The 288,358-nt window shown below is 43.1% G+C and overlaps 1 protein-coding gene across 7 annotated transcripts; it reads right to left on the bottom strand.

Moving 5' to 3' along the window:
- Positions 1 to 92,400: 92,400 nt before the first annotated feature.
- On the bottom strand, positions 92,401 to 268,546 carry MYOF (myoferlin). Of its 7 annotated transcripts, none has more exons than XM_069753773.1 (55): positions 268,369 to 268,546; positions 240,367 to 240,422; positions 229,476 to 229,567; positions 210,843 to 210,951; positions 209,898 to 209,991; positions 198,203 to 198,357; positions 197,923 to 198,051; positions 193,958 to 194,020; positions 193,209 to 193,259; positions 192,930 to 192,960; positions 192,710 to 192,825; positions 191,620 to 191,746; positions 189,607 to 189,710; positions 188,354 to 188,422; positions 188,228 to 188,271; positions 186,716 to 186,798; positions 181,565 to 181,603; positions 175,406 to 175,530; positions 174,343 to 174,456; positions 172,021 to 172,198; positions 171,776 to 171,900; positions 169,375 to 169,481; positions 166,715 to 166,907; positions 164,633 to 164,788; positions 162,626 to 162,757; positions 161,407 to 161,570; positions 159,648 to 159,762; positions 158,249 to 158,354; positions 156,563 to 156,705; positions 155,830 to 156,003; positions 154,511 to 154,622; positions 153,495 to 153,572; positions 150,979 to 151,160; positions 150,729 to 150,887; positions 144,099 to 144,197; positions 143,829 to 143,990; positions 143,554 to 143,719; positions 142,977 to 143,053; positions 142,439 to 142,489; positions 128,954 to 128,965; positions 125,367 to 125,465; positions 124,704 to 124,829; positions 122,486 to 122,641; positions 122,316 to 122,407; positions 121,029 to 121,199; positions 118,157 to 118,305; positions 116,612 to 116,751; positions 113,725 to 113,813; positions 113,267 to 113,362; positions 110,528 to 110,669; positions 105,547 to 105,646; positions 94,953 to 95,128; positions 93,618 to 93,727; positions 93,165 to 93,312; positions 92,401 to 92,939 (listed from the first exon to the last, which is right to left on the bottom strand). In XM_069753773.1, the coding sequence occupies exons 1-55, from the start codon at positions 268,454 to 268,456 to the stop codon at positions 92,901 to 92,903; spliced, it is 6,213 nt and encodes a 2,070-aa protein (XP_069609874.1). In that variant the 5' UTR covers positions 268,457 to 268,546; the 3' UTR covers positions 92,401 to 92,900. The 7 variants fall into 7 exon arrangements, with proteins under 7 accessions (XP_069609874.1, XP_069609876.1, XP_069609875.1 ...); XM_069753775.1 differs by having other exon boundaries at positions 142,439 to 142,486; XM_069753774.1 differs by having other exon boundaries at positions 175,406 to 175,527.
- Positions 268,547 to 288,358: the final 19,812 nt, after the last annotated feature.

Below are 288,358 nucleotides of genomic sequence, written 5' to 3'. Positions count from 1 at the left end.
CGAAGAGTCGACATACTAACCCTATAAGACACTCCAGGACATGTTTTATTGGTCCACTTAAACAAGCCTTGGGCACATTGTAGGGCAGGAAAGAAAAACAACTGACTTAACAGGGCAATAACATAATAAAACAGTCTTAAAATATGTGTAAAGGTATGTGTGAACTTTAGTGCAACATTGTCGAAACCTGTTTTCTGCGAGGAGTGTTATGGATACCATAAGGAATATACGTCTCTTAAGTTTAGAAGTAGAAGTTCAGAATAAATCGCTCCATTGTCTGGAGTAGACATTTTGACATCAACCTATTTGTATAAATTGTACTTTTGTCTATTTTTGACTAAGAGTGTTTATAAGGAGGAAGATTCTGATTTCAAATATCTGAGCCAATATATATTATTCATCCTTCACAGGTCATGGTAATGGGATTTTCACCTGTATCTCTGAACTTCTGACTTTCTACCTATTGCATAAGTTGCCACGGGGGTATTTTAGCTTCAGTGCTACAAATCTTTCAACATATCATTTGTAACAGGTGGTGCGTAAAATACCACCCTTTCCCCTGGGTTCTTAGTGTCCAAAACATGAACTTTGTTTTACTGTTTCTCATTTCATTTGAGATTCACTGTATCTATGGGTTGGGTAACAATGTGCATTCAGTGATACTTAAGAGATTTAGAATAAAAATAAATAAGTGAGGGCAGACCCTTTCTTGGAAGATGACCGCTTGCAGCTTGCAAATTTGACCATCTGTCAAGTATACCAGTCAGTCCAGAGCTATACCAAACTACAGATGGTGCCCATGTGATACGATATTAATATTTCCATAAAACACATATTTGAAATTAGGCTTCAACATTTACATTGGATTAAGTTGTAACCTATCCAAAATACTGTGTCAATTAAATCAAGTTAAATAAGAGCATGACATTGTCAAGTTTGATGAAGAACTCTACTGTGTAGATCAAGAGGAAGAAAAAATCTCCATGAGTTGTTGCCAACCAAAACCATCCAGGTATACTACTCGTTGAACTTCTTTATTGATCACATCATACAATAATTAAAAAAGGCAATGTTTTGGCCACAGATGGTTTTTATCATAGAATGAAAAAAAAATTGATTAAAGGGGTGTTCTCGAGATTAAAAATTATTTCCTATCCACAGGACAGGTGATAACTTTCCGATCACTGGAGGTCGATCATGCACATTACCATTCTGAATTGGAGCACCAGAGATTGCCGAGCAAAATGCTAAGCTAATCTTCAGTGCTGCTATTAGGATTAATGGAGAGGCAGTGCGCGTGATCGACCTCCGCTCAATTCAGCCGAGTCTCTTCAGAGCCACTGTTTTTGTGAACGGTGGGGGCCATGGCGGTCAGACCTCAAGGGATCAGAAAGTTATCACTTATCCTGTGGATAGGGGATAACTTTTAAGCTTGATAAAGCCCATCTGGGGCTGAAAAGTTCATTTTTTTAAATATTTGTATGCTGTAATGAATAAAGAAGTTCATTTAATAATATACCTAGTGTCTTGGATGCTTTGGTTGGACATATTGGCAATATGGTGGAAAGGTGCCTCGAGAGAGGATGGGACCTAGTTAATGGTGCATGGAAATCTACAATATAAACCAGGAGTAGTTGTCAATCGTCTGATTTTTTTAAGGAAGAAATTCCATCTCAAATCCAAATAAGGTAATTGGAAAAAAAAAAAAATCGCTGGATTAATTGCCCATTTTAACAATTTAGTACTGATAACTTCAAAGGCATTCAGGTCTCTCTAGGCTTTGTTTTTACAAAACTGAATAATTACCGTATATGTTTGATATTCCTACTTTATACTGAAGCCCATCCATTTCCTTAGTGGGGTCTCTAGTGACATGAAAACCATGTCTGCTTTATGTTTGTTGCCTATTGCAATTTCTTAAGTGGATGTTAAAGTTATCATTGTCCCTTTGTAATAACTCTCCTGGCACTGTTTGTCATATTCTACCTTTCCTGGTCTATTAGGTGGCATATGCCTAAATACTTTGTGCCAATTGCATTTTCCTACGTCCCCTCACCCAGGGAGATGTGCTCCACTTATTTTCTTTCCTTTTTCCTTCCCCTGATGTTATTTTTATTCCCCTATTCACTTGGTTCCTTTCCCAGCTCTCCCTCTGTTAAATTAGTAATAATGGCATACTTGTAAATTTTGGAGAATTAATGTCTGGGAGGAGCGATCAGAGCAAATTGTGGTTATTATTATTATTATTTGAAGAAAAAAAAACATTCTGCTTTCAGGCCACATCCATTCAAAATCTATGTATGTCTTCCCCATTTCCCACCTCCTAAATGAGCATTGACATGGCAAAAATTTTTTCCAGACAGTGGGTCTTCTTTTGTTTGGAACCCTGGAATCCAGCAAGTATAGACATTAGGTAATACTGTGTTTCTTATTTACAGTTAAGTCCATATATATTTGGACAGAGACAACATTTTTCTAATTTTGGTTATAGACATTACCACAATTAATTTTAAACAAAACAATTCAGATGCAGTTGAAGTTCAAACTTTCAGCTTTCTTTTGAGGGTATCCACATTAAAATTGGATGAAGGGTTTAGGAGTTTCAGCTCCTGAACATGTGCCACCCTGTTTTTAAAGGGACCAAATGTAATTGGACAATTGACTCTAAGGCTATATCAATGACAGGTGTGGGCAATCCCTTCGTTATGTCATTCTCAATTAAGCAGATAAAAGGCCTGGAGTTGATTTGAGGTGTGGTGCTTGCATTTGGAAGGTTTTGCTGTGAAGTAAACATGCGGTCAAAGGAGCTCTCCATGCAGCTGAAACACTCCATCCTTAAGGTACCGTCACACTAAGCGACGCTGCAGCGATACCGACAACGATCCGGATCGCTGCAGCGTCGCTGTTTGGTCGCTGGAGAGCTGTCACACAGACAGCTCTCCAGCGACCAACTATGCCGGTAACTGTTGTGAATTCTGTGGCAGAGCTCCCTCCTGTGGTCACAAGTGGTACTTCGGCTGGTTCTCTCTGTGAGCTTCCGTTGGTGGAGGAAAGTGGTACTGCGGCTTCTGAGTTTCCTTCCTCAGGTTATGTGGTGAAGTCATTAGGTGCTGCTCTATTTAACTCCACCTAGTGCTTTGATCCTGGCCTCCAGTCAATGTTCTAGTATTGGACCTGTTTCCTCCTGGATCGTTCCTGTGGCCTGCTGCTCTGCATAGCTAAGTTCCTCTTTGCTATTTGTTTGCTGTTTTTTTCTGTCCAGCTTGTCAATTTGTTTTTTTCTGCTTGCTGGAAGCTCTGGGACGCAGAGGGTGTACCTCCGTGCCGTTAGTTCGGTACGGAGGGTCTTTTTGCCCCCTTTGCGTGGTTTTTGTAGGGTTTTGTGTTGACCGCAAAGTTACCTTTCCTATCCTCGCTCTGTTCAGAAAGTTGGGCCTCACTTTGCTAAATCTATTTCATCTCTACGTTTGTCTTTTCATCTTAACTCACAGTCATTATATGTGGGGGCTGCCTTTTCCTTTGGGGTATTTCTCTGAGACAAGGTAGGCTTATTTTCTATCTTCAGGCTAGCTAGTTTCTCAGGCCATGCCGAGTTGCATAGGGAGCGTTAGGCGCAATCCACGGTTGGAGAGGATTAGGGATTGCAGTCAACAGAGTTCCCACGTCTCAGAGCTCGTTCTTGTTTTTTGGGTTATTGCCAGGTCACTGTATGTGCGCTGACCTCTATGTCCATTGTGGTACTGAATTACCTTTCATAACAGTACTGGAGGCCAAAAGTACTAATGATTCCCAATAGAGGGAAAACAAGTTCTGAGACCATTTTTTTTCTTCTTTGCACTGTGTTTTGCCTTTTTTTTCCCCTAGACATTTGGGTGGTTCAGGACACAGGTGTAGCAATGGACATTAGAGGTCTGTCTTCATGTGTGGATCAGCTCACGGCAAGAGTACAAACTATTCAAGACTTTGTGGTTCAGAATTCTATGTTAGAACTGAGAATTCCTATTCCTGATTTGTTTTTTGGAGATAGAACTAAATTTCTGAGTTTCAAAAATAATTGTAAACTATTTCTGGCTTTGAAACCTCGCTCCTCTGGTGACCCAGTTCAACAAGTTAGGATCGTTATTTCTTTTTTGCGTGGCGACCCTCAGGACTGGGCATTTTCTCTTGCGTCAGGAGATCCTGCATTAAGTAATATCGATGCATTTTTCCTGGCGCTCGGATTGCTGTACGATGAGCCTAATTCTGTGGATCAGGCAGAGAAGAATTTGCTGGCTCTGTGTCAGGGTCAGGATGAAATAGAGGTATATTGTCAGAAATTTAGAAAGTGGTCCGTACTCACTCAGTGGAATGAAGGTGCACTCGCAGCTATTTTCAGAAAAGGTCTCTCTGAAGCCCTTAAGGATGTCATGTTGGGATTTCCTATGCCTGCTGGTCTGAATGAGTCTATGTCTTTGGCCATTCAGATCGGTCGACGCTTGCGCGAGCGTAAATCTGTGCACCATTTGGCGGTATTACCTGAGCTTAAACCTGAGCCTATGCAGTGCGATAGGACTTTGACCAGGGTTGAACGGCAAGAACACAGACGTCTGAATGGGCTGTGTTTCTACTGTGGTGATTCCACTCATGCTATCTCTGATTGTCCTAAGCGCACTAAGCGGTTCGCTAGGTCTGCCACCATTGGTACGGTACAGTCAAAATTTCTTCTGTCCGTTACCTTGATCTGCTCTTTGTCATCGTATTCTGTCATGGCATTTGTGGACTCAGGCGCTGCTCTGAATTTGATGGACTTGGAGTATGCTAGGCGTTGTGGGTTTTTCTTGGAGCCCTTGCAGTGTCCTATTCCATTGAGAGGAATTGATGCTACGCCTTTGGCCAAGAAGAAGCCTCAGTACTGGACCCAGCTGACCATGTGCATGGCTCCTGCACATCAGGAGGTTATTCGCTTTCTGGTGTTGCATAATCTGCATGATGTGGTCGTGTTGGGGTTGCCATGGCTACAAGTCCATAATCCAGTATTAGATTGGAAATCCATGTCTGTGTCCAGCTGGGGTTGTCAAGGGGTAAATGGTGATGTCCCATTTCTGACTATTTCGTCATCCACCCCTTCTGAGGTTCCTGAGTTCTTGTCTGATTACCGGGATTTATTTGATGAGCCCAAGTCCAATACCCTACCTCCGCATAGGGATTGTGATTGTGCTATCGATTTGATTCCTGGTAGTAAATTCCCAAAAGGTCGACTGTTTAATTTATCTGTGCCTGAGCACGCCGCTATGCGGAGTTATGTGAAGGAGTCTTTGGAGAAGGGGCATATTTGCTCGTCATCGTCGCCATTAGGAGCAGGGGGTTTTTTTGTAGCCAAGAAGGATGGTTCACTGAGACCTTGTATAGATTACCGCCTTCTAAATAAGATCACGGTTAAATTTCAGTACCCCTTGCCATTGTTATCTGATTTGTTTGCTCGGATTAAGGGGGCTAGTTGGTTCACCAAGATAGATCTTCGTGGTGCGTATAATCTTGTGCGTATTAAGCGAGGCGATGAGTGGAAAACTGCATTTAATATGCCCGAGGGCCATTTTGAGTATCTAGTAATGCCATTCGGACTTGCCAATGCTCCGTCAGTGTTTCAGTCCTTTATGCATGACATCTTCCGAGAGTACCTGGATAAATTCCTGATTGTGTACTTAGATGACATTTTGATCTTCTCGGATGATTGGGAGTCTCATGTGAAGCAGGTCAGAACGGTGTTTCAGGTTCTGCGTGCTAATTCTTTGTTTGTGAAGGGATCAAAGTGTCTCTTTGGTGTTCAGAAGGTTTCATTTTTGGGGTTCATCTTTTCCCCTTCTACTATCGAGATGGACCCTGTTAAGGTCCAAGCCATCCATGATTGGACTCAGCCGACATCTCTGAAAAGTCTGCAAAAGTTCCTGGGCTTTGCTAATTTTTATCGTCGCTTCATCTGCAATTTTTCTAGTATTGCTAAACCATTGACCGATTTGACCAAGAAAGGTGCTGATTTGGTCAATTGGTCTTCTGCTGCGGTGGAAGCTTTTCAAGAGTTGAAGCGTCGTTTTTCTTCTGCCCCTGTGTTGTGTCAACCAGATGTTTCACTTCCGTTCCAGGTCGAGGTTGATGCTTCTGAGATTGGAGCAGGGGCTGTTTTGTTGCAGAGAAGTTCTGATTGCTCGGTGATGAAACCATGCGCCTTCTTTTCCAGGAAGTTTTCGCCTGCTGAGCGAAATTATGATGTGGGCAATGGAGAGTTGCTGGCCATGAAGTGGGCATTCGAGGAGTGGCGTCATTGGCTTGAAGGAGCTAAGCATCGCGAGGTGGTCTTGACTGATCATAAGAACTTGACTTATCTCGAGTCTGCCAAGCGGTTGAATCCTAGACAAGCTCGTTGGTCGTTGTTTTTTGCCCGTTTTGACTTTGTGATTTCATACCTTCCGGGCTCTAAAAATGTGAAGGCGGATGCTCTGTCTAGGAGTTTTGTGCCCGACTCTCCGGGTGTATCTGAGCCGGCGGGTATCCTCAAAGAGGGAGTAATTGTGTCTGCCATCTCCCCTGATTTGCGGCGGGTGCTGCAAAAATTTCAGGCTAATAAACCTGACCGTTGCCCAGCGGAGAAACTGTTTGTCCCTGATAGGTGGACGAATAAAGTTGTCTCTGAGGTTCATTGTTCGGTGTTGGCTGGTCATTCTGGAATCTTTGGTACCAGAGAGTTAGTGGCTAGATCCTTTTGGTGGCCATCTCTGTCGCAGGATGTGCGTACTTTTGTGCAGTCCTGTGGGATTTGTGCTCGGGCTAAGCCCTGCTGTTCTCGTGCCAGTGGGTTGCTTTTGCCCTTGCCGGTCCCGAAGAGGCCTTGGACACATATCTCTATGGATTTTATTTCAGATCTTCCCATCTCTCAAAAGATGTCAGTCATTTGGGTGGTCTGTGATCGCTTCTCTAAGATGGTCCATTTGGTACCCTTGTCTAAATTGCCTTCCTCCTCTGATTTGGTGCCATTGTTTTTCCAGCATGTGGTTCGTTTACATGGCATTCCAGAGAATATCGTTTCTGACAGAGGTTCCCAGTTTGTTTCGAGGTTTTGGCGAGCCTTTTGTGGTAGGATGGGCATTGACTTGTCTTTTTCCTCGGCTTTCCATCCTCAGACTAATGACAAGACTGAACGAACCAATCAGACCTTGGAAACATATCTGAGATGCTTTGTTTCTGCTGATCAGGATGACTGGGTGTCCTTTTTGCCTTTGGCTGAGTTCGCCCTTAATAATCGGGCCAGCTCGGCTACCTTGGTTTCACCATTTTTCTGCAACTCTGGGTTCCATCCTCGTTTCTCTTCAGGGCAGGTTGAGTCTTCGGACTGTCCTGGTGTGGATACTGTGGTGGACAGGTTGCAGCAGATTTGGACTCATGTAGTGGACAATTTGACTTTGTCCCAGGAGAAGGCTCAACGTTTCGCTAATCGCACACGCTGTGTGGGTCCCCGACTTCGGGTTGGGGACTTGGTTTGGTTATCTTCTCGTCATATTCCTATGAAGGTTTCCTCTCCTAAATTTAAACCTCGTTTTATTGGTCCGTATAGGATTTCTGAGGTTCTTAATCCTGTGTCTTTTCGTCTGACCCTTCCAGATTCTTTTTCCATACATAACGTATTCCATAGGTCATTGTTGCGGAGATACGTGGCACGTATGGTTCCATCTGTTGATCCTCCTGCCCCGGTTTTGGTGGAGGGGGAGTTGGAGTATATTGTGGAGAAGATTTTGGATTCTCGTGTTTCAAGACGGAAACTCCAGTATCTGGTTAAGTGGAAGGGTTATGCTCAGGAAGATAATTCCTGGGTCTTTGCCTCTGATGTCCATGCTCCCGATCTTGTTCGTGCCTTTCATATGGCTCATCCTGGTCGTCCTGGGAGCTCTGGTGAGGGTTCGGTGACCCCTCCTCAAGGGGGGGTACTGATGTGAATTCTGTGGCAGAGCTCCCTCCTGTGGTCACAAGTGGTACTTCGGCTGGTTCTCTCTGTGAGCTTCCGTTGGTGGAGGAAAGTGGTACTGCGGCTTCTGAGTTTCCTTCCTCAGGTTATGTGGTGAAGTCATTAGGTGCTGCTCTATTTAACTCCACCTAGTGCTTTGATCCTGGCCTCCAGTCAATGTTCTACTATTGGACCTGTTTCCTCCTGGATCGTTCCTGTGGCCTGCTGCTCTGCATAGCTAAGTTCCTCTTTGCTATTTGTTTGCTGTTTTTTCTGTCCAGCTTGTCAATTTGTTTTTTTCTGCTTGCTGGAAGCTCTGGGACGCAGAGGGTGTACCTCCGTGCCGTTAGTTCGGTACGGAGGGTCTTTTTGCCCCCTTTGCGTGGTTTTTGTAGGGTTTTGTGTTGACCGCAAAGTTACCTTTCCTATCCTCGCTCTGTTCAGAAAGTTGGGCCTCACTTTGCTAAATCTATTTCATCTCTACGTTTGTCTTTTCATCTTAACTCACAGTCATTATATGTGGGGGCTGCCTTTTCCTTTGGGGTATTTCTCTGAGGCAAGGTAGGCTTATTTTCTATCTTCAGGCTAGCTAGTTTCTCAGGCCGTGCAGAGTTGCATAGGGAGCGTTAGGCGCAATCCACGGTTGGAGAGGATTAGGGATTGCAGTCAACAGAGTTCCCACGTCTCAGAGCTCGTTCTTGTTTTTTGGGTTATTGCCAGGTCACTGTATGTGCGCTGACCTCTATGTCCATTGTGGTACTGAATTACCTTTCATAACAGGTAACCAGGGTAAACATCGGGTTACTAAGCGCAGGGCCGCGCTTAGTAACCCGATGTTTACCCTGGTTACCAGCGTAAAAGTAAAAAAACAACAAACACTACATACTTACCTTCCGCTGTCTGTCCCTCGGCGCTCTGCTTCTCTGCCCTGTGTAAGCTCAGCGGCCGGAAAGCAGAGCGGTGACATCACCGCTCTGCTTTCCGGCCACTGTGCATAGTAACCCGATGTTTACCCTGGTTACCAGCGAAGACATCACTGAATTGGCGTCACACACGCCGATTCAGCGATGTCAGCAGGAAGTCCAGCGACGAAATAAAGTGCTGGACTTTCTGCAGCGACCAACGACATCACAGCAGGATTCTGATCGCTGCTGTGTGTCAAACTGAACGATATCGCTAGCCAGGACGCTGCAACGTCACGGATCGCTAGCGATATCGTTTAGTGTGACGGTACCTTTAAGCTGCGAAAACAGAAAAAACCCATCCGAGAAATTGCTACAATATTAGGAGTGGCAAAATCTACAGTTTGGTACATCCTGAGAAAGAAAGAAAGCACTGGGGAACTCATCAATGCAAAAAGACCTTGGCGCCCACGGAAGACAACAGTAGTGGATGATGGCAGAATAATCTCCATGGTGAAGAGAAACCCCTTCACAACAGCCAACCAAGTGACCAACACTCTCCAGGAGGTCGGCGTATCAATATCCAAATCTACCATAAAGAGAAGACTGCATGAAAGTAAATACAGAGGGTTCACTGCACAGTACAAGCCACTCATAAGCATCAAGAAGAAAAAGACTAGACTGGACATTGCTAAAAAAAATCTAAAAAAGCCAGCACAGTTCTGGAAGAAGATTCTTTGGACAGATGAAAGCAAGATCGACCTCTACCAGAATGATGGAAAGAGAAAAGTATGGTGAAGGCGTGGTACAGCTCATGATCCAAAGCATACCACATCATCTGTAAAACACGGTGGAGGCAGTGTGATGGCGCGGGCTTACATGGCTGCCAGTGGCACTGGGTCACTAGTGTTTATTGATGATGTGACACAGGACAGAAGCAGCCGAATGACTTCTGAGGTATTCAGAGACATACTGTGTGCTCAGATCCAGCCAAATGCAGCCAATCTGATTGGTCGTCGTTTCATACTACAGATGGACAATGACCCAAAACATAAAGCCAAAGCAACCCAGGAGTTTATTAAAGCAAAGAAGTGGAATATTCTTGAATGGCCAAGTCAGTCACCTGATCTCAACCCAATTGAGCATGCATTTCACTTGTTAAAGACTAAACTTCAGACAGAAAGGCCCACAAACAAACAGCAACTGAAAACCACCGCAGTGAAGGCCTGGCAGAGCATCAAAAAGGAGGAAACACAGCGTCTGGTGATGTCCATGAGTTCAAGACTTCAGACAGTCATTGCCCACAAAGGGTTTTCAACCAAGTACTAGAAATGAACATTTTATTTAAAATTATTGAATCTGTCCAATTACTTTTGGTCCCTTTAAAAAAACAGGGTGGCACATGTTAAGGAGCTGAAACTCCTAAACCCTTCATCCAACTTTAATGTGGATACCCTCAAATGAAAGCTGAAAGTTTGAACTTCAACTGTATCTGAATTGTTTTGTTTAAAATTCATTGTGGTAATGTCTATAACCAAAATTAGAAAAATGTTGTCTCTGTCCAAATATATATGGACTTAACTGTAAATCTGTTTTTATGCTTCTGGTAACATTTGTTAATTTCAGCTTTGTATTAGATGGGTTTTCTTCTCCACGATGTTGGGCAATGAAATAAAAGTTGGAGTCTGGTAAGTGTAAAAGGCTGGTTTGCTTGCAGAGAGTCTGGTGGTTGGTACATTGCTTTTCAACCTCAGCTTTCAGAAAATTTCTACAAATTATTGGCTATTAATATAGGCAGGGTTAAAGTGCGAGGTGTCACAGGACGTTTCATTGCAACAGTGCATGTAATGGTTTCCCGTGTTATTACATTGTGACTAGTGATGAGCGAATATACTTGTTACTTGAGATTTCCCGAGCACGCTCGGGTGCCCTCCGAGTATTTTTTAGTGCTCGGTGATTTTGTTTTCCTCACCTCAGCTGAATGATTTACATCTCTTAGCTAGGTTAATTACATGTGGGGATTCCCTAGCAACCAGGCAACCCCCACAAGTACTTATGCTGGCTAACAGATGTAAATCATTCAGCTGCGGCACTGAAAATTAAATCTCCGAGCACTAAAAAATACTCGGAGGTCAGCCTCGAGTAACGAGTATATTCGCTTATCACTAATTGTGACCTACTGCAACTGCAATGTGGAGGGGTAAATGTTTCCAAATTTGGTTGATTTTCTATCACGGGTTACAAGTCATATGCCATGCACTTGCCATGGATCTTCAGGAGCACTCCTCTCCCCAGCCTCTTGCTTGTTCAAGGAAATGCACTCCTGAGCAATTGATAATTGTGTCGTTGGCCTAAATTGTCAGGTTTTCAATGTTGCACCAGTCGAGTGCAGAGGCATTAAAGTTGATCAGATTCAGCCATCCAGCCAGCTTTAGAGTAATGCTTGTATGATTTAGAGAGAAGAGCTTCTAAGTGCTGAGCTCCTTGCCTAGGGAACCGGCTACAACTGATAGACAGCAGAGGTGGCAGGTAACCTCGGCAACAAACAGTACACAAGAGCATTAAAAATTCCTAAGCTCTTGAGAACTGAGACATTTTTAAAAATAGAAAAATTGGGTTTTCCAAGCACTTTGTGATTCTATGATAATTTTATTTCTATAGCGCCAACATATTCTCAGAAGAGGCAATTTGCACAACATATTCCGCAGCACTTTACATTTTAGAGGGGACTTGTACAGACAATAGACATTACAGCATAACAATAAACACATAGATCAACAAGAGGAATGATGGCCCTGCTCGCAAGCTTACAATCTATGAGGAAAAGGGGAGACACGAGAGGTGGATGGTAACAATTGCTTTTGTTGTTCGGACCAGCCATAGTGTAAGAAATCGGGTGTTCATGTAAAGCTGCATGACCGGTTATCAGCCAGAATATGTAAAAGTACAGACACAGAGGGCTATTAAATGCATAAAGAGTGAGAGAACATGATAAGAGGAACCTGGTTATGGTAAAAATTTGGAATGGGATAGTTAGATAAATGTGTTGAGGCTGTAGGCCAGTCTGAAGAAATGCATTTTTAGTGCACGCTTAAAACTGTGGGTTTTGGGGATTAATCAAATTAACCTGGGTAATGCATTCCAAAAAATTGGCGCAGTACGTGAAACGTTTCGGAGACAGGAATGGGAGGTTCTGATTATTGAGGATGTTAACCTCAACTGATTTGCAGAACGGAGGGCACGGGTAGGGTGGTAGACAGACGAGGGAGGAGATGTAGGGTGGTGCTGAGCCGTAGAGTGCTTTGTGGGTGATGAAAAATATTTGTGGGTGATGGTAATTAGTTTATAATGAATTCTGGAGTGGATGGGTAACCAGTGAAATGACTGGCACAAGGTAGAGGCATCGGTATAACGACTGGTGAGGAATATGATCCTGGCTGCAGCATTCAAGACAGGTTGGAGAGAGGAGCGTTTGGTAAGAGGGAGGCCAATTAGTAGAGAATTACAACAGAGAATGGATAAGAGAAGCAGTAAGAGTTTTTGCAGAGTGGAATGTAAGAAAGGGTCGAATTCTTGAAATATTTTTGAGGTGCAGATGACAAGAGCGAGATGTTACAACGACCCCTTTAACTGTCATGGATAGTAGAATTGCCTTACTTTCCAGGATCCTAGCAGTCTGGAATACGCGTCTTGAGGTAACATACTTCTAAATGAACTAATAAAGAGTGGAAGAAGCTCTTGACTCGGGACCGTTCATTGTGGAGAACGAGTCATGACCAGACAAACCTTTAATGCAGCGTCATTTACATAGCCGTCCTGCACAGGGCGCTAGGCTCCCTGGGTTTTTCAGCTGGCAAGGATTCCAAAACAAGTAGCAGATTATTTAAAACAAATGTGTACAGGGTGAAACCAGCTGCCAGATTACAAGTGAAAATAAACTAAGTGAAAGGAAACTGTCCAGTTCACAGAGAGGGCAATAAGGATATAGTGCAGCCAGTACTTGACACTTCTGCTTGCACATGCTGATAGACGTCTCTCTGACTGTCCTACTGCTACAAATCTCCCTATAATTCATTAAGGAGCAATGTTCCTTGCAACATTTAACTCCAATTTTAGCACCCTTTGTTTTACTTTCCGTACTCATTGGGTTCATTCTTATGTCACACAAGCCTGCTCGTTCCGATGAATCGCAGTCCTTCATTCCTAAATAGTACAGCAACGATGGAAAACTGAATGCTTGACTTCACTGCAGGTGTATTAACAGTCTCCGGGCAGTGAAAATAAAGCAATTTAAACCAGAAAAAACATATATGACAGGCGGTAACCAGATCTTACTAAAATGTAAGGCCGCGGGTGGAATCGTGATCCAATCAAGTCAAGGGATGTAAGATATGAAGTATACAGAGGAGTCAGGGTAGACCGGTCTGGTAGCATTCTACGTAAACTATTATCTATCCCGTTATATTAACCCCTTTCCAACATGGGGCGTAATAGTACGCCAATGTCGGATACCCTCCCTTTGATGTGGGCTCCGGCGGTGAACCCACATAATTCCCAGGACATGTCAGCTGTTTTGAACAGCTGTCATGTGCCCGCAATAGCCGCGGGTGGAATCGTGATCCATCCGCGGCTATTAACTAGTTAAATGCCGCTGTTGAACGTTGACAGTGGCATTTAAATAGTGCTTCCGGCAATCGTGCCGGAATACGCTCAGCAGTGACCTGCGTCACATGATCACGGGTCAACGGTGTGTTGGCATGACAATCCGAGGTCTCCTGGAGACCTCTATGGTTGTTACTGCCAGATTGCTCTGAGTGCCACCCAGTGGTCGGCGCTCATAGCAAGTCAGCAATTCTACTACATAGAGGCGATCTGACCATCGCCTCTATGTAGCAGAGGCGATCGAGTTGTGCCAGCTTCTAGTCTTCTATGGAGACTATTGAAGCATGCCAAAAGTTAAAAAAAGTGTTTAAAAATATAAAAAAATAAAAAAATATAAAAGTTGAAATCACCCCTCTTTCACCCCATTCAAAATAAAACAATAAAAATAAAATCAAACATACACGTTTTCTATATCGCTGCGTTCAGAATCGCCTGATCTATCAATAAAAAAAAAGATTAACCTGATTGTTAAATGGCGTAGCAAGAAAAAAAGTCAAAATGCCAGAAGTACGTTTTTTTGGTCGTCGCGACATTGCATTAAAATGCAATACTGGGCGATCAAAAGATCGTATCTGCACCAAAATGGTATCATTAAAAACATCAGCTCGGCGTGCAAAAAATAAGCCTCACCAACCTGAGATCATGAAAAATGGAGATGTTACGGGTATCGGAAAGTGGCACAATTTTTTTTTAAGCAAAGTTTGGAATTTTTTTAAACCACTTGGATACAAAAAGGACCTAGACATGCTTGGTGTCTATGAACTCGTAATACTCATAATAAACTGGAGAATTATAATGGCAGGTCAGTTTTAGCATTTAGTTAACCTAGCAAAAAAGCCAAACAAAAAACAAGTGTGGGATTGCACTTTTTTCGCAATTTCACAGCACTTGGAATTTTTTCCAATTTTATAGTACACGACATGGTAAAACCAGTCGTGTTGTTCCAAAATAAAACTTGTCCCTCAAAAAATAAGCCCTCACATGGCCATATTGAAGGAAAAATAAAAAAGTTATGGCTCTGGGAAGGAAGGGAGCGAAAAACAAAGACGCAAAACAGAAAAAAGCTACAGTCATGAAGGGGTAAAAGGGGTTCTCTAATTTATTACTTGGGTAAAATTGAAAAAGTACTTGTAACAACAAGCAACTTTGCAATTTACCTCTGAACAATATCTTCTCCGTTTTCAAGATTTTCATTGTTGCCAACTGGTAGATCAGGCCGTCTTTAGTGCCTCTGCTCTCTTCCGATGTTGCAGAGGCAAAGCTGCCTCTTCAACTAGCATCGGAGAGCGCATGGTTCGGGCTAGCTGCAAAGTCATGCTGCTGGCTTCAAGTGTCAATTGTCAGGAGCGCACTGCCCCCTGGCAAGCCGGAAGTAGGAAGATATGTGATAGCCAATTAAACAATTACAATTAATTCCAGCCAGTGTTCTTCCTTCCTAGTATGATTCCCAGAGAACTGTTGGTCCGAGAATTAACCTGGAATGGTCCTGCCATTTATATAGAGAATCAAAGTTAATTTTCTTAATAATGGAAAATGTATTTGCATCCAGGAAAGTATGTTTGAACGTGTACTTTTATTACCCTACGCAGCAATGAATTAGTGTGCTGCTCCAAAAGTTTCTGACAAGTTTAACTTAAAGTGAACCTATTAGCATGATCGTGCCAGGTAACTACATACATTGTCAGGCTGACACCATTAAACTGATTAAAATGATACCTTGGGTGACAACATCTGTCTTATAGTTCTTGTGTAATCAGTGTTAGAGGTTTTCAGTTAATGATATGCCCGTGTTCTGTGGGCGGGACTGTAGGAGTCTTATCTTCCTTCTCTAAGCCAGATAAGCCAAGGAAAGACCAAGGAGAGACCTGCCCCAGAGCACAGGCATATCATTAACTGAAAACTTCTAACACTGATTACACAAGAACCACAAGATGGATTTCTTCACCCCAGGTATCAATTGAATCAGTTTAACACTGCTAACCTGACAATGCCAATAGTTTACCTAGCAAAATCCCGCAGACAGGTTCGCTTTAAAGACTATGCTTTTTATTCAGAATCGTATGTTTGGAGCCATAATTTTTTTATTTTTTTCATTGAAATAATTTTTTTGTATTTTTCAACAACATTATTGCGGGATACATAATATTACGGTAATTCAATTTCTTTTTATAATTTGGGGGAGAAAAATATGGCAATTTCATAATTGCTTTTTTGCTTTCTTTATCACAGTCTACTACACAGTAAAAAAACAAAAACAGAAAAAAAACGTTTAATCTACAGTTCAGTACGAATATGAACATACCTGCGGATACTTGCAGTAAAAAAGTAAATGCCTCAAAAGGTCACTAAAATATTATCTCAAATTCCATTTTTTACTGTCCGGAACATTATTTTTTTGTATCTCCTTTATAACTTCCACCCTCCCTTACTGCAGCTGATGAATCTGGGAGGACATGTTTTAAAACATCTTTGCTGCAATTTTGCAATAGTTCTTTGCCTTTTCTTTACCATTTACTATGCGGAATCAATAAAACTAACAAGTCAACTTACCGTAATTCTAAGGGTAATTGTAATTGTAGAGACATCATATATACTGTATATATTTTTAGAGTGAATTATTTTTAAAACTACATTTGTCTTTTCATATTTTAAGACAGGATATTTATAATTTGTTTTCTGTATCCAGTGTTGTCAAGAAAACAGTATACCTGATTTCGTGCTTGATTGGTGGTTAAATCTTTATCAGGCGACACAGGTTACGCAATGGTAAGTTTCAGACAAAAAAAAAAGTAGGACTTTCCTGTGATTTGCTGTTGTATGACTAATTTAGAGTTGCAATTTAGTAGTTTTAAAAAACCAACCAAATCCCAATCAAGTCATATTCAGGTCATAAATCGTGAGCATCTTACATGGTCATTGAAATCTATAGGGACAAAGTTGCAGAGTTGCAATTCAGCCATATTGACGATCATTAGATATAGATTTTCAATTAGACACTGTCATCTTCACCTTGCTGTTTAGCCATCACCTAAAAATACATTAAGAAATTCATCAAACGGGAAATATTTTTTGATCCTATTTAGAATCATAGAATGTTACAGTTGGATAGGACTTCCAGGGCCTTCACGTGCAACCCCCTGTTCTATGCAGGGTTCACTAAACCATCTCAGACAGATGTCTGTCCAGCCTCTGTTTGAAGACTTCCATTGAAGGAGAACTCAGTCACCACCTCTCGTGGCAGACTGTTCACACTCAAAGTCAAATTTTTTATTTATTTTTTTTAAATATCTAATCTGTATCTTCTCCCTTTCAGTTTCATTCCATTGCTTTTCATGTTTCCATGTGCAAATGATAATAAGGATAATCCCTCTACACTGTGACATCCCTTCAGATATTTGTAGACTGCTAGATCCTTTATCCGTTCCTCATGGGACATAGTTTGCAGTCTGCTCACCATCCTGGTCGCTCTTCTCTGAAGTTGCTCCAGTTTTTCAATGTCTTTATTAAAATATAGTGCACAGAACTGGATACAGTATTCCAAATGAGGCCTGACCAAGGAGGAGTAGAGGGGATAATTACTTTACGTGATCGAGATTATGCTTCTCTTAATACATCCCAGAACTGTGCATCACACTGTTTACGGACTGCTCACCAATTTCTGAACAGTTGGCAACACGGACCCAATCCTCCACATCCAATCCCCAAAGGTGGCATCCATGCATTAGTAGATAATTATACATTAGTTAAAATTATCATCTGGACACAATTTACTCCTCAAAATCTATTGTTTGTAATTTTGCGATCCACTATCTCCAGCAAACCCAAAAAGAATAGAAGGAATGGAGGTGTCCATGCATGATTTCTGCTCCATTCAGATGGTGGAGCCCCATTTTCGAGCATTTGGACCTCTAGAAATTGAGGCGTTATCTCCTATCCTATCTTATGGATATTGCAAATTTCCAAACTTGGCATAAAGCCTTAAAGTAATTTTTTATGCTACTTTGAATGACCTAACAATCCATACCTTGTGTTTATTTCTGACCTTTACCACGAAAATTACTCATGCATACTCGAGCAACTCTGAAATTCCAGATTCTCGCAAACTATTCCCAACAATCCAGGACTATTAAAACTTCCACCAATTGTTAGTTCAAATTGTAAGGTCAAAACTGATGGCATTATATATATATATATATATATATATTCAAAGCTACTGTATATTAGTCCTAATCGGAAGTGACCCTAGTTTCCAATATATTGCAGCAATCACAATGTTAACTATGACGACAAAAGCTCACCGCAGGGATATCCCATCCTATGAGGTGGTTAATATGTGTGTATGCCATTTGTATATGTAACAGTGGTGGGAGCTCCTGGATTGCTTCCAGACCCCAAAGGGTTAAATGTGTTTTATGTACTTGTATGTGGTACAGTTAGAATACCCCCCTCCCCCCATCCCGGCTACAGTTAGCTAGGACAGGGTTAACTGAAGTGGCCAGCCCAGATGGGAGGGGGAACTGAGTGTTAGAAAAAGAGGCAGGAGGTGACAGTCAGTGTATGAGAGGGAAGGAGTGCACATGCAGCAGGAATAGTGGGCTGCTAGGGACAACATGAACGCAATACAGTATTAGGCACAGCAGATTGCTGTTAATACCCTTTGTGTGATTCCATCTAATGGCCAAGGAAAACCTCGAGATGGACGTCAGGGGCCAGGGGCACACTCAGCATGTGATGCTAGATGAAAGGATGGACTCAGACTACAAGTGGTGGATGGTATTTCAATCCAGAAATGCTACTAGAGTTGAGGAAGATCCCCAAGGGCTAGGAAAGCCAGAGAGGGATATGCCACCTATCCCAAGAACCAGGGATAAAGTTGTATCTGGTACCTGTGGGAAAGATGACAACCTGTCTGTATGATGCCAGAGCGAGTGGGGATGAAAGCTCGCCCATGACTACCTTGCTTGGGCATCTTACATTTACATTATATTTTTTGGCCTGGTCTGTTTTTTTAGTAATTTTTTTATATGTTTTAAGTATACAATGTATTAGAAGGCTGAATGCTGCTGGTTAAAAGGAGAAGCTGTAAAAAGTTACGGACCTTTGTGAGCAGGACATGGTCAGGGACATAGATGGTATTTCAGCCTCTGAATATATAAATAGCGCACTTTTCCTTATAGAAAGCAGAAATCCTGACAACTGCAAGAAATTAATTCACCAAATATATTAGAAAGTTGCATAACTTTGCATAACACTATCATTTATTTACTAAATAAATCCTTTAAAGCGAACCTGTCACAAGATTTGATAAATATGAGATACGTCCACCACATTTCGGGGCTGATGTACGGCATTCTCTAATGCTGTATATATGCTCCCAATTCGACCTGCAAGACAAGACAAAGACCTTTTATAATACTCACCTGCGGGGTGGTCCAGTCTGAGGGGTGTTACTGTTCTCGGTCCAGTGCTTCCCTTCTTCTTGCAATCCCGTCCACCTTCTTGCTTTGTGTGGATGACACATACCTATTCATGGACACGTTCCACAAGATATTTGATGAGCCTGGTCGTGCCACATCTGCCATGGAGTCTCTCTTCAATTTGCGACAGGGCTCTCTCTCGGTCGGTCAGTATGCCATACGTTTCCGCACCCTGGCTTTGGTGCTCCAGCAGACCAATGAGCCTCTGGTCGGAGCCTTCCGGCGAGGGTTATCTTGAAGAATCAAGCATGAATTGGCAGTCAGGGACCTACCCAAGACTCTGGATGATCTCATATCCCTTGCCATTGGGATTGACCTTCAGGAGCGCTCCAGAGAGGATTTTCGAGAAGCAATTTCCACATCCAGCATCTTCTTCACCGAAACCTCGGTTTTCGCCTTCTTACGCTCTGGTCTCTGGAAATGGACCCATGGAGCTTGATCGCGAAAAGGTGAAGAGGAATCTGCAGGAGGAGATGCCCGCTAGAAATCCGTATTGTTATGGCGGATGCTCCGCTCCCGGTCAATGCAGTGGAACTGAGAGGCCGGAAGAACTCTTCCACCTAGGACAGGTAAGGGAGGCCTCCCTAGGTGAGAATGATTCCTCTCCTCCACTAACTATATCCATACAGGTGATTTTCAGAAAGGTGCGGTTCTCCGAGACGGCCTATGTGGACTCTGGGTCTGGTGGAAATATCATTCAGCAAACTGTGGCCAGATGGTTCAGGATCCCAATCGTTCCTCTGCAGCGGACCCAGCGCATTATCTCCGTAGACGGAAGACACCTGAAGGATTCCATTCTTGGCATCACCGAGGAGGTGGAACTTCAAATTGGAGCACTCCACAGGGAGAAGATTTCTTTTTGTGTGTTACCGAATCTTTTTCCACCATTTCTACTAGGTCTTCCGTGGCTGCGCCTCCATGAACCTGACTTGGATTGGCTGTCTGGGGAGATCCTTCGTTGGGGTCAGTCCTGTTTCGATCACTGCCTCAAACTGGTTTGGCCTGGTTCTATCCCACGGCCTCCTGCAGCTTTACCCGGGTTACCTCTTGCCTACTGGTCCTTCGCAGATGTATTCGACAAGAAGGAAGCCGAGACTCTTCCTCCTCACAGGCCTTACAATTGTCCCATTGATCTTTTACCTGGATCTACTCCGCCTCGAGGTAGGATCTACCCTCTTTCTCCCTCTGAGACTCAAGCCATGACCGAGTACATCAAGGAGAATTTGGCTCGAGAGTTTATCCAGAAGCCCTCCTCTCTGGCTGGAGCTGGGTTCTTGTTCGTCAAGAAGAAAGATGGATCTCTTCGCCCATGCATCGACTATCGTGGTCTCAACCCAATAACTGTAAAGAATAGATATCCTCTTCCCTTAATTCCAGAGCTTTTTGATCGTCTTCGAGGTTCCCGGATTTTCACCAAGTTGGATCTCCGTGGGGCTGACAACCTCATCAGGATACAATCTGAGGATGAGTGGAAATCTGCCTTCAACAGGCGAGATGGTCACTATGAATATCGGGTGATGCCCTTCGGGTTAAGCAATGCACCCGCCGTCTTCCAAGAGTTTGTCAATGACGTATTCCATGACCTGCTCTAGGTTTGTATGGTGGTGTGGTGTATCTGGACGAGATCCTGGTGTTTTCTCCTGACTTACCAAGTCACAGGAGGAATGTTCGTCTTGTTCTTCAACAACGATGGAGGGAGAATCGTCTCTATGCGAAGTTTGAGAAATGTCTGTTTCAACAGAGGTCTTTACCCTTTCTTGGCTACATCATTTCTGATACAGGTCTCGAGATGGATCCAGAGAAGGTCTCCGCCATGCTCAAGTGGCCCCGACCTGAGGGAATTAAGGCCATTCAGCGGTTCCTGGGATTCGCCAACTATTATCGGCAATTCATCCCTCACTTCTCTTCTTTGTTAAGTCCACTCACTGCCTTGACTTGTAAAGGTGCCAAACCTAAGGATTGGACTCCTGAGGCCGAGTCAGCTTTTACCTCCCTCAAACAAGCCTTCTCAACTGCACCGGCCCTGCACAGACCAATGATCAACAAACAGTTTTTCCTTGAAGTGGACGCTTCGTCATCCGGAGCCAGAGCGGTTCTCACACAAAAACTGCCGGTAAGATGGTGACCTGTGGTTTCTTCTCTAAGGCATTCTCTCCCTGTGAACATAACTACTCAATTGGGGATAGAGAGTTACTGGCAATTAAGCTCGCCTTAGAGGAATGGCGATATCTGCTTGAAGGTTCAGTTCATCCAGTCATCATCTACACTGATCATAAAAATCTGTCCTATCTTCAGTCTGCTCAAAGACTCAACCCTCGCCAGGCTCGTTGGTCTTTATTCTTTGCTCGGTTCAATTTCTCTCTCCATTTCAGTCCTGCAGAAAAAAATATCAAAGCTGATGCACTTTCTAGGTCCTTCCTGTCAGATGACCAAGATGATCACGGTGGCTCCAGTCAGGCTGTCGCAGCTCCCTCCCGGTAAGACCCTTGTAACTGAAAGAGACAAGAAGAGAGTTCTACACTGGGGTCATTCTTCTAAGCTTGCCAGACACGTCGATCAAAAGAAGACCTTACAACTAATATCTCAACACTACTGGTGGCCCACCTTGCGCCAAGATGTTTTGGATTTCGTTGCAGCCTGTCCCTCCTGTGCTTGTAATAAAACACCCAAGCAACTGCCAGCTGGTCACCTCCTCCCGCTAACGATTCCTTCTGCTCCCTGGCAAAACATTGCCATGGACTTCATCACAGATCTGCCAGCATCGTCCGGTTGTACAGTAATCTGGGTTGTTGTGGACCGGTTCTCCAAGATGGGACACTTCACTCCGCTATCTGGTCTCCCTTCTGCTCCTAAACTCGCAGAGCTCTTCATTCTGCATGTCCTTCGGCTTAACGGACTTCCACTCCACATTGTCTCCGACAGAGGAGTTCAATTTGTCTCCCGATTCTGGTGGTCCCTCTGTAAGCTGTTGGAGGTCACCCTGGACTTCTCCTCAGCCTATCACCCACAATCTAACAGCCAAGTGGAGAGAGTGAATCAAGTCCTCACTCACTATTTGCGACATTTCGTGAATGGTGACCATAGCGACTGGGCCGACCTGCTGCCGTGGGCGGAGTTTTCTTACAACAATCATGTTGGTGAGTCTTCCTCTAACTCCCCGTTTTTCATTGTTTATGGACAGCATCCTAGGATCCCGACTCCATTGCTTCTTGCCTCCGGCAATTTTGCGGCTGACTCCCTGGCCAAGGACTTCACAAAGGTCTGGACAGAGACCAGGACCTCACTGGAGAAGTTCAAACCAAGGCGCATGCGGATAAGAGACATCTGGATCCACCACCTTTTCAACCCAGAGATAAGGTATGGCTGTCTTCTAGGCACATCCGTCTTAAGGTCCCTTCTTATAAGCTGGCCCCTTGTTTCATTGGTCCCTTTGAAGTGCTCCACCGGATCAATGATGTGTGCTATCGTTTGAAGTTGCCTGCCTCCTTACGGATCCATAACTCCTTCCCTGTCTCCCTGCTGAAGCCAGTTGTTCTCAGTCGCTTTACCCAGGATCCAGGTAATTTTCATCCTGTCTGTTCTGAGGATGTCTATGAGGTGAAGGACATATTGGCCATGAAGAAAAGTGGGGGCAGGTCACTCTTTCTGGTTGATTGAAAGGGATATGGTTCTGAGGAGAGATCCTGGGAGCCTGAGGGGAACATTAATGCCCTGGTCCTTCTTAGAAAGTTACTGGCAGGTTTGAGGAATGGGGGCGTAAGGGGGAGGGTACTGTCATGCCCTCAGCTGCAGGTCCAGTCTCCACTGCGAAGGGAGACCAGCACCTTTCACGCAGCTCCACTGGTACTACTCACTCTGTCCGTGGCTCCAGACGATCAGCGGCTCCTTTCTCTGCTAAGAGCCTGCATCCTCTTAGCAGGTCTCCTGGAAATGCTCTTAGGAGGTGCGCCCCGCTTCTTGCACATACTTAAAACAGCAGAGCACCTGTTCTCTATTAAGGCTCTCTGTGCTATGATGCTCTATGCATAAAAGGCATCCTGCCATTATGGGAGGTGCCTGGGCAATGTGTTGGCACTCTGCTGTGCTCTGCTCTGCAAAGTGTAGTTTATTACGTTCGGTTTTCTAATTCCTCTGTCTCCTCAGAATCCTCCGCTGGCAGTTCCCTATTCTGGATCCTTCTGGACTTTCTGGTTTTCACTCCAGGCTGACTAAGCTGCTCCTCATGGAACCATCCAGATATAGCTGCCGGCTGGATCAGCCTTTCCGAAACTACACAGAGCTTCCAGGATTCTCTTCACTGACAGAGCCTGAATTCCACCGTCTTGTTAATACGGTCTGTTCGGGTCCGGGTACTGCGGCATTTAGGCCATCTGGTGTTGTGATGGGGGAATCCCTGTATAGGGGTACACCTTGCCCGGTGCTCCACTACGTGGTTCAGTGTTGTGGTCCAGAGGGTTGTTCTCTCAGGCACCTCTTTCTGTTTGTTAAAACTTCATTTAAATAAATACCTTTGCTTTTTGGAAGCAGATTCTCCTGTCTCTTGTGTACTGGGTATACAGCTATCACTGCTCCATCAGTGGTCTAGTGAGTCCACCATATTTCCCCATGCCCTGAGGGCATAACAGCTGGCTACAAGGGCAGAACCTGGAAAGGCAACAGTAACCATTCACACAGTATCAGGCGGAGCCAGAAGCTGGGACTGACGTCTCCGCTGAGCAGGTTACAATGCGGCTGGAGGAAAATGGGAGACCACAGCAGACATGGTTCGAGATTCCCCCTGTGCAGTGGCGGGAACTCGACACCTAACAAATACACTGTTTATGGGACACTACGGTAACTCATCATGCACTGTATCTTCGGCTTTCCCATAGAGAATGAATGGAACCAGAGGCAAGAATTAGATGTTAGAAATATTTCACTTTCATTTGAACTCCACAAAAATCCGTGCTTGCCAAAAATGCTGATTTTGTTTTTGCAATTTGCTTCGGTTCAGGAAAATTGCGGCAGCTGGCCACCATTTTTCTGAGCTATAAAGGGCAATCAAAAGGTAAAAAAAATGTTGAAAAATCCTTGGTGGGATTTGAATCCAGGACTCCAGTGCTGTAAAGCTGCAGTGCTAACCACTGAGCCACCATGCTAATTTTTTTTAGATATTACACGAATTTTGCTCTGAGGTCTGGAAACACTCCAAAGCATAAGATGGGATATTATGGAAAATAACTTTTCCGCACATCGAATCGCCCAGAAAAAACACATGAAGAGGCGAATTTGAATTTTGCTTTATTGACTCAACTCTAGAGAGCATGCTTGACCTCTGCTCCATCCTACGGTTGTAATAAAACTGTCATTTGACTGTTCAAACTAAGCACGCAAAATCAGAGAGGAACGGAGCTTGATCACAAGCACCACCTATTGGATGGAGCCATCCTAAATGTCAGTACTGAGGCTTGCTACATGACTTAGGATAGGAAGCCAAACCAGAAACTCCATTTCCATGTTTCGGAGTGTTTTCCCCTCCTCGTTTGCAAAACAAGAGATCTGATTTGACTAAGTGAGAGACCTCTGACTGGGAGTCTCAGAGGGAACATTTCTTCCTGTGGAGAGTGCCAAGTTGGAGTAAGGAGACTTATAGGCCATGCATGCTAAGTACCCTTGGCATGGCTGAGCAGTTCAGTGCATTTCAACTTCTATGATAGGAATGTCACTAATAATGATGTGTTAATCTATTCTGCAACACAGTATAGCCAAATATTGAAATAAATGTATTTAATAAAAAAAAACCTCTCAAACTTTCCCTTCAAGAAATGAACTGAGAAGTCTTGTACAATGCACAGTTTGGAGAACTTTGTGTTTTCATGGCCACGTCTTGACAAAATCTGCACACCCTGTAAAATAATTTGATGTTCTTTTATCTTCTGCAGAAACCTAGTCCCCTGCAGCACTGAACTATGGCAGAAAGTGAAGTGGTGAAATTACAGTATCAGAGATGTGACCCAGACTTCACCTTAAAACTGTCAGCATACTTTACCACACAGACACTGCTTGCTTTTCAATGACTGCACATGAAATATGGAGGGAAAAAAATTATCTTGAAAAATGCCGTACAAACTTAAATGTTATAGCCCTTTAAGGCTGCAATGCATCGGCGTGATCACATTTCAGGATTATTATTATTTGTTTATTTTTTATAGCAGATACTATATTTTTTATAATATACTTGAATATGAACATAATTCTGTTGTAGATTTAGAATTGCGCCACAATCCAATTATGGATAAAATAATGTACATTATTGTGGGTTCATATTGAAATAGAAATCTGTATTACTTCTTTACAGAGGAATTTTTTTTTTGTAAAGTATGATCCTTGCTAGAAACGAGTGATACTATTCTAAAAAATCATTTCACTATTGTATTAATTTACATTAACCTAAAAAAAAAAATGTTTTATTTCATTTTTCACTAAAATTAAGTTTGAAATGTTTTAGGATAAATGCATTGTTTTTATTTATTTTTTTAATCACGAATTGGAAATACATACTGATATTTCGAATGCAAAATTAATCAAAAGAAATTACGGGAGCCATGTAAGAATTATCACATTTTAAATGATGATTCTGTAGCTAAACGCAGATTATTTTTACGGTTTTATTTGATTTGAGGATGAATTAAAAAAAAAATCTAAAGATTGCATTGTATAATTTTTTTTTTACTGTTCTATAAACCAGTCATATCAAATATGAGTAAGATGAATAAATGCGGAATGCAACTAATTATTATTATTATTTTTTCTTTAATTTCTCTCATTTGTTTTTACATTCTCTAAATAGAATTTAGAAAATTTGAAAATTGGAAAAAATTCTGAAATATTTATCAGCTAGCTCTGAAGAAAGGGTGCACAGTCCAGTTTAGTTGTATAATAATAATAATCTTTATTTTTATATAGCGCTAACATATTCCGCAGCGCTTTACATTTTTGCACACATTATCATCACTGTCCCCGATGGGGCTCACAATCTAAATTCCCTATCAGTATGTCTTTGGAATGTGGGAGGAAACCCACGCAAACACGGAGAGAACATACAAACTCTTTGCAGATGTTGTCATTGGTGGGGTTTGAACCCAGGACTCCAGCGCTGCAAGGCTGCAGTGCTAACCACTGCGCCACGCAAATATATTATGTTATAATGATTGGTGACAAGAAACTGTGGCGGGATCTCCGCTAAAGAGCCGCTACTGTACTACGAATCAAGCATATGGAGTAATCACCCTATGGACATGGTTGGCACCAGTTAGTTTTATCAGTGGGAGGCAAGAAGCAAATTCCATTAACCTGGTTGTCCCTTAAAAAAAATAAAAATAAAGGTCAAGGTAATGCTTGAAATCAACAAAGCCAGCATTAATCATCTGGGAAAGGCACCGACCCTTGAGCATCACTTCTCTGCTGCTTCCAGGAGGTCTTTGTTGGGAGAGCTGCACTGTTGACCTCTCAACTACAGAAAATCAGTGTAGACAATCATTGGTGTAAGGTGTGTCAGGTTGTCTACTTCTACATCCCCATTGAGGTCAGAGATTGGTTGCAGTGGTCATATGTTGTAGATGGCATGTCACCGCTGCTGCCTGTCATCAATGAAGTCCTGGGAGCATCGGAGAAGCGGCACTGGAGCAGCGGGGCTTTAGAACATAAGCATTGCTTGGCTTTGCTATTTTTAAGCATCACCTACCCCATGGTAATTTTTTTTTTTCAAGCAGGCAACCCATTTAATTCTGCATAGCAAGGCAGATTTTGTAGAGTAAAACAACTTCCTTGAAATCAAGAGCAGATGTTGGGAGTAGAAGGACACAGAGTTGTATTATATCATTACAAGTTTGACGTTCTCAGTCCAAAAAGTAGCAAATCAATGTAGCAATGCCCCCTTCCACCAAAAAATGGAAAAAATATACCCACTTTTTACCATATTTGTATATTTATAAAATAATCTACTATATAATGGTCTTAGGCCATGTTCACACAGTGCGTTTGTTTCTGCGGAACCGCAGCATTTTTGCCGCTGCGGTTCCGCAGCTGTTTTCCATGCAGGGTACAGTGTACTGTACCCTATGGAAAACAGGAACCACTGTGCACATGATGCGGGAATCGGGAAAAAAAGCCGCGCTGAATAGCCGCGGTAAAAAAGAAGTACCATGTCACTTCTTTTTTCGGAGCCGCAGCGGTTCTGCACCCATTGACCTCCATTGTGAGGTCAAACCCGCAGTAAAACCCGCAGATGAAAAAAATATCTGCGGGTTTTACTGCGGTTTGTGGTGCCGAACCGCTGCAGCAGGAAGTGCGGGGAAGCGGGCGGAAGTGCGTGGGCGGAGTGTGGCTGCCCCCCCGTGCTCCGATCCCGCCCCCCCGTGCTCCAATCCCACCGCCCCGTGCTCCGATGCCCCCCCCAGTGCTCCGATGCCCCCCCGTGCCCTAATCTCTCCCCCTTATACTTACCCGGCGTCCCGGTGTCTGTCCGGCCGTCTTCTCCCTGGGCGCCGCCATCTTGCAAAATGGCGGGCGCATGCGCAGTGCGCCCGCCGAATCTGCCGGCCGGCAGATTCGTTCCAAAGTGCATTTTGATCACTGAGATATAACCTATCTCAGTGATCAAAATAAAAATAAATAGTAAATGACCCCCCCCCCCCTTTGTCACCCCCATAGGTAGGGACAATAAAAAAAAGTTAGGGGTAGGGTTAGGGGTAGGGTTAGGGGTAGGGTTAGGGGTAGGGTTAGGGTATTTTCAGCCATTTTAACTGCATAGAAAACTGCATAAAAAAAAGGATCAAAAAAAGGATCAAAAAAGGACAAAAAAAGGACCTGCGTTTTCTGCCAAGAGCTGCAGTTTTTTAAAAAACAGTCCTGAAAAAAAAGGATGGAAATCAGGAACGTGTGAACATACCCTTAGGGTCACTTCCGTCTGTCTATCTGTCTTTCTGTCACGGATATTAATTGGTCGCAGACTCTGTCTGTCATGGAAATCCAAGTCGCTGATTGGTCATGGCAAAACGCCCACGACCATTGCCACGACCAATCAGCGACGGGCACAGTCCAGCAGCAAAATGGCCGCTCCTTCCTCCCCTGCAGTCAGCCCTCACACAGGGTTAATGGCAGCGTTAATGGACCGCGTTATGCCGCGGTGTAACGCACTCCATTAACGCAGCTATTAACCCTGTGTGACCAACTTTTTACTATTGATGATGCGTATGCAGCATCAATAGTAAAAAGATCTAATGTTACAAATAATAATAAAAAAAGGTTATTCTCACCCTCCGACGTGTGCGCTGTCCTCGGCAGTGCAAGTGGCAGGTTCCGGTGGCAAGGATGCTATGCGAGAAGGACCTTCCATGAGGTCATGGTCATGTGACCGAGACGTGATCACAGGTCCTGCCCTCATACCAACCCTGGGCCCGGAAGCTGCCGCGTGCACCGCACACAGGCGACAGGACTACAAGGGGCCTCGGAAGGTGAGTATATGTTTATTTTTTTATTCTAAGTCTTTTTTAACCTGTTACATACATGGCTGGGCAATATACTACGTGGCTGGGCAATATACTACGTGGCTCTGTGCAGTATACTACGTCGCTGTGCAATATACTACGTGGCTGGGCAATACAGTATACTACGTGGCTGGGCAATATACTACGTGACTGAGGAATATACTACGTGGCTGGGCAATATACTACGTCGCTGTGCAATATACTACGTGGCTGTGCAATATACTACGTGACTGAGGAATATACTACGTGGCTGGGCAATATACTACGTGACTGAGGAATATACTACGTCGCTGTGCAATATACTACGTGGCTGGGCAATATACTATGTGGCTGGGCAATATACTACGTGGCTGGGCAATATACTATGTGGCTGGGCAATATACTACGTGACTGGGCAATATACTACGTGGGCTGTGCAATATGCTACGTGGACATGTATATTCTAGAATACCCGATGCGTTAGAATCGGGCCACCATCTAGTTATATATAACCGCAAAAGATTTTTTTCGGTATTTTCGACTTTCAAGCTACCTAAATCTTCGATCCATCGGACGTTGGCTGACTATGGGTGCCTTTAAAGGAAATCCATTAGATTCTTTCCATTATCGTCAATGAGTGTAATGACCGACAAGCTGATTTTAGCAGTCTGCAAAATAGCAGGTAATACGAGAAATTTTTGAGAACTTACACATTAAACTGAAAAGAGAGAGAAAAAAAAGACCAGGCTGAGCTCTGCGTGCGGGACATCACAGGAAGTAGACTGAACACAGGCGGCGAGCCACATCGAGAATAGGAAATTGGTACCATATCGCCTAAGTAATGAAATGGATCCAGCAGCAATACGTTGACAAAAAAGATGTGCAGACACAAGACTCAACTGCACAATTGTGCAGACATAACTTTTTTGTCCTGCTAAAAAAAACTGATTTCAAGTGGATCCTTTTTTTTCCACCTTGAAGTCTATGGAGAATGGATCCGTTAAAAAGCCATCTATTATCTTCTTTTTGAAACTGATCCATTTTTTGCTAACTGGATTGCACCGTTGCAGCGGTGCCTTCACTCCCAGTCCTGGATCTCTTGTGCGGTGTTGTGACATGTGACCCCGACACCCAATCGGCACTGGCGTCACTGTCTCCGCCTTCGTACGGAGGTGCCCGGAAGTCCGGGCTGCAGCTGATCTCTGACTTCCTCTTCATCTTGAATCTGTACTAAGGCGGAGATAGTGACGCTAGCTCTGTTTGGGCCCCGGGCACCACGTTTCACAACAGCTATATCAGAGCTAAAGGAGCACGAGTACCGACACCGCTGGAATGGCATGGGAGGTGAGTATAGGCTTTTTAATTTATCGGGGCCAAACATTCATTTCAAGAAGGGGTTGTCCCAATAGTTTAATATTGATTTGAAAATTTCATTAAAAAATATATGTATAAATATATATAGTCCCAGCCTAGAAAATTCCAAGATAGGGTTGAAGTACGGGACTTTAACCTTCCCACGTTGTTTTCTTTTAATATGGCTGTAAAGCAAGTGATTGTCTGCGTTTCATTTCCCAACCAAAAATACGACTGGGCTTTCATTTGTGCGCCACATTTTAGAAGGAGTCATTGGGCCGACGTTGAAATAAAACGTCTGTAATGCAATCATATCACACATCTCCTGCTTTATTTATTCTGTGCATGACCATTTGTGTGTGAGATAATTCACAATAAGTGCAGAAAACTCAGCCACAGGCAGTCAGATGACAGAAAGTTGGTAACCTAGACTCACAAATAAGGGGAGAGGAAGGTGCATCCTCGTTCCTTAAATTATTATGTTACACTGAACTGTACATGAACCCGCTTTGCTTATAAAAGAAGCAGCTGTTCGTGCGATTGAATCCATGGTTCATTAAAAGGGTGACCCCTAGTACAGGAGTAAAACACTTCCTCAATTTAACAGCAACTATTCAGACCTTGATATTTAGAGGTGCACATCGTCCCCAGCAGGTGGGAACTTTACTGGCTCACTCGGTGCGGCTTTGCCAGTGCTGGCCGAGGAGTTTTCTTACTGCTCTGACCCTTCTCCTGCCCCGCGGTGCAGCCATATATAAGCCTAGCATTAAGGGCAATTAAAAGCAAACCTCCCCCCAAATCAGTGTCATATAACTAGCTTTCCTTGGGGTATTCATGTAGCTCTCGGCTCCCCAAGACTGTACTCTTCTCTCTTCATGTTGACATCAGTGTTACTAGAGGGGTTTTCTCACCATATTCATCGATGACATATTGATAGGTTCTGCCATAATTTTTTGACCTTTAACCCCATTATCTACCAATGTCCTTTTTTTGGGACGCCTAATCTTTAGCTTTCTAGCAACTAAGATTTTATAATTTTTATAATTAGGTCCAATTTTTTTGTGTTGTGTTTGTAAAATGAATGTTTTCAAAATAGGAAATCATGTCATTGTCATTTTTAATTGAATATTGGGACGCCCTTTTCTGAAAAATCCATACTTGTAAAAATTTTAATTTGGCAAGTAATGGGTTAATAAACATATTAAAAAGGGCCCTATAAATCTGGAAACCAGAAATCCTGTGTCTATTGGTTGCAAGAAAGGTTAGCAATACATACATAAAACTAGGGCAATATACAGTTAAGTCCCTATATATATGGACAGAGCCAACATTTTTCTAATTTTGGTTATAGACATTACCCCAATGAATTTTAAACAGAACAATTCAGATGCAGTTTAAGTACGGACTTTCAGCTTTCATTTGAGGGAATCCACATTAAAATTGGATGAAGGGTTTAGGAGTTTCAGCTCTAACATTTGCCACCCTGTTTTTAAAGGGACCAAAAGTAATTGGACAATTGACTCCAAGGCTATTTCATGGACAGGTGTGGGCAATCCCTTTGTTATGTCATTCTCAATTAAGCAGATAAAAGGCCTGGAGTTGATTTGAGGTGTGGTGCTGCATTTGGAAGGTTTTGCTGTGAAGTAAACATGCGGTCAAAGGAGCTCTCCATGCAGGTGAAACTAGCCATCCTTAAGCTGCGATAACAGAAAAAACCCATCTGAGAATTTGCTACAATATTAGGCTGCCGTCACACTAGCAGTATTTGGTCAGTATTTTACATCAGTATTTGTAAGCCAAAACCAGGAGTGGGTGATAAATACAGAAGTGGTGCATAGGTTTCTGTTATACTTTTCCTCTATTTGTTCCACTCCTGGTTTTGGCTACAAATACTGATGTAAAATACTGACCAAATACTGCTAGTGTGACGGCAGCCTTAGGAGTGGCAAAATCTACAGGTTGGTGCATGCAAAAGACCTGGGCACCCACAGAAGACAACAGTACTGGATGATCGCAGAATAATCTCCATGGTGAAGAGAAACCCCTTCACAACAGCCAACCAAGTGACCAACACTCTCCAGGAGGTCGGCATATCAATATCCAAATCTACCATAAAGAGAAGACTGCATGAAAGTAATACAGAGGGTTCACTGCACGGTGCAAGCCACTCATAAGCATCAAGAATAAAAAGGCTAGACTGGACTTTGCTAAAAAACATCTAAAAAAGCCAGCACAGTTCTGGAAGAACATTCTTTGGACAGATGAAACCAAGATCAACCTCTACCAGAATGATGGAAAGTGAAAAGTATGGCGAAGGCGTAGTACAGCTCATGATCCAAAGCATACCACCTCATCTGTAAAACACGGCGGAGGCAGTGTGATGGCTTGGGCATGCATGGCTGCCAGTGGCACTGGGTCACTAGTGTTTATTGATGATGTGACACAGGACAGAAGCAGCCGAATTAATTCTGAGGTTTTCAGAGACATATTGTGTGCTCAGATCCAGCCAAAGACATACTGACAGGGAATTTAGATTGTGAGCCCCATTGGGGACAGCGATGATAATGTGTGCAAATTGTAAAGCGCTGCGGAATATGCTAGCGCTATATAAAAATAAAGATTATTATTATTAAGTGCAGCCAAACTGATTGGTCGCCGTTTCATACTACAGATGGACAATGACCCAAAACATAAAGCCAAAGCAACCCAGGAGTTTATTAAAGCAAAGAAGTGGAATATTCTTGAATGGCCAAATCAGTCACCTGATCTCAACCCAATTGAGCAGCATTTCACTTGTTAAAGACTAAACTTCAGACAGAAAGGCCACAAACATACAGCAACTGAAAACCACCGCAGTGAAGGCCTGGCAGAGCATCAAAAATGAGGAAACACAGCGTCTGGTGATGTCCATGAGTTCAAGACTTCAGGCAGTCATTGCCAACAAAGGGTTTTCAACCAAGTACTAGAAATGAACATTTTATTTAAAATTATTGAATCTGTCCAATTACTTTTTGTCCCTTTAAAAACAGGGTGGCACATGTTAAGAAGCTGAAACTCCTAAACCCTTCATCCAATTTTAATGTGGATACCCTCAAATGAAAGCTGAAAGTCTGAACTTCAACTGCATCTGAATTGTTGTGTTTAAAATGCATTGTGGTAATGTCTATAACCAAAATTAGAAAAATGTTGTCTCTGTCCAAATATATATGGACTTAACTGTATCTATGACAGATATGGAGGCAGCCTGTCATTTGTCTCTTTAAGAATTTTCAAGTGCTCACTCTCTCCCCGATTCGTCTGTTCCTCTGTACACAGAGTAATGTAATCACAGATATTTAACGTGTCTGCAAAAAATGTCACTACTGGGCCAAAGATGATAAAAGGAGCCGACAGGCAGGAAGTGTTCCCGTGTGTGGCCTAGACCACGTGGAGTCCCTGGGTGGTCTATGAGCCCGGATGCAGGCAGTAGGTCTCAGAGATACCAAGTGCTAAGCAATGCTTACGGTGCAGGTAGCATGTGTGAGAGTAAGGCTTCTTTCACACTTGCGTCGGTACCGGTCCGTCGCTAAGCGTCAGCGCAACGTACCGACGCATGTTGTGAAAATTATGCACGACGTGGGCAGTGGATGCAGTTTTTCAACGCATCCGCTGCCCATTCTAAAGTCCGGGGAGGAGGGGGTGGAGTTCCAGCCGTGTATGCGCGGTAGAAAATGGCGGACGTGACATACGAAAAAATGTTCCCTTGAATGTTTTTTCGTGCCGACGGTCCGCCAAAACACGACACATCCAGTGCACGACGGACACAACGTATGGCCATACGTCGCGATCTGTCGGTAATACAAGTCTATGAGAAAAAAATGCATCCTGCGGGCACATTTGCAGGATCTGTTTTTTTCCCAAAACGACGGATTGCGACGTACGTCACACGACGCAAGTGTGAAAGAAGCCTAACAGTGCAAAACAATTCTTACTGCATATCTACGCAAGTAGATCAGGCCTTGGATGTAGTCTTTGACCCGAATCATGGCGTTCATCACTTACGTATACTGCAGAGATGGACATAGACATAACTTGGTTAACATTGAAGTTTTGCTCAACTTTCGGCAGTCAAATATAATAGTTATAGTTTTTCAGTCAAAGCACAAACTTTATGGTTACATAACTGAGTAGGCAAAGCTCTTGCTGGTTATTACTACTAAAAGAGCAAATTTGATGGTTACGCAGAGTGACTCCAAAATGAAGTTGCCTGCCTTCTGATCAGCATCAAAAATAAAGGTACATTAAGCATAAGCACATTCCTGATGACATCCCCTAAGTGCTGAGTACAGGCTGCTTTATAGCCCAAGCAAGCAAATTCCTTACATCACCTTAAATCCACCGTTACACCTTTCAATAGGGTTTCTAACATTAATGGCATTAAAGAAAATTTGCCACTGGGTTTATGCCGCACATAATATAGAGACAGAGATCCTGATGCCATCAAGATGTCAGTTACAGGGCTGCTTCCTGTAGTTTTGAAAAATCACAGTTTTATCAGCAGGAGATTATCCTTAGAGGATTTATAAGCCTGCTGTCATGTAGTCCATATTCATCAGCTCTGTATAACCCTGCCTTCCCAATGGATTAGTAGTTTTCTGCACATTCACAGTATACACAAAAGCTGTCAATCAATGGTATGGCGAGTTTATACATAGCTCAGCATTCAGAAAAGTAGTAGATCTGCAGCAGATAAAACAGTAAATTTATCAAAAGTACAGCAAGCAGCCTAGTAAGTGACATATTGCTGGTCTCTGTCACTACATCATGTTACTCTCAGATGAAGTAGCAAAAACCTGGTGACAGATTCCCTTCAAAGGCACAAGACATGACATTTATCATTTTATTACAGTGAGGCTGGATCTTGGAACTTATAAGACTTCACAGAAGCAGTATTTTTAAAGAGTCTGCCACACTTGCTCAAATTTTTTTTTTAAATCCCTGACCTCCCTGTTTCTGCAACTCTGTTCTGATTTTAGCTGCATCAATCCATTGCCAAGATAGTCACATTCATTGTTTTTGGAGTGAAGTGTGTGAAATCTCGGCATGCCGTCCAACTGGGCATTTTTTTTTTAGAGTCTTTTATGGTGGTGTACGCTTTCACCCTTCCCTCCCAGATTACAGCATTCTCAGATGCGGCCGAGCTGTGATTGACAGTGTCTGAGAGAGAGGGGTGTAAGCACAAAATCCCACAAAAAGTTAAAGACCTAGTTGTTCTCTGAGTAGAAATTTCACAGGCTGAACTTGTAAAGAGGTTGGACTTGCGCCTTGTGCCCAGGGCCGGCTCCAGGTTTTTGAGGGCCCTGGGCGAAAGAGTCTCAGTGAGCCCACCCTTTAACACATACCAGGATTCATGATGCACAGATACAGCAGAGAAATATTGGTATAGTACAATGCCAGATTTCACTTCTTACATGAGTGATAGCTATTGTAAATTCTACAATACCATACAGCAGAAGGGCTTTATATAAGTCAACCCCTTATATGACAATTTTTGTGACCTACTCCCTCTTCCTCAGTTACCTGTAGGCATTTTATTGTTAGCTGAACTTCCTGCAAAGAAAAAACTGCATACAGTGAATATGACAATTTTTTAATGGAAAACTTTTTAAAGTAAACATTAGAAAGTATTAAGGTAGAACATTTGTAAAAGTGCAAAATGGGTAGCATATAGCAAAGCCAAGTAGTATATAGCACAGACACGTAGTATATAGCCCAGCCCACGTAGTATATAGCACAGCCCACGTAGTATATAGCACAGCCCACGTAGTATATAGCACAACTCACGTGGTATATAACATAATCACGTAGTATATAGCACAGCCCACATAGTATATAACACAGCCACGTAGTATATAGCAGTGTGGGCACCATATCCCTGTTAAAAAAATAATATAAAAAATAGTTACAGTATATAGTCACCTGACGACCCTCGGATCCAACCCAGGCCTTAGCGATGCTCCGGCCAGCTCCCGCTCCCAGTAATGCTTTACAACAATGACCTGTGATGACGTAGCGGTCTCGCGTGAGCCTACGTCATCTGGGGTCATTTCGCAAAGCATCACTGGGAAAGGGAGCTGCCGGGAGCACCGCGAGGATCGGGAAGGCTGTGGGGGCCGCCGGAAGGTGAGAATAGCACGATTTTTTATTTTTTTATTATTATTCTTAGCATTATATCTTTTTACTATTGATGCTGCATAGGCAGCATCAATGGTAAAAAGTTGGTCACACTTGTCAAAATGGGCCCCCCCATCTCGCTAGGGCCCCAGCACTTGCCCAGGCGTGCCGGGTGCTGAACCCGGCCCTGCCTGTGCCCCTCAAGAAGATGTTGAGGCAAGATGTTAAACAAATTTTTGTGTGTGATTATATTTCTTGTGCAAAGAAAAAGAGGAATCCAGCTCCGGAATAAAATCAAAAAGTCTTTATTGCAACATGTTTAAAATGGAAAGCTGCTTGCCGATGCTGCTTGACCTCATACTGAGGACTAAGAACATAAAGAGTGTTTGAAACGCGTTCAGTGGTTCATGGCTGTTCTTCAATGTTAATTTGTTGGTCATCGGCAAGCAGCTATCCATTAACCCCTTTCTGACCTTGGACAGGATAGTACGTCCGTGGTCAGATACCCCGCCTTGATGCAGGGCTCTGGCAGTGAGCCCGCATCAAAGCCGGGACATGTCAGCTGTTTTGAACAGCTGACATGTGCCCGCAATGGCGGCGGGTAAAATCGCGATTCACCCGCCGCTATTAACTAGTTAAATGCCGCTGAGACCTCTATGGTTACTGATCCCCGCTAGCTGTGAGTGCCACCCTGTTGTCGGCGCTCATAGCACACCTGAATTTCGGCTGCATAGCAGCGATCTGATGATCGCTGCTATGTAGCAGAGCCGATCCAGTTGTGCCTGCTTCTAGCCTCCCATGGAGGCTATTGAATCATGGCAAAAGTAAAAAAAAATAATAAAAAAAAATGTGAAAAAAATAGAATATAAAAGTTTAAATCACCCCCGTTTCGCCCCATTCAAAATAAAACAATAAAAAAAAAATCAAACCTACACATATTTGGTATCACCGCGTTCAGAATCGCCCGATCTATCAATAAAAACAAAGCATTAACCTGATCGCTAAACGGCGTAGCGAGAAAAAAATTTTAAACGCCAGAATTACGTTTTTTTGGTCGCCGCGACATTGCATTAAAATGCAATAACGGGCGATCAAAAGAACGTATCTGCACAAAAGTGGTATCAATAAAAATGTTAGCTAGGAATGCAAAAAATAAGCCCTCAACCAACCCCAGATCACGAAAAATGGAGACGCAACGGGTATCGGAAAATGGCGCAATTTTTTTTTTTTAGCAAAGTTTGGAATTTTTTTCACCACTTAGATAAAACGTAACCCAGTCATGTTTGGAGTCTACAAACTCGTAATGACCTGGAGAATCATAATATCAGTTCAGTTTTAGCATTTAGTGAACCTAGCAAAAAAGCCAAACAAAAAAACAAGTGTGGGATTGCACTTTTTTTGCAATTTCAACGCACTTGGAATTTTTTTTTCTGTTTTCTAGTACATGACATGCTAAAACCAATGAGGTCGTTTAAAAGTACAACTCGTCCCGCAAAAAATAAGCCCTCACATGGCCATATTGATGGAAAAATAAAAAAGTTATGGCTCTGGGAAGGAGGGGAGCGAAAAACGAACACGGAGAAACGGAAAATCCCAAGGTCATGAAGGGGTTAAACATGTTGCAATAAAGACTTTTTGATTTTATTCCGGAGCTGGATTCCTCTTTTTCTTCGCACAAGTGTTCCGGCGTCAGGCAGAGACACTCTTTCCGTGCTCGGATCCTCTTTGGACCTTGAGAAATTCATCTACGAGGGTGAGCTGAAAATTTACTCCTGTTTTTTGTTTCCATATGATTATACTGTATTTCTGCCTACGTTGTAAAGAATAGTACTTTATCCCTGTGGCCAGGGATTCCTTAATCAAGAATCTGCAAAAACCCTGGTTAATGCCCTCATCATCTCCCGCCTTGACTATTGCAACGTCCTGCTTTGTGGCATCCCATCTAACACTCTTGCACCCTTCCAATCTATTCTAAACTCTCCTGCCCGACTAACCCACCTTTCCCCCCGCTGTTCCCCGGCATGTCCTCTCTGTCAATCCCTTCACTGGCTCCCCATTGCCCAGAGACTCCAGTTCAAAACCCTAACCATGACATACAATGCCATCCACAATCTGTGTCCTCCATACATCTGTAAAACAAAGTCAGTAAAAGGCGGATTCTTTAGGAGCGCTGAATAGGTAGCCCTAGTGAGGGGAGGGTGCACAGTCCCCCTGCAGCTCCAGCCGAACACCTCAGGAGGACAGAAACAGGAAAGGGGTGAAACTCGGTCAAAGGGGCGGCGCTCCTTTGACCGAGTTTCACCCTTCTCCATACATCTGTGACCTAGTCTCCCGATACTTACCTGCACGCAACATCCGATCTTCAAGCTTATTCCTTTGCATCCCACCTACTTTGAAACTCTCTACCCCAACAAATAAGACTTTCGCATACTGTGGAAACCTTCAAAAGGAACCTCAAGTCCCACCTCTTCCGACAAGCCTACAACCTGCAGTAACCATCGCTTCACTATACCACTGCACGACCAGCTCTACCCTCACCTACTGTATTCTCACCCATCCCTTGTAGACTGAGTCCTCGTGGACAGGGTCTTCTCTCCTCCTGTACCAGTCGATGACATGTATTGTTTAAAATCATTGTACTTGTTTTTTATTATGTATACCCCTTTTCACATGTAAAGCACAATGGAATAATTGGTGCTATAATAATAAATAATAATCCAGGCACAATGTCGCCCACATCTACCAACATCATTCAATTCTTTGTAACATGTCGGGGAGTCAGACACATGACACACGCCTATGGCTACCACCGTGAGCATGTTTACAGGCTTTGAGAAAGCGCTACCTGAGTGGTTTGGGGGACACTCGCTCAGCATGGGATTAAAGCACACAAGAGCGGTTTCCTCACATAAATCAGTCTATTTGGTTTATTAGCTATCATAAACCACATAACGTAAAGTTCATTTCATTATTTCCTTGAACATGTCATGACCACCAGTCTGTTCATGTAGCAGATAAACTTCTCTGCCATGTATTACAATCCCCCTTGTCTGGGGTTACCTTCCAGGAGCTCCGCTCCTCACGCTGACTCCTTGTCAGTCCTGGCTTCGCCAACACAGATGCTGTCCCAGGCTCTGTAGGTACACGGTCTCACCAGGTGCTATTCAGGATGTCTACACACGCCGGAACTTCCAGCACAGACCGCACCTCTTTCAGGACCTACAACACAGACCATTCAGGACCAAACACTTTGAACCATGTGACCAAACCATGGTCACATTACGTACCTGTAACCCGACCCCTGGATGGGAGGTGTGTGTGGTTGGCCAGACCTGCCCAGCTCTCCGACCAACCCTGCAAGCCTCCCTTTACAACTATACAAATACTTGTGGTACTACAGGTCCCTGTACAACAACATTACTTCAGGCTTACAGCGCAGACTCCCTCTGCGACACATACCGGACACAGTTACAATCATGCCGGACACAGTTTCATTACCACCATTATAGATATGCCTCTATGCGTATCCTGAGGAGCACATATGGCGCCCCCTGGTTGTAACATGGGTCACTGCACCACATACCCTCTCCCTCAAACTTGCGGGGTTGAACACTTGACACGAACCAGGGGTCCCGAGACAGGGTACCCATGTCACCTTGCCATACAAGTCAAGAGGACCATCTCAGTCGGTTTTGGGCATCATTCAGCATCATACCTTTGTTAGGCCTCCCCCATACCCAGCGGTCAGTATGTCGGCCTTGGGCTTCAGCCAGCCATTGAGTCACCATTTGTCTGTGTCACCAGACCCTTTTTAGTTAACCCACTTTACAAGTGTGCCCCTTCACATGATCTTTCTTTCCATGGCCGCCTCCCACTGTTGTTGCGGTCATGAGTCCACCGTCCAGTCGAGCTTAGTGACTGATCTGAGTCTGACTCTTTGTTCTCACGTCCGTTACCGGGTCTCCCGCCTAGGTCACTCGGCCTGAGCTAACTGAGGAGGCACTACTTTGAACTCTTCTATTCTTTAGGGTATCTTTTTGTTTCTCTAGACCTTGGGATGAAAGTGGTCGCCCTCTTATATTCTGAAGCTGGTTTTAATCTGCAGCTGGTCCAGTCTTAGCTGCTCTATCTCCCTCAGGTATGTCACTCGGTATTCAAGAAGTATTCAAATGTTCCTAAGGCTTTCTACTAACCAATTACGACAAATGGAACCATCCCATCTTCACCAGCTACCTGGACTTCACCATCATTTGGTATTCTCACTCTCGGCACACCGGATCTATTCACCAGGTCTTGCATCACTTTTCCAAATCTTCCAACGACTTTCCCCACCATATTTCAGGGTACTTGAATGATGTCTTTCACAAAGCTCAGCCAATGTTGAGCTTTCCTGGCATGCTCCAAACGTCAAGCGGCTTCCTTATCCCTCAACATGATCATCTGTTTCGTGCGAAGACATTGTAGGTGCATATCCTTCAGGATAGCCACCAGCTTCCCTGTGACTTCCCTAGTCGACAGTATCACCAACTGCTGAGTTTCCAGTTCCCAGTGCACACTACATGCTTCTACTGCTTTTTTAAAAGGCCTCATGCACACCCTCACCGGTACATGCCTCTTGCACATTTTCGGGTACTTCTATCACGCACTTGAAGAGCGAGGTTTCACTCTTTTCACGGACGGATGACTCCTGTTTTGCCTCGGACATTTCTATCAAGACATTTGCCATGACCAGATAACTGTCTTGTTCTGCTTTTAGTGCCAACTCTTCCTCCGCTTTACACTCTTCCAGACCCCTGGCCAGGATGGGCATTGGCAGCTTCACCTCGTTACCCCTCTGGCATGGCCGCTGTGAGTCTGCGACCACCATCTTCTCCTCTTGCAGAAGACCTCTTAATGCTTCTCTGAGCACTTCCACATCTTCCCTTAGGGCTTTGGTCACAGTTTGCCACTTTGACAGGTGACCTCTGAGCTCAGACACCTCTTTCTCCAAGTCACCCACTCAGCACTCAGCAGCCTGTCTCCGAAGCTCCTCTTGCTTCAACCGGGCTTCTATTGCCTCCAGGATCCTCCTTAACTCGATTCTCCCATCCTCTGGTTTGGTTGAGTTTCCATCACTCGAGAAGGTATCTGCTTCAGGCCCCACACCTTTGGTGGCTTCCTCTACCTCTGCACCCTTGAACTCAGCACGGTCATCTTCAGCCCTCTCTTGGGTCTCAGCGGTGTCAACCTTAGGCTGGGTTCACATTGCGTTGGGCGCGTCCGTTAGACGGACTACGTTACACCGCGGCATTAACGCGGTGTAACGTAGTCCGTTAACACCGCCATTGAGTCCAATGTCGGATGCATCACTAGCGCACGCCCACAATGGGTGTGCGCTAGTGATGTGCCGTCATTGAGTGACGGACCCCGAGACGCGGGCTGCAGCGTTTGAGTCCGTCACCGCTAGCGCAGATAGAGCTAGCAGATGCTCTATCTGCGCTAGCGTGCTGCCATAATGGCACTTGCGTTAACAGCAGCCCGTTAACGTAAGTGTTGAACGGGCTGCTATTAACGCAATGTGAACCCAGCCTTAGCTTCATCCCGGTTCTCTGGAACTTTAGAGTACTTCACACACTCCAGGTCCTCAGCATCAGGTTTTCTGGAGCCTTCACCATCTTCCGTCACCTCACCTTTGTTCAAATCTTCACAAGGTGCAACTGGTTCAACCACTTTATGCCTTTTACATCTCCGTTGACGGGAAGAAGACTTGCCATGTGTACCGGGGTCAACGTTATTGTACTCCCCTTCCATGGCATTAGAGTCACCATGTGAATTGGAGTCACCACTACTCACTCTGGCACAACAAGTCCCCACTTAAACAGGTCATATTTTCTGGTATGGCTGCCACCGCCATCATGACTTCACCCTGTGGAGTCCTGTCATTCCACTGTGTCAGTGCTTCTGTCAGCACACCATTGTACTCAGCCCTAATGGTTGCTACTGGCAATGACACATCACAGTCACCTCCGGAGTCTGTGTTACTCTCCACAGTATGGTGAACCCTCCACTTGCTTTCTAGCTGGGTGTCAGCTCCACAGGTTTTATTTACTAAATCACTAACAGTCATCTTGGGGCACACATCAGGTGACATCATGTCCGTAAGTTGGGAAGAAGCACCCTTCCCACTGGTCAACCCGACATCTGACTCGTCAATTTTGGGAGGTATTACTGCCTGAATGTATGTCACCGCAACAGTATATAGACCTCCATCCTCCTGCTGTAGAGGAACGCCCTCCTCCCACAAGTCTGAGAATAACTTAGAGTCCTGGCCTACTATCACCAGACAGGTTAAGTTTGGGACTATGGCGGCCTCAAGACTTGTATGGCCCCTGACCGTCTCGAGTTGCATCCATGCCACTGAATAAACCTTAGTGTCCCCATGGATGCAGGTGACCTCGATCATCTTTTTGGACATTACAAATTTATCTTCCACAGCCCTTACTAGGGTCACCGAGCTCCCCAAATCTACCAGACCTAATTCATCCTCTACCTCTGCGTTTATCTCCAGAACACACCCATGTAGCCTCTTGCCAGCAGGGTAGTTCTTATGGCAAATTGGATACACATAGTACCATTGTCCCTGGTAACCGTCCATCTGTGCCACCCCTTTAACTTCAGGAGGCTCCGCCCCTTTTTGGGCAAACATCCCTGTTTGGGTTACCGCCCCCTTTTAGGGACACCACCCCTTCCCTGGGGTACATGCCGTGGACTCCCCACGGTACTCTCAGGCCCCAGTTTGCACAGTACACCAATATGTCTCTGGGCTTGCACCGGCCCTTTAACAGTTTGTACGACCTGGACCTCCAATGTTTTTATGACACCTCACCAGCTCAAGATAAAGAGCAGTAGAATCAAGGGATTTGGTGCTTTTTGGAAGGTATTTAATTAAATTTTTTTAGAAAGTGACAGGTCCTCTTTAACTGGTCCATTCGTAACCAATGCAACCCTTCAGTTCTAGGTATAGAAATGTATACAGAACACCTGGCAGCAGGTCACACATGGCAAAGTACCTAGTAATTAGTCTAGGGACAATCTGTAATGTATACTCACATATGCAGGGCAGGGACAAAGGTTAGGGGGAGTTACAGTCTACAGGTCTCGCAGTGAAGGCCATCGTCTTTCTCTCGAAGTCTTACATCCCAGGCAGTATTATAAAGCACAGTACTCCTCCAGTCCTAGGTCAGTCTTTACCATTAGGGGCACAGGATAGTGGGGTCATCCTATTCAGATACTTGAGGTCTCATTACGTTTGCTCTACTGAAAAACAGTGATGGTACTCAAGTCACTTGGTTGTACTCGTCCGTTCAGAGGACAATTTGTTACTGAGCCCTCAGACTATTGATTTGTGTTGGTAATATACTTGGATGCTTTCTCCCTGCCCTTCATTCACTAACTGCGTTCAACAGATTTCCTCTGACACTTGGAAAATCACAGACACGACATGTTTGGCTTTACCACAAACCACTCAAACCCGACTCCTTTTTGGTATGACCTGCAGATTATCCTCAGCGCTTTCTTAACTACATCTTCATATATTTTAGTTTTTTTTCATCAAGAGCGTCCTCTCTTATAGTTTGATAAAGTGTGCGCAAATTACATGAATTAACCTCTAAGTAATTTAAAGAGGTTGTCCAGCCTTGGGATACAAGTGTGCAATCACTATATGTGACTGCAGACGTAAATCTTCATAGTGTGCAGTGTGCGCATTGTCAGTTTTATCCAGTGATGGGAATGGACGTGACTGCAAGTATGCGATTTGCATATATGTGGTCACGTGCCTACTTGACGACCTCGCTCAACAAAAGTGAATTGAGGAGGTCTAGTTGGAATGTGGCAGGAAGTATGCAAATCGCATACTTACAGACACATCCGGAGAATCCTGACAGCGCACACAGTGAGGATTCATAAGTCTGCAGTCACATACATTGACTGTAGACTTGTATCCCAAGGCTGGATGACCCCTTTAACCCCTATCTGACCTCGGACGGGATAGTACGTCCAAGGTCAGATCCCCTGCTTTGATGCAGGGCTCCGCGGTGAGCCCGCATCAAAGCCGGGACATGTCAGCTGTTTTGAACAGCTGACATGTGCTCGTAATAGGCGCGGGCAGAATCGCGATCTGCCCGCACCTATTAACTAGTTAAATGCCGCTGTCAAACGCAAACAGCGGCATTTAACTACCGCTTCCGGCCGGGCGGCCGGAAATGCCGTCATCGCCGACCCCCATCACATGATCGGGGGTCGGCGATGCGTCTCCATTGTAACCATAGATCTCCTAGAGACCTCTATGGTTACTGATCGCCGGTGGCTGTGAGCGCCACCCTGTGGTCGGCGCTCACAGCACACCTGCATTTCTGCTACATAGCAGCGATCAGCAGATCGCTGCTATGTAGCAGAGGCGATCGGGTTGTGCCTGCTTCTAGCCTCCCATGGAGGCTATTGAAGCATGGCAAAAGTTAAGTTAAAAAAAATGTGAAAAAAATAAAAAAAATATAAAAGTTTAAATCACCCCCCTTTCGCCCCAATCAAAATAAATCAATAAAAAAAAACAAATCTACACATATTTGGTATCGCCGCGCTCAGAATCGCCCGATCTATCAATTAAAAAAAAACATTAACCTGATCGCTAAACGGCGTAGCGAGAAAAAAATTCGAAACGCCAGAATTACGTTTTTTAGGTCACCACGACATTGCATTAAAATGCAATAACGGGCGATCAAAAGAACGTATCTGCACCAAAATGCTATAATTAAAAACGCCAGCTCGGCACGCAAAAAATAAGCCCTCAACCGACTCCAGATCACGAAAAATGGAGACGCTACGAGTATCAGAAAATGGCGCAATTTTTTTTTTTTTTTTTAGCAAAGTTTGGAATTTTTTTTCACCACTTAGATAAAAAATGACCTAGTCATGTTAGGTGTCTATGAACTCGTACTGACCTGGAGAATCATAATGGCAGGTCAGTTTTAGCACTTAGTGAACCTAGCAAAAAAGCCAAACAAAAAACAAGTGTGGGATTGCACTTTTTTTGCAATTTCACCGCACTTGGAGTTTTTTTCCCGTTTTCTAGTACACGACATGCTAAAACCAATGATGTCGTTCAAAAGTACAACTCGTCCCGCAAAAAATAAGCTCTCACATGGCCAAATTGACGGAAAAATAAAAAAGTTATGGCTCTGGGAAGGAGGGGAGTGAAAAACAAACACGGAAAAATGAAAAATCCCAAGGTCATGAAGGGGTTAAGGATGATTTTGTTCGGTTGTTGGTACAGTTGTTGGAACCACCACTTTTCTTTTTGATATTCTGTCCTGCTAAAAACAAACACATAACAGTATGCAGTGCAACATAACAAAAGTGCATAAACATAACTCTATTTGCCCCGGGATAATATAATAGTCACTATATCAGTTTAGGACACCTACAATTCCCCATAAAATGGTGTGACCATCATTCTGCATAGTTATTGAATGAGTTGCTATTAGGACACCCACGCTTTGGACATACTTTACTGAACTCCTCGCACCTGACTAAATATAAAATAAACCTGCATGTTCTGTGGATTATCCAAGAACATAGTATCTTATCCAAGACTCCGCATGTTCCCTGGAGACCTGCAGGAGCCTACATTAATGGTGGTGTCTGGTCATTTAGCACTAACTTGTCAAAATGAAAGAAGAATTATCTCCTTAGGCTTCAATGGTTTAGACTTCTGCCACTACAATTATGAAAGTGATTTTTTGTGTTCTTTTTGCTCTAATTGTTGTACATTGCGTTTTAATGACCGAGTTTGCATTCTTCACTAAGCTTTTCTTTATCTGTATGAACTGAGTTTGCATTCTTCATAAAGCCTTCCTTATCTGTAGGAATAACATTTTTGACAATTAATTGTAGACAACACATCACTAGAGTCTCTGTATCGACATGTTCTGGTGGCCTTCTTATAGTATAATTTGGTTAGACCAGGTGATCGACAAGTGTATGTATAAAACCGCTGCAATCAAAATTATTCACCCTCCAATTGCAAATTAGGTTTATTTACAAAATTTACAATTTATATGATGTTTGAAGTAAATTAATAACAAACAAGAACAATGTTAGTAGCTCAACACAACGAAAATATCAAGTGGTTTCTCCAAATTGAACATAATGACTACCACAATCTCAGAATTAGTCAACCCAAAAATTAATTTGTGTCTATAGTACTTAGTAGAGCACACTCTGGCTGTTATAACTTGCTCTAAAAGTGATGCATTGCCAGACACCAACTTCTGGCAGCATTCTTGAGCATTATTAGGCAATTCATCAGGGGCAAAGGCCTCCAGTTCACTTATATTCCTGAATTATTACGACAGTGGTCTAAAAAGTTAAGAGAATACAAACAAAGACTATAAGAAGATACAAAGTCATTGAATCTTCCTATAGATGTTAGTTTGGAATTTCAAAGTTGTAGGAACACTGTTGACACAACCTGGACGTAGCAGAAAGAGGAAGCGGTCACCAGCTGCCAGCAGATTCCCGAGGAGGCAGGTGATCAAAAATTCTCAAGTGATAGCAAGAGACCTGTAGCAAGATTTGGTGACACCAGGCACATTTCTGTTTGCACAGTAAGGCGTGTGCTAATGCTGAAGGCCTACATGCTCCTCTACTGACCCAAAGAGACGTGGAAATTTGGCTCCAATGTTCTCAGCCCTTATAAATAAGCCAATAAAGTTTTGGGATTGGGATGTTCTGTGGAGCCATGAGACAAAAGTGAAACATTTTGGGTCATAAAATCAGCAGTATATCTGGAGGAGGAAGAATGAAGCCGAGAGTAAAGTATGGAAATGGCAGTGGCTCGTTGATGCTTTCTCCTACGCTGGAAACCTACAGGTCGTGGTGGGTAAGATGAATTCAATCAAATATCAGGAAAATTATAGGAAAAAAAAATGTAACCCTTTCTGTGAGGAGGCTGAATCTTTGACATCATTGCATTCCCAACAGGACAATAATACCAGGTGTACCTCAAAGTCCACCAAGGCTTGGTCTCAGAAGAAAACCTGGACGATTTGGAAATGGCAGTCACAGTGACTTGACAGGAGCGCCATAGAAAATCTCTGATGGGACAAGGCAGATTCAGCACGCAAACCCAAGAACCATTAGTGAACTGGAGCTGGGGCTATGCATCATCAAAGGGATTTTACTAATTATTAAAGATGCTTGTCATGAAGGAGTGAATATTTCTGAAACGGCAGTTGTCAGTAAATGTGGCATTTTATGTTGAGTTTGGAGAAACCACTTGTTCTATTAGTTGCATTGAATGATATAAATTCTTCTTGTTTCATTGGTTTATTGTAGACAGTAGAAAGTTTCAAAATGTTGCTGATGAACCTAATTTTCTTCTCCTTCCAGTGAAACCCAGAATGTGAGATGTCTTTTATATAACGCAACCTACTAACATGAAAGGCCCTCTAGTGGACAGAATTGAACGTTCATTGGTTAAAACGTCAATTCGGACTGCAGAGAGCACTTTCCTTCCTCAGCCCTTAAAATATAAAAATTTATAATAAACATGTTTGCTACTTGTAGACTTTGCTATATCTTGTTTTAGGACACATCAGCTAATATTTCCCAGTTTTTTGCCTACAACTAATTTTACAAAATTGAACTTCATTACTAGAGCTCTGACTGAAGAGGGGTGTCATATCTTGGGCATTTATGGCATACCAACAGAATGTTAGAAATGTGAGGAACCCATATCCATCGGAAGGACGAGATTCCAGCTCACACTGCCAGGAACGCAGAGGTGGCTGTGTATGCAGCTTCCTCCATTCACATGTCAAGGGGTCCTGCTGAGGAAACATGGGACCCACATCTATCAAACATTTTGGGCAGTTTTTTTTTTTATATATTAATTTCCAAGATGAGGATGCCCTGATAAACTCTGATATGTTTCAGGTCCTGATGATGAAAAGTATAAGGTTACCCCAAATTGTATTGTCTTCTGTTTCAGTATTCTCAATTGTATGTTCATGATTTCCATAACTGTATAGATCCACCTTGTTACTGCTTGTTCTCTTTCTCTTCTTTATTAATCTATAGACTTTTTTGTGTGTTGCGTTGGATCTTCTCCTAACTTGTCCAGAATGAGATAGCAACTCCTCACATAATGTTCAAGAATCAGGAGTAAGAATTAGAGGGGACCACTAGATTTATGAACAACTCTGCCCACTCAGAGATCCATCTGTCCACAGGTCCACCTGGATTGGTTCCTCAGATGCAAATTCTCACTTTTATTTCTACAATTGTCACATAAAGCTTTCTTACTGCTTAGCTTTCAAAACCTCTCAAACAATTCCTACAAAATTCCATAAAGACATCATCTGAATACTCATGTAGCCAGAAGGCATCTTCCTAATTATTCACATAAACTTTAATTTCAATGGAGAACATCAGACAAGCTTCTCCTTGATGCCTCTTTTCTCCCAGTAGAACAAAAGGATTGGGTATGTTATAATCCAACATCACAGTTTATTGGCTTTGTTAAAAAAAAAGAAAAAATGATGGGGATATTTCACACTGCTGAAGAGAAAGAATCTATGGGGTCGACGAAGGCCAAACAGACATGACCATGCCAAAAGGACAGTGTGAATTGGCCTTAACAAATGACATCATATCAGTTGATTCTTCTGATATTAGTCTTACGCAGCGTTTCCCGAACATTTTTCCTTATTACCCAAAACCGCTTACCGAAAAATCACAATGTTCGTATTACTTCACTTCAATGGATTGATGATTGGCTATTGAAGACTCGATATAAAAACTACAGTCATGGTGATTGGTTCTAATTGTGTCACATCAGTGGTTTTGCCAGTTCTTCATTGGGCTGCTCAACATTTTCTGAAAATATCAATGAATGATCGTGATACTCACCTGACCCAGCTCCAGCGCTGGGTTCTCCTCCCTGATACTTTGGCGTTGTCTCTCTTTGATCCTATGCCTATTAAATTACCATAGCATGCAATTTTAGGCCAGCTTAGATAACTACCACATTTTCTGGACTCTGCTGTGTGTTACTTGTCAATCATGGGTCTGCTGCATATTTTCCAAAAGTGAGTCTTCTGACACACTCATCTGCCGGCTCGGCTCTGCTGTTAAAAAGTGCTTGTTCATATATTACCCTCTACAGCTAAAGATTTCTGCCTACATACTTGGCTCTGCTGTTCCAAGATACCATCCCGTATACTCAGCTCTACTGTTGCACCGCGACCAAAGTGGTGCACAGCCTATCAAACTTTGCAACGCTCCAGGTGCTGTCCAACCTATCTAGATCGGCAGTTCTAGGCTACACCAATGTTTCCGGGTCTGTGCTGCTCATCCAGACCTTAAAAAAATCAACCTCACCAGGTGAGTTATATCTGATAGTTAGCATGTTATTTCAGCAAGTTACAAATGGTAGTTTAATCGATTTTCCTCTTCTAGCGAAATATGAGAGATTTTTGAATACATCTCAGTACAAGTCCCAGCCTTCCAAGTCCATTTAAATGTCCACCCTGTGAATGGAAAATAATGGGTTCAGTGTAGTTACCGAACCCAATTTTAAGTAGTCTACTTTGGGAGGTTTAAATGGGTCATACAATTCAAAATTGTATTAAGCGCTGGATATATTGGGGATATATCAGGACTTGCGGGTATTATAGTTGATCCTGTGGCAAAGACGTTGTATATATTTGCAAAAACATGGGTGCATTTTCATATTAAAGTTGCAACATTGGTTGTATTTCAGTTACTCTTCAATTAAGTGAAAGTAATGATTTGCAATACCACACACAACCTCTAGAAAGATGCGGAGCGGTTTTGGAAAATTAGCAGCCAAGTGATTCTAAACTTCCTAAAAAGTTTTAATTGATATTTTCTTCTTAGCAGGTAGAAACCAGACTGCCCAGTAGATTCATGGCACTATTGCCTGAAGCTCCATTTGTTGCCTGTCATGATACAGAGAAATGTACTGAGCTTTGTACTGAAACAGTCCTCAACTGAAAGTGATACTTAAAGGGCTGAGCATCTGCTATTTCAGCATAACTAGAAAGACTTCATTCTTAAAGGTAATTGACTCCTGCAATTTTTTTTTTTTGCACAATTAGTGATGTATAACTTCACTTTACTATGAAAGGGTTATGTAGGTCAAGGAACTTTCTACGTGATGATGATGAAGGAGCTCTGGTCTACTAAAATCTGATCATTGTCATTTTACATTCTGATTTGATATTTTTTTTATAAAAATTAAATTCAATTTAGTTTGTTTCCATAAACCACAATTATTGGTAACAAATGTTAATTTTTAGATCGCTTTCATAATCCTATTCATTTAGGGGATAATTCTAACTCATCAGGACAGGTTCAGAAGCCGGTAAACCATCCTTTCACTACCCACACAGCAAATGGGTGATTGACAGCTTGCCCTTTAGGAAAACTAAGAAAATGTAAGAAAATAATAGGGAAATTAATTCTACCTCTATATTCCGTGGAGTGGTAAATCCACATGTATGCAAGTATTGACTACATGTATGCTTAGAACAATTATAAAAGTTTACCCCCTACCTGAATATTAGCAGAAAATCACAAATTTCATTGCACTGAAATTATAAACATTTTTCCAATTTCCATAGAATTTACACAATTTTACAAATTAAGCGCCCCATTATTTATTCCTCTAGTCAGTCCAGAACAAAAGTATATCATTTTATTACGTAGTAACAATTAAACCACAGTAGACCTTCAGAGATATCAGATATTAACCAACAATCATCTTCGATTACTTTGGACTAGATGGTGGCCCGATTCTAACGCATCGGGTATTCTAGAATATTATTATTATTATTATTTATTTATATAGCACCATTAATTCCATGGTGCTGTACATGAGAAAGGTGTTACATACAGGGTTATAGATATCGTTTACAGTAAACAGGTTTACAGTGACAGACTGGTACAGAGGGGAGAGGACCCTGTCCTTGCGGACTTACATTCTATGGGATAGTGGGGAAGAGACAGAAGGTAGGGGTGAGGCAGCGGCTCTGGCGGCGGCTCTGGTGGCAATGAGGCGGCGGCTCTGGCGGCAGTGAGGCAGCGGCTCTGGCGGCAGTGAGGCGGCGGCTCTGGCGGCAGTGAGGCGGCGGCTCTGGCGGCATTGAGGCGGCGGCTTGGTTATTGTAGGCTGTAGGCTTTCCTGAAGAGATGGGTTTTCAGGTTCCGTCTGAAGGATCCGAGGGTGGTGGATAATCGGACGTGTTGAGGCATGGAATTCCAGAGGATGGGGGATATTCGGGAGAAATCTTGGAGGCGGTTGTGTGAGGAACGACTAAGTGTAGAGGAGAGTAGGAGGTCTTGAGAGGATCGAAGATTACGTGAGGGAAGATATTGGGAGATTAGTTCAGAGATATAGGGAGGGGCAGGTTGTGGATGGCTTTGTAGATCAGTGTTAGTAGTTTGAACTGGATTCATTGGGGAATTGGGAGCCAGTGGAGGGATTTGCAGAGGGGAGAAGCAGGGGAGTAGCGAGGAGAGAGGTGGACTAGCCGGGCAGCAGAGTTGAGGACAGACTGGAGTGGTGCAAGAGAGTTAGCGGGGAGGCCACAGAGGAGGGTGTTGCAGTAATCGAGGTGGGAGATGATGAGAGCATGCACAAGAGTTTTGGTAGATTGTGGGCTGAGTAAGGAACGGATTCTAGCAATATTTGAGTTGGAGGCAACAGGAGGTGGCAAGAGCTTGGACATGAGGTTTGAAGGACAGGGCAGAGTCTAGAGTTACCCCGAGGCAGCGGATTTCAGGTGCGGGTAAGAGCGTGGTGCCATTTACCATAATAGATAGATCAGGTAGGGGGGATACATGAGGCGGGGGAAAGATGATGAATTCGGTTTTGTCTACGTTGAGTTTAAGGAAGTGAGAGGTGAAGAAGGAGGATATGGTTGACAGACATTTCGGGATTCTGGACAGCAGAGAGGTAACATCTGGGCCAGAGTGGTAGATCTGAGTGTCGTGCGAATACAGGTGGTACTGGAAGCCATGGGACTTTATGAGTTGTCCTAGGCCAAGGGTATAGATGGAAAAAAGTAGGGACCCTAGGACAGAGCCTTGATGGACTCCAACAGAGAGAGGGCGGGATGAGGAGATAGTGTGGGAGTGGGAAACGCTAAATGTGCGGTTGGATAGGTATGAGGCAATCCAGGATAGGGCAAGGTCTTTGATGCCAAGGGAAGAGAGAATCTGTAGCAGTAGGCAGTGGTCGACTGTGTCGAAAGCAGAGGACAGGTTAAGCAGGAGGAGGATGGAGAACTGTTTGTTAGCTTTGGCTGTGACTAAGTCATTAGTAATTTTTGTCAGGGCAGTTTCGGTGGAGTGGTGGGGGCAGAAGCCAGATTGGAGGTTGTCAAGAAGAGAGTTAGATGAGAGGTGGGAGGAAAGTTGAGCATGGACATGCTGCTCAAAGAGTTTTGAAGCAAATGGGAGCAGTGATATGGGGCAATAGCTGGGCACAGCAGTTGGGTCCAGGTTAGTTTTTTTGAGGATGGGTGTGATGGTGGCATGTTTGAAGGCAGAGGGGAAGGTACCGGAAGAGAGCGATAGGTTGAAGAGATGGGTTAGGGCTGGAATGAGCGTGTTAGTGATGTTGGGGAGCAGGTGGGAAGGGATGGGGTCAAGTGCACAGGTGGTGAGGTGTGATTTGGAAAAGAGGCGAGTAAGCTCTCCTTCAGTGATGTTGGAGAGGGAGGTTATATGTATATATGTATGTATGTCGTGCTTAGCACAGCCACGTAGTACATAGCACAGCCACGTAGTACATAACACTGCCCGCGTAGTATATAGCAGCCAGGCAGTATATAATACAGCCCACGTAATATATAACACAGGCCACATAGTATATAACACAGCCCACGCAACAGCCACATAGTATATAGCACAGACATCCAAGTAGTATATAGCACAGTCACGTAGCATATAGCAGCCACATAGTATATAGCATATAGTATATAGCACAGCCCACGTAACACAGAGCCACATAGTATATAGCACAGCCACGTAGTATATAGCAGCCATGTAGTATATAACACAGCCCACGTAATATATAGAACAGCCCACGCAGTATATAACACAGGCCACGTAGTATATAACACTGCCCACATAGTATATGGCAGCCAGGCAGTATATTACACAGCCCACATAATATATAGCACAGCCCACGTAGTATATAACACAGCCCATGCAGTATATAACACTGCCCACGTAGTATATAGCAGCCAGGCAGTATATAATACAGCCCACGTAGTATATAACACAGCCCACGTAATATATAGCACAGCCCACGTACTATATAACACAGCCCATGTAGTATATAACATAGGCCATGCAGTATATAACAGCCCACGCAGTATATAACACAGCCCACATAGTATATAGCAGTGTGGGCACCATATCCCTGTTAAAAATAAAATAAAAAATAGTTATATACTCACCCTCTGGCGTCCACCCTAGCTGTCCCGATGCGCGCGATGCTGCCGCCAGCTTCAATTCCCAGTGATGTATTGCGAAATTACCCAGATGACTTAGCGGCCTCGCGAGACTGCTAGGTCATCTGAGTAATTTCGCAATGCATCACTGGGAACGGAAGCTGGCGGCAGCATCCAGCGCATCGGTGGATGGCGGAAGGTGAGAACAGCACAATTTTATATATTTTTTTTATTATTTTTAACATTATATCTTTTCACTAGGCATAGGCAGCATCAATAGTAAAAAGTTGGACCGGGATGGGGCGACCCACTGGCACTGACTGGAGGGGAGTAGGGAGGGAGCACTGATTGGAGGAGAGTAGGGACTAAGCCTGTCGCTGATTGGTTGCGGCTGTACCCCTTAGGCCATTCTCACACGTCCAGATAATTCCGGTACCGGAGAAAACGGTACTGGAGTTATCCGTGTCTGTGTGCTCACGTAGGCCATCCGTGTGGGATCCGTGTGATGTCCATGAGTATGTTTTTAGGGACTGTGTGCTGTCCATGTGTCCGTGTATTGCAACAATTTTTACAATTTTAACCCTATGACAGGAAAAACGCACACGGACAGCATCCGTGTGCGGCACGTGTTTACACGGACCCATTGACTTTAATGGGTCCATGTGATCCGTGCGCTCCCACGAACACTGACATGTCTCTGTGTTTTGCAAACGGACACATGGTCCGTGAAAACACGCTGACATCTGCAGAGAGAAATTTATTTTAATGTGTCTACGTGAGTCAGTGTCTCCGGTACGTAAGGAAACTGTCACCACATTTACTGGAGCCACTGACGTGTGAAACCGGCCTTAGACGATTATATAGATAGATTACTAATATCAATATTAATCGTATCATCAACCTAGACTACCAGGTCCATGCCACACCACACTGACAATACTGGCACACTGGCGCCCTATGCCAAAATGTGTTAATAGTTTATTTTTATCAATTAGCAAAATGCAAATTGAATGAACAAAAGACAAATCTAAATCAAATCAATATTTGGTGTGACCACTCTTTTCCTTCAAACCAGCAACATTATTTTCTAAGTACACATGTGAACAGTTTTTTTTTAAGGAACTCAGCAAGGAAATTGTTTCAAAACATCTTAAAGAACTGATCACAAATCTTCTGTGGATGTAGGCTTTTGCAAATCCTTCTGTGTCTTCTTTGATCCTAGACAGACTTGATGATGTTGAGATCAGGGATCTGTGATGGCCATGCCATCACTTTCGGGACAACTTGCTATTTTTTTTTACACTAATTGACAATGGCTGTATATTTGGAGTTGCGGTCCTGCTGCTAAATAAATTTGGAGCCCATCAGACACATCCCTGATGGCATTACATGGTGGATAAGTATCTTCCTTTATTTCTCGGCATGGAGGACATTATTAATCTTGACCAACTCCATTTACTGAAATGCTGTCGAAAACCGCCAATTAACCTCCACAATGCTTCACTGTTACTGTAGATACTATTATTGTACTGTGCTCCAGCCCTTCGGCAAAAAAACGGTCTTCTGTTACAGCCAAATAATTCACAATTTTAACTAATCAGTCCAGAGCACCTGCACCTACCGTATGTTTTCGTGTGAATTGAGTCACTTAGCTATGTTTCTATGTCGACAGAATGATTTTTGATTTCTGTAAGTAAAATATTTAGAATTGAGAGTCCTCAGTGGTTGATACCTTTTAATGGCTAACTGAAAAGATGGTAACAAATTGCAAGCTTTCGAGACTACTCAGGTCCCTTCATCAGGCATAGACTAAAAGAAATTCTGAAGAATCACATATTTATGCCTGATGAAGGGACCTGAGTAGTCACGAAAGCTTGCAATTTTTTACCATCTTTTCAGTTAGCCATTAAAAGTTATCAACCACTGAGGACTCTCAATTCTAAATATTTTTCTATCTACTGGCTAATACGGTACCAACATATATATCGTTCCTATATGTAAGTAAGCACAAATTCTTCCATGATGACCACCTCTTGCCATAGTTTTCAGAACAGTGTATGGTTGTAGTTGGTTGCTGCCAGTTCTGAGCTGATGGCACTGCTGAACGTCTTCAGATCTGGAAGAGGAGTAAGCATGATGTGTCTTTCATCTTCTGTGCTAAGTTTCCATGACTGAGCACTTCGCCTACGGTTCTGAACTTTGCCTATTTCTTGTTGTCCTCAATGCTGAGAAATACAGGTAGACATCTTCAGTGTGAAGAAGAACAAGGAGTTCTGGAAGTGATGATATGGTCCCCAAAGAGCCCTGATCTCAATATCATCCACTATTTATGGGATTACAAGAAAAGACAGAAGGATTTGCAAATGAGTCTTTACACAAAATATTGATTTAGAGTTCTAATTTAGTCAATCACTTTGTATTCTGTTAATTGATTAAAATAAACGATTAACACTTAAATTTTTTTTTTAAGCATTCTTACTTTGCAGCACGTCCAACTGGGGTTTTAAATGATGACAAATGTTCATCCACCTAAATGGACGATGGTTATTTTAATAAATCCAGCTGACGATCATGCATTACAGTCAGAATCGGTCCATCAACGTTGAGTTAATGTGTATAGGTAGCGGAAGATTTTTGATCAAAGTGCTACTTTGATGATCCCATGAATGAGAGAGTCACACGTATGGGAATAAAATCACAAGGACTTCAGGTCAACCATCAAAAATGTCAATATGTTGATTCAAGAAATCTCTCATCGTGCCTCCAGACTGTATTTAGTAAAAGAAGGTACCGTAAAATTGATGGAAAATTTTGAAGAAATGCATTCTGATACTATCTTTCATGGATCATTTTAATATTTGTTATCGGTGTCAATTAATTCCTATATGATCTCCATCTTGACGTTCATAAATCTGTTTTCAGGATTAATTGACCACATGGCACAACATGGTCACTGATGCACACATCAATCCAGACCTTCTAAATCCTATATAATTCAGTCCCTTTGCTAGGTCCTTTGCTGGTGATGAGAAGAATGTAGATGTGCTCATGGGTGTCACACATTTAAATAATCCATAGGCGCTGAACAATGGGCATCACCTGAGTCCAGGAGGCTTTAATTGAGGGCTCATCTGCTAAATCCTTTCTGCGATATGACACCTGCTGAGCCCCCCTAGCCTTTGCTCTGTCTCTCTATGCAGATCTGCCTCCAGCTTTTTGACCCCTCATTTGTTTGAAGAAAAACACCTCTTTTCTCTTTTTTGTTTTTCACCAAATATTTTGCAAAGTGTCCGTTGTCTTCTGAGGAGTCGAGACCCTTTCATCCACTTTTTTGTTTAAAACTTAACATCCCATATTAAAAAGTGAGGGGCAAATGTTTGTTTTATCTTTTTATCACTATACCCATATTGGTCATGGTTATAATAGATAAGTGTAAGTAGTATAGCAGACCATATAGTAGACATCTAAAAGTCGCTTTAGGTCATATGCTTCACTGGGAAAATACCAAATACATACGTGGAGCGGTAGATCCGTAAATGTATTGTCCTCGTGTCCCGTAATAATTTTGGTTACATACAATTCTACCATTGAATTTCCAATTTTAGATTCTATTATTGGAATTCCCTCCTTAATGGAGTTGTCTGGTCACTTATATAAAACCCCCAGAATACTGTAAAATAATAATTCAATAACACTGTACTGATCTCTACAACTCCTGTTCTAGCGCTTCTCAGCCTTGCCCATGTGCCAGATTTTTGCTTTGCACCGATATGTGACCACTGCAGCCAATTACTGTTGCAGTGGTCATGTGTCAAATTTATTAGTTACCAGTAGTTATAAATCGTAAATCATTTGTGGCTTTTATTGCTCCATTTCCTATTAATTGCAAGAACAAGAGGTCCTGCCCCAACACACTAATGTCAAACTCCTCCTTGTTACGCCGCTATAGGAAGATCAAGGATCAGTCCCCTGGATCAATGTGGATCCCAGCAGGTGAAACTACAGTATATATTTCCTTCTATACAGTGAATAGGTGCTTAATGTTAGCGTTGGGGGATCCATGAAGATGGTTTCCCATAAACAGCAAATTCTATGGGGGAGCAAAATTTTGGGACTACCACCATGGTCAATATGATCCATTAACTGCAGGACCAGAAGACATCTTCCAAAAATAAATAACAGCCATTCTGACTTGTATTTCCAAAGTACATAAGGTCTAAGAAATCTATAAAATATTAATTACAGCTGGTATTGTGAAATATGCTTTGAATAGAACCTGACATCTGCCCTAGCCCTCAAAGCCGCCACCATTTCTTTATCGAACCATATATATACTTTTTAGCAAGCCCATTTGTGACTTAATATGCTAATTAGCGGGTGACTAGTCGTAGGGTCATTTAGTCAAAAAAGAGAAAAGTAGTGTGTATGGAATAGTCAGGATCACCAATGATAAAATACAGTACATTTTATTGTTAATGAACACAAGACAGCAAATTAATAAAAACAATTGAAAGAGTCAAAAAAGGCTAGAGATGCTAATTTTAAAAATGCAAAAGAGAAGAAACAAAAAAGTATAGTCCTGAAACCTACTATATAGTCGTACACAAGTTCTGCTCAAAAGAAACAAGGTCACAACCCTTTAATAACCAATCAAATAATCATATAAATATGTGTAAGAGCATGGAAGGAAAGCATAAATGCAGGTGTGCCATAGATGTAAAGAGATGCGGAGAAGCAAACCCAAAATCGAGTGAGCCAACACAAGGTTGCAGTGTGAAGTCAGGACAAACGAATGACCTAAATTCAAGTGCACAATTTCGCATGGTACAGGCAATAAAATCAAGCAGGCAACAAGCCTCATACTCATAATGAAATAAATGTATTGGAAACTGCAGGCAGCATGATGGTAAATGGAAGGCCCCATGCGTATCGCCACCTAAAAGCGTGGCTTCCTCAGGGGAGCAGATGACAAAGTCATGGATTCCTTTGAGTTTCCCTGACTAATCCTTCTCATCATGTTATCACACCCACATGGGTGTGAGTGACATGATTGGGAAGAGCAACATCACTGAGAGCTCTCTGCAAATATCGCACATGTTCTGACCAGGTAGGCAGCAGTAAGGCCGGCCTCAGCCTGTCTAGAGATGCTTCACACTGTTGCCAGAAAAAAAGTAAGATCTTACAGTCCCACAAAACACCAATGAAACACACAACCCAGTAGTGGCACTTTGACTGAATCTTGCATCACCGTTATCTTCCCGGAAAAGCGCAGTGCATTGATGAAGCCCGGGAGCATCACCCATCTTCACCGTGCACTGCCAGGGAGACAGAACATTGTGCGCATGCATGAGATTTGCAAAGAGCCGGCAGTGACTCTGCTCTTGAAAATCATGTCACTCACACCAACAGGGCTGCGTTAGTATTAGGAGAGTGAAGATTAGTCCAGAGAAATCAACGTCCCCACGATTAGTCACCCACTATTTAGTATATCATAACAGCAGTTTTGAAATTGATTTCACGGTGACTCAACAATCAATAAGCCACGAAAAGAGACTTGGTAGAAAGTAAATATAGCGTTCAATAAAGATGTGATGGTGGTTTGGGAAGCTAACAGGTTCCCTTAAAGACAAGGGATATCCTGTCAAAGAGAGACAGTTGTCCATCTTCTTCAGTATATTTTTCTAATTGAACAATTGAACATTGACTCCAAAGTTGGATCTCCTAAACCCCCTTCAAAGAGAGGTCAGACACTGACAGCTACCTCTCCTAGGTGGTACTTGTGAGTATCTTTGGTTTGGCAAGGGAGATAATTTACATACTTTTTTCTAATGGAGCATTACCAACAAGACTCCATACTAAACTGTTGTCCTCAAGGAGAACCAGTACTTTCTCAAAGTTGCCTTAATCTAGCAATTGATTTGGTTCCACCGTTCCATCAGTATCTGAGTTACCTTTACGTCTTTTCGATTTAGCATTATCATCGTTCTAGAATCTAGATTTATATTAATTGTTCTTGTTTTTTTGCGGTATTCTTCTTTTGGAAATGGAAGAGGCATTAAGTATAAATTTCTGATCTCCCCGCTCTTCTGTCGCTTTTCTACCCTTGCCAACAAGTCTTCTGACTGGTACTTCTACTCCTGGAATAGTCTACACCAATATGTTCTTAATATGATTATCTCACGAGAATCCCAACATGTAAGCTATTTTAAAAGGATGCTTCTTAAATGGGGTAATTACAACCAGAAGCTGCGCTGAGTGGGAAGGCAACAGATAAGATCAGGTCACCCAGGGAGCAGAAGTTCACAAAGAGCATCAGGGTAAATCATAGTTCATTGACATATTAGTGCCTCAGCCCTGTATCCCATTTATCTGTTTCAGCTACCGTATGGTTTCTTGCATGAGGCTAAAAGCTGGAAAGATAACCTGCCGGATCCCATGGGCATTGGTGGGTATGTATAAGACTCCCCCCAAAGACAAAGATTCTTGACGTTCTATGCAAACAAATCAGAGGTAAAATTACTTTTCTTGAAAACAACTTCACTTTATCCCCACTTGTCCTGGCAGGGGATTGAGGCCGAGTACAGGAAGCCAACAAGGAAGCTCATTCACTGGTTCCATTCAGCAGCAAGAGACACTTTTCAGAAACAAAGATGTAGTAATTAGATTTCGCTGGCTTACTTAAAGGTCGTGACCATTTGCTTTAAGGAATTTGAACTTTTTTATTCATGGTCATTACACTGTAAATCTAAATTGAGCATGCCAGATGCAGCTTTTTTACTTTCAAATATTTACTCAATTACATGCAGAACGTGTTCTAATTTGTCCTACGCTCGTCTACGGACAGACTTTAAGAGCCTCATTCGCAACGGTACAGGAAGGGGGATTTCATTTTGGAATTTAAGGCTGGATATGAGTAAGAAATGTTTATTATGCATCAATTAGCCACCTATGTTTTGGATGCTGCAGTTTTTTTTATGTCTGTGTTTTATGTAGTTTTTCATGTTCTACAAATCATCTGTGATTAGGACTGCAAATTGGGATGGTTTATGGATGCGGGCAAAGCTTTCAAATGTCCTGCTTTTTTTTACATGCCTTTCCAGTTTGCAGATTTTGACAGTATTGACCAGTAGTGATGAGCAAGCCGGCTAGGATAGGGTGTTATCCGTACATGCTCGGGTGCTAACACAGTGTCTTCGGTTAGCTCAAAAAATATGTTTGAGACCCGATGGCTGCATGTTTCGCAGCTGTTCGACAGCCCCAACACATGCAGGGATTGCCTGTTCAATAGGCAATCCCTGCATGTCTTGAGACTGTCGAACAACCGCGAGACCCGAGGGTACAATGGGACCCAAAATATATTATTTGAGCCCGCTGAAGACACTCGGTTAGCATCCGAGCATTCTCAGATAACACCTTATCCGAGCACGCTCGCTCATCACTGTTGGCCAGACATACAGTTAGGTCCATATATATTTGGACAGAGACAACATTTTTCTAATTTTGGTTATAGACATTACCACAATAAATTTTAAACAAAGCATTTCAGATGCAGTTGAAGTACAGACTTTCAGCTTTTATTTGAGGGTATCCACATTAAAATTGGATGAAGGGTTTAGGAGTTTCAGCTCCTTAACATGTGCCACCCTGTTTTTAAAGGGACCAAAAGTAATTGGACAGATTCTACAATTTTCAAAAAAATGTTCATTTCTAGCACTTGGTTGAAAATCCTTTGTTGGCAATGACTGCCTGAAGTCTTGAACTCATGGACATCACCAGACGCTGTGTTCACTCCTTTTTGATGCTCTGCCAGGCCTTCACTGCGGTGGTTTTCAGTTGCTGTATGTTTGTGGGTTTTAGTGTCTGAAGTTTAGTCTTTAACAAGTGAAATGCATGCTCAATTGGGTTGAGATCAGGTGACTGACTTGGCCATTCAAGAATATTCCACTTCTTTGCTTTAATAAACTTCTGGGTTGCTTTGGCCTTATGTTTTGGGTCATTGTCCATCTGTAGTATGAAACTACGACGAATCAGTTTGGCTGCATTTGGCTGGATCTGAGCACACAGTATGGCTCTGAATACCTCAGAATTCATTGGGCTGCTTCTGTCTTGTGTCACATCATCAATAAACACTAGTGACCCAGTGCCACTGGCAGCCATGCATGCCCAAGCCATCACACTGCCTCCGCTGTGTTTTACAGATGATGTGGTGTGCTTTGGATCATGAGCTGTACCATGCCTTCTCCATACTTTTCTCTTTCCATCATTCTGGTAGAGGTTGATCTTGGTTTCATCTGTCCAAAGAATGTTCTTCCAGAACTGTGCTGGCTTTTTTAGATGGTTTTTAGCAAAGTCCAGTCTAGCCTTTTTATTCTTGATGCTTATGAGTGGTTTGCACGTGCAGTGAACCCTCTGTATTTACTTTCATGCAGTCTTCTCTTTATGGTAGATTTGGATATTGATACGCCGACCTCCTGGAGAGTTTTGGTCACTTGGTTGGCTGTTGTGAAGGGGTTTCTCTTCACCATGGAGATTATTCTGCGATCATCCACCACTGTTGTCTTCCGTGGGCGCCCAGGTCTTTTTGCATTGATGAATTCACCAGTGCTTTCTTTCTTTCTCAGGATGTACCAAACTGTAGATTTTGCCACTCCTAATATTGTAGCAATTTCTTGGATGTTTTTTTTTCTGTTTTCGCAGCTTAAGGATGGCTTGATTCACCTGCATGGAGAGCTCCTTTGACCGCATGTTTACTTCACAGCAAAACCTTCCAAATGCAAGCACCACACCTCAAATCAACTCCAGGCCTTTTATCTTCTTAATTGAGAATGACATACCGAAAGGATTGCCCACACCTGTCTATGAAATAGCCTTGGAGTCAATTGTCCAATTACTTTTGGTCCCTTTAAAAACAGGGTGGCACATGTTAAGGAGCTGAAACTCCCAAACCCTTCATCCAGTTTTAATGTGGATACCCTCAAATGAAAGCTGAAAGTCTGAACTTCAACTGCATCTGAATTGTTTTTTTTTTTTAATTCATTGTGGTAATGTCTATAACCAAAATTAGAAAAATGTCGTCTATGTCCAAATGTATATGGACCTAACTGTAGTATCAAAAACCAAAGGATGATGTTAGAATATTTTTGAGCTCCCTGAAGGAAAAACATGGAATTAAAGGGGAAATAATCTGACAAACTGCCTATAAATTTTGTCTGAAAGATCAAAAGCTACCCCCCTAAAAAAATATTTTTTACCACTTTATCTGGGTCTCTCCATCAGCGATGAGATGGCTGCGAACTTCTGGGTTGTACGCTTTTTTGTGATCGGTTTTATTTTTTCTTTCCTTAAAAATTGGTTTCACAACAAAGCAAGTGAGCAGACGCAGCAGATGAGCTCACCTGCGCCATTCATATAGACTCTGCTGAGGTCAGTATAGTCGTAGACTAACACATTCATCCATTTTGTCATGGCTCCTCCGAGATCGGGTTAGTGCTGCTGCTTTGGAGTCCTGGTTTCAAATCCCAACTAGGACGACATCTGAAACGAGTTTTTATTCTCTCCCCGTTTTTGCATGAGTTTCCTCCATACTAATAGAGATTTTAGATTGTAATTACTGTCCCCATTGGGACTCGCATTGTCTGTAAAGCGCTTCACTCTGCCAAGCCTCAAACAGCATTGAACTGTGCAGGTCTGCTTTGCTCATCATGGCAATCTGGCTAGGTAAGTATTTTTGTTTTAAAGCTTATTATGGTTGGGTTGACATCATAATGTACAGGTGGTGGTAATGGGGGCAACATACCTTTGCAGGTGCATGCCCTGTAGAAGCATTATACCATATTTATGTTTGACTTTTTTTCAACATGATACTGTGTGGGGAGGTATCATAATAAATAAGGGGCATGGAAGTGTTATCGTAGTGGGTGGGAGCACTAAGAGGCTGCACTAGGGACACTAGTTCTGTGCGGGTACTCAAAAAGGACTGGGAAGTAAGTCAAAGGACTTCCGCCCATGGGATGTGCATATGCCGCAGTTTGTTTCCCTCTTTTAGAGCTGGAGACTTGCATACAGTGACAAACCAGTAAAATATCTGATCAGAAGATTCAATAAGTGGCCTATTTTTAGTGATGACATCTTGATTTAGCAGAGCAGCCTTGCAGCGCTGGAGTCCTGGGTTCAAACCCCACTAAGGACAATATCTGCTAAGACTTTGTATGTTCTCTCCGTGTTTGCGTGGGTTTCCTCCGGGTATTCCGGTTTCCTCCCACATTCCAAAGAAATACTGATAGGGAATTTAGATTGTGAGCCCCAACGGGGACAGCGATGATAATGTGTGCAAAATGTAAAGCGCTGCGGAATATGTTAGCGCTATATAAAAATAAAGATTATTTATTTATTGATTGATTTCAGGAAGAAATGTTCTTTTGTACAACACACCGCAATATTACAAATGCAATTTCAAGGGTAACTGAGTCCCAAGAATTTCATGTGTCAAGGAATAATACCCCGATGTCATGTGCTGGCTTAGATGGACGGGGCTACTGACACTAGGTTACTTGAGATGCTACCTGTTTTTACAGTACAAGGAGTCAGGAAATGACATCTAAGGGCTTTCAGTCTGTGTCTCCAGTTTCTCTGTTTATGATCCGCAGGGATTGTGCTCCTACCAGTCTCCGCTGGGGATATGTAGGGTCAGAGGGACAGGCCAGATGCTTGACTGGTTTGAAGAGTGAAAACCTTCTGATAGCATCAGCTCCACATCCTCTGTATGAGTGATAACTACATGAGGGACACTTGATAAAAGGAAGAGGAGTCATTTGTCCTTTGCAGTGATCTTTGCACCTGTATGAGAACATGGTCGCTGCAGTCATTCTCTAGGTCTCGCTGTTTGTGGAGAAGCTGTGGCTTTTATAATCAGCATCTCATAACACTTAGGGTAATGTTTCCACGGGCTGGATTACATCCGGATTAGCTGCGGATTGAACGCTGCGTACAGCCGCAGCCTTCAATCCACAGAATCCAGATGTTACAGCATAGTGGAGGGTATTTTATGAAATACCATCTCCACTATGCGTGCAAACACGCATCCGGCGGCCCTGCTTTTCCGGACATGCGGCACGTCTTTCTAGACAGCAGCATGTCTATTTACCTTGCGACGACGCTCCGTCTCTGCAAGGAAAATAACATAGTCCTATGTATAAGGTGCGGCGAATCCGGATGTGGTCAATGAACACATCCGGAAATACCTGGCGCACTGAAGGGGGCAGCACTTTGGGCGGAGCGGGGTTTCCGCTCCGTCCAAAGCGCCGACAATACGGCCCGTGGAGATGTACCCTTACAGTTATTCAGATGCAAGAGTTAAACAAAAAGATTTGCAGGATCCTGGTCCAGCAGTCCATGGCTGCTAGACACATGCACTACAGACCAGCCACAATGTGAAGATCACAAAGTTACACAGCAGGTTCACCGAATGCTGAGGCATATGGTGCAAAAAATTCTCAATCTCTGCAAACTCCATAATTGCAAAGTCTTAACCTTCTCAGTGATAAACATCAGCACAAAAATTGTGTAACCATCAGGAGCTACATGGCATGGATTTCTATAGCAAAACAGCTGCATGCAGGCCTTAATACACCAAGCATAATGCAAAGCATTGGAAGGATTGGTGTGAAGCCACCACTAGACCCAATAGACTCTGTAACAACAACATAGTAACATAGTTAGTAAGGCCAAAAAAAGACATTTGTCCATCCAGTTCAGCCTATAGTCCGTCAGAATAAATCCACAGATCTACGTCCTTCTAAAGAACCTAATAACTAAGATACAATATTGTTGCACTCCAGAAAGACATCCAGGCCTCTCTTGAACCCCTCGACTGAGTTCGCCATCACCACCTCCTCAGGCAAGCAATTCCAGATTCTCACTGCCCTAACAGTAAAGAATCCTCTTCTATGTTGGTGGAAAAACCTTGTCATCTCCAGACGCAGAGAATGCCCCCTTGTGCCCATCACCTTCCTTGGTATAAATAGATCCTCGGAGAGATATTTGTATTGTCCCCTTATATACTTACACATGGATATTAGATAGCCCCTCAGTTGTCTTTTTTGTAGACTAAATAGTCCTAATTTTGCTAATCTCTATGGGTATTGTAGTTCACTCATCCCCTTTATTAATTTTGCTGCCCTCCTTTGTACTCACTCTAGTTCTATTATATCCTTCCTGAGCACCGGTGCCCAAAACTGTACACAGTACTCCATGTGCGGTCTAACCAGTGATTTATACAGAGGCAGTATAATGTTCTCATCATGTGTATACAGACCTCTTAATGCACCCTATGATCCGGTTTTCCTTGGCAGCTGCTGCCTGGCACTGGCTGCTCCAGATAAGTTCATCATTAACTAGGATCCCCAAGTCCTTCTCCACATCAGATTTACCCAGTGGTTTCCCGTTCAGTGTGTATTGGTGATATTGATTCCTTGTTCCCATATGTAGAACCTTACATTTATCATTGCTAAACCACATCTGCCACCTCTCGGCCCAAGTTTCCAACTTATCCAGATCCATCTGTAGCAGAATACCATCTTCTCTTGTATCTGCTTTACATAGTAAGATATCGATATTTGCAGATGATACAAAACTATGTAAACCTTCTACCAGATTGTTAATAAATATGTTGAAGAGAATAGGTCCCAAGACTGACCGCTGCGGTACCCCACTGGTCACAATGGAAACATGTTCTACAGAGTGATAAATCATGCTTCTCTATCTGGCAGGCTTTTGGCTGGAGAACTTTGCCTGCCTGACTGCACTGCGTCAACTGTAAACTTTGGCTGTAGAGGGATAATGCTGTGGGATTGTTTTTCAGGGATCGGGCTAGGCCCCTTAAATCCATTGAGGTGAAATCTTAATACTTCAGCACACCATACATTGTTGGACAGTTGTAGCTTCCAAATTTGTGGGAACAGTTTGGGGAAGGCCCTTTCCTGTTCCACATAACTGTGCTCCAGTTCAACAAAGTAAGATCCGTAAATGCATGGTTGGGTGAATTTGGGGTGAAAGAACTTGACTGGCTGCACAGAGCCCAGATCTCAGCCCAATTGAACACGTTTGGAATGAACAACAATGGAAACTGAAAGCCAGGCTTGTTTCTGAACTCACAAATGCTCTTCTGGATGAATGGGCAATAATGCCCATTGTAGTGAACCTTCACAGAAGAGCAGAGGTTGTTATAACTGCAGAATGGTGGCACTTAAGCAATGTTGCTTGGTAGTTCTAGGATCCTGGGTTCAAATCACACTAATGGCAACATTTGTAAGAATTTTCTATGTTCTCTGTGAGTTTCCTCTGGGCACTCAGGTTTCCTTCCTTAATCCAAAACACATACTGATATACAATTTAGTGTTAGGCTCACCTGGTGAGGTGGTTTCTCTAAGCTTCAGGTATGGGTGTGCACATGGACCCCGGTCGTTCATGTAGCAAGCAGGAAGGCACGTGGGTACTGAGAACTTGGCACACACAGGAATCTCAGGAGCAGCGGAAGGGATGGAGTGGAACTCAGTATGGATGAATGCAAGCACAAACACAAAAAGCACAGATGGTGGAGCACACCAAACATAAGACTAGAGTTTCAATCCCAAGACAAAGGTGTGTGTCTTAATGGGTCTTAAATACATTTAGGAAGATGATGTAATTGATCCACACTGGGCAACTTGCAAAACCCGATGTGGAGAACAAAAGAGGGCAGTGGACCCAGGGGAAGGAAGCGGAGCCTGGGATACTTGGGACAGGTGTGTAATATTTAGATTGTGGGCACCAATGAGGCCAGTGATAATAATGCCTGTAAAGCGCTGTGGAATATGACGGAAGTACATAAGCAAGCACAATTAATAAAGAAGGGACCAACTCCATATTAATGACTATGGATTTGGAATGGGATGTCAAATGTGTGTGTATGCGTCCCAATATTATTGTTTATAGAGTGTACATCTATGATTCATATATTCACACATACTATAAATTTATGCAATATAAAATGACACTTGGGCCTTAGTGCCGGATGGGGACACAAAGGACTCTCTGCCACATGAGTGGACAATAATATAAGAAATGATACATGTAAATGAAGGTCAGGATACAGAATTTTCAGTGATGTCCATGAAGCTCAAACTACACCTCTGTTTGTCAGTCATTTCTTTCTTATGCATTTCTTTTGCTTAGGAAATAGCATTGGCCCTCATGCGAGAGATGTCTTGAAATAAAGACTGCTAAAAGACTCAGGTGTAATTACACGCGGTGTTGGCTCTCGCATTAATCCTCGATAATTGAAGTGACACGAGCACGTATCTGCAGGTGATTATGAACATAGCCACATTAGCCACTTGGTTGATTCTTGTAAGAACTTCAGTCTCAATCCATATGGACAGGAATTGCCTGATGTTTAACCCTGTGAATAATTTGCAGCTGATTAGTATAGATATTATAGGAGCTGAGTGGCCAAGAACGCACTCTGCTTAGCTCTCAATCCTGAACCTTTCTGCACTTTCTTATATTGTGGAAGTATCTGTTAATAATAATTAAATTATTACAGCCACTAGAAATAGTGTAATGGTACCCAGAGATCTCTACATGGCATCATTTAGAGGAAGTCGTGCTGCCCCTGTGGACTGAGGCACAGACCCCAAGGCTCCCAAGACCGTTCTACAGACACATTTTGACGTCAGTCATGTCTGCTAGACCTTGAACCCTCAATTTTGTGTGTTCTTATTTCTGGTCAGTGGAGCCCTAGAGGGCACAATGTTATATGTCCTTAATACAGAGATGGCAAATTAGGGTTCTTCCAAAAATTATAATGGGGTCTTAGAATAATGTACACAAATGTATTAATTTGTGCCAATATACCAAATTTTTAAATCTTTCCAGCTTTGCACATATCACTCCTCCAAAAGAATGGCTTTCCAGGCTTTATTTACCCTCCAGTTGCCATTGGAACTGTCCTGCCGTAGTTTCAGTGCTCCTGGTCCATCACGCATGGTGCAGTCTCTCTCCCCTGACTTCCAGCCAACATAGCACTTCTCTGCCCCCAACACTAATAGAACGTATTCTACATTTAGAGCACACTCTTCACCTCCATGCACTTTCTACTCCTATATGGTACCCAGCCTAGCTGATGTTATCTTCTGCAATCCACATCAGTAGAGGTGCCTGTGTGTTTAACATGATTAGCTGGTTTCTAGCAGAACTCAACTCTCCTGCACCCCCCACAACAAAGATTGTACTTACTAGGAGAGATCAATGATGTGAAACTGCAAATGCTGTACTGTTGATGCAAATGGCAGAAGATAATCCTCTGCCATATGAGCAGCATTTGCAATTTTACATCATTCATCTTTCATCAGAAAGCAACAAACACAACTCAACTCTGCACTTCCTAGTAATTACAAGAACTATTGTGGGGAAGTGCATGAGGCTTAAATAGGTATTCCATCTCCAAGATCCTATCCCAATATGTAGTAGGTGTAGTAATAATAACAATATTAGCAAATATCTCCAATTAAAAATCTAGTACAGTTTTTCTGATTCGCTATGTCTTTCCTCATGTGCAGGCATTGCAGGACCTTAGGTATCCATGGTTATGACCACTGATATAGTGACAGTTAGCTAGTTGTTAGTGGTTGTAACCATGGATATCTAGGGTCCTACACATGAGCAAAGTGACATAGCAAATCAGAAAAACTATACTACATTTCTAATTGGAGGTATTTGTTAATATTATTATCACACCTACTACATATTGGGATAGGATCTTGGAGATTTGAATACCTCTTTAAGCTCTAAAACTAACCAACTACCAACTGAAGTAAAACCATAAATGTGGATACACTGATATAAGTGGCAGATGATAACATTGGTCAGGCAAGGTACTGTGCAGGAGCAGAGAGGGCACAGAAAAATAAGGTGAATTTTACACTTAGATTGGTATGATAACAAATTCATAGCGGTGTTACTAGTCTGCAGCACACAGGAGAGCAGGGCCGGCGTCAGCACCCGGCGTGCCCGGGCAAGTGCCGGGGCCCTGGCGAGACAGGGGGGCCCAATCAGGGCTGGCGTTAGGGGCAGGCAGCTGCCAGTGCCTAGGGCCCCGCTCCCCCAGGGGCACTCAGCTAGCGGCACATCACGCAGCTGCTATGGGGCCCCTGTGAGGCAGGGGGGCCGCCTGTCGCAAGCGCCAACTCCCCCGCCGCCGCTTTCAACTTTACCGGCGTCTGCAAATGACGGAGGAGAGAGCATCACCTGATGCTCCCTCTCCCATCATTCCCCACTCTGCCCCTGACACTGCGGGTCGCTGTGTGTCAGGCAGTGCAGCGGCAGCCGCCGCGACCGGAGCAGGGAGGGAGCAGCACGGCGCGGGAACGTTGAGAGGTGAGGAGTGTTTTTTTCTGTAACCAACTGAGTACTGGACTATGGGGCCATTCTTGGGGGTATACTACATGGCTGTGCTATATACTACATGGCTGTTCTATATACTACGTGGGCTGTGTTATGTAATATGTGGCTGTGCTATATACTATATGGGCTGTTATATACTACGTGGGCCGTGTTATATATTACGTGGGCTGTTATATGCTTCGTGAGCTGTGCTATATACTACATGGCTGTTCTATATACTACGTGGGCTGTGTTATGTAATATGTGGCTGTGCTATATACTATATGGGCTGTTATATGCTACGTGGGCTGTGATATATACTACATGGCTCATGTTATATACTACGTGGGCTGTTATATGCTACATGGGCTGTACTATATACTACATGGCTGTTCTATAAATTATGTGGACCGTGTTATATACTATGTGGCTGTGCTATATACTATATGGGCTGTTACAGTTAGGGCCAGAAATATTTGGACAGTGACACAAGTTTTGTTATTTTAGCTGTTTACAAAAACATGTTCAGAAATACAATTATATATATAATATGGGCTGAAAGTGCACACTCCCAGCTGCAATATGATAGTTTCCACATCCAAATCGGAGAAAGGGTTTAGGAATCATAGCTCTGTAATGCATAGCATCCTCTTTTTCAAAGGACCAAAAGTAATTGGACAATGGACTCTAAGGGCTGCAATTAACTCTGAAGGCGTCTCCCTCGTTAACCTGTAATCAATGAAGTAGTTAAAAGGTCAGGGGTGGATTCCAGGTGTGTGGTTTTGCATTTGGAAGCTGTTGCTGTGAGCAGACAACATGTGGTCAAAGGAACTCTCAATTGAGGTGAAGCAGAACATCCTGAGGCTGAAAAAAAAGAAAAAATCCATCAGAGAGATAGCAGACATGCTTGGAGTAGCAAAATCAACAGTTGGGTACATTCTGAGAAAAAAGGAATTGACTGGTGAGCTTGGGAACTCAAAAAGGCCTGGGCGTCCACGGATGACAACAGTGGTGGATGATCGCCGCATACTTAATTTGGTGAAGAAGAACCCATTCACAACATCAACTGAAGTCCAGAACACTCTCAGTGAAGTAGGTGTATCTGTCTCTAAGTCAACAGTAAAGAGAAGACTCCATGACAGTAAATACAAAGGGTTCACATCTAGATGCAAACCATTCATCAATACCAAAAATAGACAGGCCAGAGTTAAATTTGCAGAAAAACACCTCAAGAAGCCAGCTCAGTTCTGGAAAAGTATTCTATGGACAGATGAGACAAAGATCAACCTGTACCAGAATGATGGGAAGAAAAAAGTTTGGAGAAGAAAGGGAACGGCACATGATCCAAGGCACACCACATCCTCTGTAAAACATGGTGGAGGCAACGTGATGGCATGGGCATGCATGGCTTTCAATGGCACTGGGTCACTTGTGTTTATTGATGACATAAGAGCAGACAAGAGTAGCCGGATGAATTCTGAAGTGTACCGGGATATACTTTCAGCCCAGATTCAGCCAAATGCTGCAAAGTTGATTGGACGGCGCTTCATAGTACAGATGGACAATGACCCCAAGCATACAGCCAAAGCTACCCAGGAGTTCATGAGTGCCAAAAAGTGGAACATTCTGCAATGGCCAAGTCAATCTCCAGATCTAAACCCAATTGAGCATGCATTTCACTTGCTCAAATCCAGACTTAAGACGGAAAGACCCACAAACAAGCAAGACCTGAAGGCTTCGGCTGTAAAGGCCTGGCAAAGCATTAAGAAGGAGGAAACCCAGCGTTTGGTGATGTCCATGGGTTCCAGACTTAAGGCAGTGATTGCCTCCAAAGGATTTGCAACAAAATATTGAAAATAAAAATATTTTGTTTGGGGGGCGTGGCTATGTAAGCCAAGAGAGAAGACGCACCTTTTGGAGGCTCCCATTATCCTGACCTGAATCCGGCCATTTATCCCCCTGAACTGCAGCTGCACCGGCTGAGGCGGTGCTCTGAAAGCTCGGGAGACCGGCGACCCCCCGGGTGGCGGCGGTGGAACGCTGGAGAGCCGATATCTGTGGCAGCCTGGAAGAGCGGCAAAGTCCCTGAGCTGCGGCGGCCATCTTTGAGCGCGGCTCCGACGGGCGGGACGCAGTGCCGGCGGCGGCTGAAGCCGGGTGGATCCCCCGGGGAGCACGGCAGGCATTTACATACAGCGGGGACGCTGTGGAACATCGAGGAGCAGGAGACAGGTGCCGGGTCTGGAGCGGCGGGCGGGCCCTGGGAGACGGCGGCCATTACCACAGCGCACTCTCCAGCAGCAAGGAGAGAGGCGCTATATAGCAAGACTGCGGTGCATTCAGGAGGTGAGCTACCGGCCTGAAACACTAAAAGGGGCAGAGCGGTGTGCGCCCTGGAAAATTGGGCCCTGCACTCCCCTTATCAAAACCCCTGCTTGCACCATTACTTTGGAGGGATCGTTCCCCCTCCCTGCTGTTCTGCCTGGGGAGCTGTGGCTGCTCTGGGACACAGTACCTGGGCAAACTCCTAAGTTGATACATTTGCAGATATCTGAGACTCTTTGCTTGGTTTGCTGCCTCTCTGGGGTGCATCCCGGTGTTTGGCCCTGTCCGGTCTGCTAGTGGAGAATAGACTGCCATAATAATAAATCTGGTCCTTTGGTGGGGATCTTCTGCCAATCACCATGCATCATCCTAAAGGAGCGGGGGCTGCTGACAAGTTGAGGAAATATGCCAGAGAAGATGCCCCAGATAATACACGCTCTCTCAGAAATAATCCCACGCAGAGTCAACGCAAAAATCGTCTTTCTGACAGCAATGAGGAGGTAGAACAAGACGAACTGACTCTTAAACAAGCATCTGAGCAGTTGATGCAGGCCATATCTCTCACCAGGTCCTCTCTCACTGAGAAAATAGAAGACGTGCATACTGAAGTGGGCCGTCTGCGACAAGATATACAAACTATGAGAGGGCGTATTTCAGAGGTTGAAACAAGGGTGTCTCAGATAGAGGACACCATTGCCCCAATGGAGGCTAAGTTATCAAAGGCCACTGGCTCTGTGAATGCCTGGAAGCAAAAGGCAGATGACCTGGAAAACAGGCTGCGTCGTAATAATATCCGAATTATTGGCCTACCAGAACGCTCGGAGGGTCAGCAACCTGAGCAATTTCTAGAGGACTGGCTTAAAACCTCCCTGGGAGACGGATTCTCCTCAACATTTTCTGTGGAAAGGGCCCATAGGGTCCCAACGAGACCTCTTCCTCCTGGAACTCCGCCCCGACCCTTTCTGGCACGTCTCCTTAACTGCAGAGACAGGGATGCAATTCTTCGCTTGGCAAGGCAGAAGGTCCCTATTAAATTCAATAACGCCACTATATCAATCTTCCCGGACTTCTCTATGGAACTTCAAAAGCAGCGAGTTCGATTTATGGAAGTCAAAAAGCAGCTCAGGGATAAAAACATCATTTACTCCATGCTTTATCCAGCTCGACTCCGTATTGTTCATGAAGGCTCCTCCCTGTTCTTTACTGACCCGGCGGAGGCGGTCGAATGGTTACGGTCATACAAGGGGCCTAGTACCCCGGACTCTTGAGTAGCTCTTTCTATCTGATGGCAACACAATCTAGAGCTCTCTATGTGGGTGCCGAGTTTGTCAACTATACCGGACGCTGATTCCAGTGAGGGTATCCCCTATTCTACTCAACTATAGGAGTGTAGGATTACACTCCTCCACTGTTCAAATGTTGTTTGGTTTGGTATTTAACACCAGTTTCAATTGTTTGTTATGTTTATTAGTCGCCAGTGATAACCTTATGCTCTGTATGATGTTCCTGATTCCCGCCCAGACTGTGGTGTATATTATGCCTTTTCCCGAACGTAGATATGGGATCTGAGATTGTATGTATGACGTGGAACATACGGGGTATTAAGACTCCTCGAAAGAAAATTAAGGTATTTTCACAAATTAAAAGGTATCATCCACATATTGTAGCACTTGTGGAGACGCATTTGACCAGAGACACAGCTAAGTGTACGCAAAAGCCGTGGGTGCAGTGGTCCCTTCACGCATTTCACACCAGTTACTCCAGAGGGGTCTCCCTGTTGGTACATAGGAATGTCAGGTGGGAGGCTAGAGAGTCACGACGCGATCCCGAAGGTCGCTTTGTTTTTGTTCATGCCTTTATTAATATGAGGGAATATGTGATATTATGTGTTTATAACCCACCCCCGGCCGGCATATCGGTTCTCCGCATGGCACTGGGTTTCTCCCTAAATTATCCTAATGCTAGTGTTATCTGTATGGGAGACTTTAATTTAGTCATGGATAATCTTAAAGACAGACTGAGACTAGACGGCGAGATGTCAAGGGGGCCCCTTTCTCAATCTCCCTCTCAATTGGCATCATTTATGAACGGTAGCGGATGGTTAGACCTATGGAGAACACGTCACCCTGAGATAAAGGAATATACTTGTCATTCTTCAACTAGACAGTCTCTATCCCGTATAGATTACATATTTGGATCTAGCGACCTAGCGCTATGGGTGAATAGTGTCGAACATGGTAACAGGGGGATATCAGATCACAGCCCAATTGTTCTCAAACTTAAATACGGTCAGTCAAATAATAATATACCTTGGAAATTGAATCCCTTCTGGCTGAAACTAATAGATGCTAGTGATAGAACGGTTGATCAGTTAAACTGCTTTGTCTCTACTCACCCAGACCCCTCGAATCTCAATCTGTTCTGGGACACTCTAAAGGCATATTTGAGGGGATGTCTGTCCTCTACAATCTCCTATATAAAGAGGGTGACGGCGGGGGAAGATGACGAGATTGAGCGACGGCTGAAGGACTCGGAAGCCGCCTATGTGGCCAATCAAACTAACGGCAACAGGGTGGAGTGGCTCACTTCCCAAAGATTATACACCCAAAATATAGACACTAAATCAAAACGTAAATTATTTTTTACCCGTCAGTCTTATTTTGAAATGGGGAATCAGGCCAGTAAACTCCTAGCTTTTTTGGTACGTCAGCATAACACCTCCAACACGGTACTACAGATTCGGACACTCGATGGTTCGTTGGTATCCTCCACCGAGGAAATTCTTCAAAGTTTTTGTAATTACTATAAGTCACTGTACAAATCGGGTAGTGGTCTTGGGGTCCCTGAATGTACAGACTATCTATCAGACATGGCATTCCCCTTACTGAGCCCAACCCAGCAAGCTTTTATGGAAGCCGAGTTTACTCTGGAGGAGGTGGAACAGGCTATAATGGATATGGCCACCGGGAAGGCCCCTGGACCTGACGGGTTTCCCGTTGAGTTCTATAAAAAATATCGGGACCACCTGGCACCACTCTTATTGAAGGTGCTTCAGAATATATGGGAGGGAGAAATTATGCCTGAAACATTTTATGATGCAAATATCATTGTACTTAAGAAGGAGGGAAAAGACCCCTTGGAATGTGGATCATATCGCCCCATATCATTGGTGAACGTAGATTATAAAATCTTCACTAAAATATTGGCCACTAGACTAAATACAATCATATTAGATCTTACACACCCAGATCAAACAGGCTTTATGCCTGGGAAAAGTACCTCTATTAATATTCGGCGGGTCCAATCAGTGATTCAATATAGCTCCCTAGAATTGGATAATAACTGGGCTCTGGCATCCCTAGACACAGCTAAAGCGTTTGACTCCCTTGAATGGCCTTTTCTTTCCGCATGTCTGCAGAAATACGGTTTTGGAGATAAATTTATTAGAGGGATAGATACACTATATAGGAATCCTAGGGCACGGGTAATTGTGAATAATTCTATCTCTGATTCCTTTACTTTACATAGGGGAACCCGTCAGGGATGTCCTCTGTCCCCGGCCCTCTTTGCCCTCGCGATAGAAGCCTTGGCAATACGCATAAGGTCTTCCACGGATATCAAAGGAATAAGTATTGCGGATCGTATGGATACCATCGGTCTATATGCTGATGATATGATCATATTTATGGATAAAACAGAAGAAACACTACCACGAGTAATAACGACTATAGATAATTTTAGCAAATTCTCTGGTCTCTATATCAATTGGGATAAGTCTGCTCTGATGCCTCTGTCTCATGCGCCGATGCCCCGTCTCGAAAATCTCTCGTCACTACCTGTAGTCTCCAATTTCAAATATCTAGGAATACATATGTCTCAATATAGTCAGCTGGACCTACGACTTAATATTTATCCACTATTGGACCTGGCCAAATCTAAATTCATAACTTGGAGCAAACTCCCTCTCTCCGTTGCAGGTCGCATTAATTTAGTTAAGATGATATTGCTCCCCAAATTTAATTATTGTCTCCAACATAGTGCTGTGCCAATACCCAAATCTTTCTTTGCAAACTTAAACTCCCTGACCACGTCCTTTATATGGGGGAAGACTAGACCCAAACTTAAGCTATCTACTCTACAGAGACCGACAAGGGGGGGAGGGGCAGCCTTACCAGACTTTTATCTATATTATCTTGCCGGGCAGGCTAGGGCGATAAGCAAATGGATGCCTAGCAACTCCCTACCTAATTCAGAAAGCCATATAATCCATTCTGCCCGGATTGACTGTCCACTGGGTTTTTTGGAAATGGAGAAAGTCAGTGCTCCCCGTTTGCTGCCATTGCTTCGACAAGCGAGATTAATATGGAGACAAATTAAAAAAGTTATTAAATATACAGATATAATAGCCGAAATGCCACTGTGGTATAATAGTTATTTTCCAGAATTACTAAACCACCCATCTACCGAGTTCTGGATCTCATGTGGTGTTCTCTCGGTAGGTAATTTGTATAACCAGGATGTTTTTGTGTCCTTTGAGCAATTGCGGGATACCTGCAATATCCCAAGATCTCAATTCTTCCGTTATTTACAGCTGAGGTCAGCTTTCCAGTCACATATGCGAAATGCAGGTGCAAGTCGAGCAATTTCATCTTTACCCCTTATAGGCATTCTCAAATCACAGGGTCCTCAGGGGCTCATTTCCTCTTTATACACATACCTATTATCCGTGGGAGATGGGCTCACTATTAACTCCTTAAAAAAGAAATGGGAGGGACTCCTTCCCGATACACTGGGAGAGGAGTGGGAAGATATTTTGGAATCTCCAACTAAAGTTTCTCCCTCAGTTAACAATAGGATGACCCAGCTATATATTACATATCAGACTTATCTGACTCCGACACGACTTTTTAAAATGGGCCGCCTTCAGACGTCAGACTGCTTACGGTGTCACGCACATGATGCGGATTTTACCCACATGATATGGCGGTGCCCGGTAATCCTTCATTATTGGAAAGAAGTCACGACATTGTTAACGTCTTTATTGTTAATCCCTGTCCCACTTGAACCATTGACTTGCCTATTTGGGGTGTGGGATACAGAGACCTGGGATCACCATACTGGGATCTTCCTTCGAGAAGTGCTCTTCTTAGCACGAAAGGTACTGGCATTAAGGTGGATGGGTAGCTCCTCCCCGTCTCTCAGAGCTTGGATTGACCTGGTGAACTCGGTTATCCCATATGAAAGAACACTGTACCATAATAGAGGATGCCCAGGTAAATTCGAAAAAATTTGGGGTAGATGGAACTCATCTCATCATACTCTGTAGTCTGCGCGGATTAGATATATGCGGGGGGGGGGAGGGCATGGGGTTTGGGGACATCGTTGCAGAGCAAACTTGAATCTGTTTTCTTTTGGCGACTTATTACTAAAGGTTAAAGTTGTTTAAGTTGTATAGTAGGTATTTTGTAGGTACTAGTGATTCAACATGCACAGTCTATTGCCTCTGAACTTTGGATGCGATGATGTTTGTAATCATTCGTATCTGATGGTATGTTTAATAATGATAAATGTAATATGTGCAATGTTTGTCTATTCTGAAATTAATAAACGAATTTAAAAAAAATATACATATATTTTGTTTGGGTTATGTTTATTTGTCCAATTACTTTTGACCTCCTAAAATGTGGAGTGTTTGTAAAGAAATGTGTACAATTCCTACATTTTCTATCAGATATTTTTGTTCAACCCTTCAAATTAAACGTTACAATCTGCACTTGAATTCTGTTGTAGAGGTTTCATTTCAAATCCAATGTGGTGGCATGCAGAGCCCAACTCGCGAAAATTGTGTCACTGTCCAAATATTTCTGGCCCTAACTGTATATGCTACATGGGCTGTGCTATATACTACATGGCTGTTCTATATACTACGTGGGCCATGTTATATACTACGTGGGCTGTTATATGCTACGTGGGCTGTGATATATACTACATGGCTCATGTTATATACTACGTGGGCTGTTATATGCTACATGGGCTGTACTATATACTACGTGGGCTGTTTTATATAATATGTGGCTGTGCTATATACTATATGGGCTGTTATATACTACGTGGGCCGTGTTATATACTACGTGGGCTGTTATATGCTATGTGAGCTGTGCTATATACTACATGGCTGTTCTATAAACTACGTGGGCAGTGTTATATACTATGTGGCTGTGCTATATACTATATGGGCTGTTGTATGCTTCGTGGGCTGTGCTATATACTACATGGCTGTTCTATATACTACGTGGGCCGTGTTATATACTACGTGGGCTGTTATATGCTATGTGAGCTGTGCTATATACTACATGGCTGTTCTATAAACTACGTGGGCCGTGTTATATACTATGTGGCTGTGCTATATACTATATGGGCTGTTGTATGCTTCGTGGGCTGTGCTATATACTACATGGCTGTTCTATATACTACGTGGGCCGTGTTATATACTACGTGGGTTGTTGTATGCTACGTGGGCTGTGCTATATACTACATGGCTGTTCTATATACTACGTGGGCCGTGTTATATACTACGTGGGCTGTTGTATGCTTCGTGGGCTGTGCTATATACTACATGGCTGTTCTATATACTACGTGGGCCGTGTTATATACTACGTGGGTTGTTGTATGCTACGTGGGCTGTGCTATATACTACATGGCTGTTCTATAAAGTACGTGGGCCATATTATATACTATGTGGCTGTGCTATATACTATATAGGCTGTTATATGCTAAGTGGGCTGTGCTATATACTATGTGGCTGTGTTATATGCTACGTGGCTGTGCTATATACTGCGTGAGCTGTGTTATATACTACATGGCTGTGTTTATATGCGATCATGAATCGTGATATGTGTTAAAGGGGGGGCCCACTGAGACTCTTTTGCCCAGGCCCTCAAAAACATGGAGCCGGCCCTGCAGGAGAGATACAGAGGGTATGCAGCACTGAGGAGAAAAATGTGCTGCTGGGAAATGTACTTTTGCCAGATAAGAATAGGACCGCCCATTCAGCAATGTGACGCTAGATGCACAGAGGGGCAGACTGAGATGAAAAGATATACAAAAAGTAGAAAAAATAAACTTTATGTTGGGACTGAATTTGGAAATTGACAATAACTTTACATTTAATGTGCTTTATGAAAAATAATGCAATTGTGGAAATAACATTTAATCCAGTTATTTAGGTTCTGATCCTTTATTTTTTAAGCAAAACTTTTTGAAATTGTTCAATGCAAAAAATAATAACATTTCCTTTTTTGTGTTCAAAAAACGCCAATTTTTCGTCAGCTTGTAGTAATTAGCCAAATAGCCATGATAGTATGTACTGTAGGAGAGGAGAAAACAGTACAAGACTGCAGTTTTAAGAGGCATCATTTCAGATTGCTATATTCACTTTGTTATGAGAGAACACTTCAGAATAATGGCTATTCAATTAAGAACATTCAACCTTCTTAGAATTGTTAAAGTTTTCATTTTTCCGCCTATGTTTTTTCCTCCCCTTCTCCCAGGAACCATTACTTTTTATTTTATCAATCAACATAGCCATGTGAGGACTTGTTTTCTTGCAGGATGATTTGTAGTTTTGAATGACCCAAATTCACATTACCATACAAAGTACAGAAAAAAACGGGAATCAGTTACAAATGGATTGAAATGGCAAATTTTTTTTTTTTTTTTTAAAAACTCAGCAATTATTTAATTTTATTTTTTTACAGCAATGATTGTAAAAATTATTCTTAAATCACAAGAACAACACCAACATTTTATGATTTAAAGGTTACAAAAATAAAAACTGTAAAATAAAAATTCTTATGTGTCGCTGTTTTAAGTATCATTTCCCACCCCACACCAATTATTTACTGGGCTCTTAACCAGCTGCCCAGGCATATGCAAGAACTGTACACACTGGCTAAATCTCCTAGATCTTCAGTGTTGAGCTTCAGTGGTTCTCCACAAGTCATTGCATATCGTCACTTTTGGAAAATAATCAGTGACCAACGGGAACCCCCAGAGCGTCAGCACGGGAAGGATGGAAGACCACTTAGCTGAAGAAAAACATTCTCCATAACAGTTGACCTAGTGGAATTGCCTTCTTAGGAATATTATCGGGTATAGGATCTTATTAGTGATGAACGAACGTGCTCAGTTAAAGTGTTATCTGAGCATGTATGGGGGCTAACTGAGTGACTTTGGTGTAGTCGAAAAATATGTTTGCGTTCCACCGACTGCATGTCCCGCGGCTGTTAGACAGCCACAACACATGCAGGGATTCCTTGCATGTGTTGTAGCTGTGCAGCGCCCCAAAGTCCTGGTCGTTGCAGTAATGTCGCTCTGCCACTAAGGGGAGTGATGTTATGTCTGATTGCACTAAAGGAGTTCACCTGACCAGGTATCACAGTCACACATTACACTTCACACTCCGGCCACCAGGGGGAGCAAAAGGCACTATGTATTAGGCCACTCCTCACACTCTGGTAAAACTGGGGGTTGGACAGGAAGTGAGAGAGAACGCAGCCTGGGAGAGCTCCAGGGAGGACCTGTCAGGGGTGGGTTCCTGGCAGGTACCTAGCAGAAAGGACAGATCGTTACGGAGCCGCGCCTGCACTACCTTGCGGCGGCATCCTAAGGAAGGACACGAAGCGAAGGATATTGTGGAGAAGTGAGAAACGAGATCACAGCACATGGAGATAGAACCAGTAGGAGTCGTGCCCCGAGATCGGCAACATCCTACTGAGGCGCGTAGCCGGTGGCCGGAACGCCGAGGAAGTAACAGACTTCAAGCATTACTTCAAACAGCGGCAGGTCAGTTGATTATAGGTTGGCTGTCTACCTTAAATCACCTAAGCAGACATAGGGGGCAATTTTGGGAGAGGGGCGTCTCTAGGGTCCCAGAATAACTCCAGGCCTTCCCGTCAAACGGGTGCATCCTAGCCAGATAAACTTGGGGGACGGAGAGAGAGAGAACGAGCGAATACAAAAGTTGTGAGGACTATCCCGAATGTTCAGAAGGGAAGGACTACAACACACAGGCGCTAGTTGGTAGGCACTGATTACCACCTGCAAAGGGAACTCTGGATGTGCCTTCGGACTCAGCCAGCCCTGTTAGCAGTGCTCTGGATTGCGGACCCCGAAGTCTTCAGTAAAAAGGTAAAGAGACTGCAACCCTGTGTCCTCGTTATAAACTGCGCCTCACATCATCGCCACCTACATTGCTGGGAAGCTCTGGGGACACACTTCACCTGTGGGAAGGTATACCATCTAGCTGCCATTCCATCACCCCAGCGGACCCCTAAGCAGCGTCGGTCACCCTGACCGAATACCACAGGTGGCATCACGAACCATTGACAAACTTTCATCACCCTTTCATTGGACGCCCCTTAGCAGGGTCACGGACCGGGTCCAGCCACCGTGGCAACCTCAGCACCGAGATAGAGAGGACCGGTACCGAGTAACCCGCGGCCCTGCATCTGGGGGCGCTCCAGCTGTCTAACACATAGTGTTCGAGCACGCCGAAGATACTCGGTTAGCACCCAAGCATGGGATAACACCGAGCACGTTCGCTTATCACTAGTTCCTATATGAAGTCTTGATTTGGCAAGTTGTCCATCATTCTAGCTGATAATGGGATGCTTATTTTCTATGATAAGTGCTAGCTCTTTTTTTTTTTTTTTTAAAGATCAATTATACATTAGTTGTTGATTTAAAGCTCTAAAGATGTCCATGTAAAAATGCATGGGATCAGGTTGGGTTCACACAATGAGGAGTTGGAGTTTTTTTTTGGTTCAGTTTTTCAAAATACTCTGTTAAAAACAGTTTAGCTTTGCCATGGCAAAAAAAAAAAGTCTTGTGATCGTATCATGGGAATCGATCCTTAAAGTCAAAAAGTCCATAGTAATTTGTCCAGAGATACAAAATGTGTAATAGTAAATTGTCCACTCCACTAGACTAGTGAATTACCTGTGAATACCTAACGAAGCTTCTAATTTTTCTGGAGTAAGATTTTGGGGCTTCAGGTTTAAAATGTCGGTTATACTTTAAAATCAAAAGTTTTGAATGGAGCGTGTCTAGATCCAGACGCTCCCGCAGAAGCGCCCAGCTGAGTACTTTGCGCCTGCACTATTTGCTTTGCTCATTGCGTGTAAAGAGATGAACAGATCCCAGAGTTGAGTCTCCGACACTGCTCCCGATGTCTGTTATTGGCTGCAGTGCTGATGTCACATAGATAGCGCTGCTTACAATGACTGAGTTCAGCGGCTCTGCCCAATTTGATGACACAAGCCTTTCAGCTCACTGATTAGCTGCAGTGTCGTTGACCCGGGAAGAGCGAGAAAAGCACTTAAAAAAAAAGCCAACAGCAGCCAGGGAACAGGAGTTTTCTCAAACTCAAAAACACCGTTTAATGAAGTATCAACCCTTAGCTCTCATCAGTGCAAGACAAGGAAACTAAGTAAAGGACTGAGGAGGAAGTAGCACCATCTAGTAGCCTATAATATTTGAAAGGGCAATAATTAAAGAAAACCTTGAGAATTCTATTTCAAATGTCCAGATATTTACCTTAAAAATCATTGACTATAACTACATATTGGTAATTGACAGCTTCCACTTTTACCAATAAATGAGCGCCTTGTCTGGTATTTTTATGTCATCTCAGGCTCAGGTTCTGAATTGAAGGCAGCTTTAAAAAATTAGCAAAAATGCATGTTCAATTACTCCACATATGGTGACATCTAGTGGAAGCTCTAGGAGCACACCTTAGTCTTTATCAATGATAATTTGTATGTTATTGTTATGCTGGATCCACTACCTTAATGAAATAAATGCACTTTAAACAAATTAACTTTATGCTCTTCCTTGATTGTGAACAGTCAACTATGCTTCATGAGAACTCCACTCCTCACAATTCTTTTTTTTTTATTACTGATCATAGCATCTTCATATTTGGAGTTCTCTTTAATTCTTCTTGTAAATCATAAATTCCAACTGTAATATTGGACAATTTTTATAGAAAGCTTCTTCTCTAGTGCACTTCTCTATTGATCACAATGTTACCAGAATCCTTATAATATTTCTGGAATTGAGAAGGACTACTGGTACCCAAGACTACCACCACCACACACAAGAAGCAAAGTTGCAATTCAATAATGTTCATTTTTTAAGAATCTTTGCCATTTACAATAAAAAAAACATGGCATTTTTAAGATCTCTCTGGCAATAAACTACCCTTACAGTACTTCTGCTTAGGATTTAGCTTTTCTTATAGTTTAACACATCATTGAACAAAGGGCAAACTGGTATGCAAAGTAAACTCAAAATGCTGATAAATGTCCACTCACATATCTATCAACCCTACAAGCGTAGGCATTATGCTTAGTATAACATACTGTATGTGGCACGAGTTGATATTTTGGTCGAAATCGCAACCCACGCCAAGGATCCTCATTATTTTGAGAGTTTTTAAATTAACGTACATGGATGTTATGACTACTGAACAGCAATTGTTTTGCAGAGTCACCATTTGACAGAATTGACAAACCAGAATAGAATAGAATAAGAAAAAAAATTTTTTTCTTAAATTCAGAGCAAATATCAAACTTGCCAAAACTGATTCATCCAATAAATAGTTGGCAAACAATTATTGGGTTCACAAACTGACGAACATAAATCATCGCTAGTTATGACATATCAGAATTCTAGATCTCCCTGTAATATTATACGAATACATCAGAATTCCTGTATCCATCAATAAGAATGAGAACTTCAGATTTCATTGTATACAAACCTCACTGTACCCTGAATTCAATATACTCTTAACATAAGATGGAAAAACGCCAGACGGATCCGCCAAACTATTACTCTGGACTGATATATGGATTTTTATCTTATAGAAAAACGTAGCTTGTATTCACTGTGTGAATGAAGCATTACTGAGCATGTGCAACCACTGCACCATTAACGTTTTTTTTAACCCCTATACATAGCTAATGAATGGTAGTCGCGCATGATTATTAAAGGGAACCCGTCGAAAGGTTTTCCAAATGTAAACTATGGCCACCAACTTTAATGCCCCTTTTACAGCAATCTAGCAATCTGTATATAAGTTGTAGAAACCATCTGTAAAGCCCAAAAATACCTTATATTATGCCCCCATATGGTGCAATTTGGGTCTATGGGCATCGATGGCCTCATTTCAGCGTCTCCTTTCTCTTTGCAGTCGCCGTCTTGCTTGCTTCATTTGGATGACATGCCCCAAGTCATCCACACAGTGTCCCCAATTTCACTCCTGAGCAGGCGTACTTCTCTCTATCCTGCCAAAGACATAGCAAAGTACTGTAATGCACACGCTTTACTTACGGGTCGTCAGCATTCTTTAACCTCTCCTGGCGCATGAGCATTACAGTACTTTACTATGCCCTCGGCAGGGCAGAGAGTACACTTGTGCAGGAGCTCGATTGGGGACACTGTGTGGCTGACGTAGGATGAAGCGGGCAGGGGGATGGCGACTACGAGAAGAGAGGAGGAGCTGAAGCAAGACTAGCTAAACCAATTTGCCGAGATTGTACCATATGGGGGAGATAATATAAGGTATTTTTTGGGCTATGCATAGGATGTGTGGGACTTATATACAGATTGCTAGAATGTTGTAAAAGAGGCTGTAAAGGTGGTGGCCATAATTTATATTGTGAAAACCTGCTGACTGGTTCTCTTTAACACATCACTTAAACAGGGGACTTAGGGTTTCACATTCCCAAAATCAATGTAGGTCACGTTGGCCATACCCTCAATGATCATATATGATTTATCCTGTGAATTTTGGTATATATGTTGTTGGGATAGTCACTTTAAGGCCGGGATCACACTACAGCGAGATACGGCCGAGTCTCGCAGGTTAAAAACAAGCTCTGGCAGCGGCACTCCAGAGCGGAGCCTGCGGCTCCATGTATTGCTATGCGGCTGCATGCTCTGCTCCAGAGTGCCGGTGCCAGAGCTTGGTTTTAACCTGCGAGACTCGGCCGTATCACGCTGTGTGTGATCCCGGCCTACGGGTACGCCTCTAAATGAATGGGGCAGGGGGAAAAGTGTCCTCCAGGTTGCTCCCCGTGGACTTCTCCCCACCTATTTGTACACAGACCTGTCAATCAAACTGAGCTGGGAGGAGCTACCCTTATGACCTTCTTACCTGTTTCCAGCTCGTTTCATACCAAGTTTTCTCTGAAAGTCTGCAGAATTTAGACAAAATAGATGTTTGTAACTAGCAAGTCTGTCCTCGATTTACAGGGAAAAACGAAAAAAAAAGTGTTACCACCAAAAAGATCTAGAAAGAAATATAAAATACCTCATCCCTCATACTGTGACTATTTTGGATGGAACATTTATGTAATAAATGACATTAGTGGAGAAATTTTACTGTACTGTAAAATTTATATGGAAGCCAAAAGCGGATTCATTTTCTGATTTATGTCCCGTCTATAGCATTAAGTTTATTTTTTGCACTGCAACTTTTTCAGGTTCCTCGCTCCAAGAGAGGTCACACTTCATGAATTTTCCTCTGCTTTCTAGAACGGTTTATTTTATATATGCCACGGCCACAACCTTTGAGTCAATATGAAACCCTACATTTAAATAAAACTAAAATATTTATTTGCCATAAATGTCCTATTGTTATATGTCTTAATCAATGCCATAAATATCAGCTGCGTCAATGGCTAATTGCCTCCAAGTGTAATTTTGTCAATAGTACAGTGACAATCCGTCCGGATTACATTTGATTCTAAGATTTACCTTTCATTTATAGGTCAAAAGGCGGTCGAGTAATCACAGCAGCCCTCACAATTCTTCCATTCTTTGCCAGAAACAAAATGCTGTGAAGGCAGAAAATCTTCAATTCAGTAAAAGAGATGAAAGGCTTTAGGGTATGAATAAAAAATAAAACTCCTATGTGTCATGATGGGTCAATATTCTACAATAGACCTAAAAAGGGAGTATAAAATATATTTAGATGAGATGTTACTTACCTACAAGACTGTAAACCCCCCAACTCAATATTGTGATGTTGATGGTACATTAAGGGGTAATATTTCTAGGTATAGGTATAGATGAGTATTAGCTAGAAGATCGTAAAATCCCTTGTGATATTGAGCTTTTCTAATCCTCCCTGTAGAAGACAAACCACAGACCATAACAATTGCACATGTAAATGTCTTGAAAAACCGATCAAAATTCACAAGGCGTAAGAAGTCTAAAAAAATCAAAGGGCCCAATTCATTATTGCATTAGTGCCTGTTTTTGGCCATGATTTGGTAGATTTCGATTATTTTTCATTTGTGCCCTTTTTAAAGTCACGTTCACCTGTTTTACGTGCGCCATTGTGGGCAAAATTTGGATTTTACATATGTCTTCAGTTGATTCAAAGTCGCCAAATTTTGGAGCAAATGTACTCCAGTCCTCCATTGGAATGATTCTATCTATGGTATAGGTCTGCAATAAAATTTTGTACAACATTTTAGTAGAACATCAAAATAGTGTCCACCAACATATCAGTCCTCATAATAGTAAATAGGTGTTCATGAAACATATGACATCAAAAAAGGATAAAAAAAATTATCCAAAAAACACCACTTAAAGAAATAATTAATAAAAATAAATCAATCTTTATTAGAAATATCAACATACAAATATAAAGATAACATGAACCGTGTGTACGACGACACATGTATGAGGTATAGAATAAGTAGAGAATCAAGTCCATACATGTAGTGGAACAGACCAAAAATTCAGGCTGCAACACAGTTAAATGATCATAGTAAGGCTCCACCAGGTCAGGAAAAAGCAAAACAAGAAGCCTCTGATGCCACAGAACCCCACGATGCGCGTTTCGCGGATGTGCTTTCTCAAGGAGATTTTAGTAGAACATTAATTTTTTTGCTATGAATAGGTGCAAGATAGGTTAAAGACAAAAATAAAAAGTGTTTTTGAACATAATTCATCAACCAATTAAGTTATTTTGAAGAATTTGGCACAAAAACGTCAACAAATACCACAACACAAAAAAAGGGACATGAAAAATAAAACCACATAAATGATTAATCGGGCTCAAAGTGTCCATGAAACATGAGGTTTACTAAAATGCTTTTATGCTTGGCACTCCTGGAGATGGGATTTTGATCCACTGATTTATTCAGAGTGCCATCTTTTGGTGTAGAGAACAATTTTTTTCCCAAAAAATTGGGGGCAAATTTGTCTAAGTCGATGTTAATGAGCAGTTCTCCTTTGCCGAGATAATCCATATTCCTCATAGGTGTGGCATATCTAGATACTAATTAGACACATGATTATTGCAGAGGTGTTCCTTATGGTGGCCACTATAAAATGTGCAGTTTTACAGTATTGGGTTCCAGGGAAGTCAGAAAACCACACAGTATCTGGTATGACCACCGTCTGCCCCACACTGTGCTACACTTCTCCTTCGCATAGAGTTGATTAGGTTGATGACTGTGGCCAGTGGAATGATGTCCACTTCTCTTCAATAGCTGTGTGAAGTTGCTGGATATTGGTAGAAGCCTGAACACGCTGTCATAAACGCCGATCCAAAGCATCCCAAACATGCTCAATGGGCGACTTGTCCGCTGAGTGTGCTGGCCATGCAAGAACTGGGATGTTGTCAGATTCCACGAATTGTGTACAGATCTTTCCAAGATGGGGCCATGCATTAGCATGCTGTAACATGAGGTTATGGTCATGGATGAATGGCACAACAATGGGCCTCAGTATCTGGTCACGATAATCTCTGTGCAAAATGGAATCAATAAAAATGCACCTGTGTTCATTGTGCATAACATGTCTGCCCATACCATAACCCTACCACCACTACGGGCTGCTCTATTCACAACGGTGACATCTGCAAACCGATCACCCATATGGGCAGCCTGCCATCGGCCCTGAACAGTGAAAACCGTGATTCATCTATGAAGAAAACACCTCTCTAAAGTGCCAGACACCATTGAATGTGAGCATTTGCCCACTCAAGTCGGTCACGAAAACGAACTGCAGTCAGGTGGGGACCCTGATGAGGATGACGAGCATGCAGATGAGCTCATCTGTGACTGTTTCTAACAGTTCATGCAGAAATTCTTTGGCTATGCAACCCACTTGTTGCAGCAGCTGTACAGGTGGCTGGTCTCAGACAGACAATCTTGGAGGTGAAGATGTTGGATGTTGAGGTCCTGGGCTGGTCTGGTTACAAATGGTCTACGGTTGTGAGGCCAGTTGGATGTACTGCCAAATTCTCTGAAAAATGCCTTTGGTGGCGGGTTATGGTAGGAAAATGAACATTTAATTCACGGGCAACAGCTCTGGTGGACATTCTTGCAGTCAGCATGCCAATTGTACGCTCCCACAAAACTTGCAACATCTGTGACATTGTTTTGTGTAAGAAAAATGCACATTTTAGAGTAACCTTTAATTGTGGCCAGCCTAAGGCAGTCCTGAGCAATAATCATGCCATCTAATCAGCATCTTGAATCTTCAATCGTGGTGCGCTGATGTCAAGCTTTTCAAAAGGATTTTTTTTTTTTTTTTACACAGAACAGAAAATGCATGTTGCACAATGATGACATCCGTGTATCATCAGCGTGACACATATATTGTCAGCTGACATGAAGCCCAGGGGTTAGTAATGGTGAGGAGTCTATAGGACGCCCACATTACTAACCCCATAATAAATTTGGAGATAGCACACAGCGCAAGAATAAAATCCTTTATTTAAAATAAAAATTGACACTGTTTTAGACATTTAAAAATAAAAAACAAAAGTTAAGCTCACCTCACCTTAATCCATGGAAGCCCTTGTCCACTGTAAAAAAAATAAACAACCATATTCCTCATCTGTTTGAAGTAAATATTAGCAATACTGTCCCACACCGTAATGCATCTCTGCGATATCTGGTTTACGAACCAAACGGTGACATGATGCGACCATCCAGGCTGAAAACCATGAGACAATGAGCGCAGTTTCAGTGACAAGTGGTGATGTCAGAGGTTACCGCAGGCCACTGAAGGAGTGTTCCCAGAATTGCTTCACCGTGAGCTGGGACGATGAACTGTAATGACCTCAATGAGACCACCACCAGCACCATGAGAATTTTCTCACTCACTGCAGCTCAATGTGTTCTGCTTTTCAGTGTGAATGGTCACATTATTGCATTTTTCATGTTGAAAATCAGATGTTGCAGAGATGGATTACGGCGTGAGACTGTATGGATTATCTTCACAGGATATGGTTGTTTATTATTATTTATTTATTTTTACAGGGGACAAGGGCTTCAATGGATTAGGTGTAAAGATAAGTATAACTTTTTTATTTTTAAATAAAATGTGTAAAACAGGGTGTTTTGTTTTACTTCAAATAAAGGAGTTTATTCTTGCTGTGTGTATATTTCAAAACTTACTATGGGGTTAGTAATTGGGGCGTCTCATAGATGCCTCTCCATTACTAACCCCTGGGCTTGATGTCACCTGACAATACAAAGGTGACATCAACCTCAACTCTATTACCCTCACTTGCCACCACCACAGGGCAAGTGGGAAGAGCGAGGCTATGCGCCAGATTTTGTGCATCTTATGGATGTACCATTTCTGGGGTAGCTGAGGGATCATGTTGGTAGCCTGGGAGGGTGCAATATCTCTGGCCCCTTCCCAGGTTATTAATATCAACCCACAACTGATAAGCCTTTGCGGATTTGAATTTATAGGATGACCCTATGTAATTTTTTTCTGGGCTTCCCCATTAATTCACCAGGGAAGGCCGAGCAAACAGCTGTGACCCATTATTAATAGCTTGGGAACCTTTTGGGATATTTTCCCATTTAACATCAGCACCTCAGATGTGCGCTTTCCCTCTGCTGGTTCTAAATATTGCGTGGGAGCGGAAGCAGTTTTTTATTTTTTTTTATTTTACATATGAGGAACACAGTCGGTGCTGAATGCAACTTCTACCATTGTTGCCTCGTTGCGCTGATCTCAGTGAGACCAAGCGACAATGATGAGAGCTGCCTTCAGCAGCCGGCGCCTGGGTTCAGCGTGAACTGTACTGCTTTTTCCCAGGCGCCGGTATGTGTCACACAGACTGCACGTGGATGTGAAACACGGACAGCAAATGGACACACTGATGTCACATAAGTACACACAGATGGCACACCGACACGGACCATAGATCTCACCAGTACGTTTTCTTTATGGACGTGTGAAGGAAGCCTTAGAAAAATCTGTGAACAAAATTTGAGAAAAAAGCCTTTTGTGTACATTGAAAAAGTCTTAGATCTTTGCGTTCAGCGCATGAAAAATGGGAGCAAAAACAAAAGTGTTGCATTTAGATTTTTGTTCAGTGTACATTTTACAGTGAATGCAGCTAATGTCTTCATATCAGAATTATGGACTCTATACATGAATCACTTATAATCATAACAAATTATTATGATTTTCCAATGTGTCCATAAAAAAATATTGTCTGTCAGTGTGCAAAAAAAAATAAAAAGTAAAGTTGGCAACTAGTGATGAGCGAATATACTCGTTACTCGAGATTTTCCGAGCACGCTCGGGTGTCCTCCGAGTATTTTTTAGTGCTCGGAGATTTAGTTTTCATCGCCGCAGCTGAATGATTTACATCTGTTAGCCAGCATAAGTACATGTGGGGGTTGTCTGGTTGCTAGGGAATCCCCACATGTAATCAAGCAGGCTAATAGCTGTAAATCATTCAGCTGCGGTGAAGAAAACAATCTCTGAGCACTAAAAAAATACTAGGAGGTCACCCAAGCGTGCTCGGGAAATCTCGAGTAACGAGTATATTCGCTCATTACTATTGGCATCTGGGAGGTCTCCTCATATTTCGGGATCCTTCATACATTTCAAGAGTTGGCAAGAATGCACTGTCAAGATAGGACTGTGAAAATTATCGTAAATAAAAACAAACACATGGCCAACCGTGAACTCCAAGGACACAAAATGTAATAATGGAAGCCTATTTTATTGTAAGCTTCACACAAGTTGTATTTCTCGCTTTTTCAGATAGGAGGGAAAGAAAGTGCACCCCCATGTAGCCAATTTATCTGACTGGAGAGGCTTTCCAGAAAAGTTCCTCACTTATGAACTTGAAACTGTGAGGGACCTCCCCAGTTGTTGAGGAAGCGATTTCGACAAGAGATTATAGGCAGCGCAGTCCATTTTCTGACTGCATCAATCCCTTTTATCAACATAATGAACTCATTTAGTGTAAATTTTATTTTTTAACTAGGTTCAGAAAAATTTTTTTTTTTTTTTTTAAATTTCCAAACCCACCACATTGTTGTTGATCATGCCAAGAAAAAAAACATTTCTTTTAAAAGTCCTTTTCTAGCCAATCCTCCATCTGGTAGATCAGTATCCAACAGTAGTTGAGCAAAGGGAACTCACAGTCTCTTAGAAAGCAGGAAAAACTACTTGACTATAATGATCTTGGGTCTTTTACGTGTGGGAAGTGGCACAAACTGCATGTAGAGTATGTGTCCGCTCATGGATGGACTAAGGGTCAATTAAGACTGAGCCACGCAGTCTTTTAGTGGCTGGATTACACAAGCCAATGATACAGCAGTGGATAAAAGGAGCATCACTAATCAGATCCTTCTGTCCCTATATAGCATTACGTTAATGGCAGCACATCCCATTTGTTTGAGGTCATGTGCTGCTGATGACAATGATTTCTATACATGCATAAAAATCATCGCACCTGACGAATGAGCAATTTGCTTGTCCATAGGGTGAAGTTGGGCCTGTTTAGATGAGCCAATTACTGGCCATTATTTTAACCAGTTTTGGGTATATTGAAAGCAGGGATAGCTGGCAGCATCAAAAGCCCTGTTGCTCGTCGCTCCAAAAACATGATGGCCCAGAGCACATTGACCATGTGGCTATTTTTATTTTTTTAGGGGGAGGGAAAGCTTATTGGGCTAATGTCACACCTCTCGTTTTTTGTGGGAAAAAAGAATAATCAAGAACCGTAGCCCCAACATTGTGTATACTCCAAGAACACCAGTCCGGTCAAGTGGAAAATAGTGATATTTATTTGGCGTGTACAGCAGTTTATTACAATTGGAAAAAAAACAAGAACTATATAAAAAGTACATAAACATAACGGTGATTTGCATTTGACCTCTGACAATGTACAGCTCTAATATTATTATTGCACTTTTACAATTTCAATAAAACAATATTTTTTTGTTTTTGTGAACATCTTTTTTCACTGCTCAACTAAAATGGATTGTTATATGTGACGTCAAGGGGAAAGTGGAGAGTACAACCCACACCTGAAGTGGACTTATGTGTTAAAAGATGATTTTTTTTTTTTTTTTTTTAAACTAAAATACTTTTTCACAAGTTGTGACCCCATGGACATTCTCTAACCTTGGTGTTAGGCCTCATACATTTATTATATTTAGCAGACAAGAGAACAAAAGGTTACATCTATTAAGAAGGTCTTCCGGCATTGAGGGGGGGTTGCCCAAATACTGATCTCAAGATTGTTCACTTTTCATCGTCGTCTATGAATTTGGACGCACAATCTTCATGGAAACATAGCCCTGTAATAAAAAAAATTAAAAATGTAAAAAATATGTAACAGAATGATATAGTCAATGTGAACATAATGGGAATATCAATAATAATTAAGAAAATTAATAAGAGGTAACGCACATTAGTACAATGAAATTTAATAAATTTTCAACTTGATTTATTTAAAGTCCCTTAAAATGTTGCACAAGTCAGACTGTAATTGCGCTAAAAAATAAATGTATGTATAAACTTACCGGCAAAGAATATAAAAACACTCCAATGAACAGCAGCAACAGGGCCAAGATGATGAAGCCAATGAAGTACCATTTGAATTTGCGCCACACAATGAATTTCATTGTCTTGCACGGGTTTGTGAACCAAAGGAAAGAGGTTTCTGGTCGGCTGCATTTTGAAAGAAACAATATTAATCACACGAACAAACAGCAAGAAAGAGTTAGGTACTTTACGATGAGGAAAAATAATGCAACTCAAATTAATAATTAACTCTGTGAAGAACACAAAAAGAAAGGAAGACAAAAATGTCAGTAAGTCAGACAAGAAAACAGAAGAAAAGATAGAGTCAGAACAGGGCAAAAAAGACCAAAAACCAGGAGAGGGATTACAATAGGTTATCAAATCAGATCTGGATTTGGGATTAGGATCCGAATGCAGAGCACGTTACTCCAGGAATGAGAAAAAGCGCTCACTTTGGTGGGTCTAAATGGGGGTTCATGTTGGGTTCATCTCGTCCCTTGCCAGCTGGCCTTTCTTCTACATCTTTCTCATTTAGCACTTCCAGCGTCAGCTCGATTTTTCCCTTTTGGCAAATGAAAACAGGTTCATGACATCTCACTAAACATCGTGTTCTGGTTGTTTAGAGGAAATAATACATTTTGGCTTTTAAGTAAAATCTCTTTTGGAGGCTCCTGGAGGTCAGCGAGTGTGTGAGCGGCAATGGTCGGGATAATGGCAACAATGCCGATACCAATTAGCCGTCAAGTTATTCAAATTGTTCTCGTCAATCTTTTCAGATGGACAGAAATGTATAAACAACTGTGCTCTTATGGGACGTAGTGGAGTTTTACACAGGTTTACACAGTATACATACCAAGACATGAGGTAATACAGATCACACCAACAAGATTTAGTTTATAATCGGATATGCTTTGTATATTCTTTATACTTCACTAGATTAAATATTATGATGTAAATTTAGTTAATCCATGACAATGCCAATTTTTTTTTTTGACATTCAGTATATAATTTTTTCTTTCTCAAAAAGAATCAGAATTTGAGCATTTAGAAAGGTCTCGCTAAAAAATAATATATTATCACATACTATATTCGAGGACATCTTCATACCAAATTTACAAGGCTTGTCAATTAGTGATGAGCGAACATGCTTAGATAAGGTGTGCTAACCGAGTGTCTTAGGCGTGCTCAAAAAAATATGTTAGAGTCCCTGTGGCTGTGAGACACCATCATGCTCGGATAACACCATATCAGATCACACTCACTCCTCACTATTGTCAATCCGATATGTAAAAAAAATGCTATGTCTATGAAGCCTGAACAAGGTTCGGACTGACCGACAGGGGAACAGGTAAATCCCCTGGTGGGCCCCTGTGAAGTCTTTCTAATTAGCAGTTCCCATGTACTTGATCCCCACACAGATTGACCCCTATTATTCTTAACACCTCTGTTTTACATGGCTAGGTTGCCACTCTTGGACTACTCTTCTCTTGGAGACAACGTTTTGGCCATTTGTGAAGATTTTAGCTACAAAACTCCCAAAATTCTGCTTCAAAACATGTTTTAAAAGGGTGATCTATTCCAAGACAATCCCATAAAGTTAGCTATAGAGAAGCAGTCGTCTTTTAACAATTTTTCCATGTGTATATGGTTCATAGGAGTCTGAAGTATCCGGAAAAAAATGAATAAATAAGTTAAAGGTTTTCAACTCGCACACTTTCTGGATATATCCCTATATGAATATAGCCGAGAGTCCTCTACTGGGATGGAAAGTCAATATGAATTCTTACAGCCAAGATACGCTTTCCGTCCTTCTCTGCATAGCACGGCCACCATCCTTTCATGGATTTTTGTTCGAAAAGAGAAGCAACATTGGCAGGTTTAGTAAGGCCACTCATTTCTAAGCTGCATTTTTCTGGGGTTTTTGCTGGTATTATTGTGCGGTGTAAATCAAGTTCAACAAAACCTACAAGCAAAGAAAGGAATAGTTTTTAGAAACCATGATGCAGAAAATTATAATTTTGCAAAATTTATTATTAAAAATATTTTAATGCTATAAAATACAACTAGAATCCAAGGGGTTCCATTTACTAAAAGTAGTTCTAATAATTTATGTAGCAGAGTTACTCATTACTTAATGAGCCACAGTAAATTGAGATATATTAATCGGGATTATTTGGCTTTAAAAACTCATTTTCATGTACCCAATTAGGAAATTCTTATATAATAGAGGAGTCTCCTCTCTTCTGGATCTTCTCTTTGAGTGGAGAGTGCTTACGAAGAGAAAATGTCTTGTTTCTGGAGTAGGTCTTGTACCCTGACCTGCATTACACTGATAACTCACTGAATGAATTGTGCATTGTGTAACACTTAATATACCCTGATGTGGCGCTGCAGCGAAACTGAACACTGACTGCCAGGATTCCCCACAGATCACATTTGATTGACAGGAAGGAGAATCTTTGTGATCAGCTTAAGGATCCTCTTTGATTGTTCAAAGCAGGGAACACCTTTAAGAAAAGCCTATGTTCACACAACCAAATGTTCTGTCCAAGTGTTGTCTATGGAACAAAAACTCTTTGATAGGGCTGCTCAGACGAGTTCGTATGAAAAAAAAAAATATATATATACTCAGCTAATATAATGCTACATGGATGGCCCATATAAGATCCACACACCCGTAGACTTAACAGGCGAGTCTCACCCAAAATAATGAAGAGACTAGTGTATGCTGTTATGTGTATATGTATATAATATATAATAATAATTTTATTTCTATAGCGCCGACATATTCCGCAGCACTTTAAATTTTAGAGGGGGCTTGTACATACAATAGACATTACAGCATAGCAATAAACACAGAGAATGGATCCAATGAACTTTCAACAAGGATGAAAATGTATAATTTTTTTGCAGCACAGTGGGGAATTTAAGTATTTGACACACTGCCGATTATGCAAATTTTTCCACCTACAAAGAATGGAGAGGTCTGCAATTTTTATCATAGGTACACCAACTGTGACAGAATCTTGAATAATATCCAGAAAATAATACTTTATGGTTTTTACATAATTAATATGTATTTTATTGCATTAAATAAGTATATTAAACAGCATAAAAACAGAACTTAAAATTTGGTACAGAACCCTTTGTTTGCAATTACAGAGGTCAGACATTTCCTGCAGTTCTTGACCAAGGTTACACACACACACGGCAGCAGTCATTGTGGCCCACTCCTGCATGCAGATCTTCTCCAGATCTTTCAGGTTTTGGGGCTGTTGCTGGGCAATGCGGATTTTCAGCTCCCTCCTAAGATTTTCTACTGGGTTCAGGTCTCGAGACTGGCTAGGAAACTCCAGGACCTTGAAATGCTTCTTATGGAGCCACTCCTTAATTGCCCCGGTTGTGTGTTTCAGGTTATCATCATGATGGACGACCCAGACACGACCCATCTTCAATGCTCATACTGAAGGAAGGAGGTTGTTGACCAAAATCTCAAGCTACACATCCCCATTAGTGATGAGCGAATATACTCTTTGCTCGGGTTTTCCCGAGCATGCTGGGGTGACCTCCGAGTATTTGTTAGTTGTCGGAGATTTAGTTTGCATCAAGGCAGCTGAATGATACATCTATTAGCCAGGCTGAGTACATGTAGGGGTTGCCTGGTTGCTAATCCCCACATGTACTCAAGCTGGCTAGTAGCTGTAAATCATGCTGCTGAGGCGATGAAAACTAAATCACGGAGCAGTCAAATACTCGGAGACCGCCTGAGCGCGCTCGGGAAAACCCGAGCAACGAGTATACTCGCTCATCACTAGTCCCCATCCATCCTCCCTTCAATATGGTGCAGTCATACTGCCCCTTTTGCAGGAAAGCACCCCCAAAAGTATGATGATACTCCCACCATGTTTCATGGTTGGGATGGTGTTCTTGGGGTTGTACTCAGCCTTCTTCCTCCAAACATGGCGAGGAGTCAATATCAAAAAAAGTTCTATTTTGGTCTCATCTGACCACATTACCTTCTCCCATGTCCCCTCTGGAGCATACAGATGTTTATTGATGAACTTCAAACTGGCTTGGACATGTGCTGGCATGTGCAGAGTGACTTTGCGTGCCCTGCACGATTTTAATCCATGACAGCATAGTGTGCTACTAACGGTAATGTTTGAGACACTGGTATTAGCTTGCTTCAGGTCATTGACCAGCTCCTCCAATGTAGTTATGGGCCGATTCCTGACCCTTCTCAGAATAATCCACTAGTGTCCTTAGACAGCTCTTTGGTCTTGGCCATGGTAGAGAGGTTGGAGTGTGATTGATGGAGTGTGTGGACAGGTGTCTGAACTCGTTGACTGTATAAAATAGGTGCAATTAATACAGATAATGAGTGCAGAGTGGGAAGGCTTCTTAAGGAAAAACTAACAGGTCTGTGAGCCGGAATTCTTGCTAGTTGGTAGGTGATCAAATACTTATGTCATGCAATAAAATACAATTTAATTATTTAAAAATCAACCAATGTGATTTTCTGTGTTTTTTATTGTTGGATTCGGTCTCTCTCCATTGAAGTGTACCTACGCTAAAAATTACAGGCCTCTCCATTCTTTGTAGGTGGGAAAACTTGCAAAATCGGCAGTGAATCAAATCCTTATTTTACCCACTGTACACATACACACGCATTGCAGCATGCATTAGTCTCTTCAGTATTTTCGGTCAGACTTGCCCATTCCAGTCTACAGTTGTGTGAATCTCATAAGGACCATCTGTATAGCATCAGAATTTTACAGGTACATTGCAATTCTGTGTATATAGACTGTTCGTGGCTCTCGGCAGCACGTCTATGTTTGACAATATGTTGCCAAGAACCATCTCACCAGAAGATCTATAATTTTCCTTGTTCGTCTGGCGATTGCCAGCCTTTGTAGATAGGGAAAGGAGTCTTGCTAGGCACGCTCGTTCCTGACTGTTAGAATGTCTAAATCTGGGATAACTATACACTAAGTGATCTATTCATTTCGAGATCTATTTTTATTTATTCAATTTCTACATTAGAATATATTATTTTGCAGATCATCATAGGTAAACTAATGGATGCAGTAAGAGGTCATTTCAAATAATTTCGCTTTTGCTCAACACACAAAAACACCATGGCCATGTCCTTTACCTTTCCTGCACACTTTGATTGAAATACTTTTTGATTGATGCTATCTGCACCTCTTTGTGAAAGACCAGGTCAAACATCGACATACTAACAAGTTACTGTTCAAACAATAATTTTGGTAAAAGCCTTCTATGACTCAGGGCTACACTAGTAAAAGTGTCTTTGCAGATTTACAATCTTTCCCCAGGGAACCTCAGCTTCCCTTCCATAAGCGTGTAGAACATATGGTTTGCCATACGTGTATTTTAGTGGAGCAAATGATCGGGATCAAGGCCAGTGGTGTCTCGCTAATGGGAACCACAAGTCTCACCTGGTTGGCTGTTGACAAATTAAAAGCAGACGCTGATCTCCATAAAAATTGAAAGAAGTCTTTTCTTTCATGAATAAGAAATGAGGATTGAAATGATGGTGGGTAGAAACCTTCTCATTCTGCCTGATCGTTGATTGCCAATATTGAAGAATTATATTTATAATAGGCCGGTCACCAAGGGCTACAGTTAATCGATTTTGTAGAAAGTTTTGATCTTTGTATTTTTTATTTAAAGAAATTTTATGGATTAAAAGCTTCTAGAGAAAAAAAAATGTAATTGAGTATGTCAAAATTTAGTAGTATCGGTTTTGTACTAATTTGCTAATTACATATTTAGATGCTCCCAAGAAACAGAATTTAAGCCAGCGACCCGAGTCTCGTCATTTTTCCAATGTCAGTCATCTGCTCACTCCCGATAACTAGCTAGGCATAATGGACTAAAACCATTTCAGATTCATATGCCATTTCCTATGCAAAAATAGACAGATTTTCTGTTGAATCTGATCTCTTCATCCAATTTTGTCTTCAGTTTTTCTTGTATACGGTACATAAAAAAAAAAAAACCATGGAGATTACACAAGCATTTTCTAGCACTAGAAATGGATAGCACACAGATGCAACAGGGACCCATGCGTAAGTTTGACCTTCATGTTGAATCAAAATCTGATAGATCTGTTTTTATGTGGATTGCTTAATGGCCAAAAAACAGACATTTGTAAAGATCCAGAGACCATAATGTTCTTTAGGCAAAAAACACCGGATTACGTACCGGTAATGCTCTTTTATAGAGCCACGACAGCACCCACTGAGAGAGGGGATCCGCCCCTAGGAACAGGAAACCCTACGGAGAGATAAAAGGGGCGGTCCCCCTCGCTCCCACAGTTTGGGTTACAGAGATTGCGAGGAACCACCCACCAGTTTTAGTAGACAATTCTTTATCATTATTTATTATAATTTAACTACGTATAACTACAAGAATCCACCACCCTTAACAGTGCTCATATGTACACTAATATATATAAATGGGAGGGAAGTGAAGGGGTGCTGTCGTGGCTCTATAAAAGAGCATTACTGGTGCGTAATCCGGTGTTTTCTCTTCGCCACGACAGCACCCACTGAGAGACTTTCAGAGATAGTTATTTGGGGGGGATTATCGTATTAAGAACGGATCTACCAAAACACAAGTCAGTGGAGGCAGATAAATCTAATCTATAGTGACTATAGAAGGTAGAAGGAGAAGACCAGGTTGCGGCCTTACATATGAGTTCTATAGGAACCTCTGCTCGTTCAGCCCAGGATGATGCTATCGCCCGGGTGGAATGTGCCTTCACAGTCTCAGGTGGATTCTCCCCGTTAGATGAATAGGCCAGGTATATCGCCTCCCGAATCCATCGGGATAGTGTGCCTTTTGTTACACCCGATCCTTTCCTTTGACCCTGGAAGGAAACAAAGAGAGCCCTGCTCTCCCTCCAGGCGCTAGTCCTATCCAGATAAGCTATTATAGCCCTTCTCACATCTAAAGTATGGTATTTCTCTTCCTCCTGGTTTGTAGGATTATTATAGAAAGAAGGAAGAAGGATCTCTTGAGATCTATGAAATTTTGTACACATTTTAGGAAGGTAGGAAGGGTCTGTCTTCAGGACAATTCTATCTGGAAAAATTGACATAAAGGGAGGATCTACAGATAGCGCCTGTATGTCACTTACCCTTCTTGCCGATACTAGCGCGACAAGAAGAACAGTCTTAAGTGAAATATATTTAATGTGAGCTGAGTCTAGAGGCTCAAATGGATGACCTGTTAAGGCTTCCAGGACCAAATTAATATCCCAAGGAGGCATCTGGGGAATCTGAACTGGCTCTGATCTCTGGCAAGCTGAAATAAATCTAGCTATCCATCTATTACCCGCAACATTGTGACTATACAAGGCCCCTAGAGCAGAAACTTGTACCTTCAGAGTATTAACTGAAAGGCCTAGGTCACGTCCTTTTTGAAGAAATTCTAGAATAGTGGAGACGGGAATTTCACTAGACAACGCTGATGGATAGAGATCTAGAAATTTCCTCCACACTCTCACATATATGTCAGTAGTGGATCTTTTTCTACTTGTCAACAAGGTATTAATTACACTATCGGAGAAGCCTCTTAGTTTTAACAGCTGCCTCTCAAATTCCAGGCTGTCAACCTTAGTCCCTTCACATGAGGGTGGTTGAAGGGCCCCTGGGAAAGAAGATCCTGATCCTCCGGGAGGATCCACGGATCCGAGATGGACATGGCTCTGAGCAGGGAAAACCATGGTCTTTTCAGCCAAAATGGGGCAATCAGGATTATATTTGCCCGGTCCTCCCTTATCTTCCTGATTACTGTTGGTAGCAGAATTAGAGGAGGAAAAGCGTATGCTTTCTGAAATGTCCAAGGAGTCTGAAGGGCATCGAGAATGTCGGGATTGTCGGCCCGGGAACATTGAAGCGAATCTTTTTAGTTGTCGGTTTTGTCTTGTGGCGAAGAGATCTATCTCGGGTGTACCCCATTTCATAGTTATCATTTTGAAAATTTGATGATTTAGGACCCACTCCCCTTGGTGGAGGGTATGACGACTGAGGAAGTCTGCCCTTGAGTTGTCCACTCCTCTGACATGTAGCGCTGACAGGGACAGAAGATGTTCTTCGGCTATGGTTAGAATGTCTTTGGTTATAGACATGAGTGTTCCTGATCTTGTTCCTCCTTGATGATCGATATAGGCGACTGATGTCATGTTGTCGGACAGAATTCTGGTATGTGTCCCGTGTAGCTGCGGAAGGAATTCACATAGAGCATGATAGATAGCTTTTAGCTCTCTCATATTAGAAGAGTCGTCTGACTCCGTGACTGACCATAATCCTTGGACTAAATGGTCTTTTAAATGTGCGCCCCAGCCAGTAGGACTGGCATCAGTATATATTATATTTGAGGGTTTAACTACCCAGGGGACTCCACTGACCAGGTTTTTTGGATCTAGCCACCATATCAGAGATTGGATTACTTCATTAGAAAGGGAAATTTTAATATTTAAATGCCCATGAGATTTTTCTTCTTCATGTAAAATTGCATACTGTAAATGCCTCGAGTGAAATTGGGCCCACGGAACCGCTGGAATACATGACGTGAAGGAGCCAAGAAGGGACATGCCTTCTCTCAAAGAAATTAGGGGTTTATCTATTACCGACTGAACTTTATTCCTAACCGTTATCTGTTTATTTTCCGGAAGGAAACATTTCTGGCTTGAAGAATCTAATATAATCCCCAGGAAAATTTGCCGAGTTGTTGGGATAAGTCTAGATTTTTCCCAGTTTATTATCCAACCCAATCTTTGCAGAGATGCTATCATATCACACAACCGTTGTTGACATTGCGAAGGAGAATTTCCTACTACTAAGATATCATCTAAGTAGGGAATTACGAGAGTGTCTTTTAGTCTTAGATATGACATTACCTCCGCCATTAGCTTAGTGAATACTCTTGGGGTTATAGATAGCCCAAAAGGCATTGCAGTATACTGAAAGTGTCGGACACACCCATTCAATACAATCGCTACCCGTAGATATTGTTGATGCTCTGCATAAATAGGTAGATGGTAATACGCATCTTTAAGGTCGAGAACTGTCATAAAGCAATAGGGAAACAGGAGTTTAATGGTGGACCGGATAGACTCCATCTTAAAGGTTTGATTTTCTAGGTAGATGTTTAATTTTTTAAGATTAATAATAGTTCTGAATGTCCCATCTGGTTTAGGGATTAAAAATAACGGGGAATAGAATCCCTTTCCCTCCTGTAGGAATGGAACCTCCACCAAGACTCCCTTAGCTAGGAGATTTATTACCTCCTGCTCCAATGCCTCTTGTTGTAACTGAGACTTTAATGAAGTCAATAGAAATGAGTCCGGAGGGACTCGGGAAAATTTTAATTGTAACCCAGAGGTAATAAGGTTATTTGCCCAAATATTTGCTGTTATGGCCCGCCATTGACTAGCGAAGGAGGACAATCTGCCTCCCACAGGTAGATCTGTCCTAACGGGGTTTTTCTTCAAACTTGAAAGGGCGCTTCCCAAAGAAAGCACCCCTTTGTTTTGTGTCTCTTGTGGCCCAGCGATCCTGGTTCTTAAACTCCTTCCTTTTATTAAATGCGGGCTTTCGGAACGCTCTCCTATAAAATGGAACGTAATTATTACTATTTGGAAAGCCTTTCTTCCTTTCCCCTGCTTTAGTTAAGATCTCATCCAGTTTGGTACCAAACAGGTACTCACCCTGACATGGGAGGCTGCATAACTTAGACTTGGTCTGAGGGTCACCCTTCCAGCCCTTAAGCCATAGGGCCCTACATGCTGCATTAGTTAATCCTGCCGACTTGGCTGCCAGGCGTATAGAGTCGGCAGATGAGTCCGCTAGAAAGGCTGTGGCACCTCTAATTATGGGTATAGAGGACAATAATTTTTCTCGAGAGAGACCTCCTTTCAGCCCTTCTTCCAAGTCACTCAGCCAAACAAGCATGGATCTTGCGGTGCATGTGGCTGAGATTGCCGGTTTAAAAGCCCCTGCAGAAGTCTCCCATGCTCTTTTAAGGAGCGAATCGGCTTTGCGATCTAGAGGATCTTGTAACGAGCCTGAATCCTCTACAGGCAGTAAGGATCTCTTTGATGTAGACGCTACAGCTGCGTCTACTTTTGGGGCTTTTGACCATGTTGTGAATTCTTCATCATTAAAGGGGTAGCGTCTCTTTGAGGATGGTGGTAACCCCCTCTGCCCCTGGCTTTCCCACTCTTTTTTGATCAAACTTTTTACTGCCGTTATTACCGGAAAAGAGGGTCTCTTCTTTTCGGATAGGCCAGCAAACATAATGTCTTGCTGTGTTTTAGGGACTTTAGGATCTTCTATGCCCATGGTATTGCAAACTGATCTCACCAGATTGTCAATGTTGTCTGTGGGGAAGCACGTATCCTGATCCTCATCTGAGGATACCTCCTGCTGCGATCTGAGTTTGTATCCTCTAACTCAGAGGCCTGATTGGATACAGGTGAAATGTATCCTCTTTTCTCCTTAATACGTGGCTCTCTGTCAATGCTTTGTAGGGCTCGTAATTCTTCCCTAATCATGGCCCTTATATCCTCTGATTTAACTGAGGCTTCCTCACGTAACGTTGATTTTATACATGAATCACATAGCCTTTTAGTGTAACTATCCGGAAGGGGCTGGATACATAACGCACACTGCTTGTGTTTCGCTTTTTCCTTCCTTTTTGCCTATATAAAGGGAGAGGGACAATAATCAGGCTAGTGGGGTAGATGCACACTCACCCAGAAGCTGACCGATCAGGTACCGGCTGAAGAGGAGACACAGGTGCAGGTGGCTTTCTTTTGGACGATCCGCTCTGCCTAGAGCGGCTGCTGCTGCTGGCATGGCTACGAGGGGCAACAGTGGTCACCTCTAGCGAAGGTACCGCAGGCTCTCTCGGTGAATCCATCTTGGACGCCGGAATGCAGCGCCGGCATCCTTTTTACATGGGGGCTGCCATGTTCTTCCTGTTGAACCCGGAAGTACTCACCACTTCCGGGTCGCGGCCATCTTGGATCTCGTGCCGCACTGCCCGACGTCATCTCTCCTCTGCTCCCACACTGGATGCCTGTATCCGGCGTCCAGGGGAGCGAAAAAATGGCAGCAATACCCCCGCAATTACCGCCAGCAGCGGCGCCGCAGTTCGGGTATAATCTTCTGCCGCAGGCTCGCCCGATGCGTCCTCCTGCCCGTGACCCATGCGACCTGGAGCCCTGGCCTCACGGAGCCTGCCAGCGGAGGGGGGAAACTGAAGCCAGGACCCCCGACGCTGCTTCCAGCACTGGAGCCCCTGCCGTCCTCTCAGGTAAACCGCACAGGCGGCATCCAGGCTAGGTATCCTCTTCTCCATTGGGTTCCCTTAGGAACAGGAAACCAAACTGTGGGAGCGAGGGGGACCGCCCCTTTTATCTCTCCGTAGGGTTTCCTGTTCCTAGGGGCGGATCCCCTCTCTCAGTGGGTGCTGTCGTGGCGAAGAGAAAAATAAAAATTAATTTTGATGTGTGAATGGGGCATAATACACATTTCTTCAAATTTTAGTTTCAGCTGGATGCCAAATGAACCTCCTACTGTCCATCGGTGTAATCCTTTAGATTCACTTCATAAAACTGCCTTTATCTCATGAAATGACGGATTTAGAAAGAAAAAGAATGATATAAATAATTATATAAAACATAAGAGATCCATTCAGTGCCGTTGTTTGGTGAGCAGTCTATGAATTGGACTTGTTTTTCCAGCCCATCCCTCAGATTGGATACAAGTTTCGAGACTTTGAACCTTGAAATCTTTGTCATGGTCCTTATTCCGGAGAATTTTTTGTGGTGTGGTAGGGACCATGGCCCTGACAGAAGACTGCACTGCCATGCACTCAGCTTTGAGCAATATTTAGGGCAGTGGTATGTGTTAAAAGAAACATCCACATGAATGCCAAGATCCAATGTCGCACAATGCTGAGGGCATCACAGTGCCTTCACTATCTAGCCTACAGCGCATCCTGATGAGCACACACGCGATCTTCCACATAATAGAAAACAAGATTCCTCAGTCCAGAACACCTTCTTCCATTACACCCTCATCCAATTCTGATGCTCAGGAGGCCATTGTGGTTGCTTTCGGCAGTGAGCAGAAGTCAGCATTAGCCTGGTGACAAGACTGTGGCTACACATCTGCATACACAGTGCCTCGACATATTTTTAATCACAGTTCGTATCAACTTTTTCAACAATTGGTGCTGCATTAACTCATGTGAAATATGGAAAAGACATTTAAGAAAAAAAAAAATAAGTGCATTAAGGGAAATTAAACAAATGTAACATTTCAACAGGGAAATCCATACCCAAGTAGTCATCCAAAGAGAATTTGTCATTGTCCCAGATTTGAAGTAACAGTTTTGGCGGTAACTTAAATTCTGTTTTATCAAGGCTCCAAAAATGTTCCTGAAATTGACAGATAAATTAATGGTCACGTACAGGGTCCCATTCTCCACATTTACTATAACAAAATATAAATAAAAATAAATTGGAAAAATGACCACATAAATGTAAAACAAATGTAAGAGCAGTTTGTTTTACTTGGGCAGGGTTCACATAGCATTTGCCAACATGTTTAGTGGCTCTGTCGAAGCTTACTTCCGAACCCCCACAAAACAGGATTCGGGGGCAAATGCGAACGGGGCTATAGACCATAATGATGCACATTGGGTCACTGTGTGTTCTGTCGGACAGACTGTCTAGCTGCCCACCTGAACTATGCATATATGTACATAGGGCTGTCATCAGGGCATTATTGCCATTACTGGTGTATGTGGCCCAGAGAGCAGAAGCAAAGAGGGGGGTCCGAATTGGGAGAGACTGTACAGCGTGAGGCAGACTGCAAGGAACGCTGGTGCCTGTGGGCTAATTACTTTACGTTATTAAGCTCCAGGAGCCCCAGTGCTCACAGCCGCAGATACTTACATTGTATGGCTGCAGCAGAGGTGGCCGACCATGTCTGACATCATTGATGACACACGCCAACGGTCCACCCTCTGTCCCTAAGCTGCTGATGCACACCAGTCCCTTGTGGCACATTAGTTGCTGGAGTTGAGGGACAAAAGTGATTAGGTGTGTGTGCTCACTCACTCCCCCACCCATCTACTCACTGGTCCGACCTCCCATTCTTTCATCCGACTTGTCGTAGTGGCGACTTTAAAAAAACAAACAAACAAAAAAAAAGTACTGTTGGTCAAAACAAAACCTGCTGGCTATGTATGTGATCTGGTGTTCAACGGGAACTGTTAATGTTTGATTGGTGAGAACGTGGTGCAGAAGTGGTGTTTTTCAAACAGTGGGTGGTGAGATTGTGGAAGGTTTGCGGGGTGGAGCCTGGGCGGGGTCCCAAGGGGGCCCAAAAATGTTGCCAATATTGGGTCCTGAAATTCCTAGTGGTAGCCCTGTATGTACACAAATTATGCATGAGTAGGCACATAGTGACTTTGCATCATTATCGTCAAATCAGAGCATACGCCCGATTTGGCGGTGTTCGTACTCTACGTAAGGGGAAACACTATGTGAACTCAGCCTTACAAAACAGCTGACATCTCCCGGGAAAGATGTGGGCTCACCGCCGGAGGGAGGGAAGCGACCTCCGCAGTACTAGTACGGCGGTGGTAGTAAAGGGGTTAAAAATGTTGCACCATTTTCCTTCTATAGCCTCTTTGTTGCACTGTCTGTTGCTGGCTGCAGAAGAAGTTAACCAAGTTACAAACTCAAACAAGCTAACTGATGGACTCTTACGCCTCCTCATTCAGACTTCCGAATATCCCATGTACAAGAACAATGAACAGATTATTTTAACTCCTTTCCAACAAGTGCCGTAGCAGTATGTAAATGTCAGACTCCCCATTTGGTGCGGGCTCAGGCTCTGAGCCCGCATCTTTCCGGACACATGACAGCTGATCTATACAGTTGACATGTGCCATGATCCATCTGTAGCGGTTAACTAGTTAAATGACGCTGTCAATCTCTGACCGTGGCATTTAACTCGCGTTTACAGGAAGCACATCAATAATCCGGTCCATCGGTGACCCCGTCACATGATCCCAAGTCACCGATAGGTTTGTGTGCGCCTGTGTGTAGCAAAAGTGATCAAAGTACTGCAGCTTCTAGTCTCCCATGGAGACTATTGAAACATGCAAAAAGTAAAAAAAAAAAAAAAAGTTAAAAAAATAAAGTTCAAATCACCCCCTTTCGCCCCATTCAAAATAATAATAAAAAAGAAAATGCAATAACGGGCGATCAAAAGATCGTATCTACACCAAAATGGTATCATTAAAAATGTCACGAAAAATGGAGACGTTAGAGGTCTTGAAAAAATGGTGCCTTTTTTTGTTAAATTTTGGATATTTTTTTCACGACTTGAAGGGAATCGGTCACCCCAAAAATGGCCTATAAACTAAGGCCACCGGCATCAGGGGCTTATCTACAGCATCCTGTAATGCTGCAGATAAGCCCCCGATATAACCTGAAAGGTAAGAAAAACAGGTTATATTATACTCACCCAGGGGCGGTCTCCCACCTAAATACGATGTCGTCCCCTTCTTGTCTTCTTGCCGCGGCTCCTGCACAGGCGTACTTTATCTGCCCTGTTGAGGTCAGAGCAAAGAACTGCAGTGCGCAGGCTCCGGGAAAGGTTAGAGAGGCCCGGCACCTGCGCACTGCAGTACTTTGCTCTGACCTCAACAGAGCAGACAAAGTACGCCTGTGCAGGAGCCGCGGCAAGAAGAGGGACGTGATCGTATGAAGATGGGAGGTGCCAGACCCGGACCGCGATGCCCATCGGACCAGCAGCGGGACCGCCCCTGAGTGTGTATAATATAACCTGTTTTTTCCTATCTTTCAGGATACATCGGAGGCATTACAGAATGCTGTAGATAAGCCCCTGATGCCGGTGACCTTAGTTTAGAGACCATTTTTAGGGTGACATATTCCCTTTAAATAATTAAAAACCTGGACATGATTGGTGTCAGTGAACTCGTAATGACCTGGAGAATCATAATGGCAGGTCAGTTTTAGCAAACATGGAAAAAAAAAACTGTGGAATTGCACTTTTTTTTGCAATTTCACCGCCCTTGGAATTTGTTGCCCGTTTTCCAGTACACGATATGTTAAAACCAATGGGGTTTGTTAAAAAGTACAACTTATTCCTCAAAAAACAAGCCGTCACATGGCAATATTGACAGAAAAATAAAAAAGTTATGGCACTGGGAAGATGGGGGAACAAAAAACCAAAATGCAAAAATGGAAAATGGCCTGGGGGTTAATCAAAGCTTGCTCCTAGCAGTAGCATCTTTTCTTGTACGTGGTGGTGGGGGAGTTTCTCCACCTTCTTTTGTCTGACAGTCTGTGAAAATTGCACCACACTCTGATGTAGACTTAGTGCGGTCCACCTTTTTTCACGTACCTATAGACTTGTATTGATCCGACGCTCGAATCAGAATTGGACAAGTCCCCGCCATTTTCCGTGAACTGCTCAGGCCACCAAAAATCAAAAGGTATGTAAATGGTCCCACTGGCTGTCACAGCCACGAGCGCTATTTGTAGCAATCGTATAAGAAAAATCGGAAGTCTGAATGAGCCCTTACCTGCCTTTTCCTGAACTCCTCTCAGCTGATCTATGATCAGAGCAGCTCCCCTTTGATGTGGTCTGTGGTCATAAATCAACAGAGAGGACCCCATAAGGTTATAAACGTCCTACCAGAATGAGCTCACTGACGGAGTCTTCGTTAATCTCATTTAGCAACCAGCAATGAGCAGGGAAAAAGCCTTAAAAGCAAAATGCTGCAACATTTTTAATGAACCTGAATTGTTAAATTAATGGATTTCTGCATAGAAATGTTAAGTAAAATAAATCCCCCTAAAGTGTCCAGATCCTTTAATCAGATTATAAATAAATGTTCTCTAATAAAACATGAAGCCGACACTTCCAGGGTCACGTACTCGGGTCACCGCTTCACAACCTAGCACACAAGTACAGTAATATAACACTTGTGAAGCTTACGGAGAGGATACAAACTTTTTTCCCCTTTTTTTTTTTTTACAAAAAATACAGTATATGTCCACTGTATATACACGAATAACCACGATGGCGGCATTTAAAGAACTCGAAGACACAATAGGAATGAAACATCTCAGTCAATGGTGGACATTTCTCCGCATGAGTTCAAAGGAATCATTGAACAATGGGGCCGTTAGCTATGCCATTCAATATTTTCAATTAAGGACTTATCAAATATGGGAGCGGGGACCTGATTATGATGGCCAACACTACCAAAGTTTTAATATAAAAAAATTTACAAATATAAAAGCGGCTTCATTGTTATATTTGATGGCTGCATAGCTTTAACCAGTTCAAGACCGAGTGGGAACATTATTGCTTTGTTTTTGTTTTTTGTAAATGCGTCAAAGGCCTAAGAAAAAAATTCTCATTCGGATATTGAAATTTAATTTATTTTTTTCACAATACGTGGAGACTTTTTATGCTATTTTCATACAGGAGCTATGCAAAATTTCCTGAGCTTCTGGCTTACCAGTCGCGGCGTTTGATTTGCAGGCCTAACACGACACCTATATGGCGCACAGGTGACATCTCACCAGCCCAGCTAATTATAATATAAGCTTAGGAGGGTAAGTAAATTCACGTAGCTCCGGTTCACGGCCAGAGAGCACTGATCAAGACCCAGGCTCCGCTCATCTCTACAAATTACCACTAAAATATGTACGAAATTTTCGTCCCTTTGCCATAACAATTATTTTTTATATATGGGACATTTTTTTTTCCAAACAGTGAGAGCAATTTGACTCAACTTCCATGCGATATTGTGCAGTTGCTATACTATGCAGTGACGTTTTACAACGTCACTGTAGAGTAACATGTGGACTGCCCGGTGTGGAAGTAGCTAATAAAACGGATCATAAAAGTTATGGTGTATCCTGGCCTTATGCTCTCACTTAAAACAGAAATATCCCAAATTATGTTTTATTTCAACATGTGAAGTGCTTCAGGGTTGTGAAATAACTCCAAGTACCTGAATGAGATGATCACAGTGACCGCGGCACAGGTGAGAATAATCCCATACATATCATTTACGCTGTTGTTTTTCTATTTGGCTATACTACGCGACTCCAGGAAAATTGGCTGAATGATACTTTTAGGAAGGCTTGAAATCTGACTAGGTTCTCCTGGCCTACACAGGACTAAATGTCTACCGCACACAGAAATCCGATGCTTTACGCTCAACATATTTAATACAGGCACGACAATGTTACACAGGCGCCCACCTTTTTAGAAATAACACAGAGCTGCTCCGCTGGAAGATATTCAAATGGGAAAACAAATCGCCAGTTAAAGTTTCCCTCACCGTCCAGTGACCGATAGTGCACATCTGTTTTCTGCTTATTTTCTTCATTGCCAGGAATCCAACTGAAAATAATATGCAAACATATTTGGGTTTTGTGTGACCTCGATAACTGGCGCTTTCGGTACCTTCCAAAAAGTCTGTACTGAATACGAGCTTTGAGTGTGTGTGTGTAAAAGTGGCCAGCTCAGCCTTATTTCACATACAGATCTTTACAGATCAGCCATGAAATCGAGTAACGAGTAAAGGAAGCTCAAGTCTGTGGAGTCGGGACTGGCGTGATCTCCGATAGCCGGCGCTCATCTGGTGCTCATTTAGCCAGAGTAAACAAAAAAATCCTGCCCCATTAGGAATCAGTGTTGGTCCTTTCACGTCATTATCGGTTACTTCATTCACTGCACCTTTGGAGTACAGAATACTCACTTATATAGGAAGATTTATCACCCACCATTCAAGCAAGAAGAAGAAAAGGATCTTAAAGATAAGGTGTTATCAAAAAAATATTTATTATAGTGTATTAAAAAAAAAATATATATATATATATATATATATATATATATATATATATATATATATATATATATATATATATATATATATCTATCTATATCCAATAGGCGATGTCACAGCTCTCTTCCACACTTTCCTTTTACAATGACCCAGTACATGCTCATTAAATGCTCAGAGTAGGAGTCGAAGATAGGCTCTAGTGGCAAATGTGGAAAAAAAAATAATATATATATATATATATATATATATATATATATATATATATATCTCGTGTGTATATATATATATATATATATATATATATATATATATATATATATATATATATTTATACACACACACGATATATATACACACATGATATATATATATTTTTTTTTTTCCATCAAATTTTTTTTGTGAATCAAAGAATTTTTATTTCTTCATTTTGTCTCAAGCCATGATTAAGACATCAAGTCGAAACGCGTCGGAATAACGCTGCCACTCCATGAACTCTTTGTGCATGATGCTGTAAGATAAATTTTAGCTTTCATTTTTCTTGCATGGTTTACCATAATAACTATTTTTAAAATGAACAAAAACTAACATTTTTTACTTCAAAATTCCTGCTGGATTCATCGTATCTTTTTCTATGGACTGTGCTCTAGTTTCCATGCAGGAACAGATGAGAGGTAGCGGAGTTTCAGGTGAGCTGACTATTTGCGTGTTTTTGCATTGTAAGTAGCGGGTGATTTCTGAAAAATTACTGAGCATGGTTACCATGCAGCAATCACTTTAGAGGCAGCCAAACATGAGCAGCTCTCTCAATGTATTCTTATGCCAATCAAACTTGGTCCTCATTTTTGAGGATTCCATTACAAATGAATGGAGAGAGACAAGCATGTGTGGCCACTAGTGCTGAGCGAACGTGCTCGGATAAGGCGTTATCCGAGCATGCTCGTGTGGTAACCAAGTGACTTTGGTGTGCTCAAATGATATGTTAGGAGACCCCGCAGCTGCAAGTCTCGCTGCTGTTTGACACCCACAACATTTGCAGGGATTGTTTGACAAACAGGCAATCACTGCATGTGTTGTGGCGGTCAAAAGGCCACGGGGACTGGAACATATTATTCGAGCACGCCGTATCACTCTGTTAGCACAGATCTGGGGTTAGAAGATCACTACATATTCTGAATGACAGATCTTCCATTTAGCCTATGCGTTTGTGTCCCATCTTAAATGGATTTGGTTTCCTTTGTTGCCGAAGAGGTTAACGACTAGTCATGAGCGAATATACTCGTTACTTGAGATTTCCCGAGCACGCTCGGGTGTCCTCAGAGTATTTTTTAGTGCTCGGAGATTTAGTTTTCATCGCCTCAGCTGAATGCTTTACATCTGTTAGCCAGCATAAGTACATGTGGGGGTTGCCTGGTTGCTATGGAATCCTCACATGTAATCAAGCTGGCTAGTAGCTGTAAATCATCCAGCTGCGGGGAAGAAAACAATCTCCGAGCACTAAAAAAATTATCGGAGGATATTCACTCATCACTATTAACGACCCTTTCTATGCTGGTCAGAAACTCGGAGCTCCATTTAAGCCACTTCTGAACTGGTCATTATGTCTCCCTATAAAATGTGGCCAAACCTTCTCTTCCTTGCCAGTGAAAGCTTTGCTTCCTAGCCTCCTTGGAAACATGGTGCTGAATTAGAGATCGTTGTTGCTGCTGGAGATTGTTGTTTGCTGTTTTTGGATGTATGCTTTCCTCATTGTCCTATTTCTATTTGGTTGGTACATGCCTATCCCTCCCTATATACCTTTCTACCTTTGGTACATATTTGGTGCATATTTGTTGCTTTCTGTTATCCCTGTCTATCTTACGTGTTGATACACTAGCATTTCTGTCCCAGGCGTCATGGGGGAGGGGACAGCTTAGGGAATATCAGGAGAACAGGCTGGGGGCCCAAACCACCTCACCTTTAGAGGTACATTTGGGAGCAGGGATAGTTAAGGCCCCAGTCCAAGGGTCGGTTCAGGGACCCTTTCCCTAATCACAAACAGTCGCAGGGTGTCAGGAATCCCTTGAGTGCAGTCAAGTGTCAAGAAAATTATATTTTTCGGACACAACCCAATCAAGTTCCCTCTCCACTTCCCAAACACAGGATAAGAACGTACCCCTTGACGTAGATATCGCTCATTTCTTCTCCAGTAATACTCTTCTCATCGAGCAGCACGTCTTTTGTGTTCCAAACAATCACGCGGAGCACGTAGCTACACAAAGCACAACATGTTATAGTTCTCTCCATACACAATTTAAAGACCGCTGACCTCCATATACAAAAGACAAGAAGTAGGCAAGAAGCAAAGGCTTGCAGAAATTATCTAAAATCAATGGGCAGTAGTTACAGTTTCTGAATCTTATGGTAGAAAACTCATTAGGAAAAATACTAGGCGACATCTTATAGGCATAGGCGGCCATAAACAAAAAGATGTAGATCCACGTAGCTGACTTTGCATGCCATTTCTCAGGATACAGGAAAGAGTAGTATAAAGCAATCCTGGAAATACAATGTAGGATCTGGAGAAGATGAGTAAACGGATAATCCAAATGCAGATATTATTACACAACTTACTTTTTAGCTTTGCGAGGTGCAATATTAAACGGTGGTCCGGGAAGTCCCAAGTTTTTGGGGAAAACATCTACCCACATTTCCAGTCTCCCCTTTAAGAAGAAAAAATAAATAAGAAAAAAAAGGTAGTATATCCACCTAAATAAATATGTATGTTATATCATATATGTTTTAAATGCTTTATTTAATAAATTAATAGAACACATAAAAATAAAAAAAAATTGTAATGTATCTTATCAGAGAAATCTGCTGTGCGGGTTTCTCCTCCAGGACGGATCATTTATGTTCAAAGGTAAAATCTGTTTTCAGTGAATACATACAGTACTTTCCCATTACAGATATAGGAATTGGTGCTTTTCAAATGCTATAAAGAAGAGAGAATCGAGAGACATCCTGCTACAAGTTCTCCTAAAACCACAATTACAGTTCTCCATAGAACTTTATGAGCACCAACTGTTCCTATATCTCTATAACTAGAAGAGAAGAGAGATTTTACCCGAGAATTGAGAATTTTGAGGGTGAAAGATAAATCTAGGAGGAGGAGGCGGCAGATTTTGCTAATAAAATATATTACAAAGTTTAATATTTTCACATTGATTTATGAAAATAATTTAACACAATGATTACTCTTTAAGTAACATTTTAATTCTATGATGTATGTATTTCTTTTCTTTCTATAGTTTACAGTGAAAGACCACTGCGCCACGGGTTCTATAGGCGGCTGTAGAGGTTGCATTCAGACAAGAATTTAATGAGGTTTGAGGCCACTGTGGAAAAAATGGGCCCCCGATCCCAATTCAGGGACTCCATATTGCAGACAGATACCACCAAATCAGCCATAAGCCATGCACATATGTGGGTGCCTCGCTTGTTCTAAGCTGCAAAGGATCCCAAACACCATCATGAAAGGCAGATAAAGGCTGTCGAGTCCCAACGTGGCAGGAACCCCAGGCTTTACCCAAAATTAGAGCTAGTGTTCTTCCCTTTTATATGGGGACAAAGGAATATTCATGGCCAGGATGTTGGAAAAGGGACGGACAGATGGTGGCATCCATCCATTCATTCCTTCTTCAACATCCTGGCCATAAACATAACCTTTTTTCACAAATATAAAAAGGAAGAACTTTAGTTATTTGGGAAAATTGTGCTCACCTTAAGGCCGGCTTCACACTTGCGAGTTTTACGGACGTAAGAGCGCAGAAACTACGTCCGTAAAACTCGCAAAACAAACGGCACAATTATTCTCTATGCCCCCGCTCCTATCTGCCGTATTAAACTGATCAGTATTATACGGCTTTCTACGGCTCGAGATCATAAGAGGACGCCCTCTGCTGGTTGTCCTCATACGAACTCGAGCCTGGGAGCTTTCTAGGAAAGTTCCCACGATCTAGGAACAGCCAGCAGAGGGCGCCTCACCGCAAATGCAGGTAAATATAGGTCAATGACCTACTTTACCTACATTCTCCGGGGTTTTGCAGACATGAGCAACGTTGCATTAGCAGAGCTCGTGTCTGCAAAATATTTTAACCCCTTCAGATGGATTTACATCGTTGGACTTTACAGATCTGCGGAAGGTAAGGATATTGTTGGTTTATTATGTTTTTTTGTTACAGAACAAGGGTCTTCAGTCATTGGATTGGGCGTTCAATAAAATATTACAACAACCTTTGTTTTTATTTCATTAAAATAATTTTTAATAATGTGTTTGTGTATTTTTTAACCCTTTACTAGTATTGGATTAATAATGGATAGGTGTCATAATTGACGCCTCTCCATTATTAATTTGGCTTAATGTCACCTTACAATAGCAAGGTGGCATTAACCCTTCATTACCCCATATCCAACCGCTACACGGGAATGGGAAGAGAGTGGCCAAGTGCCAGAATAGGCGCATCTTCCAGATGTGCCTTTTCTGGGGTGGCTGGGGGCAGGTGTTTTTAGCCAGGGGGGGGTCAATAACCGTGGACCCTCTCCAGGCTATTAATATCTGCCCTCAGTCAATGGCTTTACTACTCTGGCGGAGAAAATTGTGCGGGAGCCCACGCCAATTTTTTCCGCCATTTAACCCCTTAATTTACTAGCTAGAACGGCCAAATTTTGCATAGACACACTACTAACATTAGTAGTGTGGAATATGCAAAAAAAAATGGGGATATGAGATGGTTTACTGTATGTAAACCAGGTCTCATATCATGTCGGGTTTTAGGAAGGAGAAAGCAAAAGCCGGTAATTCAATTACCGGCTCTCTGCTACATCGCGCTGGATGAAATATTAATAAATATAAATATATATATATATATATATATATATATATATATATATATATATATATATATATATATATATATATATATATATATATATATATATATATATATATATATATATATATATATATATACACACATACATATATATATATACATATACACACACACAGTATATGGGTTTTTTTTTTTACACATGGATCCCTTGCATAGCCGTATGTCGGTTTTGCAAGCCTGCGATAAAAACACGCAGTACGGATGACATACGGATTACATACGGAGGATGCCATGCGCAAAAAAACGCTGAAACACCCTGCCTACGGAGGAGCTACGGAGCACTATTTTCAGGACTTTTCAGCGTATTACGGCCGTAATATACGGACCGTATTTTCATACGCTGAATGTGAAGCCGGCCTAAATGTCTGATATGTTGGTTATATCCTCTAAACACAGGGGACAAGACTTGGCTTCATAATCCTATAAAAGGTGGCCGTGAACGGCCATCTACAGAGGCTCTAAGGAGTGAACTGGATGACACCTGCGCGTGATTGTCATGGTAACAAAAAAAACACATGAAACCAGAAAAGGCTAACCAGTAACAACACAGAGGAAACCAGACTCACTTGTGAAAGGTTCGGTTGGAAGGTGCTATATAATGTCCGAGTTTCAACATGTTCTGGAACAAGACCCTGGCCTCGCAGAATATAGAGCGCGAGTCTCTCCTTGGCAGGTCCGAGGTGCTGATGTATTTTCTTGTTCGCCTCTACATAAAACATTATGATAATCTGCTATTAATAATCAGATTATTGAATTACACATGTTCTGTTCTATGTCTGTAGGACTTTACAGTCAGGACCCTGTTAAAGTGAACAGCTTGGACCCAGGAAAGAAATATATCTTTGCACCGTGTTAGCCAGTAAATAGAAAAATATTTAGAGTTGAGAGTCCTCAGTGGTTGATACCTTTTAATGGCTAACTGAAAAGATGGTAACAAATTGCAAGCTTTCGAGACTACACAGGTCTCTTCACAGACCTGATGAAGAGACCTGTGTAGTCTCGAAAGCTTGCAATTTGTTACCATCTTTTCAGTTAGCCATTAAAAGGTATCAACCACCCAGCTTGGACCCAGAAGTTTTCTTGAACCTTGCGTTTCTAGGATCTCTCTATATTCCTGGCGTATTACAGGTCAGTTACGCTAATATTTGGCACAGTAAGGCAGCTGTTACATTGGCTATTCAAGCTTTGCTAGTGATGTCAGTCCACTGTCACATCCAATAAATATCCCCTATTCCCAAGGATGTCAATCAGGATATAGGGAAACGAGGATGCCCTTCTCAGCGAGCTCATCGGGAAAGGGATCCCTTCTCAGTGAGCTCGCCTGGTTATTGGCCTTGCCGACAGATACGTCCCTTCTGCAGCTTGATCTGGTTTCTAATAAATCATTTGAGCATGGATGTTGTCTTCTATCTTCCCATTGCCATTCAATAACCCCTGGCATCCCAGACGGCGGCCGGAACTGCGCAGCTATGGAGCTGCACAGCATGCTCCATCGACCGTATGGTGCACATATGCCACATATTGAAATCAAGAGGGTGGATGTGCAGTACCCGGCCCGTCATTGATGACCTTATCCTAAGGCGAAAGTACCGGACAGCCCCTTTAAGTGTTTTATAAAAATGGTCATTCTGCCTTCACACCAATCGTGAGGTAGTAAGGCATGTTTACATCGCTATACTTGCTGCAGTATTATGTCCAATTAGAATTTTTTTTTTTAATCAAACAGCAAGAAATAGCCTTTGATGCGGGCTCACAAGCTGAGCCTGCGTTTTTCCTGTACTTCATGGCTGGCACTCACAGGAGATCGCAATTTTTGCTGTACATAGTAGTGCTGAAGCTCTGTGTATAGCACAGGCAATCGGATAGGTAAAAAAAGAAAATAAATATTGCCAAAATGTATTTAACACAAAAGCCGCATTTAAACAGCAAGTTATTTTCTGATGATAAAGGAAAGTTATGTCCAGACTTTTAGACACATTCTTCATTAAATGAATGTATGAATGTATCAATTCTGAATAAACAATAACAGGCCCATTATATCTGATCGCAATGAGACATAGTACAGATTCTAGATTAGTGGACTCTGGACTATCAGAGCTCAGGTGGCTCACCGCAGTCCTCCAATGAATACTCCCGTCCTGAAAAGGTGGCTTTTGTTCCATTATCCGAATACACTGGCGGGGGAACAGATTTAAATCGGGCGACGTTCTGCAAGATCTCTGTGGGTTTTTGCTGATCTCTCCACTGATTAAGCCCCGTTCTGTAAAATAAAGAGGATGAAGAAAATTACATTTACAACCAATTCTTTACAAATCACCATCAGTGAAGCTCAGCCACAATAGTATTGTACATGGAGCACGAGCTTCATACTTTCTCCATAATACTATGATGAACTATTCCAAGTCCAGGAAGCCTGCAGTCCTTACAGCCTCATATCAGACTTGATCCAATTCCTGAAGAACAACTCAAGTACAGTAAAGGGTTACCCATGATGCGCGACAAACAACTGGATAAGACAAAAATGGCCGCTTTTTCCAAACACTTGTCAACTGAAGTGAAGCTGAGCTGCAATTCCACAGGTATAGACAAGTGTGACGCTGACTTTGGAAGAAAGACGTCAAGTTTTTTTGTCATCAACACCCCTTCATATTTATTATACCACTAAAGAATAGTCATAATACATGAAGTATCACATTACTTTACTAAGGAACATCACTAACACATTAATGATGGAATATTTACAAGTGTTCCTTTCATTCATGAAATAGCAACAGAAGCATCAATCATATGCATAGATCCCTATTATCTACCTATCATATCTGTCCAAGCCTAAAATGCGGTGTTGATTAATTCCTAGAAGAGTAACTAAACGTTTGTTAACTTTTTTATATGTTGTTCTTTTAATTGCAAGCAGATCAGAGGAGGTCTGTGTCTTAAGACCTCCATCGATTTCTCAAAAATCAACTGAGGCACGCCCAGGCTCAGCAGACAGGAGTGCCCAGGCTCAGCAGACAGATCTGAGAACTAATGCAATAGAGAGCCTGTGGACTATAGTTTCTACTTCACCCGTACTTAAATCTGTGTGCGCTTCTGTCTCCTCAACTGTTTATGGTTGTGTCCCGATTTCCCATGATGGAAGCTGACAAAGCAAAGAATAATCGGACATTCGGACATGTTGAATTTCAACATACCCAATATATTGTTCTAAAAGGAGATAAGCCAACACCAGAAGTGTGACCTTAGAACAGGTATGCACCAAATATGGCCCACCGGAACCATGTGGCCTGCCGAAGGAGGTTGTGCGGCCTATGGAGCGGTCCGGGAGAAGCCGGTCCCTTCCTCATTTGAACACTGTATTGCACCGGGACTGGGACAGAGCAGAGCGCCTGGCAGCCAGATGTGATGACATCAGCACGCTACTGACCATCACACTGTTGTTGGTGCTGAGGCTGCAGAACTGGTGAAGACCCGGCGGCCACTGGTAAGTGCTCCGTGGAGGAGTTTAGAATGAAATGTGCTTTCATTTTAGAGGAGGGTGCTGGGGAAGGAAAGAGTTGTGGTGCATTATGGGGCAATTGGAGGATTGTGAAAGGGGGCATTGTATGGCGAACGGCAGTGAGGACATTATGCAGAGAGGCACTGTGGGGGAGATATGGAAGGTGGCAGTTTGGGGTGATGTTTTGTGCAGGGAACACGATAAGGCTTCTTTTACACTCACCGGGTTTTTTTGAGGTCGGTTATTGAGGGCAGTATCGCCGCCATTTTCAAGGTCTGACGCAATATCGGACGGCAAAAAACTTGCGGATGGCCGTTTTTCAGGTTCCCAATACTATAGCAAAAGTATTGGGAAAAAAACGGCGGTCCGCAAAACCGGAAGTCACAGCGCACCGCAAAAACAACCTTCCGTTGTTTTTGCGGCCCCATTGATTTACAATGGGGGCCGTGTCCGTAAGCCGTGAAATATATTGAGCAAAGTCAATATTTTTTCACGGCCGTAAATACGGCCCTCTCGGCCTTGGGGCCGCAAAAACGGGTTGAAAAAACACAGCAAGTGTAAAACAAGCCCAAGGAACATTTATTTATTAAGTGGCAGCATTTTGATATATGGGGCAGTATAATGATGCTTTTATTTTTAAAGAACATCATATCAGGAAGTGCTGCTGAAAAGGGAAATCTGCAGAGACGAGCTTTGGGCGTAGAATCTCAACACCGCGTCTGGAGAAAATGGAGAAGAAAAGAATGAGAATGACTCCAATCAGAGAAGATGTTGTCTATAAAAGATACCTGGATGTAAATGTTTATTTGTGATCTGGACTATGTCTCACCAGTACTGTGGTTTCTTAATGATCTGCAGTCTGATGATGACTGAAAACAAAAACTCTCAGTCTCTCCTTACTATTGTTAAGGACACATTGGGAATTATAGGTTCACGAGTACAATTGTAAATGGGGCTGACCTAATGTTGCAATTGATCGCTCTACTAAACTTGCTGCTATATTCACGCATTGACAGTGGTTCCGGTGCTGCATTCATGCACCGACAGTGGTTCCAGCACTGCATTCGCGCACCGACAGTGGTTCTGATTTTTTACACATGCTTCATGGCTGTGGTAAAATTTAAAAGTCCTCAAACCTTAGAGATTTGAGATTATGAGAAGCAGAAACTCTCCAAATTCTCTTCAAATAATGAAAACTTTGTTCTGGTGATGTATTAAGTGTACTGATGGTGGTTCTGGTGATGTATTCATGTAAATATATAAAAAATTATAAAAAATTTTCTGCCCTTGAGCTTGCCATTCTGAACCAAGGTGACCCTTGGACCAATAAATGTTGTGCACCCTTGCCTTAGAAAGTCATAGTTCCTACAATACCATGTCCAATTTATATAGGAGAGAACCCAAGCCATGCAACCCCTACATGAACATGTCCATGGTCAGAATTATTTAAGGAGGAGAAAGACCGCCACAAAATTATTCAGACTTACACACAGTACGTCTGTGGCAACCCACAATGGCTTCCAAACCGTGAAAGGAATCTGTTTTCCAAGTCTATTACGGTTTCTCCAACCTTTTCATCTCGTGTCAGAGCGTCATAATCATACACAGAGATCTTCAGATCTTTTTCTTGGGGTAAGTAGCAGCTCAGTTCATACATTCTGCAGGGACAAGAATTATAAAAAAAAAAAAAAAAGAAAAAGTTAATTAAAGAAAACATGTTTAGGTTACACAGGCTGAAAGGACTTTCCAAGACCAGGAACAGATTTAGATCTGAGATTGGGTTTTCTGCTCAGAAAGATTCTAGATTTAGAAGATCTGCTCTTCAGCCAAAATGCAAGTTTACCATATGATCCAAGAGAACGAAGAAGCAGAAAAATATGGTAAATAGGTGGGGAGTGCAGATTATAACAATGAGAATACTGAGTGTGGCCGCACTGACTGCCAGGAGGTTCTAATGAGCAATGTCTGCTCCCGATTATTGCAAAGAAATAGTAACTTTGACTATAGTTATAGAATAGTATATTAACTGCTATACTGTTTTTTAACAGAGCCACTTAAAATTGTGTGACTTCAATGAAAAATTAAAAAATGGAGAACTTTCTACAGATTTTAGCAGACAATGCCCCATAAAGTCATCAATCTCCACAATGGAAAAGCTGAGCTTTATCATTGTCATTACAGAAGAGCAGGTTTCATTTAAGAAGAGCTGTCCCTTTAACAGCTTATTTACATACCAAGAAAAACATGGATTTCTCGGGAATAAGATATGGGATCCAACATATAAAAGGTATAATTTTATTCAGCTTCCTATGACCTACATGCCCATATAGACGGCTTAGGAGGGTTGATCCTACTGACATAGGCCCTTTAAGGGGATAGAGATGAATAATATGTGCAGATTACATGGCAGGGTGGTCAGTTCAGGAGGTCTGTGTAGCGTACGAAGAAATGAAAAGTATCAGATAGGGGAAGGGGTGTCATTTTGTTGCTGCTGTGCACGTCACTATTGGGCTCCCCCCATAGGGAGGTCACAGACCACTAATCAATAACTTTGTTGTACTATCTAAATGTTAAATTTGGGTGAACGCTAAATAGACGTAAAAACCCAAGAGATGCAAACCATCCATGTAAAAAAAACAAAAACAAAAAACCCCCAAAAACAAAAAAACACAACCCACTTCGAGTCTAGCAGACTGAGACGTACATAGACCTCTCCCTGCCCAAGAACATCAAGAAAACAAAAGGAAGACCATAAGGAGACGTATAAGACGTACCTTCCAAAGACTGGATTTAGGGTGTTGGGCAGGTAGTTGTCCCGGTCCTCAATTACTTTTTTACTTAACGTAATTTTGATGTAAGGATCACACTGGAAGCAAACACAACAATAAGTACAGCTTTCATTCTGATATGTTGGTGGAAGGGTCGAAGCAGAAGTGAAACTCACCAGCCCATTATTATCCTTGGGTTGAAGATCTATCCCTCTGATTATGTAGATCCGAACAATGCACTCCTGGGGTCCGCTGTCCGGCAGCTCCCGGAATTGCCGAGGAGGGGCTTGGATGCCTGGGTCATCAGAAAGAGGGTATATACGGAAGGATCCCTTTTAGAAAACAAATGGATAATGGGAAATATTAGAAAATCAATAACATACAATATCATAGAAAAAGAATTAAGTGCACTGTAGTCCTGTAAATCAGACCATATATCATATACTACAGAGGACTATCCTGACATATAGGGGTCTCTACCGTCCAGCAGATGACATCTCTATTTGAAGTCGATTTGCCACCATGTTCTCTTTTTTTACTGGATGATTCCCATTGTATTAAACCTTATTGATGATACACTATGGGCACAAGTTTGTGGACACCAATTCATTATTACATTGGGATCTTTCAATCAGTCCCATCATCACAGCTGTATAACAGGCAGCCCCCCGCCATGCAGACTGCTTTTCCCACCATTTGCGAATGTTACATTTGGGGTGGCTCAGTGGTTAGCACTGCTGTTTTGCACCAAGGAGAACATCTGAAAGGAGGTTTTTCCTGTGTTGGTGTGGGTTTCCTACATGAACTCCAGTTTCCTTGCACACGCCAAAGACATGCTGATAGGCAAGTTAGATTTTGAGCCCTGATGGGGACAGGCTGATGATCTTTGTAAAGCAATGAGGAGACTAATGGCGTTCTAGAAATAGGTAAAAAAAAAATACATAAAAGTATGGGTCGTTCGAAAGATCTCCTCGATACCAGCGAAGTCCTGCAATAAGAGCCAGCAGGGTAACAAGTCCTCTCGTAACAAATTCTGCGAGTGATATTGATAAGTGGAAGAAATTGCAGAAACCGGGCTACAAAGCGGAGACAATGTAAAGTTACAGAGCGGAGTCAGCAAAAGGGCAGAAAAGTTACTAATGCTCTGCTGAGTTTTCAAACTTCTGTGTGAATGGAGCTTCGTGGCATGGGTTTCCATGGCCAAACAGCTGCATGCAAGCTTTACATCACCAAGCACAACGCCAGGCACAACGCCAGGCTTCAGATGGAGTGGTGTAAAGTAATTATCCCCCTCTGCTCCTCCTTGGTCAGGCCTCATCTGGAATACTGTGTCCAGCTCTGGGCACATTTAAAAGAAAAATATTGAAAAACTGGAGGAAGTTCAGAGAAGAGCTACCAGGATGGAGAGCGGACTGTAAACTATGTCCTATGAGGATCGATTAAAGGATCTGGGGATGTTTACCTTGAAAAAAGAAGGCTAAGAGTAGACTTAATAGCGGTCTACAAATATCTGACGGGATGTCACATTGTAGAGGGACCATCATTATTCTCATTTGAACCTGGAAACACGGGAAGCAATGGAATGAAACTGAAAGGGAGAGGATACAGATTAGATATATAAAAAAAAAAATTGACAGGGAGGGTGATAAATGAGTGGAACAGGCTGCCACGAGAGGTGGAGAGTTCTCCTTCAATGGAAGTCTTCAAACCGAGGCTGGACAGCCATCGGTCTGGGATGATTTAATGACTCCTGCATTGAGCAGGGGTTGGACACGATGACCTGGAGGTCCCTTCCAACTCTACCAATCTATAAAAGCCGCCACCACTGGACTCTGGAGAAGTGGAAACATGATTTTTGGAGTAATGGATCACAATACTTTATCTGAACGATTAGGCAAACACCATGAAAATGTTACCTACATGACCATGTAAATGTTATAGAGCGAGGTCAATAGGTGCTGAGGTGCATAGTCAGTAAGGTTAGGCTCCCATTGCGTTAATGGGACCGCGCTAACGGACAGCGTTGCACGGCGAAATTAACGCCGTGCAACAAGCACGATGTGCCAAGTGTCTGATGAGGTGATGTAAAGCACACAGTCATTGGATACTCATTCCTAGAGGGACTACAGTTGGCCAAGTGACCATGAGATCACAGGAGGCGCTAACAAGCCATTCTAGCTCACTAGTTAGTTTATATAGGAGTTGTGAACTGAATCTTTGCCCCAGGTGAGAAAAAGCCTTTGGACCCGCCGAAGTAGGACTTCACAATTAAGCATCACTTGGTGCTAAAATTCAGCGTCCAGGCGCAGGATCGTGAAGCTTGATATTTGTTATATGTTAAAGCTTCGGGGTTGTAAACATTTGCAATGATGATGGTATTGACGACCTGCTTACCTTAAACTCTCCAACTACAGACGGATCGTCATCATCTTCAGACTTTCCTCTGAACAGCTTAAAGGTTTCACAAAAATCTGTCAGGCCGCTAAACTCTGGCACGTCCTCCAGCTCACAGTCATACACCTGCAATGTGGAGAAAACAAAAATGTCATTAAAACGGGTATTCCATCTCCAAGATCCTATCCCAATATGTAGAAGATGTAATAACAATATTAGCAAATACCCACAATTAGAAATGTAGTATAGTTCTTCTGATTCTATATGTCGCTTACCTCATGTGCAGGGCATTGCAGTAGCTTAGGTATCCATGGTTATGACTATATGAGTGGTTGTAACCATGGATACCTAAGCTACTGCAACGCCTGCACATGTGGTGAGTGACATAGCAAATCAGAAGAACTGTACTACTTTTCTAATTGGAGGTAATTGCTAATATTATTATTATTACACCTACCACATATTGAGATAGGATCTTGGAGATGAGAATACTTCATTAACCGGTAAAGGAAAAAAACAAACAAAAAAACACAAGTGTCACCAAGGAAATCCATTAACCTCTCATTACCATTTAGGACTAGATCTGCATGCAAGTATTATAACAAATACAAGTACCGTACATAAAATGCACGATATATCAGTTACATCACATAGGATTGATACCTTTAGGGAGTCGTAACCTTTCTGCAGGTACTGGCCGCACTTTTCATGTTCTCCAACTGAGGTATAATATTTGCTCCACCAATCGACAATTTCTTCTTCCTATTAAAGAGTCATAAGTGGTCAAGAAAGGTCTCCGGTATAGGAATAATACATATAGATATTTACTGGGGCTCTTACCGTCACCTTCTAGATGGGACGTAGTTCAGTAACCCTTGTGGTTTAGATAATTTACTCTCCACAAACCACACAATATTTCATTGGTTGTACATGATTAGAAAAGTCTATCTGCTTTCTTCTAAAAATGGCGCCATTCCTGTCTACATGTTGTATGTGATATTACTGCTCTCCAGCATTTATTAATAAAGCGAAGCTGCAATACCAGACACAACCTGCAGGCCGGGGTGGCACTGGCTTTGTACAACATTGTGCAGTAAATAGTGCAGTCATCTTGCATGTTAAAAATAATACTGAAACTTTAAAAAAAATAAAAAAGGAATTTATCATCAGAAAATAACCTATTGGTTAAAATCAGTGTTTTTATGTTAAATGCATTTAAAGTGCATTTAAAGTTATTTTATATGTTTTTCATGACATGATCTGTATTTGCAAAAAAAAAAAAAAAAGAAAAGAAAAAAAAGTGTTGCAATACTTTTCCGCTCTATCAGGAAAGCCACATGCCCATTAGAAGCAATAGACTAAACTTCGTTGAACTGAAGTATATATTAAAGGGGTTGTCCCACAATCAAAAGTTTATTTTAATTAATAGATCTTGGAATAATAAACATTTCCACAATTGGATGTGATTAAATAAAATGTTCCTGTGCGGAGATAATCTTATAAATGTGCCCCTGCTGTGTCCTGTGTAATGGCTGTGTCTGACCGTGCAGGAACATGGTCTGATCATACCACAGCTACTGAGCAGGGGGGAGCAAAAGAAAGTATACCGATTCTTTTTGTGATGTAAAGCATTTTGTTGTCTGTTTTAAATAAACGTTTTACTTTAAAGAAATAATTATTTGTGATCCCATACTGTCCTGTCTGTATACTCTTGTGTCTTCCCCCTGCCCAGGTGCTGTGGTATGATCAGACCATGTTCCTGCACGGTCAGACACGGCCATTACACAGTACACAGCAGGGGCACATTTATAGGATTATCTCAGCACAGGAACATTTTATTTAACTACATCCAATTATGGAAATGATTATTATTCCAAGATCTATTGATTAAAATGAACTTTTGTTCTTGAGAAAAAAAAACCTTTAAGCAGGCCCTACTAAGAGAAAAGGTCAAAGTGAAGGGAGAGGGGAGGAGGCGAGCTGTGACATCCCCTGTTGTACATGGTGGGTCCTGTGTTATTAGTTGTGTATAGAAGTGTTACCTTTCCTGCCTGTGATGATTATGAGACTGCTGAAAAGTGGACTAAGTGTTAGTGTGAATTTTTTTTTTTAATACAGTTTGTGAGATTTTTTTTTCTTTTAAATATATTCCCTTTAAAATTCATCAGCTTGGGATATCCTAGACACAAGTAAAGTCTACCAAATAGTCAGGAACATGTAAGGGATTACTAGAAAACACGGTCCAAATAAATAGTCTCTGACCACCATCTGGAGGAATTCCCTCCTCTCTTGAATACTGATATATTCAGTCAGTTTTCAGCAGCCAGGAAAATATAAGCATTAGCAGCAGATAAGAACACTTGGCCCCTCTGCTTCCACCACTTGAAATCAGTTTTACGCAGGATCGTGTGACATTACGAGTTACTGAGCAAACACTGGAAGAATTATCAGCCCCCAGAGCTGCACCTCTGCCAGATACCAAACCACTGGCTGTACGAGGCAGATACGGTTTCCGCTGCATGAATATTCATCAGGAAAACTCTTAACCGGACACCTTGGAGGGGAAAAAAAAAAAAAAAACTTCTCCGCTTTGCTATTTAAACAGAATAAGTTTCACTAAGATTTTTTTTCATATTTTCATATCCTTGATCAACGCATTTAAAAAAGTATAAAACACTTGATATGCATTGAATAGTAGCAATGTTTCAGGTGTTACACCCCTCATCAGGGAAAGACTTGAGTCAGAACAAGAACCGTTCTGCCATTGTTACATCGACACAGGAGAACAGACAAATATACCAACATTTAGGCCGAGGTCATACTTAAGGGTGCAATGCGGGAAACTCGCGTGAGTCTCTCGCATCAATACCCGGCACTCGGGACCGCAGCGTTCAGCAGCATAGAAATACATATAGCCGCACACTCCAGTCCCGTGAGCCGGGAATTGCTGCGCGAGTTTCTCGCATTGCACGCGAAAGTGTGACCCCGGCCTTAGTGAAAAACAACCCCAGTCCCTGGATGATGAAGAGAACTGTTCTTGTTCTGACACATCTCTACGACTGATGAAGGGGTATAATAGGCGAAACATTGCTACTATTCATTGGATATGAAAAAAATAAAAACATAATTGTGACGCATATCCCGTACCATCTTTCAAGTGCCAATAAGATGAACGGCATTAAAGGGAACCTGTCAGTAGGATTGTGCCCAGTAACCTACAGGCAGTGTCAGGTCGGCACCGTTATACTGACTAAAATGTCCTAAGGCGGGGCTGGGGTATGTGATGCTCCGATTATATATTCATAATGCAGACTGCTGACTGGTCACTGCTCCCTCACTGAATATATGTACATAAGTAAAGGGGAAAAAAAACTCTTCTGCAGGCGGATGCCAGCCATGCCACCTTCACTACACCATAATCACATGTGTCCCTTGCATTTAATCCCTTTTTCTGATTTAATTGAGAGAGGACAACAAAAAAGGCAATTTGAAAATGGCGCCGGCGCAGTAGCAGCTATTGGTGTGTATAGATTCGATAGCTGCTATTGCGCAGGCGGGGCCATCTTGCTGAAGAGGAAAAAAAAAAGTGTCCTCCAAGATGGCGCCGCCAGCACCTGCGCAGTAGCACGTCTCGGAGATCGCCGATAGTTGCTATTGCGCAGGCAGCGACATCTTGGAGGAGGAAATCTTTTTCTTCTCCAGCAACAACAGCCACCACCAACACAACCACCACAACAACCACCCCCACCACAACAGCCACCACCAACACAACAGTCACCACCACGCCCACCACAACAACCACCACAACAACCCCCACCACAACTACCACCATCACGCCCACCACAACAACCACCAGCAGTTGCTTTTATGATGACTAAGGTAACAAAAAAGTTAAATGTTTTCCAAATTTTACAGTAATTAAAAGTTTCCTATTATTTTGTGTCTATAGCTCGTATACTGAGCTATGCGTTTCCATGGTAACAGACTACAGATTTACCCTGTGTAGTCTGACCCCGCATCAGGCTAATCTACTTACTATGTATTTTACCAAGAAGCGAGTGGCATATGAAAGGCAGTATGACTACACAGCAGAGTACATGGCGCTTGTCTGTACTAATTTTATTTTTATGGACTGGATCAATGCAACAAAAAAAGTTGTAAAAATGCAAAAATGGTTATTAACAATTAAATTACACATTATTAACAATTAACAATTAAATGTACACAATATCTTCGAGCAGAATTCTCACCTTTTCTTGAAGCTGTTTAGGATGAGTCACAAAAAAAAAAAAAAAAAAAAGTAAAAAAGAGCACATATTAGAACATTGAAAATTTGAGAATAATGAGATAATTGTATTATCTATATTATATAGCAAGTGGAGTCACTGTCACCAAGTACACACAGATCTTGAATTTTGTGAGAGTTCTCAGTTTATTACATACAAAGTGTTAATCTGAGCCGGGAAAATCAGTCGATGATTCACATGATCCGTATGAGCGATACAAAGCAAACGATCTTGCATTGATTTAGTTTATTATTCGCATATTGTATGTAATAAACGTAAAATTATGAAATTAAAAAAATACATTTCCTTCAAAACCAAGCAAAAGTTTAAAAAAAACAAACAAAAACACACACTTACCTTATTAAGTAACCCAATTACAAAGAATTGCAGAAAATGTCAGAAATATTAAAATTTACAGGAGAGTCTATATTTCACTTGAAAAAAATATTAAATGCTATAGCCGACGACAGAGTTGAGCTTTCAGTTCCTGGCTGTAAAGTGATTGGACAATAATCAGGAACAGTGCATGCTGGGAAGCGAGTAGTGAGTGAAAGGATGATTTAGTACTGATAGTGCTGGAAGAATGAGTGGATGGAATGTTCTGAGCATGAAAACAGGGACAGTTCCTAAACATATAAGACTGGTATATGCACCAAAAGCCATTTACACTTGTAGGGGATGATGGCAGCAAAACCTCTCTTTTACTCTGGTTTTTGGAGTTAAAAAAAAAACAAAAAAAATCCCAAAGGATTCTGGCTACCTAACGCCACCACTAGAGGCAGCGTAGGGGCTTACAGCATCGTGGCCCATCTTTCCAGTCTGTAACGGAGGTTGAAAAATTACTTTTGTAATTGGGTTTAATTAAAAATATTTACCTTCTTTAGCCTCTGTGTTACAATGTCTTTTGCTGGCTACATAATGAATTAACTGAGAATCCATCAGTGAGCTCGCAATGACAGTGTGACGGGAAGTTTGTACTATTATCTGACTATTACTGAGGCCTTCTTAGCTTATTTATGAACACAGACCGCATCAAAGTTGAATGTGCAGAAAAACTGAAGTCTGTAAAGCCAAATGGCGCACAAGATTTAATTCAACCCAATTGCAAAAATTTGTTTTTTGTTTTTTTTTTTTAAACTACAAATCCAATTAAGCAAAACAAAAAAACAAAACAAACAAAAAAAAAACCCCTAAGTCCCCAAATTGGGACCGGACCAGACCACCACTTTAAGATCAATGCACAACATTTAGCTCATGAGCTCCCTCTAGTGGTGGCTGCAGGTAGCCAGTGTGATACATTTTATATTTTCTGTAAGAATTAAGACTTTGCATAAATAAAATTATGACTACAATAAAGCTATGTTTAAAACAAAAAATCAAGACCGGACAATCAGACTAAGTTAAGAGTAAGTGTAATGCCCAGGATAAAAAAATATATATATATTTTTTTCAAGTGATATATTTTTATTGGAACCATTTGAGAAGATTTTGGAGAGAATAATCTTCTAAATATTTTTGTTTCAAAATGTGGAATTACGTCTCGGCTATTCCAGTATGAATATCTGATCTCTTATAAATGCTCTCCAAAATCTTTTCCCCATAGAATCCCAAGCAGTGGTGCCGATGTCCCCAGAGATCACCCATCAGTGCCTCCTCCTCATGACATACATACATGCACTGTGGTTGGAGAGGTCAATTTTCCGACTGCGGTTGACATGCTGCCTAACAGCTGGAAATTACATGCAATAAACTTGTGAAATGTCCATAGAGCTGAATATTATAAGACTTAGAAAACAGATAAAATGTCAATCAAACAATATTTTCCAAAATAAGAATTTCCTAATTTATATGCACAATATAAAGATTCAAGGATTACAAAATAGCGCCACTCGAGTCCATGGGTTGCATCTGGTATTGCAGCTCATTTCCGTGAATAGAGATGGTCTAAATAAAAATGGGCTGCAGTACTGGATGCGACCAAGAGATGTGAGAGGCGCCATTTCTGTTTTTTTATACGCCTTAAAACTTTTACAATGTAATAAAACATGTCTACTATAGTGATGCACAGTCATACCAGTGCACGCGGCGTGCCCACAGTCCTGCCGTACAGACTATTAGGGGCTCTGCGTACCACCAAACACGCTCTTGGAGCACACTAACAACACCCCTGTCATGTTTGTTTTAGGAAATAATGTTTGTGTTGTCCCTCAGTTTACTCCTCCTGGAAAGGTTCTGAATAAATTGACAAGTGAGTGTTCCCAGTGGGGTGTGTGTCCCTGCACAGTGTGACATTGCCCAATCAATGTTGATTCTGCAGGGACAAGCCCCTTTGGCAATGACTGGCTATGCCAAACTGTTTTAATTTGTGTTTATTTTTTTTGTAATTAAAAGGGAACCTCCTAAATCATTCATATTACTGGAGACCTTCAAACGATAAATCTGTTGATCCCTTCATGACCCCAAAGTGTTGGTCCAGCAGTGAGAAATCGCATTTTGAAGTTGTGCCTGGAAGTGCATTGGGGAGTGAATTGGGGAGTGCATTGGGGAGTGCATTGGGAAGTGCATTGGGGAGTGCATTGGGGAGTGAATTGGGGAGTGAATTGGGGAGTGAATTGGGGAGTGCATTGGGGAGTGCATTGGGGAGTGACGATGCACTTACAGCTCCTCAGCCTCTCGCTGTATTCCCTACCTAGTAGCGCCCTCCTCTGGATGATGGACAGGTTAACGGCCATATACCAAAGCGCACACTTGTCAATCAATCAGGGGTGGGGGCTGATGGGTAGGAAATAAAGGGAGGCTGAGGAGCTGGAAGTGCATAGTCACTCGACAATGCAGTTCAAAATGTGATTTCTTGCTGCTGGAGCAGTAATTAAGGGTCATGAAGGGATTGACTGGCTCATCTTTTAAAATGGCTACATAATCAAAATAATGGTTTGGAAGGGTGGTAAAGGTTTATGACAAGTTCCCTTTAATTTTTACAGGAATAACAGAGGAACAACACAACATAGTTATAAGTACAAATTATACAGAATTGTATTATGGTGCATACAAAAATGTACTAATAGACAAATCTGGAGCATGACAAAGGGAACTGGTCATCAGAAAACGATATATTGTTTAAATCAGGTTTTTGTGCCAAATATACTTAAATACCTTGTCAATTTATCTTTTATACAGCACAATCTGTATAAAAAAAATAAATAGAAATATTGCAATTTTCACACTGGCCACCGGGGCTTTTTTTAGACTTTAACTTCCTATTGTTTCAGGAAATAACACATGTACATAGCCACAATGGTCAGACCCCAACCCGATCTTTTGCATTGAAGCACCTGGATGTCTGGAGAGGCCTGGATGTCTTCCTGGAGCAGAACAATATTGTATCATACAATTATTAGGTTCTGTAGAAGGACGTAGATCTGGGGATTTATTATGATGGAATATAGGCTGAACTGGATGGACAAATGTCTTTTTTCGGCCTTACTAACTATGTTACTATGTTACCTAATGAGCGTGTGCAAAGGTCACTGTGACAGGAGGAGGTGAGCTGTGACATCGCCTATTGTGATTGGTGGATGCTGTGTTATCACTTGTGTTGTTGCCTATCGTTATAAACTTGCTAATAATGAAACTGCTGTAAACGCTTCCGGAAAGGACAGGAAGTAAAAAGTCTAAAGAAAATTCCAATGGCCAGTATGAAAATTGCAGGATTACTAATTTTTCATTTTCTTTTTTAAATAAATAAATGTGACATAAAAAAAAAACCAAAACAAAAACACATCATTGCCAAATTTAGAAAAAAAACAAAACCCGATTTAAACAAATGGGTAATTTTCTGATTAAAGTTCTAAATTAACATGGGAGAACATCACAATAATTCCAATATTCTATAAGTAAATGTCCAATGAACAAATTTAATATCTCTGGTTATCACCTCTGCAAATTATTATATTAGTGTAAATGTAGGATTATGCAGAAAACTAGAAACAGCACAGAGGAAAAGCCAATTCCCCCCAGTGCAGCGCAGCAAAGTAATGGCAGCTATCCCCCACTGAAGGTCGCCATACCGGGTTATCAGTGAAAGGAAGGAGTAATCAGAAAATTACAATGTTTATATCAGGTTTTGGGTTCTATGTATTTCTTATTTTCAATATTTATATATCACTTTATATATTTTAAAAAAAGTGTAATCTTCACACTGGCTACTAGGAATAATATGTTCTGTGCAGATGATTTTTCAGCAGTCACATTATCACCACAGACATTACACCAGATTCCAGCTCTACGGTGGGTACGGAAAGTATTCAGACCCCTTTAAATTTTTCACTCCGTTTCATTGCAGCCATTTGGCAAGTTCAAAAAAGTTATTTTTTTCATATTAATGTACACTCTGCACCCCATCTTGACCAAAAAAACAAAAAAAAAACAGAAATGTAATTTTTGAAAACTTAAAAAAATATAAACTGAAATATCACATGATCATAAGTATTCAGACCCTTTGTTCAGACACTCATTTAAGTCCCATGCTGTCCATGTCATTGTGATCATCCTTGAGATGGTTCTACTCCTTCATTGGAGTCCAGCGGTGTGTAATTAAACTGATAGGACTTGATTTGTTGATTAGGAAAGGCACACACCTGTCTATATAAGACCTCACAGCTCACAGTGCATGTCAGACCAAATGAGAATCATGAGGTCAAAGGAACTGGCCAAGGAGCTCAGAGACAGAATTGTGGCAAGGCGCAGATCTGGCCAAGGTTACAGCAGAATTTCTGCAGTACTCAATGTTCCTAAGAGCACAGTGGCCTCCATAATCCTAAAAATGGAAGAAATTTGGGACCACCTGAAGTCTTCCTAGACCTGACCGTCCAGACAAACTGAGCAATCGTGGGAGAAGAGCCTTGGCGAGAGAGGTAAAGAAGAACCCCAAGATAACTGTGGCTGAGCTCCAGAGATGCAGTAGGGAGATGGGAGAAAGTTCCATAAAGTCAACTATCACTGCAGCCCTCCACCAGTCGGGCCTTTATGGCAGAGTGGCCCAACGGAAGCCTCTCCTCAGTGCAAGACATGAAAGCCGCATAGAGTTTGCTAAAAAAATACACATGAAGGACTCCCAGACTATGAGAAATAAGATTCTCTGGTCAGATGGGATGAAGATAGACCTTTTTGGTGATAATTCTAAGCGGTATGTGTGGAGAAAATCAAGCACTGCTCATCACCTGCGCAATACAATCCCAAAAGTAAAAACATGGTGGTGGCATCATCATGCTATGGGGGTGTTTTTTCAGCTGCAGGGACAGGACGACTGGTTGTCATTGAAGGAAACATGAACACGGCCAAGTATCCTGGATGAAAACCTCTTCCAGAGTGCTCTGGACCTCAGACTTGGCCGAAGGTTCACCTTCCGACAAGACAATGACCCTAAGCACACAGCTAAAATAACAAAGGAGTGGCTTCAGTACAACTCTGTGACCATTCTCGACTGGCCCAGCCAGAGCCCTGACCTAAACCCAATTGAGCATCTCTGGAGAGACTTGAAAATGGCCGTCCACCAACGTTCACCATCCAACCTGACGGCTCTGGAGAGGATCTGCAAGGAAGAATGGCAGAGGATCCCCAAATCCAGGTGTCAAAAACTTGCTGCCTCATTCCCAAGAAGACTCATGGCCAGGGGCGGACTGGGCCGGGTGGCAGGAATGCATGTGCCCCCCGGGCCGGTGCCTGAGCAGCTGCACAGGGCCGCTGGAAGACCGGCAGCAATTTTACTGCATAGCGCACCGGCCCTTTAAATGGTCCTGCATGCGCGCGTTCAGTTGCCCGCACTGACAAGGGCTGTGGCGGCCGGCGTCAGTGCGGGTCGCGGCGGCGGCCGGCGTCAGTGCGGGTCGCGGCGGCGGCCGGCGTCAGTGCGGGTCGCGGCGGCGGCCGGCGTCAGTGCGGGTCGCGGCGGCGGCCGGCGTCAGTGCGGGTCGCGGCGGCCGGCGTCAGTGCGGGTCGCGGCGGCGGCCGGCGTCAGTGCGGGTCTCGGGAGCAATGAGCAGTGCACGGCTGCGGTCCTTGTTCCTGCCGCGGTCCTTGTTCCACTTCCTGCCGCCTGCCTGCGGGTGCTGAGTGTGCTCGTCTGCTGCTGCTGCCCTTGCCAGAGCGGGCAAGTAGGAGACCCCACGTGCACACGGAGATATTTGAAAAGGCTGGCGCGCAATTGGGCGCCTCCACTTGTGTCTGACGCTGGCCGGCCTGAACCAGCGTCAGAGAAAGACTGCTCTCTGAGTCCTCACCAATGCTGCCTGGGATCCTCTACCACCGACGCTGGGACCCGAGCCACCTCAGCCCTTTATCCTACCAACCCCCCCATCTCAGGGACCTGGGTAAGTCCCAAGATGATTTTTTTTAAATGTGCATATACAGCAGTTGAACCTATATAATGTGTAAAGACTGCTATATATACATTATATAGGTGATGCTGCTGTATATAATCACTGTATCACCTATATAATGTATGTATAGCACGCAGTCTATATGCATTATATAGTGAATACTGCTACTGATGTATATAGATTATATAGGTGACACTGCGGTGTGTGTATATATTTATATACACACACCCGTACATATATACACAGCAGTATCACCTATATAACATATATATACATTGGTAGCAGTATTCACTATATAATGTATATAGACTGCTATACATACATTATAAAGGTGATACAGTGATAATGTGTATATATAGCAGTCTATATACATTATATAGGGAATACTGGCATTGATGTGTATACTTGTTATAAAGGCAATACTGGTGTGTGCGTGTGTATAATTATATATATATATATATATATATATATATATATATATATATATATATATACACACACACACACACACACAGCAGTATCACCTATATATAACATACATACACATCAGTAGTAGTATTGCCTAAAGAATGTATATAGACTGCTGTATATACAATATATGTGATACTGGCTGCTTCTGTATATAATGATAGTATCACCTATATAATGTATATACAGCAGTCTATATACATTCTATAGGCAATACTGCTACTGATGTGTATATTCGTTGTAGGTGACACTGCGGACGGTGTATGTATATATACATACACATATACCCAGCAATATCACCTATATATAACGTATATACAGTAGCAGTATCTCCTATAGAATATGTATAGACTGCTGTATATACATTATGTAGGTGATACTATCATTATATACAGCTGTAGCAGAATACATAACGTGTATCCAACATTTGCAGAATCATCTGTATAATGTATAGACTACTTCATATTCAATATATAGGTGATACTGCTGTGTATAGTCGCAGTATCTATCTATCTAATTGTCACTTACGTCTGTTTGTCTGTCACAGAAATCCCGACCGGCCACGACCAGTCATCGACGGGCACAGTCGGGCCACGAATTGGCCCCCTCCCTACTCCCCTCCAGTCAGTGCCCCCATAGCGGTTTAGCAGTCCATTAAACGGACTGCGTTACACCGCGGCATAACACGGTGTAATGCAGTCTGTTACCGCTGCTATTAACCCTGTGTGACCAACTTTTTACTATTGATCCTGCCTATGCAGCATCAATAGTAAAAAGATCTAATGTTAAAAATAATAAAAAAAAAAAAAAAATCGTGCTATTCTCACCTTCCGGTACCTTTCCTGCTGCTGCTCGCCACGCTCCGGTTCCAAGAATGCATTGCGGCAATGACCGGAGATGACGTAGCGGTCTCGCGAGACCGCTACATCATCACGTGTTATTGCCGCAATGCATTCTTGGGACCGGAGCATCGCGAGGAGCATCGGTAAAGGCCTGGGCTGGATCTGGGGGCCGCCGAAAGGTGAGTATATAACTATTTTTTATTTTAATTCTTTTTTTTTAACAGGAATATGGTGCCCACATTGCTATATACTACGTGGGCTGTTATATACTACGTGGGCTGTGCTATATACTACGTGGGCTGTGCTATATACTACGTGGGCTGTGCTATATACTACGTGGGCTGTGCTATATACTACGTGGGCTGTGCTATATACTACGTGGGCTGTGCTATATACTACGTGGCTGTGCTATATACTACGTGGCTGTGCTATATACTACATGGCCTGTGCTATATACCACGTGGCCTGTGTTATATACCACGTGGCCTGTGTTATATACCACGAGGGCTGTGCTATATACTACTATACATATTCTAGCATACCCGATGCGTTAGAATCGGGCCACCATCGTGTGTGTGTGTGTGCGTATATATATATATATATATATATATATATATATATATATATATATATATATATATATATATATATATATATATATATATATATATATATATATATATATATATATATATATATATATAATGTATTTTTATAGTCTAGAGATGTTTATATTGTATGGCGCTATGTATATAGTGTAGAATTCACACTATATACACTGCCACATCTCTACACTGTATAATATTTACACCGCTCTATATTCCTTAACACGGTATATAATATGCAGCTGTGTATATAATAGAATGTAGTATACCGTATATACTCATGTATAAAGCCGAGTTTTTCAGCATTTTTTTTGTGTGCTAAAAACGCCCCCCTCGGCTTATACACGAGTCATTGTCTCAGAAAGATGGAGGGGGAGCAGTGGGTCACAGAGGCAGGAGCCGGTGGCTGTGGCTAAAGCCTGTGCCGCTGCTAAAGAGAAATAAATATTCACTGCGCTGGCAATGAATATTCATTTCTCTTATAGCGTGCACAGCTGCCTGCTTCCAGCACACAACCTACTTACCTTCCTTGCGCGCCCTCGCTGCATCTCGTTCCTGCGCCAGCAGCTCTTCAGGCCGAGCGATCATGTGCCCTCCGCTCATTAAGGTAATGAGTATTCACCCCTCTCCACTCCCATAGGCGTGGAGTAAATATTCATTACCTTAATGAGCGGGGGACACATGATCACCCGGCCACAGGAGCTGTTGGCACCGGAACGAGATGCTGCGAAGGCATGCAGTGAAGGTAAGTAGGATGTTTTTTTTGTTTTTTTTAAATAGGAACCATGCATACAAAAACAGGGATAAGGAGCCATGCAGACAAGACCGGGGATAAGGAGCCATGCAGGCAAGGACGGGGATAAGGAGCCATGCAGGCAAGGACGGGGATAAGGAGCCATGCAGGCAAGGACGGGGATAAGGAGCCATGCAGGCAAGGACGGGGATAAGGAGCCATGCAGGCAAGGACGGGGATAAGGAGCCATGCATACAAGGATGGGGATAAGGAGCCATGCAGACAAGAACGGGGATAAGGAGCCATGCAGGCAAGGACGGGGATAAGGAGCCATGCAGGCAAGGACGGGGATAAGGAGCCATGCAGGCAAGGACGGGGATAAGGAGCCATGCAGGTAAGGACGGGGATAAGGAGCCATGCAGGTAAGGACGGGGATAAGGAGCCATGCAGGCAAGGACGGGGATTAGGAGCCATGCATACAAGGACGGGGATAAGGAGCCATGCAGACAAGGACGGGGATAAGGAGCCATGCAGACAAGGACGGGGATAAGGAGCCATGCAGACAAGGACAGGGATAAGAAGCCATGCAGGCAAGGACGGTGATAAGAAGCCATGCAGACGAGGACGGGGATAAGGAGTCATGCAGACAAGGACCGGGATGAGGAGCCATACAGACAAGGACAGGGATAAGGAGCCATGCAGACAAGGACGGGGATAAGGAGCCATACAGACAAGGACAGGGATAAGGAGCCATGCAGACAAGGACGGGGGTAAGGAGCCATACAGACAAGGACAGGGATAAGGAGCTATGCAGACGAGGACGGGGATAAGGGGTCATGCAGACAAGGACCGGGATGAGGAGCCATGCAGACAAGGACGGGGATAAGGAGCCATGCAGACAAGGACGGGGATTAGGAACCATGCAGACAAGGATGGGGATAAGAAGCCATGCAGACAAGGATGGGGATGAGGAGCCATGCAGACAAAAATGGGGATAAGGAACCAAGCAGACAAGGACGGGGATAAGAAGCCATGCAGACAAGGACCGGGATGAGGAGCCATGCAGACAAGGACGGGGATAAGAAGCCATGCAGACAAGGACCGGGATAAGGAGCCATGCAGACAAGGATGGGGATAAGGAGCCATGCATACAAAAATGGGGATAAGGAACCATGCATTCAAGGATGAGGATAAGGAGCCATGGATACAGGAACGAGGGAGCCTGATTAAGTTCAGACTCTTTATTGGCCCATGTGGCAATGTTTAGGATCCATAACTGAACATTTCTCTGATATGGAAGTGAAATGTTGCCACATGGGCTAATAAAGAGTATAAAAAAAATTGGTTCCATTTTCTTCCACAAAAGTGGTACAATTTTCTTCCCACTTGCTGTCAGTGTGCAGTCTTTTTTTTCTCAGCAGATGTTGCAGTCCGATACACGGCGAGTCAGACCATTGAGGAGATGGAGAAATTAATTTCTCCTTCTCCTCCACATCTATGCTGCAAGAGCATTGGAGCACTGACACTTGGCTTACGCTCGCAGCAGAGCAAGAGCCGGGTATCGTTGGCATATCACATCCGATTCCATATTCTACTGTGATTCCACCCTAATGAGTACCTGTATTAAGCCCACATTCACACATTCAGTATTTGTTCAGTATTTTAATCAGTATCTGTAAGCCAAAGCCAGGAGTGGGACAATCCAGAGGAAAAGTATAATAGAAACATATGCACCACTTCTGCATTTATCACCCACTCCTGGTTTTGGCTACAAATACTGAGGTGAAATACTGACCAAATACTGCTAGTGTGAATGTGGCTTTTTCTGTATTGTACTGTATATCTACACAGTACCACTCCTCCTGTCCTGTGTATATACACTGCACAGTACCACTCCTCCTGTATATATACACTGCACAGTACCACTCCTCCTGTCCTGTGTATATATACTGCACAGTACCACTCCTCCTGTCCTGTATATACACACTGCACAGTACCACTTCTCCTGTCCTGTATATATACACTGCACAGTACCGCTCCTCCTGTCCTGTATATATACACTGCACAGTACCACTCCTCCTGTCCTGTATATATACACTGCACAGTACCACTCCTCCTGTCCTGTATATATACACTGCACAGTACCGCTCCTCCTGTCCTGTATATATACACTGCACAGTACCGCTCCTCCTGTCCTGTATATATACACTGCACAGTACCAATTATCCTGTCCTGTATATATACACTGCACAGTACCGCTCCTCCTGTCCTGTATATATACACTGCACAGTACCACTCCTCCTGTCCTGTATATATACACTGCACAGTACCACTCCTCCTGTCCTGTATATATACACTGCACAGTACCGCTCCTCCTGTCCTGTATATATACACTGCACAGTACCACTCCTCCTGTCCTGTATATATACACTGCACAGTACCGCTCCTCCTGTCCTGTATATATACACTGCACAGTACCACTCCTCCTGTCCTGTATATATACACTGCACAGTACTGCTCCTCCTGTCCTGTATATATACACTGCACAGTACCGCTCCTCCTGTCCTGTATATATACACTGCACAGTACTGCTCCTCCTGTCCTGTATATATACACTGCACAGTACCACTCCTCCTGTCCTGTATATATACACTGCACAGTACCGCTCCTCCTGTCCTGTATATATACACTGCACAGTACTGCTCCTCCTGTCCTGTATATATACACTGCACAGTACCACTCCTCCTGTCCTGTATATATACACTGCACAGTACCAATCCTCCTGTTCTATTGTCCGAGAGGTGACTTTGGACTTTGGGAAGGTCAATACTGGTTTATTATTTTCAGGTTTTTTTTAATGGGAAAGTAAAAAAAAAAATATTGGAAAACCCATTTAAATGGATATGGGTTTGTGTGGCAGGCAGGGCTGCTTTTTTGTCACAGTCCGGCCTTGTGTTTGTCTCATTATACAGTGGGACTGTGCGTGTGTGTGTCAAAATATATATATTCACATGCTTGCAGTAACAAGACCACCTGTTCCCGGCGCCGGCACCAGAGAATCATCACAGTGCTCACGATATGAGGATTTACACATAGTGTCTGTAGACATGTAGCTTAAGATCCGAAAACCCCTTTAAGGATGGGTCGCTACTCATGGGCCACTGCTGTGCGCTTGCCCCCCAGGCTAAAATTTGCCAGCCAGCCCCAGCTCATGGCTGTACTAGCTCAAAAGGTGCTTCTACTCAATACTGAGCAAAGGATCTGAATACTTACGATCATGTGATATTTCAGTTTTTCATTTTTAATAAATGTACAAAAATTTCTAGATTTCTGTTTTTTCCGTCAAGATGGGGTGCAGAGTGTACATTAATGAGAAAAAAAATGAACTTTTTTGAATTTACCAAATGGCTGCAATGAAACAAAGAGTGAAAAATGTAAATGGGTCTGAACACTTTCCGTACCCACTGTATACACAATAGATAACAGAGGATCCTCCAGTCACAATAAGTAATGACACAGCTCACCTCTTCCAACGCTCTTCATGGAGGAGGTCCTTTAGGAGTTTTCACATATATACACATATACACACAAACATGTTTTCACATATCTTTATAGATATACAGATAGATACTTATATTAGACATACTCACATACATAGTTAATGATATTAACAAGAAATAAAGATAAAAAAATTTTTGACATGAAAACCTGATTTAAACAAAATGGCATTCTCTAATTACTCATTCCCTTTAAAAGGCCATCTCCAAAAAAGGAACCTTACAACCTGCACATGATCATCATGAATGTGTTTCCAGCACTATGTGTGCTGTACCATTCATGAACCAGACACCAGGGCAGAAGCCAGGCTGGATACATTTTAGACCAAGGCGCGTGATACATTAGCATGGTGCCAGCGTGTGTATGATGTGGGGCAGTCTTCTGATGCACGTAGGCCTTTGTTGGCCGGATACTGTCCGCTCGTCCTAGTAGAAGAGGTAGGAGATGTATCTTGTAAGACCAGGCTAAGGAGGGCAATCCTAGCAATGTGCCGGGTGTGTTACAGGCAGGCTGCAGCACAATGCAGCTCCATTGGGCGCACTTCTTCAATGGCGGCTGGCACAATTGCCGGGGTACTTAGATTAATCTTCATTAGACCAATGAAACCGCAAAAACCATATTGTGAAGGCGCAGTCCATGGTGACATCTGCAGCGCTGGTCAATTTCCGCAACAACATCTTAGGACCAGGTCTCTTTTATTGCATGGAATGGGAAGTGGAGAGGTGATGGGGTGACGGGTGCTGTGTGACCTCATCGGCCCGCACTAAAATGTATGCTAAGCTATATGGGAAGTCAGCGCACAGAAAAGCCCTTACACCTGATAGGAGGACAGACAGACACAGATGGACGCTTGCAGACGTTACTACCTTTTCCGGTTTGCCCTTTTTGAAGTGAAACAGATCCCACTTGTCTTGCTGCTGTAGAAGAATGGCAGCGAGATGGTAAGTGTTTGCAGGGTACAGTACGAGGAGGAGGTACCTGGAACGCTTACTTTTAGTGCCGGAGGGTTTGTACGGTTAGCGGTATATAGGATGGGGTTGGCGCGGGACCATTAATATGCACAGAGACGGCAGGGAGAGTTGTGGGGTAATTAGATAACTAAGGACATCATAAGCCTAAATGACGTAATCAGACTTTGGGTCTTCATCTAACATTTTGTCAGTCTTGAGGTTACAACACACGGACAGCCCTATCGGCGGCACAGGACGGGTGGGTAATACGTAGGAACACATGTTATGGGGGCCGCATGTTTGGGAAGGTTTGGTGCTCAGAAGCAATAAAATGACAGTGTGCAGTGAATGGACCGGGACACGGACAGAGTTATTCCTCTATTAACCAACATGGACATGGATCATGCAAAAACAGAAGCTGAAGGAGACGGAAGCGGAACCGAGCGGATGTTACCTGAGAGGCGAGCAACGGTTTGGTGTCCTCCATATCTATGACCACATCACGAGGAGAGGAGGACGCCAGGAGCGCCACTGAAAGAGACAGCACGGAGGGTTTAGTACAGAAGTAAAAGGACATATGTAGAACAGTAAAGGTCACATCGCTGGGGGACCCCACAATTAATAGTATGAGGGTCTAGAGACTAATATATATTAGATTGCTGGGGGCAGCAACGATCACTAAATATTAGATACTAGGGGCTGCAACAACCACTGGCATGGACGTCTCAGGTCCGGGGGGGGGATAAATATTAGATAGATGGGGAATCTCTGTCCTTATTGTGCCAACGCTCTCTCTATGGGAGAAACAGCTGGCATGTGGCGCTACATCCAAAGCTCTGCCCATGACGGTCCTGATGAGGACTAATGAGGGACTGAAGACCCCATTACATAGTCCAGTTACTACAGTATTAAAGATAAATCACATAGGATGCCAATCAGCATATGGCCGGTAGAAACAAATGAAAATATATATATATTTTTTTTTTTGAGAAATAAATACATAAAACCCCAAACAATCTAGGCGTCCGCACCTTTTAATTCAGCGGCGTCATCCATCCTTGCAGCATATGGATCACACCGGAAGTTTTCGAGGGAGTCGATTGTACACTGCCCCACCACCGGTTTCCTCCCAAAGGGCCGATGATCAACCACTTTAATGATTATGGGGGGCACATACATTTCTTCTTTTGGCAAAAGCTACGAAAAAAAAAAACTATTACAAAGACGCAGTTCCCTTATATTCGCCATGACTGTACACATTGGGATGGTTGAGGATCTCGTAGATATTATAGTTTTCCTGGCTTACCACTTTCATGAAGAGGATAGAACTTAAGAAGTTGGGGGTCTTCTTGAGGTTCTTGATAACAGCAGACTGCACGATTTCGCCGCCACACTCCACTATTAGGCTGGGGGATGTGATCGATGCCATCTGATAACTCTTCATGTTGCGTAATCCCCAAGTGAGGATCTATTACGTGAAAGTACAAAGTCACGGAAATAAAACCATATAATGTAGAGAAATATCATATTATCGGATAGGAGATAATTAACAACTGGTTTACGAAGAGCAGCCTACCTCAATGGCCGTGAGCTGGACCACTGGTCGGATGCCCTGAGGCACCATGTAGAGTTTTGGAGCTCGCTGCGATGGCAGTATTGGTAGGTTTGAACCATCCTAAAGTAGAAAAAAAATACATTATATATATTACAATATTATATTATTTACAGACCGTGATGTACGGACAGGTCACAGTTCTCCTGACCCCAATCTCATCAGCCTCATACATACCGAGGAGGCTGTGGAGTTTGGGTTGGAAGACCCAGGGTCGGTCCGCACATCACGGTCAATACATAGACTGTTTAATAGACTGTCTGGATTCAGCCAAACTTTCTTACATCTGTGGCATGACCGGTAGAAACAGTGATACAATGGATGACAGGTGTCATAACTAAGAGGAAAGAGTACCCAATCCTGTACATACAGCTCTGTGGTGATGGAGGATTAAATAAATTATTAAAAATAAATACAAAAAAAAACAAAAAAAAAAAAAAGCACAGCAATTTTCTGTGCTAAGCTGCTTGATCCAAAAATTCTGTGCCAAGCTGCTTGATCCAAAAAAACAGGATTTTTGGTTGCTTACCGTAAAATCTGTTTCTCGGAGCCTTCATTGGGGGACACAGGAACCATGGGTGTATGCTGCTGCCACTAGGAGGCTGACACTATGCAAATAAAAAAGTTAGCTCCTCCTCTGCAGTGTACACCCTACCGACAGGAAGCAGGATATTCAGTTAGTGAGAAAGCAGTAGGAGAAGCAACATGTAAAAGAGAAATAATAATAATATAATAATAATAAACTTTATATAGCGCCAACAAAATCCACGGCGCTTCACAGATTAACAGATTCAAACACCCAAAGAGTGTTCAAAGAACTCAAACGTAACCAGTAAACAGAGCTGTTCAACTTGGGAGGGTGCTGTGTCGCCCAATGAAGGCTCCGAGAAACAGATTTTACGGTAAGCAACCAAAAATCCTGTTTTCTCTATCGCCTTTCATTGGGGGACACAGGAACCATGGGACGTCCCAAAGCAGTCCCTGGGGTGGGAAAAATAGACTTCCATCAGGTCCGAGGATTCATCACTGCCGCCTGCAGGATCCTTCTGCCCAGGCTGGAGTCCACCGTAGTTCGGCGAAACGTGTGGATGGAAGACCAGGTTGCCGCTTTGCAAAGCCGTCAGCGAAAGCCCTGTGACTTACCGCACCGGAAGCGCCGACTGCCCGGGTAGAGTGAGCCTTCATCTCAGGAGGGGGCCCTCTGTGCTTGACCCGGTAAGTTTCCAAAATTGCAGTTCTGATAGAGCGAGCAATAGTCGCCTTGGAAGCCGGCAGGCCTCTACGCACGCCATCAGGGATGGCGAAAAGAGAATCCATCTTTCGAAAAGCGGCCGTGCTAGCCAGGGAGATCCTCACTGCCCTGACGAGGTCCAGCCTGTTAAACGATCGCTCCAGAGGATGAGTCGGAGCTGGACAAAGGGAAGGTATAACGATGTCCTCATTGAGGTGGAAAGATGAAAACCATCTCGAGAAATGGAAGGAAGGCGGAGGCCTGGGACCACCTTGTCCTGGTGGAAAATCAAGAAAGGAGGTCGGCAGGAAAAGGCCGTCAACTCAAAAACGCGGCGGATCGAAGAGATGGACCTGAGAAAAGCCACCTTCCGAAATAGAACTGACAGGGAAAACTCCCTGAGAGGCTCAAAGGGGGAACCCCTAAGAACAACAACACAACCTTTAAATCCCATGAATCCACAGAGGCCCTGTACGGAGGGACAGCGTGGACTACTCCTTGAAGGAAGGTCTTAACCTGTGGCTGAGAAGATAAAGTCTTCTTAAAGGGAAGAAGAGCGCAGGAACCTGGCCCTTTAGGGAACTGAGAGCGAAGCCCGAATCCAGTCCTGCCTGAAGGAAAACCAAATGGAAGGCAGGGAAAAAGGACATAGGTGACAAGTAGTTGGACTCGCATCAACGAAAGTAAGCCTTCCAGGTACAATAGTAGATCCTGGAAGAAGACGAAGGCTTCCTAGCCTGGATTATAGTGTGACTCATCCGGCCCGAAAGGCCGGACGCTCTTAAAACTGTGGAGTCCACAGCCACGCCGTTAAACTGAGCGACCGATAATTTGGGTGACAGATTGGACCCTGAGACAGCAGATCGGGTCTGTTTGGAAGGCACCAGGGGTGTCCGCGAGAAGATTGACGATGTCTGCAAACCAAGACCTCCTGGGCCAATCCGGGACGATCAGAATGACCGGCACCCATCCCACCTGATCTTTTTCGACAGCTTGGAAAGCAAGGGAAGGGGTGGGAACCGATAGGGGAGCAGGAACTGCGACCAAGGAATGGCCAAAATGTCAACACCACTGCGAGAGAATCGCGGGACCTTGGGACGATCCGAGGGACCTTCCTGCTCAATCGGGACGCCGTGAGGACCACCTCTGGAGTCCCCCTACGAAGAGCAATCCGATAAGAGACCTCCTGAAGTAAGGACCATTCCCCTGCCACGAGGCCGTCGCGGCTGAGGAAGACGGCGGCCAAAATGTCCACGCCGGTGACCTGCACTGAGGAGAACTCCACGTCCACCCATGGTGGTTGACATATGCCACAGCTGTGTCATTGTCTGTCTGGGTTCGAATTGGCAGGCTGCTGAGAATCCTTACCCAGTGAAGGAAAGACAAAAAGAAGATCCGGAACTCGAGGATATTGATCGGCAGAGAGTACTCCTGTGCCGACCAACAACCATGAAAAGAACAGGTGACAAAACCCCACGCCTCCGCCGAGAAGGCTGGCGACCGTCGTCACCACCTGCCAGGAAACTGGAAGGAAGGATAAGCTGGGAAGGATCTGCTCTGGGATAAAAGCAGAGACCTCGGTCACCAGTGGAGGAACCGTTTGATCCCGGTAGAAAGACGGATCGGACGATGCAAAGAGAAGACAGACCTGTCCTCCTGTGATAGGATAGACTGCTGAAGAAGTCTTGAATGAAACGGGCGAAGGGAAAAATTGCTTCCGGTGTTGCAACCAACCTCCTTAGGACCTTTATGGTCCATCAGAAAAGAGGGGAGCCGAGAACCCTGGAGCAACAAGACGGAACTTCTTCCTATTAACGAGTCACCGCAACGGCTAGAGTGTCGGGAAAGAGGGATAGACTTTCGGGAGCCTGAAACCGAAATTCCTGAGCCTCCATGGAAGTGATTACTGAACGAGGGAATATCATCCTGAAGTGTCTCAGACGAAACTTCCTGTTCAGCAATTTGAGATCCGCACTGGGACGAACCTTGTCGTCCTCTTTCAGTACAAATAGGTTCGAAGAGAAGCCTGTGAACCGTCCGTTCCTGTTCAGGGACGGGAATGTTACCCCGGATTTAAGGAGGGAAACAATGGTTGTGAAGAAACCCAGGACTAGAACGGGGTCTCTTGGAGGTTGGGATTAGAGAAAACGATCCCAGGACCGTGAAATTAATCTATTTCGTCTCCAGAGGATACAAGTTCCCTGGCCCATGCGTTCTCTGTTGAGGAAACAAAGACGTCCCTGGGGAACAGGAGAACGGCTGCCCGACCTAGGAGACTGGCTGGGGCCTAGTCGTGGGTCCTGCCTAGGTGGAATTCCCAGTCCTGGAGAGTCCACCTTAGGAGTAGCGGGAACGCCAGGAAGGAGTGAGTCGAAGAATACCTTCTTCTCTTAACGTGCCTGTGGCCTCTGCTGTTGCGAAAAAGGGGTCAGATGCCGTGAAAACGACGAAAAAGAGGGCCGAAAGGACCGAAGTTGCTGCCTAAGAAGAGAACTGGTGCCACCAGTGGCGTCCTTGATAATTTAGTCCAGCTTGGAACCGAAAAGACGTGATCCTTGAAAAAGGCAGGCTCGTAAGGGACTTCTTGATGACCCTTGAGCCAAACAGAGCGAGTAATCTGGGTGGCAACTTTCGCCAGCCAGTCTGGTGGAGCTCCGGCTTGAATTCCCCAACGGAGTTGTTTAGCCCCTTTGGATAGACTTCGAAACCCAAATGGAAGCGAAAGCCGGGCACAGGGATGATGCGGCAGCTTCGAAAACCGAATTCGCGAAGGACTCCATGATGATTTTATCGATGGAATCTGTCAGATTCGCCCCACCGGACAGCGTGAGGACTGTGTTGGTGGCAAGTCTAGCAGTCGGCGGATCCACAGAGGGAGAGGTCGTTCTCCAACGCCTCTCGTTCCGGTTGGCAATGAGATCCGGAGGAAGGAAATATGAGACTCCAAGACGCTCGTCTCTTTGAGAACGTCTGGTCGAATTCTCTCTTTCTCTGGCCAGTAGCTCCTCGAGTCAGGATGAGGAGCGAATGCCTTGGGAGGTAGTTTAGACCGTCTAAACGAAACCGCCTGATCTGCAGGTTCCGTAGAGGTATCTTTGATGCCAAAGGTCAGAATGGACGCTCCAATGAGGCTTTGAACCATATCCCTCATGCTATGATTTGGTTCAACTTCGGCCCCAAATTATCCTCCGAGGCCTCGCCTGACTCCGGGGAGGGGATCAGGAGGAAGTCGACCACAGAGAAGGACCGTGGGGCGAGATGGACCGAGAAGAGAACTCAGACCGGCGTTCCCGTCTGGATCTTTCGCGGCCTGCATGGAAGACTCGGACGGAGCTTCTAGTGACCCGCTGGCTACTACGGAAGTCTGCAGGGGCAACTGATCGAACACGGACACAAGGGTCTGGGACACCCGTGTGAGATCCGCTACTGATAGAGATAGAGGGGAGGCCCAGCCTGGGGAGGGGACTTCGCTCTGAGGCGGAGCAGCAGGGGAGTCTTAGGCGGTGAACATAATGTGGGTTGCTGCGGGCCTGACTGAGGGAAGCTTGGGGTTACAAGACGAACCCTGAAAGTGTTTCAGTAAGGCACAGGAAAAAGTAGGAGGCCGGGAGAGACCACCTTTAAAATTAGCCCAAAGGGGCCCCTGAGGGAAATGTATGGAGAGTAGGGGACGGGGGGGGGGGGGGTCTGTGCAGAGGTACTCACGGCAGACGCTGCGGTTTCCGGATGGAAGGCTGCACGGCTTGGAAGATGCTCCTCAGGAACGATAGCCCCTAGGAGAACAGGCAGACACATCTGATGCACTCTCTTGTCCGATGTAGCTTGCCTGCAGGCCAGTGGGGAGTTGTGAGGACGCCAGAAATTTGCGCTCTTAAGATGGGCGAAGAAAAACGTTCCTGGCACAGAAATAAGTATCTGTGGCTGCCTGGGAGTGGTGGGCGGGCTTAACTGCCAGGCCAGGAGCACCAAGATGGCGGCGGTGGGCGGAGCTTGCCGTGATAATCGGGCAGGAGAAAAGCCCGCTCGAGAGAGAGGAAGTGGGAGGGGACGCGGCGCCGGAAGTAGGCCCCGGGAAAAGCCAGGGCCTAAATTTGAGGCCGGTGGCCGCCAGGAAGGGCCGCGGTGGAGGGAACATTGCAGACGCCGGGAAAAGCGGCGCGGTTGCCTGCAAGGCTGCCGCACCAAATGGGCACGGTGTGGCCGGAGGAGGAAGCCGGAAGTAGGCCCCGGTAGAAGCCGGGGCCTAAATTTGAGGCCGGTGGCCGCCAGGAAGGGCCGCGGCGGCGGGAAAAAGTGCCGACGCCGAAAAAAGCGGCGCGGTTGCCTGCAAGGCCGCCGCGCCGAGGCAAAAGTGCACAGTGTGGCCGGAGGAGGAAGCGGCGCAGTGCCAGCAAAGCCGCCGCGCCAGAAGAAATGGTGCCTCCATAGAAAACGGCGCGGCTGCCAGCGGGCAGAATAGTGCGGCCGTAAGAGGGAATCGGCACGGCTACCTAAAGCCGCCGCGCCGGGGCAGAAACAGTGCGGCCGCAGGGGAAAAGAGGCAGCGGCTGCCACACAGCCGCCGCACGAGGCCAGAGCACAATGCAGCTGGGGGAAAAAAGGACAGCGCGGCCGCCTGTAAGGCCAAGAACAGCGCGGCCGCCATAGCGCGGCTGCCATGTGAATGGGGCGAAGACCCCCGCCCCATGTGAAAATGAAAAACCAGCCTGGAAAAATATCCCAAGGGACCCCCAAATGAACGCCCTGGAACTGAGGAAGGACTCAGAGGTACTGGAATACTCACCTAAAACATCCCACGCCGTCCTTACTAACCTCATTCTGGGGAAAATATCAGACGTCCATGGAGCTGATGGACGTCCTCGTCTCCTCCAACCGACAGGCTCTGGTGGGCGAGTGGGTGGGGGACGGAGCCAGGACCGGACTTCTGAGCACGCTTGTGTGCTAGGGTCTTGGTCCTGCTGTGGGATCTATGAGGATACGGGGTGGCAGTACACACCGTACTCATAGTCCGCATTGTGGGACTACAGGTGTGACTGTTCACCCTGTATCCCTCCAGGAAACCTGAAAAGGAACGACGCACATTGAGGTAGATAAGGGTCTAATGAAAGACCCGTGTCCACCTCCTACTGACACTAAGCTAAACTGAATATCCTGCTTCCTGTCGGTGGGGTGTACACTGCAGAGGAGGAGCTAACTTTTTTATTTGCATAGTGTCAGCCTCCTAGTGGCAGCAGCATTCCCCCATGGTTCCTGTGTCCCCCAATGAAAGGCGATAGAGAAATTAGGGCTCATGTGCACCTCATCCTTTGGCTGGAGCCACACAAGCTCCGGCAGTAAAGTACATTTTATCATATGAACGAGACCTTGTCACGCAGGATAAGTTCGGCCGCCACCAGGATGTCACCGCAGTTTTTTTCAGCGTTCATCACAGGATACCATAGGAGTTTCGGGGCGAGGTCTATTCCAGGATTCAGCTTCACTAAAGGGGAGCACAGGCTTCTGCCTAAAAACTCATCTTTCCCCTAAAAACAGCAGCAGATAAGAATAAATCCTACAAGGTCAAACAAGAACTGTTCAGAAGTCGCTTGTTGTATCAGCACACCACATACTTACCACTTGGTCGCTGTCAAATATTTCAATGACCACATTGGGTGGGTTATGTGCGACTGCCAGGGGGTCTCCAAAGATTTCAACTTCATTGAATATTAGCGTTTGGTCCCATGTGGGGTTCAGGGTACAGTGGATTACCTCTGTGGTTTTACTGCGGTGAAGGAACGATACGTGTGCATAGGGGTCTGCGATGAAACACAGCGAGTTAATGTGTATAGGAGGGAGCCAAAATAAGTCCACGAAAGCCATGACCAGACCCCAGAGCAGAACAGACAGCGACTGTTCCACCACACTGAACCCATGTCTTGTTTGAAGCGCACTAACTGGTGTGACCAGACATCGGATTATCTAAGCCAAGGCTGGGATAGAAATATGTAGAGCAAAGGGGGGTAGGGACGAGGAGCAAGAGGGCCAGAGCAAGGAGAGGGTGAGGAGCCAGATGGGCCAGAGCAAGGAGAGGGTGAGGAGCCAGATGGGCTAGAGCAAGGAGGGAAGGGCGAGGAGCCAAACGGGCCAGAGCAAGGAGAGGGCGAGGAGCCAGACGGGCCAGAGCAAGGAGAGGGCGAGGAGCCAGACGGGCCAGAGGAAGGAGAGGGCGGGGAACCAGACGGGCCAGAGGAAGGAGAGGGCGAGGAGCAAGGAGAGGGCCAGGAGCCAGGCGGGCCAGAGCAAGGAGCCAGACAGGCCAGAGTAAGGAGACGGCGAGGAGCCAGATGGGCCAGAGCAAGGAGGGAAGGGCGAGGAGCCAAACGGGCCAGAGCAAGGAGAGGGCGAGGAGCCAGACGGCCAGAGAAAGGAGAGGGCGAGGAGCCAGACGGGCCAGAGGAAGGAGAGGGCGGGGAACCAGACGGGCCAGAGCAAGGAGAGGGCGAGGAGCAAGGAGAGGGCCAGGAGCCAGGCGGGCCAGAGCAAGGAGCCAGACAGGCCAGAGTAAGGAGACGGCGAGGAGCCAGATGGGCCAGAGCAAGGAGACGGCGAGGAGCCAGACGGGCCAGAGGAAGGAGGGGAGGGCGAGGAACCAGACGGGCCAGAGGAAGGAGGGGAGGGCGAGGAACCAGACGGGCCAGAGGAAGGAGGGGAGGGCGAGGAGCCAGATGGGCCAAAGCAAGGAGAGGGCGAGAGGCCAGACGGCCAGAGAAAGGAGGGGGCGAGGAGCCAGACCGGCCAGAGCAAGGAGGGAAGGGTGAGGAGCCAGCGCAAGTAGGGGAGGGCAAAGAGCCAGATGGGCCAAAAAAGGGGGGGGGGGGGTGAGGAGCCAGACAGGCCAGAGCAAGGGCTGATTTGAGCGAGAGGCGAAGGAGGGTCAGAGTAAGAGGAGCTTGAATTGTAAAGCAAAGAAACAGGCCAGAAAAAGGAAGTGAAAATGATAAGGCAAGGAGAGGTTACACAAATGTTCCCAAGGTCTCAATGAAAATAAACAATGTTGCTGAGAGATGTAACTTAGCCCCTTAGTGACGGAGCCAAATTTTTGAAGTCTGACCAGTGTCACTTTATGTGGTAATAACTCTGTAAAGCTTCAACAAATCCCAGTGATTTTGAGACTGTTTTTTCGAGACACATTATACTTTATGATAATGGTAAATTTAGGTCGATATTTTTTATAAACAAACACAAAACCTATCAGAAATTTGAGAAAAAAAGAAAAAATTTGCAATTTTCAAACTTTGAATGATTATTCCTTTAATCCAGTGTCATACCACAGCAAACCATTAATAAATAACATTTCCCACATTTCTGCTTTACATCAGCACCATTTGTAAAATGTTATTTTATTTTGTTAGTGTTTTAGGAGGTTTAAAAATGTAGCAGTAATTTTTCATTTTTTCAAGGAAATTTACAAAATCTATTTTTTAGGGACCTATCCAGGTTTGAAGTGCCTTTAGGGGTCCTGTATATTGGGAAAACCCCAAAAGTGATACCATTTTAAAAACAACACCCCCTGACATATTGAAAACTGCAGTCAGGTAGTTTATTAACCCTTCAGGTGATTTTCAGGAATTAATGCAATGTGGCATTGTGGCATTTCATCGAAATGAAAAAAAAAGAAATTACTACAGCCGTCAGACTAAGGCCGCTATTTGGTCGTGAATTGCCAGGGCAAACATCAGGACCACACAATCATGATCTGAGGGCACCAATTGGGATAAAGAGGAAGCCCGCACACTCTTTTAAACATTTATATGATATCGTCATTATTGACAGCAGCATCTAAGGGGTTAAACAAATATGGACGGTGACAACACTAATCGTGGCTGATGCAGCAAGTTGTCAGCTATAGTGTACAGCTGATAGCTGCTGGATTGTCACCTGTATGGGGAGGCTATTCTCTTATATCTCAGGTCAGTTAAAAGACGTATTGACGGTCATTAAGGGGTTAAGGCTCCTGGGCCTGTGACAGGACCCCAACCTACCCTGCATCAGTCTTCTAATGTGGTGGAGGTGCATTTTGGCCCCCTCATACACGACTGCTACCCCTTCACAATAAAGCTATACCCCCAATTTTAGTTGAATGCACTCACCGGAGAAGCTATCCTTATCCATGGGGGTGAGACTTCGAGCTTGGTACAGATAGCAGCGAAGATGATAGGTGAAGACTCCTTTAAAATAAGCAAGAGGCCTCCGATGTAAGAAGTATTTCAGGAAAAGTTTACAATGAGAGACCAAATAACCGAGTGTATGTGAAAGATGCTCCTGACACAGATTTCAGTCTCCAGCTTCTCAAACATCCCACACCTACCAAGGTCCGATCATCAGAACTTGTGGCCTTCCATCAGGCGCACTGTTCAGGTTTGGGCAGTATTGGTTTGGATATGATCGACTCTTTCAGGCGCCCTTATACCTTAGACAGCTGTCAGGTGAAGACTCCCCCATCTATATGAACGCTCGGCTTGGCAGAGCATTCATGTGTTCTCTATGGGGAGAGTAGAGCAAGTCTATGCCAGACATGTCTAGCGGGAAAAAGAAGGATCAGTGGAATGACCTCAAACTTCAGTCCACGGGGAGAGTCGAGAGCCCCGCATACACACCAAGTGCCCAGCCGATAGCACCGGAATTGGCGGGCTTGATTGAGGATTTTAGTCTAATGTTTTGCTTTTAGATTAATTTTTTTCATATTTTAAAGTGTAAGGCTGTGTGCACACGATGGAGATTTGGTGCAGAATTTTCTGCATAAAATCTGCACTAAATCTGCATCTCCTGGCAGAATCCGCAGGTGCGTTTTTAATGCGTTTTTGGTGCGTTTTTTACGCATAAAAACGCATAAAAACACATAAAAAACGCACATGCGGATTTCTATTATGGAGGGGTGCAGAAACGCTGCAGAACTGCACAAAAGTAGTGACATGCACTTCTTTGAAATCTGCAGCGTTTCTGCGCAGATTTTTCTGTACCATGTGCACAGCTTTTTTTTTTTCACATTGATTTACATTGTACTGTGATCACAGTGCTGTTCTGCAGCGTTTCTGCTGCAGAAAAATCTGCTGCAGTTCTGCACTAAATCTGCATCGTGTGCACATACCCTTACAGTTCCACTTACTATCAAAGGTGCAAGATACAATAGGCGTGTTTGCCCCAAAGATGTTGGTCGCAGTGTCCCTTCCCTTCTCCGAGCTCTTCTTGTCTTCTTCCTCAGTGCTAGTATCAGTGCCCTACAAGAGAATCACACAATATTCTGCAATGAAACATTCTGCACAAACTACACCGTTTTTTCCTAAAATATATGGACATCCCAATGTACTGCATGTATATAAAATATTCCTGCTTCTTTAAGATATAAGTAATAATGGCACTTTTGAGCCTCCCCTGCAAAACAAAAAAAAAATGATGGCAAAATGCATTGACGCCACTGCACCGCCTGCTCTGAAACACTGCCGTCATAGGCCTTCAGGATGGAGAGAGGTGGGGCAGGGAGCCAATGACTCCCTGCTTTACCCCAGGATTCAACTGTATCCACGTCCTGTGTGCCAAAAAAAGTTCAAAATGGCGCTTTGATTTTCAGTGGTAATGATGCCACTTTTTAAGAGTGCAACATATCAAATTAAGAATTAAAAATAAAATTTGACCCCTAGATTTTGACACCACCCCAGTGCCCCCCACATCCCCGATTAGGGCATGTGGACATTAAGTATTTTCAGCAGATTTTTCCCATTCATTTGAAAAAAGCGGAAAGAACTGACACACTGCAGGGTTAAATAAAAATATCTTGAAGATTCAAATCTGCAAGGAAAAAATAGCAGTGTTTGCATGAGATGTCAGAAATCTTTGAAAAGCTCTACTATTTTTTTCCCCATGGAAAATAAAGGAATGTGTGAACAGCCCCTAAATGCCACTGTGCATATATAACTATATCATATACACGCTCATAACAAGTATATATTCAACAACGAAGAAGAAAGGAAAGGCGGCACTCACAGATCCATTCCGAGCGGTTACTTTATTGCTTAAAAAGCCATCACAGCCGGGGGCACTGAACAAACAGTGCAGCAAGCCTGACGAGTGCCGTTTCACACCCTCCTGGCGCTTCTACGGGTCAGTCCTACGGGTCCGGCTGTGATGGCTTTTTAAGCAATAAAGTAACCGCTCGGAATGGATCTGTGAATGCCGCCTTTCCTTTCTTCTTCGTTGTTTGATATTGGACTTGTTCAGTGGCTGGAGCACCTCAGATCTGGCGGTCAGGACTCCCATCACAGGTGAGCAGGCACAAGTTATTTCCCTAGTACGGTGGTGCTGTCAGCTGAGTTTCGTCTGGATTGACAAGTATATATTCGTTTCATATATGGTTTAATAGCAGTTAGTTTGTATTTGGAGACATTTCCCTTGTTTGTACTATCACAGCAACATTTTGTTAATACTTACAAGGGCTCCCTCCAGTTTGAAGATGGCAGAGGCACCAAGACTTTCAGCAGGAGCCATTTTTCTTCTCCAGCGCCGTCGACGGAAGGTATCAGAGCTGCGTTCTTTTAGATGAAATTTCCAGCCTATGAGGGCAGCATATTCCCAGCCTTCAAGTTCCTCTTGGGTACGTGCTGGCTGTGAGGCATAATAAAAGAGGAGCATATGAATACACAGACGGTGACCATATCGATGCTTTCACATATTGCACTTTTTTTTCTCACTATTAGATTTTCTATAAATGTCAGAAGTGCAGTAACGAGGCAACGACTCCAGGACTGAGTATCGCTGCGAGACAAGTCCATGTTCTACCAAAACAATGACAAGTGCTCCCTCTAGTGAACATTCTGGTGTATTTCCTGAAGTCCTCGATAAGCAAAATTCAAAAAATTCCGGATAAAACAAAACTTTGTGCAAAGCATCTAAGATCGATCAGAATGGGTGTGATCCAGTCAGTAGCACTAATCGAGTTTCTGTATAATGAAGTGCAGAACTATTATTATTCTAACTATTATTTTATAATTAGTATATACTATTATTAAAGCAAAGACAAGTTTTTATCATAACAGTACCAGATAAATAACCAAAATATTAAACGGCTTAAGTGTTAATAATCTCATGCCATGTTGGCCGTCTCCTTGGTATATTCAGGCGCTATACATCCAGTGCTAGGCTATGAGCTCGTACACCGGCACACCTTTCTAGCAGAAGTGGTTGTGTTCGGATCCTTCTTCCTTTTCCTCACTAGTCTCCGCCGGCGATGGGTGTGATACATTTTCTCAGCAGCGACCCAGGATTTGGGTTTAGTGTCTGGAGGAATTGTGATTCCATATTCCCAACCTGGAATGAGAAATGACAGCTATAAAAAACACAATGTAATAATATAAAACTTATTAATAATGGCTTTTACGTAACATTTTTTACTTTAACCCATGGGCATAGTTTTGTGACCCCAATGACTTAGTTCTATTTTGTAGGCGGGGTGGTCTTATCCCACCAGGATGTGGCCTTGCAGAAAAAAAATCTCATGGCTTTTTGGTAAATGGGCATGGTCTAACATGTGACACCGTGGACCAGAATTGTGGCATACATTTCTGGCACAAAGTAAGCCACCTAATCGGTAGTGTACATTCAGACTAGTCAGTCTTGAAGGGTTACTCCCATTTTTTATAGACGGATATTCTTGAATAGAGCTAGTAAAAACAAGCACGTTTGCAATTTGCTGCGTATTAAAATTTGCAGCCGTTCTTGAGATATTTACACTTTTCTTTTGTTTTCAGTTCGTTGCCTAGGAGACCGACCACTGCTGTTGTCTAGCTTGTAAGCACTGCACTGCAGCTACCAGTGATTAGGAGCCAACTGTGTGCTCCAGCAATCCTGGCTAGGATTAAAACAGAGTTTACAAGTGCAACAAAAAAGAGCTTGTAAGCACTATGCATGTTCTGATGTCTAACAGTGGTGGTCTGCCTCCAAGGCAACAAGAGGTAAACAAAAAAGTGTTAAAGGGAACCGGTCACCTGAATTTGGCGGGACAGGTTTGCGGTCATATGGGCGGGGTTTTTGGGTGTTTTATTCACCCTTTCCTTAACCGCTGGCTGCATGCTGGCCGCAATATTGGGTTGAAGTTCATGCTGTGTCCTCCGTAGTACACGCCTGCGCAAGGCGCAAGATTGCCTTGCGCAGGCGTGAACTTCGGAGGACACAGCATGAACTTCAACCCAATATGGCGGCCAGCATGCAGCCAGCGGGTAAGGAAAGGGTGAATCAAACACCCAAAAACCCCGCCCATATGACCGCAAACCTGTCCCGCCAAATTCAGTTGACAGGTTCCCTTTAACATCTCAAGAACGACTGAGAATTTTAATAAGCATTAAATTGCAAAATTGCTTGCCTTTACAAGCACTAACCAACCGTAGCCATTTATGAAGATGGGAATAACCCTTTAAAATTAGACAAATTTATCAAACAATATGAACCAGTGGTGCGTTTTAAGACTGTCTACCTTTGCATTGTCAAGAATTAGACAGCTTTGACAATATGGTCTCCAATACTGCCCAATGTATACATACGAGTGCCACCGGGAAAAAAAAAAAATGAAAAAAATAAAAATAAAAAAAATGTTTTAAAAAAGTCTGCTGCACCCCCTTCCTACTCTGTTGATTAGACGGTACGCCAACAAATACCAGACCTGAGGCCAATGACAATCTTTAGGTTCTGTTGGGTAAGTGGAGCCCTATGTATACAAATGACGTACGGTATATGCTAAGGGTGATTCTGACATTGGGCAGAGGTACAATATGCAATCAATTAAATATAATGGTGTTAATAAATGAGGCTTTTCACGCCTGAACTACATGAGCTCATAGAGTCAGAGGTAACATACCCTTCTCATCCACCGCCCTATTAATGTCATAGATCCAGGCATCATCTTCCCAGACCCATCCATACGGGCATTCAAACTCCCCGGGAGAATGGCTTTTCTCTCCATTCTGGAAGAAACAAAATGGGGGTCACAAATTGTACCTTAGATTGGTCGACATATGGAGGAGGCAGAACCTAAAACAATTTACCAGCACAGAGCCGGAAATGTGGAAAATCTGTTCACAGACTAAAAAACTAACAGCTGGAATATGACTGCTCGCCATGGTTAATATCCCTATTTCTTTTTAAAAAAATACATCAAGAAGCCTTGAATTTTGGCATTAGACAAGCCCTGCTGAAGCAGAAATGGTCAGACTAGAGTCTTCTCCGATTTTAGACATAGGAGATGACCTCGCTTCTAATTCTGTATATAAGGCTATGTTCACATTAGGAGTAGTGATGAGCGAATATACTCGTTACTCGAGATTTCTCGACAACGCTCGGGTGTCCTCCGAGTATTTTTTAGTGCTCGGAGATTTAGTTTTTTTTTTGCCACAGCTGAATGATTTACAGCTATTAGCCAGGCTGAGTACATGTGGGGGTTGCCTGGTTGCTAGGGAATCCCCACATGTACTTATGCTGGCTAACAGCTGTAAATCATTCAGCTGAGGCGAAAAAAAACAATCTCCGAGCACTAAAAAAATACTCGGAGGACACCCGAGCGTGGTCGAGAAATCTCGAGTAACGAGTATATTCGCTCATCACTAATTAGGAGTTTTATTCAGCGTTTTTTTTTTTCTGCAGCAAAACCTGATCTCTTGGCAGGAAAGATGCTGCGGCAAAAACACAAGTTTTGCTGCATTTTTGTCATGCTACATTTGTCTCTTGTGCACGCTGATAACGTTTAGTGCAAATAAAAAAAAAAATTCTCATTTTATTTAATCACGTTTTGGCACAAAAACGCTGCAAAACCTGATACTTGCAGGGTTTTTTTGCTGCAGATTTTCAGTGTTTTTAACCACCCATTACTTTCAATGGGTGAAAAATGCAGGAAAAAAAAAAGTAACAGTGCTCTACTGTGAAAAAAACATGCAAAGCACAAAATACTGATGACAAAAAAACCAAGCTGTGTGCATGAGATTTCTGAAATCTCAGATTTTGCTGGTGCTATAAAACAAGGCTGAAAATTAGCATAAAAAAAGCATTAAAAAACATAGAACATAGACTAACACTAAAATGTTGTGTTCCTGCAGCCACCACTAGGGGGAGCTTTGAGTATTCAGTGAAGACATGACAGCAGTAAACGTGCATGGTATCATCGGCGTAAGCCCTGGTGGATTATTCTAGGTTTCCTCATATTCCGGCAGCTGCCTGTCCTGAACAGATCAGTGAATTAGCACTACACACTCCAGATTTCTCACCACGTCAGTGTACGGCACATCAGGTTGTTTCCATTCAGCACCCGGGTATCGACTCTCGTTCTGAAACACTTCATCAGTAAATTCACTGTGTCCAGCGTCCGCCTCCGTCAGTAAACTGCAGGACAACACAGAAGCAGCTCAGTATACGGAGATACCTAAAGTTGTGAGGCGTACAAGAATTGTGTTTTTAAACCAACAGAAATTAGTTAAAGGGGTGGTCTCGTCACCTTTTGATATTACTAACTATTGGACCAGCACCGCTACCAGTCTATCACCTGTCTCCATCGGGGAACCTCATGTGACCACTGCGGTCAATCAGCAGCCCTGATCGCCTGCAGCCTTCACTTTTCAGCCAAGGGAAATAGTTTCTTAGTATGTGAATGACTTTTGATGCAATAAGAAGCAGACAAGAGACAGGAGGAGAACACAGGTAGTGGTGTGATGAAACGGTGCAGGTCCGGTAATTATGTATGTTTTTGGATTTTTTGTTGCTTTTTTTTTTTTCTTTTACACTCCTGTGGTAGCTATTATAACATTAAGAAAAAAAACTAAGTTCCTTTTGCCTTAACCCTAGCCTTGTTTCTTACCCCTTGCCTTGTTACATGTACTGCTCCCCTTTCCTCTTCTGTCTTGTTACCTGTTACATTGAGCATTAATCTGACATTTAAGTTTGTATTATTCTTTTAAAATGTCAATAAAAATCACCTTAAAAAAAGTAGCGGACAACCCCTTTATTAAATACACACGACACCTCACATCATATATTAATGACAACGTGAATTAGTGACAACGTGTATAGACCATATGGTCCGGGCAACATATACTCTACTGACACCTAGTGGTGGAAATAGTGTGAAACTAATAGGGATTGAAAAATGGTATTCAGATAAATTCTCCTCCAGAACACAGAATCTGTGCGTCTTTCACAAGCCAATGTTCCTCATACATTTGGCAATGGCTGCGCCAGCATCCACTGATTACGTCGGATACCACAGCGGACAGGGTCCTAAAGATCCCTTTAACACCAGTCATCACTAAGGGTACAGTCACACTGAGCGACGCTGCAGCGATACCGACAACGATCCGGATCGCTGCAGCGTCGCTGTTTGGTCGCTGGAGAGCTGTCACACAGACCGCTCTCCAGCGACCAACTATGCCGGTAACCAGGGTAAACATCGGGTTACTAAGCGCAGGGTCGCGCTTAGTAACCCGATGTTTACCCTGGTTACCATCCTAAAAGTAAAAAAAACAAACGCTTCATACTTACCTTCCGCTGTCTGTCCCTCGGCGCTCTGCTTCTCTGCCCTGTGTAAGCCCAGCGGCCGGAAAGCAGAGCGATGACGTCACCTCTGTGCTTTCCGGCCGCTGGGCTTACAGTGAGTGCAGGAAAGCACAGCGCCGGGGACAGACAGCGGAAGGCAAGTATGTAGTGTTTGGTTTTTTTTTACTTTTAGGATGGTAACCAGGGTAAACATCGGGTTACTAAGCGCGGCCCTGCGCTTAGTAACCCGATATTTACCCTGGTTACCAGTGAAGATATCGCTGGATCGGTGTCACACACGCCAATCCAGCGATGTCAGCGGGAGATCCAGCGACGAAATAAAGTTCTGGACTTTCCTCAGCGACCAACGATCTCCCAGCAGGGGCCTGATCGTTGGTCGCTGTCACACAGAACGATTTCCTTAACGATATTGTTGCTACGTCACAAAAAGCAACGATATCGTTCAGTGTGACGGTACCTTTACGCAATAATTCTCACCTTCTCTCCGGATCCACATTCCAGTCTCCTTCCCACTCCCAGCCCTTTGGTGGCAGGAAACTTTCCTGTTTCAGTTTGATTGTTCCGGTGACATCAGAAAATTTGGGACGCTTCAGCAGACCAGTGGTTCCCCATTTCCCGAACATCAGAGCTTGGTTCTCATACTGGTCAAAAGCAAAGTATAAGAAATAGATTGAAGAACCTGTGTAAAGTACAGCACCTTCATTGAGGTCAACATTTTACATTTTAACACTGCTGCTTTTAGGTAAAAAATAAAATCAATTTTAGATCTTTATCACTAATTTGTAGTGTACAACAGCTGCAGGCCTATTCTGTGGAGGGACTATGCGAAGCAACACAGCGCCACCTGCTGTCTAATGGTTATGGTGCATGTATTTCCTCTAGATTCTATCGTATTTGACTCCTGAATTTTATTTGCCATTATTCTTTCCTGTATCCTCCATGTTGTGGTAATGTTGATCATTTGTGATCTATATCCTAAATAAAATAGTTAATTCTCCTACGACTCTTCAGTGCCTAGGAATCTGCTGAAAGCTGAAATCTGTACCATGTTGCAGAATTCCAATTTCCTTGCTCAGAAAGATACATTTTACAATTTTGGCTTCCCTGAAGCCACCATTAGAAGCATATTACATAATATATGATTACGAAGTTAAAGGGATTTCTGTTTCCAGAGAACTCCAGCCCCTGTGGATACAGTTTGTTATAGAAAAAAAAACTTGGAGTGGGGGCAGACACTCGGTGCTATAGCTGGGGAGGGGAAGCAAAGAACTACATGATATTTTAAAAAAAACTGCAGCAAAGACATTGTTTTCCGAAACCATAAAACGTCATTAAATATCAGTATGCAGTGAGCGCCCTCTAGTGGTGGCCGCAGTTAGCAATAATGAGGCTATGGTTTCCTTTGAGACATAGCACTGCAGTCCCTTCATGCTCAGGACTGAAGTCCCAGAGGCTGAGCCCCCACTGACCATAAAGTGATGTCATAGATGCGAGAACCCTTTATAGAGACAAGGTAAATAGAGAAGTAATAAAATTACAATTTTGCCCTAAAATTCTGAGGAGCTAATGCAAATGGACACCAAAAAAAACAAACAAAAAACCCCCAAAATGACAAAAATCTGACACTCCTCTAATGTCACGTTTACGTCTAAACCGAACTGCCCAATCTCCGAAACAGTGGCTATGTCGCCCTTACCATCTCGGCGTATACACTGAAGGTCCCTTCGGCGTAGCTGTTAAATTTCTTCTCGACAGCGGACAGCCCCAGCCACATGCTGACTCGTAACTGAACCGGAATTTTTGCGCCTTTATTTTTATCCATCGGGTACTAGGATATAAGAGAAAATCTGCACGGTGAGACATTTCTATAGAATCGGACCGGGCGTCACATTGTTCATGTACATTGCCCACCCAGTCGGACGCAGGGTGTATGCCAAAGACCCACCCACCCACATTTATTCTTGGGGCCCACTGTTCAGCTACATGTAAAAATAACCTGACCCTAGTACACAAATTTACTTTTGCTTCTATGTAATATTAATTTGGCTAGTTTAATGAATGATTAGATAATAGCTTTTTCTGTAAATTGTGAATCAAGTGTAATAGCACTGCTCATTAGCACTTCTTCACAGCGGCCCACCGGAGGATTCTCCTGTACTGCAGTGGGCCAGTCCGAGGGTGCATATACCCGACATTACAAAAATGGCACATATTGAATAGGCTGCACCTCCATCCATCCAAAAGCATTAACACAAGGACAATACAATAACCTCAAATGTGCACCATATGATCGTTCACTGCAAAATATGGCTAGAGGTCACCCCACATGGCAGACCATGTAGTAATGCAACAAACAAGTATGTAACAAAACAAAAAAAAATCTAGTGTATAATGATCACCCCAAGAGGAAGGGTTATAAGAAAAATGCAAAGTCCGAAAATACATTTTACAGTTCAAACAATGTAATATAAAAAATACATATAATAAAGTGATGGGAAAAAAGGACCGCCATTAACCCCTTCACATTGGATCTAATTTTTGTACTTTCATTTTTGTTTTCCTTTCATCCAAGAGTCAAAACTTTTTATTTTTAAATAGCCTTAGGACGACGTATTTTATTGTAAATTACAAAAATAAAGACGCAAGTCTGCAGCGGTTTTGTTAGAATAACAGTCTATTTTATGGCTTGTGCTATATACTGGGCTTTATAGAAGTTTAAAGATTGCAGCAACAGTGGCCTTCAATGGTTAAACAGCAGCGATTGTACCCAACTCCGATCACTGCTGTTAGAGGCAGGTTCTGGGTGTATAACACAACTAGCACCTATTATGCTTGATGCGGGCTCAGCTCTTGAGCCCGCTCCATACACCCATTCCAGACATACACATACACCCTGGAGAGGGAAGGGGCTACAGTGCAATAATCACCATAATGAGTCTCATATGGGTTAAAGATCAAATACACTAAACACCTAAAAAGGAGTACTCCCATCTCCAAGATCCAATCCCAATATGCAGTAGGTGTAATAAAAATATTAGCAAATGCCTCCAATTAGAAATTTAGAATAGTCCTTCGGATTCGGTAAGCCGCTTACCCCATGTGCTGGGCATTGCAGAAGCTTAGGTATTCACGGCTACAACCACTAACCTCTAACTAAGCTACTTGAATGCCGTGCACATGGGGTATGCGACATAAATTAGAAGAACTATACGCTAATTGGAGGTATTTGCGTGTTACCAGTCTACCACAGATCAATCGGCGCTGATATTAGGCTTCATATGGACACACCCTTTTGGACAGGGAGGAATAACGACACCCAATTTTTAATACAACCATACATTTTCAAGAGGAATAACCAAAGGAACACCACATAGATTAATCTAATGGGGAATACGAGTATTTACTGAAGAGAAATGTTAGGAGAGGTGACAATTTTTCTTTTCAACAGTTTTGACTCAGTTGGAACCAATTAAAGCTCAGCTTTTATTTTACCAAAGCAGTTTTAGAAATGAAAGCCGAGCCCTGATTGGTTGCTATGGGCAACTAAGGCAGTTTTTCATAAAGGCCTCATTTTACAGGCCCCATTACCAATAGTTTCAGCTAATAAAAGAGGTGTTCAGTAAACCAAAGTGAAGTAATGTGACATATATTGGGGTAATGATATTATAGCATTACATGAAGTGGACACTTATTAGTCACCTACCTGAAGGAAGATTGTCTGAGTCTTCCCACAATATTTCCCACAGGCCTCTTCACTAATGGATGAGAAAAGGACCTGGTGGGCCGGGACACGGGCGTACGCCAGTCTCTTCTCCGCTCTAATCATCCAGATGATCACATCCGGCATACTGTTCTGAGGCTAAAATGGAAACGTGACGAGGGGATTAGTCATCGTTTTATCACAGGGATCCCACAATAAGAAAACCATTTTATTCAGGATTATAGATTAGATTACGTAATAGCAAACCAAAGCTTTACATGAAACAACCCCAATCTGCATCAATTCAAAGGGATCCTGTCAGTAGCTATTACATATGGAAGTAGCGGTACAGTTGTAAAGGCGCCTATCACCCTGATCAAAATGATACCTTTTTTGTGGAGATCTGAGGTGCCAGTCATGAGAAATCAAGTGTAGGAGTGATATGCAAATCAGGCTGAAGTGCAGAGGGGGCGGTATCCTCCAAGTACATAGACACGCCCCCACAACACTTCTAGCCTGATTTGCATTTTACTTCTACATTAGATTTATCAAGACTGGCAGGTCAGATCTCTACAAAAAAGGTATAATGTTTTTGGAGGGAAAGTGCCTATACAATTATAGCACTACTTCCATATATAAAAATGTGCTAAAAGATTCCCTTAAAGGAAGTCTTTCACCATGAATATGCATTTTAAAGCGAACAGGTCACGTGAAAAAAATACTAATAACCTGTAGATATGGGGTTAATCTGCAGGTTAATAGCATTCTGAGTTGGCACCGAGAGCCCCACTGCCAGGAGGGAATGAACTTTATTCCTTCCAGTAGTGTTCAGGTTTCAGTCATGTGAGCGCAGTGAGAGCACGACAGATGTTTCGGCAGATGTCTAGGGGACTGTATGACTTATTGGGGTCTATCAGTTGAGAGGGTGCAGTCTGGGGGTCCATACGAGTTGACCTGGGGGTCTTCTCTGGAGAACTGTATGAGTTAAGGGGATCTATCAGTTGCGGGGGTCTGCATGAGTTGACAGGGTATGGTCTGGGGGTCTGTATGAGCTGAAGGGGTGTGATCTGGGGGGTCTGATTTCTGTGTGAGTTGGAGGGTCTGGTCTGAGATCTGTATGAGTGGAAGGGGGTCTGTTCTGGGATCTGTATGAGTGGAAGGGGGTCTGTTCTGGGATCTGTATGAGTGGAAGGGGGTCTGTTCTGGGATCTGTATGAGTGGAAGGGGTCTGGTCTGGGATCTGTATGAATGGAAGGGGTCTGGTCTGGGATCAGTATGAGTGGAAGGGGTTCTGGTCTGGGATCTGTATGAGTGGAAGGGGTTCTGGTCTGGGATCTGTATGAGTGGAAGGGGTTCTGGTCTGGGATCTGTATGAATGGAAGGGGTCTGGTCTGGGATCTGTATGAGTGGAAAGGGGTCTAGTCTGGGATCTGTATGAACGGAAGGGGTCTGGTCTGGGATCTGTATGAACGGAAGGGGTCTGGTCTGGGATCTGTATGAGTGGAAGGGGGTCTGGTCTGGGATCTGTATGAGTGGAAGGGGTCTGGTCTGGGATCTGTATGAGTGGAAGGGGTTCTGGTCTGGGATCTGTATGAGTGGAAGGGGTTCTGGTCTGGGATCTGTATGAGTGGAAGGGGTTCTGGTCTGGGATCTGTATGAATGGAAGGGGTCTGGTCTGGGATCTGTATGAGTGGAAAGGGGTCTAGTCTGGGATCTGTATGAATGGAAGGGGTCTGGTCTGGGATCTGTATGAACGGAAGGGGTCTGGTCTGGGATCTGTATGAGTGGAAGGGGGTCTGGTCTGGGATCTGTATGAGTGGAAGGGGTCTGGTCTGGGATCTGTATGAGTGGAAGGGGTCTGGTCTGGGATCTGTATGAGTGGAAGGGGTCTGGTCTGGGATCTGTATGAGTTGAGGGAGCATATGCATTGTTTGAAAGTTAAATATTTTAAGTTGGTCTTCCATAAATTGGATGGGACGAGGCCAAATATTTTGTGCAGCATCTGCCTCTTTACACATTCCCTCTATAATCTCCCTTCTCAAAATTTGGCAAGTATGCGATATGTATAGCATGTAATTTACTGACCTCTTCGGCAATCTGCTGCAGTCTTTCCAGCCAGTCTTCTATTTCCGACAGTGTGGCTTTCACGTCGGTGGCTTCGCCCCTCATCCGCACGGCTGCCTCCCCCATCGTCTTCAGGGAAGTCTGTCTGAGCTTATACAGCTGCATGTCCAGCACCGTGACGTGGGACTTCCCTTCCAGAGAAGGTAGCGGTCTCCTAAACATTAGTAAAGCAGAGTGACATATTAAACACATTCACATGCTGGCTCGGACTGGCCCACAGGGGAACAGGTCAAACTCCTGGTGGGCCCCTTTATGGAATGGTCCCGTACTCCGCTGTCTAATACAAGTAGTATATGGCACTGTATACGGTGTAAATACACTAAATAAATAGTCAGCACACAGCCCAATTATATAAACTAATTAGCCATTACATAGATGCATGTTGCCAACCAATATGCTCCATTCCCGTCTCCTCGACATCGCTCACAGGGCCCCTTCCCCACCAGTCTGTGGCCTGCCAATGTGCCAGCATGCACCCACCTGCTCATAGGGCAAAGGGGGCCTCAGGTCAAGGTAAAAGCCCTGCATCAAGCTACTTAGAGGGATTTGGCAATGGGTCATAACAGGCTTCACTGACATGCACGCTTACTACAAACCAGCACGGTTTTCAACCGCATCGTTAATAATCATGCAAAAAAAAAAAAAAAAATCAATTTAAAAACTGCAATATTTTGTGGTTAAAACCGCAGGATGACGCCGCCACCTTTCCATTAAAATGCATAGAGCATGTTCTGGCCAAGAATGTAATGCCAGCGTGTAGATGAGTAGCGGGTCCCCAGAATTCATGTTACTGGGGGTCTAAGGCACCCCAGTCCAATACACAATAAATCACAGCAAAATCCATGTCCGCGTACCACGGGGTCCTGTAATCTCCCGGAAAGGCTCCCATTCTCTATCGCAGATAGCGGATAAGAGAGCGAATCCATCCACTGCCACATGTACAGGTAGGAAAGCGCAAGAGAAGGAAAAGGTGAAGATAAATAGACAAAAACAGAAATGAGAACAGACAGATCAGAAGGCTAGGAATATCTTGTGCATAGAGGCCGAAAACTTTGTAACAAACCCCCAGCTGTGAGTAGCACTATCAGGGCAGGTTTCTAAGTTATGAATATATACAGGGTTTTCATTCATCGACTGCGAACTGAGACCCATAATTGGTGTGAACGTGAACACCTAAATATGTGACATTACATACAAATGACTTCTACAATACTTATTATTGGGGGCTGGACGCTTACTGCTGCATTATGCCTAGTGACTGCAGCTTCATTACACTGTATTTGGGGAGTGGGTGATGCTCAGGAATCTACGTCACTTGCTCATCAGAGACTTAGGCAGCTTCTCTGCTCTCCATGTTTTACACTGCAGATTTGCTCTTTCAGATTGGCTAAAGCAGTGTTCCCAAGTCCAGTCCTCAAGAGCCACCAACAGGTCAGGTTTTCAGGATTTCCTTAGTATTGCACAGGTGATAGAATTGTTGCCTGTGCAAGTGATGCAATTATCACCTGTGCAATACTAAGGAAATCCTGAAAACCTGACCTGTTGGTGGCTCTTGAGGACCGGACTTGGGGAACACTGGGCTAAAGTATACAAAGAGTCTGTGCACGAAGAACGGTGCAAGGATAACATGATTGATCAGTAGTAAGTAAATCAATTACTAGGTACCAACTACACATTTTGTGCCTCATTTTTTATTGCACTGTACAATGTACCGAAAAAAAAAACACATGGGGCAAAAGAAATAAATTTAGAGGGATGACATTTTGAAAAAAAAAAAAATGTATTTCCACATTTTTTTTCTTGGCATTTATTGTGGTGTAACACATGATTGCTCATGTCAGTGTGATTATGGAAATACCAACCTTCCATAGTTTTCTTTTTTTATTACTTCTACTTAAGCAATTAAAAACTAAGATTTAGAAAGGAAAAAATGTTTTGCTTTGTGTCGCCATTTTCCAACACCTGTAAAGTTTTTCATTTTGTTGATGGAGTAAAGCAAGTTCTTCCTTTTCACGCAGCGAGCCAACGTTTTTATTGCAATTTTAGTGAGGTGTGGAGACCAAAAAAAAAAAAAAAAAAACACAACAGATGTGACGATACCAAATGTATTAATTTTTTTTCTTTATTCTAGAGTTGAATTTATATCTATTTTTCCCGAATTATTTTTTATTTTTTTAATTTTTCTTGATTTTTTTAGTCACCTTGAAGAACTTAAAACTGCAATCAGAGTATTTTCAATTTTCGGAAAAGTCATAGGTGCCAAGGAGCTCTTCCCACCGCAGTGTAGGCCCCCGGCAGCCATTGTGACCCAATGGTACCCTGTGATCCTGTCGGGAATGCGGAATTGAGGGAAACCAGTGCACGCAAACACAGTCAACCAGTTTATTGAAACGCCGCTGTCAGAAATTGACAGTGGCACCCAAATGATTAACAATCATGGCTGGACTCATGATGCCGGCTATGATATAGATGTTATCTATGGCGTGAGATGGGAGCTCGGCTCCAGAACCCCCTCCACGCTAATTGATCCCTGCCCAGGGCGTTTATTCACATCCTAATGTGTGAAAGGGGTTAATAAACCATTAAGGAAGAATACTCCCATCGTACACATCCATACATACATGCAGTCTTCGATAAGCTGGTCGATGAGCTTCAGCCATATTTCTGCCAGTCTTGAATCTGGAATCTTTGCTTGTACTGCGGATTTCAGTGCGGAGATGTTGGATTGCTAAAAACAGAGACCCAAAAATATTAAAAGAGTTACAGGCATGTACCAAATACATTACTTATCCACTAGGTAGGTATTAAGTATGATTACTCCGGGTCTGACCATCGGGACCCTCAGCTACCCTCCTTACGAATGGAGTGATGATGATCATGGTCGACCACGGCACCATTTACCTCTATGGGACTGACGGAGATGGCAGTTCCATCAGTTTTACAGAAGTTAATGGAGCTGTGGTTGAGTATGTGCACCAATGCTCCATTCTCGGGATCACATACGGTAATCGATCTTTGGCACTTTTTGAATTCTGCATCATGTCCTTCCCCACACATCCCTGCACTAGGCATAAAACGACACTCTAAGGTAACGTTCACACTAGCGTTATGCTAGTTTGCGTCGGGCGACGCAGCGGCGACGCATGCGTCATGCGCCCCTATATTTAACATGGGGGACGCATGCGTTTTTTTTTGTTGCGTTGTGCGACGCATGCGTCTTTTTTGCCGCTAGCGTCGGACCAAGAAAACGCAACAAGTTGCATTTTTCTTGCGTCCAAATTTCGGCAAAAACCGACGCATGCGTCGCAAAATGCAGCGTTTTTGCGTGCATTTTGCTGTGTTTTTGCGTGCGTTGTGCGTTGCGTCGCCGACGCAGCGGCGCACAACGCTAGTGTGAACGCAGCTTAAAGGAGGCATCGAATATTTTAAGATCACTTTTTTTTTTTTTACAAATTGATACAAATCTTGACAACCTATTATACCTTGGTTGTAAAGATTTAGACAACCCCTTTAAGTTACTTTACTAATGTTCCATTAGGGCTTATGCGCCCACTTAGAACAGACTGAGCTGAAGCCACTCACATTAGTAGACCGGTCCACCCATGTATTGTTTGACTACTTGTGATAGAAGGGAGTTCAGCTTCAATCCATAAAATCAAATCCTTTATTTCATGATTAAAATAGATATGGCAACAAAATACAATATGCCTAGGCATGGGCATGATTGGGGATAAGGGGTGCAAGGCGGTGATCCCAGACACGTTTCAAAATACTGCTCCGTTGTAGGACTCAGACCGAGTTAAAGAACACAGCAGTTCGAAACGCGTCCGGTTTCACCTCATTGCACCCCTTATCCCCAATCATGCCTGGGCATATTGTAGTGTGTTGCCATATCTATTTTAATCATGAAATAAAGGATTTGATTTTATGGATTGAAGCTGGTCTCACTTCCTTCAGAAGCTAGCAATACCAATGTCGGCAGAGACGAGACTCTGGGCTTCTCCACCCCAGAAACTGGTCTGGTTTCCATCAAGGGTGAGCTGAATTTTTTTTTCACTACTATTGTTTGAATACTCCTGTATATTACTACTTTCCTCTTTATCACAATAATAAAAATGGAAATAACTTATTAAAATGCCATTAAAACATGGATAAATAAATATTTTTTAAAAAGCGAAGATACACAAACACATGGAGCAAATGGTGGGTGAGCCATATATCACGCAGACAAAAATAGAATAGGTAGAGTGCAAAAAGAATCACAAGGAAAATAAAGTTAACAATGTGAAAAGGACATTGTGATACTTCACAGGGAAAATAGAAGTAATGGAGGTCATTGTGGTCCAGAGAGACAACCCCGAAAAGGAACAGATTCCATAAATGCCAAAGAAAATGTTAAAGCGGCGTCTCACCCACCATCCACCTGATGCGCGTTTCGCAACGGATTCATTAATTTTGTGTAATTACTTATATCCTGCACATTTTTTCTCAGCATCTTATTTATACATGTACATTAGGAAGGATTAATCTTTGGATTTTTGGTTTCTACTAGTGATGAGAACGTCCTCGGATAAGCCATTATCGGAGAATGCTTGTGTGCTAACCAAGTGTCTTCGGCGTGCTCGAAAAATACATTTGATTCACCGCGGAGGCTGTTCGACAGACGCAGCACATGCAGGGATTGCTCGTTTGTTAGAAGTGGAGGCGCGGGAACTCGAACATATCTTTCGAGCACGCCGAAAACACTCTTAGCGCCCGAGCATGGCGGGTAACACCTTATCCCAGAACGTCGCTCATCACTAGTTTCTGTTTTCTTCTTTAGTGGTCACAACAACATTAAATCATCAATTTGACTTGGTCTACCTTCTCTTGACACAGTCAGATATTTGCCACTGATCCCATGAGCTAGACGAATCACCTTGGCCACTTTCATATTCAAGAGGGTGATGATCAGGATTACAAAATCATTATAATGACTACAAATCATAGAAAACATATAATGGACCTCCACAATTTACTCACCAGCCTTTCTATCATCGCCTGTAACAGATTGACAACATCGAGTCGATGACAAATGTCTTCCCAGTAGGACGTTAGTGTTACCACTGGCTTGGTGGCCGACCATGGGAGGTAGTAATAGAGGTTACCTGGAAGTGATGTTAGGGTAAGTGGTTAACGTTTCTACCATCTTTATATATGAAGTTAGAAGGGCCGCCTTGAAGGCTTCATCTCAGAAGGACGAAACTTGGACTTGTGTGTTCACGTACCATCGAATACTGCGCGGCTGTACTGAGTTGTTGACGCAAGAGGTTTGCAAGTGCTGTCAAATTTATTGCCGTAGTTTCCGATGCTGACTTCGAATTGTATTGCTTCACCTATGTCTTGTAGCATGGTGGCTGAATGGAAGACGGCGCATAAGCTAAACTTCCTCCTGCGCTGATATTTCTGAGTAAAAGATGCACTTTAGGTTACTTACAAAGCATGGTCAGTAATTAAGTACAATTTTACAGATTCTATATAGACAGAATAAATAAAAAAAAGTTCAGTCAATTTGGAAATACAATTGTCACGTAGTAAATACAAGCTACAGCCCATTTTATAACCGAGAGCTGAATTCACAATTCTACACTTAAGATTACCCATTAGATCATTCGGAGATACTGAAATAGGCATGTTAAAAACAGATACCGTATATCTTGTGAACACAGACCTAAAGCAGTTGGCCACCTTTGAGGACAATTTTTTAATTTTTTTTTTTTAACTTAAATTCTGGCATTTGTGGTATAATTAAAAAATTTGCACAGTTTGGCTTTCACATGCTTTTTGTTTTCTTGCACATTCAAGTTTGATGTGCTTTGTGGTCATAAATCAGCTACAGAAAGACAGTTATAAGAATTACAATCTCCCCGTAAGAACACTATAGTCGGCTCATTGATAGGGTCTCAAATTAATTCTGCAGCCATAAAACAGACAGTGCCAGACCTAGGCTACAGAAGGCAAATGGTAAAAATTATTTAATGAAATCCACTAGAAAAAAAAATCATCTTTAGCTCCTTTTACATGTATTTAGAGGGGTATTCTCAAGTTGTCTCTTGAGCAGATCACAGATATGCAGCCCCCTATCGTCTCTTTATTTCTTGGTCTCTGGAAGGGTTGTTACTCATCTTTGAGTGACCATTCTGGTGAGTAGCTGTAGTATTAGTAGAACTCTAAAAAAAACTCTAGTAGAACGCGAAAAAAACGCATCGCGGTAAAAAAAATGAGCATGTTCATTATTTTTGCGGATTTTCTGCGTTTTTCCCGCAATTCTATGCATTTGGGAAAAAACGCACAAAAAACGCACCAAAAACGCATCAAAATCGCAGTAAGATCGCGGTAAAAACGCATGCGGATTTCTGGCAGAAACGTCTGGTTTTTGTCAGGAAAATTTCTGCAAGAAATCCTGACATGTGCACATACCCTCAAGCTCAGCACAAGTTCTGCTGTAACACATTCAGCTATCAGTGTTTGTTTTGGAGTGTGCACCGCCATCACTGCATTTACACAGAGATAACAGGGAATTTGAACAAGCACAGGACTCAGGATAGCAAGAACCATGATTAGGAGAAATGGAGTGGAAGAAGCTGATGCTGTTAGGTTGGTGATTTTGCAGTATTTATAACAGCAGCTTGTCAGGAGTTAAGAGGGAGGGGGAAGAAGGTGAGCAGCTAACTGCTGTATAGAAATCAGCAGGCTTGATAAAGGTGGCTTGGATATTAGGAGTAATCCTCTCTCCTTGAATGTAACTACTGTGCACACTTTGCCAGGGGTCTGGGCAGGCATCAGTGGCCGAGATCCATGGAAACCTGCTATACACTATGAAAGATAAAAGCTCTCACTGCAGGAGAATTACAGTAGATCGAAAAAGTCAATTGCAAAGATGCTTAATTTAAATTTTCACTAACTAATTAAATCAATAACTTGAGAATGCCGCTTTAAAAAAAAAAAAAAAAAAAGTCGCCGCCAAAAGGTAGACAACCTCTTTAGGCGAATTCCAATAAAGTCTTTTATGATCACTCAAATACAATTTTTATATTCCCTGTAATGGAGTAATCTTTCAGATATCGGTCAGATGCCAGTCACATGCCACAATCATGGTAGCTGATATTAGATTGATATTGAGTTTGCCAAAAGGACACTGGACAGCTTAAAGCTCTCAAAGAATTATTCTAGATATTACCCGTCTCCTGGATTGGTGATGATAACACTTCGATCAGTACTGGCTCCACTATGTGGACCCCCCATGGATCAGCAGAATATGGCCACAAGTCGGTAGCCAGAAGGAGTGGAATGGAGAGGCAGGTTGTACACACCAAAAGATCCTAGTGAATTAGATTACAGGTCTCGCATTACCGTGGCTCAGATACAGTAGTATCCTGAGGATCTCTTGACTTAGCAATCTTCATGGGTTCAATTTTGCTTGTTTCAGAGATTTTTTGAAGCGTCACCGGGCATCCCAAGCCCTTATGGCCCAAAATGGTTTCCACAACTCGCACCGGATATGCTAAATAACCATTTAATCACAAGTTTGGGGACACGGGTGGACTTACCTCTACAACGAGTATATCATCACTTGGTATATCCTCAATCTTTTTTGCTGGTGTGCCATCAAGTTTGGTTGTCAGTTCAACAAGAATTCTTCCCCTATAAGCTACACCTTCTCCCTGCAACATGAAGAGCGCCATCATCAGCCATGACTTATGTTACATGTAAAACTCTGTTTTCCCATGATGATAGAAGACCTTATTCCATGATGCCGCATGAGCCCACCAGAAGAAGTGTAGAGCCCATGCTCTACATGTTTTATTTGCATTGTTCACATTGTGGTGATCATTACATGTTGTATGTGCTAGAAGGCACAACAAGAAGTAGTTTCCAGGAGAAGAGATTGGTAAAGCTCGAAGTGGACAGAATCCATTGTACTGTGCGGGGTGTGCGTGTCTCCAGCCGGGAGTAGAACAGAGGGGAGAGTGTAGCGTGCAGGATTGGCGGTAGCCCTTCTGTCAACCATGTCCCGTACAGCTATAAAGCTCTCGGGTTGCGTCACCACCAGATCAGTTGGGCTCATACACCAGATCAGAAAGCAAGAGACTGAACAGATCAGCTAATTATCGTGAGAGGTGGCAAAGTTAAGGTTGGCTCATGTCTGCAGAAGAGTCAAGAAAACAGAAGGAGGCACCTGGTGTACCGACATTAACTAAAACCTTAAGAGAATGTGAGGGTGATCCATCAAAGCTTTAATCGCCAGATTTTCTGTTGAAAAAAAGCTTTGAAAAAGTCGTAATCTTTTTGCACAACGAGAAGTTACTCGAAAAAACGCATGACTGGCATTTCCGTGCCTCTCAGTTCAACTTTGTCGAAGATGGGGCAGGATGAGGGTGCGGCGAACCACGAAATTCATGATGAGCGGTGGAAATTGCTACACCACCAACTTTACTCCAGCAGAGGCATAATCATATTCTCTCCTGTTGGACGTTTGGGGTCCATTATGGTATCTGGCCCATTCGAAGATCCGCTGTGCTCTGGTGGACCAGTCCAACTTTGGTCACATACTTAATTAGTCCTGAAATATGACATACAGTAAATTAATATTTCATTGCGGTTCTAAAGTACCTTTCCAAAGTTGAGATCATCATACGGGTCAGGAAATCCAGTGAATTCTCTAGGGCTCCCATATAGATTAAGGTAACAAGGTCCAAAAGTGGGCAGGAATCCAACCTCCTTGTCACTACCTGCTGCTTGGAAAGATCACACCGAGATTAGGAAACTAGAGCAGAAGGAAAACTAATTCTAAAATAGAAGCTGCTTCTATACAGTGAGCATGGTGCACCGTTTTGGCGGAAACTTTTTTCGGAACGACAGAGGTGCGGATAGGTTTATAAGGGTTTTTCCATCCAACAAAGTGCTGACATATTGCTAGGATATGGAGGTCTGATATCCACCAACCCAGAAAATTAAGGGGCATGCAGCTCAGATATAGCAATATGCCCCAATACTCTCTTGCAAAGTGCCACCCAGCCAATGACTGGCGCAGCATGGGTTAAGACAAAATGAGAACTCGTTTAACCTTTTTGCAAAAAAAAAAAAAAGGGTTGCCACTCTGGTTTGACTTTTACCAATCTTTGGTTGAGGCACACCTTAGCAAAATGCCAGCACTTTATCATTTGAGAAAACTTATTTAAAGGGATTCTCCATGAATAGACAAAAAAATAAGAAAGAATGTTATTACTACATGAATATATTTCAAAATATCTTTATTTAACAAATCACATTCATTTTGCCTATGAAGGTAATCACTGCAGTACTTTAAAATAGCCTATGTCTTGTTCCACTGACAGTAAATCGTGCGCCGGAACGGGAGGAGAGTATTAGCGGTTTTATTTTCACCATGGCAAACATTCAAATAGAGAAGGGGTTGTCATAGTAGTGGACAATCCCTTTAAGAAAGGGAAAAAAAAATCTATTGCCAGAGAACCCCTTTAAATTGTTCAGCTTCTTAGAGATTTTTTTTTTTTAAAGGGGATCTGTCAGTTCCATCAACCCTCCTCAGCCGTTTATATAGGCATATGGGTGTTAAATAGTTGAATAAAATAACAGCTTGAGATCTGTGATCCGAGGTCTCAATGTTTTTCTATGTAAATGAGCCGTTTAGATCTATGGGCTGGACATAGGTCTCTCTGAGATTCTGCCTCCAGAGCTATGTCCAGCCCATAGATCTTAACTGCTCATTTACACAAGAAAAATGTGGATTTCTCTGGAATAAGACATCACATAGCAGAAATGAAGGTATCATTTCATTCAACTTCCTATGTCCTTCATGCCCATATAGACTGTTTTGGAGGGATGATCCAACTGACAGATTCCCCCTAAGCAATTTAGCATTATCAGCTGCTCCTTAGCAATGTAGCTACAAGGTGGTACCACCGCAAGCAACGGACGGTAAGGAAGGGAGGACAAGGAAGAAAGGGAGAAGAGGGAAGAAAGGGAGAAGAGGGAAGAAAGGGAGAAGAGGGAAGAAAGGGAGAAGAGGGAAGAAAGGGAGAAGGGGGAAGAAAGGGAGAAGGGGGAAGAAAGGGAGAAGAGGGAAGAAAGGGAGAAGAGGGAAGAAAGGGAGAAGAGGGAAGAAAGGGAGAAGAGGGAAGAAAGGGAGAAGAGGGAAGAAAGGGAGAAGAGGGAAGAAAGGGAGAAGAGGGAAGAAAGGGAGAAGAGGGAAGAAAGGGAGAAGAGGGAAGAAAGGGAGAAGAGGGAAGAAAGGGAGAAGAGGGAAGAGGATAGATGAATAGATCTACATATACTAGTCATGCCCACATAAGAGCAGCTCATATTTTAGGAATAGTTTTCCCTTATAGGCTATTTTATTATGTTTTGTACTTTTTCTTCATTTATCTAGCATTGATCATGCTTTATTTGATTAAACAGTAAAGCACAAAATAAAACAGCCAGAAATACAAAAAAAAGCATTTTTAGGATTTTGAAGTGTTCAAACAAGAACTTAGTCATTTTAAATATTCTGTTTTCTGAATGTGCATAAAGTGAACCAGGGTAAATCTGGAGTACAGCGGTATTAGCTTTTTGTCTTAGTTGTAAAAAATGTAACAGCAGAGGCGATTAGTTGCATCAGACGTTAGGGAATACATTGTACCAGTTCGTATGTCACAGTTAATGGGGCATTACAGGCTCAGCAAATAAAGCTTATTCATTGTATAATGATAGTTTTACTATTTGTTGATACTATAATATCCCTTTAAGTAGGAGATACTATAATTCAAAATGAAAAAGTATTTGAAGTTATAAAATGATTCCTGCACTTATGAGTTACTGTAATATGACAAGGAATTTGCAGGACTAGCAATTGCCCAATATATTGTTCAGAAAAACGTTAATTGACTCATGGTATTCGGCAACTGCTGTGCAAATTTCCTAAAAGGGCTGAAAAAGTAAAGATACCATTGAAACCATTTTGTATGGATTCCATATGATTGTATTATTCAGTTGATTTGCCATTACTAAAACACACGCAGGTAAAATATATATTTTTGGTCAGTATTGCCAAGAAAGGTGTCCCACAGCTTTAAAAAAAAAAGAATAAAATGTATGGTGCATAATAGTTTAAGGGAAATACAGTCCCCTATTGTGTGTTGTATATACCATAGAGAGGAAGAGTAGATCACAATATGGAGTCTAAGTGAGTATGTTGCCTAGAAAAGAGTTTAGTGCCAAAAAATACCAATCAATTGCAATGGTCAGGGACAAAACTAGAGGTGGCATGAATGGTAGGGGCTCCAATTCTTAGGTGGCAGGTGGTCCTCTAATAAACTACTCCATCTCAGACAGGGTATTTTAATATAGGGCTAGGGAAGCAATCTCAATCTTTGCCTTGTGTGAAGTAAAGCCTTGATACATTATTAATGGTCACTTTCTGGCGACCAAAATCGCTGATCGTAGCTGAATGATTTCAAGAGGCTACCCTTCATCTGGGAAATCAGCAGTGGTCCAAATACTTTGACTACACTGTCGCATTCTCCCACCTATCTATGACACGTCAGATGAATTTTGAATAGATTTGTATATCTATAAAATAATTTGGAATTTATTTATTTATTTTTTTAAAGGTGTTCCACTGCTGTCATATTAAACCTGACAGAGCTTGCCAGATTGGATATCAATCCATTGTGTACGGGGCCCACATAAAAAAAGTTTCCTCCAACAAATGATATCAGGGAAGGTGGCAGTAGGAACGCAACGGAGCGGCAGACGGAACGCAAAGGAGCGGCAGACGGAACGCAAAGGAGCGGCAGACGGAACGCAAAGGAGCGGCAGTTTGAATTGAAAAGCTCAATGGTATTGTTCTCAAGGTAGGCAAGTCTGGCAACGTATGGCTCTATGCTTCCCATAAAGAGCACATCAAGGCTTAGTCAAACTGAGCATTCATGTGTATGTCAAATTCAGGAGAAAGCTGCTTGGCCAAGGTGTATTGGCAACCTTAGACCTTGATATAAGGTGATGTCAGTCCAAAGGTAGTAAAGCTCATGGCTCTTCAAGAAAGGAGTATTGTAACTGACTGACTAATGGGGTATGGGCATGGGAATTAATGCCATCTAATAAGAGACAAATTGTCTACCCCTGCATAAGGGCAATACCAACTTTAGTACTGACTCCTTAGCTGATTTTTAGCACCTCTGTGGTAAGACATCAGAACCTTCCTTGGCAATACGAAGAGTAAAAGAAAGAATTTCGATCTTGTAACAACAATTTACAATGCATTTTGGGGAAAGTTACATTAAAGTTAGATTGTTAAAGGTTGTTGATTAGTAGGGTCTGGACACACGGACACGAACCATGCAGCATTGACTGAACTGGATCTGAGAGCAGAATAGTACATGTGTATGTTTCGTAGGCCACCATCAGTGTTTATTCACACATGGCAGATTTGTTGCATACATTTCTGCGAATGTTCCATACATATGCTTGCAGAAATCCATGCAAATGCTACACACACACCAATTTACATGTATGAGCAATTATGCAAACAAATCTGCCATGCCTAATCTAATAAAATTGGCTATAGGCTAATCTATAGATGATGCAATCATAAAATTATTCTGCTGTGCGTGTGCAGTTTGTAAATGTTTGCAACGAGGGTGAACTGTTAAAGGCAATGGGTTGAATACTAGCGATGAGCGAGTATACTCGTTGCTCGGGTTTTCCTGAGCACGCTCGGGTGGTCTCAAGAGTATTTGTAACTGCTCAGAGGTTTTGTTTTCCTTGCCACAGCTGCATGATTTACAGCTACTAGACAGCTTGATTACATGTGGGGATTCCCTAGCAACCAGGCAACCCCCACATGTACTCAGGCTGGCTAGTAGCTGTAAATCACGCACCCGAGTCAACAAAAACTAAATCTCCGAGCAGTCACAAATACTTGGAGACAACCCGAGCATCGAGTACACTTGCTCATCACTATTGAAGACTACTTTTGCTGTATAGTACTAGTGTCATGGGTTTACTGCGACAGGAGTAAGAAGACCGCAGAGTCCGATTTATCCTATTCCTGCACTGGTTAGAAGCACTTCACCTTCAAATTAAACCGTGTACATTTTTTTTTTTTAGCAGTGCAGGGGTTAATCTGCTCTGTTGAGAGCTCCCATCTACTATATAATCTGGGCCCTGGCTAGCACTCATTGTTAGAGTAGCTTTTGCTGCATGGCTGGAGGTTGTTGTTGGTTATTGTTGGAGAAGGCGTTTGGTGGATTTATCTGCGACCGTTTAGGCTATGTGCAAACGTTGCGGATTTCTGTGCGGATTTTTCTGCTCAGTTTTTGAAAAATCCGCAGGTAAAACGCACTGCGTTTTACCTGCGGCTTACCCGTGGATTTACTGCAGATTTCCAGCGTTTTTTTATGTGGATTTCACCTGCGGATTCCTATAAAGGAACAGGTGTAAAACGCTGCGGAATACGCACAAAGAATTGACACGCTGCAGAAAATACAACGAAGTATTTTCGCGCTGTATTTTCAGCAGCATGTGCACTGCGGATTTTGTTTTCCATAGGTTTACATGGTACTGTAAACCGGATAGAAAACTGCTGCGAATCCGCAGCGTCCAATCCGCAACATGTGCACATAGCCTTATAGGTTTCGAGTGTATGATAATTCTCTATCTTCTCCTACTTTGGATTAACCTCATCCTCTACTCACTGGTGTTTACCTCTGTTTGCGTGTGTATATTTGTATGTTTGGTATTTTTCGTTACCCCTGTTCGAATTAACCTTGTGAATCTGGTTGGTGTACTAAGGTGCACTACTCCTCCCCTCTTCCCTGGATAGGGGAAGGGTACAGACTGAGGGCAGATTTATGAGCTAAGGCAAGGTGTGCGGCCCTGGTGTCTTCACCATCAGAAGAAATCTGGCGAGCTAGGGTGCCCCAAGCATAAGGGACAGGGAAGACGTCCCTGGTCCCAGGACACCCAACAACAGAGCTGTGACAACTGGTTTTCCCATAAAACACATAATACGAGTCCAACTGCAGATACCCCCTTCAATACCCAACAACTGGTCCTCGGGGGGGTGCAGTGTATAAGTAGCAGTGAATGTTCATTTTCCATTATGGTCTACAGGGGATACAAAAACAGCTAAGCATGCACCATAGAATTAACCTATTGATCGGTCTTGCATGTGAAAACCTCAAGATATTCTCTGAAACACTGTGGATATAAAAAAAAAGTTTATCTGGCTAATATAACTCAATTGACAGATCTTTTGATATGAGGATCCCATGTAGACATGGAATTTCTGGGAGATTGGGTTGCAAGGAGTCTGGAAATGGATGGATGTTTGCATATTTGCTTTTAATATGTGTAAGTAGTGCAAGGGCATTGCTGATGGGAGTTGGGTGGGTCTTAAAATACGCAACATTTCAATCCCAAATTTTGGTATTGAAAGGTTTAATATGAAGTAATACATGTGTGAATAAAAGCTAGGAAACGTGTAGGTGCTACACGAAGAGTAAAGGATAAGTAGAGGCTAGAATGGCACGTTGGATTCTGCGTACTATGTGTTCCAGTCAGAAGCCACATAGCAAAGACAGACAAATCATGCTTCTATACATCCATGCAGGTTCCAGTGCCAAAACTGTATTTTCCTTAAGAACAAGTAAAAATTAAAGTACATTTTTTTGGCTTTATTTTTTCATTAGGACCAAAAATTCTTAAGTCACAGTTTGGGCAGTGGGTTGCAAAATCAAATTGGAATCAAAATCACACCACAATATACACCTTCCAATGCCGTAGACCCAACTCCCGAAGTTTCACGGTCTATATTACAAAAAGAAAACAGTTAAATAGAACATGTCGGACACAATTCAATACATAGTAATCTGCTCAAAAATATCTCCAAAAGAAAATAAAAATATAATGAACACATCAGGAGCAAGAAGAAAGCGGATAAAACATAAAAGTAAAAAAATCAAGTACCGTACTAACTTCCCACAAAATATAAATAAGGCGGTGTTCACATCTGCGTAGGAGGTTAGGTCAGGAGTTTTCCTCAGGGATTGTCATATTTGATGGGAAGACTAGAGCAGCATTTCACATCAAAATGAGGGATATCAAGACCGGAAATTAAAACTCAATGGGGTCGATCAGGTGATCCTGGTATCTGTCATGATTTGGCCCAGGGATGCAGATATAAACTTAGCCCAAGAGACTCAAATACCAAAGCTTAAAAAGGGGTTGTTGATCTTTGCTGATACTAATTTTTTTTTTTTTACTGAAATGCATAAATTTCAGACAAAAAAAAAAAAAAATCAGTTTTGCAGTTGGGTTTTATTAAAGTTTGCAACATTTGCCTTTTCTGCCCATTAAATTGCAATGAGGTCTCTGCTCATAAATCAGGGTAGAGAAGCTAGCAAAGATTAAAAAAAAAAAGTTATAAACTCTCCTATGTAACATTGTTGATTAAATACAAATGCAAAGTGATTTTTAGCCCCAAATACAGTGAAGGAAATCATTATTTCATCCCTGGATGATTTTGTAAGTTTGCCCACTGACAAAGACATGAACAGTCTATAATTTTAAGGGAAGGTTAAATTTAACATTGAGCGATAGAATATCAAAAATAAAATCCAGAAACTCACATTGTATAAATTTGCATTTTGCAGTGAGAAATAAGTATTTGATCCCTTACCAACTATTAAGAGTTCTGGCTCCTACACACCAGTTAGACGCATACGTTACAGCCACCTTACGGGGTCTAAGGGGTATTGTTTCTCCTTATGGAGAGTGACATACCATCTCTGGCTTGTCAAGATAAGGAGGCTTATTCGCCGTGTAATGCTCCTCTGGGAAATATAATATGCAAATTGCCTCTTCCCTAGCCAAATCAGTTCTCATGTTTCGCACTGACGAGGGCCAACAGCCCGAAACACCGTGTCTGCGAATTGAGATATTGATTTGGTTTTTATCCTAAGTCATATTGCACGACTCGTTAAAGGGTTGATTGTGACTTGTAGGATCGCTACTTCCAACAGGTGGCGCTATAGAGTTTAAGTCCTCTTTTTCTCAGAAGAGGCAATTTGCATATTGCCACCTTATAAAAGACTCCTGTCCACAGACTCAATCAGTCAGACTCTAATCTCAACAACATAGGCAAGACCAAAGAGCTTTATGAGGATGTCAGGGTCAAGATCATAGACCTGCACAAAGCTGGAATTGGCTACAAAACCATAAGTAAGACGCTGGGTGAGAAGGAGACAACTGTTGGGGCAATAGTAAAAAAAAAATTGAAGAAATCCAAAATTACTGTCAATCAACATCAATCTGGGGCACCATGCAAAATCTCACCTCGTGGGGTATCCTTGATGATGAGGAAGGTGAGAAAACTACACGGGGGGGGGGGGGGGACTTGTTAATGAACTGAAGGCAGCTGGGACCACAGTCACCAAGAAAACCATTGGTAACGCATTACGCCATAAAGGTTAAAATTCCTGCAGTGCCCGCAAGGACCCCCCCGCTCTAGAAGGCACATGTGCAGGCCCATCTGAAGTTTGCCAATTAACACCTGGATGATTCTGTGAGTGATTGGGAGAAGGTGCTTTGGTCAGGAGACACAAATTGAGGTCTTCGGCATTAGCTCAACTTGCTGTGTTTGGATGAAGAGAAATGCTGACTATGACCCAAAGAACACCTTCCCCACTGTCAAGCATGGAGGTGGAAACATTATGTTTTGGCGGTGTTTCTCTGCTTGAGGGCACAGGACTACTTCACCACATCAATGGGAGAATGGATCTAGCCATGTACCTTAAAACCTGATTGACAACCTCCTTCCCTCCACCTGGACATTAAAAATGGGTCGTGGCTGGGTCTTCCAGCAAGACAATGACCCAATACATACAGCCAAAACAACAAAGGAGTGTCTCAAAAAGAAGCACATTAAGGTCATGTTGCCTAGCCAGTCTCCAGATCTTAATCAAAAAGAAGACTTATGGAAGGAGTTGAAGCTCCGAGTTACCAAGCGACAGTCTTAATGATTCAGAGATGATCTGCAAAGAGGAGTGGACCAAAATTCCTCCTGACGTGTGCAAATCTCATCAACTGCAAAAAAAAGTCTGATTGCTGTGCTTGCCAACAAGGGTTTTGCCACCAAGTATCAAGCCTTGTTTGCCAGAGGGTTCAAATACTTATTTCTCACTGCAAAATGCAATTACGGTAAATTTATATAATTTATACAATGTGATTTTGTGGATTTTATTTTTTATATTCTATCTCAATATTAAAATTTACCTACCCTTAAAATTATAGATTGTTTAGGTCTGTCAGTGAGCAAACTTACAAAATCTGCAAGGGATCATATATTTATTTATTTCACTGTATTTGCATTTCAGTAAAAAGATGCTGTTAAAATAACAAAAAGAAACAAAGTAATAATCCAATTGATTGGTCACAAGTGTCTGAGAAAAGTTAGGCCCTAGAGGTGAGACCAGCATCCATCTCCTCCTGCCCAGCCTCCAGAACACCAGGTAAAGTTGCTACCGCATTTAGGTCATAGAGGACTGTAGAGGTCGCCGCACACGTGCACAGGTCTCTCCATCAAACTTTCTCACCTTTTTCTCATGAAGGTGAATGGAGACCAAAGAGTGACCATCTATCTACTGTCTCTGCCTGAATGCTGTGGCCAAGTGACCACCAATCTGGAGATAGGTGCAAGGGTCCCAGCGGTGGGGCGCCCTCATCTATCAGACCTTTAAACCATACCCACAGAACCTCCTCTTTGTAGAAGAAACTGCAGCCCGAATGCCAATGTTGGTACAGAACTTCCCCTCCATATTTGGTGTATGATTTTGGCAAAAAGAGCCAAATATGAAGTTTTGGTTAACTAGAACCCAACACTCGATTCATGCTGCCCAAAACCATGGTCGGCATGAATCGGTGCCTGGCTGCATGATTTCAGCAAGGTATGTTGTTCTATGAAAAAGCTGAATGTTTCGGAGAAAATATAGTTTGAAAATGCTGCCGGGGACATGGGGAAAGATGAGAGGAGTCTGATGTAGTCCCCGGCCAGATTCTCCAAGCTCCCGGTGATTTAGCAGCTCACACCCCTCAATCATCTTCAGAGACGTGAATCCGGATAGGGGCCACATTGGACTTATCTCGCCTCTCCCTATGGCTCCCTGCCTTCTCTTTAGGTAGCCAGGCTCAGATTCATGCGACCTGTGGTTTTGGAAGCATGAAACGACTGACAATGTTCCCTTTAAAAATGATAAATGTCTTCGGACAATTTTATTCCCAGATGCTCACCAAAAAAGAACACTGCAATTTTCACTCTGGCAAATAGGCCTAACGCTAGATTCGCTCTGCCTGAGACTATTCATTGGTCTCAATCATCACAATGAAAGTAAACAGGTCTATATACATTAGATAACACAGGATCCATCATTGACAATAGGTGAGGTCACAGATCACCTCCTCCTCCTTCCTACACAATGACGTTTGCTCCTGTTAATGTCCACATGAAGAACAGAAAATAAAAGTCTAATATCAGGCCTAGAGACCAGCGTGAAAACTGCAAGAGCTTGTTTTTTGTTTGATATACAACATATGTACATACAACTATAGAGCTTGGCATAACGGTTACACCTATGAAGTTGTTTTGGGGGCTGAGCACCAAGAGGGCAGCAACAATAGGCATTAGGAAACCCAGCCAGAGGAGTACCAAAATGGAAGTGACAGTAGGCACTAGGAAGCACAGCCAGAGGAGTACCAAGATGGAAGTGACAGTAGGTACTAGGAAGTACAGCCAGAGGAGTACCAAGATGGCAGTGGTAGTTTGCACTAGGAAGCACAGCCAGAGGAGTACCAAGATGGCAGTGACAGGCACTAGGAAGCACAGCCAGAGGAGTACCAAGATGGAAGTAACAGTAGGCACTAGGAAGCACAGCCAGAGGAGTACCAAGATGGCAGTGACAGTAGGCACTAGGAAGCACAGCCAGAGGAGTACCAAGATGGAAGTAACAGTAGGTGATAGGAAGCCCATCCAAAAGAGTACTAAGATGGCAGTGACAGTAGGCACTAACAAACCCAACAAGAGGAGTACCAAGATGGCAGTGACAGTAGGCACTAGGAAGCACAGCCAGAGGAGTACCAAGATGGCAGTGACAGTAGGTGATAGGAAGCCCATCCAGAAAGTAGCAAGATGGCAGTGACAGTAGGCACTAGCAAACCCATCCAGAGGCATACCAAGATGGCAATGACAATAGGCCTCACGTCTAGGGAATAACTAATAAATACTTTTGCCCAAATTGTTGACTTCCCCCTGCAAGCCCAGAAACTATAGATAAGACACAGGGATTTTAAGAAGTAAAAAAAAATTGTACATTTAACAAATAAACAGATTGCAAAACTCTTTTTCTGATGGCATTTCCTTTAAGCAGAGTGCACACAATGTAATGAATCATGTCTGTAGCACATTTACCATTCTAGTTAGCATAAGAGCAGCACAGCAATAACTTTTGCAACCTGTTGCTTACAAATCAATGTTGATTTGCTTGACATGGACCATACAGTACAGTGTTATATTGGTTACGACTGATAAAACTACTATCTGTCCTCCATAGATGTGACCGTTATGCCAAGCACCAGAGATAAAGGGGTTGTCTGAAGTTTGCTCTTCAGGAGCACGCTGCTCCTGCACCTCCTGGCTTCCTGCTTGCCAGGGGGCGGTGCGCTCCTGAAGATTGACAGGACAGCAGCATGGTTGAGCCACTGACCAGAAATGCATGTTCTCCAATGCTGCTAGTAACGGGCAATATTTCATATTGCTCTTATTGGTTTGGTTCCATGTGGATAGCACACAATGGCTATGTCTTATTAACCACATATAAACAAGAAAGCAGTAATAAGCTCAGTCTGATTGCCGGAGCATCGTCTCACCTTCCAGATCTCCACCAGATGCAGCAATTTTTGACAAACTCAGATTAGTGGTTCCAACAGCGTCGTTCTTGGTGAGTCTGTCCCTGAGATAGTGTATTGAAAAGTTATAAATTGGAATAGATTAAGCATTAAATGGATCCTCTCCAGAAAAAAAAACTAATAAAATTATACAAATATAATTAAAACATAACAATTGTGATAATTATACTTATCAATAATTTCATATTATTTTAGCTAAGATTAAATGGACTCTTTGTAAAAAGAAAAAAAAAACAAAAACACAACACTAGACTATAAGGCTATGTTCACACATTGCATTTTTGCTATCTTTTTATGCACGCAAAACCTGCTCCCTTGGCAGTGAAGAAGCTGCTTACAAAAAGCATGTTTGCTGCGTTTTTGTCTCTTTTGCATGACAAAGTTTAGTGCATGAAAAAAAAACCATAATGCAACTTTCTGAGGTTTTTGCACCAGAAACACAGCAAAACCTGGCACCTGTGTTTTTTGCTGCAATTTTGCACTTACTCATTGTTTCCTATGGGCGAAAAAAAAAGCTAAAAGAAGTGACATGCAGCAGTTTTCCAATTCAGTAAGGGGAAAAAAAAAACCACAATGCATTTGCATGCGATTTCTTAAGTCTCATCGCTTTTGCTGGCACTGTAAAACACAGCTTAAAATTTGCATTAAAAATAGCAATAAAAACGCAACGTGTGAACATGCCAAAGAGGCTGTTGAGTTCGGGTCAGAAGACCTGCAACGGATAAGTAAAACCGGCCTAAAAACTGTCAAAGAAATACAAAAATCTAATCTAAAATAATAATTATACTGTTAGTTTCTTATAATTAATTAAAAAAAACAAGGCTAAGAAACATTAAATTAATAAAAAGGTTGTACCATAAACAACATTTATCACCTACCCACAGGAGAGATGATAAATGTACGGTCACTACTAGTCTGGTTGCTGAGAGACTTCCCAATTCCAAGAACAGGGGGCAAAGTTTGCTCTGTGAACACACGAGAGACCACCCCTCCGGTACACAGGACAGTGGTCACACCGCTCTACTTGCACAGATGACTTTGGACACCTTGGGGGTCCCAGTGGTTGAGGCCTCAGCAATCATTTATCATCTATCCTGTGGCCATATTCTTGGGACAAACCATTTAAAGGGTATCTGTCTGCAGGTTTTGCTACTTCATGTGAAAGAAGCATGATGTAGAGACCCTGAATCCAATTATGTATCACTTAGTTTACTGGGTGCATTGGTTCTGACACACAGATTTTAGATTTTAGCAATGCAGCTGAGCTGAGAAAGCTACTTACACCCACACCAGGCTCTGTATGTACATAGTCTATAGACAGTGAGCTGCTTAGTACAGGAGGGGGTGGAGTCAAGTGAGTCACAGCAATGATAATATCCTCGTGATAAAACTTCAGTGTAAGTAAACAACTGAAGGACCTTAGCAAACATTTACTGGTACTTTTCTACCTCTGTGAAGTTAGCCATCACTTACCAGTCGTATACAGTGAGTTTTATGTTCTCACACACTGAGGGAAACTGCAAGAACAAATATAGTTACATATATTGCCTATATATACACAATGCACCGGCTCAGTATCTGCAGATTAATACATCTAACCTTGATCTGAAGATTGACAGCCTGGTTCCATTCTGGATTAGCATTTTTTTCTATAGTCCTCGTAGAGACCTGTACAGACAAATTGTTCTATATTATAAAATCCTTCCTAGTAAATATATACGGCATATACTTGAGTATAAGCAGAGAATTGCAGCCCATTTTTTTTTAAGGCTGAAATTTCCCCTCTCGGCTTATACTCGAGTCATACCCATGGGTCGGCAGGGGAGGGGGAGCGACAACTGTCTAAATATACTCACCTACTCCAGGCGCGGTCCCTGGACGTCCCTCATTCTCCAGGCGCTGACTGCTTCTTCCTGTATTGAGCGGTCACATGGTACCACTCGTTACAGTAATGAATATTGACTGCCATAGGGGTGGAGCTGCATATTCATTACTGTAATGAGCGGTACCATGTGACCACTCAATACAGGAAGAAGCTGTCAGCGTCCGGAGAACGAGGGACGTCCAGGGACCGCGCCAGGAGCAGGTGAGTAACAGGGGCATATTCACCTGTTCTGCATTCCACCGTCGGCACTGCTCCGTCTTCTGCATCCTCTGCAGTGACGCTCAGGTCAGAGGGCGCGACGACGCGATTAGTGCAGAGGATGGGAAGACACAGCGGCACCGACGGTGGAACGGGAAAGGTGAGTATAGCAAGTGCCGGGGGCCTGAGCGATGAGTGGTGAGTATGTGATTTTTTTTTTTATCGTAACAACAGCATATGGGGCAAATATCTCTATGGAGCATCTTATGGGGCCATAATCCGCATTTGTGCAGCATTATATGGGGCAAATGTCTCTATGGAGCATCTTATGGGGTCATAATCAGCATTTGTGCAGCATTGTATAAGGCAAATGTCTATATGGAGCATCTTATGGGGCTATAATCAGCATTTGTGCAGCATTATATGGGGCAAATGTGTCTATGGAGCATCTTATGGGGTCATAATCAACATTTGTGCAGCATTATATGGGGCATCTTATGGGGCCATCATGAACTGTATGGAGCATTATATGGGCTCCTGATTCAATATGGATATTCAAAAACACTTAACCTACTGATGTCTCAATTAATTTTACTTTTATTGGTATCTATTTTTACTTTTGATATTTATCGATAGCTGCTGCATTTTCCACCCTGGGCTTATACTCGAGTCATTAAGTTTTCCCAGTTTTTAGTGGCAAAATTAGGGGGGGGGTCGGCTTATACTCGAGTATATATGGTATCTATTTTATGTTAACAGAAAGTTGTACCTTCTTCCCAGCAAAAGCTACTTCCACAAATGGATCAACTAAATTTTTCTTATCAGAGTCTCCTCCAAAGAGTTGCTTAACCGACTGTGCAAACGCATCATCCACTAAAGACAGAAACACCAGTGATGAGAGATGTTAAAAGCTACAATATTTCACTTAATTTTCAAGATGTCTACTTGCCATCAATTAATTTAAAAAAAAAATGTATGCAGTCATTGTACATTATATAATTGAACTGCTACAATGAAACATGATAATAGTTCTAAAAAAAAAAAAAGTGTTGACTTCATTAGAAATAACAGACGAGAAAACGGACAGTGATTAAATTATTGCTGACCAAATGGTTGATTTCACTGCAAGCCCAGAATCTATAGGTGACATAACCAAATTCAGGTACAAAACCAAGGTGTTCAACAAGAGAAAACAAAGGTAAGCCATCTGTACGTCTCTCACACAGCAACTGAATATAAACCCACAACTTAGTAAGACATCTCAGCGCTAAGATGTCGAAACCAATAAATGGATCACAGGCGGAAGGGAAAGAAAAGAATACCATGAAAAATTAAGCAAAAGATTCATTGAAGAGGAGGAAGAAACAGAAGACATGGAAAGCCAGAAGAAACTTCTGAAGGAACAGATAAAACAGCTGAGACAAAGCTTGGTAGATAAAGAGAAAGATGTATGAAGGAGTTAGAAACATCTTCAGATTTTAAGTATTAGAACTAGTTCAGCCTTCAGAAGAAAAGTGAAGAGAGAGGATGATCATCAAATAGAATGTTCTGAAGCTGAAAACTGAAAAGTCATGATCGATCTATCTGAACGCAAAGAGATGTTCTGGCAGACAGGTAGTTGCTAACAGGTGACCACTCTGAGGCCTACCTGCTCTACCTGGCGCTGGCTCAGAGCGTTCACGGACCACTCCTGCCATCAGAGCAGCTCCTCTTCTTCTGGGGTGCTCCGTCAACGGGGCATGACTGCCGATGTCATACCGATTGACAGCTGGCTCCGTTCCTTCCCCCCCAGGAGTAAAAATTTGGTGTACTCGCGCATGCAGTCTCCTTCCAATGATAGTAGGCTTAATCTGGGCCGGCTCCAGGTTTTTGAGGGCCCCGGGCAAAAGAGTCTCAGTGGGCCCCCCTTTAACACATACCCCGATTCATGATCGCATATGAACACAGCCATGTAGTATATAGCAGCCCATGTAGTATATAGCAGCCCACGTAGCATATAGCAGCCCATGTAGTATATAGCACAGCCCAAGTAGTATATAGCAGCGCAGCCCACGTAGTATATAGCAGCCCACGTAGTATATAGCAGCCCACGTAGTATATAGCAGCACAGCCCACGTAGTATATAGCAGCGCAGCCCATGTAGTATATAGCAGCGCAGCCCACGTAGTATATAGCAGCGCAGCCCACGTAGTATATAGCAGCACAGCCCACGTAGTATATAGCAGCGCCACTCACTCAGGCACTGGTAGGACTAGGAGCTCCTCCTGAATCTGCCTCATAACTTCAGCAGCAGGCAGCCAGCCAGGGGCGGAGATCAGAGCAGAGAACGTGCTCTCTCCGCCCACAAACAATGTCACACTGGCTGCCTTCTCTTAACCCCTATGTGTGCCTGCCTGGCTGCACTCACTGAGTGAGAAGATGCTTGTATCAGAGCTGGCACATTGGGGTTAAGAGAACGCTGCCAGCAGTGACTTTGTGGGCGGAGAGAGCACGTTATCTCCTGCTCTGCTCTCCCAGCTGTATCTATGACAGCGTGAGTGGGCCCCCCTCTCTCCCCAGGGCCCCGGCATTTGCCCAGGTGCGCCGGGTGCTGACGCCGGCCCTGGGCTTAATTAATTAACGATGGGATTAACCATGGCCGGACCTCCTCTCATTTTGGGCCTTACAGAAGCCCGGTTGGTCGTCTCTTCGGTAACATGCAAGCCACTTTCACCAAGGTAATATTTGCTGGTCAAAATGATTGAAGGTAGAGTACACAATGGTAAGAGGTGACAGGACTTACTCTGCGGGATATCCTCAGCTCTGTAGATTTTAAGCAAAAAGGTGACCCAACGCAACGCCACTCCAGTAGGAAGGAGGAGGTTGCTTTCAACATCATCAGATTCAATTTCTTTATCTCTTTTCTCAGCCTAAAAAAATAAAAAAATTCACATTAATTAAAAAAAAAAAAACACCCAGACCAATCCTAATTTTAAAAAGGCACTGCCTGCTCGTCTGCACTCTTTAGAGAGCACTGGTACTTTCGGGCAAGAAATTTGTAGCGTGCGGATTCTGTTGTGGAAATTTCACATACTTTCACTGCAGATTTCACACTTTTGACATATAGGGATGGAAAATGTGAATTTTGAAGTGAAAAGCCTGCACCGTATCTTCAGGATTCACAACTGGATTGGGCATTACCAATTTTAGTTTTCATAGGAGAAATAAAATGCCACCAGAGGCGACAGAGTGGAGTTTTTTCTCTGTTCACATCTGTCTTACAGATAAAGTTGGGTCAGCCCAATTTTGCCAAAATCAGCAGAATCATCTACTGTCTATAGCCATTCCTCAGCGAGGAGAAAACAAAAAATGTCGTCTTTGGCCTAGTCAATCATGATATAACCCAAGATCAAGGTTTTGCCTCAGTAGTGCAGTTACAGAGACCCCCTAATAAGCCACAGCCGTAGCCCGTGCTGGCACCGTAATAACAGCAGTGTTGTCCTGACCCCTTCAGAGTCAGTAACAAATATACCGCCCAAGGACTCATTCAGATGTCCATCATTCATGTACAGAAGAAGAAGTACTAATATTAATCTATGGAAATGTTCAAGTGTTAATTTTTTTTGCAATTTGTCCTCAAAACAAAAGAACATTTTTTTAGAAACATGGACTTTTTAAAATCAATTTCAGAATTAAACAATTATCCGAGAACTGTACATGTTTTACTGTATAATGGGTAGGAGAAGTTTTGTGGGGTTTTTTTCCCATAGTTTTTGCATTTTTTTTTTTTGACCAGAGTGTTCCTATAAAGTGTAACCATTGTATTATTTTCTTCCCCAACGCTAATCGTACACATGAAAAAAAAAGCAACTTTGCAATCTATCGGTACTCACGGGGGGCTCATCTCCAGTGCCAATGACAAACATGCTGACTTTTAGGTATCCTTTTGCTCCAGAGCTCAAGTCTTCGGAGTCATGAAGGAGAACCCATTTTCGCATAACGGCATGACCTATAATGAAAAGACCCCAGCCGCCATTATACATGTTGGTGACCACCCTAAACTCATTCACATCAAATTTGACAAAAAAAATAAATAAATAAAATCGCCCTTACTTGGTTCATCGTATATAAAGCCGATGTCAAGCTAATAAAAGGAGAAAAGAAACAAATTTATTGTAAATAGGAAAGAAAGTGCAACCTTATAAATATCTGCTCGATCTGGTATCATAGGTCAGCGCCATGCAAATAAGGTGGTCTGAGTCATAATACCCAACTAGACCGCTATCAAAGCTGGCACCGTTTCTGGAGACAAACAATCATTTATATTGCAAGACCAACCTGAACACTTTTTTTTGTTTTGTTTTTTTCATATTTTGACACATTGGAATTTACCTTAAATTCTCCTATAAGGCTGTCTGCTCTTATTGACCCAGAATTGAACAACTGCCGAACAACAAAACAGAACATTATATAAAATCATGGATCTGAAAATCGCAGACTGTTTTTTTTAATATAGCAAATCAAGCAGAATACATAAAAGATTTTTTTTTTAACAAAACAAAGCTGAAAACTATAGAGAAAGAAAAAATGGTCAATTATGTAAGAGTACAGTCACATTGCAATGGACATGTGGTGAATGGCATATGCTGGAGGCATTAAATATTGGGTAATCCTACTGGAGTACACCTCCAACTTTTACAGTAAAAGCAATGTGAATACACACAGACTTCATATAAGATCGCTCTCGGCCCAACAGAGATTCGACCAACAGCTATCTTCCCATATACATGAGTGCTCATCTCAGCTGAGTGTGCATGTGTTCTTAGTATGAAGAGGGGGAATAAAGGCTGGTATACACAGACTAAAATTGGATGAACTTGCCAATATGATCGTGATCGACAGATAGTCTAAAGTGTATGGGGGCCCCAAATGACTCCCAATGCCCAATACTCATCTCTTCTGACATTTGCCATCAGGGGGAGAGTCAGGATCTGTCATACACATTAGATGGTCACTCAGTCCTGTCCAAATACTGAAGGTGGGTAGGTGGGTAGGTGGGTTCAACTAATAAAATATCTAACGTGTATGGTCGGCTTATCTTGTATATTACATCATTAAAACATGAAAAGAGAATGACCTACCCGCAGTATTACAGACTCATCAAACAGCTCTGATGGGGACATGTTGACATTATAGAAAAAAATCTGTTCAATTAAATAAAAAATAAAAAAAATGATGTTATGCAAGAAATGTAACAGGATCACATATGATATTTGCAATTCCACAGACTAAGTGCTTGTGAGCAGGGTCCTCACTCACTAACTTATAATACATGTTCAAATGAGGGGTCTTTGACGTACCCATGGCGTGACCATAAGCTGGGTGAACCATTACGCCCCCTCAATTTGCATCTTGGGGACTACCCTAGCTAATGAAGGACAGAGCTCATTCCTAGAGCGAATGATGCCTTGCGTGTGTGAACATGCGCACAGATACCAGATCTGCCGGCGTGCTGCAACAGCGCGCACACACAGTTGCTGGTCACATTCTCCTACCTGGCTTTCTTCAGATGTCGCGCACTACGCTTCCTTGTGTACAAGCGGCATCAGCAGAGGAACAAGGATGGAGAACGTGCCCAGACTTTGGGAGTGTGCGAGCAGCCGACATTACTAATATCAGGACGCATGTGCACACGAGTAGGGCAGCGTTCATAGGTTATAAATATCATACACGTTTGGCTGGGGACATGTGGGATGGAAATTTTATGCAGCATTCAGATTTTGCAGTGGGTTAAGTGCCAATTTCTCCACATTGTAATCACTCACGACAAATTTAGAAGTCCACAACATGCTTAATGAACAGATCTGCAATTAATCCCCTGCAGAAACGGTACACTATATCTGAACTTACCCTTAAAAGTGAGTCCGTCAGCACAAAATGACTAATCAAACCAACCAAGCACAGGGCCTCACTTGGTGCACCCTTGGCGCGGCGGTGGAGCAGTTCACTGCACCTTCCCACCTACCTGTCTTCCATTTATCTCTGGCTCATGTAAAGCTGTCCATCAAGGAAGAGGGAGACAGAGATAGATGGAACACAAGTAGGTAGTAAGGTGCAACTAAACGGTTTGTTCACACCAAGTGTGCGCTGAGCACATAAGCTTGGTTTGAACAGTCATATTTTGCTGACACATTCCCTTTAAAGTCTTTGGAATATATAAAAACCAACACAGGAATATATTCCTAAATCTACTACCACTTCTCTGCCAGGAACAGTGACTTGATCCGCTCATTCTCAAGTGGTTGGATTCCCACCAGACACCCATGAGATTAATTAATATTCTATAACTGTCATTTATAGGAAAACTCCTTTAAAGATCACGCAAAAAGCATAAGCTGGCATGGATTAAGAAAAAAAGATTTTTTTTAATTTTTTTTTTTTATCTGAAACAGCGCCTCTCTTGCTCATGGGCTGTGTCTGGTACTGCATCTTTACCACATACAGTACTGTCTGGATTCAGCATAGGGTTTACATTAACACACAATTTGCCCAAGGCAACTAGAGATCCCATTAAAAGATCCTAAAGTAAAACATAATTATTTTGAAAAGGAAACATTTAAAATTACAAAACAAATGTATGTGTGAGGGTACCACAAAAGTGATTTAGTGACAAAAGTGCGAGTGAATAAGTCCAATTTTTATTTTTTATTGCATTACCCTTATTGGCTTTAGCTGTAGAGGGACCACTAATGCCATGTTATTTTCACACCGCTCAGTTCACAGCCAGGAGACTATATACAGGCGACTACCTTGTAGTCAGATCATAAAAGACCCGCAACTATTAGGTCATTTAACATCTATAGAGCATATGCGATTCCACACGTCTCCTGATGAAGCCATTTTGCTAATTCACCAACTGGTAGTCATCTACTCTCATAAGGATCATGCGTTCTGATCCATTAGGTCTGATATCACTAACCTACTATATTCCAAATCAAGACTATTGATATTGTTTTAATTCCACTTATCACACATTGGTATGCTGGTTTAAAATTATGCAGCCATTAGTCTCTCCAACATGTTTCGCCTTCAGGCATCATCAGGGGTTGAGACTATTATAATATACTATTATTTGTTTTGTTATTTTAAGTGTGTGTTTCTTTTGTAAAATAATTAAAAAGTTATGTTTTACTTTAGGATCTTTAATAGGGATCTCTAGTTGCCCTAGGCAAAGTGTGCGGTATTGCATCTCAGCACCATTCTCTTCCGTTTCAGGAAGTAAAGAAAACAAGGCTCTTGTTATATCCTTGGACAAACTCGTTCCCATCTAGCAAGACATGGGTTAGTGTCCTTTGTGACTTGCATGTGTATCTTATTATCTTGCCGACACGTGACGATCCGTACAGCTGCAGGCGGCTTGTTTATAGATCTACAGGTCCTTCTCAAAAAATTAGCATATTGTGTTAAATTTCATTATTTACCATAATGTAATGATTACAATTAAACTTTCATATATTATAGATTCATTATCCACCAACTGAAATTTGTCAGGTCTTTTATTGTTTTAATACTGATGATTTTGGCATACAACTCCTGATAACCCAAAAAACCTGTCTCAATAAATTAGCATATCAAGAAAAGGTTCTCTAAACGACCTATTACCCTAATCTTCTGAATCAACTAATTAACTCTAAACACATGCAAAAGATACCTGAGGCTTTTATAAACTCCCTGCCTGGTTCATTACTCAAAACCCCCATCATGGGTAAGACTAGCGACCTGACAGATGTCAAGAAGGCCATCATTGACACCCTCAAGCAAGAGGGTAAGACCCAGAAAGAAATTTATCAACAAATAGGCTGTTCCCAGAGTGCTGTATCAAGGCACCTCAATGGTAAGTCTGTTGGAAGGAAACAATGTGGCAGAAAACGCTGTACAACGAGAAGAGGAGACCGGACCCTGAGGAAGATTGTGGAGAAGGACCGATTCCAGACCTTGGGGAACCTGAGGAAGCAGTGGACTGAGTCTGGTGTGGAAACATCCAGAGCCACCGTGCACAGGCGTGTGCAGGAAATGGGCTACAGGTGCCGCATTCCCCAGGTAAAGCCACTTTTGAACCATAAACAGCGGCAGAGGCGCCTGACCTGGGCTACAGAGAAGCAGCACTGGACTGTTGCTAAGTGGTCCCAAGTACTTTTTTCTGATGAAAGCAAATTTTGCATGTCATTCGGAAATCAAGGTGCCAGAGTCTGGAGGAAGACTGGGGAGAAGGAAATGCCAAAATGCCTGAAGTCCAGTGTCAAGTACCCACAGTCAGTGATGGTGTGGGGTGCCATGTCAGCTGCTGGTGTTGGTCCACTGTGTTTCATCAAGGGCAGGGTCAATGCAGCTAGCTATCAGGAGATTTTGGAGCACTTCATGCTTCCATCGGCTGAAATGCTTTATGGAGATGAAGATTTCATTTTTCAGCACGACCTGGCACCTGCTCAGTGCCAAAACCACTGGTAAATGGTTTACTGACCATGGTATTACTGTGCTCAATTGGCCTGCCAACTCTCCTGACCTGAACCCCATAGAGAATCTGTGGGATATTGTGAAGAGAAAGTTGAGAGACGCAAGACCCAACACTCTGGATGAGCTTAAGGCCGCTATTGAAGCATCCTGGGCCTCCATAACATCTCAGCAGTGTCACAGGCTGATTGCCTCCATGCCACGCCGCATTGAAGCAGTCATTTCTGCCAAAGGATTCCCGACCAAGTATTGAGTGCATAACTGAACATTATTATTTGATGGTTTTTTTGTTTGTTATTAAAAAACACTTTTATTTGATTGGATGGGTGAAATATGCTAATTTATTGAGACAGGTTTTTTGGGTTATCAGGAGTTGTATGCCAAAATCATCAGTATTAAAACAATAAAAGACCTGACAAATTTCAGTTGGTGGATAATGAATCTATAATATATGAAAGTTTAATTGTAATCATTACATTATGGTAAATAATGAAATTTAACACTATATGCTAATTTTTTGAGAAGGACCTGTATAACAGGCGATTGTCAGTACCACTAGAGGGCGTAAAATGATCAAGTAGATCCCATAACCGACCTCATCAAAGTAGGGGTTGTTTCCTCTTTTGATCCTTGTTCTATGGGTCTGCCCAGCGACGCTGACTTTCACCACAGGCTTTATGTTGTTACCAGCCAATTGGCGCCCTTCTATGACTCGAACTCGGATCTGCCAGGAAAACATTCAAGAAGAAAATATATTTTATATATATTATATATTTTAGATATATTATTTTATTTTATTTTTTTTTCTTTTCTAAAGCGCAGCTTTGCTTGCTGTAATGTGGAGGAGGAGAGCACTTCAGTCTTCCCTAATATACCTGAAAATCTTGAGGCTTGTTGGATAAGATCTTTCTGGTTTTCTTTCCTTTGGTAAGACGTCGGGTAATTTGACTGTCAGTCTGTCCAGGGACCCCCGGCATGTATGGACTGAATCCGGAATCAATAACATCTCCATCTTCTTCATCTTCATTTTCTATGGAGACGGAAGATGAAATTTAGCTTAAAAGAAGGCACCTAAAATTGCAGATGCATAAATGAGTTTTCCACAAATTAACTTAAAAAGTCTCAGATCAACACCCGGACAACCGCCATTCAACGCGCTGCAGCTCCCGCGGTGTAACCAGTCAGTATACCACAGCACCATACTATGCAGAGTGGCTGTTCTTGGGTACTGCAACTCAACGCCTAAAGAAGTGACTTATCTAAGATGCAGTACCCAGCAATGGCCACTACACAGTGAATGGCGCTCTAGTGTCTTGGCTCCATCCATTTCTGGAGCCGCAAGCAGAAGATTGATGGGAGATACCAGGTGTCGGACCCCCGCCGATCAGATATCAACGACCTATCATAACAATAGGCCATTTATATCTATGTAGTGGATATGCGCTCTGAAAACCCTCCTGGAAATCACCTAAAAACAGATATAGTATAAATCTTCTAATCCTGTATCTTGATAATGTTTCTGCCTACTATGGTAACTAAAGGGTTGTACGCATTTTAAAATGTCTTTTTATAGATGGGCATACCAAAAAGGTGATCAGAGGTTGCAATTAGCTGTAGTCATCCACAGAGGAGCTTGAAGCAGGTATTTAATTCTCCTGCAGCGCCTCCAGAGGGGAAATTAATTCTTGCACGGTTCCCACTGAAGTCAGCGGGCTTCCCCTACAATGGAAGAGACACGAAAGGCCTTCGATAGATAGAGATGTTGCTTTTAGTTGTTCTCTGCTCTGGGTTTTTTTTTTCCTCTACAAGATCAGAAAGGAGGACCCCTTTATTAACAGGGGTATTGAGATTTACACAAATTATTAGTGATCCACTGAATAGGCAATAACTAATCAATGTGAAGCCAACTCAAGACCTCCACCGATCGTTAGAACAGTGGACTTGTGTCCCCATTCTGCCCAAACAACGACTGTGGCATAGGTTGCACATTGAGAATAGGTCGCACATGTGAGGTGGTTCAGTAGACTGGGGATCACTGCAGGTTGTAAGCTTGTCAGAAGAGGTGGGTCTTCAGGTTCCTTTTGAAGGTTTCCGTGGTAGGGGAGAGCCTGATGTGTTGGGGTAGAGAGTTCCAGAGTATAGGGGAAGCACAGGAGAAATCTTGGATGCGGTTGTGGGAGGAAGAGATGAGAGAGGAGTAGAGGAGATCAGGAGACGATCGCAGGTTGTGTGTAGGTAGGTACCGGGAGACCATGTCACAGATGTATGGAGGAGTCAGGTTGTGAATGGCTTTGTATGTCATTGTTAGTGTTTTGAACTGTAACCTCTGTGCAATAGGAAGCCAATGAAGGGCCTGGCCGAGAGGAGAGGCTGGGGAGTAACGGGGAGAAAGGTGGATTAGTCAGGCAGCAGAGTTTAGGATGGATTGGAGTGGTGCCAGAGCACTAGAGGGGAGGCCAGAGAGTAGGAGGTTGCAGTAGTCGAAGCGGGAGATGATAAGGGCATGGACTAGTGTTTTTGTGGTTTCATGGTCAAGGAATGCATGGATCCGGGAAATGTTTTTGAGTTGGAATCGGCAAGAGGAGTCAAGGGCTTGGATATGTGGCTTGAAAGAGAGGGTAGAGTCAAGGATCACCCCGAGGCACCGAGCGTGCAGGATCGGGGAAAGTGAGCAGCCATTGACATTGATGATAGGTCGGGTGGAGGGAGGGGTAGAGTTAGGTGGGGGAAAGATGATGAATTCTGTTTTGTCCATGTTCAGTTTTAGAAAACGAGCAGAAAAGAAGGATGAAATAGCAGACAGACATTGTGGGATTTTGGTCAGTAAGGAAGTGAGGTCAGGTCCAGAGAGGTAGATCTGCGTGTCATCAGCGTAGAGATGATATTGTAAACTGTGGAATTCTATGTGCTGTCCCAGGCCAAAGGTGTAGATGGAGAAGAGTAGGGGTCCTAGAACTGAGCCTTGGGGAACACCAACAGACAGGGGGAAAGATGAGGAGGTGGTGTGGGAGAGGGAGACACTGAATGTCTGGTCTCTTAGATATGTTGAGATCCAGGATAGGGCCAAGTATGTGATGCCAAGAGATGAAATAATCTTTAACAGGATGGAGTTGTTCACAGTGTCGAAGGCAGAAGACAGGTCCAGGAGGAGGACAGAGCAGTGTTGCTTGCTCTTGGCGGTTAGTAGGTCATTGATCATTTTAGTTAGGGCAGTTTCAGTTGAGTGATGTAGTCGGAAGCCAGATTGTAACCGGTCAAAGAGGGAGCAGGATGAGAGGTGGGAGGACAGTTCAAGAGGGACATGCTGTTCCAGTTTTTTTGAGGCGTAAGGGAGAAGGGATATTGGGCGATAGCTGGACACAGAGGATGGGCCGAGGGAGGGTTTTTTGAGGATAGGTGTGATTGATGCGTGTTTGAAGGATGAGGGGAAGACACCGTTTGTAAGTGAGAGGTTGAAGAGTTGCGTTAGGGTTGGGATGAAGACTTTTGCGAGGTTAGGGATGAGGTGGGACGGGAGCGGGTCAAGCGTGCAAGTGGTGAGATGTGATCTTGACAGAAGGATGGAGAGCTGATTGTCTGTTATGGTGGAGAAGCTGGCTTTGGAACAGGGCTGAGAAGTCAAGATGAGGGGCAGTGGGGGCTGCGGGCCAAAGCTTTGTCTGATGTTATCGATCATCTGCTTATATAGTAGTTGTAATGATAATACAAAAAAATAAAGGGAACAGTAAAATCCCACATCCTAGATATCTCTGAATGAAATATTCCAGTTGTAAACCTTTATTCATTAGATAGTGGAATGTGTTCAGAACAATAAAACCTAAAAATTATTAACGTAAATCACAACTAATATCTCACGAAGGTCTGGAGTTGGAATGATGCTCAAAATCAAAGTGGAAATTGAAGTTACAGGCTGATCCAACTTAAGTAGAAATGCCTCAAGACAAGGAAACGATGCTCAGTAGTGTGTGTGGCCTCCACATGCCTGTATGATCTCCCTACAATGCCTGGGCATGCTCCTGATGAGGCGGCAGATGGTGCCCTGAGGAATCTCCTCCAAGACCTGGACTAAAGCATCCGCCAACTACCTCTGGTGAGCACATGGCCCTCCAAAGAAATGCCACCCACACACCATTACTGACCCACTGCCAAACCAGTCATGCTGAAGGATGTTGGAGGCAGCAGATCGCTCTCCACAGCATCTCCAGACTGTCACATGTGCTCAGTGTGAATCTGCTTTCATCTGTGAAGAGCACAGGGCGCCAGTGGCGAATTTGCCAATCCTGGTGTTCTGTAGCAAATGCCAAGCATCCTGCACAGTGTTGGGCTGTGAGCACAACCCCATCTGTGGACGTCGGGCCCTCAGACCATCATCATGGAGTCGGTTTCTAACCGTTTTTGCAGACATGCACATTTGTGGCCGGCTGTAGGTCATTTTGCAGGGCTTTGGTTGTGCTTCTCCTGTTCGTCCTTGCACAAAGGCTGAGGTAGCGGTCCTGCTGCTGGGCTGTTGCCCTCCTATGGCCCCCTCCACATCTCCTGGTGTACTGGCCTGTCTCCTGGTAGCACCTCCAGCCTCTGGACACTACGCTGACAGACACAGCAAACCTTCTTGCCACAGCTCGCATTGATGTGCCATCCTGGATGAGCTGCACTACCTGAGCCACTTGTGTGGGTTGTAGAGTCCATCTCATGCTACCACGAGTGTGAAAGCACAACCAACATTCAAAAGTGACCAAAACATCAGCCAGAAAGCATTGGTACCGAGATGTGGTCTGTGGTCCCCACCTGCAGAACCACTCCTTTATTGAGGGTGTCTTGATAATTGCCAATAATTTCCATCTCTTGTCTATTCCATTTGCACAACAGCATGTGAAATTGATTGTCAATCAGTGTAGCTTCCTGGACAGTTTGATTTCACAGAAGTTTGATTTACTCGGAGTTCTATTCTGTTTAAGTGTTCACTTTATTTTTAGGAGCAGAATAAATATATATTTGTTCTTCATCTTTTACATTTTAAAAATTATAAAAAGGAAAACTGGCCAATGCAAATGTTTGGGCACCCTTCATGGTTAGCACCCAGTAGCACCCACTTTTGAAAGTATCACATCTTGTAAACACTTTTTTTTTGCCCGCCAAGAGTCTTTCTTGGAAATACTTCCAGTTCCGTGAGATTCCTGTTGTATTGCATGCACTGCTATTTTGAGGTCTAGCCACAGATTTTCAATGATGTTGAGATCAGGGGACTGTGAGGGCCATTGCAAAACTTTCATCTTGTCCCTTTCTGGAGGACATCGATTGTGGATTTTGATGAGTGTTTAGGATCATTGTCCATTTGTAGAAGCCATCCTGTAATTTTGACCAGGGTGTGCAAAACTTTACATGCCACTGTAGTTCTTCTGATTTGCTAGGTTGCTTACTCCATGTGCAGGGCATTGCATGGACGTAACCATAGATACCTAAGCTACTGCAATGCCTGCATATGAGGAAAGAACTATACTACATTTCTAATTGGTGGTATTTGCTATTATTACTAATATTACACCTACTACATATTGAGATAGGATGTTGGAAATGGGCATACCCCTTTAAATCTGTTCTGGTCGTATCATGCTCACACAGATGCTCAACTCGTTACAAGACATAGTTCTAATTAGTGATGAGCGAATATACTCGTTACTCGAGATTTCCAGAGCACGCTCTTGTGTCCTCCGAGTATTTTTTAGTGCTCGGAGATTTTGTTTTCATCGCCGCAGCTGAATGATTTACATCTGTTAGCCAGCATAAGTACATGTGGGGGTTGCCTTGTTGCTAGGGAATCCCCACAAATGTAATCAAGCTGGCTAAGAGATGTAAATCATTCAGCTGAGGTGAGGAAAACAATTTCCGAGCACTAAAAAAATACTCGGAGGTCACCCGAGTGTGCTCGGGAAATCTCGAGTAACGAGTATATTCGATCATCACTAGTGCTAATAACAGCACAGGAACGAACTATGCACCTGTGTGCCCATCATCTGACCAGGGTTTCTATTGACTGACTGCAGGAAGAGATCTTGAGAAACTGATAGACATCCTAGGAGATCCATCCGCTGACGCCCTCACCGATTGGTAGAACGGGGCACTTTTATCCCTGTTAGAATGAAGTAACAAAATAAAGTAGAGTGCTCAGCAATCCCATACAGAACGAGTGGAGCAGCAGTACATCAAGTGCACTGCAGATCCACGCTAATGGGTGTAAAAGTGCCCCCACACTGGCCATCGGAGGGGGATATCAGTGGTCGGACCCCTATCATAAGTCATCGCCAATTCTCTTGATAGGTGATCATTTATTCTCACTGGGCGATCCTTTTCATTTCCTACAGGCATAAACCTTTCTAACTGGAATTGATCCTGTTACTACTTTTACTTTCTTTGCAGTCCTGATAGCAGCAGCCTGACAGGTGAAGATGGAGAGATCTTATCAGTTCATTCATTGACTTTACATGCTCAATGACAGAACTGTGGCTCTTTTTACTACTTTGTGATTTTTTTTTACGCAAGTTAAGGTACCGTTACACTTAGCGACGCTGCAGCGATATAGACAACGAGACGATCGCTGCAGCGTCGCTGTTTAGGTCGCTGTAGAGACGTCAAACACCGGCAACTCCAGAACGATGCAGGAGCGATCCAGTGACGTACTTATCGTTCTCGCCGGTTGTTAGCTCCATGAAAAAACATTGCTGGCAACGTTGCTTTTGCTGTCAAACATAACGAATCACGCCGACCTGACGACCAAATAAAGTTCCGGACTTCTAGATCCGACCAGCGATGTCACAGCGGGATCCTGGTCACTGCTGCGTGTCAAACACAACGAGATCGCTATCCAGGATGCTGCAATGTCACGGATCACTGTCGTTCTCGTTCTAAAGTTGCTCAGTGTGAAGGTACCTTTAATGGCTTTAGGATTAGTAGATTACACATCCATACAAGAGACAGATTAGGAACAGCAGACAATACATGTGACAGCTATTTATATAAATCACTCCGTAAAAGGTCAAGGAAGTGAAGATGGTGACGTCACGCGTTTTCTGACCACACCCAGGCCGGAAGTGAATGGAGATGCATCATGTACACTCAACTTGAACAACAGGTTTTTACAGATGAAAACTAAGGTTTTGTTTTACCTCTAAACACTGAACGCACGCAGATTCGCTGCACAGATGAAAGGATACGTATGTGAACATAGCTGGCCAGAAAAATGGGGGAAAAGCGGTTGCACTCCAAACATAGCAAAAAAACATGAAAAAAAAAAACGTATTTCATGCCCAAGACAAGGTGTCGGCTCAAAGTGTGATCTTCTCTCACTTGTGGCTATAAAGATTTTTGCCGATATGATCAGGGGCAGTTTATCATTAAAGAGATAATAATAATCTCCAATTAGCGAATCAGAACTATGCTACATTTCTATGTCGCTTACCCCATTTGCAGCCATTGCTCTCTTAGGTATCCATGGTTACGACCACTAAAAACTTAACTGTCACTATATGAGTGGTCGTATCCATGAATACCTAGCTGCTGCAATGCCCTGCACATGGGGTAAGCGACAAAGCGAATCAAAAGAACTATCCAACATTTTTAATTGGAGGCATTTGTTAATTTTATGAGAACTACTACATATTGGGATAAGATCTGAGAGAATGGAATATCACTTTTAGGAGGCCCCGTACTTAATTTTCATATCAAAACATACATATAAAAACATAGATACACATACAAGTTGTAAAATGTGAAATACTACCATACAATGTCCATACAATACTGCTATTCTGTACCTAAAAAAAAGTGTCCTGGGGGTTTAGGGGTTAAATAATGCCTCCAACAGAAACCCTCATAATACTACTATGATGTGATCGCATAACACTGACATATTTTCCAAACAAAGTGCTGTAATACAATAGCTGAGAATACTGCCATATTACTCTTTCCGGGGACATTCAGGTTGTGGCTGTAATGTGTCGGCCCGTGACCCAACCGGTGAGGCCGTTAGTTCAGTTCGGGAGATCTATGGTTGGGACAGATATCGCAGTGTTATATCTCAGACCATAAATGCACCACTTAGAGGATTTAATGCTCATTTTCCAAAGCATATCCTTAGCATTTCCACATCAGAATGTGATGACCGTATTTCCCCAAAGGCATTGCAAAGGGTGAATCTGCTAAGAAAACCAACACAAAGAATTAAAAAAAAAAAAAAAAAAAAAAAAAAGATTGCTCTTGGTGCATGACCACCAGCCCCCAGCTTTATAGTAGATTTGTACGCCACCATTTTCTCCACATAAAATACAGTGCTGACACCAATCATGGTCTAATTTAACAGGACAAGTCTGACTGCAAATATTTAAAAAGAGAATGTATGAAAATTGGAAGATTGAGATAAAATTACTTGAAGTTATAGACTCGAAGTGCCAGGGTATCGCCTGAGAGATTCTGGAGACATGTCCCCTTCTGATTCCTGTCAGATATTGTTATGGAAACCTTGTATGGATCCAGGCGCCCACTGCTATAATATGTACACCCTGACAGCAGACGTTGTGTGTCTATCTATAGGTGCATCAGTGTAAAGAAAGTTTTAGATTCACACAAGGACTGGATGACACCATGGCAACAGACATATCAGGAGTCACGTTGTCAACACAATTTCTCGGTAGTTCTTGAAGGAGACAGACATACTGCCCACATTCTCCCTTGAAGACCACCAGTATTGTTGTACTGTATAATGTGAATTATGATATGCTTTAATAGTTTTGGTATTCTGTGCTCTTAATGTTTGGGACTAGCCCAGAATGGCAGGGGTTAAGGTGAAAGGAAAGAGACATTTTTCTATCAGGACTGCAGATAGGGCCCAGTGTGCATCTGAAGAAGACCTAAGGTCTGGACAGTAACCAGTGCCGCATGGGGAGGGTGTTCCGAAATGAAGGGAGATTGAGACGGTGGTTAGCTTGAACTGGAGTAAGGAGAGAAGGAAAACAGATATGAGTTTATAAAACTCAGAGACATAACAGCCAGGATGGGTGAGAGAAGGCGAGACAGAAGACGAGGCGAGACAGAAGACGAGGCGAGACAGAAGACGAGGCGAGACAGAAGACGAGGCGAGACAGAAGACGAGGCGAGACAGAAGACGAGGCGAGACAGAAGACGAGGCGAGACAGAAGACGAGGCGAGACAGAAGACGAGGCGAGACAGAAGACGAGGCGAGACAGAAGACGAGGCGAGACAGAAGACGAGGCGAGACAGAAGACGAGGCGAGACAGAAGACGAGGCGAGACAGAAGACGAGGCGAGACAGAAGACGAGGCGAGACAGAAGACGAGGCGAGACAGAAGACGAGGCGAGACAGAAGACGAGGCGAGACAGAAGACGAGGCGAGACAGAAGACGAGGCGAGACAGAAGACGAGGCGAGACAGAAGACGAGGCGAGACAGAAGACGAGGCGAGACAGAAGACGAGGCGAGACAGAAGACGAGGCGAGACAGAAGACGAGGCGAGACAGAAGACGAGGCGAGACAGAAGACGAGGCGAGACCGAGAAAGTGCCCTGGGCTGGAAAGAAAGTAATGAGAAAGGAACCGAGGTGGCGTGTTAACAGGTTTAGTATTGAGAAGGAAATGTTTATTAAAGCTGTGTACATAAATCCCACAGTTATCCTTAAGTAAAAAGTTTATTTTAGACTGGAGGTCTCCCTCCCTAAAGTCCTCAACATCTGGTCCGGGCCAACCAAAGTCCATACACCCAGCCAGAACCCCCACCTCCATGTAACGTGCCAGGGTGTAAGAGATGAGGACCTCGCCAATGGCTATTGCCTCATGTCACGTTGCCTGTAATTTTGAGGACTCTGTTTCAGCAAACAAGATATTAAAAGTGCATTTTTTCTTCCATTTTGTTATTGTAGGTCTCTTTCAAACAACTGTATACCGACTATGAAACGTCGCCTTATGTAATGGTTAATAAAAAGGACGGGTAAGGGTACAATTTGTCATTTCCAAAATATTTCCTCTTTACGCTATGGAAGAAGTGCACAATGACAGGAAAAGCTCTCTAGATAAAATAAAACTACAATACATCATTAAAGCCATAGATGTGGCTATAACTTTGTTATCTCTCAGGAAAACGCAGAACCAATTTCCTGCCTCGCATGTTCTCTCACCACCCGCCATCTAAGGAACAACTACATTGTAAAGTAATGGGGCGCTACAGAAAACTCGGGAACGCAATTAGGAAAAATTCCATTCCATTAAATTCTTGTGGCTGATGAAAGGAACAGCACTTCATATGTGAAGGAGACTCGACGATGCCACATAGCCAATAACAACCAGCAAATAATCCCACACATTTTTATATATACCATTTTGGGGTACATACTACGGCCTCAGTGTAAAATCTTTCAAGAGAGAATTTTGTTGTATAAGTTTTGAAAATTTTAGGTGCAACCTGAAGCTGCACCTAAATTTTGTGACTTCTGGCGTGGCGACCACAGCTAGTCAAATTCATGACAAGCAGAAGCATCTAATACGGCATAAATCTTACTAGTAGGATTTGTAGGGAGCTGCACACAGAGGTGTTCGCCACTCGCTGGACGCGCACATAGGCAGAGACCTGTAAATCCAGGGTAGCGAGCGGGGAGAAACAGTGGAAGACCTCTCGGCCCCCAGCAGTTATTAAAAGTAGGTTTTTCTAGAAAATGCCGCAGCATTTCAGAGTAAAACATATATACAGCCAGTACTGGATACATCAGGTTCACTTTAAGACTAGCGACAGGTCACCAGACAGTGAAAAAAAAAAAAATGTTATAGTTCAAAATTTTCTGGAATTGTCCTGATTTTATAGAAAAATGCCATCAATTTCAGGTATGTAATAGGCTAAAAATGTCAAGATGATTGAACACTATACAATGTAAGGCGCTGCAGAACTTCACGCCATACATCGCTTGCATTCGATTGCTGCTGGAGCAGATACCAGTTAAATCGCTGAGAGTTTGTGGGGGAGGGGCAACAAAGCCTTTTTAACGATGACTAAAAGCGAGAAATTTAGAGCGGCTTTGAGGACGCATTTCCTCTCTTAGAATAAAGTCTTCATCTGTATGGGAACATGAATCCTCTGTTAGACTAAAATCTATATCTCTGTGGAGGGGTAGTGGTCCTGCTGTGATTAAAAACACCTGTGGCTAAGGCTAGGGTCACATTGCGTTAGGGCAGTCAGTTTAGCGCATAGCGCTACGGACTACGCTAACGCAATGTCCCAAAATGGATCGCGTTTGCCGATCCCGCTAGCGCAGATGCCCGATCTGTGCCAGCGAGGAACGGACCGCGAACGCTGCTTGCAGTGTTCGCGGTCCGTCACTCAAATGACGGCACATCGCTAGTGCATGCCCAATGTGGGCGTGAGCTAGCGATGCGTTCGCCATTACAAACAATGGCGGCGTTAAGCCGCGGTGTAACGTAGTCCGTTAAACGGGTTCACATAACATAATGTGAACCTAGCCTAAGAGGCGTAGTGCTCAGTCAGTCAAATTTGTATTCATTTGCCTTCTGACTGAGCCCTCCGCCTTTTAGACTTTATTCTAAGAGAGGAAAGGCATTGCTAGGTCCTGGAAACGAGAAACACCTTAACCTGGCTTCCAGGTACATATGACATGAATTGGCCAATTTATGCGCTGGACTTTTTCAATTTTTCATATTTCTAATGCAGTGATGAAATTCAATTTTCATATTTAATATTTGTATGCTATGGCGTTACAGAGTGATGCCTTTTTTGTTTGTATGTATACGAGTTGGTGACTAGTTTCAGCACCTGTTCACACTTAGTCTATGTTTGGATGTGACGCCTTTTAGCCACAGGTGTTTTTAATCACAGCAGGACGACTACCCCTCCACAGAGATATAGATTTTAGTCTAACAGAGGATTCATGTTCCCATACAGATGAAGACTTTATTCTAAGAAAGGCATTACTAGGTCCTGGAAATGAGTAACGCCTTAACGTGGCTTCCAGGTACACATTAACTGGCCAATTTATGCGCTAAGCTTTTGAAAATTTTTCATATTTCTAATGCAGAGATGCAATTCAATTTTCATATTTGAATGGCACTACAGAGTGCTGCCTTTTTTGTTTTTCTTATGATGAAGAGACCCAAGTAGTCTTGAAAGCTTGCAATTTGTTACCATCTTTTCAGTTAGCCATTAAAAAAAAAAAAAAGGTATCAACCACTGAGGACTCAATTCTAAATATTTTTCTAGGCTGCAGAATAGTTATCAAAGTCTGGAATCCAAAAATATGAACATTTAAGCTCTGCCCTGAGAACGCCCCAAAACACCCATAAACACACCCAAAATTTGGGCTGGGATTTGCCCAAGTCATGCCACAGTGAATGGAGACTATTGGCAATTATGTTATAGGAATGTTACTGGGTCATTAAAGGGCTGAGTCTTAATGGATCTTGGTAGTCACGTGGCATAAATTACAACGCAGGAGGCCAATGTCATCCAGAAAAGGGTGAGCAAAAACACATGGAAATACAGTATATAATGGACTAATCACGTACCTGCGTCAGGCTGCACATTTGTCCCCGCGGGATCAGACACATTGCTGTTCGGGGACACGGGAGGTTCATAGGACACCGATAAATCAATAGTGGCCTGGAAAGGAAAAGAAAGTGCGCTCATCAAAACTCTTGGTAGTGCCGGGTGTGGATGACCAGGGGGCTGTTGTGGAGGCGGAGGAAGAGCAGCTTTTTTATCCCTTTCCTTAGGGCAATTTTAATCTAATCTACCGGCCAAATTTGAGCAAATCTAGACAAATAAATTTGGTAAGAGATTCAGATTGCGTATGATAAAATTAAATTGTAACATCAAATTGTCAAGTTTTGGGTGCACTTCCAGGTGTAATAAAAAGAGGAACGGTATGTCAGAACATAGCGAGACATGATTTCAAAGCAATATAGTCATGAATGTCCCTTCTCCTTCCTCTTCCTATTGGATGTGTTGCCAATTTTTTTGATAAAAATTATGCATGTGGATTGCGAGCCGCGAGAAGCCAGCTTTGATAAGTTTGCTTTTTCTTGTTTTCAGAGACAGAAGGTTAGGCCAGATTCACATGCAGTGTCAGACTGGGATGGAAAGGGCCTGCCAGTAACCAACTCCAGGGCCCCACTTCAGCTACAGGCAAATATGACTTTATTCTCATTCACAAATTTATATAGCAATAAAATGGGCTGATTGTTGAATAAAAAAAAGATTCTGCCTTTGTCTGTACATAGTGATTCAAGTGTAGTGTGCCAAGTACTGCTCATATAAGAGGGTGATGGCCTACTCCTGCACAGCGGCCCACCGGAGGATTCTCCTGTGGGTCAGTCCAAGCCTGCATGCATCATTTATCCATAACATAAGGCAGATACAAATAAGTATTCTTCTTTCTGAGATTTACTTTATAAGATTCACACATCAAAAATGCCCTGTGTGATCCTGCCCCAAACAAGCACCAAACTTACCCCAATGGGCTGCCCCTTGTCACTCATCAAAGCCAAGCCTCGAAAAGGAATGGAACGACCGGCTCCTCCAGCAAAATCCTTAAGTGATATAGTTGTGCTTCCAATGAATCTGATGAAACAAAACGAAGTTCAATCTTAAAAAAAAAAAAAAAAAAAAAAGTAAAAAGGTAGTTCTCCTCTTTGCTTTTTAGAACTGCTGCTGGGATCCCCCCGGCCATCAGCGGTAATCTGTCGGGAATTCTGGTAGCAATTTCCTTCAGCGCCACCTCAGTGGAAATAAAGCATTTCATGCCGCCATTCATATCAATAGTAATGCATGACAGGACATGTCCTCCAGACCGAGACACTCTGTCTAACCACTTTCCATTCTGCCATATGATGAGGATTCTAAACATTTATCCAGAATTCACAAATCTTGAGTATAAGGAACAATGCATTTTTAATAATACATTTTAATGAAGTCAACTCGTATACAAACCTATACAAAGAGAATATTTTTGGATCAGCTGTTTGCATAACTCCCATGGACTTCAATGGAAAGCGCTACACATATGCCTGGCCACTTAGTTCAGTTTTCTCTCATAATTGGTCACCAGGATGTAAGCCGGGTACAGCCATCACCCCCCCAACATGTGAAAACTGGTACAAAGTGACCAAGATGTCTTTCTAGTCCGAAAAACAAAGAGTCATCTGTTCTTCAATATCTGATTTGTAGGGGGTAAGACACCCGGCCAGCACCCTCGCCTATCAGCTGTTACCGGGGCCAGTCGAAAGTTCTAGGATGCCGTCAGAACTCAGCAGTGCCACCAAAACTATAGTGGCTGTAGCCAGGTACTACAGATCCACCCCTAGTCAAATGAGGATAGGCAAAAAAAAGTGGTTGCCAACATCTTTAAAGAGAGTCATACTTAATTTTTCATAATTTTGTCCAGCATGGAAAGTTCCAAAACTTGGCAAATCGCTTTAAAAAAGGGAATTTTTCTACAAAACTTAAAAAAAAAAAAAGTATGTAAGTGGCTTCCAACCCTCTGCTTTTTTCCCAGCCTAGCTCAGCTGTGTTGATATCAGAACAAAAATGGAGTATACATGCTGGTAGTAAAAGGGTCAGTTCAGGACACGATTAGCATTGGTGCGAATGGTAGTCGTGACCAGAACAAATGGCGAATAATTACCAAATTATCATATTCTGCATATTACAAGAAGTTACACTTAATGGAGTTTCTGGAACGAGAATGAACAAAGTGAGTGAAATCAAAGCCTCCTTGTAAAAGCTGCACAATTTATTGATCAGAAAATAAATACACAACTCACAGATCGGAAACCATGAAATTCATTTTTACGAGCGATCGTCAGATCTAAAAATTACCGATAAATTCCACAGACTTTCAAAATAAGTCAGGCGAAGTCATAACTCTGGAAGTTAACGCTTCTAGGCGCCACATCGCTATTTAAAAAATGTAAGGATGTCATTTTACACTTATTAAAAGGGGTTTCAGGGATTAGGACTTTTTTCCCTGGTGACAGCATCACTTTACTCCATAGGCCTCTCTGGTGCTACAGTTTTTTCCCACCCCAGAGTGTTTCTACTGTAGTTGCAGGTGTTAGAGGTAGGACGTGCACGGGCAGAGAGGTTACAAAGTCATCAAAAAGTAGGAACAAAAATTAAGATTGCAACTTGGACAGGTGCCAGGATCGTGCAGGAGCTAGCAGAGTTTTCTTTGGAAAGCAGTCTGGGAAATCAGCCAAAATAACTAACTGTACGCATGAAATATGGAGATCCTCAGAGCAGAAAGAAAGTCGCAGAAAAAACGGTGTGTGCAGAGAACGCTCCTCCACACCAGGCTAACACAGACTAACTCAAGGTCAACAACATACAGTAATTACTAGATGGAATTAATGTGCTGTATGTAGAAAACATCCGCGGATTAACTCCAGTATATAGACTCCGCATCATATGCGCGGCCGTGCCTTGGACCAATCTTGCATATTGTGCTTTTATGGTGGATCAAGGCGTTACCTGCCCCCAACATATCACACCTCAACCTCTCCTGGTGCAGGATACCCTATAGAGCCAGCACATACGTTCCAAAATGTAGACATTGGAAAGACTACAGAAAGACGGTGTGAATGCAGCCTAATGGTGCAAGGAGGGCTCCTGGCCCATAAACCCAGAAACCATCGCTGGGCCATTAGCACCATCCTAAATGACAACAGGTTTTGCATGCCGAATAGTGCGCAGGGACATTGTCCTATAACTTATCTACTTGCTGCCCAATAACTGCAAGACATTAATTTTGTTTTCTTTAAATCTAACTTCATAGTAAAATTTTCAAAATTCTGGTAGCATTAAAAAAAAAAAAAAAAAAAAAACAGTGAGGGAGGTGGGCACAATGGAGATGTTAAACAAGCACATACTAATATAATGCATGCTTCTCCATATAACTCTGGCCAGTGGGGAGTCTGGCAACCAGTAGTATAAACCAAGTACATAATCTTGTAGGGGACATAACTCCTATATAAAAAAAATAAATACACTGTTGTTCTAATCGCAGCCTCTGTGCTTAAGAAAGTGAATTTTAATCAAATAGGGTAATTGAGTTGCTCAGTGCACCCCAGGTGTGGCCAAGAGGAACAAATGCACCACTCCACCCACTGGTTTTACATGTCCTAACCTCTCTCATTAGTGACAGACAAGCTAGCATGGATTGAGCACTGTCTGCAGAGAAAACAGGTCAGTGCTGTCAATCACCAGAAAGGGAAGCGGGGCATGCAAAACAAGTGGGCAGAACAGTGCACTGAGCATCTTGGCCACATGCTGTGTGCACCGAGCAGCCTATTTAGCAATTCCCATTACAAGGCTATGTGCTTAGTTTATACCGTAAGTTTGGGCGGAAAGCTCTGTTTAACAATAATAGGAATGTATATATCTACTAGATTGTGGCCCGATTCTAACGCATCGAGTATTCTAGAATATGCATGTCCCCGTAGTATATGGACAATTATGATTCCAGAATTCGCGGCAGACTGTGCCCGTCGCTGATTGGTCGAGGCAACCTTTATGACATCATCGTCGCCATGGCAACCATTATGACATCTACGTCGATACTGTGCCCGTCGCTGATTGGTCGAGGCAACTTTTATGACATCGTCGCCATGCTGTGCCCGTCGCTGATTTGGCGGCCTCGACCATCAGAGACGCGGGATTTCCAAGACAGACAGACAGAAAAACTCTCAGACAAATAAATTATATATATATATACACAGGGCTGCCACTAGAAATTTCGGGGCCCCATACTGTCAAAATTTTCGGGGCCCCCTTGAGACTCTGCCCAGGCTCCACCCCAGCCCCGCCTCCACGCTCCACCCCTCGAACTGTCCACAGTCCCACCGCTCTCTCTTGGAAAATCTCCACTTCTCACCTATCACACATTGACAGTTCCCATCACCAGATCACACATAAAGATTTTTTAAGCCACCAAAATAACTTTAAACAGCTGCAGCGCCGGCGGCCGCTAAGGGCCCGGTTCAGCCTGCGGCTGCGAGTAGGGGCCCGGTAAGCAGATGAGATTGGGCCCGATGCGGGCCCCCTATGCCCACCGGGCCCCATATGCCAGTCACGGCTGTAATGCCCTGATGGCGGCCCTGTATGTATGTATATATGTATATATATATATATATATATATATATATATATGTATATATGTATATATGTGTATGTATGTATGTATGTATGTATGTATGTATGTATGTATGTATGTATGTATGTATGTATGTATGTATATATATATATATATATATATATATATATATATATATATATATATATATATATATATATATATATATATTTTGTGACGCCCAAGAGACCGGGATACCCAGCACCGGACCAATGGGGTCTGTCTCTTGAGGGGGATGTCACGGGTGGCTTGACCCGGTGCTGTGGCCTCAGGCAATGCACAGTGTAAGGGGTATCGTGAGGGGACAGGCACTTACTTGATCAGCAGCAGGTTCTCCCAGCGGTGACGATCCCGATCCTGGATAGATGGCTATTGTCCAAATGAAAGACTGAGGCACTGAAACGTTTAACCAGTTTACTTTAACATAAAAGGATTTACAACCAGTCCTGTCACCGGAGTCTGTATGGGAACTCTGAGTTACTTTGACCCTGCCGGGGTCTTCGCCTCTTATTGTACGCAATTTCTGTGTGGCCCTGCTGCTGTATGTGAACTGGCTGCCGGCCCAATCTGTCCCCTCCGGGTCCTGGTTCGACGGGCAACCCGAGTCCTTTTATCGGCTTACCCCCTCCGGGAGTACCGCTGAACTCTGTGTCTGTTGCTGAGTCCGACCCTAGTGAAGCTGATATCACCTCACGTTTTTCCGGTTGCTGTATTACATATAATGAATACAGCCACGGATCCGGTATCTGTCTTTGCGCCTGTTCTGGGTAGTGATTAATGCTACCCATTTCTCACAATGTCCCTTTTCTCTGTCCCTCTTCTCCTCAGGCCGGTGATTTGGGCCTGGAAACCGTCATAGGGCTGTTAGAAATTCAGCTGTATGACCTCTCACTATCAGCTCCTTAGCCCAACTGCCAGTTTTTCTCTCAGACCAGAATGGATCAAGGGGAGTCTCTGGAGCTCCCCCTTCTGGCCGGAGGTGGTAGTGCAGTCTTGCTATTTTAGTATTTGCATTTACTGTCAGTAACTATTTTTGTGGCAAATACCCCTAGGGGTGCCACACATATATATATATATATATATATATATATATATATTCGAAGGTTCACACGACGCCTGGGAGAGTAGATCTATACCAAACACATTAGACCCATTCCCCTATGCAGCCCGACATGCACAGGCTCATATCTTCATAGACAAAGCTTGGCAGGATTAGGTCGCCTTTCTCTCCTATAGATGGGGATGATGGAACGATTAGGATGGGGAGAGGAACGATTGTTAATTTGTCCAGAGAATGTAGGGAGTTTGCTGACATGAACCAGCTCCAAGAGTGGAGTTAATTTTATTTAGTTTGTGAGCCCACCTCCCTTTTTAACCAGGCCCCAAGCAAAATACTATATATACAGCCCTATACAATGATAAAGAATTGCCTATTGCAACAGCTAAATGAATATTCTGTGTGTAATAAGGTTAAATGTTAAATTGGCAAGACTCGCTGTGTATGACCGGGTTCCCAGAAGAATAAAATTATACCATTATGGAATTATTGCAATATTTTAGGCACAAAAAAATGCTTTATTCGTGTCGCTCATAAGAACTCCGCATTTATCAGAAAGCCATATATTGTGACCATTTGTCCCCATGTTTAGTGATAGCATGTCTGCCATTGCCCACTAATATCATCTGACATTAACCAAACGTGTACAGGGGAAATATAATAAATACACTATATGGACAACGTATTGGGACACCTCCACGTTACACCAACAGGTGCTGTTCTTACATCCCATTCTTAACGCATAGACATTAATATGGAGTTGGTCCATTTTCAGCAATAAAAAAAAAAAAAAATCCACTCTTCCGGGAAGGATTTCTATATAATTTGGATATTTGTGTGGGAATTTTTGCCCAGTAATCTAGAAGAAAATGTATGAGGTCAGACACTGATGTTGGGGAGCAGGACCAGTTCTATTTCATTCCAAAAGGTGTTGGATGGGGTTGAGGTCAGGGTCATGTTCTTTTAAACCAGACGCACTCAACCATGTCTTCATGGAGCTTGCTTTCAGCACAGTCATAGGGAGCAGAAAAAGGTCTTCCCCAATCTTGTTCCCACATAAGGTGGAAGTTACAATTGTCCAAAATTTCATGGAATGCTAAAACATTAAGATTTCCCTTCGATGGAACCAAGCATGAAGCTGATCCCTGAAACACAAGCCCACAACACAATCCCTCTTCCACCAAGCTCTACAGCTAACACAATGCAGTCCAGCAGGTAACGTTCTCCTGACATTAGCCAACCTCAAAGTCAGCCATTGCCAGCGCAATAGTGAAACCAAACAAATTTAGAACATATTCTCTCATTGGCTAGTAGCATTGACTTGTAGTGGGATCTAGGGTTCGAATCCACCCAAAGACAATATCTGCACGGAGAATGTGTTCTCATGTGTTCCAATCACGTATTCTAGTTTATTCATGCTGATATTTTATGGTTTTCATCAGAAGCAAATTAACCTAAGTGGCAGAGGTGGGGAAGTAAGGTTGTGAGTAACGATGAGCAAACGAGGTTGGATAAGGTGTTATCCGCCATGCTTGTGTGCTCGAAATATATGTTAGAGTCCCAGCGGTTGCATGTCTCCTGGCTATTCGACAGACAACACATGCATGGATTCCCCGTTAGGCAATATATGCATTTGTTGAGGCTGTCGAACAGCCACGAGACATGCAACCCCGCGGGGACTCGGACATATTTTAGGACCTGATCATGGCGGATAACACCTTATCCAAGCACGTTCGCGCATCACTACGGACTACGACTAGACTGCAGGACAGTCTATGAGCACCGCGGCACATACAGGGGGGTGTAAAGTAGGTGTGGATAGCGTGGTATAGACGGGTCATGGCCTGAAAAGTGGCAGTGGCAATGGGGCCAAAAGTTTCAACACGATTCACACACCATTCTCCCAGAAAGGTGTCCCTAAAAGTTACAATAGCGGGTGTTTGACTAATTGTACTCCCGTTAATCTTACACCCCTCATTATTACTGGTTTGTAAAGATGCTGATTTTTTTTCCCCATTAAAACTTTCTCTTTGCAGGAAACTTTATTTGACCACATCTCCTTCCAGAATGAGGACTGCAGTATATAACATGGGAGAGCGGCCAGCATAACCAAGCAGCTCCGATGATGGGAGTTTCAGCACGGGACTGGACTAAAGGTTCAAATGTAAAAAAGTTACAGCTCCAATCAGGGCTTTTCCCAGTCTCGGCAGGCAGAGAAATTGTAGCTGGAAGCCTCGTAAAATGTACTGCAAACTCACAAGTGTAACTCTGCCAGGAAACAATGAGTAACATAGGAATGTGCCGGCGTTAGTCCGCGTAGCAGGGCGGACATTATTGCTTAGTGTTACTAGGAAACTAACTATACAAGAGGAGACCGCCACATGTACTATAACTGGATTTTTGTTGTCTACAGACAAAACTATTTCCTATATAATTGAGGTCATTTTTAAAGCCGACTGCTAGGAGGAAAGGAGGAAGCTTTGGTGGAAAGGCATGAAAAATGCATGTCTATGTAAAGCACAAGGTCCATAACTGTACAGTCCACCGAACACAACGAATGTCCCTGTGCTGTACATAATTGAAAGGAGCCCGTCACATTGTATATTCTGTCTGATCTGTGGACAGCCCTGTAAAGAGAAGACGCTGAGCAGAAGGATATAAGATGTTACTCAAGTGACTTCGGTGTGCTCAAATAATATGTTACACTCCCCGCAGCGGCATTCCCTATATGTGTTGCGGCTGTCAAACAGCCACGAGACATGCAGCCACGGGGACTGAACATATTATTCGAGCACACCGAAGTCACTCTTAGCACCCGAGCATGGCGGATAACACCTTATCTGAGCACGTTCTCTCATCACTGGCTGGAAACGATTCAGTATAACTTGTATTTGTTAGCCGGAGTATTACCACAGCAGCGCGTGTTACTTCATATAAGCAGCAGAATCCAACGTAAGGCAAACTGTGTTTAATATATGCAGCTTGAACTGGAACAAAATAAGAAAGCTTTGACAGTAACTACCGATATAATCTAGTCCATGTAACACATGTCTCTCTGTGAAGGAAACAGCAGCAGAATGATGCAATCAGTGAGAGTCCTCTGACCTTTTTTTTTGTACAAACTTTAACAATCACAGCATAGCTGACAAATGAACACTCATAGACATTCAATGCAGACTACAACAGGAATGGAGTTGTTGCATTTAAACTTATTCCAACACCCCCACTCAACAACTGCTTATCCTGTTAGTCCCATTGCAGTTCTGAATTCTTCAAACTTGGCTCTTGACAATGGCTTTGTCAAAACATCTGCTAACATCTTGTCAGATTCACAGTAAACAAACTTTAGAACTTCACGCTCTACTAAGTCACGCAAGTGATGATGTTTAACATCAATGTGCTTTGTTCTTGCACTTATCCTTTCACTGCTGGCGAGCTTGATACATCCTTGGTTGTCCTCATAGATAACAGTTGGTTCAGCTAGTGGTTTGCCGAATTCTTCCAAAAGTTGCTTCAACCAAATTAACTCTTGACTTGCATGAGCAGCTGATGTATATTCTGCTTCTGTAGAAGACAATGCAACTGACACTTGTTTTCTACTGGACCATGAGATTGAAGTGTGTCCTAACTTGAACAAGTAACCACTTGTTGATCTTCGATCACTTGAGTCTCCAGCCCAATCTGCATCTACATATCCTCTGAGAATTAGATCTCCTGATGCAGAAATCTTTAGACTTAACTCTTGGGTTGCCTTAAGATACTGAAGAAGTCTCTTAATTGCATTCCAATCTCTTTGGCGTGGCTTGCTTACACGTCGGCAGAGAATTCCCACTGTGGCTGAGATATCTGGACGGGTTGTGGTTGCTATGTATAGAAGTGCCCCCACTGCTTGTCTGTAACTGTCATTTGTGGGTAGCAGATCTTCTTCTCCTTCCAATTTTAGGTAAGATGGATCCATTGGAGTTGATATGCCTTTGGCTTCTGACATTCCAAACTGGTTTAGAACTGTGGAGATTTTAGAATTTTGATTAAGAAGAAAACTTCCATCTTCCTCTCTCTGGATTTGGATTCCCAAATAGTATGTCACATCTCCAAGGTCCTTGGTCTCGAAATGCTTGTTCAGAATTTGACCTAGTTTTGAAATTTCTCTCTCTTCTTGATGCGCTATTATTACATCATCCACATATAGAATAACATACATCCAATCTTGTGATACACCTTTTGTATACAAACATGGATCCGCTTGAGACCTTTTAAATCCTTCGTCGATTAACACTTTGTTCATCTTAGTGTTCCATGCTCTTGCTGATTGCTTAAGGCCGTAGAGAGATTTTTGCATTCTGCAAACAAGGTTCTCTTTACCCCTTTTAACATAGCCTTCTGGTTGAGTCATGTACAGCTCTTCTTCAATGTCTCCATGTAGAAAGGCTGTTTTGATGTCAAAATGTCTTACTTTCATCTGCTGAACAGCAGCTATGGATAATAAAGTTCTGAATGTAGTTTGCTTGGCAACTGGAGCAAAAGTAGCATCATAATCTTCACCATATTTTTGTGAATATCCTTTTGCGACCAATCTTGCTTTAAAACGGTGAACATTACCTTCGGAGTCATATTTGTTCTTAAAGACCCACTTACATCCAATTGCTTTCTTGCCTTGAGGTAGCTCTGTGAGCTCCCATGTTTTGAGCTTATGAAGGGATTCCATTTCTTCATCAGCAGCTTTTATCCATTTTTGCTTCTTATGAATAGGCAGTTTTTGCATTTCCTGCCATGACTGTGGCTCTTCTTCTGGAATTGATCTGACCATATAAGAAAGGCGTTTAGCTGGAATTCCTTTATTTGATCTTTCTGATCTTCTGATCTCCTGAGGTTGGCTTGGTTCTTCTGTTTCTTTTTCAGTACTTTCAGAGCATATCCAGACTTCAGTATTTTCTTTGAGATTCTCTTCAATGTCTGGAATCACTGACTGAAATTCTTGTTCCTTAGGTTGAATTATTTGCGTAACCTCATGAAATTTGAGCGATACTGAGTTTTCATCAATCACTACATCTCTGCTGATTGTTACTGTGTTGGTCTGTGGGTGCAGGATTCTGTATCCTTTCTGAGTTTCACTGTACCCCACAAGAACTCCTTCCTTTGCATGAGATTCCCACTTAGAACGTTTTTCTTTGGGAACATGCACAAAAGTTTTGCTTCCAAATATCCTGAGATGCTTCAGGTTGGGCTTCTCACAGTTCCATAGCTCATATGGAGTTTTACTTGTAGCTTTACTTGGCAGTCGATTTTGAAGATAGGTAGCAGTCATGATGGCTTCTCCCCAATATGTTGTAGGTAGGTTTCCATCAAATAGCATACTTCTTCCACTTTCACAAAGAGTTCGGTTCTTTCTCTCTGCTGTGCCATTCTGCTCTGGGTTGTATGGAACGGTTGTCTGGAACACGATTCCATTCTTTTTCAGGATGGTTTGCACTTTACCACTTGTATATTCAGTTCCATTATCTGCTCGCAGTACCTTTGGTATTCTTCCAAATTTGTTAAGAACTGCAGCAAGATATTCTTCAAGTTTCTGTGGAACTTCATCTTTACTTTGAAGTAGGTAAGTAACAGTATATCTGGAATAATCATCAATGAATGTGAGAAAATATCTCTTCTTGCTGGGAGTAAGAACACTCATTGGACCACACACATCTGTATGTATCAAATCCAGTATCTGTGCAGATTTAGTAGTGCTTACTTTAGGAAACGATTTTCTGGACATTTTCCCTTTTAGGCAACTTGTGCACTTCATTGTTTGATTACACTGGTTGATTGCAATACCATTTGCAAGTTGAGCTAGTTTCTTTACTGCTTCTGGATCTCTGTGGCCTAGGCGTCTGTGCCACACATGAATACAGTCCTTATGAAAATCTTGTCTAGCACTGTAAACAGTTTCATTGCATTTCAGCTGATAAAGTTCATCTTTGATTTTTCCTTCGGCAAGGGTATGACCCTTCTTTGAAATGATGCATCTGTCATCCTTAAATGTAACTATATTTCCCTGTTGTGCAAGCTTCTTTACAGATAAAAGGTTACTTTCAAGTTTGGGAACATACAGCACGTCTTTAACTGGGATTTTTCTGACTTGTGCTGAGGATTGAACTTGACAATGGAGATAACCATCTCCTATTCCTTCTGATGTCATATAGTGACCATTAGCTAAAATTACCTTTTCAGACTTGCTTTCATCTAGATTAATGAAGAAATCTTTATCACGTGTCATGTGAGCAGTCGCTCCAGAGTCAATACACCAAACATGGTTTGCATATGGGCTTGTGCTGACCCCAAATGCAGTCGCAATACATGCATCTTCCTTCTTTACAGCTGTTTTAACCTTTTGATGACTGTCCTGCTTTTTAAACTGATTCATTCTTGCTTTCCACACTCTGCAGTCTGCTTTAAGGTGACCAGGCTTTTTACAGACAAAACATTCACGAGTTTCCTTTAAATGACTCTGAGCTTTAGAAAAGTACTGTGTCTTTAATGCTGCTTCTGCTTTGCATATATTATTGCTAATAGTCTCTGACTTTCTCTTGTATTCATCTGCAAGTTTCCCTTTCACATATTCTAGTGTGAGTTCATCATCTGGTCTGGCATCTAATGCAGTCACAAGCGTGTCATAACTTTCTGGAAGACCACTTAATAGTAATGCAGCAACATGAAAATCTTTAATTTCTTCACCAATACCCCTTAGGCGCTCCACAATCTCTAGGGTGTTTCTGATATAGTCCTGCATATGCTGGCCATCACTTAATTTAGACTGATACAGCTTTCTCATAAGATATAGCTTATTGCTGAGATTTGACCTTTCATGCACTTTCTGTAATTCTTCCCACATTTTCTTTGCAGTATCACATTTGCATACATGTACAATCTGGTTATCATCTATGCTGAGGGAAATAGTGCTTTGTGCTTTCTGATCAGTCTCTAGCCAATCACCCGGTACTGGGTCAGGCACAGGCTGTTCAATACATTTCCATGTACCCTCTCTTATAAGTAACATCTTTACCTTGAATTTCCAGGAGCTGTAATTGTGATTTGTGAGACTTGGCACTGTGTACTTCACTGCATTCCTTTCTGTAGACATTCTTGTCTCTTGTACCTTTTTTTTTTTTTTTTTTTTGTTACTGGCCCTTTAAGCTGCGCTGTCCGGTGCTCTGTACACTGCGGTACCTTTGCGTTCCGGTGTCCTTGTATTCCGGGGGTTCCTCTGTGCTGTCTGCGCTTGGCTCGCTGCTTATTCCGGTGACTGGGCTTTTTACCATTTACTTTCCGGTGGCTGGGCCCATAACCTGTTAGCCGGAGTATTACCACAGCAGCGCGTGTTACTTCATATAAGCAGCAGAATCCAACGTAAGGCAAACTGTGTTTAATATATGCAGCTTGAACTGGAACAAAATAAGAAAGCTTTGACAGTAACTACCGATATAATCTAGTCCATGTAACACATGTCTCTCTGTGAAGGAAACAGCAGCAGAATGATGCAATCAGTGAGAGTCCTCTGACCTTTTTTTTTGTACAAACTTTAACAATCACAGCATAGCTGACAAATGAACACTCATAGACATTCAATGCAGACTACAACAGGAATGGAGTTGTTGCATTTAAACTTATTCCAACAGTATTTCACTGATTGAGATCCCTGGTGTTTGATAAAGGAGTCCACTGGGTGGCTCTACTAGTGATTGACAGGTATCAATGCATGGCTAGTCATACAGGGAAGACTGTCAATCATGGAATAGGACCACCCTATGGGCAGCAAGGTAGAGACGTGGCCACCAGTCCTATTTCTCCAATTATATCATACTACTAGATTACATGGAGTGAATTTTAAATATTCTTTTTTGCATACAAAGTCATTGTCTAGGGCAGGGGTCTCATACATGCAGCTGTGTGCCACATGCAGGCCCCAGATAAAAAATGTTTGCAGCCTGCAGCCAGGGGCAGGCTGGGCGCAACCCTGGCAACTTTACAGAATAGTAGACTGCATGTAGGGGAACTGTGCAGCCATCATACTGCATGTAGGGGAGCTGTGGGGCCATAATACTGCATGTAGGGGAGCTGTGGGGCCATAATACTGCATGTAGGGGGAACTGTGAGACCATCATACTGCATGTAGGGGAGCTGTGAGGCCATCATACTGCATGTAGGGGATCTGTGGGGCCATAATACTGCATGTAGGGGAGCTGTGGGGCCATAATACTGCATGTAGGGGGAACTGTGAGACCATCATACTGCATGTAGGGGAGCTGTGGGGCCATAATACTGCATGTAGGGGGAACTGTGAGACCATCATACTGCATGTAGGGGGAACTGTGAGACCATCATACTGCATGTAGGGGGAACTGTGGGGCCATCACACTGCATGTAGGAGGAACTGTGCAGCCATCATACTGCATGTAGGGGCGCTGTGGGGCCATCATACTGCATGTAGGGGAGCTGTGGGGCCATCACACTGCATGTAGGGAAGCTGTGAGACCATCATACTGCATGTAGGGAAGCTGTGTGGCCATCATACTGCATGTAGGAGGAACTGTGAGACCATCATACTGCATGTAGGAGGAACTGTGAGACCATCATACTGCATGTAGGGAAACTGTGGGGCCATCACATTGCATGTAGGGCAGCTGTGGGCCTTCATACTGTATGTAGGGGAGATGTGGGGCCATCATACTGTTTGTAGGGGAGATGTGGGGTACACTAAGAATCACAATACACCATTTACTTGTATGAAGCCATGATGTAGCAGCTACACATACTTTGGCCAAGTGATCTCTGTTGTGTTTAGCAGCCTCAACCTAAATTTTACAATGCTGCCTGCGCCCTAAAGGGATTTTTCTAAGTAACTCAAGACCTCATTGTTCCAGAGCTGTCAAGTTTTTCTTTTGCTTAGGATCCTTGATATGGATAATCATCATCTTCCAAATGTGATCCTAAATTATATAATAGGCATGGAGATATTTTTGCATTTAAATAGTCAAATATACAGTGCAAAAAGTGAGGTTGTGCTAGAATAGCTCAGAAGTCAGAATTCCCAGCTGCTATTCCCTTTAATTTTTCAACCATTGGTCACAAGTTGACTCATGTACAAATAGCAGCTCTGAATAAAGCCGGCGGTGGGAATATGGGACCCACGCCTTTAGCTTGTGTATTTTCTAACAGAGAGATATGCAGTAAACCTTTCACCCCACCCATTCTATTTGCCGATATTAATTATGCATACAAAAGATAAGCGGCTCACTAAAACAACTATTCTAAAGAAGGAGGAGGTCAGCCATGTAAACGTGAAAGTGGGAATTTAAAAAAAAAAAAAAAAAAACTTTAAAAAAGGAAGTTTGCCAAAAAAATTTGACCTATCAGAAGGGGATATTAGTAGAGTTGGCATGGTGCGAGACTTGGGGTATGTTTTTCTGCAGAAGATTTCTGTACAAAATTTCTGCTGCAGGTTTTCCAGTGATCCAAAGCAATAAGCAACGAATTATGCCTATAGAACAGATTTTACTACAGATTTTCCCTTGAAGGAGGAATTTGGATGCTGCCGATTGTGTTGCAGAATATTTTACTACTGTCCCATTCATCTGAAAAATTATTTTCAGATGCAGAAATGTTTGCATCAAAATCTGCAGTGTGAGAATTCAACTCAATGAAGAAATTCCCACAACTGTAACAAAGGTTCTGTTGTATTTAATTCACAATTCCACAGAGTTGGTCAGCTCCCACTGTAAATTTCTTTCCACTGCACATGAGTGGAATTCAGGAAATTCCCATCTATTTTACTACTAACGGAAAATGGTGCATATTTTCTGCCTACAAATCTGGATGGAAAGTCTACCCTTAAAGCCCATTTAAACAGACCCATTAAAAAAAAAAAAAAAAAAAGTTCTGTTCCCATATCATGTGACTAGCAGCCTATCCCAGGATGATGCACTGCTGATAAAAAAAAATATTTTATTTTGCATTGATTCTTTGTTGGGCCGGTTTAAAGAGGCTAATAACTTGAATGAGAGTTTCTACAAATGTTTTCCAATTATTGGCTCATATAAATGGAGCAAGAGGGGGTACAGCTTTCTGAAGTGTTATAATTCCTCCCCAATTGACTAGAAGAAAAACAATATATGTGAAACTCACACCTGAAACCAGATAAAAGGGGGAGTAGTTGATTAAATATTTGTATTGTGTGACTGTGTGCCACACTAAGCATGGAGAACAAAAAGAGAAGAGAACTGTCTGAGGAGTTGAGAACCAAAATTGCTGAACGATATCAACAATGTCAAGGTTACAAGACCATCTCCAGAGATCTTGATGTTCCCTTGTCCATGGATGCACAACATAAATCAAGAAGTTTACACCCTATGGCACTGTAGCCAATCTCCCTGGATGTGGTTGGGAGAGAAAAATTGATAAAAAAAAAAGATTACAACGCAGGGTAGTGTAATGGTGGATAAGCAGCCTTACGTTCCAAAGAAATTCAAGCAGTCCTGCAGGCTCAGGGTGCATCAGTGTCAGCTCGAACTATCCGTCGACATGTGAATGAACTGAAACGCTATGATAGGAGACCCAGGAGGACCCCACTGCTGACACAGACATAAAGCTAGACTGCAGTTTTCTAAAATGTATGAGAGTAAGCCAAAATCCTTCTAGTGTGGAAATAGGAGACCAAGCTAGAGCTTTTTGGTAAAGCACATAATTCTACTGTTAACCGAAACGAGGCCTGCAAAGAAGAGAACACAGTACCTACAGTCAAATATTGTGGAGGTACAAAGATGATTTGGGGTTGTTTCGCTGCCTCTGGCACTGGGTATCTTGACTGTATGCAAGGTATCATGAAACCTGAAAATTACCAACAGATTTTTGGTGGCAATGTAGTGCCCAGTGCCAGAAAGCTGGGTTTGCATCCTAGGTCATGGATCTTCCAGAAGGACAATGACCCCAAACATACTTTAAGAAGCACCCAGAAAAAATGGAAACAAAGCGCTGGTGAGTCCTCAAATGGCCAGTAATTAGTCCGGATCCAAAACCCATTGAACACCTGTGGAGACATCTTAAAATTGTTGTTGCGAGAAGGCGCCTTGAAATAGGAGAGACCTGGAGCAGTTTGCAAAAGAAGAATGGTCGAAAACTAAAGTTGAAAGGTGTAAGAAGCTTGCTGATTGTTGTAGGAAGCGATTGATAATATTTGATTGCCTGCCCTTTGCAATAAATAACCAAGTTTAGAGTGCCAGTAATTTTGTCCGTTCCATTTTTGGAGTTGTGTGAAATGGTGTGTGCCCAATTTGACTTTTTCCCCTTTTATGTTGCTCCAATACACAAAAGGAAATAAACATGTGTAATTGCAATAATTTCCTGGAATATCACTTTCGGCCATTACTTTATGTACCGTATATATATTCGAGTATAAGCTGAGATTTTCAGCCCATTTTTTTAGGCTGAAAGTGCCCCTCCCAGCTTATGCTCCAGTCATTGTCCCAGGGGGTCGGCGGGGGAGGGGCAGCTGTCACATCATACTCACCCCCAGCGTCTCAGCATTTCCCTGCTTCTCAGATGGTCTAGTGCAGACCTGGGCAAGATGCGGCCCGCGGGCCCCATCCGGCCCGCCTGATGATTTTAAGCGGCCCGCCAGCTAGCTGTCACTTCTGACAGCCGCCCTCGGCACCGCTCGGCTAGCCGTTTTCTGAGGAGGAGCAGAGCCGGGTTGATTACCTATTCATCGGTGGCCATCTTCCCGAGGCCGCGCGTGCGCAGATGGGAGTGCTCGGCTTCACGGGGCTTCAGGAAAATGGCCGCGGGAGGCCGCGCGTGTGCAGATGGAGATCACGGCGGGCATTTTCCTGAAGCCCCGTGAAGCAGAGCACTCCATCTGCGCACGTGCGGCCTCGGGAAGATGGCCGCCGCCATCGATATTCAACCCGGCTCTGGTGCGCACATCGCATTCCTGGCCGCTGCGTCACCTCACCGGTGGAAGGGACCCCGCGCACACCATACCGCACCACCACTGCTGCAACCCCCCCCATGGACACCAGGCCGTGGCGTCACCCGCCCAAGCAGGAAGGGACCCTGCTCAGGTGCACGCCGCACGCCACACCGCATCACCCCACCTCTGCCGACACCATGCCTCCTGTGACCCTGCTCTGCCACCGCCAGCCCTCAGGTAAGAATCTTACCGTAAGATACTGTAAATTCGGACAATAAGGCGGACCCCCATCTTATAAAAAAAAATCTTTTTTTCTGCAATTTTCACCCCAAATTTGGGGTGCGCCTTATGGTCCGGTGCATCTTATAGTCCGAAAAATACGGTAATTATATTAGTTTGGCCCTCTAAAACCATCCCACTTTCTCATGCGGCCCCATGGCAAAATTAATTGCCCACCCCTGGTCTAGTGCCTGCAGCTCTTCCTGTGTTTGGCGGTCACGTGGTACCGCTCATTAAAGTAATGAATATGGAGGCGCCTCCACTCCCACAGGCGTGGAGCGCATATTCATTACTTTAATGAGCGGTACCATGTGACCGCTGAACACAGGAACAAGCTGCCGGCGCCTGGAGACCATCGGAGAAGCAGGGACTTGCAAAGACTGCACCAGGAAGGGGCGAGTATGACGGGGAGGATGAGCCATGCGATATTCACCTGTCCCCATTCCACCACCACACTGTCTTCCGCGTCCTCTGGCTGTGACGTTCAGGTCAGAGAACGCGATGACGTGTTTAGTGCGCGCCCTCTGCCTGAACAGTCACTGCAGAAAGCCGGAAGACACAGCGGCGGAACAGGGACAGGTGAATATCGCAAGTGCCGGAGGCATATTATGCTATGGAGCACCTTATGGAGTCATCAACCTTTATGGAGCATTATATGGGGCATATTATTCTATGGAGCATCTTATGGGGCCATCATTAATCTTTGTGCAGCATTATATGGGGCATATTTTAATATGGAGCATCTTATGGGGCCCATTATTAACCTCTGTCCAGCATTATATGGGGCATATTTTTGTATGGAACATCTTATGGGGCCCATCATGAACTGTATGGAGCATTATTTGGGGCTCCTGATTCAATATGGATATTCAAAAACACTTAACCTACTGATGTCTCAATTAATTTTACTTTTATTGGTATCTATTTTTTTTTTTTTTTTTTTTTTTTTTTAATTTACCAGTAGATGCTGCATTTCCCACCCTAGGCTTATACTCGAGTCAATAAGTTTTCCCAATTTTCTGTGGCAAAATTAGGGGTCTTGTCTTATACTCAAGTATATACGATATATGTAAGAAAAAAAAAAAATATATATATATATATATATATATATATATATATATATATATATATATATATATATATATATATATATATACACACTATAATATATTTACTTTTTTTCATCATACACATAAAGTCATGGTTGAAAGTGTTGACACTGGATATCGTTGCAGGAAAATTTTTGCAATATATACATATAAATTTGTTAACAAATCACAAGATAATTAATAGTAATGAAGTATAAACACTAGAAAACTATTCATTCTTCGTTCGGTTTTCAGTAGAATCTCGCCAATAAAGGATCATATTTGACCTCCTGGAGCAGAAAGCAGAAAACCATTATAGACCTCAGGAAGGCTCGAGTGCCTGCGAGCTGACATTACACAGTGGCTACTCTTCTCCAATAGAAGATTATTTCTGAGGTTTGTATTCCATTCATTCCTTTGTACAGTGTTTGCAGTAAAGCAGCCGTCACTCTACAGCTGAAGCACTATCGCTCCCAGCATGGTCTAACTGCGTATGACCATTTGCATATGCTTTAGGAAATCTTGTGGCTTCCCAGCAGCAGGCATTACAGTTTATATGCAAGAAATAAGAGGCAGATAACCTACTTGTCTTTTCCGATCGTTTCAAAATCCTTCACGACGATTTCCAATGATGAGGAATAATCAATGGGTGCTCCTTTCAGATCAAACTCAATAAGCTGGAAGAGAAAAGTGTGAAACAGGATATATGTAGCCGTACGTAAAACCACAACTATGTCATCACATTATACTACTAAAACTATCAAACAAAGCTCATTCTCCACCCCGGGTCACGAGCTCCGAAATTCAATTAGTTTCCCTGCACGCCGATAAGTTCCAGACTCTACAAAGTGAATAAACAGTGCACACATAATACACTGTGTGCAGAATTATTAGGCAAGTTGTATTTTGATCACATGATACTTTTTATACATGTTGTCCTACTCCAAGCTGTTCAGGCTTGAGAGCCAACTACCAATTAAGTAAATCAGGTGATGTGCATCTCCGTAATGAGGAGGGGCGTTGTCTAATGACAAGAAAACCCTATATAAGGTGTGCGTAATTATTAGGCAACTTCCTTTCCTTTGGCAAAATGGGTCAGAAGAGAGATTTGACGGGCTCTGAAAAGTCCAAAATTGTGAGATGTCTTGCAGAGGGATGCAGCAGTCTTGAAACTGCCAAACTTTTTAAGCGCGATCACCGAACAATCAAGCGTTTCATGGCCAATAGCCAACACGGTCGCAAGAAGCGTGTTGGGCAAAAAAGATGCAAAATAATTGCCCATGAATTGAGGAAAATCAAGCGTGAAGCTGCCAAGATGCCGTTTGTCACCAGTTTTGCCATATTTCAGAGCTGCAACGTTACGGGAGTAACAAAAGGCACAAGGTGTGCAATATTCAGGGACATGGCCAAGTTAAGGAAGGCTGAAAAACGACATAAGATAAAACGTCAAGACTGGGCCTAGAAATATCTTAAGACTGACTTTTCAAAGGTTTTATGGACTGATGAAATGAGAGTGACTCTTGATGGGCCAGATGGATGGGCCAGAGGCTGGATCAGTAAAGGGCAGGGAGCTCCACTCCGACTCAGATGCCAGCAAGGTGGAGGTGGGGTACTGGTATGGGCTGGGATCATCAAAGATGAATTTGTGGGCCCTTTTCGGGTTGAGGATGGAGTGAAGCTGAACTCCCAGACCTACTGCCAGTTTTTGGGAGACAGCTTCTTCAAGCAGTGGTACAGGAAGAAGTCGGTATCGTTCAAGAAAAACATGATTTTCATGCAGGACAATGCTCCATCACATGCCTCCAACTACTCCACAGCGTGGCTGGCCAGTACAGGTCTCAAAGAAGAAAAAATAATGACATGGCCCCTTGTTCACCTGATCTGAACCCTATAGAGAACCTGTGGTCCCTCATAAAATGTGAGATCTACAGGGAGGGAAAACAGTCCACCTCTCGGAACAGTGTCTGGGAGGCTGTGGTGGCTGCTGCACACAATGCTGATAGTAAAACAGATCAAGCAACTGACAGAATCTATGGATGGAGGCGGTTAGTGTCATCATAAAGAAAGGTGGCTATATTGGTCACTCATTTTTTGGGGTTTTGTTTTTGCATGTCAGAAATGTTTATTTCTAAATTTTGTGCAGTTATATTGGTTTACCTGGTGAAAAGAAACAAGCGAGATGGGAATATATTTGGTTTTTATTAAGTTGCCCAATAATTCTGCACAGTAATAGTTACCTGCACAAACAGATATCCTCCTAAGATAACCAAATCTAAAAAAAAAAAACAAAAAAAAAAAAAAAACAGTATAACTTCCAAAAATATTAAGCTTTGATATTTACGAGTCTTCTGGGTTGATTGAGAACATAGTTGTTGATCAATAATAAAAATAATCCTCTAAAATACAACTTGCCTAATAATTCTGCATGCAGTGTATATAAATTATGGGGGGGAAAAAAAAAAAAAAAAAAAAGATACAGCTTCCCAAGAAACAGCTAAAAGTAAAGAGGTTAAATTGGGTCTCTTATCAAGACCCTTTTCATGTCATATTAGCCCATATGGAGGCTCTCCACTTAAGACCCCACCATAACAGAATGTAATTCAGGCGAATCTGGAGCATCTGAAGCCTATTTGTGCCTAATTCAGGCGAATCTGGAGCATCTGAGGCCTATCTGTGCCTAATTCAGGCAAATCTGGAGCATCTGAAGCCTATTTGTGCCTAATTCAGGCAAATCTGGAGCATCTGAAGCCTATTTGCGCCTATAGACGACACCGTCTGACCACTGCAAAGAATAAGACTGGTGGCGTACACTGTACAATGAGGGCGCCAGCAGAGTAACATGCCCCTAATTACCGGTAATTAAGAGAATGCCTCTGCTCGAAATGTCACTGTATTTATACACTGTTCTACACGTCTGGTGTAAAAACTTCGAGGTGCGCAAACATTTTGAAACTTAAAAAGGTGTTTAACCCCAGAAAAATTGCAAAAACAAAAACTTTTTATGATCATACCCAGTGTTACAACTGCATTAGGCTACGTTCAGATTAGCGTTTGCCGACGCTGCGTCGGGAAACGCAGCGGCGACGCACGCGTCATGCGCCCCTATGTTTTACATGGGGGACGCATGCGTTTTTCTTGTTGCGTTTTCCGACACGTGCGTCGTTTTTGACGCTAGCGTCGGACGCAAGAAAACGCAACAAGTTGCATTTTTCTTGCGTCCGATTTCGTCAAAAAAACGACGCACGCGTCGCAAAATGCAGCGTTTTAGCGTGCGTCGTGCGTTGCGTCGCCGACGCAGCGGCGCGCAACGCTAATCTGAACGTAGCCTTACGGGTGTCTAATAGATCCTTCACTCCCACCAGTGCCCTTCTCATTTATTTCTATGGGTGCTTGAAAAACTACAGAGCAAGCACATTCACCAATTTACAGAGCTCCTAAAGAGAGGAACAAAGATGAGACCCTGAAAGCGTGCAACGGGATTCGTTCTTGAAATACGCGAGGGTGAATTTATCCAACAGTTATGGCCTATTTGGTCGATATGTTATATATGCCCCAAATATGTCAACCCCTTTAAGTACTGGGGACCAAAGATATGTGGCTTTAGGTCATTAATTCTTTCATAAGCTACCTATATTATACTGTTGAAAAGACAAAGAAGAAATTGTGAAAGCAGAAATGTGATTCAGTAACGGCCATAATTTCTTAAACAATTTCACAATAATTCCACAATCTAATTTTAAAGGGAATCTATCACCAGGTTTTTGCTGCCCAATCTAAGAGCATCATAAAGTAGGGCCAGAGATCCAAATTCCAGCGCTGGGTCCCTTACTGAACTGCTGCAATGTAAACCTCAATATTTTTGACTTCCAGCTATCCAAGGCTCCTGACCCACAAATTAGCAGCTTTCTGCCTATGCACAGTTTTGACAAAGTGGTCAATCAGTGGTCTTGGCAGGGTTATACAGAGCTCATCACTGGGAAGATTAGCCAATCTGCAGCAAGAAAACCAGGAAGTGACCCAGTGCAGGAATCAGGGTCTCTGTCCCCATTTCATTAAGCCTTCAGATCGGAAAGCATAAACCTGATGAAAAATTCCTTTTAATTTGTAAAGGGCTGAAGTGCAGCAATTATGGAATGAGTGGTTTGCCTTTATTTGTTTTTTTTTTTTTTTTTGTGCCCCACAAGTGAACGCCATGTCACCATTACAGATCACAGGACAATATTCTTTATAAACACAACCAAATGTTTTATATCGTTCATGGTTTTTAGATATGGTTTGTTTTTACGGTTCATGAGTTCTAACCAAGTTTGCAGACTTCCGTACGGCAAAGTTATGCCTAGTTAGGAAGAAATAAAGGAAATTAGGATGGTTTGCTTGCATACAGAAGTTACATAATGCCCCCCACAGGGTCTGTAAGGACAGACAACATACTTCATTTTGTGAATGCAGTAATTTTGAACTATTTCACAGACGTGGAAAATGAAGGGTATAAAGATCCCTAGAAAAAAAAGTAGTAAAAAAATCTATCCATTTGCGTCCTTTATAAACACATCTCATCTATATAGGTTGCTTAGAGTTGAGAAGATTGGCAGGATCCTTGTCCTGCAGCCATATCAGTAGACCAAAGAACTGCAAACCTCCTCCTAAAATGAGGAGAGGCTCCACAGACACCGCAGGTAGTAGGAGGTCCGCAGGGCTCTGACGCTGCCACTCAACCAGGGTCCCGAGAATCTTTTTGCTCAACTCCAAAAATTTTGTCTATGAAATCATTGGTGTTGCATCATTAGGATCTACCACCAATGTCCAATTAGCTGATATTTGACCATGGTGATCCTCATCTCTTTCTTGTCATGTCAGTTTGGCCATTTCTCGCATATAGATTTATTTATTTTTTATTATGACAACGAATAAGGTGATAGTTCCTGTTATTTTTTGTTTAAATGGCCGCCACAGTAAAATAACTAAAGCGAAATACCAAATTTTGGAGACCAATTTTTTTTATGGTCAATAGTGTTGAGCGATTCCTTCTGATATTGGGAATTATCGGATCGGATTGGACCTGACCGATACCCAAAAAAATATCGGATATTGCCGATTCCGATACCGGAAACCAATGCAAGTCAATGGGACACATATCGGAATGAGAATAAACCCTTTCTTTCCTTGCAGGTTAATTCTACATGAAGGAAAAAAACTAAGAATAATGTAGGATGTATTGGGGGAGGTAGGAGACATTAAAGGCATAGAGGTTTAGCCCAATCAAATTAAATAGCAGGAATTACGGTACATTTTTTTTTTTTTTAAGACGTTCGGAGTCAAAGATATTGACTATGTTAAGCTTTTTTATATTGTCAGATATTTATGTTTCACTACTTCCATGCTCTTCACCTTTTTTTACTTCTCCCACACTTTCTCCATCATCCTCAGCAGCATCATCTTTTTCATAAACTTCTTCACCTTATTCATCTTCTTCTTCACCTGCTTTCTATTTTTTTTAAACATTCATATTCTTCTTATTCAACTATTATTCTTCATATTCTACTACTTCATATTCTTCTTCTTCATCATCATATTCTAATTTGTGACAGGCATTCCTGTAGTTGTTATCTATAAAAGTTTGAAGATTACACCTTCCGTTCTGCCAGTCACAAAAGATTTACAACAGGATTTGTCCGCGTTCAGTTTGGCCTGCAGCAGCAGGTATTTTCCAGGGGCACCACAAGGAGGAACGGACTCACCCCCATACACTGCTTAGTCTTCTTCTGCTTATAATTTAGATAATATCTTTTGCTCTGATTTTTATTCTTATGCTTAATGTTCTGCAGCTTCTTGGTCGTCGTCTTCAGGGTCGTCGTCAGGGAGATCCAGAGTGATCAGAAACCATTTCAAAAAGCTTGAACTTGGAAATGTAGCAGAAGGTACAAGAAGGCTGAGAAACTGCCAAGAACCAGCTGACGGTACTGGAACTCAGATAGGCAGCAGAAGGTACACATGAAAAAAAAAGTTGCGAGGCCGCGAGCCGGCCAGAGTTACCGAAACTCACAGTCCTACAGGGGGAGCTTGTCCTATTGGCACTATGGAACCAGCCTTCATTACCAGATCCCGCAGCCCACATAGGAAGCACCTAAACTGCAGGCACCATAGAGTCGGCTAACCCGACCGCAACAAGACAGGACACCGTATTGGAGGCAAAGTGACGTTGACACTACCGGGAAACAGCTGGCGTGCTGGAACCAGGCTGGGCAGGAGGGAGTACCCATGCCAAAGACACTGCCGGGTAACAGCTGGCGGTGCTGGAGCCCAGGGTAAATACTAGAAACAGAGTGGAGGCAGAGGCTTAATTGAAGCAAGTTTAAAGTCAGTAGTAGTGTGAATGTGGACAGAGCAGGAGAGATTGCCGGACACAGCAGGGGGGGGGGGGGGGGGGATCAGCTGACGTTACTGAACCCCAATAACACTGGAGCATGTGTTAACTGTGCAGACGGCACTTCTGAGCAGCAACTGGCAGTGTTGGAGCCCAGGGATTACAGTTCAGGTGGTAGAAACATGAACACAACAGGAGACCTGGATACTGTTGCCAACCAATTATTTAATCTGGAAGAGGAGTGGCAAATTCCTGCGAGATCCAGGCCTGGTTCATTTTCAGAAAAGTAAGCCGGTCAACGTTATTGGAGGATAGTCGCATGCGATGGTCTGTTAGTACACCACCCGCGGCACTAAAGACACGTTCTGATAATACACTAGCAGCAGAGCAAGCCAGCACCTCCAATGCATGCTGGCTAAGCTCTGGCCATGTATCCAGCTTGGAGACCCAAAACCTGAAGGGGGGGGAGGGAAGAGCCATCTGGGAGTACACCGAGAGGGCAAGACATGTAGTCTGTCACCATCTGACAGAAACGTTGCCTCCTGCTGACTGGAGCCGTCTGTGATGGTGTAGACATTTGTGGCGGGGACACAAAACTTTGCCACATTTGGGCCATACTGGTCTTGCCTTGTGCTGAGGCGCTGCTTCTGCTCCCTCTTTGTGCAGAGCTTCCTCCACTGCCTCGACGCACTGAGCTGCTTTGTAAAGCACTAGCAGCACTGCTCTCGGGTGGAATGGAGAACATGATGGAATGCACCAGTGCGTCTTGGTACTCCCGCATTTTACGCTCCGGGTTCAACGGCGTTATAAAGCTTTGTAAGTTGTCCCGGTAGCGAGGATCTAGGAGGGTGGACACCCAATAATCAGCCGTGTTGAGAATGTGGGCGATGCAGCGGTCGTTTCTCAGGCACTGCAGCATGAAATCAACCATGTGTTGCAGACTGCCAACTGGCCAAGAAACGCTGCCCCCTGCTTGAGGCATGATCTCTGCCTGCTCTGCATCACCCCACCCTCGCTCTACATACTGACTACTAGAGCATTGTGTTCCTCCCTCCTGTGGACAGATGTCTTCCTCCTGCATTGACTCCTCCTCATCAAAAAGTGTCACCTGCCTAGGCCTTTGTGAGGAACCACGTTGCACAGATTGTCCAGAAGCAGATTGCATTTGTGACTCCTCATCCTCCACCTCTTCCAAAACCTCTTCCCTTAGTGCCTGCAGTGTTTTTTCAAGCAGGCAGATAAGGGGGATAGTCATGCTGAATAGTGCATCATCTGCACTCGCCATCCGCGTGGAATCATCGAAGGCACGCAAAACGTGGCAGGTGTCCTTCATAGAGGCCCACTCAGTGGTGGTTAAGTGTGAACGGCGCACAGTGAGACTTGTTTGCGCCTGATGCAGCTGGTACTCCATTACTGCTGCCTGCTGCTCACACAAACGCTCCAACATATGTAACGTTGAATTCCACCTGGTGGGTAGGTCACATATGATGCGATGATCCGGAAGGTGGAATCGGCGCTGCAGAGCTGCAATGTGCGATCTTGCCATGCTGGAACGCCACAAGTGAGTGCACTCTAGGCGCACCTTGTGCAGCAGTGCATCAAGATCCGGAGAGTCCATCAAAAAACATGTGCCAGACATGGGATGTGAGTGAGGTTTCCTAGACCCAGAGCTGCCACCAGATTTCGGCCATTGTCACACACTACCATGCCTGGCTGGAGATTCGCTGGCACAAACCACACGTCGCTCTGCTGCTTGATGGCATTCCAGAGCTCCTGCGCTGTGTTGCTTCGATTCCCCAAAAGAAATTAATTTCAATGTGGCCTGTTGACGTTTGGCCACGGCTGTGCTCATATCGGTCATAACAAGTAAGCATTCACGGATCCATGTGAAGGTAGATCGTGACGGCTCCTGCAGCACTGATTCAGAGGAACTGGAGTATGAGGAGGAGTCAATGTGTACAGACTGGATTCCTGCAATCCTTGGATTTGCAGAACACGTACAGCGCCACTCGCCAGATCTGTACCCGGCTCCACAACATTGACCCAATGGGCAGTGAGGGAAAGGTATCGTCCCTGTCCATTGTGACCGGTCCACACATCGGAGGTGAGGTGGACCTTGCTACTGACGGCGTTTAGTAGCGCATGTTTAAATGTTTCCCTCCACATGTTTTTGCAGGGCAGGGACAGCTTGCCTGCTGAAATAAAAGCGGCTGGGCACGTCGTATTGTGGGACTGCCAATGCCATGAAGTTACAGAAGGTGTCAGTCTCCACTAGCCTGAATGAGATCATTTCAAGGGGCAGTAGTTTTGCAATGCCAGCATTCAGAGCCTGTGCTCGGGGGTGGTTTGCCGAGTATGGGCGCCTTTTCTCCCATGCCTGTGCTACCGATGGCTGTAGACTGGCCTGGGAGTGTGGAGATAACAGGGAACGTGGTGCTGTGGGAGGAATGACACTATGTCTCTGTACAACAGTGCCAGAGGTTCTTCCATGGCGATCCTGTGAGGAAGCCGAACCAGCTGTGTGTGAGCTGAGGAAGAGGCTACAACATGAGGTGGTAGGTGGCTCTGTAGGTTGGCCTAGGTCTTCAGTGTGTCTTTGTAACTCCACCCAGTGCTTGGTCCGCACAGGTTTCCACATATTTGTGGTATTGAGGTTGCTGACACTTTTCCCTCTTTTCACTTTCTGATTACACAGCTTGCATTTGACAAAGCAAATGTCATCTGCAACTGTGTCAAAAAAGGACCAGGCACTGCAAGTCTTGGGAGCGCCCGTTTTGGAAGATGCATGCTCCTAATGGGTGCCGAAGTGGAGGCTACAGGCAATCGACTCTGCCCCCTCCCTCTCCCTCCTTTTTTGGCAGTTCGGGGAATCTCTTCCTCAGAGCTGCTCCCACCACCTTCCTTTACCTCATGCCATGATGGGTCAAGGACCTCATCATCTACACTACCCTCTTCCAACAACTGCTTCTCCTGGGTAGTCTCGACAGCACAGAATGCACCAGAAAGTGGCACCTGAGTCTCATCATCATATGCGTACTGAGGTGTGCTGACCATAGGCACTGGCTCACCCGCCTCTTCAGATTCAAAGAGACAAAGCTGTTGCGCATCACTGCATACTGCCTCTTCTCCAAATTCTAGAATGCTGCTTGGCTGGCCCCCTCTTTCCAAGCCAAGAGATTCAGAGAACAGAAGTAGAGATGGCTCCTGTCCAGGGCTTTCTGACTGCCTGGGCAATTTGGCAGGTGGTGAAGAGACAGATGGGTGCTCTTCAGTGCTCAGGACCTGAGAGGATCTGGAACTAATTGAAGTCAATGCGTTAGCTGCCGTCCATCCGACAACGGCTTCAATTTGTTCGTCCCGCAGCAGTGGGGTACGGGGAGCTCCTACAAAGCTGCGCATAAAGGACTGTTCCCTGGTAAAACTGGGGGATGATGAGTCACCGGTGCCCGCAGCAAGCACAGAATCCCCACATCCTCTCCCTGCAGAAACTCCACCCCCACAACCACGTGCCTTACTCTCTGCCTTCTTCATCTTGGTAGACTGATAAAGATAGGCAGAAAAGTACTAAGGGCTTAGTGTGTTTATTCCTGAACAGCTGCTAACAGGTATAAGAAACACTAATTTTATAAAGTGTGGACTAGACTTTAATATGAGCTAATGTGGCCTACACAACTGTAAAGTAGAGTGTTTGGTGAACTTTATTAACTTTTTGTTTGTTTTTTTTCACAAAAAGACACGATGTGCCCAAAGATGTAGAACCGATAGTATCACAAACTTTTTGTAGCTATTACAATGCAGGAAGGTAACCTACAATGCAATAGATGAGGCTCCAAAAAAAATAGGCTAATACTAATCTGGCTGGGGCTGCAGGGCACAAGCCAGCAGAAAGGCTCCTCTATCTACTCCTATATAGTGTTTACAAGCAATCTAGCTGGATACGGATGGAACCACACTAATAGGAGAAATCAGAAAAATGAGCAGCACTAATGCAAAAAAGGACAATGTATGAGGCAGTGACGTACGCCGAGCGGACTACAACCGGAGGTGGCTGCAGAACACACTACAGCGTGAGCTGCACTCACTCACAGACCTCGCAGACAGCCGTGAACAGCGCTGCAAGGCAAAAAAAAAAGCTTCTCACACAGCGGTTGCTAAAGAAGCCTGGGTAAAGCACAATAAAGCAAATCACTAGCTCAATCTGTCCCTCAGAGTCAGAACAGCAGCGTCCTGTCCCTAAGTAAATTCACAGCAGAGTGAACCCAAAATGGTGGTGGCGGCTTTTATAGTGCATTATGACATCATTTCAGCAGCCAATCACAGCCATGTCATTAGTTAACATGCCTAACAGGATGTGCCCACATTTCTTAGGATCCTCATTGTCTGAGTAAAATCAAACTGGCTCATTGCATTATGGGAACTTCAGATTCCGGTATTCGATATTCTAAAAGTATTGGAACTCAGTATCGGAACCCCGATACAGCGAATATCGGCCGATACCCAATATTTCAGTATCGGAATGCTCAACACTAATGGTCAATGTTATTATTCAAGTGAAAATGTTTGTAGTTTTATTGCAAATATTAAATTAAAGGGGTTGTCCGGCGTTAGCCTAACAAGTCTGCAGTCACTCTACGTGACTGCAGACTTGCTAATTCTCACATCGAGTGCACTACGTGCTGTGAGGATTCTTCGGCACTTTTCGCGGGCAGTCATATGATCTCAAGTATGTAATTTGCATGTTTCCGGACATATTCCAATTAGCCTTGCTCAATACATATGGTCACATGCCAACTAGACATACTCGAGTCCAAGTTGGCATGTGACCGTATATATGCATATCACATTCCAGACAGCCCAGAGGTCCTTTCAATGAGTCCAACCCATAGATAGAATGCTTGGGAACAGAGGGGCCCCATAATGTATTATAGGGACCTCTACCTTCTATGACATCCATATGCCCCAATAGGATATATGGGCAGTGGTTGTTCCCTGTTCCCAACAGGCATTTCGGAAGAGTTCCCTGATAAACAGAGATATCAAGAACTTAGCAGTACATTTGATATTTGCTAAAAATCAAAGAAAACCCTCAACGCATCTGTGCAGCACACTTACCTCCTTCCACACTGGATTAAGTTCATTGTCTATGGACTTGGTTTTCTTTTTTTCCCCTGTAAGAAAAAGAAGAAATCAACACATGAAAAAGAGTAAACAGACTATGGGACTATATGTAGCTGTAGTTAATTCGGTATATTTTACCCTCCAGGAAGTCAGACCCTCGACGTCCCACATTAGGCAAGCAGATGGAACTAATAGATTCAATGCGGTTGTGTAGAGCCGTCATATCGTTCCATCAATCAGTAAAAAAAAAAAGGATTGCATCACCGAACGTCATGCTGCGCGAGGGTACAAGGTAAGGGTCATGAAAGGGAGGCCACCCTAATGGGAAGCTACACTCAAACTTTAGACATTCACCTTCAACACCATTCTGAAAAAATGTATATGGATATGATCTTCGAAAAATTAAAGAGGTTTTCCAGAAAACATTGTTTTATAAAACAGCTGACCAACATAATTGCATTATCCCAGTTTCCCCCAATTCACTGCTAATCGTGTAATTCCTCGTCCTGCTACCAGAAGATAGTTGTATTACACAAGATTCTTCTATTAGTTATACAACTTTCAATTTAATGCCGATTTGTTACTACTTACTAGATGAGAAAATTAATTTGCAGAACCGTGGTATAGAGAGGGTGCATCAGTACTCCATGTCGCTAGACAGAAGCCCTGCATGATGAGACACTGGGCCTACTAATCAGAAGATGACCCAGGGAGGCCGACAGGTAGGAAGAGGTTGGGTCCTGCCCCAGTAGTCATGGACCACTGACAAGGTCACAAGACCAGAGCCCTGAGAATCCATGTACAGTACTTAACTGTAATATTTTTATATTTGTGAACATTAGTGAAAAATATACATTCCACATATTCCATACTTGCCAACTTCTAAGGTGATAAATGGATGAGATTTAGGGCTCATCTCCACTTGTGTGAGAAAAAAACGGTCCGATTTACGGACCGAAAAAACTGATGTAACGTCTGCGAGTGCCATGCGATTTTTTTATCGCAACATCCGTATGACATCCGTATTGCTGTCCGATTTTTACGCACGGGTCTCCTTTGAAAAGCCGGTAATTCAGCGCAGAGTACAGTAAAATCACAGTGACAGGTTAGATTAGATATATACACATAGAATAGATATATATATATATATATATATATATATATATATATATATATATATATATATATATATATATATATATATATGCAGAGCTAGATCGCTTTAAAGCTGGTAATTCAATTACCGGCTTTTGCTTTCTCCTTCACAAACCCGACATGATATGAGACCTGGTTTACATACAGTAAACCATCTCATATCACCATTTTTTTGCATATTCCACACTACTAATGTTAGTAGTGTATATATGCAAAATTTGGGCATTCTAGCTATTATATTTAAGGGTTAAATGGCGGAAAAAATTGGCGTGGGCTCCCGCACAATTTTCTCCGCCAGAGTAGTAAAGCCAGTGACTGAGGGCAGATATTAATTGCCTGGAGAGGGTCCACGGTTATTGGCCCCCCCTGGCTAAAAACACCTGCCCCCAGCCACCCCAGAAAAGGCACATCTGGAAGATGCGCCTATTCTGGCACTTGGCCACTCTCTTCCCATTCCCGTGTAGCGGTGGGATATGGGGTAATGAAGGGTTAATGCCACCTTGCTATTGTAAGGTGACATTAAGCCTAATTAATAATGGAGAGGCGTCAATTATGACACCTATCCATTATTAATCCAATTGAAAGAAAGGGTTAAAAAAATACACACATTATTAAAAATTATTTTAATGAAATAAAAACAAAGGTTGTTGTAATTTTTTATTTAACGCCCAATCCACTCAGTGAAGACCCTCGTTCTGTGACAAAAAAAAAAAATAAACCAACAATATACTTACCTTCCACAGATCTGTAAAGTCCAACGATGAAAATCCTTCTGAAGGGGTTAAAACATTTTGCAGCCAGGAGCTTTGCTAATGCAATGCTACTCCTCGCTGCAAAACCCCGGGGAATGAGTCTAAATATAGATCAATGAGCTATATTTAGCTTCATTTGAGGTGAGGCGCCCTCTGCTGGATGTTCATAGATCGTGGGAACTTTCATTAAAATAATTTTTAATAATGTGTGTGTGTGTATTTTTTTAACCCTTTCTTTCAATTGGATTAATAATGGATAGGTGTCATAATTGACGCCTCTCCATTATTAATTAGGCTTAATGTCACCTTACAATAGCAAGGTGGCATTAACCCTTCATTACCCCATATCCCACCGCTACACGGGAATGGGAAGAGTGGCCAAGTGCCAGAATAGGCGCATCTTCCAGATGTGCCTTTTCTGGGGTGGCTGGGGGCAGGTGTTTTTAGCCAGGGGGAGGCCAATAACCATGGACCCTCTCCAGGCTATTAATATCTGCCCTCAGTCACTGGCTTTACTACTCTGGCGGAGAAAATTGTGCGGGAGCCCACGCCAATTTTTTCCGCCATTTAACCCTTAAATATAATAGCTAGAACGCCCAAATTTTGCATATACACACTACTGACATTAGTAGTGTGGAATATGCAAAAAAAATGGTGATATGAGATGGTTTACTGTATGTAAACCAGGTCTCATATGTCGGGTTTGTGAAGGAGAAAGCAAAAGCCGGTAACTGAATTACCAGCTTTAAAGCTATCTCGCGCTGCATTAAATATATATATATATATATATATATATATGTATATATACCTATTCTATGTGTATATATCTACTCTCATCTAACCTGTCAGTGTGATTTTACTGTACTCTGCGCTGAATTGCCGGCTTTTCTAAGGACACCGGTGCGTAAAAATCGGACAGCACTCGCATGGTGCGAGTGCTGTGCGTTTTTTTTCTCGCACCCATTGACTTGCATTGGCGAGTCTCGTCCGAGAATCTCAGCAATACGCAGCATGCTGCGATTTTTTTCTCAGCCGACACAGATTTTTCTCAGTCCGATTTCGGCTGGGGGAAAAAAAAAAAAAAAAAAAAAAAAAAAAAAAAAAAAAAAAAAAATCGCAAATGGAGTGTCACATGTTGATTAACATTGGTCCGAGTGCAATCCGATTTTTTATCAGATTGCACTCGTCCGTTTTCCTCACAAGTTGAGATGAGCCCTTAAGGGGAAAAAAAATTATCGAGAACACGCACCTCCACTTCCTTCATTCTGACACTGCCGAAGATAGTACTGGGCTCAAGTATCTCCGGCAGTCCAATAGAGAATGAATGAATGAATGAATGAATGAAATGAAAGAAGCGGAGCAGTAAGTGATAAATTGAAAAAAAAAAATTAAAAAACTTGGTCCTAAATCTTTAATGGGGCAGTAGGAATTTTCACCGCAAACTGTTGATATGTACGCAATTCTTTCAAAGAAAAGTTCATCAATACCTTTACAGGGCAAGTCCATTCCTCTACTACTAAGAAATTAGCATTAGTATGGATAAGCAAACAAAGAGCAATGGGAGCTCTGAAGCCTCTGTCACTCCAGCTCTATTCTCCGCCCGATGCTGCCTCCTTCTGCGTGACTGGCGGCTCCTTTGCCTGAAGTCACACAACAAATGTGTCGTTAGCCAAGCAAGAAGAGGTGGTGCTAGATGGGGAATAGAGCTGGAGCGACTGAGGCGTCAGATCTACCATAGTCCTTCTGACTCATTTGCAGATCAATTCAAACACGGATTTCTCAGTAACAGAACAGACTGCGTTTTCCCTTATGTGTCACTTCGGAGGTCGTTTCAAGAGGCTTTGACGCAAATATATATATATATATATATATATATATACACATATACATATACATATACATATACATACACACACTGTATATATAGCAAACAGTGGTGGATACCAAATAAATAGACGGGTAACCTCTTTTAGTGATTTCACAACACTTCTGTACCCTTTGGAGCTGGTGCATTTCTTAGCACCAAGTGCCGGAGTGCACCCGGCATTAGATGCATCTAGCCTGAGACATCATCACTAGGGTTGAGCGACTGACTTTTTTAGGGTCGAGCCGGGTTTCGCGAAACCCGACTATCTCAAAAGTCGAGTGAAATCGGCCGATTATGGCGAAAAGTCGAGGATCGACCGAAACACGAAACCCAATGGGAATTTTTTTTTTTCTCTCTCTCCTCCGTCCCTGAACTGAAAAGCTGGTGTTACACAGTGCAAATCGCTACAGCGCACAAGCGACAACATGGCGATAGGCGTCCACGCCCCTAAGACCTATGTCATCACTCTGCCCACGCCCCTTCATTGGCTGAAAAAAATGGCGCCAAGCGCGTCATACGAAACGCGACTTTGGCGCGAAAGTCGCGTACCGCATGGCCGACCCCACACAGGGATCGGGTCGGGTTTCATGAAACCCGACTTTGCCAAAAGTCGGCGACTTTTGAAAATGAACGATCCGTTTCGCTCAACCCTAATCATCACACCAACGTAATGATCTGTACACAGCTATGGGAACTGTGACCACAAAGCTGAACACATGGGGGAAAAAAAAAAAAAGTAGAACATTTTTGCAATACACAGTGACTAATAAGCCATACAAGCAGTGATTGTGCGGCACGTATGAATCACTACAAAGCACAGGAAATCCACGGAAGGAAATATTGATAATTGCTCCATCGTGATCCAGCGTGTGGGACGATGCGGCCAAAGGATTCCTTACAAAAGGAACCACAGTACAAAGCCATTGTTCTAACAATAACAGGTAGGGAAGTGGCAGTTCCTCTGTCACTTGGCAATAAGGAGGCCACAGAGGAATATGCAGTCATACAAAATCTGTATCGAGGCACTAAATGTCATCTTTATTATTTCCAGGATTCCTGGAATTGGAGTGGATTTTTCCGTTATTGGTCAAATATTTTCCATGAAATCTACAATAAATTCAAGTAATTCATACAAAAGACCTGATTGAAGGGAGTCTGTCCGCCGGTACTTACTATGAAGACTCATGTTGCTGTCTCGGTGCACCCTTGGCGTGGCCAAACGGTTCGGCACACCCTCCCTCCTAGTCGTTTTCCATCCATCATCACTCTCTGGAATTAGTAAAGCTAAGCAAGGAAGAAGAGGCCCGAGATAGGTGGATATAAACGTAAAATTATATTTTTGTTTGGTCGGATTGCACTCGGACAAAAAAAATATGGCTATCTGCCCCAGCCCCAAGGAGGATTGCTCTATTAGGAAAGTTTGCGATTTGGCAATTATTCAAAATCTGAATTTGTACAACCATGTATTCAAAAAGGCATAAAAAAAAAAAAAAAAAAAAAAAAAAAAAAAGCTAAAAAAGGATTACATAAGAACTTAGAAATATTCGTGCTCCAGTGAGAAGCGTTACTGGTGTAATCCATTGGGATTTCAGTAATGTTACAAAATGTAGAATGGTAATTTACCGTACCTGAAATTGGAATCCCCACATTATCCTTCTGTGCAACGTCATTAAACACCAATATCCAGCTATTTGGAGATGAAATTAACATTTTTAAAGGTTTATTTTTGGCAAGAAAGGATTGCCAAAATTATTGGGCTTTAGGTGTGAAAATAAAACAAAAAAAAAGTTTAATTTTTGGGGGTAAAATTATATATATATATATATATATACACATACACACACACATACAGTTAGGGCCAGAAATATTTGGACAGTGACACAATTTTCGCGAGTTGGGCTCTGCATGCCACCACATTGGATTTGAAATTAAACCTCTACAACAGAATTCAAGTGCAGATTGTAACGTTTAATTTGAAGGGTTGAACAAAAATATCTGATAGAAAATGTAGGAATTGTACACATTTCTTTACAAACACTCCACATTTTAGGAGGTCAAAAGTAATTGGACAAATAAACATAACCCAAACAAAATATTTTTATTTTCAATATTTTGTTGCAAATCCTTTGGAGGCAATCACTGCCTTAAGTCTGGAACCCATGGACATCACCAAACGCTGGGTTTCCTCCTTCTTAATGCTTTGCCAGGCCTTTACAGCCGCAGCCTTCAGGTCTTGCTTGTTTATGGGTCTTTCCGTCTTAAGTCTGGATTTGAGCAAGTGAAATGCATGCTCAATTGGGTTTAGATCTGGAGATTGACTTGGCCATTGCACAATGTTCCACTTTTTGGCACTCATGAACTCCTGGGTAGCTTTGGATGTATGCTTGGGGTCATTGTCCATCTGTACTATGAAGCGCCGTCCAATCAACTTTGCAGCATTTGGCTGAATCTGGGCTGAAAGTATATCCCGGTACACTTCAGAATTCATCCGGCTACTCTTGTCTGCTCTTATGTCATCAATAAACACAAGTGACCCAGTGCCATTGAAAGCCATGCATGCCCATGCCATCACGTTGCCTCCACCATGTTTTACAGAGGATGTGGTGTGCCTTGGATCATGTGCCGTTCCCTTTCTTCTCCAAACTTTTTTCTTCCCATCATTCTGGTACAGGTTGATCTTTGTCTCATCTGTCCATAGAATACTTTTCCAGAACTGAGCTGGCTTCTTGAGGTGTTTTTCTGCAAATTTAACTCTGGCCTGTCTATTTTTGGTATTGATGAATGGTTTGCATCTAGATGTGAACCCTTTGTATTTACTGTCATGGAGTCTTCTCTTTACTGTTGACTTAGAGACAGATACACCTACTTCACTGAGAGTGTTCTGGACTTCAGTTGATGTTGTGAACGGGTTCTTCTTCACCAAATTAAGTATGCGGCGATCATCCACCACTGTTGTCATCCGTGGACGCCCAGGCCTTTTTGAGTTCCCAAGCTCACCAGTCAATTCCTTTTTTCTCAGAATGTACCCAACTGTTGATTTTGCTACTCCAAGCATGTCTGCTATCTCTCTGATGGATTTTTTCTGTTTTTTCAGCCTCAGGATGTTCTGCTTCACCTCAATTGAGAGTTCCTTTGACTGCATGTTGTCTGCTCACAGCAACAGCTTCCAAATGCAAAACCACACACCTGGAATCCACCCCTGACCTTTTAACTACTTCATTGATTACAGGTTAACGAGGGAGACGCCTTCAGAGTTAATTGCAGCCCTTAGAGTTCATTGTTCAATTACTTTTGGTCCCTTGAAAAAGAGGACGCTATGCATTACAGAGCTATGATTCCTAAACCCTTTCTCCGATTTGGATGTGGAAACTATCATATTGCAGCTGGGAGTGTGCACTTTCAGCCCATATTATATATATAATTGTATTTCTGAACATGTTTTTGTAAACAGCTAAAATAACAAAACTTGTGTCACTGTCCAAATATTTCTGGCCCTAACTGTATGTGTGTATATATATATATATATATATATATATATATATATATATATATATATATATATATACACATAAATCAGAACGTATATTTTTGAATTTGTCTTTGGAGGTTGACTTAACACATCTTGATATCATAGCGAAGGGAACAGCATAACATTTTTTTATTTTATGAAATGCAATATACCGTAACCTCCAAAAAGGGCAAAGAAAGGTGGGAATTACGGTAACTACTAAAAAGAAAGGATAAATGTCAAAAAACAACATTCCTGGCAACTGGAGAATATGCTTAGCAGATAAAGTGTTGATTCCCTGCATTAGTAATAGGGTCTGGTGACGAGAGTGGAGACTAGGGTGGGCTCCCACTCGGTCCATACACTCCTGGCAGTCTAGTCATAAAAAGTGCAAGTGGTTCTCTCATAACTCACACTCCAAGGAAGATGGCTATTGCCAACCTGCAGGAGTCATTGTATTGACTGGTATGGACACTAATTGTTAGGCTATGCGCACACGTAGAATCGACCTCTGCGGATTTTAGAAATCCGCAGGTAAAAGGCACTGCGTTTTACCTGTGGATTTACCGCGGTTATTGTGCGGATTCCACTGCGGTTTTACACCTGCGGATACCTATTGTGGAGCAGGTGTAAACCACTGCGGAATCCATACAAAGAATTGACATGCTGCGGAATGTAACCCGCTGCGTTTCCGTGCGTTTTTTTTACGCAACATGGGCACAACGTTTTCTGTTTTCTATAGATTTACATTGTACTGTAAACTCATGGGAAACTGCTGCGGACCCGCAGCTGCAGATCTGCAGCAAAATCCGCAACGTGTGCACATAGCCTTAAGGGGGTTGTCTGGTCTAGAATGACAAGACTGCAGTCTCTGTTAGTGATGCAGACTTGTGTATATATCGCATAGTAGACGAACGATCCCGGCAGAGACACCGGCGGAATCCTCGCAGCGCATAGTGCGTGCACTAGGAGGATTCACAAGTCTGCGTCATACAAACAGGAGATCATGTGATTGGCAGCAGCCTGTTTAGGCTGCACAATTATCACGAAAAGAGGAAAGTTCAATCTCAATAATCGTGCAGTCCAATCTGATCTTTTAAGTGATCTTGTGGAGTCCGTTCCTTGATTGGCTGGAATGGCTTTAGTAGCATGAGGAGGACCACACAATAAAAGTGGTTTTAATGTCATGGCTAATCAGTGAATGTAGTTAGCTGTACACAAAGATGATCTATTTAGGTTGTAAAAGCAGGTTTCCCCACATGACATAGTAACTATTAACCTACGAAGATGGCGACTACTGAGCAATATTAGGAAACACTGTGTACACAAGGGAGGGAAACGCGGATGAATTGTCCAATGAATAAACAGAAGATGAAAGGACGACTTCGTTAGGTAAATACTTGGCTGCGGAGAATGTGGGAATATGAAGCCAGAGTCAGCCCTATGGAAAACCACAAAGCCAGGATTGTCCGCCTCGCCTCCCGTGTCACTGGGAATAACTTCATAGTTTAAGTGACTTCATTTTAGATTTTACAAATTGCAGAACTGTCAATCTTCCCGTTACAATCAGTTTGCAGTGGGGAAAATTCTTCTAATAAATAAAATTATAAAAGCATAAAAATATAACTTCTGTTTGCCTGCAAGAGTCATACAAAGCCCAAAATAGAATCACAGAGTGTAGGCAAAATGTGACCCCCAGAGAAAAGAGACCCCTGCTCTTCACATTCAGGGAACTCCATTTCCATTTTTCAACTACCATAATTATTTTGTAACCACAGGAACACACGGGGGTAAAGAAAGAAGACTACAGGTATCGCTGGGCCAAATCAATGGCGCATTTCAGAAATTAGGGACATAGGATGATGTGACCACCAGCGTTCCCTTAGGCATAGTTATATTCTGGTTTATTTCCATCTACAGTAGTCCGCTCCGCTCCCATTGCTGCGGCTGGAAAACATTTCATAGATTCCTCGTTAGCAGTTATCAAGGCAGAGGCAAGAATTTCCCACGGAGCAATCAGAGAAACTAGGGAACTATGAGTAGAGCCTCATTCAGACGTCTTTTTTTTTCCCCAGAAAACGGACCTGTTAACAGCCCCATACCCATTGGGGCTTGGCAACATGCTGTGCCCCCCAGGAATAACCCCTTAACCCCCAGAGGTATTTTCGTTTTGCATTTTTGTTTTTTGGTCCCGTTCTTCCCAGAGCCATAACTTTTTTTATTTTTCGGTCAACATGGCCATGTGAGAGCTTGTTTTGCGTGGGACGAGTTATACTTTAACGACACTATTGGTTTTAACATATGTCCTGGAAAACAAGAAGAAAAAAAAAATTACAAGTGCAGTAAAATAGCAAATAAAAAAAAAAATGGCGCCATTATCTGATACCCATAGCGTCTCCATTTTTCATGATCACGGGTTGGGTAAAGGCTTATTCTTTACACTGAGCTGACGTTTTTAATCCCTTTACCCCCAAGGGTGGTTTTCACATTAATGACGGGGCCAGTTTATACAATTTTGACCACTGTCCCTTTATGAGGTTATAACTCTGGAACGCTTCAATGGAACCTAGTGATTTTGACAATGTTTTCTTGTGATATATTGTACTTCATGTTAGTGGTAAAATTTCTTTGATATTACCTGCGTTTGTGAAAAAAAAAATGGAAATTTGGTGAAAATTTTGAAAATTTAGCAATTTTCCAACTTTGAATTTTGATGCCCTTAAATCACAGAGTTATGTCACACAAAATACTTTTCCCACCTGTCTACTTTACATCAGTACAATTTTTATAAGGGTTAAAAGTTGACCAGCAATTTTTATATACAGATACATACACACGTAAAGGTTTGTTTTTTTACTTTTCTACATTGCCCCAGGGGGGTACATCACTATATATGATCAGATCGCTGATCTGACACTTCTGAGCAGGCGCTGGAAAGCCACCTCCCCGCAGGACCCGGAAGGCCCCTCGTGGCCATTTTGGATCCGGGCCTGCAGGGAGGAGGTAGGAGACCCTCAGAGCAACGCGATCACATCACGTTGCTCCGAGGGTCTCAGGGAAGTAAGCAGGGAGCCCCCTCCCTGCGCGATGCTTCCCTGTGCCGCCAGAATGCTGCGATCAGTTTCTTTGATAGCAGCGTTCCGGGGGTTAGTGTGCCAGAAGCGGTTCGTGACCGCTCTCGGCACATAGTGCCGGATGTCAGCTGCGATAGTCCCCCCGTGAGCGCGGCTGATCGCGCTGGACGTACTATTCCATCCATTGTAAGTAGGGCCCACCCAATGGTAGAAAGGGGTTAATTATACCATTTTGGTACAGATACGATCTTTTGATCGCCCGTTATTGCATTTTAATAGAATGTTGCGTTGTTTTGACTTTTTCGTTATGCTGTTTAGCAATCGTGTTAATTTTTTTTTTTTTGTGATAGATCATGAGATTCTGAACGCGGCGATACCAAATATGTCTATGTTTGATTTTATTGTTTTATTTTGAATGGGGCGAAAGGGGGGTAATTTGAACTTTTATTTTTTTTAATTTTGGCATGCTTCAATAGTCTTCATGGGATGATCAGATCACCTGTATGTAGCAGAATTGCTGACTTGCTATGAGCGCAAACCCCTGGACAGTGACAACCATAGAAGTCTGCTGGAGACCTCAGGTTGTCATGCCAACCCATCGGCGAACTGTGGTCATGTGACATGGGCGCTGATGGGTGGGATTTCTGGCACGCTTGCAGGAAGCAAGTGTTAAATGCCGCTGTCAGAGTTTGACAGTGGCATTTAACAGCCGTGGGTGGATCGTTATTCCACCCGCAGATGTTAAACCCACATATCAGCTGTTCAAAACAGCTGACATGTGCCAGAAAAGATGTGGGCTCAGTGCCGGAGCCCACATCAAAGGGAGAGAGTCCGACATCTGCGTACTATTACACCCAATGTCAGAAAGGGGTTAAAAAAAAAAAAACTTGCACTTTACAGTACCAGCAAATGAGAATTCTTAACTCTCATGAGCATTCTGCTTTTTTTTCCTGGCAGATTTGAACCAAAGTGTTTGTTTTTTAATCTGCAGCATGTCAATTTTGTCAGCATTGTTTGCAGCAATTTTCAACCATTCAAATGTATGGGAAAAAAAATAAAATAAAAAAACAACAACTAAAATGCATAATAAGTATATGCAGTGGTTTTTCTGCCCACAATCTCATATTTGGTACTGAAAAATCTGCTTCAAATACTCGATGTGTGCACATGCTTTTATAGTCTAAGGGGATAAAGGGAACCTGTCAGCAGGATTTTGCCAAGTAAACTAGAAGCATTGTCAGGTTGGCAGCGTTACACAGATTAAAATAATACCTGGGGTGAAGAAATCCGTCTTGTGGTTCTTGTGTAATCAGGGTTAGAAGTGTTCAGTTAATGATATGCTCGTGCTCTGGGGCGGGACTGTAGGCAGAGTCTTATCTTCCTGCTCTAAGCCAGAGAAACCAAGGAAAGACATGACCACAGACTGCCCCCGAAAAACAAACATGATCCTCATCATAGAGAGAGACTGTTTGCACTTCGGGGCGGCCTGTGGGCAGATCTTTCCTTGGTGGCCTCTGTTCACACAGACTGCATTTTAGTTAGCACTGGGCAGCCCGCCTGATCCAAGAGTATGGGCGTCATTAATAGGCTGCCTGTAAGCCAGATGTTCTGCATCTTCTGTGTGTGAACATTGCCACATACAGACTATCTTTTCTGCACTGGTGTACCAAATGGCCAATTGTAGGCTGGCTGTCCCATCGGTATTACCGCACCTGTGTAGCCGCCATCTTTATTTGGGTCCACTGAACCCCGATAGTGCATTTGTTTTGAGGCCTAGGCAGGTAAGCGTCTCTGCCTTTTTCCTGGTGTGCTTTATAGACTTTTGGAGGATTTTCAAGTCTTCTTTTTGTGGTTTTGTTCTTAGAGCAGGAAGATAAGAGTCTGCCTACAGTCCCACCCTGGACCATGGGCATATCATTAACTGAAAACGTCTGACACTGATTACACAAGAACCACAAGACATTTCTTCACCCCAGGTATCATTTTATTCAGTGTGAGGCTATGTGCCCACGTTGCGGATTTTGCTGCGGGTCTGCAGCAGTTTCCCATGAGTTTATAGTACCATGTAAACCTATGGAAAACAGAAATCGCTGTGCCCATGCTGCAGAAAAAAAAAGTGCGGAAACGCAGCGGTTTACATTCCGCAGCATGTCAATTCTTTGTGCGGATTCAGCAGCGGTTTACACCTGCTCCTCAATAGGAATCCGCAGGTGGAATCCACGGTAAAACAGAGTGTCTTACCTGCGGATTTCTCAAATCCGCAGACCTCAAAAATACGTGTGCACATAGCCTAAGTGTTGTGGGGTGTTCTGGTTTTTTGTTTTTTTTTGCATCCAGGTGTCTACAAAACAAACCCCAAAACTACAGACATGTTCATTCTGGATTATGTATAAAAGTTGACAAAGTAAATTCGTGGGTGCAAAAAAAAAACAAAAAAACAAAACAAAAAAAAACAGAGCACTCGGGTGCCATCCAGGTGCTGCCCGTTTTTACCGTTTAGTGGGTAGAGGAAGCTTAGAAAAGGTTTATTTTTGTATATGAGCAAAACACATGCAACAGGTTGTAAAAATGGACACATACACACACACGAAAAAACAAAGTTGAACTTTATATAGGCTAATAGAAAAATGTCCAAAATGTAACCCCCCCAGCCCCACCACCCCTTTGTAGAACACGAATGCAGGACTTGAACAACTCTGTCCATTAGGGCAAGAAGACATCAAAAGGGGGCTCCCTGCTCCTCTGGATGCCAAACAGCATCTTGATGATTTGCCAAGGGAAATCAGCACAGTAGAAGATTCCTCAGACAACCATTAATAACCTTAATCGATAGCAGCCAAGTGTGTGGATTTCTGAGCATTTATACTCGATACAGAATAAAATCGAGACGTTCTGAAAATGTTCTTTCCATTTCAATAACATGTTTGCCGGTCCTGTGATTTCCATCATTCCACGACTCTTACTTCTTGCTGTTACAATTTCAACGTCGAGCAATGTGTATTTACAGCATAAAGGTAGAAGCACAATCTACACCAAAAAAAACCATGCCGAGATGTGTGACTCAATGTGAAGATACACAGATGCAATTGTACATGACCATAGGGTATAGAACAGGTTGTGAGCCGGGCCAACACCCACACTAGTCCTGAAACAGTAACGTATGAGCTCAGTTACCGCAGGTAAATACCAGACTTGTTTGTGGAAACTACTGGCGGGCCCTTACCTGGGACGGGACGGGCTTTATGTGCCGCATAAAATCCAACACTTCATAAGTAGTTGCAGGATTAGACATTAACAAGAGAGCGTGAAGTGCTGCTGAGGTCATCAAAGCCTTTCGGAGAACGGCATTACAAAAAGCAAAAATATATGAATTATTGCAGAGTTGATGGATGGGGAAAACATAAAAAAAAAAGAAAAAAAAAAAAAAAACAACACACACTGTGGTTACATAGCCTTAAACTTTTCCTATATGTCTGTGCTCATGCTGAACTTTAAATGGTACAACGCAAAATACCATTTAGCCATTCTATCAATACTGCGCCTATACAATGGTGCCCCAGGCATAACCTTGCAGGATAGGTCAGCTGCCTCTCACTCCTGAAATTTGTGACAAATATCTCAAGGGCATAGCTACCTTTGTACTATGGATCCCACCTGCAATGTTAAAGTCACCTGTGAGGCGAGAGTACGGGGAAGGAGAAGGATGGGCGGAAGAATAGTAGGGCGCAGAGGAAACAGTAAAACCCATCAACAACTGATCACTCAATTTTTATCTTTTCAATCCACAGATTAGCGCGGTATAAATGTATTTCTTCCTTTAGGGTTATTGCAGACTGGGGATTTCATAAAGGGGAGCGGAAGATCAGGGCAGGTCCGATGTGAAGCATATTAGTAAGTTACATACCGCTAAGTTAGTAATTTAGGATCATTTCATTACACAACCCCTATAATATGCAGCGATGTATTGTAGCAGGTTATCGCCGCAGGAGAGTGTGCGCCGTTGTGCATTTAGCTCATAAAAGATCATATACAGGGGATATAAAAACAACAAACCTTCAGCTGTAGGAAGTCTACATGTTCTCAGCCTCTGGATGTAACCAAGAACGTCCCCAACCACTGACAGTAAGCCGACATTAAAGAGGTTTTCCCAGAATTGCAATCTTATAAAGAGCGATTCCAGGAAAGAGGTTCTGCGGACCCCATCTTGAATCGAGCAGAGGTCGGCATGCTCATCTTCCACTCCATTCATTGTCTATAGGACTGCAGGAGGAAGCATAGTGCAGTGCTCCCACTGACCAATGGAGCAGAGGTTGCTCACAAGTCCCGTTCAGGGCAAGCACTACTCGTAAACAGGAACCGGTCACATGAAAAAACGCAAGTAAGCTGCAGATATGGGGTTAATCTGCCCGGCGCGGGCCCTCAGACCCCCGCTGCTGGGAGGAAATTAACTTTATTCCTCCCGGAAACGTTCGGGTTACAGTCACCATTGTGTATGGTGAGCGGCCGCTGTAACCGCACTCCGGAGCTGACTGACAGCTCGCTCAGCAATAGGGCCGGCTATCAGTCAGTGCCGGGGGCGCAGTTACAGCTGCCCCTCTATACACTGAGCGGTGACTGAATCGGCAACGGTGCCACCCTGTGACTGAATCCCCAACACTGCTGGGAGGAATAACGTTAATCTCCTCCTGGCAGCGGAGCTCTAAGTGCAGGCACTGGTCAGGCTCAAAACGTTATCAACCTGCAGATTAAGAGGGTTGCTTTTTTGTTTATTTTTTCCTTCGAGTGACAGGTTCCGGAATACGCTGGGGGTCTCAGCAGTCAGACGTCTAGAGCCTCTCCTAGAACGAAGTAGAGGTGCACATGCTCGACCTCTGTCATTCATGGTCAATGGCACTGCCAGAAATAGCACAGCTCTGAACTCTGCTTTTTCCGGGAGACCCACAGACCATGAACAGAGCAGAGGTAGAGTATGTGCACATCTACCGTATTTAAATTAAAGCCAGGGGTACAGAGTCCCGTTCTCGAGATCGCTGGGGGTCCGACTACCCAACAAATAGCAATTTTGAGAAACCTCTTTAATTAAAAATAGAAAAAAAAAAAATTATTAAAAACACTGGAAAAATTTGATTTCTGTACTCCCATCACCTATTTCCTGAGCGCTAGCTTCTTTTTCAGGAAGTAATAAACCTCTACAACTGAAATGTAAAGCGTTGCCAAACCCCTCGGGGCGACAGCCTGTAGGGAATATTATTGGAAGGGCTTTGATGTTACACAGTAGCACGACGGGACTACCATAAGTATGTGAGAACGATACCAGACTGCACTTTTATTGATACAATGTACATGATTGTGTGTTGTACACACTTTTTCTATTACAAAACGTGGGGGCAAGACCTCACTGAAACGGGCTGTGGCTTTTTGGACAAGTAGAGCAGACTGAAATTTAACAAAATTTTGCCAAAATTTGGGCACAAATTGTTGGTGCAAAGTAAACTAAACGATGAGTGAATATCCTATTGATACATTTAGTGCATCTTTCGTCATGATTGTTTGGGGTCCCATAGATTAGTAGGCCATCATCCATCCATCCGATAACTTATAGTCTTGGTACAACCCCATTAGGGGATTAGAAATAAATGTTATTCAATTTCTTTGGATATGATTTTTCTTATCAAAAGATAAAGATCGACCAAGGTTTTAATTCCATCTCTACCAATACTTTAGGTTATAACTAAAGCTCCAACATGTTACGTAAACCTTTCCCTTACACGCACATTGAAGCCATTTTCAGTCTCTGCCATCACCGTGTGTGAATATAGCCAAATTCTTATACCATCACAACCAGTAAACAGCCGGGAAGGCGGACATGTGCTGCATAGGTAATGTAGTATTACAGGGAGCCATCAAGATATCTATTACAATTATGACTTGCGCTAATCACATAAGGCCTCATAGTTGTGTAGGAGAAAACCCCTTGAAATCTCAAATTATAAAAAATAAAGTAAGCAACTTGGAAAATGGTCTAAATAATATTTAACATTATTTTTTGTCTACAGCTCCATTTCAGATCTTTATGTCTCCATGGCAACAGACTACAAATAAAACATTGTGCAGCTGGTACAAAACAAAGAAAACTGATCACAGTTATGGACCTACTCTAAGTCAGTACTCCAATAGGTGAAATTCTCTCCATCTTGGTCATGTTGTGACTTGCTAAAAAAATTAAAAAAAAAAATAAAAAAAAAAACAATGGCAGAGAGTTTGGTATGTTTTTGAACAGGGTGAGAAGAAGAGTATAATAATGTAAGGATAATGAGGGCTAATACAAGGCTGGACAGGTCTGATGTCAGATTAACTGGTTTAGTGAACATGGTAGCAAATAAGGTGGGGAACAGTTCCAAAAAGAAACAAACAAAGCTTCTGTTCACACTGATTTTACTTCCTTTTTTTTTTTTTTTTTAAATAAAGATTCATGACAAATGTGATGGATCTGTTGTAAATAAAATACCAATAAAAAAAAAAATTTAAAAACCCACAAGTGAATTGCAATAGGTCCTTCGATTTTACGTATAATCTTTACTGGGTAGGATTGTGCTGCAGATTACCGACTCCCTTACAGTCTACCGTTGACCAGACAGGTTACAAGAAGTCCAGTAGATCAGAACCTTCTTCTAGTGGATGGTTTTGGTGCATTCACTTTTCTAGCACTAATTTCAATTTTGCTGAATAGCACCTATCCGCCGTGCACACAGCCACGTCAACAATATGTGGGTGTAAGCAGCCCGACACTTCACATATCTTGTGGCCTTGGCATTATACGGTTGGTCCCATCAGGAGTACAGCGCTCCCCAGCCTCCTAACTTCCTGGATGGGCAGGCAATCCTGCTTGAGTGACAGGTCAGGCCACCAGCTTCCTCGCTCAGCTAGCCTCTCCATGCTGTTATAGAAGGCAAATTTGCCTTTCATGCATCCAAAAAGCAGATAAACTGGAGAGGTGGCGGGGATTAGGAGCAAACCACGTTCCATCGGTACCCTTGGCCCCAGGTCAATAGGAAAGATCTTGTAAGCACTGAACAAGCTCAGCCAACACTCCAAAGCAAAGCAGTAGCTGGACCCTTCGTTAATAATCTGGAAACAGAAAAGTAGTTATGATATATCTGGAGAATGGGGGCAAATTTTAATAGTTATGATTCTGCAAACAAAAATGTATGTATTTATTTATTAGGACTTACAACATAACTGTCTAAGAAGATGGCAATAATCCTGTACTGAATGTATCAATAGAATTGTAGGGGCAGTATGGTGACTCCGTGATTAGCACTGCAGTCTTCCAGGGCTGGGATCCAGAGTTCAAATTCTGCACCCAAATCTGCGACGCGGGCACATAGCCTAAGGCGTACTGATAGGAAATTTAGATTGTGAGCCCCAATGGGGACAGTGATAATAATGTATATAAAGGGATGATATATGAGGATGCAAAACAGAACATAAAAATAAAGTTTTTTACAATTTTAAATATGTTTTGCCATCGCTGTTCTATAGTTATTCAAAACAAAAAGAATAAAAAGGAGGCCCAAGGTATATACTTACAGGATTAGTAATATTGGGGGTCCCAAAAATAGATAACAGAGCGCTGTATTCGGCTATGGGAGTACCACAAAAATAGAAGGGAGCACTAGAGCCCACGCTAGTCATTAAAACGGGAAGTCGGAGAACTACCATTATAATGAATGGTAGAGGTCCCAGGAGTCAGCGCTCCACCAATCAGATACTAATCAGTGCAGATCTTGAGTAAACTCCTTTAAGTACTTGGATAGGTTTCCTGAAAACACATCTCTAAAGGTACCATCACATTAAGCGACGCTGCAGCGATAAAAGACAACGATGCCGATCGCTGCAGCGTCGCTGTTTAGTCATTGTGTGGTCGCTGGAGAGCTGTCACACAGACAGCTCTCCAGCGACCAACGATGCCGAGGTCCCCGGGTAACCAGGGTAAACATCGGGTTACTAAGTGCAGGGCCGCGCTTAGTAACCCGATGTTTACCCTGGTTACCATTGTAAATGTAAAAAAAAAAAAACCTACATACTTACATTCCGGTGTCTGTGGCGTCCGCTTCCCTGCACTGTGTAAGCGCCGGCTGTAAAGCAGAACGGTGACGTCACCGCTGTGGTCTGCTTTACGGCCGGCCGGCGCTGACAGTGCAGGGAAGCTGACGCCGGGGGACGCGATAGACACCGGAATGTAAGTATGTAGTGTTTTGTTTTTTTTACATTTACAATGGTAACCAGGGTAAATATCGGGTTACTAAGCGCGGCCCTGCGCTTAGTAACCCGATGTTTACCCTGGTTACAAGTGAACACGTCGCTGGATCGGCGTCACACACGCCGATTCAGCGATGTCAGCGGGTGATCCAGCGACGAAATAAAGTTCTGGCCTTCTAGCTCCGACCAGCGATGTCACAGCAGGATCCAGATCGCTGCTGCGTGTCAAACACAACGATATCGCTATCCAGGACGCTGCAACGTCACAGATCGTTATCGTTCTAAAGTTGCTCAGTGTGAGGGTACCTTAAGGAGCACGTGTGGTGCACAATAAGGTTTCCTAGAATACCCTGTGTGGTTCCTCATCAGATTTAACAAAAACATAGTGAAATTATTTTACTTCGGACCGCTGATAGGTGGAAGAAGAGGTGGAAAAGACAAACAACAAAGCGTGGGTAAGAAAACATCAGCGCTCTATACACAGCGCACCAACGTCAAGTATCCACAGAAGAGGATTATCCACCTCCGCAATGACGGGAAACACTAGAGACACAGATAACACTTACAATGAAGCAAACGTCATATAAGGTTCAATCAGGCCTCATATATACAATCACGCCGCAGATCAGAGCTGTACGGGTGGAAACTCACAAAAAGTGCGAAAATTTATCACTTTTTAATCCTTTCAAAACCAAAATATTCTGCGTCACTGTGCAAAGATCGTCACCTCTCACAATCTACATTTCACATCAGTCACATTCATGAGGGCCAATTACGCCATCAGTTTATAGAACGAGCTAATAAGCGAGAAAACCCATATGCAAACGGAAGGAGAATATACAAACTGCTTGTAGATGTAACCCAGTCATATATAGCAACAAATGCCGCGCTACAGGCGGCGTGCTCTCCCCCAATCAGATGAGCAGCCTGAAGCCCGTGGGCATCAATACAACATCTCCAAAAGTGTTTTTGTAGTGTTTTGATTGGACAGTGCCTTGTTTGGAGTGTGCTTTATTGTCCCCCTACCCAAAAATTTCTCTCAAAACCTTCAAGTGGGAAAAAAAAAAAAAAAGAAAAAAAAAAGGACTCAATATAGGAACTACAAAGTGGATTTAACATAGAAATGAATAGGTAGAGTCTAATAAGAATTTTAGGACTTGTTCACACTTTTTTTGCTATAGGAAAAAAAAAATAAATAAGTGTGTTACAGTACCAGGAAAGTGAATGATATTTCTGACATTACATGCACACGCTGCTTATTTTTTACTCGCATATTTGAACCTTCAAAACTTCTTTCACATCTGCAGTGAGTCTTATTCTTCCAGCATTTTTTACCTTTCTCTTCCTATAACTCGCTGTTTTATTGGACGTCCTACTTATATTTTATCATATATTAATGCGGATATTGTCCCTTTTATTCCTTTTTTAACCCCTTCATGACCGTGGGATTTTTTGTTTTTCCGTGTTCGTTTTTCGCTCCTCTCCTTCCCAGAGCCATAACTTTTTCATTTTTCCGTCAATTTGGCCATGTGAGGGCTTATTTTTTGCGGGACGAGTTGTACTTTTGAACGACATCATTGGTTTTACCATGTCGTGTACTAGAAAACGGGAAAAAAATTCCAAGTGCGGTGAAATAGCAAAAAAAAAAGTGTAGTCCCACACTTGTTTTTTGTTTGGCTTTTTTGCTAGGTTCACTAAATGCTTAAAATGACCTGCCATTATGATTCTCCAGGTAAGTACGAGTTCATAGACACCAAACATGACTAGGTTATTTTTTACCTAAGTGGTGAAAAAAAAATTCCAAACTTTGCTAAAAAAAAAAATTGAGCCATTTTCCGATACCCGTAGCGTCTCCATTTTTCATGATCTGGGGGTCGGTTGAGGGCTTATTTTTTGCGTGCCGAGATGACGTTTTTAATGATAGCATTTCGGTGCAGATACGTTCTTTTGATCGCCCGTTATTGCATTTAAATGCAATGTCGCGGCGACCAAAAAAACGCAATTCTGGCGTTTCAAATTTTTTTCCCGCTACGTTGTTTAGCTATCAGGTTAATGCTTTTTTTTAGTTGATAGATCGGGCGATTCTGAGAGCGGCAATACCAAATATGCGTAGATTTTATATTTTTTTTATTGATTTATTTTGATTGGGGCGAAAGGGGGGTGATTTAAACTTATATATTTTTTTAACAATTTTTTTCAACTTTTTTTTTTCACTTTTGCCATGCTTCAATAGCCTCCATGGGAGGCTAGAAGCAGGCACAACGCAATCGCCTCTGCTACATAGAAGCGATCTGCTGATCGCTGCTATGTAGCAGAAATGGAGGTGTGCTGTGAGCGCCGACCACAGGGTGGCGCTCACAGCTGCCGGCGATCAGTAACCATAGAGGTCTCTAGGACCTTTATGGTTACAATGGAGACGCATCGCCGACCCCCGATCATGTGACGGGGGTCGGCGATGACGTCATTTCCGGCCGCAAGCGGTAGTTAAATGCCGCTGTCTGCGATTGACAGCGGCATTTAACTAGTTAATAGGTGCGGGCAGATCGCGATTCTGCCCGCGCCTATTGCGGGCACATGTCAGCTGTTCAAAACAGCTGACATGTCCCGGCTTTGGTGCGGGCTCACCGCCGGAGCCCGCATGAAAGCAGGGGATCTGACCTCGGACGGTATAGTACGTCCGATGTCGGTAAGGGGTTAACCGCAAATAATATAATCCTTCAATAAAAATTCAAAAATCCTTAAAAAAATAAATAAATTATATATCACGCACAACATTTACATTTACAATTTACACAACATTTTTCCTGCAGAAAAAAAAAATCTGCTGCAAATACTGAATGTGTGCATATATCCTAAAAAAAGATTTCTCTGGCTTTTTGATCCCGATTGAACAAAAACCATTTAAAAAAAAAAAAAAACAAATACAAACCTATTGCACATACCTCAAATATCATGCAAGTGAAAGGGATTTCCAAAAAAAAATAAAAAATCCCAGTCACATGCAATAGAATATTTCCATGCAAATTTGTCTACATTACAGGAAAAAAAAAAAAAAAAGAAAACAAAAAAAGATTAGCTTTGAAAATAATGCTACATAGTTTTACAAATTTTGCATGGAAAAAGTGCGGATGATCCACACTGAGGCCACGTTCAAACGTTCAGTAATTTACCTCAGTATTTGGTCAGCATTTTACCTCAGTGTTTGTAAGCCAAGACCAGGAGTGGAACAATCAGAGGAACAGTAGAATAGAAACAAGTCACCACTTCTTTATTTATCGCCCACTCCTGGTTTTGGCTTATAGATACTGAGGTAAAATACTGACCAAATACTGAACGTGTGAATGTGGCCTTAGTAACAATGGACCGGATTATGAGGATTCGCTGCACACCGGCAGCAGAGAATCCGAGTGACATCTTTAGGCTACTTTCACACTTGTCGGTACGGGGCCATCGCCATGCGTCGGCCCGACGGACGTTGTGAAATAAATGAACAACGGGGGCAGCGCATGCAGTTTATCAGCGCATCCGCTGCCCCATTGTCATGTCCAGGGAGGAGGGGGCAGAGTTTCGGCCGCGCATGCGCGGTCGGAAATGGCAGACACGTCGCACAAAAAAAGAAAGTTACATGTAACTTTTTATTGTGCCGACGGTCCGCCAAAACACGATGCATCCGTCGCACGACGTGTGGCCATACGTTGCAATGCGTCCGCTAATGCAAGTCTATGGAGAAAAACCGCATCCTGCGGGCAAATTTGCAGGATGCGTTTTTTCTCCAAAACTACGCATTGTGACATACGTCACAAAACGCTAGTGTGAAAGTAGCCTTACATATGTTTATGGAGAGGATCAGCAGCCCCTCTCAGGTTGTTTGACCAGAGGATGATGGCCTCCCCCACGTCCTGCTCGCTTTGCATCCGCTAACAATTATGGCTGTGTTATATTAGTACTTCAGCTTCAGGAAGTCGAGAACACAACCTGTAACTATATACACATGGATACTCCACATTTTTACTGTTCCTAATATTTCAGGAGCTAGATATGGACATTGGTGGAATGTGGATACGAGTTACGACAGATGAAGACATCATACAAGCAGGGCTCTCCGCCGAGAGTCACAGCCATGTAAATGCAAGAAAAGCAATGATTCAACAGAAAATAACGCAGGATGTAGCGTCTGCCAGACACGGCTTAGATTTCTACATATAAGGGAGGGAGGGGGATGAAGTTTCAGGACTTTCACTGAGCGCACAGACCAAGAGGCCTCCACAACACATTTCTATGACCCTTAGGTCAATTCTTCACCCTTTGTTTGCAAACTATTGCGCTCCTATGGATAATGGCATCCTACCCAAGTTCTCACCACCCAAAAGAACCATCAAGTGGTGGGCCTGTTTTTTCTATGGGCCCCATCAAGCTTGAAGGTAATCGGTCAGCAGGTTTTTGCTATGTAATCTGAGAGTAGCATGATGTAGGAACAGAGAGCCCGATTCCAGTGCTGTGCCACTTACCAGGCTGTGTTCTGTTTTAATAAAATCAGTGATTTATTAGCAGTAATAAAATCAGTAAAGAACCAGTTATCTTAAGCTACCTAATCCAACCACATCCCCACTACTGATTAGCAGCTATCACTATACAGTGTACACATACACAGCTCAGCATTCAGAGCTCTGCTAGATCTGCAGCAGAGAAAACAGGGATTGTATCACAACTGCTCTATCGTGTAAACTAAGGGACATATCTTTGGAATCAGGGTCTCTGCCCCAATATCAAACTGGTGTCAGATGGGGGTAGAAAAAGTCCAGTGAAAGATTCCCTTTAATGGGGTTGTCCAGGATTAGAAAAGCATGGCCGCTTTCTTCCAAAGTCAACAGGTTCTGTGTCGTATTACAGTTCAGTCTCATGTTCTTCAAAGGCGATAAGCTGCAAAACCACACAACCTGTAGACGTGGCGTTGGTTTTTTTGCAAATACCAGAGACCCCCTTTAGGCTGGGGCTATGCACAAACTTGTGGCAAATCTCAGATAAGTTGCCCCAGACCAAAAAAAAATAAAAAATCTGTGCAGCTTGATGTCGCTGCATTATTTTAGAGCTATAAAAAAAAATAAAAAAAATAAAAAATAAAAAAGTAGCCAAATTGAGGGTAAGTCACATCCACATGACTTCCATTGACATATATGGCACTAGAGTTTTGTGCAACATGACCAGTGACCTATGCAACACCATAGGAAATCATTAGATGCGATGATTCAATGTGAAACCACGATCTCAATGTCACCCAACACATGACGTTGTGTAGCTCCAGCCTTTAATCTGACTATGGCACAACCAACAATTCAGTTGACGCCATGATTTTCCAGGATATTACATATATATATATATATATTTTCTGCGTTTTTCCCACTATTCTATGCATTTGGGAAAAAGCGCACAAAAAACGCGTCAAAAACGCATGCTGATTTCTGGCAGAAAGAAACTATTCACTCAAAAAGAGTGGCTGGCGAGTTTACACAGCATGAGATTTTGGACAGTCCCAGTACATATTGGGCTGGAATGTGCATCATATTAAGTTTTTATTACGCTTTCCTACAGGTTGATCTGGCTGTACCAACACGTCCATAGATTAGCTGAACGCACTAAAAAAACAAAAAAAAGGGAAACAAAAATACAAATGGCATCCGAGAAAAACAGAGAAGACAGGTAGCACAAAAACGGAATGCAAGAAACCAAAAATGGACAGAATACGGTGCTTTTTTGCCCCCAGATTTAACACATACCCTTTTAATTTTAGCGACGTGAGCCAACAGCGGCGACTATCCCTCCACGCAATGTCACCTCACGTCTCCCTCCATCATCCACAGTTATTCCTTAGGCTATGTGCACACGTCGAATGGTCCTCTGCGGATTTGATAAATCTGCAGGGCAAAAACGCTGCTTTTTTGCTGCAGATTTACCGCAGTTTTTCTGCGGATTTCACTGCGGTTTTACAACTGCGGTTTTCTATAGGAGCAGCTGTAAAACCGCTGCGGAATCCGCAGAAAGAAGTGGCATGCTGCGGAATGTAAACCGCTGCGTTTCCGCGCGTTTTTTTCTGCAGCATGTGCACAGCGCTTTTTGTTTCCCATAGGTTTACATTGTAATGTAAACTCATGGGAAATTGCTGCGGGCCCGGGAGATGCAGAAACACTGCGGATCCGCAGCGTTTTCTGCATCTGTGCACATACCCTAACCTCGAAGGCTTCTCTCGCCTAATAAGCCCCCCACTGTTCTGCAGCCCCCTGTCCTGAGGACAGTCTGCATCCAGTGTAACATGAGCCGCGTCACAGATCAGGCCCAGATGTGTTTCCTCCTTGTCCTGGATCAAAGATTATTTCCAGAAGCTGGCTTCTTTTCCTTGCAGAAAATATGGCAGAAATGCATCAAGACAAGACTTATCGGACGCCATGTAATAGCAGTGTTAATATGTACACAATGGCGGTATCAGTGGTCCAGACTAGGAGAGCCGACATACTAAAAAGAGCACGGTATCCCTTTAAAATTTGGACTTTCGGGACATCCAGACAAGTTGCTTAGAGAACAGCACACTTGGAGAATGTTTGCCTGCGTGGACGCGCTTCGGGCCAACAATCAATATGACGCCATCACTGATTACATTCAGATTATGGGCTAATAGTACAAAGCCATCAGGGAGACCCCATACTAGGGTTAGTGGGTCCGCTCCTCCACAAGGAGGAACCACAGGAATCATTCTAGGGTCAAAAATCTGCAGATTGCAACCAGATACATAAGGCCTCATTCAGACACAACTACTGCTATCCATTTTTTTTCCCATAGATCGCACTCATACCTGTAGTATTCTACGGGGCCATTCACATCATTTTTCGCAGAAGCATTTTGATCCAAGTGTCAGATAAAAATGGGCAATAAACGTCTATGGACATAGGTGGTGGTGGGAGGAAAGAAAATTAATTAATAAAAAATAAATAATTAAAGAAAGAAATAAATAATCGGACTGCACTCAGATGACACCCGATTTTCATGGACTGTCGGAAAGGAGAAGGTGGAGGAACTTTTCTTTTTTTCCTCCACGAAAGAGAAAAGATGATGAAGCTCGGACTCCACTGTGATCAAAGTCATCGGTATGTTTTTCCTGTGCGGGAGAACAGTAAATATCTGAATGGCTAAAAGTCCGGCAATACTTGGGATACACAACCGTAACACAGGTTGTGGGGCCAAAGATGGCTCCGTGTCACTGCTACATCAGTGTAATGCAGGTGAATGGGGGTCGCGGTCACCTAGTTGTTGCACAGTGACACTATTCACCTGTACTACGGCTGCAGTGGAGCAGCGGCACAGCCGTTTTAGGCCGCCTGACCCATGTGGTGGCCGACGCTGCTGTGTAGCTCAGGCCTCATTCAGACATTCCACAATACTGATCAACGTTGGACATTTTTATCTGCAAAAATAAATTATAAGGCCACGTCCACACGATGAGCTTTTTGGTGAGGTTTTGATTTCTGCACCTGTTAAGTAAAACGGATTACTTGCATTTTTCCAGAATATCCGCAGCATCAATAACACATTGCGGGAACGTGGCCTTACGGGTCTGTGTTCTGTGCGCATATTGGGTGTGTCCTAGTACCTGGAAATATACTGCCACGCCCACACTGCACTTACACGCCGATTTGCATGTGGTTTCTACAATTCCACTTCAGATCTCTACACAAAAGGTATCATTTGTATTAGGGTACAGCAACAAACATACTGACGTTCCCTTTACAGGGGTTTTCTCATGAGAGACATTTCTGGCACATCGTGAGTGTGTGATAAGTGGGGGTCCAAGAAGGAAGACCTGACTCCACATCCAAAACAGGGGTCCCCTTATTCCATTTAGGTCGGGGGTCACACTTGCAAGTGCAATGCAAGAAACTTGCGCGAGTCTCTCGCCTCAATACCCGGCACCGGAGCGTTCAGCTGCATAGAAATACACGTAGCCGCACGCTCCGGTCCCGAGTGCCGGGTATTGATGAGAGTTTCTCGCATTGCACTCGCAAGTGTGACCCCGGCCTTAGCCGGCATCTAACCACTAGCGAGTGGAGCGGTGGTGGCGCATGCGCCATCTCTCTCCAACCACAGCGGCAGGAGTCCCGGCTGTACCCAGAACTGCCATGGGAATGAAGGCAAAGAGTCGAACACGCAGCGCGACCTCTCCTCTCACTAAGGCTCGGTTCACACCAGCGTATTTTCTCTCGTCTGAGAGAATCGGTCCGATTACGAAAGTCGCACGCTGATCAGAGAGTGGTCAGAGGTGATCAGATTCTCTCGGGTGAAGAGAAGATCCTCTCCATTCTGTGAGGCTGCAAAAATCAAACTGCACTCAGATGTCATCTGAGTGCAATCCGATGTTTCCCACGCACTCATTGACTTGCATGGCCGACTGCAATCGGAATATTGAACATGTATGGATTGTTTTCTTCCCCTCGGACGTACACTATCGCAGGAAATTAATCTGATGTGCACGGCCCATAAAACAACATTTCTCTGGAGTGTGATCCGATGTTTTGCTTGATTGTACTTGGACAGAAAATACGGTGGTCTGCATTTGCCCTAATAGTCAGACGCCAGCCAGAACAAGGGATCAGAGGACGCCTGTTCTGGAAATAGGGGCTGGTCACAGAGGTGGGACGGCGTCTATCAGACATTTATGGCATATTCTATAGACAGGGAAGGCCTCTCCTTCTGCACCACCTTGGCCATTACACCAGGGCCCGGTGTATCCCCCCACGACATGCTACAATGAGAACAGGGGGTCGGAGTTGTCTGAACTTTTTTTCATTCCCAATTTCGAGATGGAATAACAGACATTGTGTTGTTTTATTTATCAGTCGGTAACGTAGCGATACACGATCCCCACAGACGACGCGGCAAACGCCACATGTTCGCCGCACCCCGTGGTGCCCACTGAATTAATCAAGCATAAAAAAAATAATAAAAAAAATACATATAAAAGGCAGAAACATAATAAAGCACATAATACATAGGCTAGTAACATGGAGCACAAGCTAATCACACCTGGAGAGAGGGGACCATGTAATTATCCAGCGAAATCTGGGAGGGGAGACCTGCAGCACTCCGGTTAGTGCAGAACAAGACAGACTATGAGGAATTCTGGGATTTGTAGTTCACCATGTCAGAGATGGAATGAGTTGACCAGCCACAGCATGTAATGCTAGATGAAGCGTAACCGGCCCCATTACCATACACAGTGCAGGCGGTTGTGCCCTTGATGAGGGAAGAGCAGCTTATTACATGGCAGTTATAGAAGAGGCAGAGCTCAGAAAGCCACAGCCAAGGCTCCAGGAGACTTGGTCCTAATCTTACCTCTGAAGGTCAGGGTCACTATGGGATCAGGCTTTCCAAGCTTGGTTTTAGGGATATTGGAAGCGGAGTCCACAAAGACCTTCAGCATGGCTGCAGAGCTGTGACTGTGTGGAGGAGGAAAGCTGTAAGCTCAGCTGCAGAGAACTCCCAGCTGGGACTGCTCATCTGCAGGCAGAGGAGAGGGAAGCTGCTGCACAAAAGGGAAGGTTGCTTTAAGAAAAAAAAAAAAAAAGTTGGGTGGATCTCACCAGCAATTGCATAGAGGAGGCTTCAAAAATACCTGTAAAATGATCCCTGCAGCTGAGTGCTGGTGTAGGGTGCAGGTCCCAGCCTGTCACCCTGGGCTGGGGAGGACATGGCACATTTCACCATTTCCCAGGTCTGCATCGCTGGCGGACAGTGGTATATACAGTATATACTGTGGCCTCCCTACGGGTAATAACACGTCATATAGGGATATAGTAGGATAAGTGTCTGATGGCGACTAAACCAGAAACCTTTCTATCACGCGTCAATAAGTAGTCACCGATTTACAGCAAATTCTTCAGCGCATGGAGGAAAGGTATCTCAAGAGGTTTATGACTTAACACCTAACATGCAATGATCAGACCAATTGGATCCAAATGCCGTGACCCTACAGACTTTTTTTTTTAATTTTCTCCTTCTGGCCACAGCTATATACCCCCGACCAGGGTTTTGGGTCCCTCGGTGAAATGTCACTGTACAGTACTCCGGCCACAAGTTCCCTCTGCAACTCCTGCGCCAGACGACACCCTGGTGGGTTTCTTAGGCCGGCGTCACACTAGCGAGTTTTACGGACGTATGAGAGGCGCAGAAAATACGGATTGCACACGGTACAATGATTCTCTATGGCCCAGCTCCTATCGGCCGTATTTTACTGATCCGCATGATACGGTCTTGTACGGCCGTAGAAAATCGCAGCATGCTGCATTTGTCACCGTATTGCGCATAAAATACGCCAATGAAAGTCTATGGGGCGCAAAAAATACGGATTACACACGGACCAACAGTGTGACTTGCGAGAAATACGCATCGGTGTTCTATAGAAAAGCCGGAAATTCAGTGCGGTGTACAGTAAAATCACACTGACAGGTTAGAATAGATATAATAAATGTCTACACATAGTATAGGGATATATATACATATATATGTCAGTGAGACACATATATATATGTATTTCTATTTCATACAGCGCTAGATAGCTTAAAAGCTGGTAATTCAAGTGCCGGCTTTTGCTATCTCCTTCCTAAACCCCACAGGATATGAGACATGGTTTACATACAGTAAACCATTTCATATCCCTTTTTTTGGACATATTCCACACCAATAATGTCCCAAGTGTCTGTGTGTAAAATTTGGGGGCTCTAGCTATTAAAATAAAGGGTTAAATCACTGAAAAAATTGGTGTGGGCTCCCGCACAATTTTCTCCGCCAGAGTGGGAAAGCCAGTGACTGAGGGCAGATATTAATAGCCTGGAGAGGGTCCACGGTTATTGGCCCCCCTGGCTAAATATCTACCCCCAGCCATCCCAGAAAAGGCACATCTGTATTTTAATGAAATAAAGACACATGGTGTTTTAATATTTTATTATACTCTTAATCCACCTGAAGACCCTTGTCATCTGAAACAAAGTTAAAAAAAACAAACAACAATATTCCATACCTTCCATCGTTGAGTCTTGCCCCAAGCTGTAAATCCATCTGAAGGGGTTAAATCATTTTACACCCAGGAGCTCTGCTAATGCAGCTGTGCTCCTAGCTGTAAAACTTGGTGAATGAATGGAATGCTGGGGAATGTATTGTAGTTACCCCGAGTCGCGGTGCTGCGCCCTCTGCTGGATGAACTCATATGAACTCGAGCGTGGGAAAATATTCTGAAAAGTTCCCAGGCTCAAGTTCATATGAGTTCATCTAGCAGAGGGCGCATCACCGCGACTCGAGGTAACTACAGTACATTCCCCAGCATTCCATTCATTCACCAAGTTTTACAGCTAGGAGCACAGCTGCATCAGCAGAGCTCCTGGGTGTAAAATGATTTAACCCCTTCAGATGGATTTACAGCTTGGGGCAAGACTCAATGATGGAAGGTATGGAATATTGTTGTTTGTTTTTTTAACTTTGTTTCAGATGACAAGGGTCTTCAGGTGTTTTAAGAGTATAATAAAATATTAAAACACCATGTGTCTTTATTTCATTAAAATACAGATGTGCCTTTTCTGCGATGGCTGGGGGTAGATGTTTTTTAGCCAGGGGCAAAAACCGTGGACCCTCTCCAGGCTATTAATATCTGCCCTCAGTCACTGGTGGAGAAAATTGCGCGGGAGCCCACACCAATTTTTTCTGGATTTAACCCTTTATTTTAATAGCTAGAGCCACCAAATTTTACACACAGACACTTGGGACATTATTAGTGAGGAATATGCAAAAAAAATAAGGGATATGAAATGGTTTACTGTATGTAAACCATGTCTCATATCCTGTCGGGTTTAGGAAGGTGATAGCAAAAGCCGGCACTTGAATTACTGGCTTTTCAGCTATCTAGCGCTGTATGAAATATAAATATATATATGTGTGTCTCACTGACATATATATATATATATATATATATATAGACTGTATATATGTTTTCAGGAATATTTGATCCCATGGATCCATTGTATGTCCGTATGTCGGTTTTGCAAGCCGGCGAGAAAATCACGCTGTACGGATGCCATACGGATTACATACGGAGGTTTACATGCGCAAAGTACGCTGACACACCCTGCCTACAGATGACATACGGATCACTATTTTGGGAATATTTCTGTGTATAACGGCCATAAAAAATGGACTGTATTTGCCTACGCTGAGTGTGACGCCGACCTTACCGATCCCGCCGACTCCAAGTCCCGGAGGAGTAAGCCATCGACTGCACTGGGACCAGGGGGACGGCAGCCTCAACCAGATGACAGCCCCGCTAATTCCAACCAGTGGGTCCTGGGTTAAATACAACGAACCCCGTGGTGTTTGCAGGGGAACCCGCAGGGGTAGACATGATAGCGCTCCAAGGGGAAATGCCCATTATGACATGGCGGGAGCACTGCAGACGGCGGAAGGAGCAGGAGAGGCAGCAATCCTTGACGCGACAGGCAGCCTACGAGGAAAGGAACCTACAAGCAAAGGCCCGGACCCGTAAAATCCCTCAGGCAGAAAGGGGACCCCTACGGCAAGGAGAAGTGGTTGTCTTCAACCAAAAGAAAGGCTGGAGCTTTATTAAAGAAGCAGGGATGATAAATGAGATCTTTGTCAACCGGAGAGATATAGAGTCCCACCTAATGGAAGGCCACATTGATCGTGACTTTTACCCCGTAGATAAGGTCACTTATACCCGCCACATTGGCAACAAAGGTTTTTACGCTCTTGACTGCAGAAAATGTGTGCTAGTACAGAAGCAGCCAAAGCATGCAGACCAGGCTGCAGCATTAGTTCCTGCAGGTGCAGCAGCAGGCCCGGCCCGACCAGTTACTAAATGTCACAAATCCACCCAGACACCAGTGGTGGAACCAACTAATCAGCCATGGTATGATGTACCAGTTGAAAGGTACCATCCTGAGTTTTCCTGATCAGGGAGTAGTAGCCAACAAGAGCTACCCTGGAAGAGGAAATAGACAGTTAAATGATTGCTGAAGTTTAAGAGTTAATCTGTTTGAAAAGACATTCAGATCATGGACGGTGAATGATCAAGAAACTTTCCGTTGTACATAGTTAGCACTTCTTAAGATGCTTCTTACTGGTTTTACACATACCCAATGAAGACATTGTTTATTGTTGGCACTAAAACTTATTGCCTTAATATGACCAAGAACAAAAACCCATTTGGTGTAGCCGAAGAAGTGGTACAGAGAGAAGGCCAGTATGCCTTGCAGCATGCCCAAGATCTACGTTGGGGGTTTGGAGCGGGTCCCCCATACTACTGTTGTTGGTGAGAGAGATCTCACAACTTGCTGAATGAAAATGTTATTAATGTGATGTTGAAACACTTAACCCCTTCATGACCCAGCCTATTTTGACCTTAATGACCTGGCCGTTTTTTGCAATTCTGACCAGTGTCCCTTTATGAGGTAATAACTCAGAAACGCTTCAACGGATCCTAGCGGTTCTGAGATTTTTTTTTGTGACATATTGGGCTTCATGTTAGTGGTAAATTTAGGTCAATAAATTCTGCGTTTATTTGTGATAAAAGCGGAAATTTGGCGAAAATTTTGAAAATTTCGCAATTTTCACATTTTGAATTTTTATTCTGTTAAACCAGAGAGCTATGTGACACAAAATAGTTAATAAATAACATTTCCCACATGTATACTTTACATCAGCACAATTTTGGAAACAACATTTTTTTTTGCTAGGAAGTTATAAGAGTTAAAATTTGACCAGCGATTTCTCATTTTTGCAACAAAATTTACAAAACCATTTTTTTTAGGGACCACCTCACATTTGAAGTCAGTTTGAGGGAGTCTATATGGCTGAAAATACCCAAAAGTGACACCATTCTAAAAACTGCACCCCTCAAGGTGCACAAAACCACATTCAAGAAGTTTATTAACCCTTCAGGTGCTTCACAGCAGCAGAAGCAACATGGAAGGAAAAAATGAACATTTAACTTTTTAGTCACAAAAATTATCTTTTAGCAACAATTTTTTTATTTTCCCAATGGTAAAAGGAGAAACTGAACCATGAAAGTTGTTGTCCAATTTGTCCTGAGTACGCTGATACCTCATATGTGGGGGTAAACCACTGTTTGGGCGCACGGCAGGGCTTGGAAGAAAAGGAGCGCCATTTGACTTTTTGAATGAAAAATTGGCTCCACTCTTTAGCGCAGAGGTGTCAAACTGCATTCCTCGAGGGCCACAAACAGGTCATTAAAAGGTAAAGAGACTGCAACTTTGTGTCCTCCAATTCTTTCTGGCACTACACCGTGTGTCATCTGTACCCACTGGGGACTAATCTTCACCTGTGGGAAGCCATACCATCCCTGCTGCAGTACCATCATCCCCAGTGGACCCCTTTAAGCAGCGTAGGTCATCCCTGACCGAATACCACAGGTGGCATCACGAACATTCTTTATTCAAACAACCCCTTTAAAGACATTCCCTTTAACTTGGACGCCCAGGGCCACGGACCGGGTCACTGCCGCCGTGACTACCCCTTTAATGACCACCGAACCAGGCCTGAGTGCCCCACGGCCCTAGCAGGCACTCCATATTCTCAGAGCGGCTAATTTGTATACTCAGCATGGCTTATTGTATACTCAGCGTGGCTTAGTGGGCCCCCTGAGGAAGGTTAACATCCGAAACGTGCGTTGGGGTGTGTGCGCACATTCCAGGAGTCCCCACATCTGTTGCCAGCTGAAGTAAGGTATTGTCTATCTGGTATCCTCTTATTTATAGCCTAATTTTAGGTTTTTTTAGTTACCATGTGCTCCCTATTCTTGGAGTACCTCTCATTTCACCTGAGGAACGTGATTTTATCTAGGTAACCTCTCCTACACCGTGGACAATTAATGGGGAGTGTATTATTACATATTTTGTATTATATGCGGGATACTTCTGGTATGTGCGCACACCGTTTCGTTTTTTATCATTGTTATCTTTGGGTTACTTTTTTAGCATACTATCTCCCATCCTGATAGCCATTTTGTCTATGTTAGTTTCTATTAATAAAGAATTTTCATTTTTATATACCATATGGGCTTTTTTGGTCGTTCTTCTTGGCTTGCTAGCCTTGTTTTCTGCTTTCGTATTGTATTAGCGACTAGCCCTTACTGTGTAGTCCGTGGTGTGCAGCTGGCTATCCATTATGGTTGACCTTTTCTAAACATTGAGATATCTATATGACGTCATGCTGACTGCTTTTGCGAGTATTTTTCTCTCTATGTGGCTTATTGTATACTCAGTGTGGCTTATTGTATACTCAGTGTGGCTTATTGTATACTCAGCGTGGCTTATTGTATACTCAGTGTGGCTTATTGTATACTCAGTGTGGCTTATTGTATACTCAGTGTGGCTCATTGTATACTCAGTGTAGCTTATTGTATACCCCGTGTGGCTTATTGTATACCCAGTGTGGCTTATTGTATACTCAGTGTGGCTTATTGTATACTCAGTGTGGCTCATTGTATACTCAGTGTGGCTTATTGTATACCCCGTGTGGCTTATTGTATGCTCAGTGTGGCTTATTGTATACTCAGTGTGGCTTATTGTATACTCAGTGTGGCTTATTGTATACTCAGTGTGGCTTATTGTATACCCCGTGTGGCTTATTGTATGCTCAGTGTGGCTTATTGTATACTCAGTGTGGCTTATTGTATACCCCGTGTGGCTTATTGTATGCTCAGTGTGGCTTATTGTATACTCAGTGTGGCTTATTGTATACCCCGTGTGGCTTATTGTATGCTCAGTGTGGCTTATTGTATACTCAGTGTGGCTTATTGTATACTCAGTGTGGCTTATTGTATACTCAGTGTGGCTTATTGTATACCCAGTGTGACTTATTGTATACCCAGTGTGGCTTATTGTATACCCCGTGTGGCTTATTGTATACCCAGTGTGGCTTATTGTATACTCAGTGTGGCTTATTGTATACTCAGTGTGGCTTATTGTATACTCAGTGTGGCTTATTGTATACCCAGTGTGACTTATTGTATACCCAGTGTGGCTTATTGTATACCCAGTGTGGCTTATTGTATACCCAGTGTGGCTTATTGTATACCCAGTGTGGCTTATTGTATACTCAGTGTGGCTTACTGTATACCCAATGTGGCTTATTGTATACCCAATGTGGCTTATTGTATACCCAGTGTGGCTTATTGTATACCCAGTGTGGCTTATTGTATACTAAGTGTGGCTTATTGTATACCCAGTGTGGCTTATTGTATACTCAGTGTGGCTTATTGTATACCCAATGTGGCTTATTGTATACCCAATGTGGCTTATTGTATACTCAGTGTGGCTTATTGTATACCCAATGTGGCTTATTGTATACTCAGTGTGGCTTATTGTATACTCAGTGTGGCTTATTGTATACCCAATGTGGCTTATTGTATACCCAATGTGGCTTATTGTATACTCAGTGTGGCTTATTGTATACCCAATGTGGCTTATTGTATACCCAATGTGGCTTATTGTATACTCAGTGTGGCTTATTGTATACCCAATGTGGCTTATTGTATACCCAATGTGGTTTATTGTATACTCAGTGTGGCTTATTGTATACCCAATGTGGCTTATTGTATACCCAATGTGGCTTATTGTATGCTCAGTGTGGTTTATTGTATACCCAGTGTGGCTTATTGTATACCCAGTGTGGCTCATTGTATACTCAGTGTGGCTTATTGTATACTCAGTGTGGCTTATTGTATGCTCAGTGTGGTTTATTGTATACCCAGTGTGGCTTATTGTATACTCAGTGTGCCTCATTGTATACTCAGTGTGGCTCATTGTACACTCAGCGTGGCTTATTGTATACTCAGTGTGGCTTATTGTATACCCAATGTGGCTTATTGTATACCCAGTGTGGCTTATTGCATACCCAGTGTGGCTTATTGTATACTCAGTGTGGCTTATTGTATACTCAGTGTGGCTTATTGTATACTCAGTGTGGCTCATTGTATACCCAATGTGGCTTATTGTATACCCAATGTGGCTTATTGTATGCTCAGTGTGGATTATTGTATACCCAGTGTGGCTTATTGTATACCCAGTGTGGCTCATTGTATACTCAGTGTGGCTTATTGTATACTCAGTGTGGCTTATTGTATGCTCAGTGTGGTTTATTGTATACCCAGTGTGGCTTATTGTATACTCAGTGTGGCTCATTGTATACTCAGTGTGGCTCATTGTACACTCAGCGTGGCTTATTGTATACTCAGTGTGGCTTATTGTATACCCAATGTGGCTTATTGTATGCTCAGTGTGGTTTATTGTATACCCAGTGTGGCTTATTGTATACCCAGTGTGGCTCATTGTATACTCAGTGTGGCTTATTGTATACTCAGTGTGGCTTATTGTATGCTCAGTGTGGTTTATTGTATACCCAGTGTGGCTTATTGTATACTCAGTGTGGCTCATTGTATACTCAGTGTGGCTCATTGTACACTCAGCGTGGCTTATTGTATACTCAGTGTGGCTTATTGTATACCCAATGTGGCTTATTGTATACCCAGTGTGGCTTATTGTATACCCAGTGTGGCTTATTGTATGCTCAGTGTGGCTTATTGTATACTCAGTGTGGCTTATTTTATACTCAGTGTGGCTTATTGTATACTCAGTGTGGCTCATTGTATACCCAATGTGGCTTATTGTATACCCAGTGTGGCTTATTGTATACTCAGTGTGGCTTATTTTATACTCAGTGTGGCTTATTTTATACTCAGTGTGGCTTATTGTATACTCAGTGTGGCTCATTGTATACCCAATGTGGCTTATTGTATACTCAGTGTGGCTTATTGTATACTCAGTGTGGCTTATTTTATACTCAGTGTGGCTTATTGTATACTCAGTGTGGCTCATTGTATACCCAATGTGGCTTATTGTATACCCAGTGTGGCTTATTGTATACTCAGTGTGGCTTATTGTATACCCAGTGTGGCTCATTGTATACTCAGTGTGGCTTATTGTATACTCAGTGTGGCTTATTGTATGCTCAGTGTGGTTTATTGTATACCCAGTGTGGCTTATTGTATACTCAGTGTGGCTCATTGTATACTCAGTGTGGCTCATTGTACACTCAGCGTGGCTTATTGTATACTCAGTGTGGCTTATTGTATACCCAATGTGGCTTATTGTATACCCAGTGTGGCTTATTGTATACCCAGTGTGGCTCATTGTATACTCATTGAGTTCGATGTTTTATACTGGCTTGAATGTGCTCCAAACCTTTACTGTTGGTAATTATGACTCTGTACAGTCTGCATGACTGTAATCGGCTGCATTGCCTGAGGTTATATCTATCACCCAGTAATTTTAGTCAGGGTGTGTTCACTGTTTCAATTCTTCTACATGGATAAGTATTGAATTGAAATATTTATGCTGCACGTGGTTACTATGTGTCTAGAATTTAAGAGTATCTAAGGCTACGTTCACATTAGCGTTCCGCTAATGTGCGTCGCTGTTGCGTCGGCGACGCAGCAGCGACGCAGCGGCGACGCGCCCCTATGTTTAACATGGGGGACGCGTGCGTTTTTTTTGTTGCGTTTTCCGACACGTGCGTCGTTTTCGACGCTAGCGTCGGACGCAAGAAAATGCAACAAGTTGCATTTTTCGTGCGTCCGATTTTCGTCAAAAAACGACGCACGCGTCGCAAAACGCAGCGTTTTTGCGTGCGTTTTTGGTGCGTCGTGCGTTGCGTCGCCGTTGCGTCGCCGGCGCGCAACGCTAATGTGAACGTAGCCTAAACTTTTTCTTATTTATCTTCCAAGCATTCCAAAAATATGCATTTTTGTAACATACTTCATTACCCTATTTTGCTTCCTTCTCCCTCAATTACTATGCTGCCGTGCTGCGGCATATGCAGTGCTGCTCAGCAAAGAACCCTATACTACCAGTCTGTGTATGAGAACTTCCCTATCTGTGTTCTGGGGAGGAAAGCTGAGAGGCTCAGACAGGGAAAGTCCTGTACACAGACTGGTTGCATATGGTTAGAATCAAGAAGAACAAATGGACCTTTGAAAGCTTAAAGAAATACATATATTTTATTGATATACAAAATTCCAAATAAACATGCATAATAATGCTAAAATGACATCGACAGTACATAGTTAGCCAGGCATCTGGAGCTGCATATCATGCAGATATCTTATATCACAGCCCGTAAATAAGTGAATGAAAATTCAGACATAAAAGTCCTCAATGAAACAATGGACAGGGACTACAGATATTATCAAGAAATTGCATGACAAAAGATAACATACCAATGGTGGAATGCTAGATGGAAGGCCAGCACACAATGAGAGACCCCCGACACACGTTTTGCATGTTCAAATAGTCCCCCTTGAAGAAGTGTACTAGTGTCACGAGTGTGTCACATCCTCCTGGGATTTCTGGAGTTAAAAAATTACTACGTATTGTGAATTGCAGATCTTCCATTTAGCTTATGTGTTTGTGTTGCATATTAAATGGATTTTGTTTCCTTTGGTGCTGAAGAGGTTAACAACCCTTTTTATGCTGAATAGAAACTTGCAGCTGCATCTCACAGCTGTTCCTGACCTGGTCATTTCCTCTCCTTATAAAATCTGGCCAGACCTTCTCTTCTTTGCCAGTGAAAGCTTTGCTTCCTTGCTCCTTGGAAATGCTGTGATGAATTGGAGATCAACTCAAGATTGTTGCATGCTGTTTTTGGGTGTATGCTTTCCTCATTGTCTTACTCCAATTTAGTTGGTCCATTTCTATCCGTCCCTATATACTGCTCTTCCTTTGAGTGTTTGTATGTTTGTTGCTTTCTGTTACCCCTGTCTTATGTGTTGATAAACTAGCATTTCTGTCCCAGGCCTCCTGGGGGAGGAGACAGCTTAGGTAACAACAGGAGAACAGTAAGGCTTGTGGCCCAAACCTCCTCACCTTTAGAGGAAACCTTTGGGAGCAGGGATAGTTAGGGCTCCAGTACTGGGGACAGTTCAGGGCCACATTCACTAAGCACGAACAGTCACAGCGTGACACTTGTTGAACATGCGAAACATGTGTTTGGGTCTATTTCTGTGCTGGCCTTCCATCTGATGTTCTACCATTGGTATGTTATTCTTTGTAATTTATTTAGATTTCCCAATAAGATAACAATTCTGCAGCATCATTCCTTAGAAGTGTGCTATTCCTTTGTTATTCCTCCAGGAAATGAATAAATTGACATCTGCAAACAGTCAGCCAGTATTCAGTTATCTTTGACAGCAACATTAGCATTTACAAGAAAAATAGGAACACCCAACTGCTAATTAATCCTGGGCCCCAGGGCTCATTCACACATCCGATTTCTCCACATAAAAGGAAAACGGACCAATTATTCTGATCAGAGCGTTGTCCGAGTGTCATCCGATTTTCTCATATGTGGAGAAAATTGAAAAAAAGTAAATAAATTCCCACCATCTCCATTCTGTCAGTCTGTGAAAATCGGACCTGAATGTCATCCGAGAGCGGTCCGAGTTTCTTCTTCTTCTGCATTTACAATTTTGATCCAACCCTCACGAAAAATCACTAACGTGAACGGCGCCGTAGACTATCACAGGTACGACTGCTATGCAAACATTGGACATCTGAATGAGGCCTCATAAAGACTTTCTGTAGTGCCATTAATTGATTTTAAGCATGTGAGATCCGCACTCACAAGACTGAATGCAAGTGACGCTGTAGCTTCGTAGTATAATTCACCCTGTTGGGCTGCAAAAAGTCTCCATGCAGGACATATTTAATTCCTTTATTTTTAGGAGGAATAGCAGGGGGTTGTCAGAACGAAAACCTCTAAGTAAAGTTGTTCCTGAGACTTCTTTGGCACCTGGCTTCTCCAACTACTATAAGAACACCATTAAATTCAGACCCCATATCAAACTCCAAAATAAACAGACCCAGACCCTTAAATAAATTCAGACCCCAAACCAGAACCATACATGAATTCAATTAATTTAGACCAGACCCCTAATTCATGCAGACCCCAGCCCAGACCTTTCTATATTCTTCCCCATGTGTGTGGATCCTGGAGCTCAACATGATCATGGGCGTGAACATCAGTTTTATCAGCCATTATCTATTAGATACATCTAATCGATTGTAACCGATGAAAATAAACTTGGTGCAGTGATCTGAGGTGGTGGTGTACTTATAAAGGTTCCTTTTGCTCTAAGGATCCTCAATCTGGGCTGTGTGTCTCAAGGCTGGCTGATCAGGAGAGAGCCACTCTCAACAGGATGTCTGGGGCATTGCTACTTTTATATATGCACCTTGGTGACTTACCGTATATACTTGAGTATAAGCCTACCCGAGTATAAGCCGACCCCCTAATTTTGCCACAAAAAACTGGGAAAACTTAATGACTCGAGTATAAGCCTAAGGTGGAAATGCAGCAGCTACCGGTAAATGTCAAAAGTAAAAATAGATACCAATAAAAGTAAAATTAATTGAGACATCAGTAGGTTAAGTGTTTTTGAATATCCATATTGAATCAGGAGCCCCATATCATGCTCCATACAGTTTATGATGGGCCCCATAAGATGCTCCATATTAAAATATGCCCCATATAATCCTGCATAAAGGCTAATAATGGCCCCATAAGATACTCCATAGACACATTTGCCCAATATAATGCTGCACAAATGCTGATTATGGCCCCACAAGATGCTCCATAAAGATATTTGCCCCATATATTGCTGCACAAACCTTGATTATGGCCCCATAAGATGCTCCATACAGACACTTGTCCCATATACCGTAATGCTCCACAAACGTTAATTATGGCCCCATACAGACACTTGCCCCATATAGTGCTGCCAGGGCCGGCTCCAGGTTTTTGAGGGCCCCGGGCGAAAGAGTCTCAGTGGGCCCCCACCTTTAACACATACCCCAATTCATGATGCCCAGATACGGCAGAGAAATGTATAGTACAATGCCAGGTTTCACTTCTTACATGAGTGACAGCTATTGTAAATTCTGCAGTGTATATATACAGGACAGGAGGAGCGGTACTTAGCAGTGTATATATATAGGACAGGAGGAGCGGTACTGTGCAGTGTATATATACAGGAGGAGTGGTACTGTGCAGTGTATATATACAGGACAGGAGGAGCGGTACTTAGCAGTGTATATATATAGGACAGGAGGAGCGGTACTGTGCAGTGTATATATACAGGAGGAGTGGTACTGTGCAGTGTATATATACAGGAGGAGTGGTACTGTGCAGTGTATATATACAGGACAGGAGGAGTGGTACTGTGCAGTGTATATTTACAGGACAGGAGGAGTGGTACTGTGCAGTGTATATATACAGGACAGGAGGAGTGGTACTGTGCAGTGTATATATACAGGAGGAGTGGTGCTGTGCACTGTATATATACAGGACAGGAGGAGTGGTACTGTGCAGTGTATATATACAGGACAGGAGGAGTGGTACTGTGCAGTGTATATATACAGGAGGAGTGGTACTGTGCAGTGTATATATACAGGACAGGAGGAGTGGTAGTGTGCAGTGTATATATACAGGACAGAGGAGTGGTAGTGTGCAGTGTATATATACAGGACAGGAGGAGTGGTAGTGTGCAGTGTATATATACAGGACAGAGGAGTGGTACTGTGCAGTGTATATATACAGGACAGAGGAGTGGTACTGTGCAGTGTATATATACAGGACAGAGGAGTGGTAGTGTGCAGTGTATATATACAGGACAGAGGAGTGGTACTGTGCAGTGTATATATACAGGACAGGAGGAGTGGTAGTGTGCAGTGTATATATACAGGACAGGAGGAGTAGTATGTGCAGTGTATATATACAGGACAGGAGGAGTGGTACTGTGCAGTGTATATATACAGGAGGAGTGGTGCTGTGCACTGTATATATACAGGACAGGAGGAGTGGTACTGTGCAGTGTATATATATATATAGAAGGAGTGGTACTGTGCAATGTATATATACAGGAGGAGGACATCCCAGAGAACTCCGCAGTGCAGGCTCCTGGAGACCCCCGGATTCCTGCAGATGCACCCCACATCCCAGAGAGCTCCGCAGTGCAGGCCCCTGGAGACCTTCAGATTCCTGCAGCTGCACCCCCACATCCCAGAGAAATCTGTAGTGCAGGCTCCTGGAGACCCCCGGATTCCTGCAGCTGCACCCCCACATCCCAGAGAGCTCCGCAGTGCAGGCTCCTGGAGACCCCCGGATTCCTGCAGCTGTACCCCTACATCCCAGAGAGCTCCGCAGTGCAGGCTCCTGGAGACCCCCGGATTCCTGCAGCTGCACCTCCACATCCCAGAGAGCTCCGCAGTGCAGGCTCCTGGTGACCCCCGGATTCCTGCAGCTGCACCCCACATCCCAGAGAGCTCCGTAGTGCAGGCTCCTGGTAACCCCCGGATTCTTGCAGCTGCACCCCCAGCACTGCAGGCTCCTGGAGACCCCCGGAGTCCTGCAGCTGCACCCTCACATCCCAGAAAGCTCCGCACTGCAGGCTCCTGGAGACCCACTGGAACTAATGTAGCTCAGTCATCTCCCGCCATAGAGAACACGCAATGTGCGGTCACGCTCCCAGGGTAGGTCCTGGCAGCCAGCCTTTTACCTCAGAACCAGGCTCATGTCCACTCTCTGCACAGACCGGACTCCGGAGCACTGCAGCCAGCCAGGGGCAGAGAGCAGAGCAGGCGAACATGCTCTCTCCGCCCACAAAGTCACGGCTGGCTGCGTTCTCTTAACCCCTATGTGCCTGCTGCCTGCCTGCCTGCACTGACTGAGTGAGTGAGAAGATGCTTGTGCCGGCAGCTGTATCTATGACAGCGTGAGTGGGCCCCCCTCTCTTGCCAGGGCCCCGGCATTTGCCCGGGTGCGCCGGGTGCTGACGCCGGCCCTGAGTGCTGCACAAACGTTATGGCCCCTTATAATGCTGCACAAACGTCTTGACCCCATATAGTGCTGCACAAACGTTATGGCGCCATATAGTGCTGCACAAACTTTATGGCCCCATATAGTGCTGCTCAAACGTTATGGCCCCATACAGTGCTGCACAAACGTTATGGCCCCATATAGTGCTGCACAAACGTTATGGCCCCATACAGTGCTGCACAAACGTTATGGCCCCTTATATTGCTGCACAAATGTCTTGGCCCCATATAGTGCTGCACAAACGTTATGGCCCCATATAGTGCTGCACAAACGTTATGGCCCCATATAGTGCTGCACAAATGTTATGGCCCCATATAGTGCTGCACAAACGTTATGGCCCCTTATAGTGCTGCACAAATGTTATGGCCCATTATAGTGCTGCACAAACGTTATGGCCCCTTATATTGCTGCACAAATGTTATGGCCCCATATAGTGCTGCACAAATGTTATGGCCCCATATAGTGCTGCACAAACGTTATGGCCCCATATAGTGCTGCACAAACGTTATGGCCCTTTATAGTGCTGCACAAATGTTATGGCCCCATATAGTGCTGCACAAATGTTATGGCCCCATATAGTGCTGCACAAATGTTATGGCCCCATATAGTGCTGTACAAATGTTATGGCCCCATATAGTGCTGTACAAATGTTATGGCCCCGTATAGTGCTGTACAAATGTTATGGCTCCATATAGTGCTGCACAAATGTTATGGCTAGGGTTGAGCGAAACGGGTCGAACATTTTCAAAAGTCGCCGACTTTTGGCTAAGTCGGGGTTTCATGAAACCCGATCCGACCCCTGTGCGGGGTCGGCCATGCGGTACGCGACTTTCGCGCCAAAGTCGCGTTTCAATGACGCGAAAAGCGCCATTTCTCAGCCAATGAAGGTAAACGCAGAGTGTGGGCAGCGTGATGACATAGGTCCTGGTCCCCACCATCTTAGAGAAGGGCATTGCAGTGATTGGCTTGCTGTCTGCGACGTCACAGGGGCTATAAAGAGGCGTTCCCGCCGACCGCCATCTTACTGCTGCTGATCTGAGCTTAGGGAGAGGTTGCTGCCGCTTTGTCAGAAGCAGGGATAGCGTTAGGCAGGGTCCATTAACCACAAAACCGCTTGTGCTGCAGCGATTTGCACTGTCCAACACCACCCTCGGTGTGCAGGGACAGTGGAATTTTTTTTTTTTTTTTTTTTCCCCTCAGCGCTGTAGCTCATTGGGCTGCCCTAGAAGGCTCCCTGATAGCTGCATTGCTGTGTGTACGCCGCTGTGCAAACCAACTGCTTTTTTCAAAGCACAAATCCTCTTGTTCCTTCCTTTCTGCACAGCTATCTTTTTTGTTTGTCCACACTTTTTATTTCATTTGTGCATCAGTCCACTCCTTATTGCTGCCTGCCATACCTGGCTGAGATTACTGCAGGCAGGGAGATAGTAGCTGCCTGCCATACCTGGCTGAGATTACTGCAGGCAGGGAGATAGTAATTGTAGGACATTCCCTGTTTTTTTTTTTTTTTTTTTTTTGGTGGGAGATTAAGATTGGCAATTTGGCATTTCTGCTAGAGTGCCATCCCTGTGTGTGCCATCTCTCTCACATAGTGGGCCATAGAAAGCCTTTTCATTTTTCTGTATTTTTTTTTGTGGGGTGTATAAATTCTCCCTGATAAAAATACAGTGGGAGATTAATATTGGCCTTTGGGCTTGTGTGCCAGTCCTGAGTGTGCCATCTCTCTCACAAATAGTGGGCCATAGAAAGCCTATTTTATTTTTTTTTGGGTTTTATAAATTCTCCCTGAAAAAAAGGGAGATTAATATTGGCCTCTGGGCTTCTGTGCCAGTCCTGAGCGTGCCATCTGTGCCAGTCCTGAGCGTCCCATCTCTCTCACAAATAGTGGGCCATAGAAAGCCTATTTAATTTTTTTTTTGGTTTTATAAATTTTCCCTGAAAAAAGGGAGATTAATATTGGCCTCTGGGCTTGTGTGCCAGTTGTGAGCGTGCCATCTGTGCCAGTCCTGAGCGTGCCATCTCTCTCACAAATAGTGGGCCATAGAAAGCCTATTTAATTTTTTTTTTGGTTTTATAAATTTTCCCTGAAAAAAGGGAGATTAATATTGGCCTCTGGGCTTGTGTGCCAGTTGTGAGCGTGCCATCTGTGCCAGTCCTGAGCGTGCCATCTCTCTCACAAATAGTGGGCCATAGAAAGCCTATTTAAATATTTTTTTGGTTTTATAAATTCTCCCAGAAAAAAAGGGAGATTAATATTGGCCTCTGGGCTTCTGTGCCAGTTGTGAGCGTGCCATCTGTGCCAGTCCTGAGCGTGCCATCTCTCTCACAAATAGTGGGCCATAGAAAGCCTATTTAAATATTTTTTTGGTTTTATAAATTCTCCCAGAAAAAAAGGGAGATTAATATTGGCCTCTGGGCTTCTGTGCCAGTCCTGAGCGTGCCATCTGTGCCAGTCCTGAGCGTCCCATCTCTCTCACAAATAGTGGGCCATAGAAAGCCTATTTTATTTTTTTTTTGGGTTTCAGAAATTCTCCCTGGAAAAAAAAAGGGAGATTAATATTGCCCTTTGGGCTTGTGTGCCAGTACTAAGCGTTCCATCTCTCTCTCTCTCTCAGTCAGTGGGCCATAGAACGCCTATTTTTGGTTTTATTTGTTTTCTAAATTCTCCCTGAAAAAATCATTTTATTTTATTTGGTTTCTAAATTCTTCCTGATAAAATCATATTTTTTTTATTATTTTTTTTTCTAAAGTCTCCCTGAAAAAAAAAAAAAAAAAAACAACCAAAAAAAACAGTGGGAGATTAATATTGGCCTTTCTGCTTGTGTGCCAGTCTTGACTCCTGGGTGCGTCATCTCTCAGTCAGTGGGCCATAGAACGCCTATTTTTGGTTTTATTTGTTTTCTAAATTCTCCCTGAAAAAATCATTTTATTTTATTTGGTTTCTAAATTCTTCCTGATAAAATCATATTTTTTTTATTATTTTTTTTTCTAAAGTCTCCCTGAAAAAAAAAAAAAAAAAAACAACCAAAAAAAACAGTGGGAGATTAATATTGGCCTTTCTGCTTGTGTGCCAGTCTTGACTCCTGGGTGTGCCATCTCTCTCTCTCTCTCTCTCCAATTGTGGTCCATAGAAAGCCTACATTTTTTTTCCTTGATTTGGGTTCCAAAATCTACCAGAGAAAATAACTCCATCAATCATTGGTAGAAAAATATTGGCCTCTGGGCTTGTGTGCCACTCCTGATTCCTGTGTGCGTCATCTCTCACTCAGTGGCCCATAGAAAGCATATAGTTTGTTACATTTGTTTTCTAAATTCTCCCTGCAAAAATCTATTTTTTTTTTTTTGGGGGGTTTCTAAAGTGTTCCTGAAAAAAATAAAAATAAAAAAAAAATAATAGTGTGACATTAATATTAACATTTGTGCTTCAGTGACAGTCCTGCGTGTGGGGCATCTCTCTAATTTGCAGCCACCAAAAAAAGAGTGTGTAACATTGGGCCTGATTTTCGCTGTGGTCTCACCAACCTGTAAAGGGGTAGCTAAATCATACAGAAGTTATAGCTCACCGTGTAAGTTGTGTGACTGCAACAAATAACGTTAGTTTGGTTACGTTTTTAAAACAATGAGGAAGTCTAGTGGAAGAGGTCGTGGCCGGGGGCGTTCATTGTCAGCTGGTAATGAGGGTAGTGGTAGTGGTGGAGCATCAGGTGGTCGTGGGGGAAAAAATATTGCACCTAAGTCTGGAGCTGTGGAGCCAGGTTCGTCGTCCGGCTACACAAGGCCTCGAACGCTCCCTTTTCTGGGATTAGGAAAACCGCTTTTAAAGCCGGAGCAGCAAGAGCAAGTTTTGGCTTATCTTGCTGACTCAGCCTCTAGCTCTTTTGCCTCATCTCGTGAAACTGGTAAAAGTAAAAGCAGCGCGTCGTTAGTGGATGTTCACGGTCAGGGACAAGTCACTTCCTTGTCCTCTTCAGCAAAAACAACAACAGAGAAGAATGCAGCAGGCGACACAACGGGTTACTCCATGGAGCTCTTTACACATACCGTCCCTGGCTTAGAAAGTGAAGCAGTTAACAGTCCATGCCCATTACAAATTGAATCTGACATGGAGTGCACTGACGCACAGCCACAGCCAGACTACTATGCTGGTCCTTTGACTCAGACCACAACATTGCCCTCGCAGGGTGCTGATCAAGAATCAGACCCTGATGAGACTATGTTGCCCCATCACGAACGCTATACCACCGAACGACACGGTGACACAGACGAAGTTGCGCAGGAGGTACAAGAAGAGTTATTAGATGACCCAGTTCTTGACCCCCATTGGCAGCCATTGGGGGAACAGGGTGCAGGCGGCAGCAGTTCTGAAGCAGAGGAGGAGGAGGGGCCGCAGCAGGCATCAACATCGCCACAGGTTCCATCTGCCGGGCCCGTATCTTGCCCAAAACGCGTGGCAAAGCCAAAACCTGGTGGAGGACAGCGTGGCCATCCGGTTAAAGCTCAGTCTGCAATGCCTGAAAAGGTATCCGATGCTAGAAAGAGTGCAGTCTGGCATTTTTTTAAACAACATCCAATTGATCAGCGCAAAGTCATCTGTCAAAAATGTTCTACTTCCTTAAGCAGAGGTCAGAATCTGAAAAGTCTCAATACTAGTTGCATGCATAGACATTTAACCACCATGCATTTGAAAGCTTGGACTAACTACCAAACGTCCCTTAAGGTTGTTGCACCCTCGGCCAATGAAGCTAGTCATCAACGCAACATCCCTTCCGGCAGTGTAGGACCACCATTTAGCGCACCACCTGCTGTATCTGTGCAGGTATCTTTGCCAGGCCAAAGCAGTCAGGGTCAGGGAATCACCAGTTTCGTAGTAGGAAACACTGCATCTAGGGCACCGGCGGCAACAATACCATCTCCCACCGTCTCTCAGTCTGCCATGTCCACCGGCACCCCCGCTAGTTCCACGATCTCCAGCTCTCCAGTCCAGCTCACCCTACATGAGACTATGGTTAGAAAAAGGAAATACTTAGCCTCGCATCCGCGTACACAGGGTTTGAACGCCCACATAGCTAGACTAATCTCGTTAGAGATGATGCCCTACCGGTTAGTTGAAAGCGAAGCTTTCAAAGACCTGATGGACTACGCTGTACCACGCTACGAGCTACCCAGTCGACACTTTTTTTCCAGAAAAGCCATCCCAGCCCTCCACCAGCATGTTAAAGAGCGCATCGTCCATGCACTCAGGCAATCTGTGAGCACAAAGGTGCACCTGACAACAGATGCATGGACCAGTAGGCATGGCCAGGGACGTTACGTGTCCATCACGGCACACTGGGTAAATGTGGTGGATTCAGGGTCCACAGGGGACAGC

The sequence above is a fragment of the Ranitomeya imitator genome, chromosome 2 (genome assembly GCF_032444005.1).
Source record: "Ranitomeya imitator isolate aRanImi1 chromosome 2, aRanImi1.pri, whole genome shotgun sequence".
In the NCBI taxonomy this organism is placed as follows: Eukaryota; Metazoa; Chordata; class Amphibia; order Anura; family Dendrobatidae; genus Ranitomeya; species Ranitomeya imitator.
Note: the sequence above shows the minus strand (reverse complement) of the source record. Positions and strands in the feature narration are given on the sequence as shown.

Excerpts from the sequence above, each read along its gene's own strand:
- MYOF (XM_069753773.1), bottom strand. The coding sequence starts at position 268,456 with ATGCTGAAGGTCTTTGTGGACTCCGCTTCCAATATCCCTAAAACCAAG. Across the intron at positions 164,789-166,714 it reads TGCAGCAGATTGCCGAAGAG|CCTCAGAACAGTATGCCGGA; the intron begins GTCAGTAAATTA and ends TTTCCATTTTAG. Across the intron at positions 153,573-154,510 it reads TGTATCTTGCACCTTTGATA|GAGTCTTCACCTATCATCTT; the intron begins GTAAGTGGAACT and ends CTTATTTTAAAG.